The 288358-nt window shown below is 45.6% G+C and overlaps 1 protein-coding gene and 1 pseudogene across 1 annotated transcript; one reads left to right on the forward strand and one right to left on the reverse strand.

Annotated features, from left to right (window-relative positions):
* Nucleotides 1-14101: 14101 nt before the first annotated feature.
* On the forward strand, nt 14102-190870 carry LOC144114179 (MAM and LDL-receptor class A domain-containing protein 2-like). Its single transcript, XM_077647750.1, has 96 exons — nt 14102-14261; nt 19958-20110; nt 21330-21598; nt 22070-22148; nt 25047-25199; nt 34125-34328; nt 35600-35697; nt 37707-37800; nt 40641-40790; nt 41988-42126; nt 42803-42914; nt 44275-44362; nt 46152-46304; nt 49521-49666; nt 50526-50642; nt 53469-53592; nt 55769-55912; nt 56869-57137; nt 60717-60819; nt 62737-62859; nt 62977-63239; nt 64837-65083; nt 67025-67174; nt 67698-67919; nt 68400-68429; nt 69958-70098; nt 70651-70789; nt 71598-71718; nt 71904-71985; nt 74146-74271; nt 75200-75350; nt 75929-76037; nt 76338-76434; nt 78891-78944; nt 79651-79728; nt 82183-82385; nt 84986-85076; nt 86200-86460; nt 86599-86730; nt 87142-87287; nt 88816-88900; nt 90232-90351; nt 91476-91625; nt 91873-91958; nt 92605-92772; nt 93017-93113; nt 93789-93947; nt 94373-94558; nt 95265-95366; nt 95972-96129; nt 97123-97204; nt 100940-101068; nt 102553-102812; nt 103465-103555; nt 104635-104748; nt 105905-106161; nt 110744-110975; nt 113451-113573; nt 113650-113786; nt 114823-114934; nt 115561-115716; nt 117023-117175; nt 118773-118976; nt 120905-121054; nt 123838-124109; nt 136982-137216; nt 137828-141484; nt 143948-144808; nt 145393-145673; nt 153238-153360; nt 153489-157732; nt 158194-158378; nt 161681-161844; nt 163148-163400; nt 165496-165679; nt 166722-166972; nt 169947-170053; nt 171808-171975; nt 172227-172320; nt 172395-172550; nt 173328-173444; nt 174926-175107; nt 177348-177522; nt 178119-178244; nt 178669-178827; nt 180135-180280; nt 181535-181733; nt 182323-182463; nt 183090-183119; nt 183720-183902; nt 186030-186155; nt 186962-187114; nt 187945-188053; nt 189393-189450; nt 190009-190035; nt 190730-190870. The coding sequence occupies exons 1-96, from the start codon at nt 14186-14188 to the stop codon at nt 190775-190777; spliced, it is 22362 nt and encodes a 7453-aa protein (XP_077503876.1). The 5' UTR covers nt 14102-14185; the 3' UTR covers nt 190778-190870.
* A 54434-nt stretch (nt 190871-245304) lies between these two features.
* Nucleotides 245305-245456, reverse strand: LOC144116754 (U2 spliceosomal RNA; annotated as a pseudogene).
* Nucleotides 245457-288358: the final 42902 nt, after the last annotated feature.

The raw sequence follows: 288358 nt of genomic DNA on the forward strand, positions 1-288358 counted from the left end.
CACTATCATACGTGTTCCGGCCTTAATGTTCACGCACCTGTGCGGTCGGTTTGAAATGATTAGGGACGTTGCAGCTGCGAAATTTCAAGACGATTTTCTTGCAGCCTGGAGTGTAACGGTGAAGGCTGCAGTTGTTTTAAAAACCCAGAGAGCCTCGCAATTCCAGGCCAGCCGCGCGAACACTGGAATTTGTTTCTTTTCTTGCGGCTAGCTTCCGGTGCTGCACAAAATTTTGTAGCCAGCTTCGCACTTAAAGCAGGCCGGAATAAATTCTGACTCGTTCGTTGGTCACTCGTCTGTATTAGGGTGATAAACTGGTCAAAAAGGGAAAGTCTTGTCGCGCGCAAGAATCATTCCAGCTCTCCAATCACCTACTTTGTAAGTGCTTTCTGTGTTCGATTGCCTGTTAAATGTTTAATCAGGCAGTATTGTCTTACTCATGTTATTATTACATCGAGTCCACTAACAAGCACCTGATTTTTGTTAAAGTACTCTATTTTTTTTTTACTTTCGTGTTAGCTGTGAATAACTGCCGGCGCCAAGCCTCCGATTCCGCATCCGGGTGGGCCGTGTACTCAGAGGGCGTCTTCGACACCTGGCATCTTAAGTGTGGGCAATTCCGTACGTACTGTGACACTGCGGCATCAGTTAAAAGCTGGCTTTCCTGCCTCCCCGTGCAGCGCGATTTAACCACCTCACCTGTGAAGGCCACCGCGGCCGCGTGCCAGAGCCATTCGCTACGGCCGATGCGTTTTTGACGAATAACAGACCGTTCCCGCCACTGCGCGTGGTCGCTATTCCGCGTAAGGTAATGTGGACCGGTTTCGCGGCGTTCGTTAGCGTTTGTCGGCGGCCACAGAAATGACGTCATCAATCACCTGCCCGTGGCTTGTGCCGGCCAGTCGCTCTTTACCTCGGCAGAGAAGGTGGGCCACCCGAATGGAGGACTTAGCGACTACGTGAAGACCCTTAGTAGCTGCGCGCCCGTCAAGTGGGGCGACAGGCTCCTGACGGGCTGAGCTCGAGGAGAGGACACAGCGGCGCCTCCGCATTCATGCTCGCGTTGATATGTTCCTCGCTGCCCTCCTTAGCCAATTCAGCTCGGCAAGTTTAAATGTACCAAGCACAAGCAGTAACTCAGCGCCATGTTTGACCAAGAGTTCCAACTTAAAACGAACACGGCCAACCCTCCACTTCCCGCAGCGCCTTTATGGGCCTCGTGTTCGGAAGAAAGTGCCCGGTGCAGGAAGTTGCCCAGCCGCTACTATAATAGTAAAAATAGCATTGTCAGCCTGGAACGCACGTACGTACGTACATTACCTGCTTAGTCACACGTAGTGCCGTACTGGATCTATGCCTCGCCGTTTCGAAAATAGATCAGGGAACATCATTATCATTAGTTAAGCAAAGGTTAACTTTGGCTAGCGCTGAAATACGCAGCATCTTAATTGGGTGGTCACCTGGTAATTTTTCTGATGACCGGAACGGCGGCAGTCCCGGTCGCCTCACCGGCGAGTATCGCCTCCACAACAACGCCGTGAGCGGACGCACTTCACCTCGGCTCTGTGGATTTTTACTCGGGACGGCGAATTTTCGACCTGAAATGGACTGATACCACCCATAATCGGTCAGTGAAGGTGTTCGGCACCCGTTCCCACCATTTTCTGTGCAATTCCGACCACTTTTGCCCGAAAAAGACTCTAAAGCTCCGAGCCAGGCGCGGAACGCTAGGCCTCGCGTTGTGCCTAGCACAACAAGGGCGGTCCTCCAGCCCATGCCTCGCCCCGCGCCACGCTGCGCGGCGCTGAAAATGAGCTCGGAGGCGTCCCTGCTACCCACAACAAATGAAGGCTTGGATTCCGACATGGACTTAACCGACTCTCAAGACCGAACGGAAAACGATCCGACGACCAGTTCCTCCCCGGTCTCGCTACCGCCTACTACCCCTCTGCCCAACGGCTGGAAGATAGCCTTGAGCAGACATCAAGAAAGGAAGCTTCGCAAAGCAGCCCGGACTGAAACCAACAGCCAAGTGCAGGGCAGCACCGACTCCCAGGACCCCCCACCAAATCACAAACATCCTACGCCAAAGAAACGCGGTCTTCTAGTCCGCCTCCCGCCTCTACCGCAAACGGACATCAAAATCGTGATTCTACCTCGCCGAGGGCTCACTTTAAAGAACTACTCAAATCTCGATCTTGCCCAAGCAGTAAGCAATGCCTGTCCAGAACCGAAGCAGGTGAAAGGAAGGTACCTCCTCCGCCCCCGCTACGGATCAAATATCAAATATCCTCGTAGCGAGCGCTCCGCACGCAGAAGTTGCCAACGAATTTCGGCAAATCAAGACACTGTCCCTTGGAGACCTCACTCATGACGTGAACGCCTACATACCTTTTACAGAGCACGACAGACGGGGCGTAATCCACGGAATTCCGGACCACGTGACACCGGAAGCTCTTCAGACGGGCCTATACATCCGCTCACGCGGAACCACCGTACTAGACGTACGACGCATGGGCAAAACATCGTCGATGCTGATCACTTTAAACGGCCCGACCACCCCCAAAGTTGTATACTTCAAGAGCGCGGAGTTTCGTTGCCATCTGTACCGCCCAGCACGACAATTCTGCTATGTGTGCATGCAGCCGGGTCATCGCTCTGATGTGTGCCCCACACCAGACCTGGCGGCCTGCAGGAAATGCGGGGCCCAAAATCCTCCTGACGGACATCGATGCCTGCCGAAGTGTGCTCTGTGCGGAGGAACACACGAAACCGGCAGCAAGGAGTGCCCCAATCGGTTCAAACCACTCAAGCAAAAGCCAACATCCGTCCGATCCTCCACCCCACCCATCAAGGCACAACACCGGTCCAGGAAAGACAACCAGGCCCGAACTCGGACGCCGCGCTGGTTCAGCACGGACGACGAGTCATCCAGCCAAAGCTGCAGCAGTAGGAGCAGATCGAGATCCGCCTCCACCAACCGGTCAACCCATCCTCCCCCTGCACCCAAGCAAAAAAAGGAAATTAGCCGGCCACACCAGGTGCAAGCCAAGGCCACGGACAAAAAGGTGAGCTGGGCAGAGCTCGTTAAGAACTCTCCCACTGTTCCTTCAAACACACCCACTCCACCCAAATGCTCAGACTGCGCAAAAATGGCACACACTATCGACAAGCTACGATCCCAGGTAGTGGAGCTAGCCCGCAAGTGCACTCCTCTCACCACCCCCCACGTTCAACCTACCCCACCTCCTGCGCCCTGGGACGTTGAGACTTCCCCCAAACCACTGCTACCACCAGTGGCGACACCCACTCCCACACCTCGCCAACCGACAACCACCCCCCTTTCCAACACATATGAAGAAATAGAGGGACGTCTCTTGAATAACATTATGAACAACATAAACCCCCTTCTTCCAACATTCACCTCCCAGCTGTCAGCCCAAATGGCACAAATAGGCGCGCGCCTGGACGCACATGACGCCCAATTTTTTACCCTACAAGCACTGATAAACACCAAAGCCCCTAGCAGAAAACGTGTTACTAGCTCTGACAACCCTCGAGCAAAAACCTACCGGTCCGCGACCGCGGCGGTCGCTATGAGTAGCGACAACGAATCTGTCAGGAGCTTTACCAGCCACCAGGATAGCTCCGCTCTCTAAATCAGGCACTCCTGACCGCCTAGAGATCTGGCAATGGAATTGCCGAAGTTTCAGGAGAAAACAAAGCCTCTTGAAACAATACATCAATGTCACCCCCATTGGACGCGATATAATCTGCCTGCAAGAGGTAGGAGCCTACCGGCGCCGACTCTCCCAGGATATTACACAGTCCACAACGCGAGCTCCCCAAAAGTTGCCACCCTTGTTTCTAAGGACATCACGGTGGTTGAACACTCCTTGAGAGAACAGGAGATTCACTACAACATGATCGTGGTCATTCCCAACAAGAGGGGCCGCAAGAGCACCTTCGTTCTGAACGTGTATCACCCCCCACGAGCAACCAAGGCCGATTTCTCTGACATACTTCAAGAGGCAGATCAGCTAGCTGTTTCGCATCAGCTATTCGCACTCGGTGACTTTAACTCCCTCCACAGGTAATGAAGCTACAAAACGAACTCGCTTCGTGGTCTGAGCGTGGTACGAGCTCGTGATGCCCTGGGCCTGGAAATACTTACTGATCATTTATACCCAACCCGCGAAAGAAACAGCGTCGCGCGCGATTCATGCCCTGACCTTACAATCGTCAAGAACATCCATAACGCTACGTGGACAAATCTCGGAGAGAGCTTAGGTAGCGACCACTACATCGTAAGCACGTCTATCACCTCCGCAAACATTCGTCGCACCCTGGGAACAGCCAAAATCACGGACTGGACTAAATACCGTGCTCAGCCCGTTCCGGAAGACCCCATTCAATCAATCAGTGAATGGAGTGAACAGATTCGGAAAGCACATAAGGAAGCCACCACCGAAGTACAATAAACACCCGATAATCCGGCGGTCGATCGTCACCTTCTGAAGTTGTGGCAGACCCGACGGACTCTGGTTCGCAGATGGAAACGCCAACGCCTCAATCGTCCCTTGAGACTCCGCATATCACAGATCACGGCAGAAGCACAAGAGTATGCACAACACCTCTCTCAACAGAATTGGCAGGAATTTTGCGAGTCACTACGCGGCACGCTGGGGACCTCCCGCACCTGGGCGATCCTCCGCAGCCTCGTCGATCCGCAAACATCGCGGTCTGCCACTAACCGTACACTCAAGAAAATCGCCCATCTGTACCCCGGAGACGACGCGGCCCTGCTCACCGCCCTCAAAACCAAATACATCGGCGCCCCCATCCTCCCAGCACAATCTCGTGCACGGGAGGCCCAAATGAGGGGCTGGACGCCCTCATCACCACTGCCGAGGTTTACGCCGCGGCTCGATCTGCCACACGCAACACGGCTGGCGCGGATAAGATCACAAATGGGATGATTCGAAACCTGGGCAAGTCGCAGATCGGGGTCCTCACAACCTACATAAATGACACCCTATGGGAGGCGGGAGAACTTCCTGCAGAGTGGAAACACTCCGAAATCGTTACTATCCCAAAACCAGGCAAACCACCAAGCTTGGAAGTATTACGACCCATCTCCCTCACCTCTTGCCTGGGCAAACTATACGAGCGCGTTATCCAGACCCGCCTCCAAAACTACATAGAGGACAACAACCTCTTTCCACCCACTATGATCGGATTCAGGAAAGGTCTTTCTACGCAAGACGCTTTCCTCCTTATCAAGGAAGAAGTACTCAGTAACATCCCGAGAGGCGGCGAGCACCTAATTATGGCACTTGATCTGAAAGGCACTTTTGACAACGTTTCTCACGACGCCATCTTGAAGGAGCTCAACGCCCTTGACTGCGGACCCAAGACCTTAAAAAGGTCTTTAAAAGGTAATTAAAAAGGAAAGGAAAAACAAAATATCGGGAGAGAATATATGACAAATATATGAAAATACCCAAACGCTCTCTTAAATGAGGAAATTTTGGAAACGATTAGCAAGTGAATCTGCCGGTAGCTGCTATATAATTGTGGCGGTATTCGCAAACTTGATGCAATGCAAAACCCCTGGCGCTCACGCCGAAAGAGGAGAGGAGGGGAACCGACAAAGTGAGACCCAACTTTTTAATGGGAATTTCTAGGCGTGCCCTCCTCTGATGTGCAAACCTCCGGCAAGAGAGTTGGAAATGCTCCAATGTCTCGACTTCACCACAACCTGCACAACGGTTTGTGGGACTGAACCCGCATCTACATAAGTAAAGATTTAAACGGGTGATCCTGCACTGCATGAGTGTCATCGCTACCTGACACTGCCGGGTTTTACACGCACGAGCCTTCCATGGGTGCATGAGTTGTTGGTAGTCAACAGTAGAGAGTAAGGGATCGTTCCACGTGGCGTTTATGATCTGAAAACGATGAAATCGAGTCATTCCGAAAAGAACAAGATGCGCTTTCCGGTCTGCTTCTCTGGCCTTCATTTTTTTTCTTCTCTTCTTCTCTGGCTTCCCTGGTGGCGGCGCGCACGTGGCGCCACCAGCGCTGTTACCATGATGACCTCGGGTGTGACGTCAGCCTCTCCCGTCACTTTACCGACGTCCGCACTGTATCGACGCATTTGGTTGTTTTCTTTGTTTTTTCGCTATAATTGGCTATAATTATCGATCTACAGTCATCAAACTTAGCGTGGGGGTTACACTTTGTCCCCTCCGTCTGATGCTACTATTTGTTTTCTGCTATCCTGATTAGTTGCCGCGTTATTCGTGGAAAACAGGGTTACACCGGACGCGCGAGCTTGAGCAATAATACGCTTTCGCCTTAATGCAGGATTGTCTTTTCTCGCGGAGGTAGAATTGTGCCACTAATGGTTGTCTGTGCTAGGGTTTGGACTAAAGCATATTTTTTAGTGACAGGAATAAAATGTTCGACGTGTCCACGAATCCGCTCTCTCGCTCTTCTGGATCCCTTTTCCGCTCATACAAACACATGTCCGCAACACTCGAAAAGTACCGTATGGCTGTTGCGAAAGGGAGTTGTACTAAAGAAATAAAGATTTTCATGTGTGCGCTCTATCCTAAATTAAGATTAGGAGATTTAGCAGCGATGTTGAGCTTCAGTACACTACCCGCCTCCAGGTAGCGCACTTCGGGAAATTTCTACGCGTTTACTTCGCCTGAGGCAGAAGCTGCGCGGCACATTTAGGCGAGAAAGGTTGTACGGACTCTTCGTGTCGGAATGATAAAGGTTCGCTCTAAGCTATCTTCAGTGTATGGACTATCGGCCCAGAGCTGTATCTTGTCGGCACGATTATTGTGATGTCGAGACAACGCAAGATGCGTGTAGAAAGTGAATGAACGTTTCACTTATTTCCACGTCCGAGAGCATAAACTCTTGTACCTGTTGGCATGTCCACAGTGATAGCAGGTCATCAGAATGCCTGCAGGTCGGAACTATCGCTTGGTTTCTGAGATGCTTTGAATGAGGCAAGCAGCACATTCGAAGTCCCCCAAAATAGAAACCTCCGACATGCATTTCAGTGTAGTGGACACATAAAACATAGAGAGCACGCTTATCCTGCATAACTGCACCTATTTTGCATAGAAACGGCAAAGTCCGGAAGGTATTTATGCACTACGAACGAAATAACCCCAGTTTATAATCAATGAGGAGAATAACTCTTCTAGTTAGGGACGATTTCTGGCCACCGATACCTTTCGTGGTTTGGACAACACCTGTGCTTCTTTATCTCCCTTGAATTTATCTCCATTGAGGGATTTACCTTAAGAGCGTTGGCCAAAAGAAAGCAGCAGCTGTACTGTGTAGATTAAAATGCACCCTCCCCCTCATTTCCTCCCTGTTATGTAGAACCGTGCTTTGTACCTTCTCTCAGGGTGACTGACTTAGCATTTGATGGCTATGGCTAGCTCCTGCTGTGCTGAAGCGTAAAGGAATTGGTCGAAACAAGTAGACCTCGGCCCAGGCTACTCTCTAGAAGAAAAAAGAGCAAACGTTTTCTGCACTTTCGGTGCCTGAGCGCATGAATAGGACTTCGTCTAAATTCCACGGATAAAGAGCTGCTGTATTCGCGGTATGAAATTGACAAAACAAAAAACCATTATCTCCACAGATATTTCACAGAACCGAGATATGGAGGTTAGTTGACCTTTCCAGCGAAATTTCTAGCGTTTAGAGGCGTCCCATGTGTCGATTGGCAGATAGGACGTTTGCTCAAAGCTAATCACGTGTGCTGTGCCCGCTGGGACCTTATTGTTAGCTCGAAAATATTGTTTGCATCTCTCGACGTTATCACATCGAGCTCGCAGCGAACTAATTGGAAAGCTTATCAGTACATCCCTTCACGCGTTTCATAGTCATTTAACGTTGGTAGAATATGATAGTTGCAGTGTCAGCCAAACTCGAGGCTCTGTACAGACGCATTTCCAATTCTATGCAAAAAGTTTCCTAACGCACTGCGCGTTGAACTAACGTCTGGATTATATCATTTAGAGAGAGCAGCTTTAAGCGCATGCTGCGCGTATGGTTGGTTGCTCGAATGCAAGTATACGCTGGGTGTCAGCGAATACTTCAGTAGTAATTAGAAATACTGTTTTTGAGGTGCAAGTGTAATATCAGATTTACGTGCGTCAGAAAACACGTGGTCGTGTTAGCTATTAATCTGGCTCGCGGCCACAGCCGCGGGCGCAGGTGACCCGGCAGCGCATATGTCACGTACCTTTCCTTGTGGCACCCAGGCGGGAGCGGAGAGCCACTGCTTTACGTAGTAGTAGCATTTTTATTTGGCCATATAATGCTGACCTTCCGCCATGCAGATATTTGGGCGATAAGCAGCGTCGGACGGATGATGACATTTGATGCAGTCATTGTCATCTAGGTGTTTGCGTGGCCTACTCTACCAGTGACCTGCAGAGTGCCCGATACCAGGGGAAGAGAGGCGTTGTTGGGGGAAATGTATAGGATAAGTAATTTAACAAATTCGCAGCGAGAAGGGTGACCACGGCTGTTGCAAGTCCACGGCATGTTCTCCCAGCTCCATTTTTTCGTCTTCATTAAGCTTCAGCACGGTAAACGAGCGTTTGTAATTAAGGGCATTGATCGCTGCGTAGTCCCTCCCTGTTCCATTTGCCAGTCACTGTCGCTTGAGTTTTACCAGACAAAGCTGCGCCCGTTTGCGTTCTTTTCAAGCTCATAACGTCTGGATTATATCGTTTAGAGGGAGCAGCTGAAAGCTCACGCTGCGCTTATGGTTAGCTGCTCGAAGGCAAGTATACGCTGGGTGTCAGCGAATCCTTCAGTAGTAATTCGAAATAGGGGAGTGCATATTGCAACCGCGCAAAACGACGTGGGACGAAGAGAAGAATGCGCAAGACACAACGCGGAACTTCAATCGAGGTTTACTACACGGAAAACTCCATATATACAAGATTCTTAATCACACCTGATAGACAGCAGACACCATCACGTGACACTGGCATGCGGGCGCGCGTGGTACAAGCTAGCATCAAGATAGTTGAATTCCTTTTTGGATAAGGATACGAAAGTGGCGCTTATGCAAAGGTCATTTTCTTTTCTAAGGCTGTAGACTTCAAAAATTTCCCTGCTAAGCTGGGTCGGTAATTTTTTCAGGACAATTGTGTCTCGGATTAATAATCTTGTGTATATGTGGCTTTCCGTGTAGTAAACCTCAGCTGAAGTTCCACGTTGTGTCTTGTGCATTCTTCTCTTTGTCCCTCGTCGTTTTGCGTGGTTGCAATATGCACTCCCTTGTTAACCACCAACTAGCCCGCCTTTGCCTTTTAAATGTAATTGGAAATTCTGTTTTTGAGGTACAAGTGTAATACCAGATGTACGTCAGAAAACATGTGGTCGTGTTAGCTATTAAGCTGGCTCGCGGCTACACCCGCGGGCGTAGTTGACCCAGCGGCGTATATGTCACGTGCCCTTTCCAGTTGCACCCATGATAATGATGATGATTTTCACTCAATCGACGCTACGCTGTGGCGGCGCCGCGAAAAAGTCCCAGAAGGATGGGCGCGCGCGGAACCACGTTATTTGCTCCGTTCCTCGAGTGCTTCGCCGGCACATTCTGACGCTATTCTGTAAAAATATACCTTAGGAGCGTCGTTCCAAATAAGCTTGCACGCCAGCGAGACTTGTTAAGGAATCTCGCTGAGCACGCATGACTGACCTGCACAAATTTCAAGAGCTTTGTGCGTGGTTGTCTGTGTGATGACGGGCAGTATTACGGCATGCCTGCTTGGTGACAGTGCGCTTTCTATCCACGGAAAGGGGAGTGGGGTCACATGATGATTTAATCCGAACTCTATTTCATTCTCGTTCTATTTGCACTTCGTTATTGTTCGGTTCCCTCACGGCTACTTGAAACAGTCAGCGGATGGCAAGAATCGAATAGAACGGAACGAAAAGAATTCTTTCACAGCGGCCTCGCAATCAGTATAACCTTTCGGTCCAGTGCTTACGCACAAATAGAGCAGAAAACGCGGTCAATTTCTCCGAGATTACAATGCGTGGGGAAAGGCGACCTCATTGTTCGCACTTTCCGCCTGTGCACACAATTAAACATCTATATTTGTAATTAAAATATCACGTGGTTGATAAAATGTATGAGCTTGAAAAGAACTGAACAGGTGCAGCTTAATCTGTTAAAACTCGGGCGACAGTGACTAGCAAATTCTCTATGGCTGGTCCTGCGCAAGCAGCATTAATTACAGTCACTGGGCATTGCTTACCGCGGGCTCGACCCTGGCCGCGGCGGTTGAATTTCGATGGAGGCGTAATTCCAGAGGCCCGTGTACTGTGCGATGTCAGTGCACGCTGAATATTCCCAAGTGGTCGAAATTTCCGGAAACCTTCACTACGGCGTCTCTCGTAGCCTGAGTCGCTTTGGGACGTTAAACCCCCATAAAACAAACCAAACCTTGCTTACATGCTCTGTTAAATTCGTAAAAATTCATTTCTTGTTTTGTCAATCACCCGCTGAACGAGTCTTCGTCGGTGTATTTTAGAGGGAGGAGGGGGGGGGGGGGGGGCAAATGCCTCTAAAGCGTGGGTCACACCACTTTGACGCCAGCAGTTTCAAATGCCAGACAGCGATTGCTTCCTTGTTTTTCGACTATTCCTTTATAGCCTCGAGAAACGAAATACTGGCTCATAAGAGGTCGCGACAAGTGGGAAACAAACGCGAGCTAATGGTAAAATTTTAAGACAAGCGCGATTCTATCTATTTGCAGCCGACAGAAACAGTTCTCCGTAACGTCGCCATACTGGATTACTTGAGGCGCCCCCTCGATAGGTCGTGCAAATCGCCAATATGGTCGACCGAATAGGTGACTGCTATCGTCATGAATTAGTCACATATATGCGTTTTACGGGTCATCGGTACGCTATTCATGCATAACTACCATAAATGTCTGTCAAACGTGCTCCAGCGCGTTCTTATTAAAGTGCTGATTTCTTCTGCGTGAGGAGGACTTGGCCTCGATATATTTGCTCGCGCAATACCTCGCTGCTTACTGAATTTCGCTTCTTTACGAGGCTACTGAAAATCATGATCGTTTCTGTATTTCTTATTACTTTTGAAGCTTTCGTCATTCATGTTCTCAATAAATAGCCGCAAATATCCTCCAGACAAAGATAATGAGAACACCACCAGCAAATGGAAGATTACTGAGAGCATTCCCAATCTTTAATATCTAACGCTCTGAATAATATTGCTAGTTTCCAACGAACAACTAAGGAGAGATAGCGTGCCTAAAGCCCTTTATCTCTCACTTCTAGTGAAGGACTTTCGTTCGTTGTGTGGACACCGTAGATGTTTTCTAGCATATTTACATAATCTTGCTCAATGTCTTGATCACGCAATGACTCTATAACTGCTAATGTTTATTCTAAAGCGAATGCTTTTGAAGCCTGCGCTTGTAGAAAATATATAGGGCGTCTCACGTGACGTCAAGAGAGGGCTATAAAGTTAAGAAGAAAAAGCTGCCTTATGTTGCGTGGATGAAGGTGTAGCCACGTTTTTAGCGACTGGTCGAGCACGAGCTTTGTTTAAATCGTACGCATTGCATTTATTCGTTCAAAATACACTTATTCAACTCTAAACCCACTGGAGACACGGAAAAAGTTCCAGCTACAAGGCCGTAGAATGTGGACAGCAACTACAAAAGTCGTAATTTTCGCAACATTAACTGCGTGGCGAAAGGGCTTTCGGCGCTCCGAACAAACGGAGCGAAATATGTGCGTGGTTGGAGCGTGTGTTTTGAACTCCTTAGCGAGTCCGTTGGCGCGCCGCAGCCACTTTCGCGCAGTCGGCGCGCACCAGGGTCTTGAGCTCTCTGCGGGGTTTCGTGCGCTTCCTTCAGGGTGTAACAAAATATATTTCGTGTGCCCTAGAAAACTTTGGCATTTGTGTTTTGTTTTCGTATTTGACTTACCAACTGCCACTTTTTGAATACTTGCAGTGCCGCAAAAATTGACCACGTACGTTACAATAACTACATCGGTCAGTATAACTGGAAAATGCTCCCGCTTGCTCTAGATACTGGGGCCAAAACTGCTGCTCCAGTTTCGTTCCCGCGGCTGGTAGGTAAAAAAGAAGCAACGTTGGCTCATGCCACGTGGAACACCTTGCAAAGGAATTCATCACATTCCAGAGATTTCTCCCAGCCTCGCCATTATCAGCATCATCGTCAGCAGCCCCGACTATGCATTTTCTGCCTTGTTAACAACTATTTGGCTCTAATGACGAGTTGTTATCTGTTCTGCGCAGTACATGTCGTGCCCGTGTCTATTTATTCCTTTTTATTTCAGATAAGAGGTCATCTACTCTGAGATATGAATTCTCGGCAACATGATTGTTTGCGGGTATGGTATCCACTGTTGAGCAGCTCCTCGTAAAGTGAACCTGTTCTCTTGGTTGATTTAGCCCTGCAGTGACGTGCGTATAACATGTGATAGGGGCTGTAGAAATGCGATTAGTTTTCGGTTATGGTCGCAAGCGTGTATGAATCTTCCCTGTTTTGCTAAAACTACATTTTCAACCATATGTTTGCAAGCAAGGTCTAAGCGCCAGCTCGCAGAAAGGCAGAAGGCCTTCTGAAAGATCACTCACAGCAAAAGCGAAGCCTTACCGGCAAAACAAACCAAAAAGCTGTCGTACCGCAGCACTAGTACGCAGTGGAATGATCCTGAATTTTGTTGATTTGTTGCGTGTGCCCAAGTATATTGGGTCCCGGTTATCGTCATTAGACATTCAGAAATTAGTTACTTTTGTTATTTTTACTACACCATAATCTTTTTCTGAATAAAGCAGTCTGTTTTTGTTTCTGCGTTTCTTTTTGTAATCTAGGGGCAGGTAACAATGAAATACTGTAGCTTATAACTCAGAACTTAATAGGTAGATTCACATGACAGGAGGCGGCCAAGTTCTAGACCAAGGTGGACAGATCTTGTGTTGGTGACGGAGCGCGTTCTTGATACTTAGTGAGCCATTTTAGTGGGGTTGCGCCTTTACTATATACAGAATCACTGGTCCTCGGAGTTGTTCGCTGAGATGAGGCAGCACCCAGCCTTGGTTTCGATCCGTTGACACACAGACTAGGGTGGCTCCTTCTCAGTTAATGACCGACACTAGTGACGCCTAGTATTGTCACCTAATGACAGGTGACTCACGTAGAGCGGCAAGTCATCTGAAGCCCAGGAACGTCATCGTGTGTTTCTGATGCGTGCTCCTATATATTTAAATAAAGGAATGGCCTCTTCGCAAAAAGCAGCCGAAAAACTCCTGTCTACTATCAAGAACTTTAATCACTTCCAATTAAAAAAACGAGCCTTAACAACACTGCATTTCTAATCGTCTCTCGAAAACGGTAAGAATGCTTAATAGAAAAAAACTAAACAGGCGAAAACAACAAATAAGATTATGATCCAATTATGCGTTGTTCGTTATTATTCACTACGTGCAGGCTTTTACTCGCAATAAAAGATGTCACTGTGGAAAGTTGAAGAGGACCGCTGCGCAATTCAGCAGTAATTACCGCTCTTATGAACGTCCTGCGGAACTTCGCTGTATAACGGGCGATGGCTTGTTGACTGCATATCTGCGGAAGAGAAATTACTTGCCATCACAGTGGAACAAAGAGAAATCGCCGAAATGACCAGGTAGCATATTCTTATCTATTTAATATGTCTCTGCACAGTGGCGTCGTGGGGAACCCAGAGATACGCAGAGAATTTTGCCGTGTTTTCGGCACGAAGCGGCGATTGTCTAAAGGCGCTCGCACAACATTGCCGCGCCGTCCTTTGTGTCGACGCGTTCAATCGCACGTTATCTCGAAAAGTTCGTTATCGATGTGAAGGGACGACAAGGCAGCCTTGCGGGAAAGTTTCTCGCCGGTCCATTGTTCCAGCCTCGTATCGCCGACATTGCCCTTCAGATATTGCAAGAATGAGAGGCCATTGAGGCTGCTGTTAGGCTACCGTGCCTCAGCGCCAATATTAGCTGCGCGCGCAAGCTGATCGCGCATATTTCTCTCGAAGTATCTAGCCAGTACTGTGGTTCACTCACTCCTCACTGAAGCGGGCCGGAGAGGCTCTGCACGGAGTGATGGGGCGGCCACCGGGCAGCATTTTGCTGCTGCTACTGTTGGTGCATGATATTCTCAGCACCCATTCTGCGACAGGTAAGCGCACATATTTTTCGCTTCTGTTCGACTTGCTGCGATGGGATGCTTCCGTGAAAAAAAGGGATCCTTTCTTGAAGTGCCACATACAGTATGTGCAGCGCAACTCACTGCGTCACGTTTAGAGCCGCTCCTCACAAATGCGAAGCTAAAGTGGTAATGTCGGAGCGCTAAAGGTCTGACCAATGTTTTTAGACAAATACTCGGTGCCGAAGAGCGCACTATATGTGCGTGCCTTCAGTGCTAATTTGTTCCATGTCTTTTCTCTTCACTGAGCAAACATTCTCTGGCATCCCTCTTTTGAGATAGAGACCTCTCCACTGTATTAAATGTGGTTACCTCTTCTCTTAAAAATAAATCAAGAAATTAAATCAGGAGAAGAATAGCCACACACTGAATTTTGTTTACGAATAAACCGCATACGTAGTGTAGTTTTACCACTAAGGACAGGCTCCAGCTTCAAGGCCACAAACGACAGAAGGAAACGAAAGAAGAGCACGAAAACCAACAGCCTGAAATGATTGCCCTATGCTATAGCAGTAAAGAGATTTTTCGTTAAGGGAAAACTTAAAGCGACGGTGAGGACAACTCCCTAAAGTTTTTGTTCTCATTAAAAATGAATTATACGGCTCTTTCTGTGCATCTTGATATTTGTCCGGCAGCAGAAGAAGCATTTTTTGCTGAGAAAAAAAGGCATATAAACATCTTCCCGTGCCTCGAATCCATCTTGTGACTTCTGCTGCGCAAAGGACTCGTGATGAACGTTGTTGAAGTGAATGGCGCTGTAGCCTAGCGTCTGGAATCGACGCATTAAGAACTGCACCGACGCACGCAGTTTGAAAGTTGATGGCAATAATTGTGCTTCACATCTTGGCATTTTCTGCTTTACAAACACTCCGTCCTCGGTGCAAGTAGCGGCTTTGCCATTAGAACGCGATAGCCTATTGATGCACCTGTAGGCCACATTCAATTCATCCTCAGTGTACATTTAAACGAAAACGTACAGTCTTTACTGCTCCTGCTGCTCTACTGAAATGCAAACACGAGCAGAAGCGCGTTCGCATTGATGCAAGTTCTGCCGGAGTTTGCGGGATTTGGAGAAAACGAATTTTTAGTGGATAAGTAGGGGGCCACAATCTCTGGACACGCTCGTCAGTTTGCAGCACAAAAGAATTGTAACTTGTCACATCATGCGAATGCTAGTGATACGAGACTAGATTTTTATCGTAACGGAAAATCTTGGTGATAATTAATATACATTCAGCGTTCCATCAGATAACATGAGATTGATGCATGTGGTTCTGTGGCTTTTCGCTGCAGGGTTGAAAGAAAATATACTGCTAGAACTTTTCACACAAAATATGACGCAATAACAGCGAGTTTGGCGGCATAGTTCAGCCGGCTTTGCGCGTTGCTTTATGGTGCGCGAACGATTCGCTCTGATGAGTATGGTGGCCAGATTTACTGGGTGCCTTCTGGAGCTCGAGATAGTTTGTTCGAGCAGTCTGTAAAACGTCGCATGCTTATTCTGAAATTTCGCTCTCGCCAATCATTGTACTTTCTTGTTTAGATGCAACGGAAGCTTATCTACACGACTGCAAACAAGGAACCAAGCACGCTGTCGTTCCAAAGGAAGGGCAGGCACGACAGCGTTCTTGTTCCGCCATTTGTGATGCATGCAGATAGAGCGTCAGGCGGGTGGGCATTGACGAGACTGAAAGTTAGTTGTCCGCACATTTGGTAGCATGTGTCGCGTACTATCAACAGCGACGATAACGAGAACCGCGAAGATCGACCTGTTTCTTGTAAACCGCAAAGACCAAATTGGATAAGCTCGTGCAGCTTAGCTCTTTTCTCCTTTATATGGCATTTCTGAATGCGAAACGTGCCATTTATTTGAAGCAAGGTGCATCATTATGTCACTGTTCGCCACGGTAGTGTCCTGTCAAGAACATCCCAGACGCCATGTCCTTCTGGTAGTATACCACCGTCCTGCGCCTGCACAAAAAAGTACATATCAAGACTATGGCTGAAGCGCTAGCAGTACCTAAATAACTATTTAACGGACAGGCGCATGGACAGCGGTGGTAAATCTGGACCCAAGGCCAACTTGCTAGTACAAACGATAGAGCCTAATGGCCATTGTAGTGCTGATACTGCGGTGGGCCTTGGCACATTTCGGCTTCCGCGTAGGCGGTTCAACGACGCAGATTTAGTACGAGCCACGCGAGGCAGTAATATACGCTGTAAGTTGGGCACATTGCGAGAACGCTCCCCACTGCGAATCATTGTCCTGACGCTAGACCAAATATCAGGCTATCAGTCCATTCTATTCATTCGTCTTTATTATCACTGGCAGGAACTCGGTAATCAGCGGTGAACGCGCCCATTGATGTTATTCTTTTCATCGCCCACCATCTTTTATGTCTTATGTTACGCACCGACAGGTCTTAGTTCCGCCACTGAAAACCAAATTCGATTGGTAGGTTCTCTGCAGTAGATGATACGAGGGCTAGTTCAACAGTCACGAGGAAATATTTTTAAGAAGATAAGACGCAGAACACTTTCGCGTGCGCTAAAAAAAGGAGCACACTGAATTTTCGTGAGATTTAACCCAAAATATTCTCTTAAAATAGCAAGTCGTGAGCACTACAGCGCAAAAAATTTAAGAAGTGAGCCGACTCTCTATAACTAGTTGACCGTCATGTGATGCCTTACTGAATGGCTATTGTGAGACATATCTGCATGAACATTGTTTGTGGAATAAAGTTAACCTGAGCCGGAAGCTAGGAAGTGTTCGCTCTATTATAAGTTTTAAGTCGGCTGAAAGGTTTGCGGAATTTCTTTTTCGCACTCCAGCATTACGCATCTACTTCATCAGCAAGTACTCTTACCTGGACCCCTTCCCCATAACGAAAAAAGAAACCACTGCTCTTTAAACCCAAGTATAATCCAACAAAGGTTGTGCGGGGGCTAGTTGGTGCAACATTACGTTTGTTAAAAGTCTGTGTGCTACTTAGAAATTCACATCCACAAAATAACATGGAGGCGAGGACGAAGCACACACAGCTATGAGCTTTGTTGTATGTCGAGAATTTCTAAGCAGTGCACAAACTTAACAAACTGTGGTATGAGCCGTTGGAGCGCTATATAGGGTGTGTGATTAGCCGCACCTGTTTCCCTTGCATACGCGTACTGGGCGGATATAAGGCATGGCCTCCCACTCAAACTGGCCACCTTGTGTTGCTCAAATGCAGCTGGGCGTTAAGCTGAGCACACCAAAACGATGCCACATAACGAACGAGCTCCTCCTCGACGATGTCGTCAGTCTTATGCCTGACGCCGTTCCAAACAGAACGGGCCGACTTGCTCAAGTGCAGCTTTCTCGGGCAAAAATTCTGAAAATTGGCGAATTGTAAGACACTGTTATGAAAATATTGAAGGTAATAGTCCATTATTCTGATATGTAGCAAATTCTTTGTAAAACAAAGATTTTGCTTTCCAGCGATCGCATCGAACAGTTAATACTGCCATGGAAAACCCACGTGGAACACTTCTGACGATAGCAAAAACGTCAATAGAAAAAAAAATGAGACTGCCGTCAGATGATCTCCAGATATATTCATTGTTATTGTGAAATCTTACATTATATGAAAAAATTGCGTTCATAAATGGTTTCCCGCTCAAAAATGCGTTCGACCAGAATTTCGGGGTATGTTTAAACAACTGCCTAGCAACAGTTATCCGCAGAATAAACACAAATTTCCTCACGGCTTTCTTTTTTTTTTTTGAGTACATCCCACAGACAAAACCTGCTTCATGATGGCACCGATGCAAACCTGAGAGAGTTGGCATGAAATCAAAATTACGTTAAATACCGCGCGACGCAGGTTGCCATTTACCTCCATTATATCCATGCCTGCGGCGCACTGCAGTTAGCAGGAACAAGCCTGGGGAACTAGCGACGCCGCACCTCTCTTGGGCTTTCACTGCAGGGGGCAGCCACAGAGACAAATAACCCGCATGTTAATTCTGATGCAATTAAAGCTGCAAGTAAGGGTGCCATGTGATTTTTTTTTATTTCCAGTGTTCTGTGTTGTTCACAGCAATGTTTTCTCACTTTATGTGCGAGTGCATAAAACGTGCCCCGGAAATATTTTTAATACGGTGGACTGTATCACATAGATCTCTTACCTGAGGCAGCAGAAGTACCTTTAGCACCGCATTACGGTGTGCATAGGGAAACTGGAAAATGAACCGTTTAGACTGAATTTTCGAATGCAGGAAGAATAACTAATGACCTTCTTTAAAAGCCCGCAGGCATTTTTCGTACATATACACTGTTCGCAACTAACATTTATTTTCCCTTTCTTGCTGTACTCCGCGAGGCTATTAGGTTACAATGACCTGAGCATGCAAGGTGGTACCTAATTAAAAGGCCGGGGAATTTGAACAGTGCGCACAAACTGCGAGTAGGCCTTTCTGCTGGTGGATATGGTGAGCAGTCTGCCTTATGTATCAGTGTGCCGACAGCTGTGCAGCTGAGAGGACGCATTATTTGGTTCTCTTCGATTTTGCAAGGGTATGCTTCAATGATTCGACGCATTTCTTTCCACCCGGAATGACAGACTTCAAAGAGCAAAGAATCTGCGTTAAAAATCTGTTTCGAATTTAAGAAAACTGCTGCAAAAACCCATCGCTATGCTACAGAAGGCTTTCGAAGCTAATTCTATGATCCAAAGAAAGCCGTTTTTGCGGTACAAAGTCTTCAAAAATGGTCGAACGCCTGTCGGCGATGTTGAGCGTCCTCGGCAACCGCCAGCAAGGATAACATCGAAAATAATAGCAGAAGTGCTCGAGGCTATCCTTGCAGGTCGCAGGTGAACTATCCACGATGCGTGTGATATTGTTGGGCAGTCATATGGGTCAGTTCAGGGACAGTTTCTGGACAAACGTCCAGAAAAATGGAAGAGCAACAGCTGGCTGCTCCACCATGAAAACGTGCCCGCTCACACATTACTCGTTGTTCGACAGTTCCTGACTTCCAGATACACCACAGTGCCTCCCAACCTGCAGGCCTGCTTGCCTAACCTTGCCCCGTGTGACTTTTTATTCTCCTTGAAAGTGAAACTGAAGCTAAAAACGCGTCGGTTTATAGCAGTTGAAGAGATGAAGTCGCAAGAGCTTCTCGACACACTCGCACTTGGCGACTTCTACGGATGCGTGGAATCATGAGAGAAATGCTGAGAGTGGTGTATGCATGCTCAGGGTGAATACTTTGAACGAAACAGTGCAAACTAGGAGTTAAGGCGATCATCATTTTTTTCTTTTTTACGATCTACTTCCCCGGGCTTGTTCGCAGTACCTCGTAGGTGTAAGGAAACCTTTGCATTCAATTTCGCAACTGCTACTAGTCATATCAGTGTTACCCGAGCTAGTGACAAGCAGAGGTAAAAAATGGCATGTTAATTAACATCCGTGATATTGACATACACGGTCATTATAAATGTATATGTCATCTATGCTAATTAGCATGTCATTTTCTACCTGTGCTTGTCGCTAACTCGGGTAACACTGATACTTTGTATTGACATACATTGCTGAGGCTGTCGGAGTCTAAGATGAAACACCACCATTTCTAGCCTGCATCCCGCTACCCCGAACATATGCATATAATGAGATCATTCACTTCTCAGGCGACCCTGGCAAAAGTGCTGTCTGCGATTTTGAGCCGGGAAACTGTGCGGGATGGACACCTACCGACTGCAGCAAAGGGTACCCCTGTTGGAAAGCGGTGAAAGCGAGCGAAGTTTCGGAAGGCCCTGTCAGCGATCACTCAACGGGTACTGGTAAGGATCAGTGACAACATGTAGCGATAGTTATTTCAACCTTGCCGCACAAGGAAACCAGCTGTTTTCTCCATGAAAAACCTAATTCGTGTACTGGAATCTCCAAAAGAAAAAAATCGTCCTGGAGACTCCCAGGTTTACTTCAGAGACCTGTAAAACAGAACGTGTCGTTCGCTGATTTGAATTATCATCATCATCATCATAATTAGCCTGACTACGCCCACTGCAGGGCAAAGGCCTCTCCCATGTCTCTCCAATTAATCCTGTCCTTGGCCAGCTGCAGCCGCCGTATGCCATCACACTTCTTAATCTCATCCGCCCACCTAACCTTCTGCCGCCCCCTGCTACGCTTACCTTCTCTTGGAATCCACTCTGTTACCCTTAAGGACCAGCGGTTATCTTGCTTTCGCATTACATACGCTGCTCAAGCCAATTTATTCCTCTTGAATTCGACTAGGATGTCGTTAGCATGCGTTTGTTCGCTCACCCACTCTGCCCGCTTCCAGTCTCTTAACGTTACACCCATCATTTTTCTTTCCAAAGTTCGCTGCGTTGTCCTCAACTTAATCTGAACCCCCTTCGTTTGCCTCCCCATTTCTGCCCCATAGGTGAGTACCGGTAAGACACAGCTATTGTATACTTTCTCTTGAGTGATATTGGTAACCAACTGGTTTACTCTTAGAAGGCTGTCCTACAAGTCCTACACGAGGATGGCCAAATCTTGCTCTGGTGAGGGAGTGTGTTTCACCTAAGATGTTCGGCAATTTTTAAAAATAAGCTTTTTTTTTTAGAAGACCGCTTTTTTTCAGCATAGCGTTGTCAGCTATGTAGCGCATAAGAATACAGCTAAGACGTGCTGATTAATAGCCTCTTTTACGACTATTGAATTGAACGCTTTTGAACTATTACTGCTAGTCTCCTTATTTATTGAGGAGCGTATAGTTCACCGTTAGTAATATCTATGTCAGTTTTTAGAATTTCAAAAGCGCAGTTACCCATGGCGCTGTGGCGCAACCAATTTTGCCTGCATTGAGCCAAAATACATGCGCTTTCCAAAACCTTGCAAGCAAAGCAAATCCCCCCAAATTAGCCGAAATTGTCAAAATTCGTTGCGCTACAGTGCCAAGGGTAACTGCGTTTTAGAAATTTAAGCACAAAATCTTTTTTTTTCGCCCCAAGGGGAAGTGATGGCTGAAAAAAAAAAATGAAATTCGCGCAGGTGGCGGGAAATATGGACGCGCGATGTTTCCTGGCAGACAACGGAGGTCCGGCACTGCGGTGATGAAAAGAAACGCCCGGGGCCCTTTTTGCTTCACAGCTTGGCTGCACATTTCCGCCTTGAGTCTTCCCAATGTCATATTCTCAGCTGTTTACCGCCCGAAATATTTTTTTGGCCAACAAGAACGTGTTTTTTTCGCCGGCCGGATGTCTGAGCTACAACTATGGCAAAAGGTGGTCTACGAGGAAAACCGTGGAGGTAACATAGAGGTGAGGGCGCACTGTGCGAAATTAATCCTGCTTGCTGCGCTTACGATTAGCGAAATATGCCCAAAGCAATTTTTCAAAATAGAAGGGGCTAAAACGGGAATAAACGTTAACGTTCTCCAGCGAAGTAGTCAGCAGAATTTGGATAGAGATAGAGAGAGAGAACGAGAAAAACTGTCAGCCCCTTTAGTAAACTCAGAGGTATAAGTGCGATGTACTATTTTTTTCTTTAGGATTTGAACGTGAGATATAGGCCAGTCAAGGGCACTTAATTCACGTCGAGCGAAGCAAGTTACGCCTCCTTTCCACCTCGCTATTTTCATTTCCAGATATGCTGATCTTCTAGATGATGATAGCAACATAGGAGGGAACTTAATCTGTGCGGAAGCTGCACAGTGTAAAGATGAAACATAAAGTTAGATGCAGTTCATGTTACTTCGCTCATTTCTGTGAAACCTTTCCTGTCGATTGCAGATCAAGATCGAGTCTTCTTACACTGACGGCACTGTGGCGGTGGATGACATTTCCATAACACCAGGAAAGTGCCCAGACCGTAAGTGGAGTATTGCACAATGTAAAGCTGTTATTTTTTCCTAACAAGACAAATTACAACACTGAACAGCTTTTTAGGTAGCAATAAACGACTAACGAAAATTTTCGCGAGCAAGGAACAAGTTTGCTTAAACGAGTTGAATGTTACAGCGAAGCCATAATAAAGCAACTAGCCTTGACCTTCCACAGAAGTGAGTATTAATCGAACACCTTATTGAGACATTCTAATTACACGCAGTGCGAGTACGAAGTAAATGCAGTTTCTTCGTAAACGCGATCATACGTTGCCACAAAGGCTCCGTTTTGGAGACCTTTAGCATAGCGTGGATGCATTAGTGTAGGCGTATGGACGATTCGCGTATGACTGATGCGCACGCGCAGTTGCGTGGTGTGGAGCCAGGTTGGGAGGACATCTGCCACTGCGAGAGCGCATCAGGCATACGCGAATCCAGTATACGTCCATGCTATGTTAAAAATGCCTAACAACGAGAAACGCCTTGTTATATCTGGTGGGCATCTTACGAGCTATGCCTGCCCACCTAAATAAGTTCTACCTAATATGCCCAATAAGAACGAATAAATACATGCGCTATATTTAGCTTTCGCCTTTGACTCAGCTGCAGTTCTCTCCTTCATTTGCGCAGGGTTTATGAAAATTATTCGACCAACTCGCGTGACGTTATCTGCTTCAACTTGTGGTGATCTATTAAAGGGACACCGATGGCGACTCCATCTAATTATTGTTTTCAGTAAAAATTGATTCTCTGGATCCTTCTAGCTATACATAACCCTTTGTCCGGGAGCAAGAAACGCGTTTATAGGCGAGAAAATTGGTAAAAAACAGAGCTTAGAGAGAGAGAGAGATAGAGGGGGGGGGGGATAAAAAATGAAAAATAAGAACACGCGTGGTGTCGCTTTTTTCTGGTCCCCTCAGTACACGCTGTTTTTTACCATGTTTATTATTCACAATCTAACCCAACTCCAGAGTGTTATCGAGGAAAGCGGACCTAAAAATCTTCTTGCCACTTGATCGAAACTAGTGACGTCCGTACCGAAAGGGACAGATTGCCACCCTTTTGAAGTAAGTGCCGATGTAGCTTAGCCTCCGGTATTACTTTTGTTCTATGATACGGCGCAAGTATAATATGCGTGTTAATTAAATGTTGTGCACATACCGGGTGTCCCAACGAAAAGTAACCAAGATTTTAAGAAAGACGGAGTGCTCTAGGCTAGTGCAAGCAATTGAATGCTGTTAAGAGTCGCAGCAGTAGTTTTTTCGTTCTGGAAATGTAATTAGCACAGACTAATTGGCTAACATTTTCAATATTGGTGTCACGAATAAACTGTGAATGCGGAAGTTGTAGATCACCTTGAAAAACAGCGGGCTGAAATGATTGCACGAATGAACGATTTATGTAGCTTTCTTACTGTCCTTAAGAAACTCTCGCAAAATAAAGCTACCACCTGATAGCGGCGCTATTTCAAGCGTCCCAAGACGCGTCCCAGAGAGTAAAGTGCGCTATACAGCGCTGTCCCCGACGGGGCTTTGCGTGTGCACTGGGCGAGAGATATACGCTAACAGCTTTCGGTCAAATGTTTAGGGCAATACCCTGAGGTGGAGTAAATTTGTAATAAGGGCGTAATTACTCACTGTAGCGTCCACCCAAACACAGCCATACGGCTACAAAGGAAACTTATACAGCTTTCTCAGAAACTTCGCGGTTAAAGAAAATTTGTGCTGGTCTGGTGTTCGAACCCGGGACCACCGCTTCACCGGAGCAGTCGCTCGGCCAACTGAACTAACCGGGACGTCAAGCTTATGGCAGGGCGAGAGCGAATTGATCAGTAACTCGACATGGGAACAGTGTTGGTCAAATGTCACGTGGTAGGTTGTGTATTTCGCCGGCTTTGTTTTAAGGCCGGTAAATAAAAGTGCGTAAACGGTACCTCGGTGAAAACATTTGTTAGCTATTTTTCAAGACGATCTGGAACTTCTGAATTTACTCATTATTCCTGAAGCCATTTTAAAAAAAAAATTAGCTTGTTACTCTCTATCTTGATGTAGAAGGGTATATAGTGCAAACAAAGACAAGACAAGAGAGGCGACACACACACAGGCGCTAACTATCAATTGGCTTTACTGGCGGAAGGTTGCACCTTATATAGGCCGAAGGGTCGCGACAGAAACGATAATGGAAACAATAACAAAAAGCCAGGGTTGTAAAAGAGCCAGCGAAGCAGAACGCATACGGGGGTAGGCATGTGTATGACACGAAAAGGCGCTTTTGCTTATCGTTCCAGCGAGTCAACCGGTCGCTGTTTTAAAAAGTCAATCTCAACCGCGAACAGAGATGAAGATGGTTCGCTGATGCGCTCGCTGCCACGCTCATTTATGTAGTGGGCTTCTAGGCTAATCCGTGCCGTCCTATCTTCACTCTTGCCAAGAATCTTTGTCTCTTCAAACCGGGCCACACATGCGTCACATTGACTTACGTGAGCAGCAAAATGCTTGTTGCACACGTTGAACTCTCAACCGTATTCAGTTGATGTCAATCGGCTAGGACACTCCATTTTTTTAATAACCTAGGTTAATTTTAGGTAAGACACCCGGTATATGGTTGCCATGTATATGTTGGCCACGGTCTCGGTGACTTTGCAACTCGTGCACTTGTCTTGCCCGTAGCCCTCTGGAGCTCTTCCAGCGTCTAAGTTTGGATGCTGCGTGGTACAAAGCAGAGAAACGATATATAAATGTATTCGAGATTTGCTGCATTTTCGCAAACTCCGCAAATTGCAGATAGAAACTGCGGCTGGAAATATGGTTGCTTGCTAGTCTAAGAGGCGCAGTATTTGTGTACTGAAGTTCTCCCGAAGTAAAATGGTTGCCCGGTTCTTTCAGCACCACGCGATGGATCGTGCACGTTTGACACTTCGACCTGTGGCTACACTAACCACGAAAGCAACGGAAAGCACAAGTGGATCCGGGCAAATATGCGGAATTCTCGAGCGTTAAACTGGCCTCGTCGGGACCATACAACTGGAACACCAAGCGGTACGCACGATTGACGCCATTTTTCTTCTTCTTTTTCGTTCCTCATTTTTCTCGACGAAGCGCATGTCGTGTAAAGAGTGTGGAGGGAGTTAATGGCTTGACTGCAGCTCCACATACTGTCGGTAGGAAAACTGAAGCACTTGCAACTGTAGCGCTCGCACGGTTCCTCGAAAATCAACAACACGCGAAGCAAGATGAATGCCATTGTTGGCGCCCATCCAAGCACGCCTTCCACAGTAGTCATCGAAAATTTAGACTTAGTTTGCGTGAATATTCTGACCGGTCTGCCGAAGCATGAGGAATATGAAAAAAGCCTAATGGTAATTTGCAGTTAATAATTAGGGAACAAATCACTTAAGCAAAAGCAGCACTGAACCAGAAAAGCTACTGGTTCATGTTCATTTCTCTAGGCGCTGTAGCGATTGTAAGGATTGCAGTTTTCCGCGAGGAATCTGGTATTGGTTTCCTTTGCGCGAAGCTAATACTGTGACTGAACAATAATCAGCAGTTGAAAGACATACGCACTGTGCTTCATCACAGTGCAGATCTGAAAACAACACTTCTCGAACCCATTCAAGCAACTGATTCCCATACATTTCTCACATAAACTCGGCACCAGCTGGGTAAATCATGAATTGCTGCAGTGAAATTCTTTTTTGTGTGTGTGCGTATGTAAATCATCGCCAAGGATTAGCTCCAACTGGACCGCGGAGTATGGGCAGAAGGCTGCACAGTATTCTTACAGCGGGGAGCAGTCTATGCCTGGAATCTCATGGCTGTGCGGTAATAAACGCGAACGCACTACAGTCTGTCCCATGAAGGTAAAAAGCGGTTTAAGCGGGAGAAGCGCAGTAGGAAGTGTTTGTTATAACGGAAGATGGATACATCGAGTGCAGTTTTAAGCACCGCCCGGCCTCAACAACTGCAATGGTCCGGCCAGTGTGTAGGAGGCCGCTACTTATTTCCCCGCGTTTCTTATTGCTTTCGTAGTATACTCATCTTTAATCGTTTAATGTACCTTACCATTCATGAAATGTTTCACTCATAAGACACTTTAAGTATGCAAACAAACAAACAAACAAACAAACAAACAAACAAACAAACAAAGAAGCAAACAAGCAAACAAGCAAACAAACAAACAAACTGTAAAGAAGAAGCACATTCGTGCGAAAGACGAAGATGACGCTACAGCCGCATTGCCATCGCCGGGTGTCTCTGCTACCTAAACGACATTGTCATCTTTTTTCTCGACTTTGACATCCATCTCACCAGCCTGATGCACGTCTTGACCTGCCTCTCTGACGCCGGCCTGAAGCTTAAAAAATGCCGGTTTGCTGCACGTCAACTGACCATTTTAGGCCACGTCGTCTCTAAGGAGGGCGTTTCTCCAGACCCTGCGAAACTTCGCGCTGTGGCCTCTTTTCCCAAACCTACCTCCATCAAGAATCTACGGAGCTTCTTTTTTTTTTTTTTTTTATTCGAGAAGTGTGCCATGAGGCATAAGTTGAAAAAGGAAAGGGGGGAAGGAATGCACGGGATTGAAAGTTAAAAGAAGGAGTGAAGAACCGTTGCGCTGAGGTAGTCGCAGAGGTTGTTAATGAAACGATTGTCCATTGTCCACTTCACGAAGTCACTTTCGCGGTTCCACCGCAGGCCAACCTCCCTGAGGAGCCGTTTTCTGATAGCAGCCGTCGCTGGGCACGTCCACAACAAGTGCCGCACATCACATATGTCCGGTGCAGCGCCACAGTGAGGGCACCTGTCAGGTAGTGGCACATCTTTGGCACGCCACCGATGACGGACAGATGGTGTCAGAGCCGCCCCTGCCCGAATCCGGCGCACGGATACCTCCTCCTGCCGAGTAAGACTACTGGGGAGAGGGTGCGAACACGGAGGAATTAGAGCGCGTGTTCGCTGGCGCAGAACTTCGGAATCGGAAACGTGGGACAGGAACGGATCTGGGGGAAGAGGGGAAGGTGGCGGATCGTCTAATGTATGAAGATGAGTCATAGCATCCGCTTGAATGTTATGTGGATCCTGGGCATGGCCGCGAATCCAGTGTATGCGCACAGGACATGGATACTTTGCGCAGAGCACATGAATAGATTGTGAAATCTGGAACGTTCGTCGAACAGCCTTCAGCTGTTTAAGGGCGGCGCGGGAGTCGGTGTAAATGTGAACTGTATTGAATGTTGGAACGAGCGGAAGGGAAGCAATGGCATTGTAAATGGCTTGAAGTTCCAATGCCAGGGGAGTGCACGTATCCGCAGTATACGTCGCGCGAGAGTTGAGATGCGGATGAGATGGACTATACACAGCAGTAACTCCCCTTTCTGCAGAATGAGATGCATCCGTGTATAATATGCACCCTTCAGGCAGATACGCTGCTGATACCGACGGGGAAACAGTGGGGCGATTGTCAGTGAGCTGGCAATAGGACCACGGTGGAAGTGTCTTTAAACGATGAAGTTTGAGAGACTGTTTTCGAGCTCTATTTGCCACCCGTTGGTCGATGATCTCACTGAGTGTATTAAGTTGGGCGAACTCCTGTAGCACAGGTATGGGTGTTAAACGAGGCAGATATGTTATGACGCGCATAGCCTCACGATTGATAGCTTCAAGGGAGTCCCACTGTCTGCGGGTGAGACGTTGAAATTGAGCCTGATATACTATCCGTGGCTGAAGGATAGAGCGCACAAGCTGGCGGGCCGTATGAGCACGTGCGCCACCAGAGCGCATAGCTATGCGACGAATCAGACCTAGAGTAGCGTGAGCCGATTTACGGGTGGCTGTCAGCCACGGGGTGCCAGTCCCAGATGTATGGAGGAGAAGACCAAGAATACGAACAGTTTCTACCTGAGGAATCAGAGAATTATGTACCGTAAAATTTAAAGGGGGAGCTTTCCGTAAGGCGGCTTTATTTCCAATTCGAATGAAACATGATTTAGTAGGAGAGAGTGTTAGACCCAAAGGTGGGAGGCGAGATGTCAATACATCCAGCGCGTGTTGAAGGACCGACTGATGAATAGACGCATCTGGATGACAGCACCACAAGGTGATATCATCGGCATATGCAAGCACGCGGATAGAAGGGATGGTCTCTAGGGCTCGAACCAGAGGAATTAAAGCCACATTAAATAATGTGGGGGCGAGAACGGAGCCCTGCGGCACTCCTCTATTGGAAGTGAAATTACCAAAGGGCTTTCCGTGGACACGCACGCTGAAGGTTCGATTTGCTAAAAAGGCGTGAATGGAGAGGAGGAACCGGTGAGGGAGACCAAGAGTTTGAAGGGAGGCAAGAATGGCAGAGTGAAGGATGTTATCATATGCCTTTGTTATGTCTGTAGCGATTACGGTTCGTACAAGGTGACTCTGTGGAGAGTGGTCAAGCACGTCAGCAGCCAAAGTAGCAAGGCCGTCCTCCGTTCCAATATGTGGGCGGAAACCAATTTGGGAATCTGGGTAACAATCATGGGATTCCAGCCACCATGATAAGCGTGCGGCTAGAATGTTTTCATAAAGCTTGCAGATGGTAGGGGTAAGGGAAATTGGACGAAGGGCCGAGAGAGATACTGGAGGCTGACCTGACTTGGGGATTGGAACCACAATAGAATGCTTCCAGTCTCCCGGCATGATGCCAGAAAGCCACACTTCGTTAAAAGTATCAAGTAGGGTTTCCAAAGCCCTCCCTTCCAAGTTACGGAATAAGGAGTTAGGTATGCCGTCGTGCCCGGGAGTAGTAGTAGTTTTTAAACGGTCAATGGAGGCCAGCAGCTCTGCCATGGTGAGGTCAGAAGTAATCCCATCGGGGGGCTCTGTTACCGATAAGTCAGGTGGAGACGTAGCGGTGCAGTCATGGTTTGGAAAAAATTGACGGGCCGCTTGTTGTGCAAATGTGTCCTCATCCACATTTAGCGCGAGGCGAATGCTCTCTGTGTAATCTGCAACCTGAGAAGGGCGCTCCATGGCGTGAAACACTCTCCAAAGATGTCGATTGCCCTGCGTAGAGGACAGGCGGGCACACCATGCAGCCCAGCGTTGCCTGCCTAGCCGCTTTGCATAGCGCCGCGCCCGTGCGGTAGCGCGGTGAAGAGTAGGAAGAGCCGAAGGGTCATCGGGGTGACGAGTAGCGTAAAGATCCGCCTGGCGACGAAGAGCCCACAGATTTAAGAGATGTATGTCCGGGTTTGGGTCATCTTCATTTACAGTAGTGGTAATAGTGTGAGTAGCGAGAACATCAGATAGAGTAGACAATGCTGAAGAGGGGTTGAATGTAGATAAATGATTGTCTGCGCGTACAGAATCCCATGATGTTATTCGTACAGTGCGGCGTATTTTCCGTAGACGCGTAGGCGTGAGGGAGATAAAAATAGGGCTGTGATCGCTACCCCAAGTATCAGAATCAACAGCCCAACGAGGGTTACCGGGGCCTAACCACCAAGTCAAATCAGGTGAATACGGGCCACCTCGTGGGCGGGTAGAAGTATTCGGGTGGTTTAAAAGTTGAAAGGAATGATCTGAAAAGCTCCCTTGGATGTGTGAACCCCTTGAGGAATCCGATGGGTAACCCCACGCAGTGTGTGCGCCGTTGAAGTCACCGCCAACTAGAATAGGGATACCCGAGTTGGTAGAACGTAGAAAACGAACCCATCCCAGATTGGGAGATGCGGAGCCAGGACGACTATAAAAAGAAACTAGAATAAGGGGTGTGCGTGCAGGTTTTACGAGAAGGGCGACAACCTCTTGACGTGTGTTGCACCACCGTGAAAGGTCGAGCGGTGTGTGCGGAACTGAACTGTGAATATAAATTGCAGATTTACCTGGGCTGAGGGAGGAGGCGGTGCAACGGCGATCAGGGATAGATGGTGAATGGTATGCGCAGAAACCTGAAAGGCGTGGGAGTGCATTATGCTCTTGCAGTAGGAACGCCCATGCCCTCAGCTTTCCGTCGCGAAGGCGGATGTTCACTTCAGAGGCCTTATTAGCGAAACCTCGACAGTTCCACTGCACCACCACCGATGATGATGCGCTATCCATGACGAGGCCGAAGAGCTTCCACGATAAGGGATGTCACCTGCTTCATCAGCGCTAATATCTTGTCCACTGTCGGGGTAGTCACGGCTAACAGGTGGTCGGCACCTGATTGTGGGCCAGTGCTTACCCTAGGTGATTCCTCTGATGATTGCTCCCGAGTTATGAGAATTCTTCGAGAGGATTGAGAACGACGCTGTTCCCGGCGCTGGGTGAGTTCGTCTAGTCGGCGGCGAGCCTCCGCGATTGCATTGTCTAAAGCTGTGTCTTCATCTGTAGTATCCACATGTGATGGATGCACTGGACGTTTGGGCGTACCATTTGATCCGGGAAGGTGAGCCGCTTGTGCATATGTACGCTGGCGAGGAGACGTATGGTGAGCAGCAGGCTGAGATAAAGGAAGTTCAGGGAAGTCGTTGTCGTCACATGCGAGAGCTGCAAAGCGATTACTTGTAGGGACATCCATTTTTGCAGGCGACTTGTGAAACTTCTTCGCTTGCTTCTTCTTTGGACAAGCGGGGGAGCGAATGTCATGGTCCGGCGATTTGCACAGGGCACAATGAGCTGTTGGTTCATTCATGTCGGCCACAGCTGCTGGATTAGGGCAGGTATTTTGCATATGTCCTTCTTTGTGGCAGTGATAGCAAAAAATACGACGAGGTCGGAAGGGCTGTGGTTTGATGATCGCACCGTAGTAGGTAAGGTACTTCGGGAGAGTCAACGGGCCTTGCAGGATGAGCAGGTATGAGCCCCGGCGACCCATAGGCCGTGCTTGCAGTACAACATGAGTTGAGCAGCGAATATTTGCGCGCACCTCCTCGGGAGGGCTCGTGCTGTCGACATGATAAACCATGCAGCGGAGTGTGTCAGGACCAGATGCAAAATATATTTGCACCGGGACATGCTTGCTGTCATCCAGGGGGATCCGCGTAACTGCGCAAAGTTTCTGGGCGTCCATCAAGGATGACAAGTTTACCGTGATGGTGTTCGATGGGCGATGGACGACAAACCCGCAGTAGTTCGAAGAGCCAAGGGCATGGTCAATTGTGGCTTGAACATTCCGGGCAGGGATGGCAGTCATATCAAAGCGCAATGTAGGCTTGATGGTAACGCGGAACGAGTTCGTAGCAGGCGAAAGAGAGCCTTGACTCACGGGAGGCATCTGTGGAGGAGGCTCAGACGCTGGTGACGGCCCTTGGTGGGAATACTGAACTGGCGCGACGGGCACAGTTTCTTGAGGGAGTGCCACGGGCACGGAGGCGGTAGAGCAGTCCATGTCACAGGCCAAAGTCGTAGCATCGGAAGACGGCGCAGGCTGGAGGCCTAGAGGCGCTGACGATTGCGTGGACGTGGAGGCTGCGTCAGGTGGCAACACAGCGGGCATCCGCGTAGCCGTCGTCGACAACGCAGAATCCATGCAGACGCGTAGCGCGGCCTCGCTCGGCAGCGCCGAGCTAAGCCTAGCTTGCCCCTGAGGGTTCCGGTTGGGTTTTCTCACTTGAGAATGCGCCCGCCGTGCCGGGAATTTCTCCGTAGGGGCGTCGTCAGCATTCGGTCGCACGGAGGGCACTGTCCGACCCACGCCACACACGAGAAGACAGCGAAAAGCGAAAACACAGACCTAGAAGCAGACACGTATCCACCCACTAGGTCTTCCCACGGAGCTTCCTAGGTCTGTGCTCATACTTTCGCCTGTTTATTCGCAACTTCGCTTCCATTGCAGTGCCTTTAACACAACGTCTGTCCGGAGGTTCCGATTTATCGCTACGATCTCCAGCGTGCGAAGACGCCTGCAACACCTTGCGCCGCCTCCTCACCGCGCCGCCCATACTGCGTGGTTTCGACTCGACCGCACCCACCGAGGTTCACACGAACGCCAGTGGTGTTGGCCTCGGCGCCGTGCTCGCCCAGCGCAGATCTGGCTTCGATGACTACGTCGTTGCCTATGCCAGTCGCACACTCACAAAGGCAGAATCCAATTACTCTGTGACTAAAAAAAGAGTGTTTGGACATTGTATCGGCCCTTGCCAAATTCCGTCCTTACCTCTTGGCAATCGTTTTGACGTTGTGACGGACCATTATACGCTTTGTTGGCTTTCTTCTTTGAGAGACCTATCCGGCCGTCTTGCAAGGTGGGCTCTTCGTGTACACGAATATGATATCCGCTTCCTCTATCAAGACGCTGATGCCCTGTCCCGCTGCCCACTTCCCTCCGAGATTGACAGCCTTTCCGCCTCTGACGCATCTTCTCTGACGTTTCCCTTAAGTGACATGCCCTCCACTCAACGTACCGACTTCTGGATCACTTCTCTTCACACCTTTCTCTCCGACCCAACGGCTGCGCTGCTTCTCTATCACAGTGCGCTCCGCCGCCATGTTTCCCACTTCGCGATTCGTGATAATCTGCTTTATCGCCGCGACTACAGCTGAGATAACTGCAAGAGGTTGCTCGTTATACCTCGCCACTTGCGTACACAAATATGCGCCTATTTCCACACTTACCCACAATACGATCACGCGGGCGTTTTCAAGACATACACCAGAATACGGCTGCGTTACTACTGACGCGGCATGTAGAGTACACCTTCGTCCTCAAATACGTGCGCTCCTGCCTGGCCTGTCAGCGTCGCAAGGAGCATCGCTCTTGCTGGGAGTTGCAGCAGATCCCTTGCCCACCACGCCCTTTCGACCGCATCGGCATTGATGTCTACGGCCCGCTTCCGTACACCGCGGTCGGAAACCGTTGGGCTATCGTTGCGGTTTACGATCTGACGCGGTATGCCGAAACCTCAGCACTTCTGGCTGCCACAGCGATAGACGTCACCTCGTTCCTTTTGCAGCGCTTCGTCCTTCGTCATGGTGCATCTAGTGAACTCCATAGGAACCGCGGCCAAGAATTGTTGTCCGATGTTGTCAAAGCCCTGCTCACCCAATGCAACACCATTCACCTCCGCCTATAATCCGCAGAACAACGGCCTCACCGAGAGATTTGACCACACTTTCGAGGACATGCTTTCTATGTACGTTACCTCAAACCACTGCAATTGGGATCTCGTTCTTCTTTATGTGACTTACGCATACAATACCGCTACGCAGTTCACTACGGGCTTCTCTCCTTTCTACTTTACGGCCATCATCCGTCGGCTCCCATAGATACCATAGATACCATTCTCACTTACCACCCTGACGTCTCCGAATATGCCTCTGTTTCTGACGCCGTCCAACATGCCGAAGACTGTCGTCAAATCAACCGCTCACTCACGACTGACACCCAGTATCGCCAGAAATCCCGCCACGGCAACGCTCACCACACAACGCACTTCTCTACTGGCACGCTTGTGTGGCTCTGGACACCCTCAAGTACCGCTAGACACACCTCAAAATTTCTTGCCAAATATCACGGCCCTTACCACGTCTTGGAGCAGCCATCTCCTGTTAACTACGTCGTGGAACCTCTCCCGCCATTTCCAGATTCTCGTCGCGGTTCCCGTCGTCCCCAGTTACTTTAAATAAACCCCGTCTTACAAACAAACAAACAAACAAACAAACAAACAAACAAACAAACAAACAAACAAACAAACAAACAAACAAAAAACAACAAAACAAAATAGTTCGATTACACCGTCATACGTTTGGTAACGCGCGCTGTTTGCCAGTCATGTCCTTATCGATCAGGAGGGCTTCGATTTCGCTTAGGCTTCGAGCATTCGGAGAGAGCTTGTCGTTTAGCCGAAGAGCACATTGCTTCACTTGCTTGACCATACGTTTACGTGACGAAATGCAGAAGGCCGCATATTTCTGGCAGCTGTTATCACTGGAGGTCATTTGTAAATGGTACTAAATGACTGACTAGAAGCTCGTCTATTTTTAAAAAGAGAATCTTAATCTTTTCAGGAGGCTACGCTCTGATTGAGATGCCATACAGGGAAATATCGTCCGGTATTTTGACATCAAGAGTCCTAAGTAAGCCAGAAAGTCCCAGCCAGTGCCTGCGTTTTTTATACTTCGTGCCCGACGCAAGTGGAAACCGCGGTCTGCTCGTGCGCCTACTTCGGAACCCGCTACCAGCATCAAGGACACAGGGAAACGCGACCGCAGGTAATACGACCTTTTCCGCCAGAAGACGTGCTCTGTGAGCAAACCAGTGGTTTAGAACGGCCAAAGTTCTGCTTGTCTGCTGAGACTAACAAAATGAGAGGCCAGAAACCAGTTATTAGTTCTTAGTGTGAAAAAAAATCACAGGCAGTTCGCTGCAAAAAAAAAAAAAACTGCCAACAGCGCTGCCGTGTAAATTAAACTTTCCTTTATTCTTCGTTGCACTCATTGTGAGGACAGGAAAGAAACTGCAAAATGAAGTTCCGCCAGTCCGTCGCATTTGTGGCAGAGCTGCCATTTCAGTGATTTAAACGGCCTGTGGGGACGCGTCTTGGCCGTCTCGTGTGATTCTTCTTAACCGTCGCCATCCTCCTTGACCGTTTGCGCCAGGATGGCTCACGTATCGGTGCGGAGAGAAAAAAGAATGCCGTTGTTTTTTTGTTTTTGCACTTCAGGAGAACAAGCTGTACGTTGCCACATGGTCTAGCATGCTAGCCACGCCCAGAGGAGAAAGGCTGCTGCAGAGATAAACTGCATGGTCAATGACGGGTTTCTTTAGCAAGGGAGCGAGAGAGAATTTATTGACGAAGGAATTATACGTTGGCCTAAGTAATTATAGTCTTTCCCTTGCGTAGTTACTAAGCTTGTAAACAGGAAATGGAGAGCAAAAGGTAGAGGATGATGATGGCGAAATTAATATGAAGATCGGTTGTGCCGATTACGTATACGAAATAAGAGCGAAGGCAGCCCTCACAGGCACACATCCAGATCGTTCATGTGTATAAAGTTAGCCAAGACAGTTAACGTGTGTTCTGCACGTTGTGGGTCTGACCAGGGGTATACCATGACCTTGAAAGCGACGCATTTCCAGGAGTGCCGGAGAAATCTGCAACAAGCCGTGCCTCCACCAGTATTTTACAAAACATGACGTAGAAAGTTAGGCACGGCCCTTATCTGACGTCGTGCGCGCTGTTTGTCTCGCCAATTATCTAACATGACCTTGATGGCGACCGTTTTTCTAGGAGCGCCAGATAAATTTGCAATAACTCGTCCATATTATACAAAATATGACGTGCTTTTTTCTGGTGGACTACACTCAACACTGGCCTTCTGAGACAAAAAGACGTATTATATTCGAGATATTCAGGCAAGAATATACTGAAAATTTCAAACCTAACTTGCGTTGAAAGCTCTCTGAATTGCCCGTCCTTCTACACTAATTCTACTCAATAACTTTTGCATGCGTGACCGTTAAGTTCTTCCTTGTTCTTCAGCGGAAGGCGATGAAACACTGTGGCACCTGGACGCGGCCTTGCTACCTAATAGGTGGACTCCGGTCGAAGTCAGCTACACTGTTAGAGATAACTACGAGGTGAGTATCTGCACCTTTATTGTGGCCGATGACAACTTTCATGAGCGTTTAGACAATCGGAAAGCGGAAAAGGCTGGTTTGCTTCTTTTAGGTAGTGCTTCGAATGCAACTAAATACCTTTTATTACAATCGTTTAGTGATATACGTAAGAGCACTTACATGTAATCAATTTGATTATATTACGTTACTGAACCAATGAGGATAAACTAAAGAATTTTTGTGACTAATATTTCCGCACGCTTCACTTTGGCGCTTCGGCGCAAAGAAGGCCTCACCTACTAGTTCCTTGAAAGCCGGCGGGCTTCTGGCCGTGCACCAAACCCAGGACCCCCTCCTCATGAGGCGGATGCGTTATCACTTTGCAGTCAATGTGGCATCATTTGCTTTATTTACAAGCATATTTTTGGTTAAGGAGCCAGTGGTGCTTGGGTATTGATTTAAGAATTAGTGTTTTGCTAGTCGAAATCAAAAGGAAGAAATGGGCTTGGGCTGAGCATGTGACGCGAAGGCAAGATAACCGCTGGTCCTTAAGGGAAATGGAGTGGATTTAGAGGGAAGGGAAGCGTAGCAGGGGGCGGCAGAAAGTTAGGTCGACAGATGAGATTAACCAGTTCACGTGGACAGGGTGGCCGCAGCTGGCACAGGACAGGGTTAATTGGAAAGATATAGGAGAGGCCTTTGTCCTGCAGTGGGCGTAGTCAGGCTGCTGATGACGTTTTACTGAGATAGAACACAAGCAATCCAAAACGATTGTAAAAGAAAATTTTGTTTGCTTGAAATACGCAGAATATTAAGGATTATTACATAACCTGCAAAGCCAAGCTCGCAGAAACGGTACTGTTTTGTGTAATAGACCCACCGCACTGGCTCAGTCGTTAGGGCGCTCGACTACTGACCCGGAGTACCCGGGTTCGAACGCGACCGCGGCGGCTGCGTTTTTATGGAGGAAAAACGCTGAGGCGCCCGTGTGCTGTGCGATGTCGGTGCACGTTAAAGATCCCCAGGTGGTCGAAATTATTCTGGAGCTCTCCACTATGCCACCTCTTTCTTCCTTTCTTCTTTCACTCCCTCCTTTATCCCTTCCATTCCGGCGCGGTTCAGGTGTCCGCCGATATATGAGACAGATACTGCGCAATTTCCTTTCCACAAAAACCAATTTTTGTAATAGCATCAGTCTTGTTAAACAGTGTCGTTTTGATCTGCCAGTCTTCTGTTCTCCCATGGCAAGTAGCGGAAACGTGTGGTAATGGAATGCTTGCATCAGCGAGGCCTCTGTGTCAATCGTGCAAGAGCAGGTTTTCCTAAAAGCTGGATGACCGATGACTGATTACGCTTGGCGGTGTCATGGGAACTGCTATGCTGGTAGCGTGCATGTTGCTTCATATAATTTTTGTTTTCTTGTTTGGAACATGTGATAACCTTGCTCATATGTTCTAGTGTTTTCATAATAGACGTACAGTCGCGAGACACCTCGTATTTTTGCTTTACTAGAAGACATTTGTGCTACGACTTTAAGGAGGTTATATGTATTGCTGCCATCTTCTTCCTTGTCTAGCGCAGACCTGTACATAAGACGCGAGTGGCGAAGTATGCTGATTTTTGGCTGGTTAGCTCTCCAAATTAGTGGTGTGAGGTTGCGTGAGCGGCTTTGATCCGCCGTGGCAAGCGCTTACTTGGCGCTGATATCGCGTTACCAAATCTCAGGGAGCAACATTTGACATCAGACACCGGCGCCTCATTTCGTGGTCACTGTTCGCAACATAGCTTTCTAAAAGCGGAACCAACTTTGCTTTCTTTATATTTCCCACTGGTACTTCCCCGAGAGTTTAAAAAGCATTCTGGGAGGAGGATTCTATTCCGTGCCATGATTGTGCTATGCAGCCTTTTCATTTTTTCTTTTCGGGCAAAAGAACATCATGCTGCTCACGTGCATGTTACAAATGCAGTTCATTCTTTGAAACAGCCTCATAAAATAAACTTCATGACTCTGTCTCTTTCGTTTCTTGCAGCTTCACTTTCGGTGTTACTCGAGTACCACAAGGAGTCCGGATTTCTTCTGCGCTATTGACGATGTCGAAATTTTCCCATGCGACGACAAGAAAGGTGACTGCTGGAATGTGATGCGTAACCGTAAACCACCGGTGTTTCACCTATATTGTTCTGCTTTTAAAGAATAGGTTTTTTTCTTTTTCGCCATAGCGTTGTCAGCGGGGTAGCGCATCAGAATACAACTAAGACGTGCTAACTAGTAGGCTGGTTTACTCACAGTGACTAGCTCACTTTCCAGCTAATACCGTTAGTCTCCTTATGTATTCAGAGGCATGTAGCCCCCGTAAGAAATATGTCAGTTTCAGAATTTCGAAAATTCTGTTACCCTCGGCACTGCGACCCAAAAAATTTGGCTATTTCGACGAGTTACGTGCGCTGGAATGGTTGCTTTGACTGCAAGCTTTTCGAAGCTTTTCGAGCGATATATAGGCAAAATTTTGTTGGGCCAAAGCGTCGAGTGTAGCTGCGTTTTCAGAGTTCTAAAAACAGACATCGATATTACTTACGGTCGGCTACACGCCACTCAAAACATAAGGAGAGTAACAGTAATAGTTAAAAAGTTCACTATGCCATATCAGTCAACCAGCCTAATAGGTAGCGCGTCTGAGCTGTGTTCTGATGCTTTACAGTGCTGACAGTGCAACGCCGAAAAAAAGCGGTCCTCTAATTCAAAAAGCCTATTTTTAAAAATTGCAGAACATCTTAGGTTAAAAACTCGGTGCTTTCAGATTTGGTCCACGAAGGTGAGCGATAATTTTTAAAAATAATCTTTCTGAGCGTGCTGTGGCTCAACAAATTTCGGCCGCCGCGCCCCTGTTTCGAAAAGCGGTCGACGCGATGCGATATCCATGACGGGTGACCTTTTACGTCCCTCCGGCGCTGCGGTTACCGTGGTGCTCGCGATGGGCGCATTTTGAAAAGGGCGCTCGAAGGCGAACATTTGTTGTGCCATAGCACCCACGATAATTGCATTTACAGAATTTTAAAAAGGAAGATGAAGATTATACTAAAGGTCACTTTCATATTTCTAATTGGAACCGGGCGCCTAGCTCTAATAGTAAAAAGTTAACGATTAGAAATTAGTTAACCAGCTGACTAGTTAACATGACCCCCCGTTTTCTGCAAATTACAACTGTCTGCAAATTACAACGCTGAAGAAGCCACCTCAATATCTCAAAAACTATACACTTTTGAATATTCTTGTTCACATTCGCTAAACAACAGGAATATAGGCTGTTCAAAATTATATTTTTGCGTCCGTTTTAAGACCAAACGAAAGCGTTTTTCGCACGCGGGTATGCGTCCAAGAGGACACAAAGTGAGAGAAGATTTGTCATCATCATCCTCTCAATGAATTAAGATCAATTAATAAACGTTTTAATCATTGCAGCAAGCGTGCATGGTTGTATCGAAACCTAGAGGCGGTCGCATCGCTTGGTAGAGTACTTGGTACAGAGAGAGCTTGGTACATCGCTTGGTGGAGTTCTCGTTGCACGCCCGTGTTCCCGTATATTCAGCCGCTACGTTTCCACCTAATCCGCATAATTACGCATGCAAGGCGATGGCAATCAGCGCAGAACTCTTCCAGGCGTGACGCAGCAGTTCGTGTGACGCGTTGTCTGCCAACGGTGTAGAGCGACAGGGGATACTGATACCTGTTTCTATTTCACACGCGGCTATCAAAATGGAACAAACGCTCTGCGAAACAGCCGCGTCAAAGTAAAGAGGAGTTTCGCGTGGATCAACACCGTTTCTTTGCCAAATTAAACACACCGAATAGGAGTTTGGGAGGCGAATATCTGGGGAAAACGCGCCCGGTATCTGGATTCTACCGTGTCCAGGAATGCGAACGTCTCGAAGTTTCTAACATAAACATGCGCGCTAGCTACAGTAGCTAGAACTTTTATTAATTTATTTCAGTTAAGTGGTTAATAGCGAGAATTTACTTCTCAGTTTATGTCCACCGGGTCACATAACCTGCGCAGGAAAACAGCTTTCGTATACTGCGCATTGTCTGTCTGAAAAAAAAAATCTGGAAAATCTGATTTCAAACACACTGCCTATTTCCGTTGAGATATTGCAGTTGCTGTATGATTTGAAAAAGGAATCCTCGAAAAAAATAATTTGTGACACAAGACATTCGTCTTGAACAACTTTATTTGTTAAAATGCTGCCCAGAAGCGAATAGGGCTATCCAGGAAAAACGTCCACTGTCATTTTTTTATTCACATACCCTAAAGACCCTTTACAAGCATTACATAGGGGGTTAAAAAAGCCCAATAAAGTGATCGCATTACATAACACAGTGGAATATAAAATAAGAAAAGCATAAACTTACATGCGCTCAGATAAACAGAGAAAATAACTGGATTAAAGAAGTGTTTGAGAATACGCACACACGTGAACCACAATGCTCAAGACAATGTTAAAAAGAATACAATTCTGATAACAATATATTAAGAACCTGCATAGAATAAGCGCTTGAATTTTTTCCCAAATGCGTGGTAATTATTTTCAGAAACGATTTCTGCGGGTAGTTTATTCCAATGATAAATGGCAAGGAGCAATGGCGAATGACTCATAAGTTTGGTGTGAGCTATCTTGGGTTGCACTTGGTGCTGCTATACCCAACGTGAACATATGCCATCGTGCCGAATTTTTCGTATCTTATTAGGCTAGTTTTTATTCCACACTAGCTTACAACTCATTGTTCGGTCAGAGCCAGCAGTGGAATAATTATGGCACTGCCCGAATCACCAGATAGAGGTAAAAAAAATCACAAAGACAAGCGCGTATACACACTGATAACGGAAGCCGAAGATCGACTTTTTGCTTCTAAACTGAGCACACTTGGTCCAGAAGCACAAAACTAAGTCTGTATGAATTGGGATTAGGCGAGAAGATGTCCTGCTCATTCGACGACGGTCACCTGTGCAAGTGGCAAACGTCCAATCACACGGGAGACGTGCCCTGGGAGCTGAGTGACGTGGAAAACGGTGTGCCTCAGCTGCCTCGGGAAGACCACACGCTTTCAACACCTCAAGGTTTGTGGATACTTCTAATTGGGAGTAAATAGGCAGACCCCATCCTGGAGATTTGGCACCAGAGTAGCAGGTGCCGCCGAAGCGCTTTAACTCATACAGCGTCTTCACCTTTGTTGCTGGTAGGCGATCTCGATAAACGCATTTTGATACAACGTAATGTATATGCGCCCGCGCGCTCGAGTTTTGGAGAGCGTAACGCTAGCAAAGTATGCAAGAAATTGATACCGAGTGTTTGCAGTACGGCGCCTGTCATAGTTTTGGGACCTTCTTCGGAGAGCAACCTGTGGCTCGTTCTGGCCTTGTCTTCGATAAGAGCAGGAGGGGGCATTTCTTGAATCACAGGATGATAGGGAGCGATCTGAACGGCGCAAGACAGTGCATGCCTTCATCAAGCACGGTAATGTCGAAAAGCGTTTGTTCTGTAAAACACTGAAACAATGTGATCGAGATACGCGCACCATGTTTTTGGCGTTGATTTTTAATTTTTGTCAGCACGGCCATTTGGCCACCGCGGCATGAAAGCGCCGGCCAGTGTGGACCTCTGAACACGGCGGAGTCGCTCGACGTCCGACCGCGCATGTTGGCGGTCACGTGCATTTTCCCTGCCACAACGAAAAGTGCCGAAACGAAAAGCTACGAAAAGTGTCTACTTCTCGCAGCTCCACTTACAGCTCAATGTCTTGAAAGAAGCGCAAGATTTGACGATATTTGCAGTCCACTCAATAAAAGAAGTTTATTCGTTCTCCTATGGCAGCCTGAAAACCGCGAAATGCCTTGGTTAGGTCCATTCTTTTGAAGCGAATATAATTTCGTCATATAACTTTATTAACGCTTTCCAAATTTAACTGCCGACACATGTATCTGTTGAGCTAAAAAGACTAGCAGAATATAGATATACGTCATTAAATGTAAATTTGCTGCAGTTTTATTTGTGTTGCACTATTTCTGCCGAATAAAAATTAAAATTAACTCAGTCTCCCCTCTCGTTCCCCCATACCCTCAGCATTTCAGTACGGAAACATGGCTGAAAGCCCGAGAGGGTATGTTTTAGCAATGCATATTGCGTGCTATAATTGAGATAATGTAATAGATAATGCAGACTCCTAAAAGGAATGTGCGTTATATAACAGAAAAATTCGATCAGGTTGTAAAAAATTAACTTCTTTTGCTGAAGCATGGAAATTTGCCTCTGTACAGGAAAGTTTGTCTATTTGGAAAATAAGGCGAGCAGCAAAGTCGTGAAAGCGAAGCTCCTCAGCCCGGCCCTGGACCCGAAGTGGGTTGGAGCAGCTTGCCTTTCATTCTGGCACTTCGCAGTTCTGGAGGACCCAAGGAGGTAAGTTTGCCTTGCACGGTGTCCTTTTACTTTTTTCCAACGCGCGCAAAGCCTACATAACTACAGCCGTCGACGTAGCTGAGTTGGTAGAGCACCGGATGCGAAATTCGGCGGTCGTGGGTTCGGATACCACCGTCGGCATGTGGTTGTTCTTCCTTCTGCTTTCTAATCAATTACCTTTAAATAATTACCCTATTAATCTCCCATTGATTAACACTACAAATTAAAAAACAACAACCCCTATGATGCTTGGTGTCGGTGACTCTTAGCTTCCGTCAAAAAAAAAAAAAACTTAGCCGAAGTAATCATGCATTTTTAAGGACTTGTGTAACTTTGTTTTGAGCTTTATTTAGGATGCCCATTGTAGGCCATTTGTTCTTGTTTATTTGTGGAAGAAAACGTTGAAAACTTGAACAAAACAGTGTTTACGTGATTTTGGTTGTACAAATTTTCTCAGCTTTCAGCGCGTTACATTGGAATCTTTGTGCGGGTGGTTTCTTTGCGAGATACTTGTTGCGAACAAGTTGACACTCAAGCGAGTATATTCTTCATGAATGCGATATTTCATTAGTATACTTTTTTTGCTGTGCCTTGCTGAAGACTCATTAACAAAGCAGCATGTTGCAGCTTGTATGCCATTATTTATTAATTACTCCTCGTTTATAATGCTTTTTAGCTGCAACCTGACCGTGTTATCTGCCAACGAAAGTGAATGGTGGTCGAGCTCTCACCAGCTGAAACGTTCCTGGAGCCAAGAAGTCGTCCGGCTTTGGCTACAAGAAGGCAAGGTGAGAATTTATTGGTAGTCTGTCTTTAGTAAATAATGACTTTGCTTGCGGCTGAGGTTGATGGCGTTCAAACCTAATCATGAATTCATACAAGGCCAGCCTGGCAAACAGAACTTCCCCCTTTCCGTGATCATGCCACTTATGATACAGTCCTCGCCAGTGACAATGCACTCTCGCCGCCGGTGCACTAGTCTGCATGTCGCCGTACAAGAATGAGGGCGAATGTTTTTCCTGTCTGACCTAACAGCCCGTACCTCGCGGTATCAGGCTTGCGGCTAATTCCCAAGGTGAAGAAACATCTGCAGGGTACGCACTTCGCGTCCGGCAAAGAAGTCATAAATGCAGAGTGCGCTGCTGCTGTCAACGGCCACCCTTGCTCCTCTTCGACGGCATGCAACGACTAGTGGACCGGCAGCGAAAACGCATCGTCCCTGGTCGGGACTGCGTAGCAACGAGATATGGGCTCTGGGAAGAGAGGACGTTCCAACTTCTGATTTATATGCAACACTTTCCCATTTAAACGGTTATTGAAGAAGGTCCAGGAGGCAAAACCCATAAAAAAACTCCATGTATGCTGAGATGGGGTTTACCTTAGCCACGAACTCATGAAGCTTTAATCTTCTTACTGGAAGCCGGTTCAAAACTTTTCAGTCCATATAGTTATCAAATAAAAAGTATAAACCTTAATTATATTCTTGTGTGTCTAGCGTCAAGCTCAGGGTCAAATCCCTATTACACGGTGAGCAAAGTTCTCAGCTTATGCTTTTATTTTGCAAAGGAAACATGGCCAACGCAGGACGTAGGAAGAGACTGACATAACGCGAGCTGTGATGTCCTGTCTTCGTCTTGTTTTCTAAACATAACGTTATACCAACTAGACAGACTCCAAACTCTGGACGCTAATATTTGATTTCACTAAGAGTCGAATAAGCTGTTGCAGTACCGGCAGTAGCGATGAAGGTAATAACAGCGAAAGAATTCGCAGTTATGCTATGAGCAGTCACTAAGAATAAATCAGTGTAATGCCATGCAGAGTTGGGCGCCTTACAGGCTGCTGATGAGAAACATCCGTCAACAAAGGCTTACAAAAGCACTGGATACCTTATGCAGATTATTACCCGGCAACGAGTACGAATCAGTTACCCATGAGACGAAGCCCTCATTACGCCTAGTTTTGTCACCGGAAAAGAAAAAAGAAAAAAAAGGAGACTAAGAAAATACTTTTAAAATTGCCGGAAATGTTTTCTTGGTACTGGAATTACAGAAGAAACTTGGAAAACTGGATTCTCCGGCATAGCATCGTAAAAAACAAACTAACGTACACAGAAAACTGATCGTCCTTTGTTTCCTTTTGATCAAGGGCCAAGTGTCTATCGAGGCCTCACTTGGAATGGCTCTGATTGCTTTGGATGACGTTGTTTTGACCTACGGGCAATGTGCTTCTGAACGTAAGTGAATATTGTTATGTGCCTTATCGCTCCTGCACATTTGAAAAAAAAAGTAGTTGGAAGTACTATCGCGATAGAAAGAAATGCGAACAACGCAGCGCCTACGCGCTACGCGGTTCGAATTTTTTTATCGCGCTTTTACTAGAGTGGTAAACAAAAAAGACGTTAGAGTCGTCATAGAATGCATCACATACAACTCTAGCGTCTTTTTGCTAGCACCGAAGTAAAAGCGTGATAAAAAAAGATGCAAAGAGTGGAGTGCCTAGGCTCTGCTCTGTTCGCGTTTCTTTCAATAGCCTCTGTACACTAGCTTATTTTTTTAATGACGGTACTTTGAGGCAACTATAGCGGTGGTTTTTTAACCTGCGTTACTAAGGGATGTGAAATAAAAATTTAATTGAAATCATTAGTTTTCCGAATTGAAGTTTCGTACTTATAATGAACATTGCAACACCAACGTTGGGAATTCATATTTGTAATAAAATGAGCAAGATATCAAAACCACTTGTCGATGGGTCTCTATCCGAGCATTCTGTGTGAGCATTGCCAGCTGCCATATACCACCCTGCATGGAATATACCACCGTGCATGCAGCAATCCTTGTGACCCGCTCCGATATGAAGGCGAGCGAAAAGTCAAACGCGGTGTAAGAAAGTTTAGTCGAAAACGCACTGCATATGGTGCGCTGCAGTCTAGCATTAAACTGGCTAGGGCTTCTGTCTCCACAGCCAAATCCCGCCATGTTCGCATAGTGCTCTTTTACTGGATTTTTAAACTCCCGGAAATGCTAAGAAATGTTTACAACAATGTTAATGTGCCATCGGTGCTAGGTTCACGTTAATACCGACTTACGATCGAAAACTAGGGCTGATGCGACAAAATCATTTTTTCCTTTTTTCTTTTGGACTCCATTTCATATCCCCATTCGTGACTGCGGGAACGCACGCATATGCTCGCCATCGCTAGTAGCGGTCTCTTGGAGCCGTCTATGAGAATTAAATTAAGAGAAATTAACAAAACTGCCGCATTACATTGGACCTGTACACGTTCTTGCGTAGTTGTGCAGAACTACACTGTTAATATAGCCAATCGAGGCCGACACTGATAAGACAACTGCACTGAGTGTGTAGCTGAAATGAGTGGTAACTGCACTGACGTGTAGTGCAGTGTGCATGCTTAGTGTACCTGATAGAGAATGTGAGTGATGCAACTGCACTGAGCGGGGAGTTTAACCGAAAATTGCACTAAATATGTAAGCGCTATCTTTAATATCAGTCCTAGCAGGATTATAAACCTGCATGTCTCACCTCATGCGTTACGCGGTCCTCGCAATGCTTTTAGGTCCAGTTAGTCAGCGCCTTTATTTAGGCGTAATGTTTTTCAGTAAATTGGAGCAATTCCAGTCAGCCATAAATGCCACCCTCATCGCTTTTCTTTCCCGCCTTGTGTGCGCTCAATTGACGAAACAGCACGCACCCAAGCGTACCAGAAGCAGAAGCACCTTGCAGAAAACAGGAAAAAGAGACCTCTGCGTGCCAGTGGTTGCCTGCGGATTCTGTGGAGAGTTCCTGCTTGACTGAAACTTTGTTTTCCGAAAAACAAGAAACCCTCATATTAGCATTGCCTATCGTGGTGTGCACAGTTTGTCATACTGTTACAGAGTGTAGTGTTTGGCGAGATCACCGCCGTGGCATTGCGGGCCGTATTCGCTCCCGACACGTAACATTGTGTGGGAATAACCACAGTTTTTCTTCCAGTTTACATCGCGAGTGCTCTTCCCTTCATACAGGGCGGGGCCTCAGCTGTGACTTCGAGCGGGGCCCCTGCACGTGGACAAACGCTATGAGTAAGCGGGGAACATCGGAATGGTTCGTCCGCGGAGGGCACCTGCGATCCACTTTACCTCGGCCAGCGACTGACCACACTCTGGGAACCTCGCAAGGTGCGATCACCTCAAACGAAAGGGCACTCGATCTGTCAATAAGCCCGTTGTACTTAGTGGTACGGGCAGGGACATTTTCTTTTTTGCTCTTTTTATCGTCCCATAATAAGTTTTGTCAGGGAGAATAAAAAAAAAATTGCTTACGGGATAAAGGATGCCCAATAATAAGCATGCATGCGTGGTGCCAAAAAGTATTCTCTGCGTTCTGTGCGAACTTAATTAAAAAACATTGACCTGGACCAGATCTTGTAGCAAACTCGAACAGATATGTCGCTTGGGTCTCCAAGTGTTTATGCAAATTGGGCACTATACTCTTAGACTGCTATGAAAATGCGGATAACTGATAGCGCGCAAAAATTAATCACGTTGACAAATTCGACTCCCAGTTTCAATCAGTCTGGACGCCCTTTTTGCAGAAAGAAGGAAGACAAAAATACAACTTCCGTCGGATGACGAAAGCTTAAATAACTTATAAATAACCACGGTTAAATAAGTAAAGGCCAATCTCATAGCAAGTATAGTCATGGAGAAAAGTGTACATGATTTCTGCGTGGTTGGGCAAAGCAGGTAAATTAAAATATAGAATAATGAGAGGTGGCGCATTCTGCCTCCCCTGGAATGACTAAGAGCTGACTTTCTAGCAATGCAAAGTAGGAGTATTTTTTTCCCGTGAATTCGCCTCCCTTATCTTTTGAGAGTGCCTGTGCATATTGTTAGGTACCTTAACGAAGTAGTTTTCAATTCATAATAGTTCATTAACTAAACTTTTTTCTAGAATCAGCAGCACGGATTTAAACAAATATTACAGACAATAACGCAATAGACTGAGATATGATATTACCAATGAGTTAATTAGGAGGCCAAACAGGCGCAATTATTCTAGGTATTCAGAGGCTTCTGACGTCGTTTTCTATGTTGATTCACTAGGTGAACTCAAACAAATTTGAATCGGAAAATAGTGTTTCTTGGATCTCTCTCTACATTAGAAACTGCAGCAGTTGGTTGCCTTTGACAGATCATAAGTCGGGTAACTTCGATATTATTAAATATTGTAGGCCAGGGTTCCGTACTTGCACCTCTCTTATTCCTCTTTTGTAGCAATGCCATACATTCTTGGATTGAATAACTGACTCTAATCTTCCTGTAGATGATTGTGCCTTGTTTGTGATGATTTTGATTGTTTTGCACATGGTGACTGGCACTGGACAGGGTTATTTGTAGAGATATGGAAGAGGTCTTTTATACTGCAGTGGGCGTAGTTAGGCCGCTGCTGCTGCTGATGATGATGATGACGACGATGATGATGATGATGGTGATGATGATGATGATGATGATGATGATGATGATGATGATAGGTCTTGTAATTTAGCATGGTTACCATGGAGTACCAAATCAAGTCCGACGAATCACTGCTATCAGTCTGGGAATGGTGGAATAAATGATTAATTGGAATAACTTGACTAAATTTACAATGTCACTAACAAAAACAGGAACATTTCACTTTGGCTACATGTTAAATCATCTGGATAATAACAAATGCGGCCACGTCTAGTATTTGGGTTTTGCGTTCACAAGTAACATGAGCTAGCAGCCGCGTATCTACGCCATCTGCCTCAAATTCAAAAGGAAGTGGTTCTTTCTAAGTAGAAAGCTGTAATCTGCTCATCTGCCCCTGAGAGATAAATTGAAATGCTGAAATTTCAGAAAGTTCAGCTTCGAAGCACGTTGCCATAAAATTTGGTCCATATAAAACCTATCTAATAATCTAGAAGGAATTCAGAATACAAAAGAGAATTCCTGTCCATTCTCGAATCTAGATTTAGTGAGCATCTCGAAAGGTCAACCCTTCAAACACTTCGACGTTGCAGAATTTTTTCCAGACTAGAATTAACATATAAATCCATATCCCAAGCAAGAGCAACTGCGGTGGACATTGGGGTCCTGAAATAAGGATTCCACCCAAAATCTGTATTTTCGCCTCTTTATCCTACCTTTTTGAAATAAATGCTTTCTACTACTACTACTACTCATCACGGACATTATAAGATATACCGATCGCTGTACCACCACAATTCCTTCAAACGTTCATTACTACAAGCCACTCGAATATAAGACGATTCACGAGACACAATAATAATGTGATCTTGTGAATGCCCGGGCAGGCTTTGCCGGCCGCAGCAATGGTGTTCGCGATGAAGACGACGATGGCAGATGATGATGAATATAGAGAAATGATGAGGGCCACGCACAATTCTTACACTATTCATAAGTACGCATTTATTCCATCTTCCATTTCACACTGGGACAAATTACCATATTAAATGATAAACTGCACTTCGGTGGATTTATTTCTTCAGTACAGAGATAGTACTGATTCTGAATAGAACCATTTTGTTGGTTATGTCCTTTTGCTCTATCTTTTTATCTGTCTTGCTCAAACTTCTCATCGAAATCTTGGCCTTGCTGAATAGCCATATTTTGTATATGTAGTAACCACTGTTATACATGAGCTAGAGTGAAAGCTTGCAGTATGCGAAAGAACAAATAAAATAAATAAAAGTACATGCATTACCCCACCAGACTTGCCGAAAGGGATAGAAAGCAAAACCTGACAAAGTTGGAGCTGAGCTCGAGGTGCAGTGCTAAAGTCAGTGGGGCTTGCCTTTGCATATGGCTTCACCTGAGGCCCGTACACAGCAATGCTGATATTCAGAAGCCATGGTAAGGTGGCAATTTCTTCGTTCCGCAGCGTGCTGGTGGCACTGTATACACCATGTAACCTGTTGCCTTTTCAGTGCTTCCGAGAACAGCTTGTCTAGGTGTACCGGATAATATTGATCGACGCATAGTTTGCCTTTACTCTGTTCTGGCTGGAGCGGTTTCAGGGTACACAAAGCTTTATAAACGTGCCTCTTCGTCGTCCTGGCTTCAAAGCTTTACTTTTTAAGTGCTGCTTCGAGAGTAACGTCAAAAGAGGACAACATAAAATGGCATAGAGCTTGTCTCTTCCATTGTCGTTCTGCTCGAAGCAGGGGGTACAATATAAAGGTGATTGTCTAGCCAGGCCTAGTTTGAGCCTTCTAAAAATGTTCACTGCGTTACACTGACCGAAGTCGGCTGGTTGCTTTTCGCTCCGTCGCTCTTTGCGAGCGTCCCATCTTCAAGAAGTCAAGTTGTCCAAGCGCTGCTTTTCCTTTCTCCCCATGCAAAAACAAGGATCCTACGTGTTCGTGAGCGGCGCTGGCCTTTACTCGGCGCAGAGTGCTACGCTGGTGAGCGAGTATGTCAACCTGGCGGTTCCTGGAGTTCAGTGTATGGATTTCTGGTTTATAGTGCAAAATGTCCATGGGACGCAGCTGAGCGTGAGTACAATCAATCAATCAATCAATCAATCAATCAATCAATCAATCATCAATCAATCAATCATCAATCAATCAATCAATCAATCAATCAATCAATCAATCAATCAATCAATCAATCAATCAATCAATCAATCAATCAATCAAAACGATCCTGGAATGTCCAGGAACAACCTGTCGGTTTTGGCGCTCGCGAAGTAATAGCAATGATGACATAAACAACGATCAAAATTACATGTATTCGACTCTTTACAGGTTAAGAGACCGAAATAATTTAAACGGGATAAATTATAAAACTTACGTTTGGTGTGGGATCGCAGATTTGATGCAAAACATTAGATAGAGCGCGCATATATATGATAATGATGATGAATACTATGCTTAATTTCTACTGGGAAGGAACGAGGACGAAGTAGGGAACAAAAACACATAGCTCCCTACTTCCTCGTCGTCCCTTTCGTGCAGAGATTAAAAATAATCAGAATTAATCAATAGCACGATAAGCTTTATTGAATAATACTAATACTTACGCAACACTCAGATAAATCAAAGTAATGAAAGCAGAACCTTTCCTGCGACTTGGGATTTACTGTGTCTGTTGGGAAAACTCAAAACGACCAAGTGTTCTTGATGTGTACTATTATGATGACCTTGAGATCCAAAGTCGAACGATGATCAATGTGAAAAACTCCCATGCACTATCAGTGTAGAGGCATAAACAGCCAGACGTATCTTTTATGGGGAAGCCGAACGTTAATATTTAGGCACAAATGAGAATTGAATACAAGACATTACGCATTACTAGCCTAGTTTCCAAACTTTCTGTTCTTTGCTTCTGCACTTTTCTTCGCGTCACAAACAGGTTTTCATGGAGCAGCGAGGCTACAGCGATTTTAACAGGGATGTTGTATGGTCTGCCGGTCCCAGCAACTTCACTGGATGGCGCAGAGGGCAAGTCAAGGTACCCCGGCGAGCAAGGGTGCGTATTGAGGTCACGTTCCTTCAATTTCCTTCTTGAAAACTCATCACCAAATTTCCCATCAGAGCACTTTACTGAAGAGTTTTTGTTGCTTTTTCCTTTCTTTCTGGAGTGAGCATTAGAGTCAATAAATAATTATAGGGCAAGATCGGCGACAGAAAAAGAACGCAGCAGATGACATCGCAGTTGCCACCTGGTCTTGATGATAGGCAAGTTGGCAGGAACCCACGCCGAAAAAACTTCGGAAGCAAACTGTCTGTTCAATCAGGGGCTAGCTGGTGAGGTTTCTCAAGGTGGGAAAATGCGCTACAAGACTGGGTGGTACAGCTGTGATGAGAGTCTTGAGATGACTATTGGGCGAACTTGTACCCACGTAAGAAAGTACCCCCGGGGGGGGATGGGGGGGGGGGGGGGTCAGTGAGGTATGTACTTGGCAGTCAATAGAATAAAACTGGCTTTCGCTTACGCCCTTATTTAACCATCACTAGAAACTTTGTGGACAACCCCGGTACTCTTATGCGAAGATTATCAGTCGTTGTAAAAGGCGCATGCGTCATCATGAACCTTCACAAACGCAAGAGTACGCTATAACTCGCCCTTTGTGGCCAAAAGGAAACGATACCATGCGCATCAGAAGTTAACGAAGTGACTTTGAAAAAAAATAAATAAAAACACGCGCAAAAGTGCTTCGCAGTACTAAGCAAAAAAAAAAATAGGAGAAAGTATGCGCAACTGCGTGAAAGTTTTACTGCAAAGCACTTGCTTGAAGCTGTGGACGCCATTTTTCTTGAGCCCACAGGTAGCTTGCTAAGGAATCAAAATGTGCTGTTGAGTTGTGTTTAACCCTTTTTTTATCTGTGATAACAATAGACAGAGCTGCTTAACAGACCTGGTTACTTCAGCTGCTGTACGTAGTTTAGGGGGAGTGCTGCATGAAAGAAAAAGAATGAAATCGTTAAATACGAGCGTAGCGCTATTCGCGAAGCAGCTACCGTAAATACGCACGCAAACAGGAAAAATACGTCAGTAGTGTTAACTGCGCTCGCACTCAACTAACTGTCGCTGTATTTTGAACGACCAATGTTGTTTTTTTCACAATGCGGTGGTTAGCATAACCATGACTTGTCGCTTAACGTCCGCTGTGCTTGCGGCTCATAGCTGAGACGTTCGGCTGCTTAGCACAGCAATGTTCCATTCGGGAATATTTCCTCTTTTCAGAACGTTTGATGGCTAAAATTTGGCAAAAAAAATTTAGAACTGAAGTGTCTTACTTTTTCCAAACTGAAGGATTTTTCAAGCTGCTGCTAAAAAAAGGGATGGAATACAACCAAGCGCAGATATGTCACGCGCTACAAAGAAAAGCAATAAAGCTTCCACAGAAACTTCGTAGTTGAAGAAAAATTCGTCCTGGTCTGGTTCAGCAAATGTTTCTACAAATGGGAAGTTATGAGAAAGCTGTATATCTCTCCTTTCTAGGCAAAAATCTGTGCTTGGGTGGATGGCAATGAGTAAATATTGGCTTATTTAAAACCTGATGCATCTTTGGGGTTCCCTCAAAGCATTGACTAGCCATTAATATCTGTTCGTGACTTGGTCACTGAGGTTTTCAACATTTATTCTGCCTGATATTGTTAGTTGCACTGATATGTGCACTTGCATAGTGTTATGTCGAAAAATTTCAGGTATTTGCGAAATATTCGAAAAATTCGTTTGCTTTTTTGTTTCATTAGATTTTTAGTAATCTACATTAAATAAAAGATATCAGTTTTTTAGCGCGTATCGATTATGACTATATTTATGGTTTAAATGTAAAAAAAAATTAGTTGTACAATGATTTTCTAGTTACCAATTGCCTTTTGTTTTGTGCTTACTTTGTTTGAGAATACAGTTATTCCTTTACATAATGAACACATTGTGTGCGCTATAATTATTATGTTACTATGATATGCTCTTTTATTATCTTTTGATAATTTCAGTGGGACGATTCACTAAATCTCTCCTTATTATTGTGACACGCACAAGTTTTTCAATGTTTTTGCTTTATGAAATTTGCACCAGTTTTTCCTGAATTAAAACGTGCCACGAGGGATATGACTGATCGGATACGTCGGAGTAATTATGCCGCTGCGCGAAAAAGCGACGGTGTGAAGTTCAAAAAAAAATACCGTCATAAGTGTTTTTTTTTTAATAAAAAGCCTTGAAGTCCTGAATTCAGCTAAAATTTGATTTTGAGGTTAGAGAGCAAGTGGCGTCAGAAGTTTTGCGCAAGGAAACGGTGTAAGAAGCCTATTAAATTCTGATTCTTTAAATCGTTAGGGCTGTCTTTCGAACACGCCTCAGAAGGGTGTATTCTTTAGCGCGAGGACCACCGGGTATGCTTGTTCGAGTTCATGGTCTCTGGATTCTCTAGTGTAAATATGTGAAGCATTCATCTCCGACTTCGCCATCGCTGGCTACGTCTTCATCGCCGACGACAACACGTCGTGACAAGCTAAACGAAAAGCTAAAAGCCGATTGCTACAAGTTCTTCATTTCTTTTTGTAGGGTATGGCTTTCATCAATGCTGAGGAGTGGCGTTCAGTGCTGAGGAGACGCCAGTGACAAACGCTGCCGGCAGTTTCATTATATCATTATAAATTGACCTATTCTTTCACAGGCATGCTATTTTTTTCCACATTCACTCCAACATGCGTAGGAGGGCGTATGCGCATTTCTCGGACATTATCGGACATTATTAATTTAACTAAGATAGCCTTGCACAAGGATTTGTGGGGTTACTGTTTTTAAGCTCTGAAGAATGGACTACTATTTCTACGCAATTTTCAGGTTATGCTTGATGGAAAAGTGGTGCCCAACAACAAAAACAGCTACATCGCCATAGACGACATCAGCATTGAAGTCAACAGCAACTGCCGATCACTTCCTCCGGGTGCAGCAGCCGGAAATGAAGGTGTGCGCTGATTTTCAATTTGTGCCGCATTGGTTCGTATTCGCAAATGACCCCTCTTTTTGTTCCGTTGGAGGAATCCGGGAACGTTGACAGCCTGCCTGAAAACGTTCCTCTGCGACGCTCTCATCATCGTTATCATCATCGTCATCAGCCTGACTACACCCACTGTAGGGGAAAGGCCTCTCCCATGCCTCTCCAATTAGCCCTCTCCTTTGCCAGCTGCATCCACCCTATGCCTGCAAACTTAATCTCATCCGCCCACCTAACTTTCCGCTGCCCTCTGCCACGCTTGCCTTCTCTTGGAATCCACTCCGTTACCCTTATGGACCAGCGGTTATCTTGCATTCGCATCACATGCCGTGCCCAAGCCCATTTCTTCCTTTTGATTTTGTCTAGGATGTAAATAACTCCTGTTTGTTCCCTCACCCACCCTGCCCGCTTCCGGTCTCTTAAGGTAACACCTATAATTTTTCTTTACATAGCTCCTGCGTTGTCCTTAACGCAAGCTGAACCCTTTTCAGCATCCCTTTCTCATATCCGCGTTTAAGTGATGTTAAAGTGAACTCAACCAACTTTCATGCGTGCGCACGTACGCACGCACTGTGGAGGACAAAAGTCTGTGGACCGCGTTCTCCGTAAACGAAGCCGATAGGTCCACTATTCGCCACCTGCTGGAGGGCACCCTCTTGTAGGTAAAAGAACACGATTTTGACTTTCCCGTCCACAAGCATGGTCTCCAGTCTGCGGTTAATAATAGAGCTGTTGGCTTTGTTTACAGAGTACACGGTCGAGAGACTTTTGTCTCTGACTGTACGTTCTGTGTGCGTTGTATTGGAGCTCTAAAAAATTGCAATATTTTTACGGATCATTGCTTTATGTGCATTTTCAAAACCGTGGTAAGGAGCCTATGTGATTAATGTGCTGCGTCTTTTGTACGGACAAGTAAATAATGGGAAGATGATTTTTTAACTCAAAACAGTCAGTAACAACGCTAGTCTTCTCTTTTGTCATTTTAGCTGGAGAAATGGGAAAGTTGGTAGGTTGTATTAACGCGACAAGCCTAGTATTGGAACTGCTGCGAGTCTTTGGATTCCCGTGAATGGCTTCTTTGTTCAGCATGACTGCAATGAATTTACACCAGCCATCGGTCACGCGCGCATCGGATACTTCTTAAACAACACCAACCTACCTTAGCAAATGTCTATGGGTTGGCTGCAGGCACTTTGGACGTGTGGTTGGCACCAATATATCGCTAATTTTTGTATTTTCATGCTGTTGCCTAACACTAGCAAACGGGCAATGTTTAATTTCTCTAAACAAAAAAAAGGGGGGGGGGGAGCACCCTACATGCCACGTAAGGTGCTCTATAGCAACAGCTGTGCGATCTCCTTTGCAGAACCGCTCTTTGGATGCGGTTCGTCAGACATTCCAGGCTGAGTCCTAGATGCTGCCCGTGGCATTCTTTGAATCGGTCTCAGTAGGTGTCTGACGATGTCACCTTCCTTATGTGTCTATAATGGTCACAATATTTTTAAAGCAATTTCTAGTATTACACTGAAGTTCAACGCACGCTATGTTTCCACTTGATTTTATCTTCCTTTTCGTCTGGATATCTGCCGTAGTTTCGGCTGAATACCACCGTCCGCTTTCAATTTTAGGGAAAGCAATGCAAAGTACTGCTCCGCCTTCCTCCCCTCTCCAGCAAAAAAAAAAGAATAGAATAATAATTTCTGTTCATGATTACCACCCTTTTTGGTCAGCATGCTCTGATGACGTCAAAGCAGCATCATCACCTTTTTAAAGTTTATCACACGCGAGAGTTCTCTCCGGTGGTATCGCCATAATGCAGCTTGGCAGTTGTACCTGCTCCATTGTGTGCGAGGCGGAGAGCGGGCATTTTTTTCGAAGTATGCTATTGCACAACTGTGTGGTTATTCATAACTCACTTTAAAGATTGCTACACCAGTCAAGCCAGAAAAAAAGGCGTTATTTTCAACATGTGAAGTCAGTTCAGTCAAGCTCAAGTACGCGCATGTAAGAAAGCGTGCTCAGATCTCCGGAGTACGTGAGCGTTCGGAGATCAGACTGTTTATCTTCTTTTTTTGGCACTAAATGATTGCAGAGGGCACTGCGAAACTCTTCCGTACGCTTTCTTTTTTGTTTACGCATCGGCCAGCCTACGTGCTTCTCGATTGCTCTTGGAGTGGGCCTCGTTCGTGTCCGTGGTGGGCCACCTCTTCCTTTGACGTCTTGAAGAACTCCAGGTCGACACCTCCCGAGTACTTTCTTGCGCCAGCATCTGGCCCAGAGGGCCATCGAGGTGAGGCTTACGTGGCTCGCTTGCTCACTGCTGGTTTGGCGCTATAATAACGAAGCCCGCAGGCAGCGAAAGGAATAGTGCATTGAGCATCGGCCAGGAGGCGACGAGTGAAGCCTGGCGTCGCCCTTTTTTGACTGTTTGCGTCAACGCGCAAGTTTAGTTGCAGGAGTCACCGAGAGAAGCCCATATTTTACAAAATTGTACAAAACATAGGATGTTTACAGAAATATTAACTAAAGAACGTGAACATAGCTCAGGTAAAGAATAATGGTAAATTTGAGCACACACGCGTAAAAAGAGAAAACAAAGAACCGCGCCCTTCTCATTTTGTTGAAGAAAAAAACGAGCAAGGTGAAAAGTAGCAAGCAAGAGCAGACAAAGCTCGTGTGGAAGGAAGGCAGTTTTCCGACTTGCAGAGGTCAGAAAGTAACCTCCATCTCTGGTAACACGGACAATAAGCGTCAAGAGCGTTGACCAGCATTATTAGCGCTAGGTTTATTTGAGTTTGCATTGACAGTGTTGTGTTGCACCAGGACTGCGCGCAGCGACGTCAAATATAATGGGAAATTTGCACACACGCGCGTAAAAGGAGAAAACAAATAACCGCGCCATTCTTATTTGGTTGAAAAAAGAAACGAGCAAGATGAAAAGAAGCAAGCAACCATTTTCATGGTTGAGAACGCAGCGACCGAGCGTTCAATATCATGGGGCACAAAAGGACAAGGGAGGAAGCACAGTACACGATGACGGCCAATTTATGGTACTTTCGCGAAATGCAGCGACATGCATTGTCGCGTGGCTCACTATACCGAGAGCAACCTACAATTATCGTCTCTGTGAGGGGTGAGCGTTAACCATCATTGTCCCGTCCCCGTTCAGAGCATAAGGATCTTCAATATGCTTGATAAACCAGATGTATTTGAGTTATTAATTGTCGATTATTGATGGCAATGCAGGCTCATTTGCGTACACGGGCTGCGACAGCCGAAGTTCTCCCCAGAAGACAACAGCTTTTCTGCAGACTCAGTTGGTCCGCTCTACAAGGGACCCTGTTTGCTTACGCTTCAGCTTGCACGCGTTTTCCGGGATCGGATGGCAGGTGAAACTTAACCAGGTGATCGGGACGAAGGACAACGTGCTCTTCCTGAGCGCTGGCAGGACTACCGCGGACCGCTGGTACAGAGTTGCGCGCACTGTGTCATTCAACACTCCCCAAGCTTCGAAGGTACGTATCACTATACCATGACAACATTTGTTTATTTTATTCATTTATTTAGTACACACTGCAGACCTTTGTTAGAGTCCAAGCAGGACAGGCATGTATTGATAAGAGTAAGTCAGAAAGATGCAGAACACAATCAAGAGCAATATGCATAAGAAAAAACTGACAAGTGTTACTACACTAAAACAACGCCATAGCATGATTCCAATCGCATGCTGTCTGCGGAAAAAGCGAATACTTAAAACAGTCAGTTTTCGCAAAATACGGTGCCAGTGAGTGTATGTGATGATGCCGAGTATATCGGGTGGACAAAGGGGACAAGTACTGAGCAGGGTCCAAAGCTAACTTCTGGTTAAGCAAATAATAAAGATAGTAAAGGTGGTCTTTTTTCTTCGCATTTCAAGTGATTCAATATTATTAGCCGCCATAAGAGTAGTGGGGGAATAAGTGATTTTAAAGTTTGAATAAATGAACCAAACAGCTATTCTCTGAACCCTCTATATTTTGTTACATACTTATAATAGTGAGAAAAAAAACAGTTCTTTGGCACGTGTGACAGAATTTACGATCAGTACACGTACCTGATTATTTACAACAAAAATATCAGCTTACTTCAGCACTCAGTAGCGACATAGAGACAGTTACGAATTCGTGCGAGAATTAAACGTTACTAGGGATTTCACGGTGGACCTCGGACTAACTAATTGTTCGTTTTCACCTGGAAAGATCGAAGATGTAAAACTACGCAAGGCAGTTCTGCAGAGGCTCCGTAGGTTTATTGGCGACAGATTAATCGAAGTATTATTCTCCCATTGATAGGCACTACAAATTAAAAAAAAGAAACATTCCGCTGTGCACCTTGTTTTCGGCGACTGTTGGCTTCCTGCATATATATATATATATATATATATATATATATATATATATATATATATATATATATATATATATATATATATATATATATATATAATAACGCTAAGCCGCCCGTGTGCTGTGCGAAGTCAGTGCACGTTAAAGAACCCCAGGTGGTAGAGATTATTCCGGAGCCCTCCACTACGGCACCTCTTCCTTTCTTCCTTCACTCCCTCCTTTATCCTTTCCCTTACGGCGCAGTTGAGGTGTCCAACGATATATGAGACAGATACTGCGCCATTTCCTTTCCCCTAAACCAATTATTGTTATTATTATTATTATTATTATTAGTAGTAGTAATCATTTCAATTTCCTTTACATATATATATATATATATATATATATATATATATATATATATATATATATATATATATATATATATATATATTAAGGAAGCTAACAGTCACGGAAACCAAGGGGCATAGGGGAATGTTTTTAATCTTTCTTTTTTTTATTTGTAGTGCCAATCAATCGGTTTAAAGAAAGTTACTTATAAAGCAGCAGAAAAAACAACCATGCCGCCGGTGGGATCCGAACCCACGACCTCCGAATATCGCGTCCGGTGCTCTTACCAACTGAGCTACGGCGACGGCTGTCCAATCTGCTGCTTTCGTGGGTATTTATGTGTACTGCGTCTAAGCGAACCTTGAGAGTGTTCACCAGCGCCACCCTCGACCTTAGCGTTGGACGTAGCACGTCCTGTTATACCGCGAGTGTGACGTAGAACGTCATCTAACGGTGAGGGCGGAAACTGTGCGAGAGCCCTCTTATACTACCTATGGCAACAAGACTGCCAGAACCGAGACCCCCGTTAAGCTATTAGCAGACAAGGTAAAGGAAATTGAGGGGCTCGTTTGACAAACATATTAAGGAAGCTAACAGTCACGGAAACCAAGGGGCATAGGGGAATGTTTTTAATCTTTCTTTTTTTTTATTTGTAGTGCCAATCAATCGGTTTATATATATATATATATATATATATATATATATATATATATATATATATTAGCCTGAAACTACGCCCACTATATATATATATATATATATATATATATATATATATATATATATATATATATATATATATATATATATATATATATATATATATATATATATATATATATATATATATTAGCCTGAAACTACGCCCACTACAGGGCAAAAGACTCTCCCATGTCTCCAATTAACACGGTTATTTGCCAGCGGCGGCCACCATATGCTCGCAATTGAGCTTCTTAATCTCATTGGCTCACCCAACTTTCTGCCGCCCCGTGCTACGCTTGCCTCCTCTTGGAATCCACTCCGTTACCCTTAAGGACAAGCAGGTACCTTGCCTTCGCATTGTATGTTCTGCCCAAGCCCATTTCTTCCTCTTGATTTTGGCAAGGATATCATTAACCCACGTTTGTTTCCTCACCCACTCTGACCCCTTCCGGTCTCTTATAGCGCTTATAGGATAAGCCAGTTCGCGGGCGATCCACGCATCATTAAAACTATAAATTACTCGAAACGCACTTAAGAATAAAAAAAAAATGCCTTTTCCAGCGGTTGTCCGCGAGGTTGAACAGGCTACCAGCTAATACTGTGGAATGCCTCACCGGCAGTCGGTGCACAATAGCTCTGAAAGTGGGCCATGAGCGCTTTTTAAAGTGCCATGTTAAATTGGATAATGAATACGTCTCTCAACTAATACTTTTAGTTATTGTTGTATAGTCATGAGCCGCTTTATTCTGCAACTGCTACGTTGTAATTTTTCTTTATAGTTCGCCTGCAATTTCTTTCCAAACATGGGACTTATCGTTCTTCTGTAGAAACGTATTGTGTTCTGACGGGCCCTACGCTGTACAAAACATTTTTTTTTTTGTACCGAAGTACTCCGCTTCCCGTTCACGGTCTAAATTCAACGCCAGCAGTTTTCTACGAGAAAAAAAAAGAGTTTTAGAAAAGTAGACAAGACGATACCGTCAATGTGCAAGGCGTATTAATGGCCTTCACGTGTCTCATGAATTTTTGAAGAATGTGAATGTGGGAAGTGATGGGAAGGCATACTGTGTGGTACAATATTCACGACGGACCTATCGTTATGTTGAGATCATCAGCGCATCTGACGACACCTGGCTGCTTTACTTCAATTTAGTATCTGCAGTCAAATTTAAATTAAGCTCAGCAGCAGCCCTATTGGATTATTTACTGTTCATTGTCACTGGTCGCAGCAGTTTCTTTTCTTTTTTAACTTGACGGCTAGAATGCACCTAACCCAAAAGTGGCAGTACGGTAGAGGCTGCAACTGGCGTAAGTAAATCAGGGGCCTCGGGAAATTTCTCAAGACTGCTGGCTCGCTGGAACAGTCTGTCATTGTCCTGCGCCTTGGCTATCGTACGGTGGGCTATTATGACTGTGAGACCACAGGCCCGAGGCAGCCATGGAACGTTCGTGAACGTGAGCAGATCTGAGGATTCGGACTCTGATTTGTTGACGGAAGTTCCGCAAAGATCCCACTCTTTCAAGGTACAGGGCATAGCCTATAGGAAACATTCTCCTCCCCTAATTCCTGCTGGTCACGAGAGTGTGTGTAGTGCTTTGTACTTCAATGCCCAAAACTTCTACAACTGACTTGAGGTGTCACATAACCTCGTGTTTATTTTTGCTACGTACACACAGTTGGTGTTCATTTTCAACAACAACCTCTGCCAGTCTGGAGGCGTGGCTCTGGGCGACATTCACGCTACTCCTGGGCCGTGCAGCAGCATTGACACTGAAAAAGGTTCGGTCGTTTCTTCTGCGTACAATTACGGCTGGAAAAAGAATCTTTAAAAAAAATACTACGACGTGCACGTTTTCTGGATGAAACGCCGGCAGGTGCATTTATGTATAGGAGTAAGGAAAGAAGGAGCAAAGAAAACAGGAAAGTATACGCGAAATGAAATGACTAAATCGCAGCGGATTTTCATGCGGTTTGTTTGTAGAGAGAGAGAGAGAGAGAGAAAGACGGAAAGGCAGAGAGGTTAACTAGGCAGCGCCCGGTTCGTTTGTAGGATTAAGAAAACGTAGTGCACTAATATCACAGCGTGTGGAGTTGTACGTAACTGCGGATGCACATCATTACTCATAACAAAGCTCTATAAAGCATTCGGTGTGACTCAAGCCACACCGGCACGTGGCGAAACGCGATCTGAGGTTTGATAGTGGCATTGAACGCAGAAAAGAAACACGTGCGGACTTGATAGGGCGCCTGGTGAAATTTATTGGCATGGGTAGGATTTCCCCGTTTTCGAACCGCTCAGCATTCCCTGCATGCTCGGTTTGACTCTCGTTATGCGTTCGCGGCCGCCGCCATAACGCCAGAAATCATCAAATCTCCCAAAGGCGCGCACCTATATGCTGCGATCGAATAAGAATGAGATCGAAAATGATTCTGGCAACTAAGCGGTGCTGCGACACTCTCCATATTTTACGCAAATTTAATGCTATTCGTTCGCAACACGTCTTCAGCTACTAAAGTGTGAATGCTGATGCTCTTTTCGGTCCCAATGCTTTTTTTTTACGAGGTGGCTTCTAAATTCGGTGCTACTAAAACATTTCAGCGTTGTGCACGTTACATCTAGCCTCTACTAAGGTGCGTAGGTGAGTCGGCTGGTTGCTTTTGACATGACCCGAAGCATCGCTGAAACACGCGCTGTGAAAGACTGGCACAAGTGCTGGCTAACAACTATGAGTTTGTATTGGAGTGAGCCCAGTATCGACTGGCGATAATTCGAACTCACCGGGGACTAAAAGTTTGTTCGAGTTATGCAGATTTATAAATAACGGGAGTTCTTTAATACACTCGACGCTGACGGGACTTAATCGCCAGTACGAATAAACCAGCAGTTAGAATTAAGCATGTTTGAATCAACAAGATTCCACCAGTACGTGCGAAGAGACGTGCAATTAAAAAATTAAGACGGAGCAAAATCAACAGTTGAGGCATGATACGAGAGGTTTAATGAAAAAGCAACGCATTTTAGCTTAGGCTGAAATCGTATGCTCAGCGTTGACCTAGCCATATATGCCATTTTTTTACTTGGCAGACTGGTTGACCGTCATGTTCTTTTCTTTATTGTGGACACTGGTTACTTGGAAATAGGATTGATATTTCGCCCCCACCATTTTTTCTTCAAAATAACTGCTCTATCTAACCACGGCTGGCGATCGTGTCGACAGCAATGAAAGGACAAATTATTTCCCGTAAATTCAACCATCCACAACACTGCTCGGTATTTTACCGAGTCTCATATAATCAATGGGCGAATGAAACAAGTGGTGCGCATTTATAACATCAACCAGCGACAGGCCGACACCATTACAAACTGCAGCAGCCACAATAGACAGCTGACGCACCTACCGTTCAAGAACAGTTTGTACATGCTAATAACTGTGTTGATCTGGCGCCTGAATGGGTAACAGCAGCTCTAGTTTTTGCGAAGCTGCGCGTTACGGTTGAGGCAGAGCAGAGAACGGTTGAGGCAGGTTACGGTTGAGGCAGAGCGGTCCGCACATGTGCTTTTCAAAAAGTTAAAGCTAAATGGCCAGAGCGGTAGAAAATGGAAATCGCTCCGCTTTTTACCTCCATCGCTTAGCGCCACTGTTGATCTGACTCTTTCCGCGTCCAGTTACGAACGTTATGGCTTGCCCTGCGCAGGCTTGTGTGACTTCGAGTCTGGCACGTGCAACTGGGACGCACGGGGTGCATGGAAACGAGTGCGTGTGACCTCCGACAAGCGTTTGTCGGATGCGAGTATCCTATCCGGACCGCCATTTCTCGGTAAGTTGAGATTTTTCCATTAGAAATGAAAAGCAGTAATAAACATTTAAAACGCCAGCGTGAAGATTTGCATGCTGTAATGAGCGTTTGTTCGGCACCTGACTGCCTCTTGCACAGGTTACTGCCTGCTATTGGATTCAACGAACAGCATGGGCGTTAAAGGATCCCTCGCCAGCCCTGTCTGGTCGGCGCGCCACCAACCTCGTTTACTGGAATTCTGGTACATACGTGACCGATCGCGGTCGGCCAATTTGTGGGTGGAACTGCAGACTCCGTCAGGTGCAAGCATAGCCGTCATCTGGCAGCTTCCCACCACGGCGCCAGGGTTGACGTGGAACCTTGGTCGCGTGGAAATTCCGGTGCGGGATGAAGACTTCAAGGTGCGCATTGTGTGGGAAGCTGGGTTGCCTTTAACTGCCTTGTTTAACTGCGGAAGGAAGTGCAGCGAAATGTGTGGTAACAGGGCCTAATCCTCAATTCGCGTCATTTGACTTTGTTTAATAGTGCCTAATCCTCTATAAGCTACTGAGACGAGTTCTGAGTAAGGGCTTGTGCGCTAACGGCATAGATTACTGAGTGCGTATGTGGAATAATATTTGCGTATGGTATCGAATTGGTTGTGCGCGCAGTGTTCTTTTCTTTTAATTCTTGTGTACTCGGCGCGGCCGTATCGGAACCAGGCCGCTACGTAATATACACGAGATGTGCACGAGGGTGCTCGCAGCGTACTCACGAGAAAATTCGTCACAACAAAAGCGGCGAGTTAGACCTGAAAAGTCGCTGTTCTGCATAGCATTTTTTAAAACGAATTTTCAGTGTCCAAGCAACGGCTGGGCTGTGAGGCACGCCTTTTTAATTGCTGACTTCGGAGATTGTCGGCTTGCTTCTTATAAAAAATATGCGAGTAAAAATGGGAAAATACAGCGCTGGGAATTCATCTATTAATGCGCACGTTCAAGTATGAATACAAACGTTTAGAACGATGCTAAATGTCTTTCAGTAGATGTCAAATTAACCTGAAGGCGCTACACAGGTATCGAAGTTGATTTCTTTTCCAAGTGCAGTTCTGGGTGTAAACAGACAAGAGCTACTGCAATATTTGCTTCAATCCTCTCAATTTCACCACTCGAAAAAAAAAGGCTGGCTAATTAACGCAACTAATATTGCGCGTTACGTAGCTAATGATAAAAATGAAATTACGTTAAATAGAAGCCGAGGCATTGTTCCTTTTGAGAAAATAATATTTTCGGAAAAAGAAGCGAAAAAAGATGCATTGCAGTATTGTGGTGCAAGCTATATTTATGAGGCTGTTTTACTGTACATCTAAGGAAATTCATTGCACTCGCCCAACAGGGGACAAGCATAAACATATTGACGGTAGGGAGTTTAGAAACCTGCTCGCACCTGCTTTTCGTTAGAATAAACTCTGTACTTGGCCCTCCCCGGACATTTCTCGTCACGCGTTGTTATATGCACCAGCGAATTGTTTCACATAGCTTTTCACGCGGTCTTCCAGTTTACTCAGCTAGCGACGTTGAGCACGGAACTTGCACGCAGGCAAGCGAGCAAAGTTTGTGAATAACAGAAAAAAGCCAATAACAAAAACAAAACAATCTATACATTACGAGCGTCATTTTCGGCAACAATTCCATGGAACGAAAGCAATAGTCTATGCAGGAAGTAATTCGTCCTAAACCCAAAGTCCATGTGCTCAACATTACACTCATATCTAATGGTGACAGCAGTTGTATATTGTTGTCTTCCAAATTTTCGATGCCGTGCTTAACCCACTGTGAAACGCGTGAGTCAAAATAAGGTGTGGAAAAAATGTCACTACAGTGCATTATGTGACCTCCTGATTTAGTCGCGTGCGTATTTAGCTTGTGACGCAAACACTTGACATGCACTAGCGGGTCGATTCAGACACGTTTTCTGAAACGATTTTTTTTTATTTCACGCCCTGCCATGCTTGGCCAGGTCGCCATTCAAGGGACATCTGGACGCACATCAAACTACCGGACCTTGCTCGCTGTGGACGACGTGCGACTTAGCACGCGATCAGGATCGCACGTGGCGAACTGCAATTTCGAAGGGGACCTCTGCGGGTACGCCAGTGTTGCCGGATCAGATCCAAAGCTCCGTTGGTTTGTCGGCAGCGGCCGGGTCAGAAAGCCCAGTCTAAAGCCTACCGTGCCTGCGCTTCCCTTGGTCGGACTGTCCGAAGGTGAGCAGCATGTCTCAGTTCAAAGTTTCAGTTGCACTAAGAGACGATGCGATATTTCGATTATTCCCCTCCTATAATTCATGGAGGGAAAGCCTGTTGCACAAAAGATGATGGAGCTTGTTAGCGTCAGCCGACTTTTACGATACTTATCCGTCCTTGGGCGCTGCTCAGACTAAGCCCTGTGCGCGACCCACGGCGCTGGGGAGCTCACGTCAAGCCTCGGAGAACCTTGGGGTCTGTTGTTTCATTTCATGGAGCTTTTTTACTCACTTTTGGTCTCCTGGGTGCCTAGGCTCACCAGCTGGCACAGAAGCCGGTGCCATGGGCCCACAACGTAGAAAGGCACAAGAAGTATTAGCCTCCTCAGTGTATGCACTGAACTTCATACTAGCAAGAAGCCACATGTTCATAATTATGTGCTGTCCTAGTCATATCTACTCCTGGAAACGCGTGCTTATATTTACGCGACTGGCACTGTTTAACAATGTTGCTCGGCGACGATTGTTGATTCTCTTTCCTCTCTTTTCGCATTCTTCGGAGGACGGCCGATGGATAGGCGGCTTTACAGGGATGACATAAGGAGACATTGATGCTTCTATTTCCGGCTCTTAGGCAACTTAAAACTTTTTGCTCTAAGAAAATAAGCCTAGTGACTGACGTGGTAATCAGGCGATCAGAAACAAGACTAACGAGAAAAAAGAAAAACCGCAAGGAGAACTCAGAAAAAGAAACAAACATAAACATAGCATGGGAACGAAGCAGCGATGCGCAGTTATTTCCCCTGGAGTAGCTGTTTGGCCTCTCGAGAGTGAACTGTCTTACCATGTGTCAAGCGCATAAGCCTCTATAGTGGGGAAAAATTCTCACCTAACGACGCGTGACTCACAATGAAAGCAGTAAGAACTTCTAGGAGTCATGCGGTGGTGTCCAAAACACGCTCCCATGTACGCGCGGGATGTATAGCAAGTCAATTTTTTCAACATTATCCCACAAGCGTTGACCGGCCTTTGTGTCAGCGCCTTATCACGGCACGTAGCGGCGAGAAAAAGGGGAAACAGGAGAAAAAGTCTTTAATTAAAGCCAGCACAAAGGCCCAGTGACAAACAGTGCTTGTTCTGATAAGGCCCGTTGTTCATCTGCCGATTCCGGGTGAAGCCAATCACTCCAGGAAGGAGGGGGAGGGTAAGAGAAATAAGGGGAGGTAATGGCAGCGTTATACGAGTACATAATGTGTTCTGTTTCTGCCCTGATCTCCGGACAGTTGGGACAGTGAGCTGTGTCACGCCACCCCGACAATAGGCGTGTGCGCAGAGAGCTCACACCAGTGCGAGAGTCGTCTGCTAGGCTTTTCTGGGATTCACTTGCAACCACTGCTGCTCTTCATTCCTTTTACTGCCGGAAATCAATGGCTGCACAGCAGGTGGCCAAGAGATTTGACATTCAATGTACGATGCACGTCACGTTACATTTCTCTTTTGTGTACGTGGCGCAGGAAATTGAAGCCGTGTCATGCAAACATGCATATCTGGAGCAAGCTTGGTTCAGAACACACATTCGTTTGCAGAAAGTGTGTGCATGGTGATCTCATGCATGCAATAAACAGTGTAAAACTGCAACTTGGCTTCGTCGCAACTGACTTCCGTCGCTGCGGCTGTACGGGAGAAAAATAAAGGGCAGGCAGCAAGGGGGAGGGGGGGTCGGGGGCGAGGCTTGAGGAGGTGAGAAGGTTTAATGAGGTGTGGGTATGGGCTAGTTGGCTATCCATTCTTCACAACAAGCGAAGACGAGAAAAAACAACCGCTTGCCTGCGTCTTTTTCTCGTCTTGCCCTCGTCGTTTTTGCGCGTGTTCTTGTCAGGGTGACGGGGGCAGGGCTTTGCAGGTCCGTTGGGGTAAGTGGATTTCTATACGATAGCATGAGTGCGCATTTCTGCCTCAACAGGGCTCCAAGCTTCCAAGACGTTCGCCTACGTTGACACGACGGTGCCTCTTCAGAGCAACTCCAAGATCTCGAATGCTACGCTGAGAAGTGCTGTTTTCACTGCGCGTGAAAACGACACCTTACTCCTCCGTTACTTCAGAAAAGGCAACGGTAAGTTGCACGCGGGAAAGAAAAATAAATTTAAACTGAGGAAGAAGGACATCGAAATCGAATCAAGAAACCATACCGCGTTGGCTTCCTGGTTTATTTGAGCTTTTATTGTAATGCAAAGAAGAGTAATGCAGCGAAAGCAAAGAAATAAGCAGGCTGAAGCTGTGGTCGCAGCTATCAGTGGTACCTGAAACGGCCGCTGCTTTGCAGTGGCGGAGAGGAGCGCAGAGATCTTGGCGAAGAAAATTTGTAGCAGTCCCGAACTTGTCTCGAAGCGAAGAACACTGAACGGCATGTCATAGTACAGGTACCGCAGCAGCGAAGGCGTGTGGATCTCGACCCAGGTGTCCTAAACAGTAATTTCACAGAGCAATAATGTGTGGGTGAAACTTTTCGTTTTGTAATCAGCGCTTATTAAAACAGATTGATTCCGGGTAAAGGCATTAACAAGATAACGAAATAACTATGTCATTAACAACTTCGTAGCGTAAAACGATCCGTGCATATTACCCTTACTTTCTAGCCACCGAGTCCTTCCTGGTGTATCAGTCCAAGTGGACAAAAGGAGAAGACAAGATCACTTGGGTGACACTGGGATCTCTGCAAGATGGCGATGACTGGCAGGATTTTGAGGCGCCTCTACAGGCTGCAGATGAATCCCAATTACATGTCGTAATCACCCGCTCCAGCAACCAGCTTGGTTTCGCAGCAGTTGCGAGCATCAGTGTGGGCCACGCCAGAGCGAGTAAGAATGAAACTTGAAATCAGTGATCGCGTGGCGAAGGTGGAATTCTTCATTTTTCGTTACATTAATTTCCTTCTTTTCAATACATTAATTTCCTTATTTTCAATTGATCTCTCATCTGGCAGGACATTTCACTTCATCTGTGTTTCTGTTACCATCGCAACACAAGTGTTTATGTTCCTTTGCTGCTTCAATTGATGTGTATTAATTTTGAAGAAATTTTTATCACTTATACGATTTAATACATGCAAAAACCCCTAGAGGCATATCTTCGAAGCAGTTTCCTTGAGTTCATCGCTTCTGTGCCATAAGCTTTTCTGAAATTCGGCCTCAGATATACTACAAGGTTACCGAGGGAATCAGGGAGTGTTAGACACGTTTTAGGCGCCTTTTTTATTAGAACAGCGCTCAGAGGGACTGAGTGCGGCAGTGGACGACGTCATCATGCAAATTACTTTTTTCTTGCATGTCTTCATGCAGTCGTTCGGGAGAAGCCTGAGCAGACAGTTGGTAAGTCCACGTGGCCTTTTTATTACTGAATGGTTGGCACCACTATCGTTCGCAAGTGCATCGAAACGGAATTTTTAAGGCATATGACAAGTGTTCTCGCATTCAGCAAACATCATTTTAATTTATACTGCCGAGCATTCTCGATCGTGACGCTCGGTTTGAAACTCTATGCTGAAACTGTGCATGACACAAAGCAAGAGCAGGAAGCACCCAGCATGCTCTCCGGTACGGAGCGTCTGCGACAGGTACCGATTAGTTAAACCAGTATGTTGGCAGTTGTCACATTGGATTTAGCCGCGCCACTAAGCCTTAAATATCTAAATGAAGCCAGTATAAAAATTCGGGCACTTTCGTTGTGCTCTGCTGTGAAAGTATTACTTTGCGTGTTGGTCGATAAGAGAACGCAGTCTGAATGTATTGCGTAATTTTCGAGGTTATCAAATGATTTTCTAATGGCTACCTGCGGCGAAAGCTTCCAATGTCATTGTCATATTGCTATTGGCTATCATAACATGAGAGGTAATTCTGATTATCACGCTACTAGCTTTGATGGCTGCTGAAATTGATTTCCTCTTTGAGAACACTTTTTAAAGGTGCACTAAAGAGGAATCTGAAGTCTTTTTACCGCGGGAACTCGATATACACTCTCCGAGCATTCTTAGAAACCTCGAATTAGTATGCTATGAGGCCGATTTTTATATTAAATCGAAGTAAACGTCCAGGCTACCGCCTTTTTTTTTGTTTTGAACTCACCTCCGAAAAGAGGAGGAGTCAGCCAACGCGTGGAGCTCTTTCAGCCAGTCGCGTGGCGGCTTCGCTTTCGCTTTTATTTTGTTTTTAGGTTTCCGTGAATAAATGTTTTCAGTTGGAGACTACACAGCCGCAAATTAGGCCCACAAAAATTAAAATACGCGTGGACTTTTTGCTTTCGCCGACCGCTACGTATCTCTCAGCCGATGGCAGAGCGGCAAGCCGCCACGCGGCTGGCTGAAAGGCACTCCACGCGTTGGCTGACTCCTATTTCGGGAGGGGAGTTAAAAAAAAAGGCGGGTGCCGGGACGTTTAATTCGTCTTAACAGAGAAATCGGACGCACAGGACAATAATTCGAAGTTTCTAAGAATGCTCGGAGTGTTCAGATCGAGTTCCCGCGGTAAAAAGGCGAGCCCAGACTCATCTTATGAAACCAAAGTGTGGAAATCTTGAGGGCATCTTCTAACGCGGTGCAGCAGTAAGATTATTTAGATAGCGCGATAATTTATTTCGGCAGGTGTTATATTTAAGTGAGATTGTCGTTACAACATCTTCATGTCGTTTCTGCTGCAATGTCTATTTAGCTGTTCAACTCTGCGGCAGCCACTAAACAGTTGAAAACGCTGTTCGTGTGGCAGGAAAACTTTGGCCAACAGTTAAATATAATTTTAGTAAAAACATAACGCATTTGATTAATAAAAGAATACGACGTATGGAGTCTGTGGAAAGTGAGTGAAATTTGTGCAACGTTTAATGACGCTTTCATTCTCTCCTCAGACTGCAATTTCGAAAATGCAACCTTTTGCAACTGGAAGCCTGATAGTACTGGGGGAAGCCAGCTAGAGTGGAAGCTAAACGACCCACAGAGTCGCCAACCTGCCTTCCCTAGTTTTGACAGCACCACACGAAGCTATAAAGGTGAGATCCCTCGCCACTTTTGAATAATCTCGCTTATTCGGATGGCTATTGACGTCTATTGAACTTAGACGGACATATAATCTTACATTCCTTGATTTTCTTCCACGCAAATTACTATTTAGACAAACAATATTTCATTATAGGGGTAATATCATGGCGTCGCTTTGTTAAAAGAAGATTATCGCACAGTAGCCTTGAATGCGTTTTCGTTCAACAGAAACCAGATATGGCGAACGAAGCGCCATACGAACTTTTCCTTCAATTTTGACGTCATTATCTGTAGTGCATTGTGCATTGGTCTTGAAAAAAAGTTAAAAATACAAATAGTGCGAGAGAAACAGCACAGAAATGAACGAGAGGTCAGCAATGTAAAATAAAACGAAAGGCAGTGGGGGGGGGGGGAAGCTGACAACACATCTTAATTTCGTTATTCGCGAGCTGTATCCTCCTTTGAACGTGTTAGTCGTTTGCGGTTAGTGAGAAGGGATCACTCCGAAGTGTTAAAAGTATGCTTCCTGAGTAAGTGATGACAGCATGCTTTTTTTTCAACAGGGAAGTACATATACGCTGAAAGCAACAAGAGCGCCGGCACAGAGGCCGCGCGACTCAAGAGCCCCGCAGTGCCTACCGAGTGGCTGAAGTCGATGTGCTTTTCCTTTTGGTACTTCTCCGTGGCGGACGTGAACAGCAGGCAAGCCTCTTTGCTCACTTAGCACTATGTTTGACTGTTCTGTGCACACGCTTCTTGTAAGCAGCTCAGGAAAAAGAATTTTCACAAAATGCCCGCTCACTTCACGAATTAAGCTCAAACGAGCCTATTGTTGACCTTAAAGAATAAGGACCAAAATTAGGTATACACCTTTGACGTGGCAGATCACCTAGAATGTTATTTTAGCAGGCAGGTAGGCTTCTAAATTAGCTAAGGGTGCTAAGGCGACAAAGAACGCCAGTGCCGACTGCTTTTCGCCTCGCAGTATACCGGCCGCTGATTCTCGGCGGTTGAGGCTCTCCGTTGGTGAGCCTTGAGTCGCAGGGGCTGTTCTTTGCAGCGGTTGCGTTTTGAGGAGGCCAAATGGCAATGGCTCTGTTATACTGCTGACAGCTTGTTGCGCTGCAAATGAAAAGAGGTAGTTTTAATCAATCGGGAATAATAGACTAGGGCCTCCACTTCAGCCCATGGTGCAGTTTTAGCAGGTGAGATCGCACACGTTACAAAAATATCCACTGTTACATAAATGGATGTAGTCTCTTCTAAATTTTGTTTCACCGTCTGGCGCACATTACTTAAATATTTATTTCGAGAAACGCCAATCAGAAGTCAGGAAAGTTTACTGCGACACTTCATTTCTCTTCCGGCCGAAGGCGAAACTATCTAGGCGGACTCTAGTTCTTTGTTCCCAGTCCTCGATTTTACTTAGATCTGCTTCAAGACGTTCGCTGGCGAGAACCAAGGAAAAATAATTCAGGTTCTCAATGAGAATATCTCATTTCAATTACAGCCTCAGCGTGTCGCTGTCCTCTGCTTCTGATGCCGCCTGGCACAGTTCAGTGTCTCGGCTAACTGCGTGGACTCACGGCCAGACACAGTTCGAAGAGTCAGCCCCACAAGAAGGCATTAATGTAAGCATAGAACTCTTAAAAAGTTTTTGAAGCGGAGATGACCGAGCAAGATATTGCTAGTAGTGATAAAATGAGAACCTTTTATTTTTAGAGCTGCTGAAAGTGTTTTCTTAATAGGTGTCAATTCTGTTTAGTTTATTTTTATTCGTAAACTTGATGTGAATCATTGCTCATCATTTCTTCAGATTATTTTAGAGGCTAGCATTCAAAATGGCCTGGTGGCTGTGGATGACCTGTCGGCTACTCCGGGACTCTGCTCAGCAACACGTGAGTTCCTTCATTGTGGTTGTCACGCAGGGTTAAAAATAATATTATACTAGACAGAACATGGTAAATGCTGCTGGGGGGAACTGATTGATCTTGCGTCATGTATGTGCTAAGCAGCAGAGAAAGGGGGGGGGGCACCTTGTTTATTCTTATGTACATTTAGGAAGCCCTGCTAGCATATTCTCGGCAACCCTGTGGGCATGGCTGGAGTAAAATGCAAAACAAATTTCCGTAGGTTATTGGTCCAACGTAAATGCGTTTTCTAAGTACGGGTTGTTTGAAACTTAGAAGGGAACTGCGAGCGTGAGTCCGCCGCGCTTCGAGAACCTCTGCTGGCGAGAGGCAGCGAGAACTGGTGTCTCAAGGCGCATGCGCGGAAAGAGCAGCCGGCCATGCTTATTGCGCATGCGCCTTTGCCACCGATTCCCCCCGCCTGTAGGCAGCAGCGCTCCGCGAAGCGCGGCGGTCACGCTCTCCAAGTTTCCCGCTAATTTTGAAATAGTCTGTACGAGCAACTTTGCTCCCAGTAGTGAATGAGAGGAAAAATCTGAGGTGAACACATCTTTGTGGAAGAATAACGTTATAAAGATATTAATAAAACGTGATTCGAAAAGTATAGCAGCCTAACTATTTCGAAGTAGAGCGAAGAGTTGGGCATGTTAGTATTGGTTTACTATGGTTTGCCTTCAAGTGTCTAGTCCCTTTTTTGCCCTGTAGTTCCACCAAAATGAGCTCTTTCGGTTTGTTCAAAGCAGGATCGAACAATTAGGTGGTATAAGTCGACGCGTAGCGTTATATTGAGCTGTGACAAACATTCGATGCATTTAGTAGACGATTTTCAGACAAAAACTTCGTGAATGAAAGGGCTTAAAAGTGCATTACTAATACATGTTCTGCAAAAGTTCCCAGGCTAATGCGCCAAAGATTAGTGAGCGCATAGCCAGAACAGTATCCACTGTAGAAGAAATTGACTCAAAAGTTATAGGTAAAGACCTGTCCCGTCTACTCGTTTATGTTCTCTTCGCACTTTGCGTGTTGCGCTACAGGGCCTCGAAAAGAAAAATTGATTGTCTCACTAGCCAGAACTTAAATACTTTTGAGCGCATAGCCCCATAGTGGCTCAGTGAGAGTTCGTGCGAAGAAATTAACAGTACCGTTTCATCAATATTTAGTACTTGTGACTGCACACGCGCCGTGGTCGCGTTGGCCTAAGCAATTTTGCAACTGATGGTATTCACCGGAAAGCAAGTTTCCATTTCAACTCAAGATGGTATGCGCCGTACATTAGTCTCTACTTTAACAACCCAGTGCGAATGTTGTGAACTTAAGGACAGATGCTCTTATTGCCCTTTTTTCGTTTTAACACAACACATCTTTCGGTGTGTTTTCAGGCCGCATGCACATATGACTGGTGCTTGACAGTGCAGAATTTACAAAACAACGGGCTGTGTATCTAGCGCCACGGCCATACACCCAAACTAGTCGCTCAAAGAAACAAGCGTTCGATTTTTAATTCGTGTGTCAATGATGAGAAAAAGTGTTGGGACAGTTATGCGAACTATTTCTACTCCGTCCGTTGTCGCCGCAGTTTCGTCGCCCCTGATGTCAAGCCGCCAGTCTAAAAGAAGTATCTTGTGTCGTTAATTCGCGCGCTTATAGAAATATTCTTATGAAAGAAATATCTCTCAAATGCGATCTCCAAAAGTCTTCTCTTCTCGCATCCTTTCAGTGCGTAAAAACATTGCGCAGAAGGTATGAAATGAAATGAAGCTAAGCTTCGAAGTAAAGAAAAAAAAAGAAACGAATTAAAAACTACGGTTTATTGCGATCTGCTGAGGGGCATTACTATACTACATTGTGACTTAAGAAGTGACATGCCACGGAGCCAGCTTTCCTCTATTTTTTTTTTATTTTCGGCGAGCAAACCAAGAGTATGCGTCATTCGCCATCTTTTTGTTCTTTTCCTTGTCAAGTTTTTCGTTATTATTCTGCATCGAGTGCATTACATTTGGAGCTAAAACGGTGCAGCAGCAAAGCACGTATCGTAATTTTCGCCGATTTTTTAGTGTGATGTGTCACAAAGCATTATACTAGAGTCAGGAAAGTGAATTTGAAACAAAAGTTTTGAGGAGAATAATAAATCATAACCTCTTTTTTCAGAACTGTGCTCGTTCGAAGGCGGCGTAGACTGCAGTTTAGAGTCTGACATTGATAATGTGCGTGACTGGACTGTTGTCGATGGCTCCGGTTTGGGTGTCCGGGACCACAGCACTGACAGCACTGCAGGTACATCAATGATCAACCTCGTGGCTTTCGTAGACCTTAGCGAACAACAGGAAGGAGTGCAACAGAAAGTCAATTGGAGCAACAGGTTATGAATCGATCTTGAGAATATGGAAGGCCGTAGTGCACGCGCCGGCGATGATCATAATAAACTTGAACAATTTCTCAACAGCAGCCGGCAAAATTCTGCAGTAAACAAAGCAAAACACCGCTGTCGTTATGAAAGCGAATTTCTTGACATTCATAAGGCTTTATTGCGTACAGTTTAGGGGAATGATACGTTAAAAGACTTCCTCAGGCAACAAGACGTGCAGCGTGCAATGTGACGAGGCAGCAGGTGATGCTACTTCGTTGCTATCCTTGTAAGTCTTTTCACGGAAATTTGCCGTAACCTGTCGTCATCACAAGACAGTAAAAAAAATTACATCGTAAAGAAAAAAAGGCAGGGTGGCGCGAAGACAGCGATTTTTGCTCCTCAGTGTTTCTTTTTATTTCATCTTTTACATGAATGCATATGACGGTACTCTCCGAATTTTACTGCACGCAAAGCTACAGCGCTGAATTAGTTTCTGTTGTAAAGACAAGCAACCAGAAGGAGTGCTGAAAGTTGAAGATCAGATGTTGGTGACTTTTTCTGCCGTACAACTTAAGCGCAGGGAAGCTTGACACTATTTGGCAGTACTTTCGCTTCATTTTCAACATGCGTACAAAATGAAAGCTATTTAATAAAACAGAGCAGCGAGTTCATTTGCTCGCCGGCCTTATGTGAACCATACTTACGTAAAATGAGACCCTGGCCTCTATCCAAAACACAGGCTTCATTCTATGCCAAATGCTACCGATACGAGTAAATTGCGCAGTTACCTCTCACTTTTATTATGCGATATGAACCTTTGTCCTCTTTGAGATATTTCGTTTCCTTCTCTTTCAGGACATTTCTTGTACTTAAACACTACCTACGTAGAGCAAAAGTTACATTCATTTGGCAGGATCTTTTTGCCTGAGCGTGATGCAACCGAAGCGACATGCCTCACGTTCTGGTGGCGTGCTGTTGGTGCAGACAGCGTTTTTAATGTATATAAGTGAGTATTTTCTTTGGTTTCTTTTTTTCACAGAAATAATGGAAAGCGTTAAGAATAGCTGCATATGGTATTGCATTCATCAGTTATGTATTAACTTACGCTCGGTGTACAAGCATGGTATGCATATGTATAAAAGGCTGAAGCTAAATCCTTAACGAAAAGAAATTTAAGGGTTTATAACAGGTTAAAATATATTTTCGGTAATCAAGTAGCTAAACTTTATTGCCTCATTAGTATCATTATGCAGGTAAGATGTTCGAGGTGAAACTGACAAAGGGAGTAAAACTGCATTCTTAAACAATCGAATGTTTATCAGTGTTAGCGTCTTTCTGACAGTGCATGATTGAAACAGGCTACCTTTTAAAACATAAATGAGAACACTGTCATTGTACACAATGAAATAAACATCGTTTACTGCCCATTTTTTGCGAATTCATGCCACAATTAAACTACACACTTGTCTCTCATGATGGCATATGCTTCTGAAGTTGTGTTGCGTTATTGTAGATCTATTGCGCTTGAACTTGAAGTGAGATATTTTGTTCATTGGTGGTCCTACTGTACCCTTCTCTCAACAGCTATCGCCGAGGGGTCGGTCTTCGTGACCCCGTGCTCTCTTTTGTCACAAGAGAGAACCCATGGTGGAATGCTCGGTCGATTACCCTATCATCAGAGAAAACGTGGCAGGTATGGAATGTCCTCCTAAAAGGAAATCCAATGTCCAGTCAGGCAGCAAAAAAAAAAAAAAAGCTCGGAATAGCTGTTAGGGCTATTGTAAATTAATTAAACAGAAATTTAAACGTAACAATGCGTTGCATGAAATATTTCTGATCTTTTGGATTGTATCAAGAACGAAATTAAAACTATGGTGATGCATGAACGGCTGATATCCGAAAGCATCAGCTGTTAACACGTTTGTCGTTTCTTCAATGCGGACTTACCGTTAGTTTGATAATAAGCCTTTTCAAACGTTTTCTTTGCTGACAGGCTGTGTTTGAGGTGCTTCTGCCAGAACTGGCTCTGCAAGAATCCAGCATTTTCCTGGATGACATAGAGCTGATAAGCGGATTTTGCCGGCCGGAGAGTAAGTATTCCCGAATACGTAATGTATACAATAGCCAGTAGATGCTTATTTTACGCTAGTCGGATGATGAGATCCCGTTTCGTGCCGCGCAAATATTTAGAAAACACGCTAGCAGTTAATTTCTGTCACTTCGTGACGCTTAAAACTCAACATCGGGTTGACTGCTGCGAACACTTATTGTGAGACCAAAACCATATCACAATGCTCTTTTTAGAGGTTGCATAACTTCTGCTACTGATAGCACAGCTGTCATATAGAGAAGACCAGCCCTTCTGTGCCACACGAATATCATGGCAAGAATCTCAGTGGCTAGTTTTTTGCCGGTCTAAATCAATTACAGAACAGAAAAATTGAGCGCGGTGGCGAGAAGCCGTTCGACAAGCTTGAAGAGGTATAGTACCTTCACACTATTGTAAAACGACTTTGTATTTATAGACGTCTTCAGTGCATGCGGCGCCTTCCTGGGAAAAGCGAAGTTGATGTCACAGTTCGTGGTCGAAAAATGGTGCATTATAGGCGAAGTGTCGCACCTGACGTGGTCAAGAGTTCACAAAAAGTTGGTAGACGTTACGGGAAGAAAAGTGAGACAGGGCTGTTGATGGCAGCCTAGAGAACACGGACGTAGTTTTTGTTTTATATTCTTTAAACTAAAAAAGAAAACCTCCAGCCCGATAAAGCTAAGAAAAATGTGTTAACTGTATGGCATTAACAAAAACGCATTACGGCGGTAATTATGAGTTCTTTCCAGACTCTGACGGATACGCGAAGAGCTCATTAGCGAACGCAAAACCTGGCGCGCTGAAAGCGACTGCAGCTGCGCAAACTTGAAACCGCCAAGTCGATGGCTAGTGCAGACCGAGGCCATGCAAGGGCAGTTCCTAACACGCACACCTGCGCTGAAAATTTTGAGATCTCGTACGCTTTGTTCAGCGTGAAAAAAGCGCTTTCGCAGTTAGGGTGCCCCTTCAAAACTTACTCCATTTGAGGCTTCCCTCGATGTTTGCAATTTCCTAGCTGAACATTTCCGCTTATCTTCACTGGTTTATAGGCTCATAATTACTTCATATAATGAGTCAGTCATTGTTAATTAAAATACACTGTCTGCTCTAGCAGGCCGCTGACAATGTTTCTCAAATTTCAATCAAAGAACATTCTTTCCCGTTAGCTTTGGCAGCTTCCGCGTGTAGCTTCAGTAGTGTTTAGGAAAGGGAGTTTACCCTTTTCTGTCTTTTTTATCTTTAGCCCTCTAGTCAGTGAAGCTAGAGCACGAAATTATTACAGAAGTACTTGTTGTTGGGCTAGATGGTTCATAATAAGTTTGAATGGCTCAAAAGAAGGAGCACATGAAGAGAGAGAGAGATAGACAGAGGCGCTCTTTCTATCCCTCTGTCTCTTTGTGCTCCTTGCTTTGAGCCATTCAAATTTATTACGAAATTATGGAGTACAAATACGACCGAAGGGTGTTGCGTGGAGTGGTCGCGTTTATCATGCAGACAGATAAGAGCTTTCACTTTACGACTTTTGTCGACGCATAGAGCTGTTTTGAGGTGCTTATCTGGTGCCGCTGCGCCTTTCTTGAAGGATGCTTAGTTAAAGACTGACATACGTTAGTTTAGTATCGTGTTTATTATACCCATTTGTTTTTCAGTTTATTTTTGCATTTTCTTTATCGACAATTAGAACCGTGCCATTGGGATCAACGGATCATCAAGCCGTCCAAAAAGAGAAGCCAGATAATTCTAGTTATATCATCCTGCCAGAGACTCCTACGTGCTGTGAACTGGAAACAGCGACAATAAATTTCCATTTGCTTCCATTTTGCGGCTGCTAAAATATGGCATTGTAGCAAAGAGTCCTTGATGCATCGAAGTAACAAACTGGACTTGTTCGTGCAATATGTCTGATGAATGCAGTTCAAACCAGGTCGAGAGTGGAGCGGCGAGGCGAACACGAGTGCTGATATCCGTCTCGCCTCAGGTCCTCAGGTCTTGTTCTGCGCTGCATTCTCGAACTTGGACTGCAGCGGTGGCCTAGCGGTTTGAGCATCCGCTTCGCATGCGGCAGGTGCGGGGTTCGATCCCCAGTGCCGCCGGGTACACACCGGTGATACATGGGTACCAGCATTCACCTGCCTGGCGCGCTCGGCCTCTTTGGGAAGAAATGCTTGGGAAATGGGCCTTTGACCCCACCTTGAGTAAAAGAAAAAACCTTGTGCCATGGCGCTCTTTGTCAGCAGATGCCTTTGCGCCATAAAAATTCAAGGTCATCATCATCCACAACTTTTTAATTGATTAATTGAATTGTGTTTAATTGTATCTATAATTAAGGATTTGTAGTTGCCCCGCGGTAATGATTTCACCTATTTAATTGAGCTTTGAAGATTGAAGATACTGTTTTGTGTTGTAAGCTCACTTTTTTATTGGTTGTAACATCTTTTCCATTACGTTGTCTCCCAGATTACTGTAGTTTCGAGACTCCCACATGCCTGCACTGGAAAAATTCGGACGAAGGTAAGTGACGCATCCTAATTTTCTTTCAGCAAGTTGGATTTATTTGGAAATCGTTTTCTTTATGTCAAGTATAAACAGCAAATGCTTGTAATACAACAGAAGGTTATTTTGGTTCCTCCTTTCTAGATTAATTATTGGCTGTTAGATATAAATGCTTGCTATATTTATTTATTTTTCTCAGAGACACTGAGTAGTAGCTGATCCAATTGAGTAAAAATGCAATCTAATGATGATGATAGCCTAGGATCACGGCAGTGGATATCTTGCTTTGGGGAAGACTCTGGTGTATTCAAGATTCACAAATCTTTAGTACCATTCATTAGCCCAAACTCCACTGATGTCAGGAGATGATGCTTAAATTAAATTTAAATACACGAAACAAAAAGAGGAAATCTTTTGTTCTGTGTTTACACTATCAAAATAATTCACTAAAATTAATTCCGCGATTTTCGTACTTCAGCAAGAAGATGCAAATTATTCCTACCGCTTTGTTTCTTGCCCAGCATAGCGAAGGAGTGCGGCGAGTTAATCGTTAAGCTATCTTTCAAGGGATTAGTTCGCTAATATTTTTTTTTCAGTCACCTGTAACATGCTAAAGAGTTAGTCGAAAATAATTTGAATGACAATACCTTTTTTTAAACAACCTGTCGAGGGCTCAAGAACGCTCTGAAACTGAAATTTATACGTGTTATTTCTACGCTTGCAGATTCGACAAGCCATTGGTCGTTGGAGAGGGCCGGTCTTTCAGTGATCACCCGAGACCACACACTGCAGTCAAAAGAAGGTTTGTCACTGATTACATGTGCTCGAATTTCTTCGATCACTTCATTTGGCTTGACGGTAATTGTTAATGCATGCCCTATGTTCAATTTTACTGCAAGAAATGTTCAGACAGCGATAAATGAAAAGCCGTGATTCTTTTATTTTTCCTTAAAGTACACATGTTATGGACACGACCTTCAATACAGCAGCTAGTCGTGGTCTCGTCAGTTTCAAATGTTTGTGTCACAAGCTCTGAAACCAATCGCACTTAATGTTAGCACTTCCCTTTCAAAAGCAAGGGGGGGAAATGAAAGGATGCTTCAATGTAAACAAAGCGTTTAGTCAAGTTGGAGGTTCAACAGCCATTTCGCTGTTGCAGAGAACCTTGAGGCGATCAGATATGTACTGTGAATAATGCTGCTGCTATGCTTGCTAATCTAAGCAGTAATTTAAACATGATTTGATTATTTACTTGAAATGTTCAGCCTTTAATACCATCACATTTGTTGTGACGCAGTTTAAAGGCTTCTTCGTTACTTTCAGCAGGTTGTAATCGATGACGCAAGTTAATTGGTTTTCGAAGCGTGATATTTCATCAATTTTTTTTAGTATGCTCTTCTTACTTTTTTTTCGTAACGCACTTTTGAGTGCCAACCGTACAGCCCGGGTATGAGAGGCGCTGTGGTAAGGGGCTCTTGATTACATCCCGCTACCTCGGGGTTCTTCAACGTGCACCGAAATATCAGAACATGAACGTTTCGGCGATTTACCTCCAACAGCTTCAGCTCGGTGCAGCCGGGAATCGAAATGACGGCCTCGTGCTCATCATCGCGTTGCCATATCCACTGAGCAATCGCCGCGTATAAACTACGGCTAACTAGGCGTTATCCTGCAGGTCGTAATGAGCGCTTAGTTAACATTACAGTGTTTAAGAAGTGTCATGTTTTGTAATGAGTAAAGCGTCACCAAGTGTCCTGATAAAAGCTGTCAACAAAATAAAAAATTTAAGAGTCCTGATAGCAGTTAAGTGAATTATACACATTGCGGTACAATTTCTTGTTTCATATGATAACTGTATGATAAAATCTTTAAGTAACGACGGAATATCTCCTGCAAGTGGTATTTTGTAAAACAAGACCTTTTCAATTCCGGCTCTTTTCTGGGGATTGCCATGTTTCCATGCTGTGTCAGTTTTAGCTGCTCCTCACGGCTCCGAATAAAACCAACAGTGCTCGCTTGCTGCGTTGTTCAGGGGGCTCTGCTACACCTTTTGAACATCACAAACAAGCTCAGTAAGTTGTTACAGTCTTGTCATAAGCATCTTATCTAAATATTACACATCCAGCCGCAGGAGAGAACTCAGAATGACGCTGTAAAGTTGCCTTGCGAGTTTTTAAAACTCGTGCCCTCATCGTGTAATGAGTCTACGTGTTTTAGGTTTCGAAACAGCTATTCATGAGATCCTCTCACGCTTCTCACGAACGTCACGCAGCGACAGCAGCGAAGAGTAATCGAAAATAACGCGCAGGTAAAACCCGGCTGCATATTGTCGGCAGCCTAGCCAATCACGTCCGCCACGATTGGAGGTGTCTTGTCTCACGAGATAAAGAAATAACCTGAAAACAAACAATGACACTATTACGTTTACGATAACGTTTCTGTGGGTGGGGTCGGTGGAGAGGCGCCTATCTTTGAGCGGGATAATGAGGGGGAGAATGAAAGGTGCGAGGAAAGTGAAGGGGAAATCACTACTTCCGATAACGCTCCTACGAAACGCACTTGAAAAATTTTTGCTGGAGTAGATGCATGACACAGTTTCTTTCATCATCAAACGCATATCGCACCTTTTTATAGATATGCATAGGGGTCTTTTAAAGGAAGTTTGCTCACGCGCCACTAATGAGATAAGTCGGATATGGCTGTTTCCAATATTTCAAAGGTCAACTCAGCCCCACCACATCAAAGAGATGGCCAAAAGTCTAAATATTACAAAGGCAATGCTTTGCCGATGTTGTGACACTAAAATAAATCAAATAAATAAATAGATAAATAAATCAAACCTAGTCGCTCAAGCATTTTTTTAGTTTTTATTTCTTGAAAATGTCTGCTCGAAATTCGGGCAAACAAAAGTATTTTGCGCCACCAACAATTTGCCCCCACTGGTACCCTTTTTTGAGCGGAATGTTCAATACAGTAAGCTATAGTAATTGGAGTTGGTACTAAACCTGCACATACGCACTTAGAGATGGCGTAGTGGAGAGCTCCGGATTAATTTCGACCACCTAAGGTTCTTTAAACGTGCACCGATATATGAAAAACATTTTATATTTGAACGAGCAATTGTGCGGGACCCTGAAATAAATCATGTTGCATTATTTAAAGCAAGTTATAACACGTTAAATATTCGCTGGTTCATGAACGCCGCCTGCAACAGAGCCGACATCAGAGCGAAACTTCACTAACCTTCGATCCACAGGCCACTACTTGCTGTTTAGAGGAGATCGACCACAGAAGCGGGCGTCTCTGGTATTGACCGACAGACGCTACCACTGTGCAACGATGTGGCATTACATCTCGGAAGCACCGGCAAACTTGACCATCACTGCTGGAGACGTGCGTTTTGCGAAGAGCACTGGTGGCCAATGGAAGGAGGCCATGTTCCCCGTCGACATAAAAAATGTGAGCTTTCTAGATTCTTGTGTGCTCTAACGTTGCTTTGATTATGGATTGCCATTTTTGTAGTCGTGTACCCAAAGCTGGATAGGAGGCCAAGCAAAATACGGCCCAATTATGAGGTGATACCCGGTATATGGGAATTCCTTCTCAACCTATTGGCAGTGCCTGTGATACTGTGGGTTTGTGTGCAGAACGAGGAGCGAGGGAAGAACGGGGAAGTGGTAGAAGTAGAAAAGGAGGAAGAGAAGAAGGCAGGAAAAATGGTAGCGGCAAGTGATGACGGAAAGGCAAAAAGTCTGGCTGCGCGCGAGTCAGGTGGCTGTGAGGAGGCGCTAGCACCTTACGTCGTCGCTTGCGCTGCATGTGATAGCTACGAATGGTCGGCAACGCCACGCCGCGCCGCGCAGCCAGTGAGTGCATTTCGCGTCACTGTAGGTAACGAAGAATTAGCGGGCGTTGTGCCACGCTAATAGACAAGATATGCCATCGCCGGGTATATAGTTTTCTTCTCCAGGGTTTTTCCAAGGTTGACTGCGTATAAACTGAGTAACTGATGCCGGCGTATATTTCTCTACACACAACGCCATGTTTTGGGCTCGACGCCGAAAATGGACCCGCTCTCAAACGACAGCGAGGCGATGGATATCGCTTGTGTCCGCCTGTCCAGATGGTCGAAGAGAAGATGAGTGCTGTAGCAGCTGTGCGGCTTCCGAGGAAACGACTGGTTGCATCGAGAAACGCACAGAGAGGTCCATGCGGCAGCTAACAACGCTCGACGTGCGGAGCAGAGGGAATTATGACGAGCGGTATCGAGAGAGAGCAATGAAGCAGAGAGGAAATACACTCCCTCTCACAACATTTGTCGACATTGAAGTGGGAGCTACAAATCACGCCAGCAAATCAGGGCCAGAATTCATAAAGCATCTGGCACATACGAATGTCCTGTGGTTTAGTCGCATTGATGACCCCCCCCCCCCCCCCCCCCCCCCTTGAAGTTGTGATAGCCCGGCGTATGGTACGACAGACCGCTATAACGTGACAGCACCTTTGAGTTTGCTGCTCTTGATTTGCAGACGGCGTGTATTGCACCTATTTCGTCGCCAGACGACATATCTTACATACATATCTTACGACATGTCTCACAAAGGTTATGAGACAGTCTATAGGCGTGTATGAGTATACGATGCGAGGCGGATGAAACGAGGGCTGTCAGAATTAGAGTGAGTCGCGAATCCGTGTAGGCTGGACAACGTCGGTAGGGTATCGTTTCAAAAAAAGAAATGCACAGCGATTGGGAAAAGTTGCCTCCACATCATATGTAATAGAAGTAAGCAGTTGCAAAAATTTCATGCGCAGATAATCCACATAAAATTGTAAATATAGAATTAGTAAAAAAAAGGGGTGGGGGGGGGGGGGGGGCTGCCGTTAGCGTTTGTGCAAACAGTTTAAAAGGATCGTCACAGTTTTCACACCTAACTTTCACATCTTTGTGCCCAGTTAGAAATTATTTACGCTTCTAAATTTTTAACCAATTACTACTTCAGGAACTTGAGTAACGTTTTTACTCGGTTCAGCTAATTATTACCAATAGCACACGTATTATTAGAAATCAAACGAGCTTCTTAAATAAAAACTAGTGTTTGATGTGCAGCGAAATATCGAGGGAAGATGTTTGGTAAGTGTACTGTTTATTCCGTTTATCTCTTAAGTATCAAGGTTTGGACAACAGAAGATTGCCAGTGCCCTGAAGTAATTGAAAGCCGTAGAGCTGTCTGACTTGGCCCGAAGAATGGTAGCACCTATAGAATCCCACTCGTCTGATCATGAACTGGCGAGAACTGGAGGGAGGTAGAGCTCATGGGAATTAAAACAAAAAGTGTCGCTGGTGAGAAGTCACTCATGCATAAAAAGTAAGAAAATTTGTGCCGGAGGCAGTAGTTTCTGCTGCGACCGCGTCATGCCTAGCTATAAAAGACAGCAGTTAGAAATAGAAGAAAAAAAGTATCGCCTTGTAAATCCAGCCGCGGGCGTTTGGCTGTAGCAAGAGCCAGGCATTAGCATTAGTACAGATAGATGAGAACGGCGCAAAGAGAAAGAGTGTGAGAACACAGCGCGTTCCGTATTGCGCATTCTGAAGAAAAGAACCGCAAGCTGGGGGGGGGGGGGGGGGGGGGCGTGGAAGCTGGCAGTTTAGTGTAGTGAACTAGAATATTTCCTTTAGCCTGCAGAGATGCTTAGTAGCAAGCGCCTAAAAAATAGCGTTCGTTTCAAGCCGCCACCTGCTGGACTCCTAGTTCGATGCATTGCGGTTGATCAGTATAGGCACTCTAGGCAAACTGCTACGTGGTTTGCACTTGTGTGTACTGTATATTGTGCTCGGCGTTCTTGTGTGCGGCGTACAGAGTGCACGGCGTTCTTGCATCTCGTGGTCGACCTTCTCCGAGGGTCATGGACCGCGCCTTGAGCGTGACACTGCAGGCTTTATCCGCGTAGTCGTGTTATACTGCGGCTGTGTGGTCGGGTGGTATAATCCTAGCGACAGCCTCGGTGCTGTAACTTGTCGCACTCACTTGACAAAGTAACTGAACTTCTCTAAAATGCAGGCGGTGGTCTCGGCCATTGCGGGAGGACACTCCGACGCCTTTGCAGCAATCGACGACTTACTGCTCATTGAAGAACGCTGCTACCAGCAACGTAAGCACAGTATTAAACAGGAAGAATAGAAAAGATAATGTAGATGTCAGATAATGTTGACAGCCTCTTGTGACGCTGTGCTAGCATGGTGGATACAGTATTTACTCTGTGGAATATAAGCGAAATCAAAAACATAAATCAGAAGGAAATTGCAGAAGAGAGAATAAGGGCTGCCTTTTTCAAGCAGTGTACTTGACGTTGGGAGCAATCAAGTTTTTGAGCCATACAAGAAGTTACCACTTGAAGCATAGACAGATACGAGGTCTGGACAAGACATAGAATTAAGCTTGCGCAATTTCAGAAGCCATCCAAGATGCATCAATGCGCGAAAGAAACGCAGACTCCTAGTGGGCGCCTTTGGTAGGACTGACATCACGTTCTTCTTAAGGCAGGATTTTAGCCAGCCGAAAAGTGTGCTTCTTCAAGCATTACTAAAAAAATGCCATAGGCGAGCTACGCAGCAGCTCGGCCTTTTCACAGTGCCTGAAGTACAGCAAAGTTAATTCTTCATTTCACTCGAATTAGTTTTTTGTTTTGTTTATGGGGTTTAACGTCCCAAAGCGACTCAGGCTATGAGGGACGCCGTAGTGAAGGGCTCCGGAAATTTCGACCACCTGGGGTTCTTTAACATGCACTGACATCGCACGGGCCTCTAGAATTTCGCCTCCATCGAAATTCGGCCGCCGCGGCCGGGATAGAACCCGCGTCTTTCGGGTCAGCAGCCGAGCGCCCCAACCACTGAGCCAGCGCGGCGGGTCTCACTCGAATTAGTGAATAAATGTTGCAAACGTTGTTTTTTTGAGGACGCAGCAAAAAGGCCACTGTAGTTTCTTTTGTCCTTCCTGTTTGTCTCATAATTAGCGCAGTTGTCGATATTGTGGAGGTTGTGCCTCATCTCCAGGTACTGGCAGGCTAGAGAAAATGCTGTAAATTCCCACAGGATCGGAACTGTACCACTTTTTTCGCGCGAGCAGAGCGAAACACGCGCAATTAAGGCAAAAAAAAAAATCCGCAGTATTGTGCTTAATGTACCCGTGTAACTTTGGATTGTTTTGTTCCTTTTTGCTGGTAACACTTTTTGAAGCTGTGCCTTATTACGTAACGCTGTTGTTTTCGCCGACAGCCAAGCCAGCTCCACAGCCGTTCGTGTGCGCTGCGTCAGGACAGAAAGTGCCAGCCGCAGCACGCTGCAACTTCATCGCGGACTGCTCGGACGGCTCCGACGAAGTGGACTGCGGCGCGTGCACCTTCGAAAACGGCACGTGTGGCTGGTCGGTCGAAGGGCGTGGTCTGCTTCGCTCTGACGACTTCTCCTGGCAGCGACAGAAAGCCGCGACGCCTGTCGGAGGACCTCTGAGAGACCACACCACGAGCTCATCACGGGGTGAGGAAACGGCGCCACGTTGCGTAATGGAACCTGTTGCTAAGATTAATTGTTCTTGCGGTCTCTTTCTAATAATCGGTACTCTGCGCGGACCTAAGACTGACAGTGCGGTCTCGGTAATGGAAGAATACGTTACAGGTCACTATCTGCTTCTGCGAGCGAAACAACCAATAGAAGGCATGACCGTGATAGGTGAGGCCTCCAGCCCTGTGCTTCATAACACGGGACATCTGTGTGTCGTCAAATTCTGGTTCAACTACCGGGCTTCAAGTAAGTTTTTAAGCTGCCACTTCCCATTCAATGGTATAAAGGGCGTTTCCATTAAATGTATGGCCTCATTTTATTATGGTTAGACGTTGTCTCATCATAGAAGGCTGAAAAGTGCGCATGCTGATTGTTATCTGCTGTTCGGGCCCACCGTTCTTTCTTAACGTCTAAAAAAAAATTAGAGGGTTTATGGAGCCTTTCTCATGAAAACACGTTAGAGTTCAGTTGTTATAATTTTATGCTTTTGTTGAAGAAGGTCTATGGGCTACATTTCTACTTTACTTGAACGGTCACTAATAATGACAATTAACTGTAACGGAATCCAAACCCCGCTCATGCATTTCCAGCGACTTGGTTGCTTTGCTTATGATACTTTTTTGTGAGGTGCATTATTGCGCTCTGAAATATTTTCAGACGATACACACGTGTTCTTGCTGGAGCTGCACGTTAACGGATTTCAAATTGTGGCTTGGGATTCCTGGGAGCTCGCCGAAAACCCGTCGGAAGGAAAGTGGAACGAGGGGCAATTTTTGTTGGGACGCTACCGTTCTACAGTGCAGGTAGCGTCGTGCTTCACTTTCCCGCTCGTATTCTGCCGCTCATGCAAAAAATCAGCTCAGAATGGCAAAACACACTTAGCAGCCAGAATGTAAATTGGTTAGTTAAATACATCTGACCGGTGACTTGGAGCGCTCGCTTTTGTACTTTTACATCCATTGTTGGTACATCCAGCTACTAAATTGCGGAGCCTTCACCGAATATGGCGGTCAAAATTTTAAGGTACATTGGTAAGTTGCTTTTTTTCTTTACTGAGAAATAGACTTTAGTGAGTGGGTGGGAACCCATTCCACTCCTTTTTAGACGCTGCCGTCTCGGTCACGAAACCAGCTGGCTACTTTGTGTCTAGTGAAGCAAGATCTGCGTCATTCTATCAGTGCAGCTGGTGCACTCACCGTTAATCACAAGAGACACTATGAAAGTGCCACGGCGCACAATAGGCTTTGTATGCCGTGTGTATAGCTAAAACCCAGTCTGACGTATTATTCTAACCAAACGCGCTGGTTGTAGGAATAGCGAGGAAGAAGGCGAGCGGCGTTATTCATAATAAAATAACCCCACGAATACGTATCCCACCACACTAGATGACAGTTTAGAAAAAGTAGTGGTTTTTCACATGCCACAAATATACTTTGATTATCAGGCACGCTGTAGCGGGACGCTGAGAATTGATTTAGACTATTAGGTATTGTTTACCGCATACACATGGTTGTCATCTTTTTGTCTTTTGCATTCCATTTGCATAGAAATGCGGCCGTCGCTTACTTTTTCAAATATTTCTGGCAACATTCCTGATGTTGGTATTATGTGATGCTCTGGAACTGGAGCGCAACACACAAGGCGTGCTACCTGGTGCGTGAGATCGGGGAGTGCCGTACTGCCGGGGCGGACTGATTAAAATGCGAACCCGCCGTATGCGCTATTCCTTGTGTGTATAACGTGAGATGAATTCGAAAACGGTTGGTGAATGATTATTTACATTCAAACACGATACAGGTTTATTGCACTCTATTGACCAAAGTAGGAAGGCGAAAAATAGTGTCCTTTTCGTGGATGTGGCCACACTGATAGTACTATCGCAAAGTCAAACATGCAGCGCACGTGCGTGATTCAAAAGTAATGTCTGCAGACGCCCGAATGATCAACTCCGTGAACTGCGAGATTCATGTGCCTAGGCGTTGACTGACGCAGTGCCGCTAAAGAAGAATGAAAAGATAAAAGCACTGCTAAATTATGCACCTGGGGCCTTTTGACATTTTTCATCATGCAAAGACGTTGTAGGTTAAATCAACGGAGCCAAACAAAAGGGGATGTCTAAAAGCTAATCGATGGGGATGCAGCATCTTCTGGCTGTTCTTGGTGAAACAGAATTGAGCTATGGGCATTCAGAAAAAAATTCATGAAGAAGACTGTTGCTCCCACACGAAAACGAAATTCCTTGCATATTAGGCAGAAGTACAGGCGATGCTTGGGCAAGGAAATATTACGATGCTGGGTTACGTGGACATATATTTTTGCTTTAATTCGCAGATATACTTGCGTGGCTATGAGGCTCCAAGGGACGACAGCTACACTGCCATTGATGACATATCCTTCGAAGGGTGCGACATGCCAGGTATGACAAGGCATTTTTTTTCTGTTCTGGTGCCTTGGTACATCACCATGACCTCTGTTCATCGCTTTTTTGCGACATACGCAAGCAGCCAAGCTTGCTGAATGAAATAAGCAGTGACGCCATCGTGCCTTACTACATTTTTGACACCGATATTTTCGTTATTTTTTTGAGCAAACCTAGTGAGGAGCTCTCGAATGCCGCATGATGAGCGGCGCCGCCTGAAAAGCCATATGGGCGAGGTGCTCTTCTCACAAGAAAACCTTTTAAGCAGGCGCCACTATGACAGCTTGTGTTTTATGCGTCGCTAAGCTGCACCTAAAGCGGTCCCAAGCATAACGAGAAAATGCTAAGTGGTCTAAAAAGATAAATATGTAAAAATACTTTAGTAGCAATGCATAGTATTTGCGTTTGTATAGATTGCGCCGCCATTGTTTGATGGGCGCTAATTGATTAATTTTTCATTTTATTCTTCTGAAAAAGACGCACTTCATCTTTGTGCGTCGGCGCAACATTCGTAACGTTAAGCAACAGCAATGAGGTTCCCTTTCTTGCGCCAGCACTGTGCACATTTTTACACTGTGTCCTCGCCGGTTTGTGCCCTAATGGTTCTCCCGGAATGTATAGGCAGGGACAATATTTTACGGGATGAGGATTCAAGAAAAAAAAAAGTTGTTTCTGCGTTGCGTACGCATCCAGTTAGGTGGTATTCGTTGCAGCAGATGGAGCACATATGTCCTCTCATGGTTCCATGCTTTCCATTGACTTGCTTTCTCTGACCGCGCAGAAATAATTTTTTTCCCTCGAACTCTCATCCCATAAACTTTTGCTCATGACTGTATACCTTACCTTGTACTCGAAGGCGTCCACTAAAAAGGAGTACACTTCTGCATTCTCGACGGTTTTAATTATGAGTTTTCGAACGTTGTAGATTAGGTACTTCGGTAGTCCTTAAAACAGTATCTCTAGCTGCATGCTTACAAATTATTGGAAATGTTTTACGTGAACGGTTGTTTTGACCAGTGTCATTAATTGTGATCCCCTTCGCGGCCTCTCTCACAATACTTTCGAAAAAAAAGTATTACGTACTTCGGTCCTGAGCCGGCACCTCACAGTTACTACCTTTCCTGAGGACTACAACGCAATGACGAATTAGGAGATTGCCTCCTAATTCTTTTCCTTTTCGAGCTCAAGTATTAACGGCTTTTGCATAACCTACGGCTTGAGCCCGTGAATACGGTTCGATTGCTCGCGGAAAATGTCGTTAGAAAAACATACGTTGTATGCTCTCTTGGGATCCAAAAGTCTGTGTACTACTTTCTCTTCCCGCTCAGTGCCTTCGGTAGAACAAAATCCGGGAATGTTCACGTGCAAAAACAAGGTTTCAATCGTAATGGAGCACCTATGCGACTACACTGACCATTGTGGGGACTTCAGTGACGAAGAAGATTGCGGTAAGTTTTATTCAGAGGCATTGTCCCTGGAGATTCATTCCACAAGTTTGACGTTCGTTAGTTTTGTCTGAATGCTTAGCACGTGCGTTAGAAAGCAAATAAGCATGACACTGACTTGTGTTTATTTTTCTGTTTCCAGTAAAAATAACTGAAGGAAATTTGGAAAGATAGGCTACATCAAAACGAGCAACTCCGCAAGCTTTGTATCCCATGATGCGCGCCTCTTATAAGTACAAATGAGGAACTAAAGGAAGGAATGAAGTGCAACAAGAAAAACAAGATCAAAATTGAGTGAACTAACACAAGCATCTGAACGCGCGTAATCCTGTAGCCGGTTCGCTATAAGCGAACGGCATACCCAGCCTATATACGCGTGCACAAATAAGCTCCTAATCTGTAAAAACTAAAAAAATCAAGCCCTAGTATAAAACATCGAGAACACGAAGACACTGCAAATAGCAAGACGCGTAAGTGACGCAAACACCATTCGTAGGGTAACGATTAAAACACCATCTGGAAAAGAAATCGCGAAGGGCAGTTAGAACACGTGTGTGTTTCTCGGGCGTAACCACGGTGGAGCTTCGAACACCGCCCGACCTAGTTCGTATACTGGGATGACTGCGCAAGAGTCACCGTTTTTAGTCATAACGCGAAAAGGGCGAGAAAGCGCTCCAAAAATTCGTCAGTGCGCCACAGTAATCGTACTACGACGATGTCTTTTTTGCGAATGGTGTGGTGGAAGCAAGGGATGTTCACTAAACCGTAAACAATGCACTAGAGTGCCAACGGTACGGTCGGTTTGTACATGGCTTGGTCCGGTTACAAATTAAAATCTTTTTTTATACAATTATATATTAGACTTGGGCGAATGTAACGTCCAATGTGCAACACGAGGGGATTAGTATATCGATTTCTGAAGCCTATATTTCCCGCTTACAAGAGGGCTTCATAAGTATTTCTACCTAGACAAAACATGCCGTACTTGCTACTGCTACTTGTATAATCTGGCGTGTGTGTGCTACTTTCATTCGCGTGCACGGCGACAATTCCTCGTTACCAGAAAATGTCCTTTCAAAATGAATCCCATTATTGCGCCCTCCCCTTCCCTCACTGTCTTTTTATAGAGGACTTCAGATTTAGGTGCAGCTTCGACTCCTCCTTCTGCGACTGGACTCCTGCGGTCTCGGCACGGGGTGGTGGTTGGACAAGGTCGAAGCCCTTCAAGTACCTGACGCGCGGTCCAACCCGAGACCACACAAGTGGAGGCAAAGACGGTAACGTCGCACTTTACATTGTCAGTGCGCTGTGTGTCGGGAGTTTTTGTCATTCAAGCTCGGTGCTCAGACAAAACTTACTAAGGCGACACAGAGCGGCAAGCATAATGTGAATATGAAACACGAGAGCAAGGATCTCTGTTTCGTTTATGAGCCTTGTTTGCTTTCACCCTGTAGCTGTATATTGATTAAAGCACCAAAGGCGAAATTGCTCGCGATAACTGCATTTCATTTCACTGTGTTGCAGGATCCTTTCTTTACTTGAAGTCGGAAGCGAAGAGTGTGTCCGCATCCCTCCTCGGACCTGTATTCAATGCTACGACTCTTTGCGTGGTAAGAGAACTCGTGTCGTGAGCCCCTCATGTTTTTACTACTCACAGCCCTCTCTTGCATTGTTTCAGACACAGGACAACGTATTGTTAACGACTTCCATTGAAAAAACAAACAAACAAAAGCAAAAACTCGCAGGATGGTTGCGAGTGTGTAACGGGAAAATTTCAGTGTTAGCTGTCGAGTGAAAGCCAAGAATTTTCTAAAGACACGCTGCGCGGCTACTGCCGCAGCATCAACTTGTAGCCGGTTGTAGCAGGTAGTCTGTGCTGCGGACGGCGCCGACGACACTGAACTGATCAAAGAGCTAAGGGCAACAAACGCTGCTTAACTATGCTGACGCCAACTGTAGAAAACAGTTATTGTGAGAAGACTGCACGAAAGCATTGATAACCTGCAAGGGAACACTTCATTTTCTGTGCCGAGGAACACTGTCATTGGCAGTAACTTTGAGTTGCCTGAAATTTGACAGAGCAGAACCAATTATATTTTTGCGAAAGAAATATGCTGCGTTAAAGTTTGTTTCAGTATTGTTTAAAACACATCTGTCTGAACTTGCACGTGCCTTGCTTTCATCGCGTAAGCGATATGCAAGCACGTGAGTGCAGAGGAAGTACGCACGCTTTTATGACTTTTATGTGCTTCCCAGATGCGCTTCTACTTCGTTGTGAAAGCTTCAACCAACGCCGTGCTCTCTGTCAAGACACGAAACAATGCCGACGGTGAATTTAAGGAAGTCTGGCGAAGTGACCAGCCCACAGAGTTTCGACACTTCACTGAAGCATTTGTTGCTTTCAGAGAAGCCTCTGATTTTCAGGTAAATGATCCGTTCGCGCAGAGGGTTAATCTAAGGTTTGCATAAGCTTACAAAAAGTACTTCATTAAGGTGTTATAACATCAGCTCTTGTTGAGAAATAAATCAATATGTCAATCATAAATCGGTCTGTTCAATAACAACGAAAAAAGAAGGCGAGAAGGCTTTTAGAGAAAAATTGCTTTTTTTAAAACTAGCCTCAAAGCGGTTTGTTTTAAAAGGCGCTTTTCTTTTCTTCTTTCTTCAGGTCTCCATTGAAGGCAGTCTGGAAGGTGACAGAGATGCCCAAGGTTACATAGCTATTGACGACGTCACTTTTCTTAACAGCTGCCACGCCGCTTCAGGTACGTCAGTAGGCTTTCCAAATCCTATGGCCTGCGCTCAAATGTTTTATCATTTCCCATTGTGGGCGAAATATTAAGTCTCATTTAATAGCTCATTTGAGCTCATACCATTTCATTGATGGTGTTATTCAGAGGCTACGCCTGCAAGATAAAATGGAGTTCAGAGAACTATTATTTTTTCATCGAAAATATTTCAAACATCTAGGCCTGAAGGACGTTTTGGAACAGTGCAATAAAAGAAGAGTAAAGTTTTTTGACCACTGTTTCATTTTTGTGCTTCCAGCAGGAAATATATCACTTAAATACAATGAAGCTGCTTTTATTTTTGGCTAAAATGGCAGGTTCCGCGAGCTTGAGCTAGATAAACATAGCATTACTTCTGACAAAGAGTGCAAGCTGGAGAATAATGAAAGACCAGGGGAGTTGGAATCGGTTCGCGTTTTGCGAGCGCGATAAAAAAACAAAACAAAGAAGACAAGCTAGAGCAGAACCTGTATCATCACTATTTTGTCTTTCCCCTGCCTTTCCCCGCTGGAAAAAACATTAAAACCGTTGCTTCCACTTGGTTAATTGCTTCCGGCTTGAAAGAAAAAGGAAACCAGCGCTAAAGACAAGATGAACATAAAATCTGCAGATGACGGCCACAAAAACTCACAAGCAAGGACGGTTTCGCAGGTCTCTTGCCGAAGAGTTCACCCGATACCAGCACACCCGCACCGTCGAACTGCACAAATGGACACTTCGCGTGCCTCTCCGGCGACCGCTGCATCCCAGCAAGCCAGCTGTGTGACTTCCTCAAACAGTGCCCTGACGGTTCGGACGAGAGCCACTGCGGTCAGTGAATGTCCGCTGCGTTTACCTCGTGCTAAAATTGTTTAGGGAAAAACGTAACGTGAACATGAGGCCACTGCCTTCAGATTCGTGTCATGGAACAACATAGCGTACTTTTTACGTGGCGGTGACGTTTTAGTCCCCAGAGTTATTGATGGTATGAAAGATTTCGGGCTGTACTATGTATCAAACACGGAAGCGGGACTGAGCGCTCAATCATCATGGAATGCCGGACCTTTTAACCTTGAGCAAAAGCGCCTGCTTCTTTGGTTCGTATACGGAAAGCCTACTCCGTTCACGATGAAGGTTTAAAACCACGCCAGGAAGTTTCATCGCCGTGTGGTGAGAACATTAAATAGCTATGATACCGGCTCTTCAGTTCTGAAAATCCGTGCTGCTCACCGTCCGAACGATCTCCTATCATGCAGGCGCCTGCGATTTCTCGACGGATTTGTGTGGCCTGGAAGGCGCGCACTCGCAGAGCCAGCCTCGCTGGTCGCGGGTGTCGGCCCTTATGGTTGCCAACAACCGGGCGCGCTTCCCATCGCTGCCTCGAGAGGACAGCGGCCACAGCGAGCGCGGTTTCTACGTCACCTACCTCAAGACCGACGGTGGTGAGCAGTCCTCCGGGTGAAAGCTAATGCGCGTGCGCAATGATCACTTCAGCAGGAATTACAAATGCTGGATGAGTGTGTTATACTCGCGGCTGTATTTTGAAGCGATTCTGGTCTCGATTCATTCTTTTGCTTATTTGCTAACGGTCAGCTTAGCCTTAGATATCTTAACAGGCGGCTGACAATGATTACTACCTGTAAACTCCGACGTCATAGGCTGCAACTATTAATGATAATGGACAAACGAATGAATCGAGAAAAAAGTCATTGCAAATTACGACACTTTCAGGGTATCATGAGGCTACATTCGGGTCTTTGTTTTTTTTTTGTTATGAAGGTTTCAAGTGAGCGGGTACGAACCAGAGGGTCGAGCGATACGCGCTATAATTGGCGCCTACAATAAAGACACTAGTAACGGTACACATTTACAACTTGACAGCGTTAACAAAGCATTGCATTCGAAGCATTGCACTCTGTGACATTTCAACAGCTGACAATGCCCAAATATTAGTCATTACGAGTCCTGTGCTGAAATAATGGCACTGTCTAAGGTATCAAAGTTGTTTAAGCTATCTACCTCGTAGTAAAGCAGTCGCCTAAAATCCCCATTTCCGAAAAGCACAGACACTTCTTTGCCTTGCTTTCATTCCACTTGCTTTACTTCTTTGATATGTGTGTCCTAACGAATTCATGCCTTCCCGTGCAGCTGTTCCTAAGACAGATCGCAACACAGCTCTGATGACTCCTCCTCTGGGAGCCATGGGCCACGCATGCAGGCTTACGTTCTACAGCTTCCTTCCCAAACACAGTAAGTGTGCGCGGAGCTCTGTTATGGCTCAAAAGTTACGAAGACCACTTCTTAGTTTCAACGCCTCTCCTGATAGCGTCATTTAAAGAGTTTAAGCATCTGTTGGCTAGGTTTATCCTAGGGCCAAAGGTAAAATATTGCAATTTTCTCTACTATTTACAGATTACGAATTTGTTCCAGTGGCTTATGGGATATGTAAGGTCGAAAAGTGTCAAGCTGTTCTTTTTAGTATTTAGAAAAACAAAGGGCGTTGTTGCAACGAATTAAATGAATGGGGGCAAGAATTAAAAAAAGAACGAAGTATGACAGCAGGTGAAACTGCTTAATATAGAACTGCACTTCAGAGTCAGCAGTTATGTCCGTGTCTAAATGTATTGATGCATTTTATTCACTTTCTAACATTATTCTGCGCAATTCGTTACCTTTGATGATTTCTGTGAATATGAAAGAACTCTACAACAACACAAAATTTTCACAGTACTGGCAGTTTTGAGCACTATTGTGTGAGATCAACTTTCAAAGGCTGAGTTTTTTTTTTTGAGCCTGTTTACGATCGTCCGAACACAAGGAAACACCTACAGTGTACATGTAAATATCTTTTTTAGCTAAGACATTGCATCTCTCGGTTGCCGTTGTGGAGAGGTCCAGAGACCAGAAGAACAAGATCATCAAAAAATCAGTTCTCCTTGCACGTGGCGACGAAGATCAAGCAGCATGGGAAATGCAGGCTGCAAACATCGGCAACCGCCTTTCTGGAGCCAGGGTGAGCACACTCGCTTGGATATATTTTTTGTTTACTTATTTACGCCAGCTTTATGCAAGGTATTGGGCAAAAGTGGGTGGAAAATGCGTACGAATGGTGAGCAAGATAGTAAAATAAATGCATTTCAAGATAACTCAGTGACCAACAATGTACTAGCGCACAGAAAGCACTGCCAACTAAAACATAGAGCTTTGGTAATACGGATATTTGCCGCCACGACCCCTCTTGTGTCTTGTGTGCCATCCGAAGACCGCTTCGCCCACGCTCAAGCTGACTCGGGCCATGTAATAAACCAACTCACTCAGCAGAATATCGTGTTATGTCACCTCTTCCCCAAATAAATCAAGGAAGCCGACAGAGTTGCTTAAGATAATGATCTTTGCTGCACCAACCTGGAATAAATAAAGAATTGCTAGGTTAAAGGGACATAGCTGCCTAATAGGTGTGCACCTTAGTAAATGCTATCACTTTAGGCGATTTCCAAGATGTAAAAAATGCACAGAGTGCCGTGACGGAAGTCTTTTGGGGCCTAACTTGATGGCTTCGCTCTAAGATCTGACTCTTGCGGAAATCAGAAACATCTATTTAGTGCATGCACTCTTTAAGCTTACTATTTATTTCCTTCCACAGCACGAAAATAGAAAAAAAAAGGTAAATGCGCAATCAGTATGTGCGCGTGATGCTTTTTAATTAACATGCGTCTAGCGAGTCCTCCGTTTCAGCAAAATGCACCTATTGGTATCGGCTTGAAGTAAGCTAATGTGAGCGGGTACAAAAGCAGGCAAAAAAGCTATAGTGTCGTTTACTTCCGCGCCATTGTTGTAGTCGCTTGCCTTCTTGTAGTACTCCTGCAAGATACGCTGAAAGGGTCACGCACAAGTTGTTGTTATATTCACTGGCATTCGCAACATTGAAATGCACTCGTGAACGTACATGATTGTAGATACTTGCAAGTGTTCGTTTGCCTAAATTGTGCGTTATATGCGGTCGCAGATCTACTATTCTGGAAGCGAGAACGTCAGTATCGACGACATCGAGTACCACCACTGCCACCCTGATGATGCAAGAGAAGACTGTAAGTGATTGATAATAAGCTTCTTTTTTCATTGCTTCTTGAATGCGGTATTTATTATGCCTTAAGTGATTTTCGCTTCTGCAATTTCTTTCCATAAAAGGAGAAATGACTAGTAAGTATAAACAAGCCACTCATTAAGGGATTTAGCAGTCCATATTTCTTGCTTATTCTTGAGCTCTCCGCCATTACTAGTTGTATGCCCTTGTGGTTATTATGAAAAACAAGTTTCCTCGAAAAGTTCTAGCATTGCATGCAAAGTATTGCTGCTTGTGAGCTTTGGGTCTGATAATGCTATGAAATGCCGGTATCATCATCATAATCATCTGCCTGACTACGCCCACTGCACGGCAAAGGCCTCTCCCATATCTCTCCAATTAGCCTTTTCACATACCAGCCACGGCTACCTTGTCCCCACAGACTTCTTAATCTCATCTACCAAATCTAACTTTCTGCTGCGCCCTGCTACGCTTGACTCCTCTTGGAATCCAGATATACTCCAGTCTATATGTTTCACTAGTTGTCGACCACGGTGCACTTTCGTCTTGAATTGTTTATGTTGCGGGAGTCTCTAAAGGTGCTGCACTTTATTTTTACAAGGCACGTATGGCTTGTTGCGCAAAACGGCGGCGAAGAGTAATTGAAGAGAAGAAACATCACCGCTCGTGGCACAGCAAATGGGACACAATTCATAGCCGCGCTACTATGGGTGGTTACACCCCCACCGTATACAGCGGCAGAAAATAGTTGAAATATTTTTTTTTCGATGGCGAGAGAGCGCGATTCAAGTAGCTTGTAGTATTGGGCACAGATGGAGGTAAGCACATGCGATGAGTGCTGGAAATTAGTGAAGAGTTTCTTTCTGTTTTTGTGCGTTTCGAAATCCCTAAAAGAGGAAAGAAAAAAGGCTGGCTTTATTTCTGGTTTACTGAGAGAACAAAATGGCGTCTGTTTATCTTGCCACCGGTTTATCTCTGACACGTGGAATCCTTTTCCCTGGGGCGGATTTTATCGGAGTACATAGTCTAAAACTACATCGCCGCGCCACATTTACGCCTGGCCGGTATCTTAACCAGCTGCTTGTGTTGCTCTCATGCGACAAACGTTTTTAAAATCATTTTCCTAAATCCATTTCTAAAAAGCTTGCTCTTAAGAATAATGAATATCACGAAGCATAAGCCGCCCCAAAGCTCGTGGGAAACCTGTACGTAATTCTCATTGCGTCACCTTTATCCAGACTGTGCTTCACTTTTCCTGGTAGCTACACTGTAAGCATAAATTACCCTATGTGCCCCGCTTTTGCGCAGTGACATGGTGCTCGGCCGCGGCGACTGTATTTCTACGGAGGCCCGTGTACTGTGCGATATCAATGCACGTTAGAGAACCCCATGTGGTCGAATTTATCCGGAGCCCTCCACTACGGCGTCCGTTATAGCATCAGTCGCTTTTGGATGTTAAATGCCATAAAGTAACCATAAGTTACCCTATAAGAGAGTAAAACCTCTCCTCTAGCGCACTCCTTTTTAGGAACTGAGTATGCTGCCCCTGTCCCGGAGTATATTTTGAATCACTAAATATACGCAGATCTTATTGTTGGCAACGCAGGCAAATTCCTACCTGAAAGCAAATTAACTTAATGCAGTTAGAAAAAGCATGGGACTTTTGAACGCAGCACCGGAGGTCTCGAGGTTACCGATTAGAGGAGATTGAAACCACGGATAAAATGTTGGTAACAGCAGGAACTTAGCATGTTCCGAACAGGGAATCTGCTTTCGTTGCAAACCGTTAGTATTCGTATTTTTAGTGATGGAAATCTACCTTTTGTGCTTGAGCAACTTACCGTGCCCCTATAACAGAGTGCACTAGAGGACCATTTGCTCCCTTTTAACTCTCCTATAAGGTGTCTTGTCTTTAGAGTGCACTGCGCTGCCCTAAAAAGCCACTAGTTCTCTGTTCTGGCCATTACATGTCCTGTCAGAACCATTTCCTTATCCTATTAATCATTAACCTTGGTGTGTGGCAATATATGCCAGCAACTTGGGTCTGAATACAACTTCACTGTCCTATTCCTTAATGTCATGAAAGCGTATCAGACGTCTTTGTCGTGTAGTTTTGTTTTCTTCCGTGCGGTCCTTGATTATGATAGCTTGCGCTGCTTCGCCCTTTCTGCGTGATAGATGCCTGTGTGGCCGATGGGCTACAAGCAAAAAAAAAGAAAGAATAGAGTCGGAAGTGCTCAAGGCAAACCTAGTGCTTTACAGAATTGCTTGCGATATTCGAAGCTTTTCTACAAAACAAATGAATTGCATCTCACCTCTTTGTTACTGCAAAATATCCACGACTAGCTTGCACGAATTGTTGAACCTTAGCGCCTTTAGCCGAAGAGAAACTGCTCGCGGCTGCGCTGCTAACCTGTCAATGTCTTGGCTGTAATCAAACAGCTAAAAACATTGCAAACAACAACTGCAATTTACCAAACATATTACATGTCCTGTACGGCCCCCAGTGTTGCGTTAGCTTGTTTTGCACATAGGAAATCGAGACAGAGAGATAGAGTGAAATAGAAAGAGAAACAGGAAAAAATAATAACGGCAGGAAAGTTGAGAGGCCGGCCGCAGAAAACGTGATCTTAGCCTGCTACTCCCTACTACGGAAAGGGTGAAGGAAAGAATGTAGATGCGAAATGATGTAATAACACGGCTGTGGGTCCTCGGTGTAATTAAAGGTTTCGAACGTTGACAGGAATTCTGTCGCGACCTTTAATTGTACCGGTAATAGAGCCATTGGCAATCGGGCAGCGCCACTTTCACGGACAAGCTCGAGCGGCCAACCGCGATTCCTAGTGAGCTGCGTTCTAATGAATGTTGTGTATCACGCTACCAAGCGGAAAAAAAACAACATGCAACGGTAATATACAGTGAGTATCATGGAATGTTCAGGGTGATGCACATGTCCACGCATACACAGATTGCAATACGAAACATTCACTGCATTGAAAACGTAATACACGCCAGCATACGCACATTGCGCACATCCCAGACAATGCACGTGTCCTGGCACACATATGTAAGCAGATGTCAGGAAATTGAGCTTGTCATGCAGTGTAGTGGTGAGGTACTGACAGCGGAGCATGAATTACCTTGCACTTCAAAGGAAGCTCTTGACATCGAGGAAAAGCTGTGCGATAAAACAAAGAAGTTCTGCAAACAGAGCTAATAATAATTATATTTGGAGCATCAAAAAAGCGGAATATTGCCTGCAACTATTCATTTTGGTTGTCTAGTTTTGTGAAACAGCGAACACACGATGTGACCAAGAAATTTAGCGCTCTCTATCTCTCGTCCCGGTTTCATGATGTTGCCTTCGAGGAATAGTGCAACCTCATCAGCCAGACTTTTAAACTGAATGTGAGGGTAAGGTCAAGTGCGATTGAACACCTGGCCCTATTTTAACTGGTATTTTTCCACAAATTTGTTTCATCTCTTAGGCAGTCACTATGATCCTCATTTTCTGTGTTCTCGGCAGTACAAGCAGAACGCTTATGTTCGACTGGCTTAACAAAATCATGTTCAGTGGCAAGCTTTTAGGGACTGCGCTGGGATAAGTGCACGGAAATGGTATGCACAGAGGAGGCAAGTCGATACATGTTGACCAATTAGGCGACAAGCTCAGGCTTTGCGGAAAAAAAAAACTGTTCTCCGATCTGACCGACGGTTCGTTCTTTGTGTGCACTTCCAGCTGTGAACTGCACTTTTGAAGAAAAGGAAGGATGCGGCTGGTATCCGGAAAATGTGGCGGACTCAGGAGACTGGAAGGTGATCTCTGGAGCGCCTTTCTTTGCAGTAGCCGACCACACCACAGGACAAGGTGACAATTTCTGGATTTAAAATTGTCTAGCTTCTCTTGCATTTTCTTCACATATCCTTGGCCATTTATGCTGTGTATGCTTCTGCAAAGAGGAGGATACTCTTTGCTCTCTGTTTTGAAGCACTGGAACAAATGTCCCTAATCAGCAATAATAAAATGATGGGCATTAAAAAAAAATAAATGCACGTTTAAGACCATTTTGCTCAAATAATAAGCTGCTTATTGCACAAATGTTAAAATATAACAATTTCGTTGCATTTATGTGGAAAATTGTTGGTTAAATCTAAGATTGAAATGATAAATTTCATTTTGATACTTCCCTATGCCACGCTTTACGGCCTGATTTGCTGAGATTTTAGCATGACGTAATTCAGTCTCAGGTGTAGGGGAAAAAAATTACGAGACTAAACGCACTGGCAATGAGGATGGCAGCCATAGATGTAGGAATCGAGTAAGCAAGCCTATATGCTGCGAAGTAATAGAGGAACTGCCCTAAATATATTTACTAGGATTAGTGCCACTTCGGCTCGATTGCTGGACGATGCGAGTGCGCATAAGCAAGCTCTGTTGCAATCAGATAGGACCTATAGCACGAAAAACTTGAAAAAAAAATCTTTTACTCTTATATTAATAAAAGAGTCAAGTAATGTGCACCATGTTGCAAAGCGAAACTTTGTTGCTTGTTTCGATGCGAAACGTCTGCGATGCTTTTTTCTTTCTAAGAACACCTCTTTGCTTGACCAAATTACTCTTTTAGTAGGACCCTGCTTTCAGTTGTTATTGTGACTGTAAGCTTTTTCCGTGTGAATTAGGCTGCTTTTTGGTCAGCAGAAGTAGCTTTTAGGTGCAGCGCGACTGTTTCGTTGCTTAACAACATCCGTTCATATTTAAGTTATCTGAACTGCTTAATATCCTCTCCTGATGCCCATGATGAGCTAAAATTATGCTTTTAGCGCACTGGGTCAATTCAACTGTTACTAATCAGGCTTACTTTTATTGATGGTTTTCTCTTTCAGCCAGCTGGAAGCTTGTGTAAAAATGTTATGCAAGTTGAAAAGCAAAACATTAGAAACAGTCTCGGTTTTCACACACAAAAAAGATTGCGGTTACTCCGTTCACCACTACTAAATTCAAGAAAATTCAAGCACCGGTTCTCGCAGTAGTGAAATTTTGCGAGAAGATCATCTTCTAGATTGAAGCACGCTGTGCGCAAGTGCAATTAAGACTCAACAAAACAATGTTCCCAACTTTAGGCGCACTGACGCCAGGTCTCCCTGAATCTAGGAGGCATGGTGTAGTGGTGCGTGGAAGCCATCAGAGGATCGGGTACCAGTGTAGTTCTGTCATGTCACGCTATAGCTTATGCGGTACAACTGCCGCGGTTACTTCCTAACAACAGTTTCTTCTTCCGCCTCATGTGTCTCAGAATTGATTGACATTGCGTCCTGCGCAAAAGCCTTATATGAATGTTTACTCACAAACAGGAATGTACTTGGCGCTGGAGAACTTTGAGGGAACAACTGTCGTGGCACACATGGTGTCGGCAAGACTGAACGTAACTGGCGACGCCGGTCGCTGCTTCCGAATGTGGTACCACATGCACGGAGACCGCAACAGTCGGCTCAACCTGCGGCTTTTCAATGTGTCCAACACTGATTCAAACCTTTGGACGAGAAGCGGGCATCAAGGGGATACGTGGATGGAAGCAGTAATAAACATCAAGGTTACTGATGCGCCCTTCCAGGTATGAAAATTTTCTGAATGTGATTTATAAAGCTTACAAACTGAGGGGGCGCGATATAAATCATTTTTGTAACGCTGTTAGAACAAGAACGTTTGAAGGTTTATTTTTTTTAGCAATTCAAAGCCTCAACAACGACTAGTTATAACATGAGGTTACAAGTCACACGTCTAGTTCCGACACTAAATCTATTCGAGAGCTCCTCTCTTCACGAAACTCCGGACCAAAATCCTAGAATATGCCTCGGTGAGCGTGTGCATGTTTGAAGATGGAAGAGTAGCCTGTAGGCTGCAATGACAAATAATGGCGGCGCGCTGCAACACTTAATTTTTTAGCTCATTTTGAGCAGCCTTGAGCTTTTTATTTGTTTGGCGCCAATGACGTCACGATGACTGTCCTCTAAGCTTTGTGTCAGCAAGATTTGCAGGGTTTTGAAGCATAGTTTCTGCGGGGAATTTCGAAACAGGTATGATAGAAAAGCTCTGATCCTGTGTTTCTTGTCCGTGCTTAAAAGCACAAAATAAACGTACCAAAAATCAATACCGCTATCTATTCGCTGATTCGTTATGCTGCTCTCAAGGAATATTGGCAGAGTGCTGTATTGGAAGAACCGATTATATTGTGAACATTGACAGCAGCTGCCTAACCGTTGCAGCTCCTACTTGAAGGCGAACTTCCGAGTTACAGTCCAAGTTTTATTGGCGTCGACGACATTTCATTCGACGAGCGACCATGCCCACCGACACGTAAGCACCCTTAAATGACTCCTTAAAGGTTCTGGAAACACATGTCAGCCTTTCCGCGCATTTATTCCAGGCACTTGCTTGAAAGCCACCTTAGCAGAACGTGAGTCATAAATGACTCACGTTCTGCTAAGGTGGCTTTCTGTGTCACTGAACATAATAAGATTTCATTTGTCGCTTTCCTCGTATGACTGTGTAGGAGAGGGCTGTCGTGAGTGTATAACTGAAAAAAAAATTGGTGGAATTGTTGTAACATTACATCCGATAAGCCGAACATGAGACGTATCCGAAGCACTGTGTACTTTGCAGTAGCTCACGAGAGAAACTTTGCAAGGGTTCATTAACATTTAGTCCGTATTTAGTCAAGCAAAATCAGCCAGGAACGAACTTGTCCTACGGCCTAGCTATGCGTACACTGTGAGCCTATGGCAAGGTAGTTTTTTTTTTTTTGTCGACGTAAAGAATTCCCAGGCCCGTGATGTAGTTTTAGTGGAGTTTTTGTGTAGACTGCGTGCTTCGTTTTGGCCTCTTGACTTATGTGAGCTTCAACATTCGCAGCAGCAGTATAGTTAGGAAGTTGTTTGTTACGTGCGTCGTAAACATGAAGGTCTAAAGAGGCTCACTATTGCACCCGAAAACTTTTTTCTGCCCAGTGCTTGAAACAGTTTTGTGGCGAGAATTGCACTGCAAATGTTTTGTGCTACAGTGGCTTTATTAGCGACATTAATGCTCGAGAAACGCAGCGTGCATTGCAGTGCAAGGGGAGTATTTTTCGAACAGGGTAATGTTTTTTTTAAATGAAAGATATGCTTTTCCAAATCAAGCCTGATTACACGGCTATATAGATAAATATCAGACACGTAAGTTTGCTACCTGTAGAATAATTAATATTCCGAAAAATAAAAAAAATGAGATTCACGGCAAAATCTGGGAGTAAGAAAAAGGAGGCGATTTCAGTAGCTTGCAGTTATTTTGCTTGTTAAAATTGTTCACAACTGAGGATAAAGCACGAACCAGGTGTCGTCATCTGTACGGCAGAAAAATCATTCTCACAAACCTGAGACATCCTGTTTCCATTGCAGTGACCTGCAATTTTGAAGAAGGTCCATGTGACTGGACACTAGAGGGTTGGAAGCTGGACACTGGTGGTAGCTTCAAGGCCGTCCCAACTGATCACACTGCTGGCACAAGCACAGGTAAACGACAACACAGAACGACGTCTCTTTCTGTCACGTCTACTGTCTGCCTGCTTGTTGAGGCAGATAATAAGAAGCAACCATTTCTGTGCACGAACCGCTTATACGCGCCATCTGAACGGTTCTTTTAGGCGCTTCGCTGGCTAGCACCTGAGAGAACTGCTGCTCTCTACTGTCTGATGCCAATAAATATGCGTTCATTAGTTTCGTTGCCAATGGTTTTTGTACTGTTTCGACGCGTGTAGTTTAGAGGTGTAGTGTAGCGCTAGGCAAGCAACATAAAACGGAGACATTCATGCTGCACTGCAAATAAATAACACAAGAAAATTTGTGTGCACAATTTATTTTGTTTGAGTTAAAAACAACCTAGCGGTGTTTGTGTGGATTCAATGATATATGCTTGCCAGTTCACTATAATTTAGGTGTGAGTAAAAACAAAAATAGAAACAGATGGCGGCGCACTGCTGATGCTTGCAGCTGTACGACAGCGGCGGCGCGTGCGTCGCATTCAACCTATGCGTCTATTTTATGACGCTAATCTACGCGATTACTTCAAGAAAATCTGTGAAGGAACCTATATAAAATGAACGCCAGCGGTGCCTGTCATTGTAAAGTGCAGCCCTTGGGCGAAAACGCCTTGGCGATCCAAGATGTAAAATGTGGAGGAGTAAACAAAAGATGATTTAACAATGAAAGGCAATGACGAAGAAATGCTTTGATAGAATAAACAATTTGGATGTTAACGGCGTATACTGTACGCCATCGAAGTAAAGTCTGTTAGTTAACGCCTATGATAACCCACGCTGACACCTGTTGACCTTAACATGACCTTCATAGTTATGACATAGTTGCACTCTCATATGTTTAGTGGCGCGCTGAAAAGGCAGTGGAACGGAATTACTTAACGGTATTAACAATGCCAAATAAAGTGGCTACTGCATATATAAACATCACAGAACACTAAAACATTTAGAGCATCTACGACTCCGCAATAATCAAGGGGTACGAAGAATGTTTGCGTTGCTCTAGGGGTGAGTAGGTCGATTCTGAGAAATCCGAGCAACTTCTGTCTTAACTAAAAAATTAGTCCGCGGTGACTGTGTTCCAGAGAATCGGATCACGAAATGGAATTTCGCTTCCTGAAACTTCTTTGCAGGCCACTTCGCTAGGCTTGAAAGACGGAAAGGGCGCATTCTGAGCGCCAAGCACGACCTGAGCGTGGCGGAGCGGAGGTGCTTTCGCTTCTGGCACTTCTTCACCGGCCAACGAGAACAGACTCTCAGCGTGTACAAGCACACAGCTGAGTCAGCAGAAACGCCAGAGCTCGTTTGGGCCATCCACGGGGAGGACCGGCCTCCGCACCAGTGGCTTTCGGGATCAGTAAACGTGGCAGTCAACGAATCATCATCGTTGGTGAGAATTGCATTGAAATACAAGAGGGCGGCGTAGCTGACCGGCCGGTATTTTCACACATTTCTGCCACTACTCTAGACAGAAACCGTTACTCTCACAGGGACCTCAGGGATTATTTCTGGACTTTTTATGCCCAGCAGCTGTCAGGAGTACAAAACTTCGCCTTCCTTAAAACCAGGCTCACGTCGCCATGTAGAAGGAGCGCGTTGCCCGTGCCTAAGCATAGCGCCAAAGTATTTACTCGCTCTGCGGAAAAAAGTTTGGTATTAAATTTGAAATGCTTCGCTGAACAACGTCCCGGAGCGCTCCATGCGCGCTTAATTAAGGGATTCAATGGCGTCTATTAGCCGCCAGAGTGCTATTGCAGCTACTGCTATGTGCCGCCGAGCACTGGTCCGCTGGTTCTGCACCATACAGAGGTGGCTGCATTTCGATGAAGGTGAAATGCTAAAGCGCCCGCATACCATGGTTTCGGTGCAAGATCACATAGTCCATACGGTAGAAAATAATCCGGAACTTTCTGCTGCGGTCATTTTCAGAGCGCGGCTGTTCGTTTGGCACATTAAAAAATGGCGACTGCCGTGGAGTCGAAATTTTCTTTATGATCCTCGCTGACGGTAAATTTAAATCTATGATTTACTTTGAGCAAAGTGCGGTGTGACCACTTTATAATTGCAGTAATAGCTCACTATTATTAACGTATTTTTCATCTAAAAGAACGCAGGCGCATAAGCTCTTACGTACAGCATCCAAACATGTGATTCACGTGGATATTACAAAGGATTGATGCCCGTTGTAAGGGGAACAGATGAAACCACAGCATCGATAACAAAGATTTTTGAGTGATCTGCCGGTCTCGCTAACAACTTAGCGTTCTTTCACTGATCTCGCTTGCACTGATCTCACGTCCACAAAAATGAGCTTACGAGCGGTAGCTGAAACAAAAGTGACGGTTTTTGTTGATTAGAGCAGCAGATTTCACGTTTCCCGAAGTAATTATGAATTCGCCTACGAGACATTGTTCCGAATTTGTATCGCAACTTAGTATTTACGCGGAACACTGGAGTGACTACATTGTTACCGTAAACCCCAGCCTTCTTCCAATCCAGTGCACTTACATCCGGGCTTCAAAAGCAACTAGGTGCCACACGCACATACGCAAGCACAAACACAGACAAATGAAAGCTTTCACTTCATGTTCATCAAGTTACGTCAGAAGAAGCAGCCGGTTTCAATAACCCATGCTGGCATCTCCTTTCTTGAGATCTAAATAAATAAAAAAACCTTTCGAACTAACGCGCAAAACCTAATGCACAACCAACAAGACCTCATTGTGGCATAGATTAAAGGTGCGCATCACTTGGATAGTCATGTTACTCATACTTTCCATAAATTAAACTCGTGAAGTGTGATGCCACAGCGACCTAAAACAAATTTTATTATTGCCGCCACTCCTTTGATAAAAAAAAAAAGTGGCGATTACCGAGCAATTTGAGACGCCCAGTGACTAGGCTGCTCAATTTGCGCCGGCATTGTCTGGAATCAGGGTCAAAGCTGCGTGCTCGCTACCAAAAGGACGTAAAGCTTAGCTGGGGAGTCGTAGGTTTCGACGTCAGTTACGCCCTGAATTCGGGACGATGATCGACGTGCTTTGCCGAGAATAGAAGCTAAAAAAAAGTATTTCATGTCCAGAACGTTCGGAGAAGAATCAGTCGCAGTATAAGTGTACCCAGCTGTTTCACGTCCGTCACATTTCACAAAGAGAATGAAGACGACGAGAGGATTACGAGAGGACGAGCGCAAAGTGGGGAGAAAAAAGGGAAGGTCTTGCCGAGACGAAGTCCTATCACTGGACACCAGAGGGCTGACCATCCCACCACGAGACTCCACATTCCGACGTGAACAATCGAATCTGTGCTTCCTGGGAGAAAGGAGCCTATTGTCGCCACAAGGCCACGCCGGCATACACCGAGCAACAAGATGCGCAAGCATAAATGACCTCAGACCATAATATAAAGGAAGTATCTTTCTCCGTTTGCGGCACCTTCTCTAGAAAAAAAGAAGAAAGAGATGAAATTTAGAAAACAAAACGAAAGTAAGCGTCATTTAGAGTGAAGCTTTACTCAAATGGTTCAGTCTAACTGTAGTGCACGAAGCAAAGGCAGCAACAAATAGAAATTTGGAAGCAAAAGGAAGGTCGCACCGAGCCTCGAATTCGGATCGCTGGATTCAAAGTCCAGAGTGGCAGCCATTACGCCATGAGACCTCATGTTCCGACCCCGAGTATCGAACCCGGGCCTCCTCGGTGGAAGCCGAGTATCCTAGCCACTGGACCACGCCGGATTTTTGACGCGAAATCTTTGCTACTCCCCTCCGTAGCTTCTTCGCCGTGCGCGCGAGTTTGACCTTGAACCAAGGAGGAACCACGTGACAGCTATGACGTCACTAAGCCACCGCCGCCGCCGAAACAGAGGGTTCATTGGCGTTGACAACGTTCTAGACTCCGATGATTTTGAGGAAAGGAAGACACATAACTGGCTCCCAGGGTCAATAAACGTCTCAATTGCGCTTTGAGGTACGTGGCGGTGGTGAGAGAGAGATGTGGGCTGCATGCATTAGCGCTTACAACGTTGTGGCAGACACGCGGCACTGCAGCAGTAGGGCGCAGCATTCACTGGGTGAACAGCCTCTCGCAATCAACCATTAATTTAACTGCCACCTGCCAGGGTGACAGGGTGGGCGCGCTGCCTATCCAGTGTGCGGAACGCACTCAACGTTACAGACGCCAAGCCGCGTCTACTTTCCCGATACACCACAGCCTTGCTCTATAACCAGCTTCAGCAGTAGTTAAACCGCAGCTAATTTTTTATTCCTCACAATAATCTCACAGGCTTCTCATAAAACAGCCCCGCGGGAGAGAAGTAGCAGAAGAATAACCAAGCGCAGTAACAGTACTTTGTGCACGGTATATGCATTATTAAGTGGATTATCTTGATGATCATAATTTTTACGGAGGTGCTCTGCATTCTCAGCCAACGGTGTAACCATGCGTGAGCTCGTTGTTTCTCCAAGAATTCGAACAAAAGTTACTGCATTAAGCAGCATCATCACTAGAGTCGATAAGAAGGTGCCCCGTACTCATTGGCAGATTTAACAACAATGATATTTGGTTATGAGGAACGCAAAAGTGCACAAACTGTCTCGCTCAAAGTGAACACCTGAACTATGCCGTGAGGGAAGGGATGAAAAAGGGGGTGAAAGGAGAAAGACGCATCGCAGTGAAGGCGTTCGGATTAACTGCGACCCCCTACGGTTCTTTGCCTTCCACTGGCATCGCGCAGAACACGGCCTCAACTAACTAGTCACATCAATGATGATAGACAGTACAGCTATAGGCCGGGTTTTATTTCTTGATAATTTTGATCGCATTGACATGCATTGTATATTGTAGATAGATCTGATATCCGGTCTGTGAGGAATCAGTCATGCACTTATGGTGGTCAGTAAACGTGAATCAAACAGCGGTATGTGAAAGCGCACAGAAATTTGTTGGCGATGACCTCAGTGAAGCGAATTTGCAATAAAGAAATGCGTGGAAAGGCGGTTTTGTGTATACCTCCACAGGACACGGGCACGCAAAATAAACTGCAAAATGAAGAGAACTGAGAAGAAACGCCGTTATCATGCGCCTGTTTCTGCTAAGCAAACCAGGAATATGCTGTTGCAGTATCGCGTCATTAATATTTCTCCCTAATTGTATATTGAAGACGTGCTGTCTCTCACTAGGATTTTTATTTTTAGAACATTCAGAACGTGCACCTTCTCATAGGTGTACGTGCTTCGATCACTACAAACGCTTCCTTTGGAATGTTGGATTCAATGATCAAGCCACGTGGGCGCGCACTAAAAAAACTGACGATTGACCAAAACGTGCTGTGAGATTGAAAGCCGGTAAAAATAGAACTCTAAAATTAAACTCCAACAAAAAACAGTATAAAATCTGGTGAAACGCCGTTATGGAGCTGAAACTTCGGTCCTCATTGTGTATGCCTCCCACACGAAGTAATATCTGTGTATGCATATTGCGTATTTCCTGAAATTCATCGTGTTCTTCCTTTTAAAATGTGTTTTGTTTGATATGCTTTATTATAGTTTGCACAATATTCAGTGCGCCTTGTGATGCACACAAAGTTTATGTTGAAAACTAGGCGCTGTTTTTGCGTCGACGAGCGTAACGGCAGAACAGCGGCAGCCATCACTGTGCGCTCGAGCTCTCAGCGACATTAGCGAAGTTCTTCCGAGCATAGCATGGGGCGACCTACTTCTTCCGTCACGGTAACGAGCTACCGAGCTGATGGGCCGCGTGCCACGAGCAACGAGCCAGGCGCCATGTAATGCTGTCGAAATAAAAGCGCACGGTTTCACTTCTTGCCCGATTACCAGGTTGCGCCCTACATCGCACTAACAGCTAGCGCTGTAAAATACGTCACTGATTCTCAGTTTACTGCCATAATAAAATGGCATCTAGAAAAACTCTACAGCGCCGGCCATCATTCGATGCGTGTTTACGTCTGCGGCACAGCGGCTGGAGCTGCAGGGCGAGAACCCGGAGGGAAATGTGAGTGCCCTGGCCGTGGACGACTTGCTGCTGTCCGGTTGGGCGTGCCCGAGGCCCGGAAGCTGCAGCTTCGAGGACGACCTGTGCGACTGGAGCCACGTGGCCGGCTCGTCTGACCTCGCCTGGCAACGCTGGTCGGGTCCCACGCCGGACCGCAGTGGCCCGGCCATCGACCACACCTTGGGCTCGAGGCATGGTACGACATCAAGCCACTATGCAAGGCTTTCTAAGTAGCTTAATTTGTGAAGGCTTTTTAAAATTAATTTACTTTGCAACCGAAAATGTGGATTACTTTTTTCCTGTTGCTTAATCCAGAAATCAACTTAGAAACAGGGTTGATATCTGCGACAAATTATCCCTTTAGTAATGTTGGCTGTTCTTATTGCCAACTTTATTGTCTAAGCTGGCTGGAAATGATTTTAAAATACTGAAGAACAAAGCATCACTGTTATTATTATTATTATTATTATTATTATTATTATTATTATTATTATTATTATTATTATTATTATTATTACTGCTGCTGCTACTACTACTACTACTACTACTACTACTACTACTACTACTACTACTAAATGAAGTTCGACAAAAGCATTTGTTGGGCGAGTTGGTGTTTACGATGATCCATAACTACAGCGCAAACGACAGGACAGAGATGAAGAAGGGACGCCACACAGCGCTGACTCACAACTAAAGATTTATTGGATGCCAGCAGAAAAGAACCGTGACTCGTTAGCAAGGGAGATCATTGAAGCTCACTTAATAGGTAGGCTCCCGGAAGAATGCATCAGTGCTTCATCTATCGCGTTGTCAGAAAAAGAAAGACGATACCTTGATTGCGAATATTGACAAGCGCTTGCTCACTGATTATATTGTATTCTCGCGCATGTGATTTGCTTGGAGGCACATGACTGGCACACCAGTATGTAAGTCACGCATGTAAGTGTGGACTGCATTCTTTCTGGCCGCCAGGGAGGTATTTATACCTGCTGGCATCCAATAAATCTTTAGTTGTGAGTCAGCGCTGTGTGGCGTCCCTTCTTCATCTCTGTCCTGTCGTTTGCGCTGTAGTTATGGATCACTACTACTACTACGCTGTGATAAAGCGGCCTGTTTTATAGCTCCCCAGTCCCCACAAGGCCGTTCATGCTACAGAGCTCTCAATGGAAGACATATACTATATTATGCACGGCACGAGGGCGCACGGCTACCCCACCCCATGATCTCAGGTGCGTTTGGGCGCACGGTAAGGGCGACGGGTGGTGTATTTGACAAAAAAAAAGAATGTGACACCTGCTGATATAAATGGATATTTCTTGCTCTTAAAAACAATAGCACCATCCAGTAATTGAAGTCGAAAAATTTTCATAGAGCGTATGCTAGGGAATCGAGCCGATTCCACTCACCAAAAGATTACAGCCAGTGTTCACCCAGGCAAGGGTATGGATGACGCACCGGGGAACACGGCTATGTTGGGGAAGATGCGGCACCGGAGCGCTCTCTCGATCACCACCGTAAATAAGAAATGACGAAGGAGCACCATTGCGAGCTGGTAGCGCTCGAGGCCAAATCTGGAAGGGGGGGGGGGGGGGCTTGCAAGTGGCGCCTCTTCACATACTTAACAATAGCCCGTAAATGGTTAATGTAGTGGTCGTTCTCCTTCTATTCTCGGTCGGACTAAAATGACCCACGGCCGCTGCTCGACCATAGACCGCTGTTATGAGCGAATGGTTTCGTGAAGTCGTGCCACATCTTCTAATATTTTCAACGCAAGTACTCCCAGGCGAAGCTGAGAATTCCAAAAATGTTGGATGAAAACCGGCGGTCAAAAGCTCGCAGGCCATTTGGCGCGAGTGCCCAGAAGTTGTCCTGCTATTGTGTCGGATACTGCGACATTACTTACGCTGAGAGGCTGCGGGAACTATAGATGAACTGCGGTTCTTATTGTGCACAGCCACGGAGCACGACTCAGAGGCTATTCTGCGCAGTCTCCATGTAGCCCACGTGCACTCTTGACAAAGGGTGCATGTTTCAACCTGTGCACTTTTCCTTAAGCGGGCGAAGAGTGGGTTTAAAGGTGAAAATTTCTTGCTGCATTCTCTAAGCCCTGATTCCGTGCGAGCTGCGGTGCTTTTTTGCCCACCTGACTTTCTGATATTAGTATGACCTTTACCATGAGGCTAACCTATAGGAGGGCTCGCTTTGGACTTATTTGTTCACCACGTAAGGACGTGACAGTGCCCCGTATATTCTTTTTCGTGTGCGGATACCATTCCTCTGTCGCACTTGATTAGGGGACCTGATGCATCTGGAAACCAATTTATTTGATCATACAGGTTTATGTCGGGGCCGAAGTACAGTTCTATGGTGACATTATATAATTTCACACAATAAACGCCGACTTTTAGGCTATTTTTATTGTGACTATAAATGCTCCTGCCGAGTTGTTGCAATTTGCTCATCAGAAGTGCAATTGACTGCGCAGTGCACGTGCTGCAAAAATGTTCCGCCTTAGTTTCAGGTGAAGCGAATACAAATTTAGGCGTGATTTTGATCGAAACTACGTGGGATATTCTTTCACTAGCTCAGTCCAGTCTGTTACAGTTAGTTATTAGTCCCTCAGCGTTCAGGAAATACCCAAAGCGAATACTTGTACGTTTGTTCTCCACAGGCCATTTCCTGTTTCTCAGCGCTGAACGCGCCGGGGACAAACGAGTTGGCATCATCGAGAGCGAACTACTGCATTACTCCCCCAGGAGCTGCCTTCAGTTTTACTACTTCGTGGACCCGAAAGGTACGCGCTGCTCTGCGAGATTTAGCACAGCCAGCACTTGCATAAAGCGGCGGTGACCCGGTGTTTTACCCTGCAGGCAGCCAAGCAAACCTGTCAGTTCAGTATGCGCGAAGCGGCAAGGTGTTTCGTCGCATTGGCGTCTTGGCTAAAGGAAGATCTGCGGGATGGCAACTTTTCCGAAGCCTGCAGAGTTGGTTGCCTGCTGCCTATAACGTAAGCATGCCACTTATCGGTATGTGAACTCTGGAACTTGTAACGCTGATGCCTAACTTAGTACGTACAGACAAGGCCAGGATTTCAGGTTTTCGCAGCGAAGACTCAAGCAAACGCCGAAGTTCTCTCATTCCTCATATCTTGCTTGTGTTCACTTTTTGCCCTTTCATAGATAGTGTCATGACGCTTCGGTGGCAGTGATCGTTTACATACCGCGGTAACAGGTCTTGAATATGGTCTATATGGTCTGTGCTGATAAGGGCGTGCTTATCTTCTGAGTACAACCTGATTCGGTTCTCAAGTTTGTTGAAGGCTGCTTGCTATATGTCATGGAATAAATATTGATAGTTACTACCCGGGAAGCGATGGTACTGTATACGAACCTGCAGGTTTTAAGCCTCATCAATTCGTATCCATAAGAGATAGGCTCCATGCTAGCTTGTGATTTACTTTCTCGAATACTCAACTTTGCCACATGCGTTGAATTCGTAGTGGTAGGTAGAACAAGTTAAATCGAGGGGGTTGGAGCGCTACATAAGTTTTTCAGAATGAATTTGCGGGGGTCTGTGGTCGCATTCATGTTACATGCAATTTTTTTTCTCACTTCAACCTCGCAATAAATTAAATTATTCGTGCTTTTTAAGCTTCAGTGTCACATATTTCATAACAAACTTGTATCTGGAGATTTGAAAATCGCTCCCATCGCCATGGGCAGGTCAGAAAGTCAATCAAAACAGCATTACTAGAATTAAAGTTCTCGAGAAACGTCCAACGAATCCCGTGATACATACGATGTCCGGTAGCTATCAGAAAGCCACTGTTTTTTTTTATATGTGCAAGCATGCGTTTGCTTTTTGGCTCCCGTGAAACAAGGACTCTTGAGCAGCCTACAGCTGTGGCAGGACGTCGAGCGTGGTGCGTCAGTATCGCTGCGGTGGGACTTGGGCTCGAGGGATGACTCAGAGTGTCACTTGGTAGGCCGTGCTTCCGGGCTCCGATCTCCATGTCTGGAATTTATGCTCCCCATTCGAACCAGATTCGGATTTCTGGCTACCCTGGCAATGACGAACCAGTCGACGTGGCCATTGACGACATCGAAGTGTTTGACCGTGACTGCCCCGGAAATATGCCTGCAGACGATACACCGGGTGAGGTGGGCCCTGCGGCCGTAATTCACTTCGTTTAAAGTATGTTCAGTGGTACGGCGATCGTATTCACTTCTCTGTATCACCTCGTAGCCATGAGCAGTAGTACTTTCCGTGCAGCATTTATTTTTGTGGAGGCTTTTCGACATCTTGTATTACTGCAATTATTATTGCTTTAAAAGAGCACGAAAAATCATTAGTTTTACTGGGCAGCTGTAAAGCCCCGATTCCTAGCTTTATTGGTGACCCTCTTTCTTCCGGAAGCTTCCAATATCTTCCCTCCTGTATATGGCTCCCAAAACATTTATTAAATAAATCAGACGGCAGTCGATCTGTTATGAGCGCCTCGGCACAAATGGGAGGCAGTGAACCGAAGGAATTGCCGATGACTGGGGTAATAAAGATGCAATAATAATAAATAAACCACCTCTCACTGCGCATGAAGAGCTGCGCCTGAACACTTTCAGTTTTTGGACTAGCGGAAGGGGCCATGCGCTTCCGCTAGATCAAGATCAAAGTAGATCAAGAAGCCATCTGCATCGTGTTAGGCTTTCTGCTTGCGTTTTGTTTGTGCTCATTTTTTTCGTAAAACTTATGTTTCTTTCCTGTCTATTTAATTTATCTGGCAGTCGAAACGCGCAATTCAACATTCTGGGACTGCGACTTTGACATGGATTTCTGCTCATGGAGCCAGTCAGGGAACACATGGATCATCCGGTCTGGTCGAACTGCTATCCTCACCGGCGACGGACCGCACACGGATTCAAAGCTGCGCACTCTGGAGGGTAACATGCTCCTTCTTAATGCTCTTTATTTGTACTACAAATTTTTTATGAAACCTAGGGTACGGCAGTTATTTTTTACAACTGAGAGATGCTTCCATTATTGGTTAAAGAAGAGCCTGTCTTTGTACCGTGAGGTATGGTATGGTGTGGTATGGTATGGCATGGTATGGTATGGTATGGTATGCAGGTGTTATCTGACGTACGGAAGCTGCACGTGGGCTATGAGAGACGTCACGCCGGGCGTTTTGATGAACCTGGAAGCGTCGGGTCGAGTCGGCCTGTGGGGATGAAATTTGCCTGTCGGGCTCATATGTTAGCGCTAGCGACTCGGGCTGAGCGCCGGTCCGAGTCAGTCAGACATCACTGGGTAACCCACCCATTGCACAGCACGCGGGCATGAACCACCACGCAGGGTTTATATGGATTTCAAATTTGCTCTCAGGTCGGCGCGTTCTATAGTTGAAGGAACGTTCACTAATTGTCATTGATGCAAGAGGAAAAAGTGTCGTGATCCTGAAAGGAAGTGTAAGTTAAGAGCGAGAAATTCGGGGTGAATGCAGTATAAGCATTCTATCAGCGCTTTCGATCTGCTAGCGGTGGCGGAAACCAAATGAAATTCTTATCAAACACAACCTAAAGGAAAAAAAGTTGCTTGGAAGGCGGTCATATACGTCCAGAGGTTGCATTCGCACTTGACTGCAATTTTCAGTTTTAGGTAATATAATAATTGTGGAGAGGCAGATGCCCTCATAATTACACTTTCTTGTTTAGTCTCTCAGTACTTAAGCTGTTTACGCCGAGGAAGTCTTCCCATGGTAGTGCACAGATTTACATTACGCTTGCGCGCTGCAAACAGCAACCGCAAAATTAAGGAAAAGGGAAGCAGATTAACTAGCACAATTTTCCAGAAAGCATTTCAAATAACTCATTGATCTGGAGTTTTGCAGCAACAGTTGAATGTACATGCTCCATGTATTCGCTTGAGCCACCGCAAGTACTTATCTACAACCTGTGTCTCTTTCCTAAGGCCTCTTCACGCTCGTTTGGCGCGTTCGCGTTAAGTTGCTAGGAGACAGTGAGTTAATTTCTGAATAGCCTACCATATTATTCGCTCTATTTCCGCGAATCCGCGCATATAAGCTCTTCCGACTTTTGGTTTCTACAAGGATTTTGCTCGAGAGAGCGCATCTTGCTCTTTTTGAGTGTTAAAACGCACCATTACAAACTTTCGACGCCATCAACACTCCTGGAGATAACCGACTGTGCTCACCCAGAATAACAGAAACTCTTTTTTTTTATTTACCAGGAAAGTACGCTTACTTCTCGCCCCAGCCGTCATCTCCGAGCGACATGCTCACCAGTGCTGCTCTGGCACCCTCAAGGAACGACTACTGCGTCCAGTTTTGGTACTTCTTGTACAGCTTGGCTCCGACGCAACTTGTCATCGGTCTTGTCAACGGTGAGGCTGTAGTACCACTGCTCAGCTATTACTCAGTTCAAATTACTTTAGGAGGAATTTTTTTTGTTTAGGCACTTGAAGCCAACATCTGAAGCTTTATTTCAGGTACGAAGGGGGTTTACCTTTCACAAAGCGCTTAACTGCAAGTGGCTAGTTTTCGGTTCAAGCGGAACCGAACTCTTTCAGCACGAGAAAAAAACTTACTGAGAACTCGCTCAGGCGCGACCTATGTGAGTCTGTCCGGATGGCGAAAGCACGAAATGGCGAGCATCCCTAAAGCTTTCAGCCACATTGCAAATCAAGTAGGAAGGAAGACTGCTTTTGTGATGTACTTGCCCTGCTTTAAATCAAGCCAGTGTCCGGAGCTCACGTGGTTGATGATGTATTGTCAGCTTATCCCTCCTGGCGTCAGTAAACATTTCCAACATTTTTAGAAAGAAATCGTGAACATTGGAAACTTGTAAGATAGTGGTATGGAAATAGTGAAGGTGATGGTTCATTCTTCCGATATGTAGCAAAATCTTTGTTTCCATCGCTTGCGTCGAGCAGTTAAGACTGCCATAGAAAACCAAAGGGAAAAGCTTTTGACGGTAGAAAAAACGTTAATAACAAAAATGCAAACCTGCCGACAGGATGTCTGCGGGTATATTGATTGTTATATTATATCCTACAATATATGAAAAAATTGCGTTCATAGACTTTTTCCTGTTCAAAAAATGCTTTTGTCCAGAATTGTTGGGTTTGACAGAGATAAAAGCAATGAGAGCATGCTCTCATTTTTCTTATGGCTATCCCTGCTCATCAGCAAGCGAGCAATTGAAAGGAACAAATTATCTTATAAAAACACTACAAGGGGCAACGCTTTTTCGGAATGTCTCACAAACAAGTTTTATTGAATTTAAAGACGGCTGTTTAAAATTAGTTCCCAAACGTTCAGACCACCTCATACGGGATAAGCATGCTATTTTTTCTGGAAATATTCTGGAAGCGCGTGTGGTCAAAAGATCCTTTGTCGAATAAAATTTGCACACATACTATCTAACATTCGTGATCGCATCGGCATTGCACCACCTGCGACTTGAAAGAAAACTGGTATTGGTATGTGGGGCTCAACGTCCCGAAGAGAAGCGTGGGCTACGGGGACGCCGTAATGGAGAGCTCCGGATTAATTTCAACCACCTGGAGACTTTTAACGTGCGGTGACATCGCACAGCACAAGGGCGTTCTTGAATTTCGCATCCATCGAAATACGACCGCCACGGTCAGGATGTAACCCGCCGCCTTGGGTCATCAGCCTAACACCAAAGCCGCGCAGAGCCACATGGAGGGGGGAAGGGGGGGGGATGACTTAAAAGAAAAGCAGTGACAACATTTTCTTTGTCTCTGAAGAACGGTTGAAAGAGGAATTGCTTAACAATAAAGTTCTCTGCTCACCTATTTTTCTTGAAGCGCGTTTAAGTGGCGGTAGCTTGACTTCTCTGGAACGGCATCGCCATTGTGGTATTTCATGTATTAGGCGCTCGCTGAAACCACACCATCCCCTTTTTGTTCGAGTATTTTATTCCTCAAAGACCGTCTCTCTGCCGTGCACGCGCAGAAGCGTCGAGTAGCGTCGACCAGGTGAGCTGGGCCCAGCAGCGGGGCTTCGACCGCATCTGGCGGAGAGGATCCTTCATAGTGCCGAGTGGGGGCGCTGGCGGGAAGCGGCTGGCCGTGAAAGTGCAGCAGCGCCATCTGGGCCTGGCAGAGATCGCCCTCGATCAGATGCGCGTCGCTCCCAGTGGCTTGTGCACGCACCCAGGTTGGTGGCGCCAACGTTTCAGTGTTAACGGTGTGACAAACAAACCCTCAAAAGTTTCAAGGCACTCTGGTATCATTCAGACCATTCCTGCAGTATTTCCTGGATGTTTCACAACACACCATCTTGTATGACATTGATCGAAACGTAGCTTCAGCCGAGGTTTTTGTGTGCCACAAAATGACGCAACTTAAAATGTGTTTTTGCCCCACTTCACAATAAGCCTGACTATTTTTGCATACTGCTTAATTTATATTCAGGCTTCGTTAATTAAACTTTGAAGCATTGAATTAAGGCCAAAACTTTTTCCTTGGAGAGCTCTACAGCTATCTAGAAAGCGTGTACTTCACCAACTTTCGTATTCAGGGTTAGGTAGCGCGACGGACAGGACAAGAGAAAGAAGGATGCGAAGGGGATGGACGCTAGAAGCAACTGTAGGTTCATTTTGAAACACCCGTTTCACCTGAGCTGTGCGCGCCTTTGTAGGTCATCACTATTATGCGAAAATTACGCTTACAATGTTTAAAATAAAATCATGATCATTAGAAACAACAAAGAAACGAAGTAAAATGGTCGGAAAACGACATTCCACTCAACTCTTGCAACGTGGCTGGAAATGTATACGAAAGCTGTGATATCCAGCCATCACGCGGTCGTCACGAAGAATGCGTATTTGTGTACAAGTCTAACAGAGCGTGACGCTTACGCTCCCTTGCACCTTTTCCTCCTTAATTCTTGCCCGTCGCATTACCTTACCTTGAATGTGTGCAAACAACTAACCTGTAAATATACCCTCTTGAAACTGAGCAATTTTCATCTTGCTATCAGTGCCGCATTGAAAGAAAAAAAATAAAGCCAGGGAAATACCAAACAAGCCGACATGACGACCCACTCACGCGTCGCATTGGTTCGTGAATGAACCAAGTTCTTACCGCTTATCCAGTGAGAGGGCTATGACAGCGATGTAGGAACTTGCCCGAATTTCACCGACCGCGCCTGCGTTAGCCAGCCCCTTGGCTTCGCAGGATTCAGGGCACGTCGATGAATAATCTGCGCTTTCTGATGACAACTGTGACAGCAGCCGGCTGGTAAAAAATTTAAATTATGGTGCCCTGAAGAGACTCATGGGCTATGAGAACCGGCGTTGTCGATTGCTCCGGATTATTTTGCCCGCATAGGATTACTTTAGTCCGCATGCCCTGACAACGCACAGCATGCGAGCGTTTCTGCTTTTCGCCTCCATCGAACTGCTGCCGCCGCGGCTTAGGTACGATCCCGCGATCTTGGGATCAGCAGTACTGGACCCGGCTTGAAACAGTTCCGCTGCTAGTGCCGATGTCATTGTCATTCCCCTGTCATTGAACTGGCTAGCTTGGAGCTCAATTCATTCATGAGTTGCTTGTTCGCGAGCTCTGATGTGGTGGTGCTAAAGAAAAATATCAAGTGACCTGTTCTCGTGTTTCGTGGGTTTGTTTTCAACGCGGAAAAGAACTAATCCGCCACAAACAGCCAAATGAAAATCGGTAAATTACACGTTTCTTAAGACATGGTGCCAGTTTATAATTAGAAGCCTTGCCTTAGCTTCGAAACGTTAAGTTATTGTACTTAATTAGGTAAAAAAGTTATGTCTGCTTTGCAGTGGCCATCGAGCATGCTGGCCACTTTGTTTCGGGTCCTCCCGCAGCGGTATATTTTCAAACCATAGCTTCATAGGGGTGGGACCGACCCCCATCAATGTAACTCTATTTAAAAAGACGTTCCTAGCGCTAGAAATGTGTCGAAGACCTATCCGGCTGTGCATTTGTGATGTTGCAGACAGACAACGGTGTACAAAGTAGCACAAATGCAGCCGAATGTTTCGGTTTTATAACTGTACTGTGTAAAATACTTCTCTTGGAGGGCATTAAATTCACCTTTCGTCATGTTTGCAGCCGGAACTTTGTGTGATTTCGAGGGAGACGGCTACTGCGGATTCCTAGTGGACAGCAGCGGAGGCGGACGTTGGCGCATTGCAGGAGGGAACAGCGACCCAGTTACGCTCAGCAGCCAGTACAGCGACCACACCTTTGGTGCTTCACAAGGTGAGGTCCAAGGCAGAGCAATGGCTGTGCTACAGCCTCAATAAACGAGTGTCGCTCTTTCTTAGTTTGTGAACCAAAGTAGCAACTTGGATCTTTACAATCCTTAATATAAAAGAACGCAAAATGAGTTGCACTTGATGCTGTGCTTGATACCGAACATAGATGCGGTTCGCCTCAGGGCTGGCGCCTGAATAAGATAGAGGTTCTGTATTCCAATCATACTACTGATCCGATTCTATTCACCCTACCTCGCTAGCTCAGATACGCTCCGTCTCTATTATCGCCAGCACTGGAGACTGGTGAGATCACAATATACATTGGAGAACCAAGTAAGCGAAGAAACTTAAAAACGAACAATAAAGAGAGAAGAAATAAGAAAACTGCTGCGCGGTATCTTCGCGCATTATATTGCCTCTTTACTTATCATTTAGTGAGGCGGATGTGCATAAAAAAGTGGTAGGGTTTTAAAGTAGTTAAACTGAGTAGACGTGCGAAAGCATGGGTTCATTCTTTGCTTCTTCTTTCTGGCAGCTGCATGTGCACGCAACCGCATTTCTCGCGCTTCACGTTGACACTCTCTGTACACTCGGCGGCAGCTGGCCCCACGCCCTCCTCCCATTGGCTGCAGCTGGCGCGACGCTCCTCAGAACTTACCCGAGCTTACCCGAGTTACCCCCAGGCTTCACACAAGATCCTTGGTTGGGTTTAGCAACGTTAAGTGCTGCTTTCGATTAATAAAATTACAGCGCTGCAGTCTCAAAAAACGGGCCCTAGTCTATTCCTTTGGCGAGGAAAATCTCGCTTCGAAGGAGGAAGCTGGTGCTGTTATTCTTCGCGGATGGGAAGACGCGGGAGATATTCTATGCGTTAAAACGTAGCGGGGGGGGGGGGGGGGGTGCTGTATTCTAATTTGTTCTTGACGTGAAGTTATTACCTTCACCTTGAATACATTCATCTTTCATAGCCGGAACCCTTATTCATCAAAGAGCGTGATTTATACACGCAAACTTCGTACTAGTCGATACTGCACGTGCGCTGCATTATGTACGAATAAAATAAATCTAGAACAAGTACGCATTTATATTAGAGACTCTCTGAATTAATTAGTCTATTCAGTCAAAGAGCGATAAGAGTTCCACATGCATCACGTCGTCGTGTCTGACCTGGAGGAGAGAATTGAACACAAGCATTGTACGGACTGCTATAATGGAGAATACCTCGTCATATTGAAGAAACTAAGAACACATTGCGGCACAGTTATTTAGCACAACTTGCTAAAATTAAATATATTATGTCATTCATGATTTGCAAACTTTTGTGCACGCGTTTGCGAGATCGAAATGGGAGCTTTCCGACTTATGCATGCTGTGTAGTCAGAATGTCAGGTTGAAGCATGGCCATGACCGTCTCTTCAGCGGACTGATATGACTTTCATCTTTTAACTCGAAAACACTACCGCGGTTTCAAACCAAGCCAAGAATCTTGCGGCGTTCTTGACCTTGAGGGAGCAGAATTGAAATAAATATTGCCGCGACTGGGGTTTCGAACCCGTGTCGGCGCGAACACATCAGCTTCACGGGCCACTGCACGAGAGCACTATGCTATGGCCACAGCCGATCACGCCCTGTGTTGGTTGGTTGGTTGGTTGGTTGGATGGTTGGTTGGTTGGCCTCAAATAAAGATGGCACATACCCACTACGGGGCAGTGACCAAGACACAGGCGGTAAGTTGCTGGAAACGGGAACGTTTAGAGGGGGAAAATGAGTACTAATAGGGTATAGCCTGAGAGGTTGGACGACGCAACGACAGGAAACCTGTTAACTAGGAAATCAAAGACGGGACAATGGCTTTATGTGCAAATTCGAATACAACGCATGTAATGTTTCAATTTCGCACTGACTGAGAGCGGGGAGGGAGAAAAACCCTCTGAATGGGGAGTCGCTCCGTTTCTCGAAGGAAATTTTGCAGAGCAGAGCACGCCCCGTGTTACCTGTAACACACTCTCGCGCCGTGCATTGCACATCGTCGTCTTCATCAACTGCCATCTGCGGCGCGAACAGAACAGATCAGCTTAACCTCGATGAGAGCTTAACCTTAGTCTAATATTTTCGCCGGACGCACCGATCACTAAGCAAAGCAAAACCATGAGCCAACCATGCTAAACACATTCTTTCGCACGTCTACTCGGTTTAACTACGTGAAAACCCTAACACTTTTTTAATAAATGTTATCGAAAAATTACAGTAATAAATACCTTCCTAACTTCGTGTTGCCCAGAGGCGAAGTGACAGCGATAGTTAGAGCTAGCCTGTTACAAAATGCATCGCGCGTATCCCTACAAAAAAAAAAAAGCCTCAAGACAAGAACACGGACAACGGCCGGCTTACCTTTTATGGGAAAAATATGGCACTGTTCACGATATAAACATCACGTAGCCTTTAAAGAGCCTGATAATGCATGTACAAAAAGAAATACGGCTGCTGCGAAGCACTGAGCACTGCGAGACAGGCGCACACGACATTGCGGCGTGTGCACAATATTTAAAACACGAGCAGTGGCAGCTTATTGAGCGAGGCTCACTTTACCAATAACAACTGTGTTTACATGACCGTACTATCTTACAAAACCACGCGCCCCCAAAAGAATGCTACCAGCGCCACCTTTTGACGAAGTTGACTCCTCATAGAAACTATACAGCTTTGATTGAAACCTGAAACAGGAGAAACTACCACTGCTGCAGGAACCAAAATTCAGACCCCACTTTGCCCTTTGCATCGTTTCAGGCGGCCACTTCTTGCTCTTGCACCTCAGCGAACAGAAGGGGAAGCAAGACGCTCCTTACGTCGCGAGCCTGGTGGTTCCTGACCAGGCACCAATGCTAGAACGGTGTCTAACTTTGTGGTTCTTCGTCGAGGGGACCGGCGTAGCAAACTTGAACGTTTCTGTGCGGGCTCAAGGCAGCACGGAGTCCGTCCTGCAGGACATGCTGTTCGGCGCACCATCGACCGGCTGGCGGTACGGGAGCGCAACTGTTCGGTCAGCTTCATGGCACGAGGCAAGTAGGCGCACCAGAATTAAGTTTTGCTAGGACAGCTTGTACATGCACAGAAAAGGGATTCTTGCGAAAGTCTGTGTACGCAACTCAAGACACACAGGCGCTCGTCCTGTGAACTCTGTTCTGAGCAGCGTCACCTCTCATATTTAAAATTTTTCCCCGCGCGTCTCGTACTACAGAGACGGAGTTGTAACCACAGCTCACTGGATGCCCCTCGCAAAGTCCCCAAACGAGCAAATAGGGGGAGTTCCGCAGAAATGTGCCGTGTCGTTTCTCTGTCCAGATATTCGAGATCGGCCTTGACTTCCGTGTCAACTTCCGCTACCTTTACGATTATTTAGGAGACGGAACTTGTGGAGACATTGCCAGTGTTTGTGACTCTTTGGATTCGATCTCGCACTATTGTGCCTGAAAACCTTAACCACTTGTAAACAGAGGAGGGTAGCTCAAGTCCACAAATGACTAGCTAGAGGTTTGCTTGGCTTGTCCATTCTGCCGCTCGTTTTGTGGTGGAAGGGAAGGTTGCGAAAACTTGCAGTTCGCGCTCTCGGTGAATCGGTCTTCTGAAGAATGTAATTGGTTCAAGCGAAAGAACAAGCTAGTGAACCTCATTCGACGCGGTCGCGCCGTGGAAAACTGACCGAAGAGAGGCGGAAAAATGGAAGGGAGGAGCAGCTGGACATCAGCGGAGGAGGATGCAATCAGGCCGCGACGCAGCGCCTTTGACTCTCGTTACGCGCTGCCGGGAGCGCTGTTCTTGCTTAAATGGCAAGGAAAGATCCCAAGACACGAGAATTTTTTTTGTTACTTTCTGTGTTTTCTTTGTTAGAATTTTCTTGATTAGTCAGCAACCGCAATGAAAGCGTAACAACGTGAACGTACACAAAGCAAAACGCGAGTTCCGGGTTTGCAGCACGCAAACGGCTACTCGCAACATTGAACTATGCTCCAGCTTCGCAACCGAAGAGGGCATGAGAGCAACAGGAAAAAGCGAGAAGAAACAGCGACAAAAATAACAAAAAGAAAGGAGCGATGCTTGCGCACCAGAGACGTCGCCCAAAGCCGAAAAGGTCTGTCACTAAGCTGTCTGAGGCGAAAGATCTCGCGTGCTAGCGCAGTGTCCGGGTTTGCGTAATGGCGCTGCGTTTGTCTTAGATAATGTAATGTAGCAGTAAATAGTAGATGGGGAGCTAGCACAATTAATTCTTGGGATGACTTTTTTTTGTCGCACGATCTGGCGCTGGCACCTATTGTGTCCTCTCACAATTTTCGCGCGCCGAAGCTGCTGATGTCCAGGCCCCGCCAACTCTTTCAATAACAGGGCTCACTTGACGAAGGCTACGTGAGCTTAACCCAGTGAGCTGAAGGAAATAAGTTACGCGAAGGCTTTTTACGTGTCAAGACGTGTGCTCGTAGGATGAGCGAAACTCAGCGAGCAAAAAAAGATAAAGAAATCAGTAAAAAAAATTGAAGGTGTGTTCATTTTTGTGACAGGAGCTTCAGCGCTAACTGTTAAGGAGGGCATACTGTCTAACGTGCAACGGGTCTAATGCAACGTGCCACCCATTAACGATTAATTGGTCACATGGTAACATGAGTCAAGGCGATGTCATTCATTTAATAACTCATGTCACCTGTTTAAATAAGTGACCAGGTCATGTTACCTGGCCTCGTGAAGATGTCATCTAATGCGAAAGACGTGATCTTCGCACAGAAACTCTTTAACAGCATATGATGTAAAAAAGCCAAAAGACAGGTTTTTGCCAGCTCCGCGCTAATTAGTTTTTCTGTCGTCGCGTGATGCAGCTCAGCGCGCAATCAAGGACGAATGCAACGCTACCAAACGAACCCTAAGTTCTAATGGCACGCTCCAGTAGTCAAAAGTAGACCAAAAGTAGTGGCGTTGCTGTCCGAAAAGACGTCACATCATCCGCAGCGTCAAAATGCAAAAAATAGAGTCACGCGGAGCGCTGTTAGGGTTACTGCCAGTCAGAGCTGTTAAATCATACCTATTTCGGAACTTTCCATAATGCCCATAATGGGCATTATGGAGAAAATCCGGCCCTTTGATTCGTGCAAAAATTGGATGGTTAGCAAAGTGTCACACCACTTTTCGAAATTCAGACCAACATTCCAGGACGGGTCGAAACGTGAATACGGCGAAGAAAGAACGCCTCAAGTCGCCACCCATAGCTGACTACCCACCTAACAGACAGCGGGTCCGTCACCTGACTTTCCAGAAACTAACCGCAGGTCAAGACCTTGTTTGGTTAGGAGTTTTATAACTGGTAGGATTAAAGAACGAAGGACTTTGGCTTGCACATGGGGTGTATATGTGAGCTGTGTGTTTTGTTTTCTGCTGGTCCACTGAACTTACATGTGTTACCGTTGTGCCAAAGCTTCCCCTCTTTCATGTGTTGGCGATGGCGTCGAGGCGCCCTATTTCTGCACATAGCCATCTGGTTTGACGTATAGTTTGACGGCAGCTGCCGTGCTCCGTGCGCATGTTCGCCGGCTGGCAGTGACTGCAGGTTTTCAGAAAAACTTGAGAACGAAGTTTTTGTTTGAAACCACTGGTGCGGTAAGAGAGGGGTAAAGCGAATGGAGCAATGATAAATGTCAAACGGGTGGCGGTTATTGCAACCGTAAATTGGAAATTGAAAAAAATGAAAATTGGTTTTGAGGAAAGGAAATGACGGAGTAACTGCTTCACATATCTCGGTGAACACCTGGACCGCGCCGTAAGGGAAGGGATAAAGGAGGGAGTGAAAGAAGAAAAGAAGAAAAAGATGACGTAGTGGAGGTCTTCGCAGTAATTTTGACCACCTGGGGATCTTTAACGTGCATTGACATAGCACAGCACACGGGCGCCTTTTGCGTTTCGCCTCCATCGGAACGCGGCCGCCGCGTTCTGGTTCGAACCCGGATACTCCGGCTCAGTAGACGAGCGCCTTAACCATTGAGCCACCAATGCGGGTGCAACCGTAAATCCAAGAACTCGAATTATAAATGAACTGTTTGTATTTCATTTTTCCTGATTAGTACGCTGCTATAGTGGCACGTCTGGCCTGCCTGCAGAACCGCATGTTAAAGGCAGGGGCTCATCCTGAACTGCTTGTTTTAAGGGTGCACGGCGTTCTAGATTGAGTTTCTACAAACATTGCTGCCATTGAATCGTGTGTGCGCCTGTAAAAACGCCAACTAAACCACGCAGGCCATCGACTGGTGCTTTGCTATGAGTCTTCGATAAGAAATTTAGTCAAGCGAATGATCGTTCCGTTGAGCAGAACAGTTGCTAGCCAGGCATAGAACATCCCTCCGGAATATGCCCTCTCCAACGAATTATCATCATCATCATCATCAGTCTGACTACGCCCACTGCAGGGCAAGTGCCTCTACCATGTCTTTACAATTAACCTTGTCCTTTGCCAGTTGCGGCTGCCGTATCCCCGCAAATTTCTTAGTCTTATCCGCGCACCTAACTTTCGGCCGCCCCCTGCTACGCTTGCCTTCTCTTGGAGTACACTCCGTTACCATTAAGGACCAGTGGTTGTCTTGCCTTCGAATTACATGCCCTGCCCAAGACCATTTTTTCCTCTTGATTTCGACTAGTATGTCATTAACCTGCGTTTTTTCCCTAACCCACTCTGCCCGCTTTCGGTCTCTTAACGTTACACCTATCCTTTTTCTTCCCATACCTGGCTGCGTTGACCTTAACTTAAGCTGAACCCTTTTTGTTAGCCTCCACGTTTCTGCCCCGTAGGCCAGTACCGGTAAAATACATTTGTTGTATACTTTTCTCTTTAGGGATATTGGTAAACTGCCATTCATGATCTGAGAGAACCTGCCATATGCGCTCTACCCCATTCTTATTCTAGTTATTTCCCTCTCATGATCCGGATCAGCTGTCACTACCTGCCCTAAGTAGATGTGTTCCTTTACCACATCCAGCACCTCGCTACCAGTTGTAAACTGCTGTTCACTTGCTAGACTGTTGCACATTACTTTGGTTTTCTGCACGTTGATTTTTACAGCCACCGTTCTGCTCTGCCGGTCTAACTCATTTATCATACTTTGCAGCTCAGCTCCTGAATAACTTCTCAAGGAAATGTCATCAGCCAATCGCAAATTACTTAGGCATTCTCTATTAACTCTCATCCCCAACTATTCCCAATCTAGGCCTCGGAACACGTCCTGTAAATAGGCGGTGAATAGCATTGACGAGATCGTGTCTTCCTGCCTAACACCCTTCCTAATTGGAATTTTATTGCTGACTTTATGAAGGACTATGGTAGCTGTGCAGTCATTATAGATATCTTCCAGTATTCTAGTATTTTCATGTAAGGCTCTTCTACACCCTGATTCCGCAGTGCCTGCATGACTGCTGAGGTTTCCACTGAGTCAAATGCTTTCTCGTAATCAATGAACGCTATATATATATATATATATATATATATAAATATATATATATATATATATATATATATATATATATATATATATATATATATATATTAGCAGACAAGTTAAATGAAATGAGGGGCCCGTTTGACAAATTTATGAAGGGAGCCAACAGTCACCGAAACCAAGGTGCATAGGGGAACGTTAATTTTTTTTTTTATGTGTTATGCTTATCAGTGGGATAATAATACTTAGATTAATAAATCGCTTAAAGAAAATTTATAAAGCATATATATATATATATATATATATATATATATATATATATATATATATATATATATATATATATATATATATATATATATATATATATATATATATATATATATATATATATATATATATATATATATATATATATATATATATATATATATATATATATATATATATATATATATATATATATATATATATATATATATATATATATATATATATATATATATAGGGGTTGGTTAAATTCAGCGCATTTCTCTATGACCTGATTGATAGTGTGATAATGCTCTATTGTCGAGTATTCTTTACGAAAGCGTGCCTCAGCATTTGGTTGATTGAAGTCTAAGGTTGCCCTGATTTCTATAAATATTTTGTAGGCAACGGACAGTAAGCTGATCGGTCTGTAATTTTTCAAGTCCTTGACGTCTCCTTTCTTATGAATTAAGAGAATGTTAGCAACGAATAAAGGACGCAAAACCTATCATATATCGTTCTCTAGACGGGATGACTGAAACAGGCGGAAAGGGCGTGAATGATTTCTCAGATGCCGTACTAAAACAATACGGATGTAGCAAAAGAAGCTAGCTGAAGAATGACACTTGCTACGAAGGATAAAATGAATGGTGCATTTTAAAGGATACTTCAGAATTCGGTTGTTATTTTGTACAATTTGGCCAATGATATTCCTGAATTTAGCCAGCGAACCGTAATTCAGTTAGAAGCAATAGTCCGAGCCCAAGTAGCTAGAGTTTAATCATGTTAAAACAGGGAAACAACGCGTCCGCAAGCTACGGGAAATTCCCGGCTATCCTGAACTGAACCTAGACGAATAAAGAAAGAAATTAACTGCATCATGCTCTTGTGCATAGAACGGGCGGCAATAATTTGTTACAGAATATAAAAGAACCGAACAGGCGCTTCCGTCTCGAGTCTTCAGTCAAGGTGCCAAGTTCGGCTTAGCTAAGCAAACTTAAGCGTAACCGGCGTAACGTTACTGCTACGCAGCCGCTGCGCCACGAAGCGGTAAAAAGAAGTTAGCAAACCCCTGGCAACCAGTGATTAACGCGTGTGCGCCAGTGTGGCTGAGTGAATTTTATCCGTGGGAGCCATGCATGGTAAGAAAACGCTGAGCACTCAGGTGCCCGATTCAGGCGCAGAGTAGCAAAGATTGAGACTGGCGAGGGAAAAAAAAATAACCCGCAGAGGTGTGACGCTTGTCAAGTAAACTTGTTTTTGTTGCAGTTCTTTTTCGGGCAGGGGCAAGGTGACGTAAAAATTATGCCGAGGGACCCACGGCTGCGCAAGTAATTACACCTTTATCACGTTTCTTTTATTTCTTTCAATTTTGGAGAAAGGGGGGGGGGGTGGACTTTAAGCCTCGTTTATTCCCCCTCCTTCTATCGCTATGGGGCCGTCGTTCCAAGCATATACAGCGCACGTAATTCTTCTATCAATCTGTGCATTAACTTAACTTGTAGTTTACATGGTGTTCGTAATCCTTGCTACAGCCGCATCTCGGTACGATATTAACCAGTTACGAACAAGTGAAGGAATGCACTCTGCAATCGCTTATAACCACATGAAAGTTAAGGGGCTAGTAACTCAATTGCGTCACAGCTCACGGAGTTTTGCCATCCCAGCACTGTGCCGGGTCGGGTGGTCGTCTTGATAATGCCATACCTTTCCTTGCTGCTTCCTTACACAATGGGTATAGTGCTTTCTTTGGCTGTAAAAGGCCGTTTTTCGACCCGAAAAGCCTGGAAATTATGAGCACTGCGGCCGCACGTATAGGGAGCGATGGTGGTGGTGGTGGTAGTGGTTTTATTAAAAATAATAGTAAAAAGGAAGGAAAAGATTTTTGCTAGCCCCGGCATCTGCCATCGATACTGAAGCACCTGAGCTGGGGCAGCGGAAATAAAGGACAGCAGGCAGAATGGAGAAATGAAATGAAAGAGGTGAGGGGACAGGAATAGAGGACAGGGGGAGAAGTAATATGTACAAACTATTTACACAATAAGTAATATGTCCAGGTTGTGCGCGTGATTAGATCAGTTTAGAGGAATTAAATCACACACGCGCACAGCACTGTGTAGGTTACAACTGGAGTGGGGCGTCCAGTTATTAATCGTTCAAGGTAGAACTCGCGGAGCGTTCGGTCACTGCGTGTAACTACCTGACGGAGAACAGACGGGACGTCAAGCCCGTGTGTTCGAGGAATGCACAGAGGCTCACCAAAGTTCGCTCACGAGTGCGCGCACTGCCCTGCGGCCACAATAGCGTCTTGATGGAGTCTGGTAGTATGCCCTGCGCCCTATAGGCCGCGAGCATATCGCGACGAGCATCGTCGAACGCGGAGCAGCGAAGGAGCAGATGTTCTAGTGTTTCCACTGCACCGCATCCGTCACACACATCCCTCATCGCGATTCCATGCCGCACCCGTCGTTCCCCGGGCCACACGCAGCCAATGCGCGCGCGGAGGATCATTGCACGTTGCGACCGTGTAAGTGCGCGACAGCCGGTGACACTGTCGATGCGCTCACCTCCCGCGATGCGTGGGTCGGGGTGCTGCTTTCGGAGATGGTCGTGAATGGCCGCACGCACGTCCTCCAGCGCAAGGGGCAGATCGCTGGCAGGTAGTTGGTGTGCAGCGGTCGTGAGGTCGTCAGCTTCTTCGTTGCCGGCGATGCCGCAGTGACCGGGCACCCACTGTGCACGCACGGCACAACCTCTCTGCGCGAGGCGCTCGATGCGCGAGCGAATTTCCCGCACTAGTGGGGTACCGCGGCCGTTAGATTGCAGGCGGCTGAGGGCGGCGCGGGAGTCGCACAGCAGAGCACTCCTGGGCGGCGGAGGGCCGAGGGTGAGCAGCAGGTCCAGCCCGAGCCGGATCCCCATCAACTCCGCCGTGGTGGAGGAGCCCAGGAAGGTTGCGTGTTGCTGGCTGTGCAGTCGCAGGGCGGGGATGGTGGCCGCCGCAGCAAGGGAGCAGCTGTCGCGGGCCACTGAGCCGTCGGTGTACACGAGGAGATGGTCCTGGAGCTCCTCGTGTATGACAGCTCTGGCCAGCTGCTGCACAGCGCAGAGGGGTGTGCTCCGCTTTCCCGTGATGCCGACGATCTCTCGCTGTACCTCCGAGGCAGCAGGCCAGGGCGCGCAGGAGCCGTAGGGGGGTGGGCCTTGGGTCAATTGCTCATACTCGAGCAGCGCCGCGCCCATTCGTGAGCGCGGGTGCGAGCGCATACGCTGCAGCAGCGAGCCGCCGTCCGGTGCGCGGTGAAGCCGGTCGATGTGATTCAGTGCCCTGCGCGCTGCTTGGAGCTCAAGGGGCCACGCTCCTGCCTCGGCCAACGTTGCGGCGCACTGCGAGTTTTTGGGCAGGCCTAGGCACACGCGCAGGGACTTGCGGTGCTGAAGCTCGAGCTTCTTCCAGCACGGCTTGCGCACCGTGACGAGCGGCAGCGCATAGAGCACCGCCCCCAAAGCTGCGGCATTGTATAGACGCAGCGCGGCTTGCTGGGAGATGCCCTGGCCTCGAGCGGTGAGCTTGTGCACGGCGGCGGTGATCCTCTTCATCTGCAGACAGGCCTTGGTCGCCGCGGGGCGGAAGGAAAGGCGCCAGTCGATGTCCAGGCCAAGGTACCGCACCGATTTACGCCAAGGAATCGGAGTCCCGTCCAGTGACAGTGGCGCAAGGTGCGCGCGCGAGCGCGAAACGCAGGCCATGGCCACCGATTTGTCCGCGCTCAGTGACAGACCGAGGCCGCGCAATCTGGCATCGATTGCGGTCAGGGCTCCCTGAAGGCACCCCCGCACGCGGAACGCCTCGCCCGGTGGTCCCCGGCACCACAGAGCTATGTCGTCTGCATATATGGACATGTACACATGGTGTCGCCCGCTCGTGGGGAGGGAGGCCGGCACCACCGACATGGCCACATTAAACAGAAATGGTGATAGGACAGAGCCCTGCGGCACGCCCATGTCGACCGGGCGAGGCTTGGAGAGCTTACCCCCTACTCGTACGCGCATGGTGCGCCCGCTCAGGAAGCCATGAACGTATCGCAAAAGGCGCCCGCTCACACCGGCCCCCTCAAGCACCGCGAGAATTGGTGCGCGGTGAACGTTGTCAAAAGCGCCCGAGACGTCCAGCAGCAGCAGCAGCGCAACCTGGCCTGCTGCCCTGGCATGCTCCAGCGCTGTAACAACGTCCGATATAGAATCAGCCGTGCACCGCATCCCACGGAAACCCGTCTGCCGCTCGTCAAACAAATCAGCCTCCGCAGCCCGCTCGTTCAGACGCTGCAACGCCATATGCTCCATGAGCTTACCTGCCGCCGATGTTAATGCCACTGGCCGGTATCCGCTCAGCTCCGTAGGTGGGCACCCTGCCTTTCGGATGGGACAAACGACCGCGGTTCGCCAATCCTCCGGAAGCTCCCCGCGTTCCCACACCAGGTTGATCTGCTGCAGGAGGATCTGTCGTTGCTGCGCATCCAGGTTTCGCAGCATCTGAGTGCTTGAGTGCTTCATCCATTGCACAAATGTCGGGGCATGCAGACCAATGTTTACAGCTATACGGGCATGAGCGAAAATTATGGAGGGCACTTCAGACTACTTGCGTGCTTTGGATGCGAAAGCATTGTGTTGTTTCATTTTTATTTCCTTATTAAATTTTTTTTGCCTGCCTTTCTAATGACGCACCTCCTCATTAGCATACAGCTGCAAGGAAACGCACATACGAAGTTCACCTTAGTTCGCCGAAAAACAAAGCGGTTGTGTTATTTGTGAGTTGCGGACTTTTCAATGTGAAAGTGGTGGGTTGCAGTTCCCAGCTCTTGCGGAAAAAAAAAAAATATTTTTCTTTGATACCACGGTGACGTCATCTAGGATTTTTCATGACCACTTTTGCGGTCAACGACGACAACGCCGGGTTGCGTTGCTGATGAGCCATACCACGCTTTGGCATTAAAAAGATTCGCGCAAGTGACGCCACCGGAGCGGCGGCGGAATCGCGGCTGGTGCGGCGCCGCGATTCGAGAATACGCTTGGCACTCTTGTTATCGCCGTGTTCGTAACCGCAGCTCCAAGCGTTGACATCTGCCGCCCCGCTAGCGCGTCATTTGAGCTAGTCTCTTTTGCTCATGGCTTCGTCTATAAAACTTAGGGCACACTTAATATATGGCTTGGCCAAGAACGTCGATTCTGTTGCGGGATCATAGCTGCACCGGCTGCGCAGCGATGGCGTCCAGTGTGCGAAGAGTAAATTCTTTTATTGTGGGTTTTGCACTGCTTTAATAAATCACACACAAGTAAATGCTTGGTGTGAGATCCGTATCGAAATTACGCAAGCATTACTTCTGCGAGGTTTGTATCGAAAAAGTCGTATTGGTACAATCCATGTTTTGTAGCAAATTATCCAAGCCAGAGACGAAATGTCTTGTTCCGGCATTCCTTCACTCTAAACACGAATTAGCCTATAGGGAAATAATAAGGGAGTAAGTTGTCCTCTAGCACACTCCCTTTTAGGAACAAAGTATGCTGCTTAACCCCCGGGGTAGATATTGATCACTAATATACGAAATGCTTACTCGTGGCAACGCAGGTATATTCCACCAGAAAGCATAGTAAATTGATACAGTTAGCAATAGGAGGAGGTTTTTAAAAGCACCGCAGGTCTTGAAGTTAGCAAATACAGGATATTGAAACCTCGGCTAAAATCTTCGTAACCGCTAAAACTTCGCATGTTGGGAAGAGCGAATTTGTTTACCTGGCCAACCCTGTGTATTCCGTATTTTTAATGGTGGAAATCTCCCCGGGGCTTAGGAACAATAACCTGCCCCTAATAAGGATGCGCTAGAGGACAACTTGATCCCTTTTTACTCCCATACAGACTTACTCATGTTTAGAATGTGCGGCAGGTGAACAACTGCTGAACCTCTTTTCCCCCTTGGCCATTTTGACAAACAGTAAGGAAAGTTTCCAGCGTATTAAAAGTCGCTCGCGCGCTCATGGCCTATCAATCTTTCTGGCAGTTGGTGTGTTCCCCTGGGGACATAATATTGCGCTCAGGTGATGATAGTGGCGTCACGTGAACAGCTCGATACCATTGCCAAGAATTGCATTATTCGTAAAAGAACTTCTTGTTGGGCTAGTTGGTAAGTGATCATTGTACGTTTAAGGCGCCAAAACCACACACACACACACAAGGCGTTCTGTCCCGTGCTCTTCTCTTGTGTGCGTGTGTGCGTGTATGTGGTTTTGGCGCCTTAAAAGTACAATGATACATTATTCGTATTCAGAAGTCCACATCGATAAGTACGATCAGCATAATATTTCAACGATAGCATCTCTTTGAGAGCATGAAATTGGTTGAACGCGTCGGCGTTGATCAACTGAAGCAAATTTTGCGCCGCCTGCTGGCGATGAACAAAAATACTCGGAAGGCATGTGTTCGTTTATTCATCAGATGGCGCTGCGCTACTGCTGGAGCTGTATTTGCAAGTAGTGTGAAGGAATAAATACGTTTTTTTTTTCGTGTTGTATGATGACTACTGCTGAAGGGCGTCAGCCACAGCCTAACAAATAGTGAGCGAGAGCAAGTCCCCTGGCCAGCAGAAAAATGTTGAAACCGCACCGAAACACAACAATTTACAGATAGTGGCTAAGTAAGCAGAGAGTTAACATAAAGAGCGAAGAATATAGTTTCGCAACCTGTTTGTTTATTGTTTTCCTAGACTCGAAATTAAATTCGGCCACCTCGGTATTGTATACTGCACACCAAAATTTGACATACATGGGTCTTCTTTGGGTCTCCCAGCAGGGGACGGTTTGCGGGGGTTTAACGGCCGCAGCTGGCACAGGACAGAGTCAATGGGAGGGGCATGGAGGTGCCGTTGTACTGCACTGGACGTAGGCTGCTCCTGCTGATGATAAGTTTTGAGAACTTCGAAAACTTTGAAAAGTACACGGCCTTCGCCACTCCTTAGTCAGGAGTTCAGCAGAAAGTTCAGCAGAAAGTCATCGCCTGCAAGGAATTCCGTTGTTTTTTTCTGCCGCACTGGTCGTCGGTCATTTGCGCTAACCTTTTTTAACGCAATAGCGTCAAAGGTCCCGTTCGGGGGAAAACCCGGCGTCGGCATGAGGAAGAAAACCCTGATTGGTTGAGAGGGTAGTGACGTAGAAAAGCAGTTTCGCTGAAGACAAAAAAAAGGTCGTCAAGCGCAATCGAACCGCTGTCCTTAGGGTGGGGACCCGGGCACGCCACCTCTACAAAACTGAGATTAACTTTTTTTCTTTATTGCATGAATATACACATCAATAAAATATCGTAGTTGCCATGCCCCTTGGCAGACAACCGTGTCTAATGGACTTTCATTACAACAAGTTGGTCCATCAGACTCAATACATCATCCGCATAGTCCTGCTGCTTCAGGACTTCTCTTAATTTATACATATGTTCGACAAAATAATCACATACCGATCGTGCATACAAGTCACAATGTCTAAAAGCCATTCTACTCCTCCAAATGCTGTGAAGGCCCAATAACACAATCTGGTCATACTGTGCAACATCACTTTCAGTGGTCAGGTACCGAATTCCGCGCGGTGTCAATGGCAAGTCTTTTTTTACACAACTGATATTAACCTTTTCCTTTGTTGCATGGGAGCAAACCCACCCTGACAGGCTTTAAATCGTTCATTCTGTGGGATAAATGCAGGCCTTGTAAGAGCACCTCACACCACGCAATAGGTGAATTACATTACAGAAACGCTTAGTTAATTAGGGTCCTTAATTAGCGTCGCGAAATAATAAAGACGATGATGTGCAAGAAATCAGTATGTGATGGCACAAGGCGTGTCGATGTCTGCGAAATAGTGCGCCAGGGGACCCCGAAGAGACCGTAGGGACTCTTTATCGCTATCGCGTCATACTCTTAAGGTGAACTGAAGTGTTCCCCAAGTTTTTGCTCGCCAACAACAACAACAATGCACTTGCGTACGTACAAAAAGCTTTAAAGTTTTAAAGTTCATAATTCGAGTTTTTTTTTTTATATACAAGTGACTTCAAATTGACAGTGCGCTGAAGATGGCTGCGTCGATGTGAAATGAAGCAGTTGGCCTTCTAAATCTAAAATGAGAATGCACACTTTAAACCCCGCGTTTCTCGTCTGTCCTGTCCCACACGTTCACAGGTGCTCCTGACCGCCGAGGTAGAACACGGTGGCACGGCGGCTGTGGGACTGGATGACATTTCGCTCAGCGATGGAAGCTGTCCGGAGCAAGGGCACTGCGACTTTGAAGGGCCTGACATGTGCGGTTGGGAGAACGCCGAGAGTGGCGTGCAGAGAATGTGGGCACGAAACAGGGGCTCCATTCCGCGCTCATTGCTGGGACCTCGCGCCGACCACACGCTGGGAACGCCGGACGGTGAGCTCCAACCCTCACAACCTGTCGCTCTGGGGGAGGGCTTCTGGACGTTTTCATTACTTTAATAACGGCTGGGAAATATTAATTCCCATAAATACGAGAACGACCTAATGTGTTTGGGGGAAAATGAAAGTAAAATTGGTAAATATTGTTGCAGAAATGAGACCTGCTTGCCGCGCCTGCTGGCATGAGAGGCAGACGGGAGGAACTTTTAACACTTTGATCATTCTCATCACTCCTGCTAGTGCACGTATAGCCTAGTAGTATTCTTGCTTTGCGTGATGTGCGCGTGCAGCTAATTGTATGTCGAAAAGAAATGGTCATTTTGAGTCTTACTCTCTCATAGCTTCTTCTTTTACAGCTGCGTTAGAGGATCTAAAATGGCCCTTTTCTTGCTTTAAGAAACGGTGGTTTCCGGGGCGTGCGCCGAGCATTCGATTGTTATTCTTGCAACGAGGAGTATTCTTGGTGCTTTTCAATCGCCTTATAACTGGGTATTGATAATGACCGTGTTTTATTCTGCTGAGACAAAGCAGTATTCACAGTTAAGTGCGTTCACGTAGGTATGGGCCGATTAAGCCTCAGTGATTTTGTTTTTTTTTCTTTTACAGGAACATATGTGTACTTGGATGGCAGGAACACAAGCGGTGAAGGTACTTACACAGGAATATTGAAGTCTCAGCTCTGGAGAGGAAGCAGCGCTTACTGCTTTTCTTTCTGGCTCTACATGCGCGGGACAGTCAGTGGGCCCAGTACCAGCTCCCTACGTGTAATCGTCGCTTACGACCAAAATGAGAAAGAGAAACGAGACGCCTTAGCAGTGTTCACTGGCAGCCAAGGGAAGCGGTGGACACGAAAAAGAGTCACGCTCAAGCCTCCTGCCAGCGCCTTCGGGGAGTTTCGGGTTCTCTTAGCGGGAACAACTGGAGTGCCGGGAGGAGGAGACATTGCCGTAGACGATGTCGAGGTGATCCAAGGTGCTTGCGACCCGAACTTGGAAGTGGACAAGTTCAAATGCCACGACGGCGTTACCTTTGTGAACATCTCTCAGGTTTGCGACTTTAAAAAAGACTGCCCAGGAAGCGGAGATGACGAACAGCTGTGTGGCCAGTGTGACTTTGACGTTGACACTTGCGGCTGGTACAGTAAAGACGACTGGAAATGGACGATAGCGAAGGACAATGAACACAATTCGTCGCTTCCTATGAAGGACCAAAGCAGGGGCGACGAACACGGTGGCTATGTGTACAGCTCTGGACGTGGATACCTGGTGGAAGGCGGAAAGCTTTTCCATAGCCCTAATAATACACACCGACTCAAGCGCTCAGGGAAAGACTGCACTCTGTCTTTTTGGTACTTCGCTTCGGGACGTTCAAATCAGCTCAGCGTCCACAAGTACACTTTAGGATATGACGCTACTCTATGGCTGGTTGAAAAAGACGGGCTGCAGGTTTGGACAAAGGAGCGAGCTACAATTGGGCGCAGCAAATCAGAATTTGATCTTGCTTTCGAGGCTAGTTCCGGTTTTTCAGCTGCGGACACATTTGTTGCCATCGATACCATCAGCTTTGAAAACTGCGCATTACCGGCGCCGTCTCCAAAAAACTGCAGTGGTCCAAACCGTTTTTCGTGTCCAGAAACAAACGTCTGCATCAGCAAAAACCAGCTTTGCGATCATGTCGACGACTGTGGTGACGGCTCCGACGAAGTCTTGGATATATGCCAGAATTACACAATTTGCTCATACGAACCAAGAAGTGATCCATGCACCTGGAAGGCTGCAAGCGCAGAATCTGAGAGAAAGTCGCTTGAGTGGAGAGTTTCTTATGTGCCGTATCGAAAGGGAGATCCAAACACAGGACCTTACACTGACCACACCATGGGCGGTCATGGTTCGGGACGTGTGTTGTTACTGCGACCGTTGCGACGTGATGACCTGAACAGTTCTGCTTTTTACAGAAGTCCTAATTACATAGCCAGTAACGGAGAGTGTTCTCTCACGTTTCATTACTATCTCCATGGACAAGACGTTGGAGGAATCGCCCTGTTTGCTCAGTATGAGAACTACACAGAAAAGCCACAATGGAAGAATCTCTTCGAAGCCAAGGGCCAAAGGGGCCAACGTTGGATCCTCGCAAGAGCCGTTGTTCAGGATGATAAGCCGTTCTGTTTCATTATCGAGGGATCACTTGGTGCCGGCTATGCATCCGACATAGCTATAGATGACATTTCCGTGAGTCCTGGCTGCATATCTTACAACGACACGCTTCCTAATCCAGCACCTCCCCCTATGCCAAAATGCAAGGCATCTCAATACGCGTGCAGAAACGGCGGGTGCATTCCTAACCAGCTGGTTTGTGACTTTGAGGAGGACTGTGCGGATGGTTCGGACGAGGAAATGTGTGGACCCTGCAGTTTTGAATATGGAACATGTGGATGGACTGATGTGAGCAGCGGCAAAGTAACATGGCAGGTAAAGCAGGCGAGGTACGTGGAAGGACCCAAAATTGATCACACTACAAAGAGCGCTGCTGGTCACCTGCTGGCTTTAAACAACGATGAATACTTTGCGAGCACGGCCGTGGTACTAAGCCCACAGCTTCCCCCATCTTCATCTCGTTGCTCAATGAGCTTCTGGTACTATTACTCCGAAGTGTTCAATGCAGCCGCGATGGATGTGCGCTATCTCTTGCCCCAAAACTACAGCGTAAAGCTTGTCGAAGTTGCGCCTGCTAAAGCTTGGACAAAACTCGTAGTGAACATTCCGCGTCGTGACACAAGAGACGCTAGAATAGCATTTTACGCCAACGTCACGGAATTGTACAGGATGAGCAGCATCGGTATTGACGACATTTCTTTCATGAACTGCCGGCCTAGCTCGTTATTCATAGACTGTTCATTTGATAACAAGACCAACAACAACGGCCTCTGTCATTGGCAGAACACTGGAAAAAGCAGCAATGGATGGCAGGTGAAGTTTCCGGGACCGAATCATGATGGAGTCGGACCAACTGCTGACCACACCAGTGGTCGTGGTGGCTACGCCATATTTTCTGCGGAGGATGCAACCCAAACTGCATCTCTCGAGAGCGCCGAAACCCAACCGTCTGCAAAGAACGTTAGCTGCCTCACTTTTTGGTACTCTATGAACAACGGCAATTCGCTCAGCTTGCTCATAGAGGCCAAAACAATGAAAAATTCGTCAGTTAAATTTACTCGAGAAACCGCCGCAAGAACCGGCTGGAATTTCGGCGAGCTTCCAGTGTCGCTTCAAGAACCATATACGGTGACAATTTCAGCCATCAAAGCCAAGAAAGCTGCGGCAGGTGCTTTTATAGCTATGGACGACATCGTTTTGACAGAGGGTCCATGCCGTCGAACCGGTTTTTGTGACTTTGAAACGGACTTCTGCGACTGGAAGCTTGCCAAAATAGGGCTCGGCTTTGGATGGAGACGTATTTCACCGGCAACAGAAACCGCAACCTGCCCGGCCCATGACCACACTCTCGGTACTTCTGATGGCCACTACGCTGTAGTCACTCACAAACGTCAAGGCGACAAAGCAACACTGTCTTCACCTGTCTTTGAGAACACGGGAAACCGTTGCCTTCGGTACTGGTTCAACATGGCCGGTAACAGCATTGGAACACTGTCCGTGTATCAGAGGCTCAATGGGTCCTCTCGCATTGAAGATTTGAAGCCGGTATGGAAGCGTTCCGGAGATCACAATGGTGCTTGGCGCCGAGGTCATGTCAAACTACGTAACTTGCGTCGTTTTCAGGTTGTCATTGAGGCATTCGCCGAGGCAACAAACGCCGAAGGTTCCTCGTATGTCGCTCTGGATGACCTAGAGTTCAGTCTCGAGCCATGTGAAGATACAGTGACATGCAATTTTGAGACCGATACTTGTGGTTGGTATACTGACGGAACTAGCTCTAACATTCCTTGGATAAGAACTACTGGTTCCGCCGGTGTGTACCTCGGAGGACCTGGCGTAGACGTAACCACATCAAGCGCTCATGGAAATTATTTGCTGGCGGAATTCGGTAACAGAAGTGAGCTGACCGAAATGGTTTTGCTATCAGATTACGTGGACGTTCAACACCAAAGTAGCTACTGCTTCTCACTGTGGTACATTTCCCGCAATGGGTCCGAGTCTTCCCTTCTGGTCAAGAGTGTGAAAGATGGCGATGCAAGAAGCGCTGAAACCTTGGGAAACCTGACTCAAAGGACGACCTGGACGAAGCAAGCCATTACTGTGCTGACAGGTAAGGTCCTGAAACGAATTTTCCTTGTATGGCTGCAGTAAACAAATGTCACAGCAGGTAACATGTGAAAAATGCTGGGAGGAACTACCAATAGAGAGGTTCTATCTTTAATAACAAATAAAGGGATCGACATTCACTCTGTAGTTGATAAAGCTCTTGTTAAAAATATTATACTCCGCAAAATGAATTCAGTCTGAACTTAAAAAAAAAATGCCCTTCTGAGGCATCAAAAATTAATGTTTTACGAAAAGAACAGCTTTTTAAGATGAAAAATTGTCAGGTAATCCGGAATAATTCAATAAGTACGTCCAATATCCGCGGCGTAGGCTTTTCGGTTACCGTGTAAAAGTAGTAATCGAGGACTTTTAAAGGATATTTCGCGGCTTCGATCGGTAGTCTCTTTAATTTTCTCAGAACATTAATAGCACTACAAAAGTTACTCGGAAAGCGCGTGTAGAATTAGAAACAATGAAAATTAAAGCTTTAACGGTGTCACTAGAAGGAGAGGGCGCGGCCTGACCTTCAGTTTTACCGGTGTTATAGTTTATCGTGGTTTCCATGTGTTGCCCTATGGATTTTCATCGACTCGGGAGCAAAGTAAAAACATAAGAGATGGGACTAGCAGTGCTGAGGCCAATTGTTTTGGCGTAGCCGTAAAGGCGGGGGGCGGTCACCGCACAAGCTCCCACTTTGCGGCAGATAAGGCTCTCAGTCTCGCGGAAGCCGTTGAAAGACGGAGCTCACGGCTTTCGCAAAACGTGACAGCTTCAGTTAAGACACCGCTAAACATATATGAAATACGAAAAACAAAAGAATTTTTCAAGGGAAGTTGTTTTCGAACGCAATTTTTTTTAAATATCCGAAGATTTTACTATAACAATCAATATATCCGCAGATCTCTCCTCGGCAGGCTTGCGTTTTTTTTTTTGCCATTAACGTTTCTGCTGTTAACAAAAAAACGTGCCCGATTGGTTTTTCTATGGCAGTCTTAACAACTCGATGCGAGCTATGGACAAATTTTAAGAGAAAGATTTTGTTACGATGGTCGAGGACTACTCAATTTGGAATGCAAAATAATGCAAGCCGTAATTTTGGCTACTCTGTAATTTACTTGGATGCAGAGCGTCGTTTTAACGCGACAGTGGTAAGGGTTCCGTGTAGCCGAAAAGCCGGCGTCGTCGGTGGCGTCGGCGTTGTTGGCCGTGTGAGCGATATATACGAGAAAAATCCCAAGAGAAGCGACCTAGTGGTAGGTGGGTCACCTAGGTCACCTGAGCTTGTGACGTCATTCCTACCCACCCACCGGATTGTGAGCAAACTGCCCACTGTGGAAGGTGGTAGTTAAAATAAAGATTGGCTGTGAATTGTACTGAGTCGCACAAGCCCCACCGGTGGCAGCACCTGCCATCGCAGGGCAGTGGCGCATCGCTTAACCGCCAAACCACGGCGCCTGGAGTGGTATGAGGGCTCCCAGGGATTTATCAATGTAAAGTAGTGGATGACAAATTCCGCATATGTTGGCATTAACCCATTAACGCTATCGCGTCACACCCTTAAGGTGGACCTTAAGTGTCCCCTCCAGTTTTTCTGATCGTGGACAGAGTCAATACTACTGCGCGAAACATATTTTTCATCTAAATGAAAAGTTTCAAGAGAAAAAAAAAGTAACCTTTCCGTGCGAAAAAAAGTCTCAGGTAATTTCGACCGGACCATTCACTCAGTAGCAGCAAAGAAAGAATGCGCTCAGGTCATGAGCTCATTTCAAATATCCTTGAAATGCCGAAACAAATAGATTAATATACAGCAATCACTGCTTTTATGTTCTAGAAATGGGAATGAAAAACTAGGAATTACTGACTTCGTCTTATCATCAAGCGTTGCTATCGTACCTAACTGAACTGTACTTCCTCAAGAACGGCCGAGAAAGTTGTGGCAGAAAGAGCAATTTCTAGAATTCTTGCGGACGTTTGAAGCTGTTCTCTGTTCGGAGCTAAATGCGTGTTGCAGGTATTAGCAAGCCGAACGCAAACATTTTGTTTGTACAAATGTTTTACGAGACATCTGTTTTAGTAACTACATGTTGCTAATTAAAGGGCACAGTGAGGTGACGCTGTGAGTGGCGCGACAATGCTAACATGGCACGCACCATATACAGCGGTTCACGCCTGCACATTTAACAACGGCTCTAACGAGAATTTGTGTACCTTCATCTTCGTAAAACGTTACAAATGTGCATTAGAGCAGATCGAGAAGTATGGCTAAACATCAGCATGCGGATTTAGCTTATCTCCCTAAACAGCAGCTTAGTAAAATGTTACTGCTCTGTCATGGTAAAGGACATTGGTAAGGGCTCCGTTTCACTGACAAAATCTGAAGAAAAAAAACGGTTTTATTTACAGGTTAGAAGACCGCGGTACGGTGTTTAAGTTATATGCTGTTTTTTATTTCCTTTTTTGCTCGCAGAGGAAGAATATCAAAGGAGCTTTCAAATAGTTGCACTCCCTGGCAGAAACTCTGATCTGTCCACACCACCAGGAGTTGCAGTGGATGAAGTGGGCTTCTTTTACGGAAGCTGCGACGGAGGCACTAAGCCACCGGCAAGCAACGAAACAGCTCTGCGGTATCCCCCCCACCCCCTCGATTGCGACTTTGAAGACGACGATTGCGCCTGGGCGAATGGCAGCACCAGCAGCCGCAGTGTTTGGGTGCGCAAATTTGCCGAAGGGCATGGTGATGTTGAGCTCGTGCTTCCTGAAACTGACCACACAACAAAGTCTGTTCACGGCAGCTTCGCATACCTAGGCCTTACTTCGACGGCAGGGTCGCAGCGACCGTTTAAGGAAGACATCGCCATTCTGGAGAGCGAATTCCCGTTGCACGTGAGCGACGGCGGCGCGTGCTTGAAGTTCTGGTTCTTTGCCTTCGGAAGTGACGTTGCACCATTGGTCCTGAAAGAAAGAGACGCCGTAACGCGGGCCTCACGCGTAGCATGGACGAACGCTTGGTCCAGAGGACCGCAGTGGAATTACGCCCAAGTGCACCTGGAAGGTGACAAGGCTGTGTTCTTGGGCTTTGAATCCTCCAAAACTCCAGGAGGGCATACGGCTCTTGACGACATTAGTGTGAACACCGGCCAGTGTCCGAGGTCACCATACTGTGACTTCGAAGCTGACGACTGCGGCTGGCGTGTGCGAGACGGCACAGAGCAGCTCCGCTGGGAAAGGATGTCAGCCTCGAGCACGACTGGTGGCAGCGACCACACCTTGGGATCTGCAGATGGTCACGTGCTTGCGGTGAACACCTCGAGCCCTGATGCCTATAAAGGTGAGGCAACATATTTATGGTTTTCTCACCGTATCCTTAGTCAATTACCGGAATGAAGCTTTTCTTACGCCGCGACACTAGGATTAACCGACCCGATAAAATACAGGCCACAAACGGAGAACGGTGCTGTTGTTGCAAGGACTGTTCATAGAAAGGCTTGGATCATGCAAAAAACTGTTTAAAATGCTTAAATATTGTGGCACCCTAGCGGTAATGTCATGGAAGCACATGAATCAGCTAGATAATTAGTATTGTTCACTATAGACCCGAATGCTGCGAATGTTGCATTGACTACTTCAAGATGATAGCCTGAAGAAGCTTGTCAATGATGTGGAGCATACTGCCAATTTGTGAGCGTCATTATGTGTACGTGTACACAAGCGTTGTCAGCTTATGGCACACACAAAAAAAAACAAATATAGTCGTCACTGCTTTAATTCAAATTTCACCCTTTTCGTCCAGTTCTCGTCAGTCCAGTTTCATGTCTCATTAGAATCTATAGCGTGTTCGGCTTAATTTTTAAAATTACATGCAGCCTATTCTCCAAATTTATTTTTTTAGCTATAATTGTTGCTTTCTTGCAGGAATGACAGTTACAACCTTTAGCCAGACGCAGGAGGCAGGCAGTAGCAGTTGCGTCCGGTTCTGGTACCAGCTCAGCAGCGGTCACAAGCTTTCAGTGGGCACCATCGAAGGAGCCATGGAGCGACCGGCAGCCACCTTCACGCAGAGTGCACTGATCTCGAGTGGAGGTTGGCATCCAGCTCAAGTCAACATAAAGTCCACATCAAAAAAGCCATTCGAGTATTACCTACGAGTTACCCTGAACGCCAAGGGAGGAATTGCTGCCGTGGACGACTTCCAAGTGAGCACGCAATGCGTTTACCAATGTTTTGTTTCATCTGTGCGATATCACGACTGCCTGCTTTAATCAGTTTACAAATTAAGTTTTTGTCTATAAAGCGAAATTTAACTAGTATAGTGGACATTCAGTTCGCACAAAGGAAAAAAAACGTACCGTACAAAAGAAGTTACCGCGGGACCTTGGAGTAAACAATAATTATTTGAACGTGTGGGCCGTTGAGGTAATGCAGATGATGCAACATATGCTGCAGGCCGCTAAGCGGCATAACAGCCAAGTTAATTAGATGGAACGGTGGCATACTGAGGGCCGCGAACGAAAGCCTCCTTGCCCATAAGCATGGCACAGATCTCTTGACGTTATGGTTCGCGATCTTGCTTCGCCTGCCTTGTGTGGCCTTAAGCTCGTGATCTGGAGTTACAACAACAACAACAAACAACAAACAACAACAACAACAACAAACAACAAACAACAAACAACAAAGAACAAACAACAACAAACAACAACAACAACAACAACAACAACAACAACAACAACAACATAATACAACATTTTGGGCGAGTTGGTTACCTACATTCATTATTACAGCGCAAAGACGGCACAGAACAAGAAGGGGACACAACAGCGCTGACTGTCAACTAAGTTTTATTCGAGACCAGTAGGGTTTTTTATATCACCTGGTAATCAAAACAGGAAAAAAACATACAAGAATAGCTGTAGGCATGCGCAAGGGTACAAGAACGGCGGTTATCCGGCACGTGTTAGATTTCACATTCTAGATATTTCATCTCTTTCTGGGACAATGCCACGGATGGTGCGCTTATGCACTCGTCCTGCAGTCTTATAATCATAGCAGCTTCTATTATTTCTCTTGTTAGTGTGTCTCGGTGTTTCCCTATGACACTGCATTGCCTGTACATCGGTTCACATTTATCCTCGCTGTCATCTTCTGCGCTGCAGTCCCTGCAATGTTTGGCTACGTGGCCTGAAGTAGCCACACGTGCGACATTCACTGCCCATGTCCTGTGGGAAAAAATATATCGGGCAGACTGGCCGCTGTCTCAACAAAAGGCTAAAAGAGCACAGTGACAATGTCGCACGTGTGGCTACTTCAGGCCACGTAGCCAAACATTGCAGGGACTGCAGCGCAGAAGATGACAGCGAGGATAAATGTGAACCGATGTACAGGCAACGCAGTGTCATAGGGAAACACCGAGACACACTAACAAGAGAAATAATAGAAGCTGCTATGATTATAAGACTGCAAAACGAGTGCATAAGCGCACCATCCGTGGCATTGTCCCAGAAAGAGATGAAATATCTAGAATGTGAAATCTAACACGTGCCGGATAACCGCCGTTCTTGTACCCTTGCGCATGCCTACAGCTATTCTTGTATGTTTTTTTCCTGTTTTGATCACCAGTTGGTATAAAAAACCCTACTGGTCTCGAATAAAACTTAGTTGACAGTCAGCGCTGTTGTGTCCCCTTCTTGTTCTGTGCCGTCTTTGCGCTGTAATAATGAACAACAACAACAACAACAACAACAACAACAACAACAACAACAACAACAACAACAACAACAACAACAACAACAACAACAACAACAACAACAACAACAACAACAACAACAACAACAACAACAACAACAACAACAACAACAACAACAACAACAACAACAACAACAACAACATACTAAGTGTAATAATAATAATAATAATAATAATAATAATAATAATAAATCTTTATTACTCTATTACTCTTCATGGAACACATGATATGTTGCCGGGCCTGCCGAAGCCTCTACATGGCTTGTACGGCAGTGCCCAGCAGCGGGGCAGCTCCAGAATTCGAAGACAATGGTATGCATGTTTTCAATAAAATAAAAGCTTTTAAACATACTCTTATTGGAAACACTGAACACTCAAAATTGTGTTTTTCAAGTACGTTAAACAAACGATTCATGCATGTTAAATACTCTTTCAATGGTGTTCACATAAAGAGGGAGGAAAAGTAAAGGAAAGAATGTCCACATCGTACAATGCCGTAGCGCACATACACAGTCAGGGAAGTAGCTGTATCGGATGCTACGAAACATCATAAAAACGCAGATTTAAAGCACTATGCACCAATTCTTTTTGAACTTCAATTAACGCTCTTTTTACCCCGGATCATGTTGTTTGCTCTAATACTGTTTTAGGAAGGTGATTAAAGGTCTGGGGAATGTAGTACTTTATTACGCTATTTCTGTAATGTATTACCTATCGAAGGTAATCCAATACCATAATTGGTATATAATGTTCTCCCGATGCTGCGTCACTGGCGGAAGTCAGTGTTCCAAAACTATTTGGGAACAATGTAGGAGAGAAAAAGAGTGTCAAAAGCAGAAAGTTTTAAATATTTAAACAACGTAGGCCCTGACATAGGGGGATTGGCGTTATAGGCAATACTTTAAAGAATGTTCTTGAGTAATCCATTAATTTTATTTGTCCAGAAAAATGAACAGTTGAAAAAAAGGCTAAGCCATACCGTAGAACCGAGTATGGGATAGTTTTTTTTTATTCGTAGTGGAACAAGCGATCCTAAACGGTACATTAAGCAAGCAGTTTGACGAAGTCGTGTACAAATAAGTCGTGTTTGTTCCACGCCAATCCTGAATCTAAGTAGACTGCAAGATATTTTACTGAATCAGTGTACTCAACGGGAGGGCATAAGCAGGACGGGGATTTGTGAGAATGAAGATAAACTGGTAATTTTGTACTCGCAGTGGATTATGAAAACATACCCGTCGTGTCTTGGATGGGTTTACTTTTATCTGCTTTTTTTTAACCATGTCATGTATTCCGTAATATCGTACTGCAGCAGGGACACAGCGTTCTCATAATTTATATGCCTAGCAATAATACGTGTATCATCTGCATATTGATAAATATTACTGTAGCGGATTACCGAGATAAAGTCATGAACATACATGTTAAATAGTAATGGTGATAACTCTGATCCTTGTGGTACTCCGGCCTGAGTGAACTTTACGTCATTTCTTGAATCACCTAGACAGACTATGTGCGACCGCAGTGACGGATAATTATGCAGAAAATCATAAAAGTGGCCGCCGATTCCTCCGCTATACAATTTGCTGCATAGTATATACCGACTAACGTAGTTAAAAGCCTTGGCTAAATTCAAGAAGAGAGCACCTGCGACCTGATTTTGCGCAAATGTTTCATGCAGATAATCTGACAGCTTTTCAAAAAGCACGTGTGTACCCCTGCCTGCTATGAATCCGTATTGAGAGGGTGCGAGCAAGCTATGGTTTTCTACAAAACTGTACATAACATCAAAAACATGCTTTTTCAGTATTTGAGATAATATAGGCAGTAGAGATATCGGATGATAATTTTCTGGCTTCGAAGGATCGCCGCTCTTGAATAGAGGGGAATGACGCGTGCTTGCTACATTTCATCGGGTATCACGGCTGAATATAAAATAGTGTTCAGAATAAAAAGAACCGGTTCTGTCAATACGTGAGGTTACGCCAGATATTATCCGCAGTTATTCCGTCTACACCAACGGCGCGCCTTTTCCGGGAGTGCCATATTATGTGCTCTAAGGTTTCCTTATCAAGTGGCGGCAAGTGGGCTGAGTCGGTTGTGACGTTCCCTGGCGTCGAATAATGGGGCCAGTCATGACTGATAATTTCAGACGCCGATGAGAAGCAGTCACTCATTCTGTTCGCAACTGCCGGTATTATTTCGTCGAATCCTTTTGTAGCAATAGCTACATTACGGTAGGATTTCGAGCCTTCAGCGTGGCGGCGCTGTCGCCCTGTGGCTTCGCGCCACCCTGTGGCTCCGCGCCACCCTGTGGCTCCGCCGCCATGCTGCCACGTGGTTGTTCACGTGGTGTGGAGCAGCTGCCGGCGGCGTGGCACCGTGGCTGATCACGTGGTTCGTCACGTGGTTGCTCACGTGACCAATCACGTGGTGCGGAGCAGCTGCTGCTGCTGGCAGCGCGGCGCGCCAGCGAAACCGAGCTGAAACAGCTGTGCGCATGTGCCGTGTCAAGCGGGACGAAGATGAAGAAGGAACACCCAGCGAAACGGAGCGGCGAAAGACCCACTTTGCAATTTCACTGAGCAAGTTCCACCCTGCCAGCTGTAGCTATCGTGTCACACCAGGTTTAACCAGAGCTAAACCACCGCCAATTTTTTAAGGCTTTCTATGTAGCTGCGTGACTGGCATCCACGGAGCTCGTGCACCAGCGTCCACGTTTTCTTTGGGTTGGTGCGAGAAGCTGAAAATTGAGTGTTATCATGTTGCCGTCTAGAAGCTCGCAACAATGCCGTGACTTTATTTCTCGCGGCTCGGTAGAGGTCTTTTAATAGCTTGTTATTCGGCAATTATCTGCATTTCTTCCAAAGTTCTTTTTCTTTTATAGCATTTAATGCATTATGATTGATGCAGTGCACATTCTCTTGGCACTTTTTGACAGAAGCTGTCTTTTTACACTTGTCACGAATATCTGAAAATATTTCAACGAACTTCTTATAGGCCGTGCTCGGACAAGTAATAGAGCCTAAAGATTTCCAGTCACATTTCGGAAAGCTTAGCCCTGTCAATTATTTCCAAATATGTATTGCATACCGGTTTCAAACATGGACGGTGAGCAGAATACATTTTACATCCAACAAAGTAATGATCTGCCAGCTTTTCTGTGATTAACACGGAGTTTACACTCATACATCCTTCAGACCGGACTGGTACATGGTCAATGCTCGACACTACAGTTCTGTCACAAACAAGTTCTTCTCTGGTGGCTTCATGGACTATCGATTCCACCCCATATTCAGCTAATCTGTTCAAATAATTGTTAGGTAAAACTTTGCCCAGTTTTAAATTGCCGATATTAAAGTCCCCTGTTAGACATAAATTGCTAGAAGATGGTAAGAGCTCTAAATTTTGCCTTAATTCTTCTAAGAAGGATGGAGCATGCTCAGATGGTGGCCTGTAAACAGCAACTAGTGTTATGGTCATTCCAGACAGCTCAAGATCAAGTGCAAGTGACTCAGCTGTCTTAAATGCTAGCTGAGAGGGTACGGATGACCATCGCGATTTGATAAAGACCATTATGCCCCCGCCCTTTCTTGTAGGTCTGCTAATGTAGTATTCTTGATACCCTGGAAGACGAAACTGATCTGTTATGTTGTGCGAAATGTTTATTTCCGTCAGAACAAACCCTCAACTAGGTGCATAATATCTCGGATGCAGACTAAAAAGAGGTCCCAGTATTTCGTAATACTGCGTATGTGAACACGGATAACAGAAAAAGACCTGAGATTTTTTTCAAACACCGAGCCAAGAGCGGTGGAGTTGGAATAGAATGAAACCGTACAGTTATTTTAGATCAGTTTCTGGATATCCTCTCTGGTTACAGTTTTAATTAAAGAACTACCATCTTCCTTTCTGGCAAAAATCAATAATAATATTAATAATAAATCTTTTATTCCACATAACATGTTGAGAGCATTGAAACGGGCCTGTCAAAGCCTCTAGTGGCTTGAGGGACTTTGCCCGGCAAAGTCAGAAGACGGACGTGCAATATAAACATAAAATATCAGCATAATATCAACCAAACATGTCAAAACCATACTAACACAAAATGAATAGTGACCAAGGTGTAACAGGTTAGGAAAAGTAACGTCAACAAAAAATGAAAATCAACAGCAAGGAACCTACGTTATGACAACGGTAATTTAATACTTCGTGCCTGATCATGAATATTTTTCATACATATAGGAACCGTGTTACCATGAGTGAACCATGATTTTTACCGCTTTTTTTGATGTTGCGGAAAACACTTCCTCTGGCAAATCAATAAAAATTTGGGGAACATGAACACAGCGCCTGGCTTCCCCATACCTTGCTGAGGAGCGCGGCACCTCAAAGCAAATGGTACTAAGCAGGCTTCGGGAAGCTGTATGACATATTTTGAAATTGCGGTTCCAGAAATGTCGTACTACTACAGTCTGCACAAAGAGTCTTCGAAAGCATGGGAGACCAAGGGCCGTGAAAATATTCTCGGACACAGAAAAGGGGGCGTTATATGCTACATTTTTTAGTATGTTTCTTAATAAAGTGTTAACTCTGTTTTGCCATCTGGCTGAGCAAAAACAGTAATCCAATATCTGAGAATGCTGTACACCAGAGCATGCTCAATAGTTTGTTTTTTATGTGAAAAGTAACAATGTATTTTATATTGAAAAACAACTAGGCCACGCTCCGAAGCTTATTACAGACGTGTGATAGCTGGCTGTGCCATGACATATCACTGTAGAAGAAGACTCGCAAGTATTTTACCCAATTCACATAGGTGCCCGGCACGCACCGACAGGGAAAACAGTCGGGAACATGCATGCGAGACAGGCCGGTCTAAGCCTTTAGATGGCTTCTAGGACCGTGCATAAAAATAATAATAATAACTATTAGTTCCATCGTCGTACGTTGATGGAGGGGGTGGGAATAAAAGCAATTAACGCTTGACAAAGTTTCCACCTCCTTTACAGCAAGTGAGCAATGGCATGCGACGGCACTTTTGTCACGACAGCAAACAACTGAAGAAAAAAAGAGAAAAAAGGCAAAGTTCACTTAACCATGAGAACGAAAAAGCTGTTCGCTTAGGAAAAAAAAAAGCACATTAAAACAACAGCAATCATCGAAACTAAACTAATGCTTGTAAGACGCTTATTGTACAAGGGTACGTTTACACATGCATGATGAATAGACACTAAGAAAGGAAAGTTTTGCGGAGAAAGATGTCAAGGAGCTCAGTGTAGCTAATGCTGTCTGTGTTTATATTCGCATCGATTAGTTTAATGAGCAGTAGCGGAAGTTGAAATGCAACCATTTGGAGTCCATAGTTTGTTCTCATGCGCGGTAATACCCAGCGTTGACTGTAACGGCATGAATATGTGTACATTGAAATAACTGAATGTGGGCTAAGTCCGATATATTGCTTACGCAATTTCGTTTTTCTATAATATAGGTGCGCAGGAGCCTATGAGCTTGAAGACTGAAAATGTTTATAAGCTTATTCTTGGAAAACAAGTCTTTAGTGGAGTGCCTATTTGGCAGGTTATAGTATATAATTCTGCGAGCCCGCTTTTCAAGAACAGCTAGTTTTTTCAGACTGGTGCGTGTAACAGTGCCCACACTAGTGGGCAGTATTTTAAATATTAGCGAAACAATGCATGATAAAGCAACAGTTTGGACAGCTGACCTTTCCAAGGATGTTAAAATAATTTTTATTTGTGTGCTTTCGTCAGTGAGGGAACGCTACAGATGCACTGTTCTGGTTTGTTCTATACGGTAGTCTTCTAGACCGGTGTCTGAAGTTTGTGAGCTTTGTTGAATAAGCTTACAAAATTAGCCGTCACAGTGCAATCGTGATGCGACTACGGAGAGGCTTTTCGCCATAGCTGTCAGCTGCTGGAAGAATATGGACAGCCGATGGGACTTTGCGGCGCTTGCGCTACACTGTGTGTGAGACTTTTTTTTTGTACTTGCTTTCAGATCCTTAATGCCTGCCCAAGTCTCGGTTCATGTGACTTCGAAGAAGATTTCTGCTTCTGGGAAAATGTTCCCACCTCTGCCGGCTCAGCTTTATGGGATAGGTTTACCGGTCGGTCCCACATGGTGAGTGCTGTCAGCTAAGCATTAGCGAAACTATTTGTAGCGTGCAATGCAACTAGAAATGCGCCCCAGCCGGGTAACACTTTCTCATACACTTGTGCACACTGCCTTTTTTTATTTTTCTTTCGCAGTTCGGCCCCGATGTGGACCATACATTTAGTGAGTCGTTCGGCACCTACGCGGTCATCGGGAGCAACGCCAATTTGATTGACATTCCAGCTCTTCTTGTTTCACCACTTTTGTCTGACTGCAACAACATCTGCTTCAGTTTTTGGTCTTACCACATCGGGACGTTGCCACACATGCTAAATCTCTTTCTCAGAACGAAATTCGGAGATGATGCGATCGAATACTCATTTACTGCCGACGTGAACGCCAGATGGATAAAAGCGCAAGCTAACATTTCAACCGATGCTTCAGAATGTCGCATCGGCTTCAGAGTGGGCTTCCCTCCATTCCAACCTTCCGTCCTCGCTTTGGACGACTTAGTGGTCTCTGGAGGGGCCTGTGAACATTTAGAGGATATTAACCACCCCGAATTTAGCTGTGACAGCGAGACAAAACACTTGACTCGTGACAAGTTGTGCAACTTTGAAGTCGACTGCTCTGATGGTAAAGACGAAAAAAATTGCGGCATTGAGTGTGACTTCGAATCAAAAGGAACGTGCAACTGGAAAAGGACAAGTGCGGGCGCCTTGTGGTCTTTAGAAAAGCCGAAAAACAGCACTATAAGAGAGCCAACAGAAGATCACACCACCAGGTCGGAAGAGGGCAGCTTTCTTCGGTTCAAAGTTCAAGCAGAGCAGGAACATGAACGTACTGCCAGCTTTTTTAGCCCGAACCTGATTGACGCATCTCATACCTGCACGCTCGGCTTCTGGTACTACTCCACTGTTTTGCAGCAAAGTACCGTTATTAGGGTTGTCTACGCACTTTCGTCCAAACTGAAACTCGTTGATACGACGGCTCTTGTGCTGAGCGGACACAATGGAACTCTAGAACGGAAAAAGTGGACGTACGCCGCTGCACGGATAGGGAGGGTCTCTGAACGTTTTTCTGTAAAGTTCATTGGGAAGTTGGAGTCTTTCGACGAAACATTCCTTATCGACGACCTTAGGTTTTCAGAGTGCAACAGAAAGATAGTCGCACGAAAGTCAACATACTGCCCGCCCCACTTCTTCACTTGTGCCAACGGAAACTGTATTCCAAAAAGCACAGTCTGTGACTTCAACGACGACTGTGGTGACATGAGCGATGAAGGGCTCAGTCCAAGAGCAAATTGCACGTTTTTCCCTGCTCGCTGTGATTTTGAAGAAGGCAGTGTATGCGACTGGCAAGTACACAGTCCTACTTGGGAGCTACGGTTGACAGGAGCCCAAGAATACGGACTCACTAATGACGACCTTCGGGATCACACGACAAACTCAGTGTATGGAAACTTTCTGCGATTCTTGTTTGTTGATAGATCACTTGAAAAGGGGGAACTCTCTAGTCCAATAATCAGGGCGGCAGAAGGTGCTCGGTGCTTCCTTAGGTTTTTCTACGCGTACCAAACTACATTTTCCCACCTAGACTACAGGCTGTATAGCATAAATGCTGGAAGCTTGGCTGTATACGTCCGTTTGGATCTTCTCGGGGAGAAACATCTTGTCTGGAAGACGTCTCGCGTATTTGGTCAGCATTACGAAAGGAAAGTAATATCGCTTGAGAAATTTAGTGGCCCCATGCAGGTGGTGATTGAAGCAAGTGCTGGCAAAGACACGAGTGGGGCTTGGGCTCTCGATGACCTTTCCTTCACAGATGGCTGTAGTGTTTCGCCACTCACCACATTACCTGTGCTCAGGCCAGAAGCAACGACTGAGTCGCCGTCGCGCTCCTGTTCCTCTGAAGAATTTGCTTGTCCGGACAACACGTGTATTCCGTTAAATCAAGTTTGCAATTTTGTCGCGGATTGCAAAGGTGGCGCTGACGAGGCTGCATGTGCTAGTTGCAATTTTGACAGCGGAACTTGCGGTTGGCAGGACGTAAGCATTGGTAGGTACTCGTGGCATAGACTCCAAGGCGGTCAAGACGGAAGCGATCCTAGTACAGATGTGTCCGGCAAAGGCTTTTTCATGGGCGTAACTGCGGGAGAGGGAGTCGTCTTAGATAACGCTGTTCTTAAATCGGTCGAACATGGTGCTTCTGCCGCGTCGTGCTACTTGGAAATGTTTTACTACGCTAACAACGTGGTATCAGGCGCAGAGATTCTTAGGTTAAGTATACTGAAGCGAAACTCATCGTCAGAAACACCTCTGCTAGCCTTGCGGACAGTTGAAATCCAAAAGTGGAAAAAAGTTATTGTAAAAATCGGGCGTCAAGCGTATGGCGGATGGGCCTTAAAACTCGTCGCAACGCCACCAACATCACTAAGCAGAATTGCTGTAGACGACATCAGTTTGCATGACTGCGGTCAATCATCTATTCTTGGTAGTGACTGCGAGTCCAAGGGCCAGTTCTCTTGTAAAGAATCTCACGACATCTGCTATACAAAATCTCAGCTTTGCGACTGGAGCCTCGACTGCCCACATGGATCAGATGAACTAAACTGCAGTACTTTCCCGGAAAGATGCAGCTTTGAGAACGGTATGTGCGGTTGGGCAGAGGGCGTCGTTGAGGGCCACTCCCGCTGGAGTATTGTTAGAGGTGAAGCACTGGCAGACGACGAAGGGCCAAATTTCGACCACACATTTGGCAACGATTCGGGGCATTACCTTTTTCTGAAAAAGGACAGCTCGCAGAAAAGCCACGCTACCTTAAAAAGTGTAACATTTAAAAGCACCACAACACGTGAATGCAGGCTGCGCTATTGGTATATGATAGCTGGCAATGCGAAGGTGGAGGTTATCATTCAGCCTGAGGCACGCGAGCACGAACTGCACAAATTAAAAGAACTGAGTGGAAACGATACCATTAGAGAATGGCAAAAAATAGACCTCATTTTGTCTAGTCCAAAAGATTTCCAAGTGGTTCTGGATGGATGGCCTGATGGTTACATCGCCATCGACGACGTCTCATTCACACCAGACTGTTTGGTTTCTCATTCGTCTATTGTGCCTACACTTTCGCCCGCAGGTAAATGCAAGAGCGACACGGAGTTCACTTGCAAGGACAATAGCTGCATATTAAAGGATATGGTTTGTGATTTCAAATCAGACTGTCCGTTCGGGAGTGATGAATCTGAGTGTCCGTCCTCGTGCAGTTTTGAGCAAGGTGAGTGTGGTTGGAACAGCCTGAATTTACCGGAGTCAACTGCATGGCGTTCGATGACAGCAATGGAAGCGAGAGAACAGGTAAAAAATAGCCCTGCTGTTGACGTAACAAAAAACTCTTCCTCCGGTAGTTATCTGTCCTTCTATGTTGCCCACGACGGAGTCCGATTAGAGAGTCCAGTAAGGATGTTCAGCCAGAGGTTCCAACAGTCTACCCCGGCCTGTAAGATAAACTTCTACCATTGGCTCACTCTTCCTGTAGTACACGTACGGCTGCTGATCGTTAGTGATGATTCTGAAGAAATACTGTTGTGGGAGCGGACATCAAAAAAATTGGCTAAATCCTGGATTTTCCAGTCAATAGGTGTTGGGCGCCGGAAGGGTCACTTCCGTCTCGCATTTGAAGTCGACTCTCCTTCAAGTGGAGGCGGGCTACATTTCGCTTTGGATGAAATTAATTTTGTGGACTGCGGTTACCCGAGGGATGACGAGTTGTCTGGTGATCCTTGCTCACAAAAGGACTCATTCAAGTGTAAATCGCGTCAATTCTGCATCTCTAGCGAAAAGAAATGCGACCTGTACGATGACTGTGGTGACAGCAGCGATGAAGAAGATTGCGTCAACGAGAGAGTGACCTTTGATGATGAACAGAGTGGCGTTCTTGAAGTCGGGAAGCCGAAGAGAGATGACACAGAAGGCTCATTGCAATTACAGCGTGGAAGGTCACTATCCCGAAAACACGACGACACGGGACCGCTTTTTGATCACACAACCTTTAATAAGTCAGGGGCCTACCTCCAGTTTGGTGGGGCCTACCATGGATTCAATAAGATGGCCACGTTATCTTCTTTGACCCTCCAAAGTGGCAGTTGCCGTGTCACGTTTCACTCTTATATGTTCGGCAGACAGGTGAATCTGTTGAGCGTCTACATGCGTTACTTCAACAACAGCAGCGACGCTAAAGAAGTCTGGCATCAGGAGGGCCCAGCCGGAGACTTCTGGAAGCGCCACCGTGTTGATGTGTCTGACACGAGAGACCGACAGATCGTGTTTGCTGTGCGCTCTGGGAAAGGACCCGAGGACGTCATCGCTCTTGATGACATAAGCTTCAGCCAAGAATGCAGGTTTGTATTCTTGTATTATAGCTCATTTCACATATTCCCTACAAGGACTTGAAAGGAAAAAAGAGAAATGCGAAGATGCGGCAGCTCTGGCTACGACGCAGCTATAAGAACGTCCAACAAATGTTTTGTTTTTGAAAAATCTTAGCCACTGATTAAGGTTCCTGCTTTTCTTTTCCAGCGGAGAGCAGTTCTTTTCTTTTTTTGCACTCATTAAATATGACGGGCTATTTAGACACGACGTGTCCTTGGCTGCAAAAATTGCTCTTATATTTTGGCCTTCCTAAATTGATTTTATTTCCTCAGGTTACAGTATTTACTCGGCATTGTTAACAGTACTAATTTGACGCTTTAGTACTCAGACTTCATAATCTCCGCATGAGTTTTCGTAACGCGATATGTACGGACCACTCATTTGTCGCTGCACACGTGTCATTTACCTTGATGAGTCATCACTTTTTAAGGTTTTCGGCAAAAAGTCTTCCTGAAGACCCGAGCGCCGCCAGCACATCAACGCCCGCCGCTCCGGAGCCTGGGCGCTGTGACCAGCAGCAGTTTACCTGCATCTCCGACGGGCTGTGCGTGTCTTGGGACCGTGTGTGCGATTTCCGAAAGGACTGCACGGACGGCAGTGACGAAAAGAATTGCGGTGAGTGGACTTTTTGCGTGGTAATGATGATGCTGGTAGAGGATACCTAAGGGCAGGTGGGATCCTTACCTTGGTGATATCTGTAATTGCTTCACCGTATCTCATATGCTAAGCTATATACGTCTTCCAATACTGCCCTGGAATGTCCTCTTAGCACTTAGAAAGCAGAAAAAATTATCAATAGCGGGAGTTTCGGCTGCGATGGGAGCGGCACGCGTTTTCTTGCGGTGTGAAAAAGCAAAGTGCAGACCGTGGAAGCAGCGTTATGCGCTTCGAGAAACCGCGTACAAAGGCACCACTGAAAGCCGCCCAGCGGCCGCATTCGAAACTACGCTCGGGACAGGGGTTGCTGCTTTTGTATGTTTCTGGCTCCCGCCGAGTGCTATCCATTCTTTCATTCTTTATTTCCCATTCTCACGGATGGAGGAAGCCGAGGTAAAAGCTGGGTGCAAGCAGCTTGAAGAGCCCTCCACCCCTGTACAAGCAACAGCAGTGGAAGACATGCACACACTTTCTGGGCACTTTCACGGGGTGACAGATCATAATGGGCACAATACAATGAGAGCAAAAATTTATATAACGCGAAGACCAAAAGGCGTAATTGCTTTAAAAAAAACAGACATAATAATAATTCATAATAAAATGTATAGCAGGTGGTGGAACATAATTATTAAAAGTAACAGGAGATAAGCAACTTGAATTTTGACGGAGTTAGCTTGAGAATTCCTATACCTCTATTGTGAAAACTATTTACAAGTTTCGATAGGCGACACTGAAGCATTTGATCACAATGCTTTAGTGTAACCTGCAGCTGTAGCAGCTGCAGGTGAGGTGTGGTCTCGTGTACAAGTAAAAGTGAGCACGTTCATGACATTCAAGCCGTTTGAGAGAATCTACTACTTATGCACGCTAGGTACTTAATAGTGCAGATTGAAGGCTGTGCCCTCTAGTCGGCGTGGCGCCATGGTGTGGTCACTCTAGGGAGCGTAGGAAGCTGCCCAATAGCATCACGCAGAAGTCTCATGTCTGGTATTATAATACATTATAATACATAGTATAGTATTACTTATATGTTATTACAATACATTAGTGTTATAATGCAAGATATGGGACGAGGTGAACAGAACAAAGAAACACTGGAGCAACGGCGGATTTTACAAGTAATTTTTACTAAATAGATATGTCTGGTGCGCAAGCACAAACACTGGTGACAGTGGAGGAGAAATCAATTACAACAACAATAAAAATAAAGACACCGTGCATACTACGCACATGAGCTAACAAGTAAGGTCACTTTTGTGAGCGCGAAAGGCTGTTTAAATAACCTATCTCTGTTCGGCAGTGAAAGAGAATCCCTTTCGTTTTCGACAGAAGAAGCTCCAATATTTCTCTCTTAGTCTTCTGTTTAAAAGTTGGAAGATACAAATATATGTGAACGCTGGAGTGCGGGAGCCATAGCATGGCAGCAATGACCCAACTGCTGGCACCAACCACCGGCGCTCCGAGCTGTGCGCGGTGCTTTCGCTATTTTTCTTTACGACCTGCCTTTATGTCGAATAAAACCTTTTGCCACAGGATCGCATTATCTGACAGAGACATACATGCTTCCTGGAAGAAAGAATAATAATAATTTGTTTTTTTGGGGAAAGAAAATGGCGCAGTATCTGTCTCATATATCGTTGGACACCTGAACCGCGCCGTAAGGGAAGGGATAAAGGAGGGAGTGAAAGAAGAAAGGAAGATGAGGTGCCGTAGTGGAGGGCTCCGGAATAATTTCGACCACCTGGGAATCTTTAACGTGCACTGACATCGCACAGCACACGGGCGCCTTAGCGTTTTTCCTCCATAAAAACGCAGCCGCCGCGGTCGGGTTCGAACCCGGGAACTCCGGATCAGTAGTCGAGCGCCCTAACCACTGAGCCACCGCGGCGGGTTGGAAGAAAGCGTCCAGCGTCCAGCGCTCTTTTTTCTTCACATACAGCCACTCCTTCGCCCGTTCGCTATGCAGCACAGACATGCCAGAAGTGTTTCGCTCTTCCCCATCCCCTTTCTACGGTAATGGGTAAACTCTCTTGTGCAGATCATGCTTGCAGGCATTATGGATGGACGCCTTGTTTCGCCTTTGTGCAGAAGTCCTGTTGGTGCTCGCGTTCCTCAGTAAACTTTCTGCTTTGACATCAGAAGTTATATGACGACACGCGCGTCTTTTACGCGTCTGAATCGGCATTTCGTGCTTCTGGCGCCGTGGCGTTCGCATTAGTTTGCTAATGTCTTTTTCACCCTGTGTAGTTTGGTTCATCTCACTGCATGCCGTATTTTTTTTTCGAGTGCTATTAGGACACGTTCATTAACGCTGAGTATATTCTTCTTATGCATATCGATGAACACCATCAAACTTCAGTGGTTGTCCCAAAAGACAAGAGATCCACAAGGTAGCTAGCGGCGGGCCACTTTTCTTCACTTCGGCCGCCTCTGCACGTCTCTCGCGTTACACGAGGCTAGTCGCGCCAGAAAGCTACTTCCTTGTATCGTCTGCGCACGAATTCCGCCTATACGCCTGTGTGGCCTCACACGATTCGTTGCGCCAACTCACCTATGTGCGTCAGTTGTGCTGTCGTGGGTGATGTGAATCATTTACTTTTAGCGTGCCCACATGTTTGTGACGGGTGTGAGAAACTCCTGTGCAGCCTGAGGAGAATGAATGTTTCGCTGCAAGACGTCTCTCGCGTCGTGTACTCCGAGGGCTCGCCAACTGAGGGGCGTGCAGAGGCAAAAAGAACCTTGAAGTTTTATAAAACACTGGCTTTATAAGACAGTGGTACACGCACGTTCGTTGAAGTAAGCGACTAAGGCGGAGCAATTGCCGACAGGCAACTGTAAGGCTGACCGGCACATAAACATCGTCACCACCATTATGTTGGTTCATCGATCGGCTATTATCTTGGAAGCAATTATTAATCGTATACATACATACAATGCTACCTACACGAGCATGTTCGTGCGTTTGTAATTATGTGTCACCAAAAAGCCATTTTTAAAGATATGTGCTTATATTTTTATGCACATGCAGAAGTCGTCTGTTACATGTTTTTTTTTACTTTTATCTAAGTCACTTTCTGTCAGCGAAAGCTTTCGCTTCTCTCGCCGTCAAAGCTCGTTGCGCGTGGCAGCTTTTTCTTGTTCTTTGTCGTGTGATAAAGCTATTCCTCCAGGAATTGCATAAAGATGCGGTGGAAATTTAAGATAGGATACCCGTAGGGCCTGAATACAGTCGAGCTAACCGTGCTTTCTAATTATTTCAGTACAACCAAGTTGTGGCTTCGAGAACGGCATTCTTTGTGGGTGGGCCGTGACAAGCAACGCCTCTCTGCTGGCCTCTGCTTCCGGCACCACACGATTCACGACATACTCCCTGGAAAACGAGTTCAGATGGAAGCTTATTCAGGCTAATGACCAGTCTGACCGGGTAAGCTGTCACACATGTCGCGGTTGCATTTTTTTGCGCGCGCTGCTTTATTAGAAACAGAACTACTCTTGCGCAAACCAGCCGAACAGGCCTTCGCTGCAACAAAGTGTTTTCGGTCGCCTTGCCGTCATACGTAGAGATTACAGCGGCCGATTTAGCCTTCTCAGGCCATTGACCTAATCAATGACCCTGAGTAATAATCTGTGAACATTGCTAGTGGAACCTGCTTCGTGTTTCATTAAGTCCTTTGTACATTGAACCTAAATGCTTGGACGCATTAGAAGTGCCTCAATGCAGCATGGTTTTCGGTAAAGTACTACTCCGCGGCTCATCGGAAGATTGCGAAATTGCACAACTTTTTGCCGTTCCTTTATTTTGTGTTATTCTTTGCACTGACATCGACATTTATTTGAAAGTGTTAGGAAGCCTGGTATTGTTAAAAGTTTTTCAAAAGCACTCAAAAAGTCTCCTTTCTTCCGCTAAGAGAGAGAAAAGTTTGGTGTTAAGAAAGAAGGTGATAACTGGTGACAGCACTTCAGCTCTAAAAAAAAAAAAGGATTCTTTTCTTACTTTCATTAGGCTTCTGTGCCTGTCTAGTCTGTGTGTGGTAAAAAGACAACTCGTTACGAAAGATAATAGTTGTGAAAATAGCATGTATACATCGTCATGGAACGAAATATGTGATCGCGGAATGTGGGCAAAGTGTCCTTTGTTTTTACGGTGACGCTTTTTACGATAAGGCACACTTGAGACTTTATGATTTAGGCATGCATTAAAGCGCGGTGTTATGTCTAAACGGTAGACTTCATTACAGCTACGCTGCATTAGTCTATTAAGGCACAAGCTGCGTGCAGGAGCTATTCTTTGCATAGTCCCTTAGGTGCTTACTGAAGAGCTGACTGACGGATTAAGTGGCACGCGACGCAGTTCCGCGCGACGCAGTGACACACCATCTCGTCCTCGATGCTCTTGAGAGGGATGTAGCGCGCGCGGTGCTAGTCGCTGACGCCGAGTTAAGTGAAAGGCGATTCATAAACTGATCCTGTTCGTTGTGCGCAGCTGCCGAAAGCGAGAAGAATGCCATATTATGAGTTTTTCATTTATTAACCATGCTGCGACTAGCGTCTGAAAAACTATCGGAAAAAAAGAAAACTCTCGCTAGCAGAGCACTGCGGAACGTTGTTTTGCGTGAACATGGTGCTGAATGAGAAATACACTCGCTTAAAAAAAAAACATGAATCTAATTTCTTGCCACTTGCGCACTTTGAAAAGTGCGGGAACTGACGGTGTGCGTGATCTGCAGGCAAACCGGGAGCTGCGGCCCCAGATCGACCACTCGGAGGGCACTCAGCAGGGCTGGTACGCGCTGGCCAACTCGGCGTACGGGGGCACGACCGAAGCGAGCCTGCTGTACTCGTCGCGGCCGCTGTCGCACACGGCGGGCGGCTGCCGACTTCAGGCGTGGTACTACTGCACCGATGACTGTACGCTGCAGCTACTACGCTACTCGTCGACAGACGGCGCAGTCCAGGAGAGGCCGCTGTGGACCGCTTTCCGTGAGGGCATACGTACTTCTCACTGCGCACGAATTTTTATCTACGTGCGTAAACGGAAAATGCACGGCAAGCCCAGAGTATTGGGTAGAGTGGACGCGGCTACGCATGACTAGTTATTTGTTATGGTGAGTTTAATGGAGCTACGCAAGAAAAAGCGGAATGGTTTGAACAGCTGCACATTTAATGCTGCGTTAAGCATGATGCGCACGAAGAAGCAGCGACGTCAATGGTGCGATGCTTGCTGAGCATGATATTCAGAGCAATATAAAAACTGGGTGCACAACTTCTTGAATTTCGGATGCACAGGTAAACTGTTCACGTAATTATTGAGCTGCAACAGAGGAGTTATGCTGCAGGCACGAAGAAATGAATCGTTTGTGTATGCTACCTCTGAGGCAAAAATTAACAAAACATAAAAACGAGCACAAGTGAGAAGGACAGGAAAACGTGCTACCTCTGGCTACTGGCTATCCACTGCAGCATTGCACGCGTAATGCAAGCATATAATATTACCTGACAATATTAAATTACGCTTAACCATTAGTTCTTATATAATCTAAGTGCACTGAACACAATGCCCCCGCCACGTCCCATCCTCTACCACGAAAACATGTAAAATCACTCTTAATTCAGATATAGGCTACTCCATCCAGAGATTTGGCACCCGAAAGAAAACAAAGTCCACGTGAGCTTGCTTGCTGGGAAATTAGTTGGATTATTTTAATCCTTTGTAATGTACGCTTTTGGTTAGGTACTCATATAATCAAATACAGTAACTTTATTAATAAATCAGAATGATTGATAAGCTCCGCCGCGGGAGGAAACGTTGTACGGAGATGCACTGCGTGGAAATGACAAAAGCTCATTATTGACCGACCGTAGCTGTAGCTTCCATTCCATCTCCAGAAAATCGTGGTACAGACTGTAGCGAACGTGAATGGAAGACGAGTGAACATGCAAAGAAATTTTGTAAAATGTAAATAAGCTAAAAAAATTAATGAAACATAAAAGGAAGAGAGCCTTCTCTTTGAGCAGCATCCGCCAGATGAGAAAAGAGAGGAGCCTTACATGCAGACTCGAGAAAACTCAAGAGCATTTGAGCATTTATGTCAGTCTTGCCGAAGCTAGCGAAAACAAAGGCGCACTTTCGGGAACGCGCTCCTAAGGAAAATTTTAGCACTTAAAACAAGAGGAAATACCAAAGAGCGCTGATTATGCTGTCCATTTTGCAGCGACGATGGCCGCGTCAGGACAACAGCGGCGAGACCACCGTTCGTTCAGTGTTTGGTTTTGTACCACGAAGAATTCGAGGGACACTGTGGGTGCTGATTTTCGCGCACGTGCTGCGACCAAATGGGGGCAACGGAAAAGCCTTGAAGCATGTAGTGCGGTCTACATGGTACAGGCAGTCTGATATGAACCTCAGGCCAGCACCTCTCGCAATCGTACAGGAGCGACAGAATATAGGCTTTTGAAGTCTGTAGTCTGTGTATATTTTTTTTATAGAAGAGAAAATTTGTGGACATGGTTTTCGCCTGTATTTGCGTTTGTGCAGTTGGGGTGACTGACTGGCTTCGATCGAGCATTAAGACTCAGCAACTACTACAGCAGCTATTTAGTGACAGCAAGTTGAAAAAAAGTCGTCTATCCGCACCACATAAGCGCCTCGGACAATGTAAATAATGAGTATTGCGCCTACCTATGTCCGTAGAGGGGAATAAGTTCAGGCTTTAGATATGCACGTGCCTTTGTTGAAAAAATAGGCAGTCATATTTTTTGCAGACACTTTCCACCGCCTACGCTTTGAAGGCTTTTTTTATTGCGCGAATTCGCCGTTTGGCACAAATTAAAGAAAATGTCTCAACCTTGTTTCCTTAATGAAGTCTAGCAGGGCTCGATATTGAGGCCCATATGTCTAGATGCTCAAGTCGGACGAACGGCTTGGGACTTTTGAGGTTTATAGCTCGTTAATATGCGCCACTGGACACTGTGTTAGAATTATTACAAATGAAATATGCACTGACCTAAACGTGATTGGAGGATTTTTTTTTACTGCGCTCTCTATTTTGTGGTTTGGAATGTGCTTTCTTAACAGGCGGGCGTTCGAAAGAGTGGACTCTAGTCCAGGTGCCCATCGGCATCCTGAGAGAAGCCCGTCTTGCATGGCGTGCTCAGAGGGGTTACAACCAACAGGCTGTTCAAGCTCTCGACGACCTCGAGTTCATCTCTTGTGAGCCGCCAGAACTGCGAAACGCCACCTGCCCGCCAGACCAATTCAGGTAGTCCAGTTCCCTGCGCTGATAGCGAAATGTACCACTCTATGAGGACCGAATTGTCTCCTACGTGCATTCAAAGGGCTCTTCGAGAAATCGGGCCTTTTACAAAAACCAGAACTCTTCACGACGTCTGTATTTTACATATAACGTAGAAATACCCTATAGTAGTCAGTGTACGGCATTAGATAAGGCTTTCATATAATGAAAGACAACTTACTGTAAACTGATGCTGAAGTGGCATTAGGGCAGAGCTTAACATTGGGTATTACTTGTATTGAGCCTTTATTTAGACGGTAACTTAAGTTAAATTTGTATATTTTGTCTTGCAATCTTGTTTATCATTATAAGGAAGCCTTTCTATGCGCATTCATGACATAAAACTCATGCTAAGCGAACCCTTATTTATATATACAACAATGCCAAGAAGTTTGTGGTTGCACGGTAAACCGGCCGCCCGGCTATTAACGAAGCAACTATGAGCCGCTTGCTCGCCTTATGCGTGTGCATGTGCGTGCACTCTGCTGCGAAAGCACGAATGCGCATTCAAAGCTGGTGTAATTTTGCGTATATATAGACAGGGACGTATTTCAGTGTCACTCTTGGTAGGGATGGTTGGGAAAGGAGGGAGTAGAATGGTTGACGTGGTCCCATTTGAACCGCGTACTTCATTAACTTTTTTGATGAAAAAAAAATAGATACAACATGGCTTTCTTAAACAAAATTTCGCGCTTAATATAGAGAGGCGACACCCTCCGCTCTCCCCCTCCTCCGCTATTAAATCTTTCCCTGGGCAGGAATACATTCGGTTTACTTGAAGTACTTACGGATAGCGGAAGCTAGAAATATCAATACCTTCTACGATTGCGCCGCAGAGAGCAGCGCCTCTACTCTTTAGATATGCATCCACAGCGTCGGAAGCGTAATCCGGCTTTTATATCTTGCAATGTTTGCTTCGTCTTCTAAATGACACAGAGCTTCTCTTTGTGAATTCATGATGCAAGTGGCAATAATTGGACGGGTTGTATCGCACTTTTTTTTTTGCAAGGTGCGTCCTAGACAACTGGTGCATAGAAAGAAGCCAGCTTTGTGACCAAACAAGGGACTGCGAGGATGGCAGCGATGAGAACGCCGTGGCTTGTTCCACCATGAGAAGCCGTTGCTCCTTTGAAGATGCTCACTGCGAGGACTGGACGAACGATGCAGAGAGAGGCATCCGCTTATTCTGGTCACGCAGGATTGCTGGTGCAGCGGACCCCAACCTGCCCATGACTGACCACACCACGTCAAGCGGCCAAGGTCTGAAGGACGTTTTCTCTAAGAGAATGTTCCCGCAAAAAAAGAAATTAATTTCGTGGCGCTGAAAGAGTACATCTAAGCTGTACTTTCGTTTTTTTTTCAATTTCTGGGTCCTAATTTAAAATGTGTGGTCGCGCGTACCTGACTGCACTGCATTCGTTTTCGTTAATTGGTCCCGACGTGATTTCGCCGAGTAGCCGTATTACTGGGATGACTGGAAGAAAACGCGAAGAAACGACCAAAATTACGCTCATTTCCTACTGACTTGCGTTGGCTTTGAAAGTTTGCTGCCTGTTTCTACTTGAGTCGACTCGTTCGTGAAGGCTGTCTGCACGTTACATGTAGAACAAGGTTTCGGCGTTTCCCTCGTAAAGCTTACACCATGCTCCTCACCACGGAGCCCGGCGTAATTACTGGCGAGCGACATTAGGCGCTCCGGGCGGGCACTGCTTACTGCGTGCCCTTCGCTTTCGTTACCGGTGCCCGTTTACAGGCTGATGACACTGCGAGCACAGTCACTCTCGCCACCTGAACTTGCGCGTGGGGTCATCGCCCAGGTTCACTGCCGTCGCTGATGAAAAAAAAAAAACTCTCATGTGCTTCCTGTGTCGTCTAAGGGCCGTCTTCGATGGTGCGTTCCGTGTAACAACGTCTGAAAACGATACGCGATGGTCGGTTGGGTAAAGATTGTAGCTTCCGGTTGTTACGCCAAGCCCTAGCGTCATCCCAGCTTCTGCTGCGTCCACTTCATACGTCATTGCGAAAAAAAGAGCATAAAGACCTTGGTATTAGCTAGTTACTACGGCAAGAGTGATGGACCAACGCTGGCATTGTTGCCGATTTCTGAAACGAAATGGCTTATACCCACCACGGTGCATTGGCCACCATTCGGGCGGTGACGACATATTTCTGAAGTCGGAGGACTTACAGCAATAAAATTAAAATAAAGGTTTCCGAAATGGATGAGCGCTTGAATAAGAGGAGGTGGTTTCGATGAGAACAGGTTATGAAAAGCGAAAGGAACGACTAGAGGACGCGAGACGTAATTTAAAGAAAAGAAGAATCCGGTGAGATTTTAACAACATAGACTGCCTCGGGTATAAAAGAACTTTCTGCTTGGCGAAGCAGATATTCATGCGGCCAGGCCCAAATGCAGAAGCTCCAAGGGGGCGGACAATCTGAACGGACAAAGTCAGGCAGAGCTGCTGAGGCGCAATTTTTAAAAATCTTCTTCCACGTTTGGGCATATACATAGAACCGGGCGAGGAGAGGACGGAAATGCTGTAAGCCGATTACCAGGCAGGAGTGGAATTGGCGCCTCGTTATAAAATTCAGCTCGGAACGTCTTTCTTCGTTTGTTTTCACTGTCAAAAAGGATCGATTAAACTGGTACGGGAGTGTTGTTGACGGCAGACATCTAAAGGGACAAGATACGACCAACAGTGTTCTGTTTCACCACTCCCCGCGCACGGCCAAAGAAGCACCGCGAGAAGTGGGGCCGATTTTTGTCATACGATACTGCGTTGCTCCCGAGCAACGGTCGCAGAGAATGTGGATCGTGGACTGCTACCGCAGCGGGCCATGATCGATGCGTCTAGTCATGGACATGCCACTTGCTGCCTGCATTTATAATTGTCAACCCATCACAACGTATTGTGTAATTATGCTTGAATTGCAAAAATCCTGGCCTTTATTGATTCAGTTAGGCAGTATATTACCAGTTAGGCGGTGAATCCTAGTTTTCACTAAATTTGATTTCAGGTTCCGCTCTCTACATTTCGTGTTGTCATGTGAAGGAAGCTAATTTGAAAAGCGAGACTGCCATCGCGTCGTTGAGTGGAACGAAAGAGTGGCAACCATCGTAACATGGCGGCACGCGTCAGTGAATTTGCACGTATGCATACATAAAAAATGGGCTGTTTTAAGCTCACTTGCTAACATTAAAATCATACTGATCGGCAAAAGGTTGCGTCTTTTGGTTTAGGATGAATTTGTTTTTAGGCTTGCCACTTCTTGCAGGGTGCTGTCGCCATTGCACTCACCAATAAATGCATTACGATGCATAAATGCTTGTTTACTTATTCGAAAATTCTTATTAAATATATTTTACGGCACTTGTACCGCAACAGGCGCGGAACTGGTCTCCTTGAACCCCAAAAAACGCCCCCTACCTTAAGCGGCTTGAAGTAAGACGTGCACCTGACAATTTTATGTCTTCGATGTTCTACGACGAGGGACTGTCGTGGTGAGAAAAATAAAGTCTCCTATGAAATGTGCGCCTCTGTAGGCAGCTTAAGAAGGAGTAAACGTAACAAAAGAAAGTACACTCTATTAGTGAAATTCCAGGTCATAGGAGTCTCCTGCATTCTGGCACGTTGCTCGTTCATCGGCTTGTGTCTCTCGTGTTTTTGTAGGTTTTGTCAACAGAACACAATAAGAATAATTCCCTGGCAGTTCCCATTAAAACGAAAAAAAAAGAACACTGCAGAAGCAGTTGCTGATAAAGTACTCAAACGCTGTTTATATCTTCGGTATAGCTTTGTTGTCTCACAGAGCAAATTCTATTCGAAAACGTCGCAAATTAACTCTACGTAGGTATGCTACTTTGAACGGTTGCAAACTTACTGAACGAACAAACGGAGCAGTGAACTACTGCCTCAGTAGTCTCGACATGCGTAGTGCAGCAGTCTTGGCTCCCGGCCACTGAGGGCTGCAGAGAAAAGCAAAAAGTCGAAAGATAAACCAGCTGAACTTAGAATTATATAATTGCATAGACATGGCCTGTTTAGCAGACAGTTGTGTAACAGCCATTTAGACGCTGTCACTACCTCAAAATACTAGCACGTTAGGCCTCGTTAGTGAGACGTTCACTGAGTATTTTGTGCTACATATGATCATTTAAATTTGCTTATTGCCATTCTAACAAAGCTTTCACTTTCCTGACACACTCGAGTTCTGCGTATCATTGTTTTAGGCGCCTACATGGCTGTGTACAAGCGTTGGGTTGGAACCACGGGCGTCACCACTTCAGGGCGCTTATCATCCTACGTCATCAACACGAACCCCAAGATTGCCTGTCAAGTAAGCATCAAATCGGCTTAGCAGTTCTCACTTGCTGTTATCTGTTCGCTTTTTCAGCGTTTTTAAAAACTTTGTTATGCGCTTGCTCTCTCACCGCTATTTTCTGTTTCTGAGGTAGAAGCTAAGGATGATTCGGGCAGCTAGGGTGAACATTTTTTTTTATTTCGTTCTGGTTGGAAGAATACAAGTTTAGCAGCCTCTGAAAATGATCTATGCAAAATAACGCAATTCTACTAGCCTTAAGAAATGCTTCGAAACTGGAGTAGAAATCGTTTGGCATGACAAAATGAGTTGATTGCCGAGTGCCACTCGTGTGGCATATGACATGTGCTTGGACAATGTACTGAAATTGCGGGCTTGTTTTTTTACACCGTTGATTGAAGCAATAAGCCCGGTGTACAATTTTCAAATATCGACACACATCATTACCAAATAGCCGTGCCTTAACAATATTTTGATATTTATGTGAAAAAGTTATTTAATTTGGGAGACCAGCAAATTACAATGCAAATGATCATGTCTTCCACGTTAAGTCCTACATTAACAGCATGGAATACCAGAAATGAAAAAAAAACGAGAAATGTATTTTACTTTTCAGTGCAGACATGGTTTTTCAGCTCTAAAAGGACCGATAACTAACCAAAATGTACTTGAAGTTACGGTGACAATGGAGAGACACTGCCTCGTATTTGCAGAATCAACGCTGTAACAGCAAAGAAACGGAGATGTATAGTTTTAATTTGACTTTAAAATTACACAAAACAAGCTGTAGCGACATTGGTGACATTCTGCGGTGAAGCCATAGACTTATCGCTGTATTTTACCACGTGGCCGCGTCTGAGCAAAATATGACTATATGCTGGCAAGTACAGCCTAACGTGATTTGAAGGTGATACCTTCAGGCTTAACCTACTTGGGTTAGATTGCTCTAATATCGTTTATTTTCGCAAGAGGGCTGCAGCGAGTACACGAATTTAGCTTGCCGAAGGATTTAGCTCTATCGTGCACCGTCATATTTGTTGAGGACTAAGTTACTGTTGCGCCAGGAAGAATTTGTTTGACTATTACGGCCTGAAAAAAATGCGATAATACCCAAATCGCGCAAGGCTGTACGCAGTGCTATTTCCTTTAAAAAGCGGACGTCATATTTTATTACGGTTGCGATGACAAGCAACGCATTTCGTTTGCATAATAGATGAATCGCTTTGAGTTCTTAAAACTAGATGGCGCCGCAGTGTTTTGCATTTTCTGGTCGAAACGCCAGCCATTGTCCACTAAAACCGTCGTCGACAAACGTAGTACGTCACTGCGCCGTAATGTCTTTGCGCGTGAGTACGGAAGTAGGGGTACGCTGCACTGAATATGGCCAATTACTGTCAGTCGGCTGGGTTCATATGAACTTTTCTTCTTTCCTTTTGATCGCCAGTAATAGCCGTAGCACTGGCTGATCGTAGTTTCTGGCATCTGGACGCACAAAACCGAGCGCGTTCATTGTTCAAAGAATTCCCAGTAGTCGTCTCCTACGACGTTTCCCACGAAAGCGTTGCGGGATCTGGCCTCTGGGATATTAAGTTTTCCGTTCCGCCTTAAAATAGGTGAGTTCTTAAAATTACTTCCTCGATCCCTTTGAGTTAGCAAACGTGAGATCAGGTTTTGCCTGATGTTAGGTGGCTTGCCTCGAAACTGATAACATTCTATCATATCTGTCCGTGTTATTTATCTTCGTTTTACTTGTGCGCTTTTTTATGCTCAAGGTGCGTTTCTGGTACAACGTGCATCAACGAGGCGTCTCGCTGGAAGTATACCGACAGACAAACCTTGGAGATGGTGGTCTTTCTCACGTGCGCACTTTGCCAGTCACGGGACCTGATTACTGGAATCGTGCGGACATCAACTTTGGCACGGCGAATGAGACATTTAGGGTAAGCCATTCCCAATCACGGTACGAACCAACTTCGATACACTGAAAAAAGCTCTTTTTCCAGTGTATCAGGCACGATTAAAGAATTGAGAAGGCTATGTCGAGTGACGGTTACTAGAAGATGCCTTCACAGATACTAGCCTTCCTCTTCATTTACCTCTTTTACCTCACAAAACTTCAGAGAACCACAGATAGGACTTGGAAACTTCAATGAATTGCGTAAAATTTGCTGTTTTGACTTGTTCTGCTTAGGTCGTCATTAAAGCGGTGTTCACTGACAGTGGAGCGCTGCAAGGTGCCGCCGTAGACGACATCACTATGACAGATGGCTGTCGAAGATCGGACCGTAAGTTTACGTGTATTCTTCAGCGCTGTACGGCGTAGCTACAGCTTCTCACGTGTCGCTTTTCGACGCGACAGGTGAGCTGCCCGGAAAAGACACCAAAAATGAAACGTCGCCGAGCGGGCAATGTGGTCCTGAGCAGCTGCAGTGCAATGACGGCGGCTGCTACTTGCCTTTGCAGCGGTGTGACTTCATTCCGGACTGCAAGGATGCCACAGACGAAAGAGACTGCGGTAGGTACAAACTGCGCCATCGTGGCAGAACGCCAGCCTGAAATATGGGACCAGCACAATAGGCCCGGGGAAATGCGCCCTTTAGTAGAATCCTATTGGCTATCAGCAAAATACCGCTTAGGCTAGAGCTGATTGAGATTTCATGGCTAATATTTCGAATTCGTTTCTGAAGCCTGTCTTTTGCAGGGGAAACAAGTTTGCTACATGGGGAACAATGTTTTAGCATGAAGCTGAAGAACGAAAAATGCCGTTTTTTTTTTCTGGAAAGCGTTTCGTGTCTGGTTCAGAAGGTATGGCGCGACTATAATAACAACTGAACTTGCGATTCAGCCAACACCATTGCTTGGCTGCGTTAAAGAAAAGCAGCGCTTTTTTTTCGTTATCACATTTTGTTCCCCTTTGAACTTCGCTAAGCTTTCGTATACTGAGCGTAATACACCTTTAGTTTCGAAAGCCTTCGGGCCCTTCGACCGTTGTTTTTAGCCCTGAAGTTCGTTGTGTATTTTTTGCACTAAATATGCCCTGCTAAGAAGCTAAACACGATTCCCAAACAAACCTAGTGCTTCCTGCTCTGGCTGGTTCTGGTTTGAATGGAGTTGATTTATTCTGTCATGCTGCAATGTTCTGCGGCGCATCTGCACTGCTTTGAAGCCATGATTGGGAACTATTTGTGTTTTTGAAAAAACTGCGCAATTTTCACTCTGGTATTCAGTGTTAAACGTTGCATAAAGGAGCACAATATCCTTTTCTAACAATACATAAAAATCATCATTCCAGGTACAAGCTGCGACTTCGAGAAGGATTTCTGTGGCTGGTACAGCTCTCTGTCCGTAGAAGAGAGGTGGTACAGAACGCTTGGAGACCGCGGAGACCACACATTAGGAACATCGAAGGGTAAGAAGTGCTCTAGCTGTTGGGAAGGGCGCAACAGGGCGTTCATCTTCGCCCGGCGAACGTCCCTTTATACGCTGCTCGGCGCACTCGAGCAGTATCGCAGAATGAACTGCCGCTTGGAACTGAAGTTCAGAGCCGAATTTAAAGTTGTATATTTAATGTTACAAAGCTTCGCAAGAAAGAATGGGATGAGCAAGCTTCTGTTATATAAAAAAAGCGTTTTTTTTTATTTGATTCTAACCTATAATCATTTAGATATCAGTTTATGGAAGTCACAACTCTGCTTTTTTCCAGTTAGGTCAATGTAGTAAACACCTTCCTAACCTCGCAATTTGTGTTATTAATGAGTAAAAACAGTGACGAAAACTTTTGTCTGGTGCATTATCCTGTCCGGCGAATATCTGTGACGTGACACCTCCCTGAAGCGCATTATAGACGTAATTGCTCAAGGCTGTCGTCAAGAACGAGTCGCGCTGGCATAAAGGACGAACACAGGAAAGAGGATGAAGACGGAAAGAGCGCAAACTATTAACTGATTTTATTGGGATCAATGCTTCAGGCAGCGTACACATGTGCCTAAAAAAGAGGGGAGGTAGAAGAGATGGAGAGGGAAAATCAAGGCATGTGCACAAATCAACAAAACGCATGCAGAAAGTTTTTTTTTTTCTCGCATTATTCAGGGTAACTGATGTATCACTAATACATTCCTCGCCCTTTAGCTTCATGTAGTAAGCTTCCAGAAGCTGGCGGCCGACTTTGTATTTACTGCTGCCTAGATTCTTGATCCTCTTGAGCCATGGCTCACAACCTTTGCAAGCAATGCAATGGGCCGGCAAATTTGCTCCTTCCGTGTTCCGAATTGGTCGCGCATGCTCCCCTGCGCGTTCATTCACGCAGCGGCCTGTCTTGCTCAAGGCAATTGCCCATGGCAGTTTTCTTTACCTTGTAAAACGGGAGGTTCCGGGCACCTGGTGCTCCTTACATATTTGAACGTTAGTCTAATAAAATTAGCAACCCTTGTTCCCTATAACTATTAACAGCTTTCTTCTCGGGAACACGTAGCTTAACAATAATAGGGCGACAGACTTGTTTCGAATGCCAAGCATTTTTGAGGCGGAGATGCTGTATGCCTCCATTGTGTGTATATACTTATATTACCGACACGTAGCAGCCCAAGCAGGCGATGCTGCATGTTAATTATGATTTTATGCACTAAAATTAGCTGGTTTGTTTATTGAGGAAATAAAATGCTCGTGTCAGATTGTCGGTCAATTTTACCAGGAAGAGCATTTCAAATGGGAATCTCGGCTGACGCTTGCTGTCGTTTCTCGCATAGTTCAGTGCTAAGCGAGCACGAGTACCTTACTGCCAGACGCTCCACGTACGCCATTGGTGCGTGTTCTGGCCATTTCCTCGGGCATGTGGTGCCGACAGAGCAGCTTTACCCGCTTGCAGCTTACTTTGGTATTTCCCTCGTGCAGGTCACTACCTGAAGTCGGGCGTTGGCGTCCCGAGGCCTTCTGGGGCGCGAGCACAGCTGCATTCGAAAATTTTTCGAGAATCTGGGCCAGAGTGCAGCTTCTCGTTCTGGTTTTATTCCCCCGAAGAGATAAGCATGGCGTTCCTGAATGTGTACGTCAAGCAAGCCAAGGCTTCACCGAAGGTGGTAACCGCGTTTCTGGCTTTATTCATGTCCCAAACATTTCATTGTCATGCTGTGAATTCCTACATCTGCTACACGTCACGCGTGTTGAATGAATGCTTGTCCATTTTTGAGTTTCGATAAGCTTTTAGCTGTGGTTTTTCGTATCAATGAGCGCTCAAAACACGGAGCAGGAATATGTTATCGCTTCCCTCAACGTTTGCATTGTATTATAGGTTACTGTCAACTAGAACGTCAAAAGGCTTGCCATAGTAACTTTAAAGGGCGGGTATTCGCTGAAAGCGAGGTTGGTTTCAAGCCAATTTATGGTCGCTGTCATAAATTTCCGCAACTGGGATGATATGAAACAAAGGCGTACACTAAAGGTCATTTCGCTTCACTTACCGCCCTGGCCGGTCAAAATCCATACACTGTAGACCATGCATGCACAACTTTTTCACAATGCAGCATTGAAGACTTTGTGCGCTGTTTTAGGCTTTCTATGCCTATTTCTGGAAATGAGTGTTATGCCGCTCCTCTGAAAGCGCCGCCACGCGAAATGCAACGCCAGCTTTTCAGCTCAGAAAGCGCGCTTTGCTTCGGAAAGTGGCTGAAAGTCGTGCTTGCACGATAAAGCAAAAAAGCAAAAAGGGGTATTACGAGGTTCGTTGCACTTATGCGGCTCATCGCCTTGCTCAACTTAGAAATACGCATGGCAATGTCTTGAGTACGTAAAGTGAGCTGCTTCCCAGATTTCGCGAGGCAAAAGCGGGGGGAGCCATCTGGCCTTGACATCATAATAATCAAGAGCCGATGAAAATAAAGAAGAAAGAAAGCACGTTCGCAATACTTGCAAACAATGCTCAGCTGCTGCGTCGGAAGGGCTTCACGCGGCCATGATCTTACCTTAAAGTCTGCTCGAAATTCTAAAGTCATTTCTGCTGCTCAGCACTAGTGAATATGGCGAGCTAAAGCGGCTGCATATATCTTCGACCGCCTGACGCGCTCAGGAATAAGCGTTGTACTACCTCGCTTCATATGTAAACTGCTCGTTTCGCCCCTATAGACGGTGTGCTGAACTGCCCCATTAAATCTGCTTCAAATCTAGGTTGTTTTCTATGCTAACTTGTTAGTGATGAGCTTATAATAGTGCGCCGTAACTTGCGGAGCAAATTTTCGTTGCTCTCACCATACGCAATATAAGAAAAAATTCTACATTCCTGTCTTCTAATACCCCTATCGCACGGGAAGATTGAATGTCATTCGAATCGAACGGAATTCAACGCATCGAATCATTCTGCCACTTTCAGGGCTAGATAGTAAAAAATGACGTACTGCTCAAATGATAGCTGTAACAATCAGTGAAAAAAAATTAATACAGTTCAGAGGCATCAGTGCGCATAAAAGGTGTTTGAAATTGGTTGCAGTATTTTTAAAGCGAGCGAAAAGATTTCATTGCAATATGATTGGAGTCAATTAATATATCCGACCATGAAGCAGCCCTTTAGCCATAAAAAACCAAGCCAAGTGTAAAGTCAACTCGAAATGCGATAAATGTAAACAAAAAAACATGACCGACACGGGCGCAAAGTGAGAAATTGACATTCGAAAGGTGAAGCGCTCAGTTACAGCTTTAAGAACTTCCAAGCTAAACGCACGTGAAGCGCTAACGAACAAAAAACATTATCAAAATGATCGATGGTTGCGGGCAGTACCGTTCTTCGCGCTCGACCGCTGATGAGACCGAGAGTAACAGCTATCCACGGCAGCTTCCACTGCGAATAGTTTCACACCAAAATTAAATTTTTTTTCACTAGAACTCAATAAATAAAACATAACTTTGGCTGTGCGCACAATATTGTTTCCTTTGCTTGTTTCTTCTGCGTATTTGGTGTCCAAGTATACATTAAGTTTGAGATCGAATACGAGTGAGTACACCAAACTCATTGTATGGAGAACGTCATTAGAACCTAATAACACTGAATGTTCTTGTAGACCCCGAATAATTATATTAATGCGAACGCCATTCTATTCGAAGGGCATTAGATTTGCTAGTGTGACAGGGGTATAAGTAATTTAATAACGAACTAAGAAAACGCATGCTTGCTACCATTTTGTTTTATTTACATATTACTGTTAAGTAATAAAAGCTGCCATTTTGGAAACTTTGGCAGATTTTCCATGAGCGAATAGGGCTTCAGCATTCTTTCATCGCACTTAATCACGCTCTATTCCTGTATTTCTATTTTTATTTGTCCCAGATCGATCAGGTCTTCGCTCTGGCTGAGAAGGAAATGGCACAGAACCGTTGGGAGCCGGTCAAAATCTTCCTTGGCAGAAGGATCCAGTTTGGTGTGATCGTGGAAGCTGTGTGGGGTGCAACAGGTCGCGCAGCCATGCACATAGACGACTTCCTCTACCAGAAGTGCAGACCAGGTACGGCGAAGCATTCAGTTACTTCAGCAACGACTCTTTTGAAGAGCGCGCGTGCTACGCAGCTCTGCGGCGTTCAAAAGACATGATGGAAAATGTGTGGTCGGGTTGTACAAGCCGGCTTGCCATGTTAGGCAAAAAAAAAATCACCTTTAGGAGTCGTACACCGCAATTCTACTGTAAAGGCTAGTTTTAAATCGTGCAAGTGGTGCTCAGAGCTGTATTTTGCAGAACTACGCGTAACGTAGAGCTTTATTCTGTCAAGTTATTTTATTATCATGCACGGTATCAATACCCTTGCAGGCATAAAGGGGCAATTTTAGGAATTTTTCCAATGGGCATAATGTGCTGAAGTGTTAATTGGGCTTCAAACTTCCTTAGAACAAGCAGCATGGAAGTGGTGGCAGTGTGAGGGAAGGATGTTGTATTATGTGCTACTCAGAGAAGCAGGAAGACAGACCGTACTTCCATTTGGAAAGCGGAGGCACTTTCCGTGCATCGTGTAATAACTAGACCACAATTCACCCTTGTGCGATAGACTGATTTTTTTTTCTTCCCCAGGGAGCATATTTGTAATATTCCTTTCTACATTTGCGCAGACCACCACGCTAGCAGCTGCACGGACAGCGAATGGATGTGTGCAGATCTCACGCAATGCATTGCCGAGTTCGAACGCTGTGACGGGAAGAGGGACTGCTCAGACGGCAGCGATGAACGGGATTGCGGTGAGCAGTTGTTTTTGGCTTGCGCAAATCGCACACAGCACAAAGAAGAACACCATTATATGTCGTACTAAGTCTGTTAAAGATTGTGGAGAAACAATGTTCGTACTTTAGATGGTGATGTGGACCATGCAGTGTATATTTTTCATCAATCTGGGAACAATGACCTCGAAGCAACCAGTCATCTTACAGCGCTTACGATCCGAAACAAAGTCGCTTTATGGTATAATCACTGGGGAAAATGATAGTGACGAATTTTCTGTAACATAGCTACACGTTAGAATTTATTCTCACTCTGACAACGAGAATACCATAGCTATAGAGTATATTTTCTGATGTGGTGTGTTGTGTACAAAGAACGCGTAAAATTGCTGGCATTACAAATTATAATATATTGTTTTTTGCTTCCTGCTCGCGAATTATGTAGTTCGTGGCTTTGGAGACTGCAGCTTTGACGAGGAAGACTGGGCAGCGGCCTGTAATTGGACAGTTGAAAATGTAGCCGGACAGCCATCTTGGAAGAGGGCTAAGGCGTCGCACTCTGAGCACACGGGACCACCAAGCTCACATCGTGGAACACCTGAAAGTCAGTACATCTTCGATGAATTCCATTGAACCTCAACGTACAATAAATATATAAATATATATAAATATAGACAGTGGGAATGCAGCAACAACTGAATTTCTCAGTGCTGAGCTGTGATGCACAGTCCTGAATTAGCCGCCTTTGAACAGGTACTTCGCACAGAATTCCAGTGCCATGGCCAAGTCATTGATTGTTAGTGCTCCAAGTATCTCAGAACATGAAGTGGTAGTGTTCAGCCTCGCCAATATTTTGGTCCTGATTCCATGTGAACAAAACAAAAAAGCAGCGACTGGAGCGCCTGCGTTTCGGTGGAGGCGATACGCTAAGGCGCCCATGTCCTGTGCGATGTCAGTGCACGTTAAAGACCCCCAGGTGGTCGAAATTATTCTGAAGCCTTCCACTACGGCACCTCTTTCTTCCTTTCTTCTTTCACTCGCTCCTTTATCCCTTCCCTCACGGCGCGGTTCAGGTGTCCGCTGATATGTGAGACAGAGACTGCGCCATTTGTTTTCCCCAAAAACCAATTTTCAATTTCAATTTTTTTTAATATCGCATAAAAACTCCCAGAGAAAAACGAATGGGGATCCAATATAGTCATGTTCATTCTACAAAGCCAAGAAGAGGAAGTGCAGTGTGCTTAGCCTAAAGCGTTTCGCTTGAAATTTTATCTGTGTGATGATAACACCTGACTTCACGTGCACTTGAGAGGCTCTGATTGGCCTCCGATAGAAACTTGACATGCACTATTCTCATCTATTATCCATGAAGAAAGCCTCGTCAGAGGTGACCAACTGGGTACAAACTGGACGTAAGAACGAGCCATGCAACGCACATGGTGGTCGTTTGAAGCATACCTAATTTGTTGATTCTTATGTTTAATGGTGAGCAGGCACCACGCGTCGCAGACTTTCGGGGTATAAATGACTTGACGATTAAGGGTTGCCAATGCATTTCATTTTCAAACTTTGAAAACGCGAATTATTCTTATTTGCAGGAGTGTTCCCTGAACATTTTTCTTGAACCTACTTCCTAGGAATTGCCTGCAGTACTCCATGACCGAAAGGATAGCACCTGCTATCGCGGAATGAAAAATTCTACAGCTAGTGTACTAATATATAATTCGAGCCTAGATCTTCGTGTCTGTGAATGCTAATTGTAACACCGGGACAAACACTGCCATACTAACAGAGTTACACAAGCGTACAGTGCCAACAAATTTTATGTCAGCCCACACAAAAACGTGTTCTAGATTGGATATGCCTTTCATCAGCAAATAACTTTTGCAAACGACCTTTTCTTTTTCTCAGCGTACTTCCTGCTGGCTAACAGCACCGAGCTGCCAATGGGGGCTGTGTCAATTGCCCGAACGCCGCAACTTCCTGCCAGCCAAGAGAAATGCCACCTGCGGTTCTGGTATTTCATGAAGGGGTCGCCTTCAATGGAATTCCTCCGTGTGAGTGCCGAATAACACCTTCGGCTCTCGTAGGATGGGCGAAAGGGATACTGAGCTTGGTCTCAGCAAGATACTGCGTTTTTAAGGCGAAATTTTTACATGACGTACTAGCAAGAAAACCCGGCGTCGTCGTCGGCGCCCAGCGTCCAGGAAAAGTGCTCCAGAAAAGCCCGAATGACATCATGAGCAAAGAAAGTAATTTCTTCTTAAGGTGCGGGTAATTGAATCAAGGACCTTGAGATTGCGCGAGGCGAGCACGCAACCCATAGGGCGCAAAACCACGTTGTTTCTTGGCGAATAAAGGCGAACATAGTGTATGCGTGGCCTTAAGACTTTATGATAACGAGTAGGTGTGTTATTAGAAAGGAAGAGAAAAATTATCAATGGAAAAAAACGCTTTCGTCTTTAAATCACGCAAGTAGTGTTAAATTACTTCCGTAACTTATTGTAAGGCATGATTTGATAAGACTATTTAAGGCTGTGTAACAATCGGCATACTTTACCGCAATGATTGAAATTCAGGTATAAAATCAGAGGTTCCTTATTTTGTGACAGCGTGTGTAAATTTAGGATAAATTATAGGAAACAAGAGCTAGCGCACACCTTGTCATCAGCCTGCTTGCTTCCTTAATGGAAAGGGTGCGCCCTGAAAACTGGTTTGGGCTGTTGCAATTTCGTTGGTGCAGAAGTGCTGTTTCACGAATAGTATTTCCATTTCCGAAAATAATAATGTTAATACACTGATGACTTTATATGGCCTTGTCTTACTTTCTTCGCCAGTGCTGTAAATGAAATTTCCTAAAATTACTCAGCGCTTATGGCAGAGTTCAAAGTTAATTTCTTGAACGGAGCCAGGGCAAATCCTGCTAAACTGCCCGAGATCGAGTTTCTTTACTGTAAGCTGATACGTATAGATTACCAGCAAATCTAAAAATATAAAACACTGCTCCGGAGTGTAATTACCTTTCTTTTCGTTTGTACATGCTTTTGTTGGCCTCTGTTTTGTTATTCTCGAATATAGTCTTCAGAGAAGCGTGGACAGCGCCACCACGATATGCCGCACCCACGCGCGTTCGCCAGTTCTCGCAGAACGTTTCTTCGATCTCAGTTTGAGATGCCCTTTGCTTTCTCAATAGCAGCCTCAAAAGGGGCAAGTTTCATTTTTGTGACTGGAGGTGACGACACGCAGCATTTATAATGTGCACGCGATGATGGGATATCGATAAACCCCGAACACTCCCGGTCATTGCGCAGGTGGAGACGGAGGGGGCCGGCTCGAGATTACCCATGTGGCAAGAGCTGGGACCCCAAGGACCGCTGTGGGCATACGCACACGTGTTGGTTGGCCATCCGCAGCCCTTTACGGTGAATTTCCTCGCCCAACGCGGAGGCGACGCGCTCACTGACATCGCTATCGACGAAGTGACCTTCACGCCCTCTTGCTTGGAAGGAGGTACAGGCACGGACGCTGTGGCTGTTTTGCATTTTTGCGCGACACGTTAGCGGGGCGCCCAACCAATAAGGAATGAGCGAGGCGCGTATCAGTGGTGCTCATAAACACTGAATGATGGGCGGCTGCATGTTATCGATTAACATACGTTATGCCTCCGACTTTCTAAGCAGAGGCAAACTGAACGCCAATCGCGGATCAATTTGCTCTTAGACGTCGAACGCTAAGTTGTCTTCTCTTTTCTCCTAATCAATTTTAGGCTTGTTTTTGTCCATTATACGCACCCTTTTGCTAAAATCAATATGCGGACAGCGATGTAAGTCGAATAATTTGTGAAAAGTTTCCTAAAAAAGCACGATTGGTGTCCTGAAGATCTATCATCTTGGATTATACGTGCAGCTTACCGCTTGCTACCCAACGCTGCGGACACCAGGTTCAAAGTGTATCAGTTTGTGGAGTTTCATTTAACAGTAAGTTTGAAGCTGGCAACTACGGGGAATAAGCTTCTCAGAAATGGCTATCATAGAATGTTCACACGTGCTTGAATGATTGCAAATGCTTTTGAGCATAATCCTGAATTCTCATGTTTCAGGGGCTGCTGATCTCAAGAAGTATTCGTCGTTGTGCGTGGAAGGCGAGTTTTTGTGCGCGGATAGAAAGATGTGTATTCCCCGAAGTTTCGTCTGCGACTGCGAGAGCGACTGTGAAGATGGCAGTGACGAGACAGACTGCGGTAAGTATGCTTACCGTTTGAGAGGAGTTATGAGGTAGAAAGGGAAAATCTTGTTCTGCTTTGACTGGAACATCCGCGATTAGGAAGAACTTCTTGCAGTCACTAGTGCACACGTCAGAAATATGGGAATTTTTGTTAAGCTCTTCCTGCATAGCGTTCGCGGTAACCTTGTTTCTTTCTCAGTTCAGACATTGTTTGAGAAAAACGCCCAGTCGGCAGATGACGCAAAAATTGCTCCAGCCAATAAGGTTCCTGTGAATGAATTGAGATGTACTAAACATAAATTATACAAGCACTAAATCGAAAATTCTTCATAATTATTGTGGTAAATTGCTGTGATGACAACACATATTCTCCCAACAGAATAAAAAGAGAAAACGCTGTCGGTAAAATCTGTTCCCCATCACGTCCATCCTGATTAGCGAGCGTGGCTTTGTTTTATTAGGAGTAGACCTTATTATGACTAATTTTCAATGATAAAAGAGGGAATGAGATTGGAATATTAGAAAATATTGACTAAAATGTGGGCAAAGTTTGTGAACCATATTCCTTGAAATTATTGGAAAGACTACTACATTTCTCGGTGCACATGTGAACTTATGAATTCCTTCTTTTTTTGCTTGCAGGCATGAAATGCAAGGGAAGAGGGACAACAGGTGAGGAATACTGAGGACTGACGTGCGCATCACAGGAGGTTGTCTTCCTAACATTCGAGAAAGATTAGGATTTAATAAAGCTTCGTTATATAGCCTTATCGTTCTAAAAGCTGTAAAAGGGGATGTATTTTGTGAACACTCAACGGTGCCATTTCGATTGGTGGCGACGAACGTAGCATTGCTCCTAGCGAGATTTGTGTGCTAGGAAAAAAGAAAGACCATTGACTCAGCTCAGATACTACTTCATGTCCTTATACCGTGCGCCGTAGCCGTAGGCGGGGCGGGCTGGGCGATATTATTTTAACTGTTTTTTTTTCGACTAAACGCCCAAACTAACGAGTGTCCTTATACCGGTACTTCATAGCCTTGAAATTTTGTGAGGCAGCCTTTGTTGAATTCCAGTAGAAAACATTGATGTAAAGACAGCAAGCTGCATCGTTTCTCGGAGCACAAGAACCTACGGCTTCCCACGCAGCATTTTTTTTTATTATTGTTGTCACAACACGGGGACATTGCGGCCGGTAAATGTGTTATGCTCGCATTAAAGGGACCGAGTGGCTAGTACTGACATCGTGACACGCTTTTTTGGCGTTCACACAGCCAGTGGAAAAGCGACTGGTCGCCCACTGACCCCAGCCAACGAGACAATTCAAACAACACCAACGCCGGCATGCGCTTTCAAGGAATTCAGCTGTGGCGGCCACAACGGTCATTGTATTCCTGCTCTGCTTCTCTGCGACGGCGTACCTGACTGCGCCAACGGTGATGACGAGCGACAATGCGGTCAGTTCTTTCTCTATACGAGCTAATTTTTCATTTCCATGGAAAATGACGAAGTGGCTCTCACAGAAAACATATGAAGCCAAGGGCACGACATTGTAAAGCGAAATTCGGCCACAACTGGTGCACTACTACTAAAAAGTAGTGAGGTCGGGACCCGAAACACCTCTTTCAGCGCAGCGGAGCACGCCGACGGGGATGCCGTTAGGTAGTTGCGGAAAGACAGAAGGTAACAGGCACATAAACCAACACTAACAAGGCAGCAAAAACCAGCGCGAAACATGGAACACCCGAAAAAGGAAGACGGCAGACAATTGCTGGACAACCTCCAGCGGTTATCAGTCATCCTTCTTTTTCTGATCGCGCTGTTTTTCGTTGCGATGAAGCACCAGGTCGGCTGTTATGTTGGTCTGTTGCAACGTAACCTACTGTGAAACGCCTTCGTGGCTCCTTCAGCTTTGCTTCGTCCTGTGTGGCACGCACTGTGGGATCTTGACGTTGAAGCCCCTTTGCCTCAGCTTCGGTGGCACGCACTGCGGGATATTGAAGCCGACGCCTATTGGCCTCTCATTCTGCAGCACAGAGTGTGAGGTCTTGACGGGCTCGCCGCTATCATAGCCAGCTTAGAGCAGGTCGTAACGCTTGTGCACTACCGTGGTCCGTTTTCGCCCGCTTTGATATCGCAACTGAGAGAGGGGACGCTGCGCGTGCAGCCTGCCAGCACGTGCTCCGCCTATTACACACGCTGAGGCCATCTCATGTTCATCCTCCCCTCGCCCCCTCGCAGATGCACGTGATGTGGACATTCCGGAGGCCGAGACCTCGGGGTTTGCGGCCCTAACAGCTGGCGCTGTAATATGAGACGTAATCATGTCTAGAAAATCTCGACAGACGAACGCTTCTAATTTGTGCGGTTACCGTCTCCTGCTGCATGGTGCTTAACATCTAAAACACCGCGGGAATTTTGTATATTCGGTATGTCCCATGGATTTCCCTTGGCCGTCGGAATTAGTCGGCGCGAGCGCAAGAAACATTTATACGTGAGATTCTGCGACGTGTAGGAAGAGTAGGCTGTCAGTGTCAACATCTTCGCGCAACATCTCACTACACTCTTTACGCGGTGAGACGGCTGACAGATGGCGCTAATTGTAATGTTAAGGAAGGCTGGGCATGTTTTTGAGCGCCAGCTCGTTGCACCTCAAACCAGACCATATCCGCGTTTGTGGCCCTTCACGCGACACAAATAATTCGCGGTCATGCGGTTAAAGCGACCTGTGATGTCGTAGCTTTCTCATTTATTAAAGATAGAACACTGGACATCAAAATTTAAGATTTCAGGATGTTGTCTGCATAGAAAGTTGGGATTTAGTCTTATTCATGCACACGTGTAAATTACTGACCGTCGCTCTATAGTAAAATACCATTGTCGGTTCTCTCACACAGGGAATCTGAGTCCCTTTCTTACTCAGTGCAAGAGGCTCAGCCGAGTCAGGAATGCAGAAGTACAGTAATTTAATATGTATGCTACATTTCGTCTCTTTAGTTTTATGAAGGTGACGAGAAACGGACTGATTACGAGTTTTAATCCGAAGGAAAATAAAAACAAAACGTGATTGCTTGTTCGTGCTTCAAGCCTTAGAATGAAATTGTAATGGCGACTGGCAAGGTGCGACGTAAAAACAGTAAATAAATTAAACAGCCTATCTAGGTTTGCTACTGAAAGATTCTTACTTCAGGTACTTTGACTAAGTCAGTCACCGTGTTGTGACACTGAGCTGCAATGCAAGTGAGCTTTCAAGTTTCTTGTGGTACAGGTTCTTACATTGTGGCTACATGAACTACCAAGAAGTCTTCTTTAACTGTAAATTGGTCATTAAAGGCAACCAGAGAAGCAAGCAAGGAGATGGAATTGCAAGAGAAGTTATAAGTGCACTGTATTTGCATGTTTCTTAAGGGAACGAACCATTAAAGTTTTTTGGTTCCAAGAGGCTCATCCTAAGGGCTTCTGCTAGAGGTTCGTTCGAAATGGGATTTCAGGATGGCCGTAAGCCTAAACTGCGGACCTTTCTAAGCACACTACACTTGCTTAATAACCTTCGTTTTCTTTTTACGGAACATGAAAACATGCAGATTCTAGAGATCGTTGCCCAGACGGCTACTACTACTGCCGGGATCCTCATTCTTGTCTGCACCAGTCGAAGCTGTGTGACGGTCGAGCAGACTGCAGTGACGGATCCGATGAATCTCTCTGTAATGGTTAGTATTTCTGAAGCTTAGACATCGAACTTACTTATCTATTTTATGATGATGTACCGTGACCGTGGCTCTAGATTAGTGAAGTTAACAAAGTTTAATACGTTATAGGAATATTTCCACTGTGAGCATAGAACGTTATTGGACAAGCTGCACTAAGGCACAGCTCTGCTGATACTTTATTTCACGTTGCGGTAGTGACGCTGATTGGCCTTGTTCGTGTACAAAAGCAGTGGGCGGTATGTTTTCGAGTAAGGCGGTGAAGTTTCTGCTACGAAGAGCATTATGACATATGAGAGCTAATGATGATGGGTTGTTTTGAAAAAAAAAATAAAAATCACATATTCCGTCCTTGTACCTGTTAGAGGTATTCCCCTTTCTGAAATTAGCCATTCGTCAAAAGCGTCATGTACCATTGGAGACAATGTGTAAGTTCTACAAACAGCGTATTAAGATGTTCCTGTGCAAAATGCGACGCATAAAATGACAGGACAGTGTTTTTCCCCCTGAATACACAACCCTTCGAGCTCCGAGTGACTGCTTTTCTCTCCTCCAGTAGTGATATCTTTAACCAGTGTTTATGATTGGTCGGGGTAGCCACCTAAATGTGCTGCAGTAACGTGCTAAATGTGTTGTAGTAGACGTCCATAACTGTAACAATGCGAGCTACAGTGAATCGAGGATGTTGGATGTTACTTGTAAGGAAGACGAACGAATTTCTGCACAATAAAACGTTGTGAAGTCAGTAGGTGTTGCCTGGGACTTGTTACACTAAAAGTGGACTTTTCGTTCTGATTTCTGCATTCCAGTTTGCCCCGATTACTTTTGTCTCAATGGGGGAGATTGCAACTTGTCACAGCAGACCAGAGCACCAAGTTGCTTTTGCCGAGATGTTTTCGGAGGAAACCGCTGTGCCCGGGAGCTCACAGTGGAACCTCCTTCTCCAATGGGGCAGACCCGTGGTATGTCACACTGATGGACTACTTGACAATTTAATAACTCTTGGTTTGAAACACACATTTCGGATTACTATGCCAAGAGCCTCAAGAAATGCCCACAGGAAGCGTGCACTGACTAATTCAAAGTCTATCGCCCTCTTCTCCCGTTTGCGCGACCGGCTCTTATAAGTAATTCAGATTTTTTTTTCTCAATCCATCCCACTTCCCATCGGCTTGACTCATCAAACATACACGTTTAGTGAAATGACAAAAAGAACTATACCACTAAAGCTTCCGGTTTCTCGTATGTGCGTCAGTCCTTACGATGAAGAAAACCTTAGGTGGCAGGCAGAAAAGATGAGATCAAGGATTTCATCTGCGTGAAATGAAGTGTTAAATTAAAAAGATGGAACTAGTGCGTGAAACTAACTTCAAAATGAGGCACTTCATCATCGCAGAGTACCTGCAGAATCAAGGTGACTTTGCTCATTGTAAGCTTGAGGTGCTATTAAGCAATCGCCTGAGAAATGTTTACGAAAAATTGTCTTAGGCACGAAAGAAATAGGAAAGTTTCTTAACTTTTTAAAGTTAGTTTTACTGTTGCGGTAGCGTTTTAAAAGTAAGTTTTGAGAACAGAAGCGCAAATGAAGTTGTAATCTCTCAGGACGTTCCTGCTCATGGCTCTTTGGGCAGAGTGACGACAGCTTAACATTCCACTAAGCATGCCGAAGAAATAAAAATGCACTTTATAAAACTGCGGCACGAAGAAAATGAATTGCGCTTTTCATTTTTGCACTTAAAAAAAAAGTCCCGCGAGCTAGTAATTTCTTGGTTTTCCTTCGTTCCTTTTCAAGTCTCTGGAGCGGCTGGTTGGGCTTACGGTGCACCCCTCGTAGCCCTTTTCGTGGGCGCTGCTGCTGTTGTGGCAGTAGTCTATTGGAGAAAGAGACGAGCGCTATCTGGGTGAGTGGAGAAGCGAAGAAAAAGCGACCAGGCTTTTTTTTCGTTCACAAAGCAAACATTCATTAGGTCGTAAGATAATTGACAGTCACAGCGTTCCTTTATGTTAGTGATACTGCAAAGTATGAGTAACTACTGTAAAATGAAACAGTGACATGCAGTGTGGGCCCTTCTGCTCTTGCAGCTTCTCACTTGTTCTGGGCAATGAGTCTTTCTTCGTTGTAAAGTTAATCTGGCGCTTATATGCGCCAACTACAGTTTACACGGGGAAGCGTGAATGCCCTTTGAAGTTGTAATGGTAACGTGGAATGCGACTAAGCTTCGCGGTGAGATCACTAGGCCGCCTCAGATTTCACAACATCGAACTAGGCTGAAACCAGGTAAGAATCATGTATTGCCCAGATGATGTTCCACTATCCAGGAGCGGGAGTTGAAGAAAAAAGAAAGTCTTTTTTTGGACACAGTAAAGTTTGGTATTTGATGTTTTCATAGTATGAAAGCTGTCGCTGAAAACTTATGTTGAAAGTTATATAAAGGTGAATGTAAGATGGTGGTTACGCAGACCATAAAATATCCTTAATTTCAAGGCAAAATCAGAACTTCGCAAGCAACCTAGAAAATCCTGTGTATTTTGCTACTGCTGCGCTACAGAGTATGGTTGACCTTTGCAGGAAAATTATTGAAAGCCCGCTTTTGTCTGCCTATTGCCTCTTACTAGAAAGGAAAACAGTAGCGCCGAAAAAACAGACAAAGTAGAAGAACGACGTAGGACGAGCGCTCGTCCTACGTCGTTCTTCTACTGTGTCTCTGTGTTTTCTCGGCGCTACTGTTTTCCTTTCTGGATCGAAATGAACCATCGAGCCCAAATAGAAGTGCCTTTTACTACTTTGGAAAGTCATGCAAGTTAATTTGCACTAGTTCAAATAAATGTAAATTTTGGTGTGAAATTGAGCTTAGCTTGGTTCGCATAAACCTCCTTAATAGGCAAGATATGGCAATGTTGATTTATACTTCAAAAAATAAAAAACCTTACCAGTGAGTTTTTTTTTTTACTTGAGCTGATTTATCTGTGACTGGCTGATTTGTACATAAGGAAAAAATTTGTTCAGTACTTTCATGCACTACGTGTGTCAAGGTCACCTGACACAGTGAGGACGACTCTCTCCAGGCAGAAATTGAGAGGGAGCCTGAAGAGCAAATGATTTTTAGTATTTCAGCGCATGGTGCAAAAACCTTTCTTTAACCAGTTGCTAAGCATGCACGAGAGGACATGTCAAATTAGAATAAGAATGTTAGGATAGCCTCACGTGTTTCATTACATGTCTCTCACTCTACTTTCCAGGGAAGAAACTACGCCTGTGACAATTAACAACCCAACATATGGACTTCACCTTGAAGACGTAAGTTTTGGATATTTATGGAATTGTATGGAATACGTTTTACAGTAATTGATCCTGTCAGCTGAAGAATTTGCTTCATTCTATCAGTAAATATGATCGATCTTGGATGTTTGGTGAACAGTGTATGCAAGAACTGGGCAGCAAGCACTGCTGCGGAATAATTAAGCTTATGATATTACCTGCAAAACGAAGGCCTGTTCGTTGGAGTAAACAAGTTTCCTATTGAAACCTTACGGTTTCATTTTGCTTACTATCATGCAGAAAGTTTACAGACCACAGATATATGCTAGCCCTTTTATTGTTTTAATTCCTGCATAACGCACATTCATACGATAAATTTTATTTGTTAGTGAGCTTGACGAGATATATTAGTGTGAGCAGAGAAAAAAAAGAGCAGTAATGTTGCCCAGCCTGAGCTTGATGACAGAAGTTACAGTGGGCTTTAAAAAAAATGAAAACATTAGTGCCCAGCCCGCACCAGCATTATGCTACAACGAGCTGAGAGCTTGATGACAAATAACAAATGTCTCAGTCATGCATATTTGTTTTTCCTTTCAGGCAAGCGTTCCTAGCCTTGACATTGGGGTAAGAGTCATTGCCACGAAATCATGAGTGGCTTCTTTCGCAGTTTTCATACCCTGTTCACAATGTAAACATACAACAAATCACAAATCATTAGAGGTGAAAGTTTGGCAATGGTTTAACTACCGTAAAACAAAAAGCTGCATTCCCATGTGCCTTCTTTGGCTTCAATGACTTAGCTTCTTTCTTAGGTATATCCTAAGGGGTCCTTCATACCCTTATCCTTGTATTCTCAGCAGCGTAGTGACGGTCTCGTTCTGGCACTCTTCTTGCCTTAAGTAGCATACCAAACCTGCAATACAATAGGACGTGTGTGGCACTGGTGAACACTGTAAAGGTTGGGCTATACGCGACACGAATACTCGAACATTTAGAAGAACATTTAGAATTACCGTAGCTTCACAACCTCTAGTCGCGGCATGCAAAGGTTGTGGGTTCGCATCCCACCTGTGTGGTGGTTGTCTTTTTATACTTTCTGAGAAATCGTCTTTCCCTTGAAACATGATTAATCTATTAGTTTTCGACTGTCATCAGCACCACCATTAAAAAACAAACAAAAGTCCCTGTGTTACCTTTTATTTTGCTGGGCTTTGTTTGCTTTTGTCCCATATAATATATACTTCAGAAATGTTTTCAAAACTTTTCTCTGTACATTCTCAGTGCTTCTGTTTCTTTTTTGTTGTCTTGTCTTGTACAGGGCGACACCAGCACATCAGCAGTCAATCCCCTCTACAGTGATTGCTGAACGTATATTATCATTTCTGTATATATTCCTTCTTCATTGTTACATATTTATATTTGTTCTGGAACGAGAAATAAAAAGACTTTTGGTAATAAATACTCCGTTTTCTGGCCGACGACACTACACCATTTGCTCTACCAATTAAACCAAAAGTTCGTTTTTATACATGGCTCATGTCCTCAAATATTTAGGGTTGGGAAATTAATATTGACTGGAAATGGTCTCCTCGCATACGAAGCTCCACAATGCACACGGTTTGTCTTTATGCCGGCCGCCAAACCAAAAACAGTAAGTGATTCCTTCTTTACAATAATTTATCTATAGGCGCAGCTGAATGTGAAAGCGGTCGAATAAGCTGGGCACTTTCAGCAATGCAGTGACGGGGAAGATCGACCTTGGTATACCGAAACTCTACATAGACGAGGTTTCTGTATTAAATGAGTGCATGTTTCGACCTCTTAGCCGAAGAAAGAAGAAACGAGTTTGAACGCTTGAAAGGTGCTCATTTTTAAACTTGTACTACATACATCATGCTCCTCAACCGTTCAGTTGATTGTCAGTCGTCGTCTTAAGCGGCTGGGTTCTCTGTCGTTTGCGGGAGAGAGGTTTAATGCGGAACTCGAGCCTCATATCGATTTTAGATATCGAGGGGAACTAAACAAACCACTAACAAGACCTATTCAAATGGTAACTGACGCTTGCAAAAAGAAAGTGCATGTACGTGAAAAAACGCAAAAACTGAGTAAAGAAGTGACAACTAGGAAGACGGCGAACGCCTTGGGCCACTTTCTACTTCGAGGACAGAAGCAAATACAGATAACTTTGGCTGCTGTTGTAAAAGACCAGCGAGTCAGTGTCCAAATGATGGCTGAAGTTGTGAAGACAGCGCGTGTAAAAATTTGGCTGTGAACCTCTAGTTGAAAAAAATATGTACCACGATGGAGCTTGCACCATAGCTATAGTCCGTTTCATACATCAGGTGCAACACTGTTCAAGCTAGCGCTCTTGTTTGCGCTGCCTCATCCGCGACTGAAAAGTAGTGAGGTCCTTGTGGTGAGCAAAATATAGTAAATGATTTGCCTGCAGGCTTACTCATTGCACATTTGTCATGAGCTTGATTAAATGTCCTCTTATTGCTGACGACACGTTGTCGTTTTCTCAAGCCTTAGAATACTCGTCCACAGAGCAAGCGCGGAGCAACACGCCTCCGTTTATTTTCCCATGCGGACTACTTCCGGACCTTTCACAGCGTTGCACTTGATGTATGAAACGGAGTATAGAAGTGCCGGAACGAAGTAGCGTCGGCATTACGCACGAGTGACGGGGGAGGCAGGTAGTCTGATAAGGCTCAACGCACTGATAAGGACGTAAAAAGACGAACAATTTTGCGTTTCCTTCTATAGACTCATTCCATCTTGTTAGGGTGTGAACCAAATAGGCCAACAGGCTCAAATTGCATGAGCCACACAGTAGCGACCGGCATACATAGCGTACCTTCCTAAAAGCCACATGCGGTGTGTAGCGAAAGAAGATAAGTGATTTGCTGGGTGCCCCTAAGCAAGCTTCTCGCTGCTCTAGTGTATTGCTAACACTTGTACAAAAGTGCTCTCCAAAGCAACCAGTCACTGCGGCACGACATGAGACCATGCAGTGTTGTACTGAAAAGCTGAGGAGAACAAACAAAAAACAAATGTAGTCAAAAGGCCTGTAAAAATAGTGTAGCATGCTTTGATGAATGGTTCCACGTCGTTCGCGAAGAACAGCTGAGCACGTGTTCCCGAATGATTTTCGAGAAAATTGAATGCCCTACCTGAATGGGAAAGGGCGGCGGTCAGTCGCTCTTCCACTATATGCCAGAGGCCAGCAGGGAAGTTTGTTCTCTAAGAACACGAGCTCTCATGTCTTCAAGGTTATTCTGCTTTCACAACTAAGAAGCAAAAAAAGATATGTTTTGAAGGTTATAAAATGCATTTCAATGATATGTTTAGTAAAATGAAATGGGTTGGTTTTTTCAGTTCAAATAAAGAACTGAATAACTAGTGATTCATTCAAGCGAAGCATTTGGAGAGAGAGAGAGAATAAACTCTTATTGTATAAAAGGAGACCGGAGCGGATTGTGGGGTTCTCAGTTCAGGAGTCCAGGAGATTCCGCCGACATTTTGGCAATAGCGACTAGCGCCTCCTGGAAACACATAGATGTTATAATTTACGCTACAGGTTCACAAATTTCAGGAAGCCTTAAATGGCATAATCATATTTAGGTTTTCTTATCATTTTATGTCCTAGGAGGATAGGTATCAATATGACTTGCAACCTGAAGCAGAGTGTCCTGAGCGCTCCCCGGAAGCATGGTGGAGCGGACAAGCGACGCGCTTGAAAACGAAAGGGAAAGAATTTTGCTGGCCCTCCACTCAGTCTTTTCCCCTGTGCCGTCTGGTCTTGGTAATACCGTGGCGTTATCGCATCGCCGGCGCTTGCGTGACGATATGCAAGGCTCATGTCACAGTTCATCTTGTTTCGTTCCTGCGCAAGGCTAAACGCGCCGGCGCCTGTGAGAATTAACGAGCTCAGATTTAGTTGAGCAGACGACGCGGGGGATGCGCCTGGCTGCTGGAACAGCAGAATCCTTTCCACTTAGTTTTCAGGTGCGCCGCTTGTCAGCCCCACCATGCTTCCGAAAACGCTGCGGCCACACGCTCGCAGGTTGAAAGTCAAATTTAGCGCGATAGTACCTGGATTTGTGTATGATAATTTAAAGGTTTTATTTACGAGAATTTTTTAAAATTAAGTACATTAAAAAACACTCGGTGGGGTTTACTAAGGTTTATTTGCCGTCAGTTATCAGCATGACCTTCTGGGAGATCGGTTGGTTTTCTTCGTTGCTAGTGTGCTACGTGCCAGAACAAAGCAGCATTTTGGTGAAATAAAAAAACAAATAAAAAGCCCATCAGCTTCTCGTGCCAGAAGGAGACACCAGCTGTCGAGAAATAAACAAAAACTCCACAGCTTCTCGCGTTGTCAGCGACAGAAGTACCGAAGTGTCAGCAACAGAAGTACCGTACCTCCGAGCTCCGATAACGTCTCATTAGGCAGCTACACATTAACGTCGCGAAGTAGCGTGTAATTTTCTTTGTTGTTTCGCCGGCCTCCTCAGTCCTAAGTGGTAAATCTTTTGTCCAGCATTCAATGTAAGATGTAAGAATCCGCAGATGAGGCAGAAGTTTGAAGCTAATGAAGGCTTTGAAGATATGAGTCTTTTTGTGACTATCTAGAGGCAGAGTATCCGAGTGCAGTGTTTGTATGGGGGCACTTGCTATCAAAACAAGCCCAAGGGTAAACACTGCACTTCGCGCCACTCCTTCTGCGGAAACAGGAGACGTATTTTCGGCAAACGCGGCGCAAGTGGCCGTACGTGACCAGAATTCCTCCTCAGAGTTCAAGATTGCTGGACTTCAGTGCGCTCTCCCAAGTTTTTGTGCTTTAAACCGGAAATAGGCATCTTGTTCAATCAGAACTTCCACCGCTTCGTTCCACCTGGTTCCATCGGGCACTGGCAGAAATGTGCAAATATTTTAAGCTGCGTTGGTTTGTTTCGAGACTTGGGGGTAAGAATCATTTAAACCCATAAAATCATTATGCATGAAAACTTCTTCATAGAGGGAGTTAAAAATTAAACTTTCTCGATTTATGAAGACAAAAACGACCTGCGCGGTACACTAAAGCAGTTTTCACGTTTTAGTTACGTGAATAGACGGGCACAAAGCAAAAGGATAATTTCCGCCCTCAAGTCAGTGACTTATTAACTTTCACTCAGAGTAGTTTGCGTGCAGGTTTGTATTAAAAACTCAAAGCCGATCGTTTCTTTATCTACTTATATCAGGTAAATTCTCGTAGCTTGCCCGCGTTCCGAAATATATCTCTTAAATTTTTCGAATCAGTCTGCGTGGTGACGCAGACGGTGGTGACGAATGACAAAAACTCCCGGTAGGATACAACTAACTTTTGCTTTAGCTTGCCTGCCAAAAGCATAGAGCAGCAGGGGAAGCTGATAGTTTTCCGCTTTCCATTTCGGTTAGAAAAATTAAAAGAAATCAACATACGTAATAGCTGTGCCACACTAGGAGGGCTTTCGAGTCGATCGTGAGTGTCTTGCATGCGTAGTTATGCGGATTGAATTGAAAATTTGGAATTGAATACCCCGGGATTCACGCGTGCTACGCGAATTCTACCTAATGGATCAGTCTAGTAACACATTATCCTTTGCGTTTAAAGTATAAACATGCTCGTTAACTGCAGTGACTGATTATTAATTAATTTCGTTTAGTCCATTTGTAGACTTAGCACAAAAGATATATGTCCGCTTGGCTGCATAACACAGGTACTAAAGCTGCTTCCGTGTATTGCCCGTTTGTATTGTTAAAATTCCTGAACGTCTAATTTTGAACACCTTGTAAGTGTGGCTCGCCGGTGGTTCACCAGTAGCTGACCGAAGTGCCACGGCATCACGGCTTGGCTGTCGCCATACAGTTAGTGAAGTATTTTCGAAATTATTACAGGTTAGTGGCGAAATAGAGTCATACCTAGAAATTCTGGACGAGTGGATTTTTCAACGGGAAATTGTTCATGAACGCATTTTTTTTTTTCACATATTGTAAAATTCCTCTATAACAATCGATATACCACAGATATCCTCTCGGCAGGCTTGTAAGTTTTAGCTATTAATGTGTTTTCTGTTATCAAAAAAAGCTGATCATTGGTTTTCTTTGGCAGCATTAACTACTCGACACTAGTGAACGAGAAAATTTAAAAGAAAGATTTTGCTACGCATCGAAAGATCGGACGATTACCTTCAGTATTTCCATAACAGCGTCTTACATCATTTAACAGTTGCCTCAAAATTAAAGTTGATGTTCAAGAATCCTCGACTTGTTATGTTTTATTGTTTATAGCGACCTTTCGCAGAATTTCTAGGTGATAGGCAGACAGAAAGATACGACAGTGCTTAGCATCGCGTTCTTGTTTAATAAAGCTGATTTGGAGATTTGGTCAATATTAAACATTACATAATTTTGCACCGTGTAAGTAATCAATGCACAGACAGTTTACATCCAAATTGGAGGCTCAAGTGAATAATAACTTGTGATCAAGTCCAGGAAGGAACACAGGGCAAGAATTAACAGAGGTTTGCATTGAGTATCGCTTTCATCGCTATGAAATAAAAAAAAAGTAAGTCATTTCTGATGATGCCAGGGCTTAATTGGCACACTGGATACTATGGAGTCGAGAAAGCAACAGCAGGTACTTTCATAATGTTTCCAGCATCATGTTCTGAACAAATGAGCAGCACCTTGACGCCGCACAGAATATTTCGTCATGACGCTTCGTGGTGGTGTTTTATATACTTTTAAATACAAATTTCACTCGTGCTAAGTACATAGTCAGTATATAGCATAAAATTACCGAAACATTGAATGACCCGAACAGCGAATACTAGCGCACCAGTTTCCTCTCTTAGTATTTGCACTCCACAGCTTCGCAAGCTGCCGATATTTTACGAAGTGAGGAAGAAACAGTAGACGCTTGAGCGCAAAAAGAAGTAAGTCACGGAATTCGCTGAGACAGCCACCACGTGACGGCGTGCCCTCTTCCTCCGTAATGTCATCACCAGAGCTGTGGACACCTTTACTTAAGGGAACAGCTGCAACATCATCATCATCATCATCATCATCATCATCGTCGTCGTATCGTCGTCGTTGTCGTAGTCGTCGGCATCGTCGCATTTGTACCGAAGGCAACCACAATTGTACCGAACCCTCCACTTTGGTAGCACAGCTTGTATGATCGCATGCCCAACATAGGAATGCCAAATCGCCTTAAGGAAGTGTCAGTGCCCTTGACGGCAGCATAACGGTCGTGCATGCGCTTACGTCCCCACTCATCTGCAGCTTTTAAGGAATTTTCTTCTTGTTATAGTTTGCTGGCTGCCAACCACTAACATAGGCTGTGGCACGTGCATGATGCAAAGCGTTCTTTTGTAACGCTGAATACCTCTGCGGTAACGTATTTGCATGGTTTTTGAGAAGAGAGCTTAACGTGTACACAACACGTCTAAAACCTGTACCACATTTAACTGCTGACTGCGTCAGGTGTGTTCGAGTATAATCACAAGGAGGAGGAGGAGGAGGAAAGGCAGGGAGGTTAACCGGAAGAATAACCGGTTTGCTGCCCTACACGGGGGGAAGGGGGGGGAGGGGTAAGGGGATGAAAAATGAAAGAGAAAGGAGAGTAGCAGAAAATTGGTCACTATCACAAAAAATAGCACAAAACAAGGGAGCTGAAAGTAGAAGCTGCCAGAAGTAGAAAGCTTTTGATGGACGGCGCTACAAGTCTGCTCTTTCCATACACCATGCACTAAAGACTTCTTTGACACTCCGGATGCAATGAATATTCATACACTTGTGCAAGCGGCAGCTTTAATCGGAATTGAAACTCAGAATATCGCGTGCAGCTTGCAAGTCTTTTTGCACCGCAGTGCAAAAGCCTCATTTGTCCCATGCCTTCAGCTTTTGTATAAAGGTACAGGCAGTTGCTGGTTACTGTTGGTACAGCACTGCATTGCATTACGTATTTGTACTGTACTATCAGCTCCACATAATTTTGTGATGTGGAGAATGTCGTGTCATAGTGGGCTGTGCTCAACTCCTTGCTATTTAACATCGCGCATGTTGAATTGAAAAGGAACCTGGCGCTAAGAGTCGACACCATTTGATCAACTCTGACCAGTTCACAGCACGTTGTATGCGAACGACATTGCATTTGGAGCGGATCCCATTCGGGTTACATCACAAAGCAGCGGCTTCAGGAAGCGTTCGCATTTCGGCTTACTTGGCGCTTAGTGTTTCTGTGCTCATCACAAGGAAGCGCATGGATCGGTTCTCGCGCATGCTAGGCGGCCGCGCCATTTCACTTTATGCAGTCTCAAAGCTACGTTAGGGTGAAAAATTGAAGAAAGCCATCTCGTTCACCTCGAGTTGAGAAATTTCAAAAGAAAATATTGGCACCATCGCATACTTTAAATACGTGGCTGATGCAAGGTGAGGTGGCATAGTAACTGTCGTTGAGTAGTACTCCTTCACAAAGCCTATGTTGAAGACTTATATATGTCTCCCAGTTCTTCATAATATGTCTTCGACAAGAGAGAGACGACTAGGAACCGCGCTAAGCAACTGTTTTCGAGCCCGACTTGTACCTCCGAAGGGATCATCCTGGTCTGGAACTGTATCGGGAACTGGGTCTGCTGAATGCTTTATCTGGAGACACAACGCATCAGTCTTTAGCATGTGCTTCATGCGTATTTCTCAAGTCATGTTGATGAAGTCTACAGCAAGCCCGGTTTTTAGAAAGCTGTGTCGTGCCTTGCTTTTCATAATTAAGCGCAATCACTACAGCTCATGCATACGTCTTCTTCTAAATGACGACTTCTATCTCTTCAGATCAAGCTTCATAGATGAAGTGACAGATACCAATAGAACATCCTCCAAATTTCTTATGGCCACATCACCGAATAGCAATGAACAGAGATCCATATTTTCCGCGGACAGCTGCAGCTCACATCAGATATCCTCTTCTCGAGGTTTCTTAATTATGCCCTTTGCACGCCAAACACACTGCTACCGCTTTGACGAGGCCGTGTCCTCCACATCGGCTGAGCTAAAAAGAATAAAAAGGCCCGTCTTCTATGTCGCCTGCGAACGAGCAGGGCAATAGACTGTATCCACAGATTGCAAAAGCAGTTTGCCAATGCTTGGCGGGCGTTTGTTCGGCAACCTGTCGCCCGATATAGTGGACGCCTTGCTGGTCACTGCATTGTATTTTAATAGATATCCCAGGATAATGTGGCATTTTGGGAGACGAAAATGCGGATGAAGTGGTTCTAAGAGCTCTTTTCTGCAGGAATTTGCACAAGATATTATTCGCTATGTTTGAAGTCTCTGTAATGATAGCAAATGCGCTTAAAAAAGGGCTGATTGCCATTGGAGCCAACTCAGTCCCCAATACGGTATGCTATATCATTTTGACCCACGCGTGAAATGACTGTTCTGCACGTAATTCCTCGTGAACTGCAAATTCTTTGCCGTCGACTTATTTCAGTGCTGCTTTTAACATGCAGTTATCTATCCTATTCATTACCAGTAATTCGGGACAGTGCCTAGCGGTCCATCACCTTCTGTTCTGCAGCCTCTCGGTATTTATTTTCTTTCTGACATCACGGATCATGTCAATGCGGTATTTCTGAATGTTAAATTTATGCGCCACGCAATGGCAGCTAATACAACTAACAGCATTCGGGCCGAATTCCTGGTAATGTAAAACAAAACAGACATTCCGTACTGCGAGTACTGTGGCTTATCTGTAACAGCACCGCGCATTTTACAGAAATGCCCAGTGTGCAGACACGAGAGAACCTACCATCATTTCGAAATGAAGGACTAACAGGAATTCTAACAAAAACTGGATCTGTTATCCAGACTAAAATGAAGGCACTTACGCTCGGGCCACGAACACTAACTGGGTTACTTGACGTGCTCTCCGCGGCAGTGCCAATATTTAAACTGTATTTTATTACCTTCGGAACATTGGCTTCACAAAGAAACTTCCCTCACTTATTTTTGACGAGAGGAGGTATTTTTTCCGCGGCCATTCTATTCAGGGTAGTTTCTGTCCCTCCACCTCACCACAATGCTTAGTAGCATGCCAGTGTTCTTTACATGCTAGCAAAAATCTCTGCTTTTCGTAGAAGAAATTTCATTCTTGCTCGCTATTCTTCAGGCAAACGTTGAGGTGGCATTCCCCATTCGTGCTACAGTTATGCGTCCTAGAGGTTTTCTTGAACCGCTTGCATAGGCACTTAAAATGCTAATTTGCTCCTTCTCGGCAAGTTGTAGGAAATGTTTATCGAATACCGTCGTCATTAGTGGTACAGTTAGGGGTCGTGACGGGGTTTAATGAGTTTAAAGACCCTGCTCCATAGCACATTGTTCTCTGGTAGGAATAAATCTTTCATTCAGCAGCGTGGATACTCAACCATTATTTTTAAATGTGCGAGCACAACGGAGAACGATTCTCCTCGAGCGTCTGCTTCGGACAGCTTTTAATATAGCGATGTAGAGAGCTACAATAACCGCAAGAACAACGAAAAAGTGGTTTTGCCAGTCCAGTTATATGCCGGGGAAGATTGTACGCGCGATTTAAAAGTGACCTTTTTGAGGTATAAAAAGGCGGTGATGCCGATGCGAAGGACATGGTGCTATTAAACCAAATAAAGCATATTTATGTTGTCAGATATGGTGAAATCCGGTAGCTTGGGGGGGGGGGGGGGGGCTTAAATATTAACAAATAATAACGCCCAGCCTGCAGCGCCATTAGTACGACAGGCTATACATCCTGACAGAGCGCTACGTAGTGCGAAAAGCCCCCTTACCGCTTTTTTTTTTCAACTGTACGCTACGTGACCGTCGCAATCTATTTCAACGGCCAGTACTGAAACCGGCGTGTCTGGCGATTGCACGTTTCGCATTTCAGATTACATGGGATTCGAGGAACTCAAAGCAGGGCGTCTTAGATTTCGGGCGTAAAATAAATTGCAAACTCAGGACCCAAGGGCAATTTTGTATAGATAGAGGCTAGCGCACACGGACGTTTTCATGGCAGCTAGGCAGGTAGCATGGGGTGCAAAGTTGAATGAATGAATGCTTAGAGTGAGGCTTTAAAATTTCGTTGATGTGGCACCGACACCGACATAGTTACTGAAAGCCAAAATTGCCTGAAAACGATAACCGGAGATACCGCAATTTAATCGAAATACAAAGAAATCTCGATCATCAGATTCTCCCGAAGTAGATGCTTCGTTGGGAGACGAGACGTGAGCTTACGTACCACGCAACGGAGACTGTGGCGGTAGAAGACATGATAGTACAGGATCGATGCCCATGTACTGACAAGCCGCTACAGCTATTGTCGGTTTTCCAGTGGTGTAGCTGCGGCTATATGACAGCTAACCATTAGGCAATTTCTAAGCTATCTCACGTGAGTAGTGAATACGAACGTTGCTTAGCCGATGCAGTTAGCTTTCATAACGGTGAATTATCTGCTGAAAATAGTTAGATTTTACGAACATTAACACAGAAACAATACTTGAATATGCGTTTAGTGTGCGGCACTTCTGAGCAGAAACATAGCCAAAAATAAATTTAGAGCTTAACAGTTCAGTTTACTTTCAGATTGTTAGTGGTTAACCTCACAGCTTCATGAACAAACAAACGACAGATATCGAGAGAACGAGCTGGAGAATCTTATACGCAAGGCATAAAAATTCTTTTCTTCTGCAAGGCATTATGGGCCATAATCGATAGAAGTGCTGCAGTTGAAATGTTGAAAGACAGGGAAACAAATTGTATCCCATATGCACTTCCTGCAGCGCCCTGTCTGCAAAGCGTACAATCAATGAAACTTCGTTTTGATTTCCTCGTACACTCGCCCTCGTGGCCCATAGGCCACCACCAAAGCGACCATTCAGAAAATAATACAGGAATCGCAATAGCCTATTACAAATTTATTCCTGAGGTCTACGCTCTTGCCTGTATATATTACGGTTGCATAGTGTATGGGTCCGCGAGATCGTCATATCAGGGGACTAGGGGGAAGGTTGCGTCTCTCAATTGGCGCATAAGGAACATCTCCCATAAACAGTATTGACGTAGAAATAAATGAACCGCCGCTAGCAGACATGCGAACAATGCTGACATGCTCACGCATCTGAAAAATCCGTCCGCTGCCAAGACATCTCTTATACCCCATGGTTACAAAGTGCCGATCCAGAAAACAGTTTAACAGCAGATGCCAGCCAATCAGACCACTCCTCCACCACTCTGAAGAGCAGTGCCAGGAATTAGACGTTTCGAACGCACTGCCAGATACAGCCCAGAGACCAAATCCACTGCCACCCTTGTACAGTGTCCCATCTGTACGTTACTTTACATTAACCCCCTTTCATAAAAGCAGACACGACACGGGCACATGTTAGAGGAATACCTGGCACTAAAAGAAAAATATGTGAACTACACAAAATTTTATAAAGACGGCTCAAAATCAGCAAAATATGTCGGGACTGCAGTAGTGTAACTGGAAAAAAATAGTGAAGGTACTGAAACTACGCATACATTTTTACCGCCGAATGCTATGCTGTCTGTGTAGCCTTACGGGAAATAATAAATAAGAGCATCAAAAACAGCATATTCTATACTAATTCCCTGAGCCTGCTCACAGCGTTACATTTCAGAAATGCAGTTGAACCTTGAAGGGGCTGTGAAAGGGGCTTTAATAAAGTTATGGCATGGCTGGGATATTACAACACGCCGCTTCACGAATAGCGTACTGCAATAATTTTTTTAATGCGCTTTGTAGAATCTGACTTAAAGGTAGTCAAAATTTGAATTTAAGCGTCTTCGCACCTTTTCCTCTCCTCTCGTCATTTTTGCACGCTGGAAGGTAGGCGCTCCTCCGCCGACACCCCCCCCCCCCCCCCTCTCTCTCTCTCTCTCTGGGAGCGGAGCTTCCCGAGCCACCGGAGCTAAGCGGCTTATTGGCCGCGGCCACGGTAGCTGCCTGACGTCTGAAAGAATCTAACCAATGACCACCTCTCACCTTGTATACGTAGATGCGAGCGACGGAAGAGGGCACGAGCATGAAAAAGTCACCGGGAAGGGCTCGTCAACTTTCGCGCGTGATTGCGGGTCGCCTGCTGCGTGTAGAAGTTATTTGGTTCTGGTTTTTATGGCAGCAAAGTGCAGTGATTAGGTGAGTTAAAGTGCTCTCCCTGGAAGGCGTTTCAGAGCCCTTTTAAGTAGGAGGCATCATTCACAACACTTAAATAGTTACAGCATTGTAAAATCACAACGCAAGGACATATGATAAGATTCTGTTCGGTCCCAAGTCACGTCGGGGTAAGAGGCAATGAGAAAGCCGAATTCTGCGCTGCGCAAGGTCTAAAGATGGAAGTAAAGAAAGTAAATATTCCTTGCAAAGACTGCATGCAGTTAGTAGCTAGAAGGTGAGAAATAAATGGCTGACTAAATGGAACACTGAAGTAAAACTTATGTTTTTTAAAGGGCATATTTCCAAATAAAATGCAGGTGGCTAAAGTAGTAGTTATTTACAAGAAAGGTGACAAGAACTCCCTTGGAAATTACAGACCTATTTCTTTGCTCCCTGTCTTTTCTAAAGGCTTAGAAAAGCTTATCTTCTCTCGACTGCAAAAATTCATAGAAAAAAATGATATTATAACAGGATGGCAGTTTGGATTTCGGAAGAATAAATCCACTGAGCTTGCGCTTCTTCACGAGAAAGAATATATCCTAAACAGTTTTGAAAAGAAACATATCGTGCTAGCTACCTTCGTAGATTTCAAAAAAGCATTTGATTCTCTAAATCACGAACTGCTGATTAGAAAGCTTGAAATGTATGGAATTAGAGGTCTTCCTCTGCAACTTTTAAACTCTTATCTTTCTAATCGTGCACAATATACAACCATTAATGGTATTGAGTCTTCATTAAAGAATATAAAATGTGGAGTGCCGCAGGGTACCATATTGGGGCCTTTGCTCTTCAACTTATTTATTAACGACATAGTAAACATCACCGACCAAGCATCGTTTTTTATTTATGCAGACGACACAAGTATTTTCCTCTCAACGAATGACTGCGATTCCCTGATAGACAAAGGAAACAATATTTTATGCCAACTAAACACCTGGACAGAACTAAATGGGTTAAAAATAAATGTGAATAAAAGCAAGGCTGTTATCTTCCGACCAAGGAATAAACTTCTGCATACAAATAAAAATCTACTACTTAATTCAGAGGAGATTGAGATAGTAGAAAAATTTAAAACACTTGGAGTCGTCTTTCACGAAACAATGTCATGGGACCATCATGTAGATACTATCTTGCCTAAACTCGCTCGAGTCGTAGGACACCTATATCGCCTGAAAACAATGCTTCCTTCGAGGATTAAGGAGCTCATATACAAATCGTTGTTTTTGTCCCATTTAAATTATTGTCACCTTGTCTGGGGCATGATCACTCTGAATAATCTAGACAAAATTTATCTACTTCAAAAGAAAGCGATAAGGTGCATATTCCAGCTTAGTTTCAACCAGCATACAAACCAGTACTTTGAAGATGCATGTATTATGAAAATTTTTGACATCTATAGTTTTCAACTGCTTTCGAGATATAAGAAGGAGCTACTTCGTCATACTGATTATTTGGGGAGACTGGCCTCCCTAACGCCTAGCGAGAAGCTGTATAACACTAGACAACACTCCCCGTGGCAGACTAAAACTCCAAGAACAAACTACGGATTACAAATGATTGCCTTCCAGTTGCCTAAACACCTAAACACGTTACATCATAAAAATATTGACATAATTAGTACGCCGATCCGTGACCTGTGTAAACATTTCCTGTGTTTCAAAAATTAGTCTGCTTTTATAATCTTTTCATTTTTACTTTTTATTCAGTGTTTGCATCAAAAGTTTGTAGTACTAATTTTGTTATTGTGATACTGTTGCACAATATGTATTCTTTGTTCCGCTGATGCCTTTGTATATGTAGGGGCCGAGGGCTCGTCAAGCCTCGCTGGCTTTTTTCCTCGGCCCTTTTCATCGTTGTGATGAATAAATCTCTATTATTATTATTAAATAATAAGCTACGCCTGATAAAAGCCATGATAGAGGAATGGAATTCATGCTCGCAACAAGAAAGTTTCATTGAAGTTGTTTTATACTGTCTTCGCATTGGACACACACCTGACGCATAACTTCTTACTAACAAAAGACAAACCTCTATTTGAAAAATGTGGAGGTGAGCTCACAGTTAACCACATTTTATTTTCATGCGCAGAACTCGAACACATATAGAAAAATATTTTACTGTATTCTACGATGAGCACATCCCTTTCCATCCCACCTTGCTCCTAGGAAACAATTCACTTTTTGAAATTTCATTCATGTTTAGCTTCCTAAACGAAACGAAGATGATAAATAAATTGTAATATCTTAACACTTTTCATATTTTGCCCGCTAAACAAACTCATTAAACCTTGCGTTAGGCTCATGATGGCCTTAGTTGCCTATATGCCATAAAATCAACTCAACCCAACACAACATAACACAACTCAACACAGCGTATTCGCGCCGCTGCAGCTGGAACTGAAAATTCAGACAAATGCAACCAGCTCTGCACAATTTAGTCGAGAAATTTCTCAACAGCAAATGAAATTATCATGGCCGACGGAATCGCGCGATATTTTGATTTAAACTTACTGCGAAACTACATCCAATCGTTAACCTAATACTTTTTGCCAGATCATTCGTTCATTTATTATTTCCGACCAGCTGTTTCGATGTTAATCACAGTGCGGCGTAAGAAAAACTGTCGGAAGACGTGACGCGCAAAAAAGGCGTGGCGAGTGTGGAACTTCAGATTTCTTATCAAGACGCTTTTTTTTATAGCTTTGAAGTAACATACAGAGTCGTCACGTTCTGCAATTAAAATAATTACTTCAATATATAGCAGTGAATATTTCCCTACGTAAGTCAAGAGGAAGGTATTAATAAAACGGTGCCCACTGTCCGCGTAAAGTGTTCTGCGTGCTTGCGATAAAGTGGTAGATCTCAGAAGGAAGGCATATTCAAGAGCCGTGTTTTGGAGCATCAGTCAGTGTGAACAAAAAAACAAGAACAAAGAGCTAATAAAGCATAAGAGCTAACAAAATACATTTGCCCTGTCATTTTTGTTGACGTGCATGTTACGCAGCGCTAGAAGAATGGTGAACTGCTAACCTTTATTATTGCAGTGTTGTGGACATCTATTATAGATGAAATGCATTTTTATAGAGTTACATGACATGTTTATTGCATTAGTGTTGAAATCCTGCGTACTCACCTTTCAATTTGTGCGTTATATTTGCGAAAGGGTATTTACCTTCATCTTACAGCTCTTTCGCAAGTATTGTTGCTAATGAAATATATCTATATTTAGTGTCTTCATTTCTTGTCACACATCGTGACGCTGCTGTTTGCCCACCTGTGCTGCATGCCTTTGTTTAATGCGAACAACCAGCAGTTTTAGTTATAGCTATAGTAATGTGCAGCCATCACGATAAAGACGACCAGATCAATGTTGCTCTGCGAATAGAATCCATTAGGACTGTCGCCATGACATCGCTCAGCATAGAAATATCGTTCTTTAAACGGCAACCTGAGTCGGTACATCGTCTGCAATCTCAGTTTTGGTTTCTTATACCAATTAGAAGCGATAACCATTTAGAGAAACAAACCACGTAACAACCTGAGAAAAAGAAACAGTGTACAGCGACGAAGCCATCGTGGACGACTCTGGAGCAATTCACATTGCTGCGTGTCTCAACATGAAGCAAAGCACGCATTAAATGTTGCCTTTAAAGCATTGACCGTCTGCGCTTTTACGGCTTATCCTTGAGACTGCCTTGTCATGACAGGGTATTACGATTCAACAAGAAGAAAACGGCGCACATGTTAACGTGCGGCGAACGCTACTTTATCCTGTGTATCAGGATTACCTCAGTGTCTGGAAAGCTTTTGCTTCAGCCAGACTCGCTTAAAACGCATCAATTAAGTTTCCTTATCATTGTTGTTTGTCCTGCCTGCTGTTGACACAGAGTTTTATCGTTTTTCGAAAGCTCTTGTTTCGCCATTTTCAGATGCGGCATCTTGTCGAGGCAGCCATTCAGGAATGAAGGGAGCATTCCTCGGGTCGCGTCTAACCGCTTCGCGAGTTCTTTAGCTCGAGGAGCAGTAGCGCCTCGAGTTAAAAGGCATCCTCGGGCTTCGTGTGGGAAAATAATCTGCTTCTAGTTTTGTCCCCTGAGATTGCTGCGTCTCCTATCTCGTATCTGCCAGTCGCCTCTCTGCAACTCCTAATCCCTTCATTCGGGACTCCACCAAAAAAAAAAAAGTTACGACTTGGCGCCTCCTCGGGGCAGTGGCCCCTCTTGGAGGAAAGTCGTGCAGATGGCCCGCACCCACTATGAAATAAATAAACGTAAATTTAGAGTTATTCCATTCGCATTATCTGGCGCGCGGCCGGGGCCCACTTTTGAATTTTACATATTTGACTCATTGGACGGGACACTAAGCCCTTGAATATTACTGGTCAAGGTAATGGCAGTTTATGTCTGCTTTTAAATGTTGTTTTGCTTCCAGAAAACTTTTGCTCACTCTTACAAGACCAAATGAAGGACTAAAGAGGCAGCGCTCAAAGTGTTGCTTTGTAACTTGACGATTTTTGCTTTCAGGAGTGTCAGCAGCAGCTGATTGCCCGTATCAACAGAGAACTCGCTGAAACCACCGCGCAGCCTTGGCGTTCATTTTTTATTGCGATGGCGTTAAGGCTCCCGTTTTGCAGAAAACACGGCGCCATCGGCGTTGTGAGCGAAAGATCCTCCCATAATAAACCTAAATGGGCCACCTAGGTCACGTGATCTTGTGGCGTCATCACAACCTGCCCACCGGATGGTAAGCAAACTGACCATCTTGGCAGGTGGTAGTTAAATTAACGTTTGATTGCGAGAGGTTGCTCGCAAAGAGCAATCTGGGTCTCACTGGCCTCACAGGTGCAGCACCTGCCATCGCAGGGCAGTGGCGCATCGTGTAACCGTTGCACCACTGTGCCAGGAATGACATGAGGACTCCCGGGGACGTATGAATTTGAAGTTGAGAATGACCAATTCCGCATGTATGGGCATTAACCCATTAAACCTATCGCGTCATACCCTTAAGGCAGAGCTGATATCTCTCCTCCAATTTTTGTTCCTTGTGACCATATAACGCCTTCACTTCAAAGCGACTCACATCACTGGACGCACCCGAAAGTACCAGCAAGTGTGTTGACGAAACATGCTGTAGCACTCTTTCCTACTAAAAACGTAAGGGCCAAGGAGTTGGCTGAATATAGTGATGCATTTACATCAAGTCGAATGGAACAGGTCGATTTGCAGGCGCCGCTCCACTATATAATATGATTCCGTGTTTACACTCGCCCGTTCACGGCAAGGCGCAATCGCGGCAGCGCAAACCTTCGAGATTATTAAGTATTTTCGTGCAAAACTACAGCACGGAGACAAGGGTTTGTATTTTGTAGGGATGATTTCCGCCATCCCCGGTTTTGTAGCCTCGGCATTGTTCTGACCCAACTTAGAACTTCCGAATGGCATTGCTGATCTATAGCTGTGAGTCGAAACGTGAGAACTCGCAGTTTCCGAAGAGAAAAGACCTAAAGAATTAATCTGGAAATGAATTCTTATGGAACGCGGCCACGAAGGTTTCATATCGTTTTTGTTTCATTTGGCCCTCTGTCATTGGTCGCTGCTTCCGGTGATGCAAGTCTTTTATTTTTTGTACATACTGCAATCCCGTGAAGGGAATTAGCAGGGTAGGAATATACAAAAAAGAGTATAATTAAAGGAGTGGGGATAAATGAAAGCAACGGCATGTTTCCACAGTGCAATAAAAAACACAATAAAACATGTTATCACAAAAACCTAATGACAATCTTTGGATGACATTCAAACAGTTTCAAGGATGACGGAAGAGCTTTATTGTTGATAAATTATAGTCGGTGACAGTTCTTGGGACAAATGAGTACGTAAAGTTATTATTTGTGCGAAAAGGGGTTATTGTCAGATGATGACGCTGCCTTGTGTCACACCGAGATGAAAAAGAAATGTTCGCGAAATCCAGGTTGCAATATATAATGCCCTGAAAGCTAGAAACTGTTGAATAGGACGTTTTGCGGGCCCTTCTGCAATTTCCTCACTGGAATTTTTTGTATATGTGTTATAAATTTTTTTGGCTCACTGCAAATTTTCCTTATTGCAACTTCGCAAGTTGGTCAATTAATCTCTACCAATTATGCAATTAAACACAATACCAAGAAAGTTTGAGTTTCTCCATACATAAGCCAACAATATGCATTCTGTCGCGTCGTCTTAAGTGCAGCGGCGTATTTTTAAATCCAGGATAAAGTTATCTGGGACACCTATATATATATATATATATATATATATATATATATATATATATATATATATATATATATATATATATATATATATATATATATATATATATATATATATATATATATATATATATATATATATATAGAGAGAGAGAGAGAGAGAGAGAGAGAGATGCCGCAGCCTTCATGAAACAAATAAGCATTATGGTGCTGTTGTTTCAAGGTGGACTTTACAGCTGCAACTTCATCAACAGTCCAGGGGTGGTAGCATGTATTACATGGTTTTAGCTCAATGAGCAGCTCTGTCAACGCGTCTTCGGAGCGCTACTTCTGCCAAGACACTTTATTAAATGCTCTGAACACGTGAAGACACCCTCGTCAGCCCCAGCGGACACAAAATACTTTTTCACTGAGTCATTTCTCTTGCCGAGAAACTTCGCCTCACGCGCATTGTCGCCCGTGGTGAATATATCAGGCTAGGCTCTAATAACGGTTTACAACTCTTCAATAAAAGTAATATCAAATCTGCTTCCGAAAAAGAAGCCAAGCGCTGCTGCATAGCGACTTTTCTACTGACCCGCAGAAGGGTCGGTCTCAGAGCATTCGGGCATACGCTTTTGACAGGCTTAGTCTCCTTTTGATGATGGCTTAGGCCCAATCCCCCAGGATTGAGTACGGGAACTAGTTTGGTCAAAGAGAAAAAAAGCAATCGGTGCTACAAGCTGCTCCGACTTTCCTTTGTTTCCGTTTCTGAATGGATCGAAGAAATGAAAACCGAAGCTTTGTTTGAATAACTCATTCAAGGATGCTGGAGAAGAACAGGAGAGAAGCGGCACTTCTGATTGGAAGCATTCCTCAACACCAGATTTGCACGCCAAGAGTGAAGGTTGATTGAAGTCACAATTTTACGCGCTGCCATATTTCTCCATGCAATGAGGGTGCCAAAGCCAAGCTTAAAATCAATGCGAGCTCATCCTCAAAGTCAAGGAATAAGAAAAAGACAAAATCAACGTACTTTTTTTTTCATGCAAAGCGCAGCCCCTGATTATGCTGACTGAGCAGAGACGCAATATGTTGCAAACAAACCTAAAAACACTGGCCCATAAAGAAGTCAACAAGTCGGAGGAACGAACTCCAAATGCATGCTACGTGCACAGAAGCGCAGAAAATGCTCTGTGCGGAGGGAATTTCTTTCGTAAGAATGAAAAAAGTATTCGCTGTTGCTCTTTAGTATTTTTACTAATGCGCGCACATTATTGTTCGGCACAGCAGTATTTTTGCAGCGCTGCAATAAGCGATGCTTTGAGGCTCCCAAATAAATGCGAGTGGTCATTTATTATTAAATAAATTAGATGGTTAAGCGAACATCGATAGAGGCCAGTGTGATGTTTACGATAGAACATCATCTATCTGGGAAACTTTAAACGCTCAGAATGCTATTGACTCAGAGGGGCGAAAAATAAACCTTCGAATAGTGTCTCCCCTCTAAAACTTTAGTCCTATTTGACGGCCGCGCAATCGACACTTATAATCGAACGCGCTTCTTGCCAACAAAAAACTGCACAAACAGTTGCTGTCTCGGTTAATAACTCACAAAATTACCTGCGAATAACACGTTATCCAGAGCTGACATTTCGTTGGCGCTAAACACAAAAACAAATATTTAGGGAAACTATGTCCCCAGCCTAACTAGAACCCAGGTGAAGCCGGTTACGCACGAAACGACTCCAAGGCGGGCACGCAGTAGCCGCAGCAAGCAGACTGACGACATGACATAAATGCAGACTCCGATAATGGTTGCTCTGAAGTCCGTTTTCCAAAGAAAGAACTCAAGAGCAGAGCGTGGGACGAATCGAGAAAGGGAATCTATATACTGTAACCGTATTGCATAACACTAACAACGGCGCCTTCAGAAAGGCTCTGGAGTCTGATTTACAGCTACATGCACAATCGACATTCGTCACATCACTACGAACAGTGCCAGTGAGAAGACCGTGCAATTGTTTTATAGAAAACAATGAAAAATAATATCCTGAAAGGCCTTGTTCAGGCCCACTAAATAATGACGTGTTCCATTTGTTTCGCCCACGCGATAAAGCTGCATGTGCGGCCAGCCTTCAAGAAGTCCGTCCCCCATGCGCCTGCTACATTGTATTGTGATGTGGGCTCGCAAATGTGGAATATGAACAAAATAGGAGTCAAATGAATTGAAATGTTTCTAGAAGCCAAATTTATTGTGAAATGTGCAGAGCTGTTACGTACTAAAGGTTATTTAACCAAATGTAATGTTATGTTGGAAGTCCTAATTTTGAAAGTAAATGAATTGTGCCTCTTATAGTGAGTTAAAGCAGAGAGACTCGGAACCTTTAAACCTTTTTTTCTCTTTCGTGGGAACAGCGATGGGTACCGAAGAAGAGTTTACGTTTACATAGTTCTATTTTTGGCAAGAATAGTAGAATAAGAGCTTGAGCCCTCTCGTCGTTTCTCCTGGGAGGTTTGAAACATGGCCCTGTATCAAGAAAGAGGGCACGCATGTTTGTTTGAAAGCAAAAATAAAGTCACTAACTTGCAGAGGAACCTACAGAGGAACAAGATAAAAGGACGGTGCTTCCTTTGCGTGGACGGCATCCATGGGCCTTTCTGGGAGTATTTTTTCGAAGCTTTATAACAGAGCAGGAATCCCAGGAAGCAGAGCGTGGGCGCGTCCGTGCGTCGCCGTGTTTTTCCCTCGGCTTCTAGGCTTGACCTGCGTACGGAGTGTGACTTTATTCTTGTGGAGTTATTTATATAAAGCACCTAAATAGACGCGACCCAAAATGGCCTGCAAAACGCAGTGGTGTTTCTAAGGTACTGCTAATGCGCTTCATCGGAATAAATCCGTGTTTATTTTTCTGACATCCTCTCATAGTTCCACGTCTTTTTAAAAGCCCAGCTCTCATCAAGAGGAAGAGATGCACGGGGAGAACAACCTATGACGTAAGGTCACTGTAGCTCTCGTATTACACGAATAATTTCGAAAAATATGCGTCTCGCAGTCACTCAGAAAAACACCCCTCGAAGGCGCGCACTTAACGATCCTAATAAATTTACTTACAATCTTCGCTTTCTACTAAACTACAAAATTAAAAATTTTGTAGTTTACTTTAGGGTGACTGGTGCGACCTCGTCTCAATGAGCGTGAGACTTCTGAAAGTAAGGCAAATTGTTTCACATCGCTTAAATGTAGCCTTTAAGAAACTACATCGGCCAACAGTGGGCAGTTATGTGGCGAACATCACCTTTAACAAGGCAGGGGCAACCGGATAAGAAGCTCAGGATAAGCAGGGCGGAAAGACGCGGAATACGGCATGTGTAGCGTGACCACTCACAAATGTACTAAAATTACACTATATTTTTTTTAGACAATGCAAAACCAAAAGAAAACAGTTATGTCTGACCTCTCGGTGTCTTTTTCTGAACTTCTCACATTCCTCAAAAAGCATCCCCACGCCCTAGACTATAAGGTGGAAAAGACGCGCTACAAATTGACAGCCTTCTTTGCGAAGCGGCTGCAAAAGCCCAGTTCTTTGCCGGAGGCTTAGTGACAGTCAAGGCAAGCAACACGCCCAACTAACGTACGGATGTTCGCCGAGAGAAAGCAAAGATTTGCTGCGTTGGTGTCTTCGCCAAAAGTGCCGCGTGTTCCTGCCGGTGGACTTTAATGAAGAAATTTTTCTTTATTTTCAGAACGGAAGACAGAGGCGGTGACCTTCGCTGCATTTTTTTTTTCAACTTTGGTGGGCAAGGACAAACAGTGGAAAAGAAAACTTACACATGAAGGAGAGCTAGTAATTGACGTCGTTTTATTGAAAATATTGTTTGGCAGGGAGACAAATGTTGCCCAATTCAACGTTGGGTCAAGGCGGAAAAGAAATCACCTGGGAAACGGCAGCGGCAGAAAGGGCCACGGTAAGCGCCGGCGGGTAATTGCAACGGTAGAGCATCTAAACACAGCAAATTGGTCTCTCCGTGACAAGGCGAGATTGTGACAAAGTAGAATATCTGTCCCGCTAGGGGGAGAAGATAAAAGAAGGTCTTGTTTCTTTTGTCGTCCCGGTCATTGCCAGGTCTTGCAAGGCTTGTAGGTGTACCGACAAGTTGGGTAACGTGAGTCTCTGCTTTCTACCCGATCCTATAGAATGTAAAAACGGGCGAGACTGAGTACGCAATGCTCAGGGGCCTCTAATGATGGAAAATTTTGAAACGTGTTTTCCTTTCCAACGGACTGGTGACAAAAGCGCCACATTAACCGTCCACCGTTCAGTCGGGCGCACTAGCAGCCACGGTCTTCAGAAGTGCATCATTTTTTAACGAACCCTACAACGTGAAGCATAATGTTTTGCTGTAGGAAAGTTCTCGCAATGTAAGGGGAATAGAAATATTCGGGGGAACGTGGGGCACTCCAAAGGGCAACTAACTTTCTTTGCGCTTGCTCCCTTCACACATGCTCTCGTTTTTTAACGCAAAACCTCCTTTGTTAGTCAGGACATACATATTTCTATAGGGAAATGAACGTTATATCAGCAGCGACCTAGACAGCTTAGTATACCGGCGCCCTTGAATGAAACTGGGCGAAACGTTCATTCCGGATAAACTGCCTCATTGCTTTGGTAAGTCATCTCGTGTATGAGAGAACCCTGCTCTGGGATAACTTTCTGCCGCGCCAAAGGTAAAGGAGCTCGGAAAGTTACTCTCGATAAAGGTGCGGCATTTTTAATTGCGTTTTGTAGAAGCTGAGTTACCAAAATTTTAATTTCAGCATTTTCGCGCCTCTCGCTCTCTTCTCATCACTTTTCGCACCTTCAAAGGCCGGCATTCCTCTGCTGGCCCCACCCACTCGGGCCGCACCGCCGGCTGCCGATGCGCGCGGGAATACCCCGGGGGGCGGAGCTTCCTGACCCGCCGCAGCGACGCGGCTGACTGGCCACGGCCACGGTAGTTGCGTGACGCCTGAACGAATCTGACCTATAGCCATCTGTGAATAGAAGTACGTAGCGTGAGACGGAGGAGGGCGCGAGCATGAAAAAGTCGCCATAAAGGGCTCGCCAACTTTAGCTCGTGATTGTGGTTTGTCTGCTGCGTGTAGAAGGGTATTATTTGGCTGGGGTGTTCATGACGACAGAATGTAGTGATAGAACTAGTTTATGTACTCTCTTCGGAAGACGTTGCAGAGCCCCTTTGAAGTGACAAGCGAGGCGACGGCTTCTTAAAGTGCGCAACTCTCTCGTGCCCACGAGTCAGCGTCGCGTTCGAAGCTTCTATTGCAGTGGCGCAAAAAGTTGTCCTTGAGTGTAATCATATCCGGCAGCGTCCATGTGAATGCCGATTCTATGTATTTCTTGCAATGAAATTACCATTTCTGAACTGACAAATCCACTTGATAGCATTCTGCCTTGTTTCGTCTTTCTTTTGGTTGTTCATTTTTACTCTGACTTCTCGCTGCAGTTATTTTCCATAAATGCTCTTTCGGAAACTTTTTTGTACTGATACTTGTTATCTTGAAATGGGACATCTGCGCACCACAAGAACAATAAACCAATGTTAAAATTTTGCGAACTGACCTTGAATTATGGAAGCTTTTCTTGAAGAGAAAAACCTGCATGTTTTAGCGTCACGCTTTTCCTAGTGCTCCGGGCTGCATCTCCAGTACTTGGGAAATCTTCTGGTCCTGCTCAGAACTGCGTTATTTGTTAAGATCTTAAAAATAGAGAGAACGAGAACGAACGAGAACAATACGGATCAGTAGGAAGTTACGCCACTCACTCTTTCTTTCAACGTTTTGCAACCTGTGTGAGCGACGAACTTTGTTCAATTATGCTAGCCTAACAGTACAACCATTAGTTTTAAATGACTGATAATATAATGTCACGAGCAGAACAATAATCCTGTCGCCGCCGCAAAGGCAATGGCAGCACATCGTTATTTATGCCAACACACTGGCCATTATCTTTATGAAACCCAGCTCCAAAGTTCGCGTTACAAACTGTACGTCGAGCAAGCAATGTGGGACTCACCAACGTTTGGAAAGGCTTGCAAAATGTTTATCATGCATTCCGAAGCGTCGCTAGCATTCTCGCAACGGGAAGCAATGTTGTCGCCTAAAATTGCAAGAATAGTGTTCTCACGAGAAAAATTCCTTCCTGCCTGTCCCTGACTAAACAATTAGCTGCTGATAATCATTGCCCTGATCAACACGGCGGGAATTAAGCTGCAATTTAACATGTACTATCGTGGACAAAAGTGGTATTCTCCGCGCAGCGTGAGCCGCAGCAACGAAAAACTGAATCATAACGCCATCTACAGGCGGCATCTGGGATCGAGACAACCAGTGGGAGCCCTTTATTATCCGCAGGCATGTTGCTAGACTAGTTTCAACGTTTCGTGCTTTAGATGGCGTTACGATGCAGTTTTTCGTTGTTCCGGCTCCTGCTACGTGGAGTATACCACTTTTGTCGCGGTACTACATAATATGAAATTTTTTTCTCAGTTTTCTCTTCTTAACTAGTGAACAGTGAGTTTGACTTGTTACCTGCCATGCACTTACCTCACGATTACATATGGTAGCATATTATATACTGAAGCAAAGCAAAAAGTTTAATTGATTGATAAACTAATAGGTTTATAGACCAAATGAACACCAGGGCCTATGCGACGCGTCGTAGTGAAGAGCTATATATCAATTTCAGCCACTCGGGGTTTATTAACTTGCAGTAAAATGTTACTACGTCGGTACTTTCTCAGGCGGTCTCGAAGTAACTCAAGGGATCGTACCCGCGAAGTTGTACTTAGCAGCCGAACACTTTAACCACTGAGCCAGCGCAGCGGATTGAAGAGAGGAAGCGTTGCTAATAACTACAGTAAGTGAATAATACAAACTACGTATGCATATGCCTTGAATTAAAAAAAAAATTATTGGTCTCTGTTCTAAACATCAGACGAAAATCGTGTCTTCAAACTGTTAAACTTTGCCCTTCACACCTGGAATATTTTTTGTGGAGCGTAAGTAATTCAGTAAAGCGGGAAAAAACGTTGCCTGCGCTATACTGCAGCGCCCCAAAAGTCTTTCGAAGAAACGCTGAAAACAGCAAGAACAACTAGAACAACTAAAGTTACCGGGCTTCCTGCAGCCGGAGATGAAAATTAGCTCGAAATGGGTGAAAACGTATGGACAGTCACTCATCTCTAATTTACGATGCTTATCGTCACCACGGGCTTCTTTTTAAACGGAAAATACATTTTTTCACGCCGATGTCGTTAGGAGGAACTCGGTGCCGCCACTGCCGTTGAAGCTGTACTGTCTTTGTCACCCCTGTGTGGTGCGGGTGCGCTCCAGCAGTGTCCTCCACGCAATACAAACTAAAATTAGATAGCAGCCCATCATTTCCGAGCAAAGTTCTCGTGATCAGATTGCTTGCAAGTTTATGGGTCTCTACTTGCGCGCAAGCGTTGCCTACCTTAGAAGCTGCGACAAGGTGTGTTTTATGAGGGAAGGTGCGCCGCTAGAGCGCTCTACGCGAACTGTACGTGGTAGTCAAGGACACCCGCGCTAGCCTTCTAGGCTTAGAGAAGTTTGTCCACGTGATCCTGAGCCATGAATAACTCGAGTCGAGAATTGAGTGGCTACGAGAATGGGCAGTCTCTGTGTTAAAATAACGAAGGCAGGCCCAGGAGCAGGTTCATCGTTTTGTGGGATAGAGGCGGAGGGCAGGGAAAATGCGTTGTGATAAAGCTATCGCCGCCTCCGCTTCTTCTTTTCTTTGGCTTGGACATCTTCGTCAGCAGCATTTCTAGATGCAGAGAACCGTTATTGGCTTCCGCCTAGGAGCTTCCACGATCATGTCTGCACTTTGAGTTCACCCACAGGTTCAAAAGTCGCATGATAAAGAGGACTTCGTGGGAATTGTTAGCGTTTCTTGTATCTCTGCCTCAGTTGAACCATCATCCTCGGTACCACTGGTAGCACCGATGGCGATACGTTATTGAGCTTGCTTTCAGAAGCCGCGCTTGTCGGCAATCTTATAACAATTGCTTGTATTGTGCTGTAACCACTGTAGCATTTGATAATGTATGCATGTACATGAAAACGAATTTGCCACATGTTAAGTTAAAACAACCGACTCCTAATCTCGAAGAAAGGCGGAAGCCAGATTCTTGGCTATCGCGTTTCGTATTGTTTTCATTTGCAACACTTTGTGCGTGGGGCGTACTTCGCTGTTCACTTGTCGTCGCTTTTTTTAGTGTTCGTAAAGCATGGTGCGGGACTTTTTCGCGTCTTGAAGTGTGTATTAGAATAAGCTATTTACATATATCAACTGGTCTGTCAACAGCCTCGAATGTGAACAGTCGTCATGCGATTCAAGGCAAGATATTACAAGAAACCGAGCTTAAATGTGTAGCGCCACGAAAAGAAGTAGTGGCACCAACTGCAGTTGTCTCACACGGGCCTTAGCGGATGACTAGGTCACAAATCCCAAATATGCTGCGCTAACACATGACTTTTCGCAACTATCCGTTGCTTGTTTACTTTCCTGGGAGCACTGGGGAAAAATTTGACAATACATTACCCAATGTTATGCTGCACTTCTGCTTCAGCCACAGGATTTTAACGCGAGAGCGTTAGAGCGGCCGTTCGGAGGAAAAGGTGTGCGCGTTATCACACTAAATCAGGATTGGTCGAGAGGGTTGTGCCGTAACACGTTGAGCTGTGGAATGAAAATGAATACAACCAGAGATAAATTGTGAGGTTATAGCGTGACTGAAATGTCATTATGACATAAAAAGGATGCGAAGTAAATTAATTACGCTGAAAAGAAAATTGTAACCCATGACTCTTGAGTTGCGAGTCAGACTCGCTTCCCTGTAGGCCACCCCTAGACCACCCGTCGGCCGCCCCTAGGCCACCCCTAGGCCACCCCTACGCCAGCAACGCCCACAGCAACAAATTTTGAGGAAACGGGGGTCTTTCTGCTACCGTAATGAAGGAAAATAAAGGGCGTCAGGTCGCTCGGTAGAAGCCGAAGCCGACACGTTTATGGAGCAAAGAGAGCCACGTACCACATAAGGAGATGATCTGTAGCAGCGCAAAAAGGAAACAACAGTCTCCACAAAAAGAAACACACCGCCAACGTGCAAAAATAACAGGTAAAGAGATGTTCAGTGTCGCTATGCCTAACAAGCCTCAGGGGCTGACCACAAAATCAGGAAAATAAGCAGCTACCAAAGTGGCCCCTTAGATGACGTTATACTTTCCAACTTCAGTTATGCTTGTGCATGAAAAGCGGGTGATTGAACTCCACTGAAGAGAGAGGGTAAAGTGTCAAGTGAAATGCGTGAACGAAAAAAATTTCTTACCAACAAAATGAGCCTTTCCTGGCGCTTTTCACTGACGGCGCTGCGCAGCTGTAATCAGCCAGAAACGCCGTCTTTAGCACGTCACGCGCTGTATAAAATCTTAAAGCTTTAGGCGTGGAAAGCGAAAGTAGCGCAATCTCGTGCAGAATGCCGCCACACAGCATTTCTGCATGAACACCGACGCGGCGCGAACAGTTCACTATTTTTGTTTTGTCAACACACGCCGTAACTGTCAGGGTCGTATTTCTGAAACAGTGGAGCGCCGGTCTCAGAATGAAGCGGTCAAAGGCTTGATTCCATATATATATATATATATATATATATATATATATATATATATATATATATATATATATATATATATATATATATATATATATATATATATATATAGAGAGAGAGAGAGAGAGAGAGAGAGAGAGAGAGAGAGAAGGCAAACTAAATGAGGGGCTCGTTAGACAAACATATCAAGGAAGCGAACAGTCACCGAAACCAAGATGCATAAAAGAATGTTTCTACCTTTTATTAAATTGTAGTGCCAATCAACTGGAGAATAGTACTTCGATTAAGCTATCGGTTAAAAGAAAATCACTTATAAAGCAGCAGGAAAAACAACCATGCCGCAGGTGGGATCCGAGCCCACGACCTCCGAACATCGCGTCCGGTGTATATATATATATATATATATATATATATATATATATATATATATATATATATATATATATATATATATATATATATACTGGTACTGAATTGCGAGACGCTGTTAAAGCTTGGGTGAAAAGCGATGCCCTATACCCCAGTTCTGAGCATTTTGTGTTCAAATATAATGAGAGTTTATGAATTGGAGGCGAGATTGAACTAGCTATGACAAACTTGGGAAGACCCTTAACCGGTGATGAGCTTGCAAGGCATGCCAGTGATCACCTTGACCAGAGTGATCACCGGACCGTCGAATGTTTTCTTGCATGGCACCCGGTGCAAGGAAATGTGCCCCTCCACACTCCGCTTCCTCGCTAAATCTATGGCTCCTAAATGACTTCTTAAAAGCATTTGAGGAAAGCGAGCAAGAAACAACAAAGCCTGAAGGTAACGCCATATCAGCATATACACTGATGCAATGTTGAGTAGTCCTGGCAGGGCTGAGGTAATCTTAGCTCATCGAGTCTTTGGGAAGTGAAAGAAAACAAAAAAATTCATAGCTATAGTAAAATAATAAAATGGAGCCCTAAATAAATGACCAATCGAAGCACGCTTGTTACCTTTAATTTTAGCGCCACTTGAAACACGTGAGATATTCGCTTTCTCTAAGCCTTTACGCCAGAAAAGAGCATAAAAGACTATGTGCTGCCACCCTTTTGTAACAAAGGCCACAAGAAAAAGTAAGCACTGCGAATGCTGCCTCTGAGCGGTGGTGGCCAGCCGGGGGTTGTAATTTACTCCATCGCAATGGCGGCTGCAACGCGTGCACCCTTATTGCAAAAATTCGTTTCGCAAACGCTTTACAGCTTTTTCCAAAGCTGCCCAGCCTAAAATGTTTCAGGGCATTACCATCTTTCTAAAACTTGATTAGTCGCAGTAATTCACGGAGTTTCGTAAACCTGCAGGGCAGCTCTATTTCCACTAGCTTAGTTTCTAACACGCCTTCTTTGTTCGAAAAACGTGGTGCGCTGCAAAGAAATGTGCAGAAAAGTTTCGGCTTTCTGTCCGTAGAATGGGTCCTGAAAACGCGCTTGACGTGCCTCGGGTTGGAGATGTCTTGAGTATTACATCCGCGAAGTAATGAAATATTTAGGGATCACTTCATTTTACTAGCGAGATGCGATAGTTTATGTAGCTGCTGCATTTCCTTGTTCCGACGTTGGTGACGTTGGTGAGGTTAGTTTTTTTTCCCTAGCCAGACATTTCGTATGGGCGTTTGTTACTGAACGACACTGAAAGCGGCACTTTGAAAATCTCCGAAAGTGTTTGAGATTGGATGGCTCGAATTGACCATAGTATTTAATACATGCGCTATGGGAATGATCGCGCTTCAACATTACAATCAGAACAGACACCCTTCGAGAGCGGGCATATGGACCTGTGGCAGTTCATATACGGAGATGGAACCAATGCTCAAGCGAAAAAGAAGCACAAAACAAAACAGCGCTGCTTTAATAACCACTTGACGGTCCTTTAGCAAATGGTCTGTGGGATGCACACGGAGGAAAAAGTGTGATTTGGCGACGGAGAAGTAAGTGAAAGAGAAAGAAAACGTGGCTTATAGGTGCAAGAGAAAGAAAAAAAAGAAAAAAATGAGCCATGACCCAAAGCTATCTTAAGATTGAGGCATAGTTTAAAGGTAGTAAGAAATGCAGGCAGAATACATTCACTCGAACTGCAGTAAATATCTGCACACGTGTGCCCGGTTATCAGCTACATTATGCAAGCAAGTCGACTGCAAACACATTAGATGATGAGCACAGCTAATGACGTCGCATGCGATCCATTTATTCATGCTGGCTATTCCACAGCTTCCGTTTCCGACTGCTGATACCTAATTGTGGACTATACAACGGCCCACAACGTTCACACGACAATGTGACTCCGCTAAAGCGGAGGGCGAGAAGCAAATTAGAGAGGGCTTTAAAGTGTCCCCAGAAGTGTGTCATGGGAGACACAACTGAGGCGCAACCCTCTGGAATACCAAAACCAAAAAGAACAAAAAGCAATTACAGACTTCACAAAATAGGCGGACCACGCATGGCTGATGCAGGGTATGGGGAACATGAACGAACATATCTCATCTTTGAGCGCGCACTAAGCGCACTTTAGCGCCTTTCAGAGGCGTAATGTCCTCGAGTAGGCCCGTTTTCGGCGTGTACAACTGCACTTCCCCGATTCACGAAACAAAGCAGAGCGCTTCGCTCGGTGAACAAGGGGCTAAAACTCTGCCTCATTATAACCATGCAGTGCTGCGAATGTCAGAACGGGCGCCAGCTGATCGCACTCTATCCCACTAAACCAAGCAGCATTGTGGAAGTTACTGCCGGTATTATGAAATAAATGGCGGATGCATTCGCGAAGGTGTCGCCATTCGGCGATTGTCTGCTGGCTTCCGAACAATAGCAGACGACAGAATGGCCACGGAGACTGCTTTCCCACCGGCTGCAGCATTCACACAGTTCTACTGTTCTGCGCGAGACGGATCTCAGAAAACTGTTCGCTTTTAAAACGAGTTTGCAGTGGCTCTCCAGCCAGAATATGATATATTGTTGGCTATCGCGACTGGCAATCTCTCAGGGCGCCGGCTAATAAAGAGCTGTTTAAAGTACAGGCAACAGTGTATATACGTTGGGATCCTGATTAGCTTTGACGTCAGTTCTGGTTTTAGAAACTGCATGGGTCCAGATTTGATGGACGACTTATACTAACCACTCGGTTCCCGCCATGCTATTAGAGCCCGACTCGTGTAGCAGCGCTATGTTCTATGTTTGTGCTGGTATTTACGGAAGTGCGCACGCAACAGTGCATACACGTGTGCGGAATAATTTCTAAGCACGTCAGTCCAGAGCAAAACATAAGTTACTCTTCATATATGTCTTAGAACACAAGATCCTGGCATATAACTATTCGAAATCGCGCATGAAAGTTCGTGTGAAATTTCAAATGGAATTTCATATCTGAAATAAAATCACCACCGAGCCACATATTAAGTAAATCAAAAAGCAATGGGTCTTCGACCCGATAGGAGCAGTCTCCTCCAAATAAAAAGGTTGGGCGCGCTTCTCACGACCGTTTGCTCAGCGCCTGTTGCCCCACCGCGCCAGCATAAGCGCAGGCTACCGTCCTTGAAAAATTCAGCAGAAGACACAGCAGCAGTCGAGAAACTTGTTTACCGACTAGTAAAGTAAATGTCTTTCCTTAAAGTGTCAGAAAGAAACAACGTTTGTGAAACTAGCGCACCACCGCGAGTCGCAAATGCACCGAATCCCAGCCAGGTTTGTCTTGCGCCGTACTGCACAATCCGCGGTTTTAAAGTTCTCAGAATTTGCATATTTAGCCGGTCGAAAGGAAGGCACTTATGAGCGGCTACCTCGCACTCTGGCATCAATGAGAACCGATAAAATAAAATTTTGGCAAAGTCTGCATCTTCGCGACCTCTGTGCACTGGGCCAACGATTCAGCCGATGACTCAAGCCTTCTGCGAAATGCAAGAATCATTGCTCACTGGGCCTGAAACTTCTGGCCAGTGCTTCCTGCCGAGCTTTTATATCCGCTGTAAGTGCACTTCCATTCTAGGAGCTGTGCCACACTGCCACAAGTATGGCGAGCAAGGGCGGAAAAATGCTGGTATGGGGACAGCCGTTGGTGCCTAGTCAACTTCGTGCAGCGTTAGCTGCATAACAGAATGCGTGTTTGTTTTTCAGCGCTCATTGTAAAATTTATTCTGACGTCAAAATGTCACAGCTTGCGGGGCGCTTGCTCATGGCTCGCGGCTCGTGATGCGTGGCCCGTGAACCCGCCGTCCCATAGTCGCTCACTAGTGTGACACCGAAGATGATCAGCGCGAAGCAGCACGCGGCAGAAAAACTTCGCTAAGGTCGTCGCGAACGCGAGCGCGGGTGACGACTACGTGAAGATCCGGTGTTGCGCGCCCGTGAAGCGACAGCGGCGAGAGGGTCGTGATGTGCGAGCTGCCAATGCCGAGATGATGAGACGAAGGCGCCGGGATGAGGGAGTGTTCGCCCGCGAAGCCGAATCAGCGTAGAGCGAGGGACAGGTGAACCATGATGCACTTGGACGTCTTAGCGTTAGGGCAACGCCCACCCTTTCGGATTTGTGTGCTCGCTATGCGCCACACTCTCTGAGACAAGGAACATTCGAATGGTAGAGCTGTACGCCTAAACGCCTCATTCATCAGCGGCATCAAAGGGAGGCGGAGCTAAGCGACCAGCTAGCGCTTAAATTCGCAGCATCTTTGATGGTCGCCCCGCGTAATTTTTTCCTTGCTTAGATAAATACTTGACGTCTCAAGGTTCGCGTGTTAAAACACGTGATCAAGGCAAAGCGAAAAGAAATTTAGGCGTGCGAACGCAGAGCGTGATAGGAATAAAAACAGCAGGTATGCCGCGAGAACCGCACTTTGTCCTCAGAGAGGTGCAGTACCGCCTTCCCAAACGCGCCTATCTTCTTGCTCTTCAGAGAATAGGCCTTCATTATCCTTCCTCCAAAAAATAAAAAAAGACTATGGGCAGCTTCAGTCAAAGTTTAGCCTAATTTACGAATAGTCCTACCGTTTGGTATCAAAAAATGTTTGCGCCGAATGCTCTCCACACCGAACTTTAAATCGAACTGTGGACATAACGATTGTGCACTCGACGGTAGGAACGCAACGCTCCCTCTGTGGCAGCGATCGGTTGGGTGAGCAGTGAGCCCATCAGAGCCACCACATGTTCGGAGGAGCTAATTCTTGGGGAGACGCATGTAAAAGGTATGAAGAAAACCTTCGAGCTTCAGAGTAAGTAGGAAAGAGGGCGACGATCGCTGCGCGTCCGCGTCGGAAGAACACAATAGATGCCGATGCCAGCGGCAGTTTCTAGTCGAGCTCAGTTTTCCCCTCTATACTTTGATGGCCAACTAGCGTTGCTTTCAGCGGACAGAAAGTTGCGTAAGCGCGTGTGAACAAAGAAAAAAACTTCTGCCTCCGGGGTAGCCTGCTCAGTACAATGGCGAGGCGCTACGCCAATATACACGCGTTTGCTGAAGTTTCTGAGCGCAAACATGCGTCGAGCACAACTATTCGCTGTTCTCCCAACATGACGACTATTCTTTGTAGATTTGGTGTATATATCACGCTGCAGTGGGATTATTAGATCAGGAGTTCCCGTTTCCTTGACTTGGCGCAATTAAGCGCCGTCCAGTCCTTTCAAAGCGTTACCTATTAGCGATCCGCTTACCTCTTTAGTGAGGGGACGTGCAGCGGAAATTTAGTTATGCGCCATTGTGTCACAAAGCGAGCGTCGAGAAAACAGGCTGCGCTACCCAGACGAAGTAAGTAAAGCGAAGCAAGTCACTCTGCAAAAAAAAATAATAATAATAAGGTCGTGAGGCTCATGCAGAGTGCCTGGGCGCAGCGACTGTTTTCTTTACCAAAACGAATCCACGCGGCATTGGCTTCGATGAACTAAATACAGTAAAAGCTGTCACGTAGCCTCCATTCATTGATCCGCGCGTTAAGAACTATAATGTTGAATGGCGGGTCCGACTCGTTATTCACAAAGCTATCATTTTTACAACTATTTAAATTAATTACATTACTATTACACTGTCATCTAACAAAACTATTTCTATGCAAACAGCCATTCTTAATTTATTTTTCCAAGAACGTAGCGATGTACTCGGGGCTTGGTGCAGGAATGAATTCTTTTTGTATCGACGTCTGAATCGGCAGTTATGAATCCTTCAACATTGAGGTGAAAATAAAAGGAAATTTTAAGGAACCTCTAGAAGTTTCAGACCGTCGTATGCCGAAAAAAGGCATTTGTAGTTTCTCGGTCAGGTGTTAAAAAAAAACACACATCAGTCTTGAAATGCTCACAAAACAAAGGTGGTGTCTCACGTAGGCAATACACAGCGCCTATATTCCCACTATATACACGGCAGGCCGAAGAACTTAACGTGTGATGTTGAGATAAAAATTAAACAAAAATTAGACTTTTCCGAAAGCTGGCAATGTATAAGTAATCGAAAAAGAGGCATCATAATAATGTACAATGCCCTGAATTCAAAGGTACATGCAGTTTGAGCCGAGATGATATACTGAATTTCAGAGAAGTTTCTCAATAAGCATTAAGTTGCTGGGACGCACGCATATTTTGAAAGAACTCGTCCACTGGATTTCCGAAATTTTCTACTGTAAAATGTTGGCGCCTTGGACTTGTACTTCGGAAGATATTTGCACAACGCAAAGGCACAGTAGAACACTAGCGTTGTAAATAACTCGGTTATGAATTGCTATACCCAGCGGTAGTACAGTTTCGTCACCCGAAAGCCGCTACAACGAAACAATATCCATATGAGCAGGTGCAGAACTTTGGAATCGCTGCGTGACGCGCTAAGCGGATGGCAACGTGGTTATAGCTGTAATGTTTTAGACTTATGCATCCACATTTATACAGTCGTTGCTAAATGATAAAATATTATCCACATGAAAAGATACAAAGGTTCCCACGTAAATATCGATGGTTAAAAAAACACATTTGCCAGATACGATCAATTAGAGACGCGTATCGCGACATGTCCCGCAAGGATCCACCCATACAATAGTGGGAAAGCTTGCACACTGCTCATTTATACAGCGCTACATTCTGCCTGTGAAAAAAGTTTAAGAGGGTACGCTTGTTCAAAACTTGGTGATTATGGCAGTAGACAATGGGAAAATGGCTACTAAATGAAACGAGGGAAACAAGCAAAGTGCAATGGGGCTCGCGGTCAATAACCGGCGCGCAGTTTTTCCCGCTTGCAAACTTTCGTGTTCGTGAAATCGGAATATATAGCAAACGGTGTCAAATGCAGTCTTGTTTAAACACACACACACACACCTCAATTTTTGATATTTCACTACCCATTGAAAAGCGTGAAAAAAATTAGCAGTGGCTTAGCTCGGCTATGCCAGGATATACGTAGCGTGAGGTACCCTGAGCCGCTGAGCATCAATTGCCGCTGAGCAGCAATTTCGCTCTCCTTCTGCATGGCTATACCACACTGGCAAACGCCCCGCTATATGTGTACCGTCCCTGATACCTCTGCGCATGCGAACAAAATGAGAGGCGCTGTCAAGCGGCTCCGGCGCGGCGTCAGACTTGGCTACTGCGCAGCGGAGGCGCACAGCTCGGCACGTGCCGGCGCCAGTGCGTCTGCCGCGGCTATGACTTCACTCCTCTGGAATGCGCAGACCGGCGAGGCGCGCGCCGCGGCGGGGGATCCGGCGCGCCAGCTGTGCGCCGTGTGACGTCACTGCTCCTCTCCAGCTCCTCTCCATCACAGCTGTCCAGGAGCCACGCAAAACTACTCAACCTCGGCCAGTGTAGCTCACGCTACAATGCAGCCCTGCCTTGAGAATGATGTTCAAACCATACTTACATTACGCTGTTAGCTGCTCGAGAGCGACACAAGGAAGGAAGGTTGTAAAGGAAGAGGGAATGCTTGTGGGGGAGTCTAAAATCTTCAGTGGCTACGCAGGGCAAAGGGGCTATGGTAAATACAGCTTTCTGTGTTTGTGAACATGATCTCCAGCTTGATCCAAGATCATTCCCACCGTGATGCCTCTGTAATGATGATATTGTATTGTGTATTTATTTGTTCGTATACCTGTCTCCCTTGTTCGATCCGCTATTGTCATTTTTTTTCTGCCTTGTATCCACTCCTACATGGGCCTGAGAAGGGCCTGCAGTATTTGCAAATGAATAAATAAATAAATGCGGCCGCGCAGAAATGTATAGCCACGTTATTGGCAAGTCGATCCACTGATGAGCTTAGATGTTAAAACTCAGTTCGTTGCACACAGAATCACATTCCAGATTAGCGCGAGCATTCATCCGCCCCTGAGACGTTTATGTCTGCTCACTTCCATTTCTTCAAAGAATATATGTATGCTAAAGAGCTATATGATTTCTTGCAACTTTATTTTCTACGCAACCAAAACGTACGCATTCGAAACTAGGAAAGCTCTGTAGAACACGAGAGAAGCTTAGCAAAGCCAGTAATATCCAGTGGATTTGCTGTATATCCACCACCACAAGCGCTCGTTGCGTGGACACAGCATACTAACCAATAAACAGGTGAGATATTAAGGTGCCAATTTCTCAGCATCCACTTGAAGGTTGCATTATTCCAGCAAGTGTTTTTAGTGCGCTAGCTCTTAAAGTGGCAATTCCCCGCATTTAGTTATCTGCCTGCCTGCCTGCCTGCCTGCCTGCCTGCCTGCCTGCCTGCCTGCCTGCCTGCCTGCCTGCCTGCCTGCCTGCCTGCCTGCCTGCCTGCCTGCCTGCCTGCCGCCTAACTATGCTACAAGTTTACACTGTAGGATAACAGGCCAACGTGTTTGTCTCGGCTGTAGCGGGCAGTTGTGTATTACACTGGTTTAGTGAGCAGCGTTTCGGCATCCTGGCAGCTACGCGCTCAATTCTGGTAAAAGATAAAGTTTCTTGCAGTTTGAAGCGTCCATCCAGTGTTGCGTGCGGCAGCACTGTTATGTTAGTACCAATAAAGGTATTTTTTTAAAAATCAAAGTGTAACCGCCAGTTCCGATCAGAATGACTCAACAGCCTTCGCACAGCAATTTACACCACACGTCTCCAACTTGGGGTCACGCCTATCGGGAGACAACCATATATTTTCTCAGTAACGTTTTTCGCTCACTCACTCACTCACTCACTCACTCACTCACTCACTCACTCACTCACTCACTCACTCACTCACTCACTCACTCACTCACTCACTCACTCACTCACTCACTCACTCACTCACTCACTCACTCACTCACTCACTCACTCACTCCATTGTTCTCTGTTATTCAGTAAATACGATGACGCAGTTCTTTGTTTGAACGCTTTCTCGTTGCTCCCATGGACAACTTCCTGTGGCTAGCAGTAGAAGTTAGGACGCTGAGCACATAGGTACGGAAGAAATCCAAGCACATAGGTACGGAAGAAATCGCCCCGCATTCATAGCTTCTGCTGTAGAGCCAAGAAAAGTTGTCTGCTGCTATAGTCTACTGTTCCGGCATAATTTGTCTGAAATCCTGCCTGACAACGCTATGTGTCTAACGCCGACGCAGGCGGGAACTTTCGCGGCGTACGGAAGAAAGTGCAGAAGCCTGCAATGTGATTTAAACAGCGAGGTCGCCGAGCGCTTTGCAGACAACACCGTGAGAGATTAGAGGTTAACTCAAGTACTAAAGAAAAGAAAACCGGCATAGAGACAAGACACATAAGCGCTGACTTCCAACTGTGCGTTTCCCCTCTCTGTACCGTGTTTTTTTTTTCTCAGTGTTGCGTTGCAGTACTTTAGTCCCTAATCACCAGCTTGCCCTTACCCTTACCGCAGAGATGAGAGGGCGCGTACTATACCTTCATCAGCTGCCAGACTAAGAGTATACACCCAAAGGTGTCATCTCCCTCTAGTGTGTCGATGTGAGGGCCGGTGCTCACTGACGATACCTTTCTCCTTGACAGGCAGAGGCTACCCATGTCCTTAGAAGGCATCGAGCTAATAATGCCGAGGAAGTTGTGGCTAACTGCCGCGAAAACGTTGCGGTGGCATGTAGGAATCACTGTACTGCTCGAATGTACCAGCACCTGTCTCTTAAGCGTTGAGTGGTACTAAGCAAGAAGGTGTGAATATAACTAGCCGTACGATGTTCACATTGAAAAATGGCCTGTTATTCAAAATACATGGCCCAAGTCGCAGCCGCAGTGTGTATGGCTTCGATGCTAGCGCAAGCCGCTACAGTAGTGCCAAGGCAGGTCACGCCGTAATCTTTTGAGTAACGACCCGCGCACAGCTCACCAATAAGCTCCACCCGCTAGCAATGCACCGAAAGCAATGGGCGCGCCGAGTGGAGGGCTAACGGACCCTGCGCAGAAAACTCAGAAAGCGCCCTTCCAGAAGAGGTTTCCGAAACTTCAGGGCTCTTTTCCCGATGACGCAGAGTTAAATCGCTCATATCTAAGCCGTCTTATCTCTGCGGACGCCTTTAGCAGAACCACGCGGTTTTTGTATCGTTTATAGTGTCCAACTATTCCTTCCCATTTTTCTCCCTCTTCATCTACCTCCTAGGAGTGTAGAGTCAGGAAACTTAACACTCATGCGATCAGCCCCGTTGACTTACATTCTTTTTATTTTTTCGCTATTTGTTTTTCCAGTGCTTTAGGCCAACTATATATTAAAGCGGCTTTCACGCCTGCGGGGTGCAAGTTTCACAAAGGGATTGTCATAATCTATAATTTTCCGATAAACGCCGTAAGCAATTGCGCACATCGTGCCTTCCTCGCCGCGACGCATACGCTATTCCTTTCGGCTTTTGAGGAACGAAGCATGAAGAACGATAAATATATGCCACAATGCTGTTGTACACGCAGGAATGCTTTGGACTCGCATAGTAGGCGCTACAGTTTCTTCCGCCGACCTCGAGGGCTTCATTCATAATGCGCCGTTTTTACGACAGTGCCTGGCGAATTTATTCAAGCGCAAGCGCGTTCCGAACACTTGCGTGGGCTGCACAAATCCTCCGTGAAATGGGCATCGTGAAATGAAATGCCACGCGCAGAAGGAGCCCGCCACCCCGCGGCATCGGCCAAACTCGTTTTGCTTGCGGCCTGCACTCGACCGGCGGCACTGGGCAGTATGCCGCGCGTCGCCAGCGCTTGCCGGCGTGTGCGGATGGAAGACAGCAGTGCGGAGGGAGGGGCGGCATTGCTGTCCGGGCTTAATCATCTGGCCTCCCTCCTGTCTACCTAATGAGGTGCATTGGCGTGCTCATAAATGCTTGCGCGCGGTCAAAGCTGCCGCTCGCCTGCAGCGATGGCTTAGACCTCGGAATAACGAAGCAACACACTGGCTTTAATGCCACAACATCGAAGTCAAATGTTGGGCGAGTCGGGTCAGAACGGCGAGAGATAGTGAGGTTCTTTAAATGGCGTATTTAGTCCAGCGATGTGTCCTCGCTCCCGAAAGTTTCTGCGGCTTATACAGCACTGGTGAGGGTTTTATATTTTGTGTGCCCTCATATTCCGAGCGAGTTCAAAAAGGAAACAAGACGAACGGCGCTTGTGCAAATGCTGCAAACAGCCTTGGGGGTAGGGAGCATAAATCTTGCCGCGAGTTACATGCACGTGTTGAGAACTAAGCGCATGTTATGGGATTCGCACGGATTATGTATGACATGAAGGGTTAAAACTATCAACAGGAAAAGAAAGGAAGGGGCTGTGCTCATTAAGCAATGCTAATTAGGATAAAGACCATAGAGAAATCTTTCATTCTCAAATTTGTAGTGTGCACCGGTCGATGCGTAATGACAGCTGTGTTTCAGTGTGCCGCATAGGTGTTCAGTCATAAAGATTCGATGGCTTCCTTAGAGTAAGGACGCCCACCTCCCAGGCGTTCTTTTCTGCCAGCGATGAAATCTGCCAGCGGTGAATCAGGTGCAATTTGGGTAGTTGAGGCCGGCCCTACTGTCTGCGGCGCGCACTGGTTTTTGTTAGCGATAGTTCTTTTTTTTAGCGAAGAGGAGTGAAAGGAGAAGTGCTGTTTCGTCTGAAATAACAATCACGCTAGGTCTGGGCTCGCTATCATAGGTTTACGTCGGCGCAAAGGAAACAAGCCGACAAGCGTAGAGCTTTTACATTTAACAACTATGTAGCTCCACGTATCTCGCATCGTCGGAATCAAATCCCCTTTTTTTAGACCGTTCAGATTTCCACAAGACAAATAAGTGATATCTTCCACGCAGACGTTCTCAGACCATTAGTAGGATTGCCTGGAATTTCATTAGGAAATGTACCTTGCCGAAAAAACAAGAAAACTGCTTGAGGCCGGATGCTGGCAAATGTAATCTTTTTTCTCCTAGATTGAAGATCAAAGAAACGATAGCGAGCAAACGATCAAGCTCAAAGACGAATTACCTCAATGAAAGTAAGATAAACGGAGTCTTCTTTATGTAATAGATCGGCTATAATCCTCAGGTGCCTTCCATCGTGATTACTCGCTTTGAAGCGGTGTTTTTTTCATGTACGCAGTGGCGAAGCGCACGTTCAGACGATGGGTAAAAAGCATCATGGAGTTAGACTCAATTTAGAATGTGAACCTATCTCAGCGAACTGAGCTAATGAATAAAATGTAATGTGCACACACGGAACGCGCTGTTTCTACAAGGAGTCTGAATGCCTAGCCGGCGTGGGCAATTGTTTTCCTTGCGCACGTCTTTAGAGCTGTCTGAAGATTTCACACCAGAGAGCTTTGCAGGCATTACTCTGTGAGAGAGAAGTACAAGCACTGCGTCGGCGCATAGTTCCACAATTAGGGTCGCGTAAGAAGCTTCAAAAGATGACCTCCACCCGCCCCCTCCACCCCGCTACATGGGTTCCCTCTCCATTTTGGAAAAGGAAGTACGATTGATGAAGTACTGAAAAGTTGTCCGAAGAAAATAAGGGATGAAAAATGAAAGGTGAATTATTGAACTGCCATAATATACAAAGTACTCGGTTGTTTAATCAAATGGGCCTTACTTTTAAAAAAAGCAGATACAAGTAGCTTTTACTTTTTGACTAAAATAAACTAAAATAAATGCTAGAAGAAAAAAAGAACTAAGTCTTCTGTTTTTACAAATAAACCGACTTTCGCCATCTTGTGACCTGGGCCCATATAGGTGAGACCGCAAGCGTAAGTCAAAATCTGAAAAATTTTCTCCCGACAAACTGAGCGTAACAAGAAGCGTTGCGGCAAGACAACTTGCAAGAAATATACGCCCCACATCCAAAGGGCCACCTCGGGGTAATACGGTTTGCCCGCTATGCGCTATAAATCTACACTGCGGGAGAGATTCAGCGTCAGCTGATGCCCCTCCCCTCCCCTCCACCCTTTGTCCTCCAGCTTCCCTGCCCGCCCCTCCCTCCCGCCCCTTTTTTTTTCAAATATCGCTGGTCATCCAGTTTTTAAGGGCGGTCGTGAACTTTTGCGCTGCTCAAAACTGGAAACGATTCGAGAGCCTAAACGAAATATGGAAAAATATAGCCAGATGCTTTTCCTCGCACAAAACCCAGCTGAAGATAAATGAAAAGACTTTCCTGCGCATTTCTGTTGCATGTGGCCAGCGGCCTTGTTCCTGCGCTCCAAAGACTATTCCAAAGAGGGAGACACCAGGGCAATCTTTCCGAGCGAGGGATTTGTAAGCACCGGAAGGCAGCCACTCGGCTTCCAGGACAAGATTGAGACGGGAAAATCGAAGCAGGAGAACCAGCTCGATATGAGCAAACACGATTGACGAGAAAATATCACGTCAAATGGAAACGCTCGTATCTACATCATGACCTCGTGCGGACAAAAGAAAAAGCTGAATTTATTTTTCTATTTACTCGGAAAGCACTTTGCCTGAAGGGCTCAAAGACTCGAGCTTAAAGGGTTTAGGGCCATGGATTTAAAAAAATAACAGAGATAGGGAATCCATATATTATGTATAGATAATTTAAGAAACTTCGAGCGCGCCAGAAAAACGCATGAAAGTGTAATCCGGCAGGATATTTTTTTTTTGCAGACAGACAAAAATCTAGCCGGATCCTTTGATATTTCTGTTTACGGAAAAAGGAAAACGAGAGAGCGGCCTTTGGCACGAAGCATGCGTCACTAAGTTGGATACTTGCCAATTGTGATTGTAACAGGATAGCCGCTACAGTAGCAACGCAGAGCTAATCAGAAATGATAAATTCAATAGCATTTAGAGTGTCGTCTCACAAAAAAATTTCCAGTTTCTCTGTCTCGACATTCTGTGTGGTCGAGAGAGGTCACGTGACTTTGTGACGTCATCACAACCTGCCCACCGGACAGCGAGCCGACTGCCCCCTGTTGCCAAATACAATGCAGTTGTAACGTGCCCATCATGGCGCTGTGCACGAAACTTACGAGGGCTCGAGAAGAGAATCCTTGGTCTCACAAGCCCCACCGGCGGATCTGTTTGAAAGAGCCACCTGCAGGGGCAGCGATGCATCGCTGAACCTCTGCACCATTGCGCAGAGCAAGTAGTGGCCTGAGGACTCTCCGAGATCTATGAATGTGGCTGAGAGGGTCGTGTCGTCATTAGTACCTCGTGACCACCATTGCACCAATCATATGACATCGCTTATTTCCCCAAAATTTGAATTTGGCCCGCCCCCCAAATTACAAAGAACCCCAAAATTTAGTAAGTAGGCCCACGCCGGAAAAAAAGATTAAGGTGGATTAAAGTGGATTAGTTGCCCGGTAGTGGTAGTAGTAGGTAGTGGATTAGTATAATTCCATTTGATAATTTTAAGGAACGTGTTCGAACATTGCAGAAGGCGATGATTCATGCATACCATATACGGAGAATGGAACAGGTTCCAACCAGAGTTTTCGTGAGTAAATCGCAAGAATTCATTAGAGGCTCATTGTAGGTACCATAGCAGGCAACCTAAGTGATATCACTTCCGCTTAAAAAATTCTGGTTAAGAAGGCCGTCCGATTTCCCTGGACAAACCTTTGTTCTAGAGCGCACTTGTCTCCGCTGCTGCTACGACGGATAGCAAGAGTAGCCCTGCTATGACGAATAGCAAGAATAGCAATTTGGGGTAGTTGGCTGGACAGTATTGTATAAGCGAACAGCGCGAAGATGATAGCGCAATCCAAAACACGCCCAAAACGTTCTTGGTGCTGTTCACTAGCGTTGGATGCTCTCATCTTTCTGCTCTGTCTTCTTCAGCGCTGTTCACTCATACAATGCCGTCTATACCATTTGTGCTTCGTCACAATGGGTCAGTGCACTATACTCAGTAAATCCCAAAGTGGTCCTAACTATTTAGGCTTGCGATATGCGTGCCTGTCGGCGCATAAAATAGGCATATTTTTAATGTCCTCCGTGCAACAGGCTATCCGCGAATTCACGAGTTGAATGTTCCCCCTTGGTTCAGCGATTTGCTATATGCAAACAACGCACTTCTCTGAAATCTGAAAGAGCGTGTGTGCGTATAAAGAAAGGATGCTTAATGCTCGACGGCAGAGCACAGGCATGATTAATACTCATCGCAAGTAAGCGCTTGCTAAAAACTATGACTTTTCATGGTACATACCATTGCAGGTAAACACGAAACGGGTGACCTTGCTTCATTACATAAAGAAAAGGCCTGTAAAACTAGTTTTGAAAGCAGGGAGCCATACAAGCTGTGTAAGCTTTATTTTGCTAACAGGAATATTAAAAGCAGTGGGTCCTCTGAGGCATGTGTGTCTTTTTTTATACACGTGACATTCTCTGGTGTAAGCCATATGGTCATCGAAAGCTACGGCTTTCATGTCGGGTCCAACGAGACTGTTTTCCAGAGAGGCCGATGAGCGGGTGCCCTCGAGGACGTGTAGCACAGAGCCACGTGATGAAGGTAGTCACGGCTTCTGCGGGCCTTACAATGGGCTCTCTCATTGAGCGTTGTAGGGCGGGTTACAGCTAGAGCTGGCACTTGATCGCTGCGGAGGAGGCCGAAATTTCTGGAAGCCTTTTTTCTTTCCCCCGTCGTCTTCCTCGACCGGCGTTTCTCGCTACCACTCTTTTCCCACTTACGCGCGTCCAGCGCATCGACCAAGTACGCTGTCGTGCCCCAAGAGAGCGTGATGTATGAGAACACAAACATACGTGATTTGCGCATGCAGCCGCTGCTCATCGTCCCACGGTTTTTTCGGATGGGTGCGCTTTTTGTTTACGCGCCGGTTCGTGCCTCGAGCAGCGCGACGATCTTGACCCTTGAGCAAGCGCCGCCTGCACGTCGTGCGCAACTAAGGCGCCACTTCCGATCTTCCCGTGGGACGCAGGCCTCAACGAGAGACTCCTCGGTAAATAGCGCTTCGCGTGTGCGTGCTTGTACCAGTGTTGCGAGTGTGCTTTACGTCGGCATGTCACTTTCAGCCGTTTTATCGGGAGAAGCACGCTAAGCTGGCACCCTGGCAAACAAGTCCAGTTTTCATTAAAGGCGGCCGTACCCCTGCGTATGCGTAGTTGAGCTCTTGTGACTGTTTGGGCTTGCCTCGCGGGATGTTGTACAAACTCATATGCCGTATTCTCAGGCGGCGAGTTTCAAGATTTGTTGTGGCTCTTATATAATGCTACCCTTCGTTGTTTGAATTTTACTCAGTCTTCAAGGAAGTACACCTCATCATGCACACAGCTTTTTTATCAGTGCCCCGTACGTTGTTTCCACTCTCGGTGCGGCTTTGCTGCGCCCGCTCCTGCGGGTAAACTAATGGGACTCACGTCATGCCCAGGTAAAAAGTTTTGACAGGCTTTTTAAAGTTTTTCTTGATGTTGTCATTTAGCCGATAAAAACGTGGAGACATGGCAGCTGAAATTATTGCCATGGGCATACTGCCGTCCGATAAAGTTAAGCTGGTTATAAACTCTTTGATGAACTATTGTGGTACTTTTCTGAAGCCCACCAGCCTATTGCAGTGACGGTGCACAGCAGCTACCAGTCGCTTTTATGCATCAGGCATCACTGCGAGTGCAATTGTCAGTTAAATGAAAAGTGCACCGAAAAAAAAATTGACAGGTAATTAAAGGCTAAGTCTTCATTACCCCCTCTGCCTTTGTCCACTTCAGTAGAGCACCTTTACAGCTGACGCGTGCTGCTGCTCACCCTAGCCAGAAATTTTAATAAGTTATCTCTGCTTTACCGAAGAGTAGAGTGCCGTTGGCTTGCTCACTGAAATCATTTGCTAGATTTTTTGTTTGGTTGTTTACGTGGCCCATTAGAAGTCAACAAAAACAAGAGCTTTGGCCTGTGCTCTTTAAGAGGCTTACGTTTGGTTCTCGATGTACTACTGAGGGTTGGGAAAAACAGTACCTGTCATTATTTAGAGATTTGAGGATAGCTCTGAACCTTTAAACACACCCCTACTTCGGAGGTCTTACTCAGCGACTCATATTATAGTTTCTCTAACGTGACTATGCGCCTATATAGCTTCGCCATCAGGTCTGGAAGAAGTTGAGGGCTACTGTAAGAAGCGCCTGGTACGTCAACTGATGGAAGTTAGCTATAGATCTGTGTAAGCTGTGAGATATGCGTCGAGCTGCAATCAGTTCCATTTAGGGGATACTTTCGTTCCGTAGGTCGTCTCGGTACGTGTGTCACCGAGCAAGTTACTTTTCTGATGCTATGCGATGCATGCTGCATGAAACTGTGAGTGCTCCTGGCGACACTTTTGAAAAGGGCCCACAAGAAATCGTGCGAGAATGAGGTCAACGCGACTTTCGGAAAGCACTGTCGTACGTCGCGAAATATGGCGTCGACAACACTTTTTAAAGCCAGTTCTATGACGACAGAAGCAGCGTTATCTGCGTCCGTTTGTATATCGCCTTACCAGCATACATACGCCAGCAACTTACAAATTAGACGTTGCAATACAATAGAAGCGGTTCTTCGTAATTACCCTACCCAAGAGTGATAGCCAGAGCAGAGCGCTCGTGTACATCGAGAAAGAATTGCGGCCCCTATTGCATACTCTGCTGCGCGCTGTAACTGGAGGGAACCTGCTGGCATCAATTGGATGGTGCAATCGCAGTGCCATATCTCACACGCGCACTCAAGTCAACGAAAGGACAGCCCACTCGGATTGCGTTGTCACAGGAACCTATATGATGAAGGCGGAAACAATATGTGGTTGGCAGTCAGAATTGGGAGAATCGCTTGACCGACCGTAGCTCTCTTGAACTTCATTCCACAGGAACATCACGTCACATTACGCACCAGATATCTCGAGTCGGCAGGTGTCAACATCGAAGAGCGAATTTTACAAGCTTGGAGTGCAATCCATCCGCTTAGGACACTGGCGTATGGATTAGCAGCACTTTATGAGCACCGACTGTGCTCAGGATTCTTGATCACGTGGTAAACAGTAAACGTACTGCAAGTCAATTGCGAAAAGAAAGCGCTCTGTACAAAAACCGAAGGGATAGGATAGCTGTGGTTCTCCTATTTCCTTCTGTTCTGCGAGGTGGTTGCGAACTCAAAACAGGGAGGCGCGCGAAGGTGGTCCGCCTTTCTGCTACTTGTCTTTCAAGATCGACAAAGCAAGCTCGAAAGGCGCGTGCAGGAAAACTACAAGGAAAAGCCTTTTCAGTCTTGTTTACCGTGCACGAACCTCCAACTCTGTAAGACGTAAATATGCTGACTGGGCAATTTTAAAGTTTCTATCAATAGAGCCATGTTTCTGGCGCACTGTGAGTAAGGCGTCAGTCGCAACAGAAATAGGAGGTGGGACTGGAACAGGGGGGGGGGGGGGGGGGCGCACTGGGATAGAGATGAATCCCTTGGAGCAGTTTGAGCAACTTGAAGAAAAGTTGAAGAAGCAGTTTGAAGAAAAGCACTCTCGGTATCGTATGAAGCAAGGACTATCAGATAGTGCATTATTCGTCCCTTCTGGTACTAACTTAAGTGAATGATCATTGTTTTTTTTTTCATTTTTTTATTACCATCCATAAAATACATCGAAGTAATTTAACGGCTCTGCTCAGAACCTCCAGAAAACTATGCCTAGTTTAATGTGGCGAATTGGGCGTTTTGGTACATATTTGAAGGGACAGCAGCGCAAAAAAGGACAGTGACGGAGACAGGACGACAAGGACTTCCTGTCTCCATTTCGTCTCCGTACCTATCATTTTATGCGCTGCTGTCCTTTCAAATGTCTAGTTTGTCCGACAGAATAGGAAGGGAAGAAACATCAGGATTTAGGTAGACTGGTTAAGCGACTTTCTTGCCACACAACGAAGCTTTCATCATGCAAATTGAACTTTGCTGTCTTAATTGCAACATAATGGGACTAGTAATCCCCTGATAGGTTCGACATGGGGGCAAAAAAACTGATATTATCCGACGCAGGACCATAGAGGTTATTGGCTTACTTAGCAAATGAGTTGGCACACGGGAGTATAATAACCCGTTTGCTTATTCTCTGTACTGTTATGCACACAGACCTGCTCAGCTTGATCGGGTACAAAGTAGATATGTTGAGCCGCACATTTTGTATGCAACGAAAGAGAAAATTTTCAGGGAATAATAGGCTAAAAGCACACTGTGGCCAGCGCGCCATCGCATCGCGCGTGGCGACCGGGCTGGGCAGTCAACAACAGCGCAGCTCTGGCACTCCTCCGCGGAACTTGAGATAAAGACATCTGGCATGAAATTCTCTCAAGAAACGTCACTCAGCGGTAGAGATTGAAGTAAGACCTCGCAGTGGCCAGGAAGAAGGCGATGGCATAATAGAGATGTTCAAAGCTCTCGAAATGCACCATAGGGTCCACGAGCTGTTTTGTGCAGCGAAAAGTGCTGTTCCGGTAAATACAATGTCTTGCTTGTGCACGCGTCAGTGTCACAAACATCAGATTGCGCTAATGGCTGGCACTTTGTCGAGAAACGTTGAGAAATGCCGCGAACATTCTAATTTCCGTGTTTGATGCTTCCCGTGGATTCAAATGACAATCGCCCAATTGGCTGCCTTCCTGTTTCGACGTTTTTCGTAGCCGAAACAGTCAGACGGAACGTTTTTGTTGAGTAGAACTTTTTCGCTCGCTTGCACGTCACTGTTTGCGTGGAAATATTAATGGCTTTGACTGCTCGCACGACGAAACATGGATGTCAAGAAATCTTAAGAAACCGGCTACTGTTGCCAATCCTGAGCCTGAACTAAAATTAAAACGTGCACTCTGGAAAATGTCACAGCACGTCAGCTTACTGTGTCACGCGCACGGGAAGAAATAGGCAGAAAAAACAACTTTGCTTACGTAGTGAAGGTATATAGTGCAACTGTTCTACATACTTCTGTAAGTTAGCGTAATGTGGGCACGACGAGTCGTGAAGGGGCGAAATGATGGCGGAAGATGAAAAGCCTCCATCTGAACAATCAAAATTGGATTGGTGCTCGCGGGCTCAGGAAGCGCGTTTACCGATATGACATTCACTTAAACGGAGCGAGGAAGCAGGTGAAGGGACTCAGCGTAGAAGCTGAAATCTTTTTATCAGCAGGCGCCTGCAAAACGGGTAGCAGGGCACGTGGAACCCGCTTTCAGGATGATTAAGGGCCTTTGTCTGGTTTGAGACCATAGGTTGTGTCAATGACATTATGCGGCGAGATAAACATATAACTTTATAACTTTATATGCTTTTCCTCTCCTTAGAATAGTTCTCTCTGTTTAAGTATTTGATGCTAAAAAAGAATGCCGACAGGTAGGGCGACTCAGCGAAGAAATGGACTTCACTGAATGAACACTTTGTGCGGCAGTGCACTTAATCCGGCTTATTATAATGTGCAGAGAAAAGTGATCTATGTATACAATTACATGAAGGTCGCGGTCCACTTATCTATCGTACATGCTCAGCTATGCCAAATTCTTGTTGCGTTTTGCAACTGGATAACATGGTTTCCAACGCAGCACTTGTAATGGAACAAGTCTTTTCCGACATTACTCTTAAGCACCAAACGCACCGTGGCCGGGCGGTTCCTGAGGTGTTCTCTCGACTTCAATAGGGACTGTTTTAGCGCCAGTCCCAGCCGGCATTTAACTTTAACCTTTAACTCACGCAATAGAAAATAGACCTGAGCTCATGCAGCGAAAGGGGTCTCACGTGAATCATGAGGCCGTAAAACATCTTCCGGCGGATCTCGCACCCTAAAGAAATTATCTGGCTCTTTCATGGTAATCGCACACCGATTGAACCTTAATACTCGGCTGAAATACTCTGACTTCTGTGGAAAGAATTTTTTTACGATAATGACTTTTTCATCCTGAAAGAGATGGAGTCCTTAATAAATGATTCTGTAACTCAAATTCTCACTCACACGCAAGGCCTTATACAATACACAACTTCAGTCATCGACTATGCAGAAAGAATCCGCATAAAATTAATCAACATACTTGAAACAAACCAGTGCACATAAACAGTTCACACACACACACACACACACACACACACACACACACACACACACACACACACACACACACACACACACACACACACACACACACACACACACACACACACACACACACACACACACACACACACACACACACACACACACACACACACACACACACACACACACACACACACACACACACACACACACACACACACACACACACACACACACACACACACACACACACACACACACACACACACACACACACACACACACACACACACACACACACACACACACACACACACACACACACACACACACACACACACACACACACACACACACACACACACACACACACACACACACACACACACACACACACACACACACACACACACACACACACACACACACACACACACACACACACGCACGCACGCACACACACGCACGCACGCACGCACGCACACACACACACACACACACACACACACACACACACACACACAAACACACATGTATATATATATATACATGGGGCTAGTTTCGGATCCCACCGGCGGCATGGTTGTTTTTCTGCTGCTTTATGTTATTTTCTTTAAGCGATTTATTAATCTAAGTACTATAATATCCCACTGATAAGCACAACACATAAAAAAAACATTCCCCTATGCACCTTGGTTTCGGTGACTGTTGGCTCCCTTCGTAAGTTTGTCAAACGGGCCCCTCATTTCCTTTAACTTATCTGCTAATAGCTTAACGAGGGTCTCGGTTCTGGCAGTCTCGATGCCATAGGTAGCTTAAGAGGGCTCGCGCACAGTTTCCGCCCTCGCCGTTAGATGACGTTCCACGTCACGCTCGCGGTATTACAGGACGTGCTATGTCCGCCGCTATGGTCGAGGGTGGCGCTGGTGAACACTCTCAAGGTTCACTTACACCCAATGAACATAAATACCCACGAGAGCAGCAGATAGGACAGCCGTCGCCGTAGCTCAGTTGGTAAGAGCACCGGACGCGATATTCGGAGGTCGTGGCTTCGGATCCCACCGGCGGCATGGTTGTTTTTTCTACTGCTTTATAAGTAATTTTCTTTAAGCGATTTATTAATCTAAGTACTATAATATCCCACTGATAAGCACAACATATAAAAAAAAACATTCCCCTATGCACCTTGGTTTCGGTGACTTTTGGCTCCCTTCGTAAGTTTGTCAAACGGGCCCCCTCATTTCCTTTAACTTATCTGGTAATATATATATATATATATATATATATATATATATATATATATATATATATATATATATATATATATATATATATATATATATATATCTATATATATATATATATATATATATATAGCCCGCCGCGGTGGCTGAGTGGTTATGGCGCTCGGCTGCCGGCCCGAAAGACGCGGGTTCGATCCCGGCCGCGGCTGTCGAATTTCAATGGAGGCGAAATTCTAGAGGCCCGTGTGCTGTGTGATGTCAGTGCACGTAAAAGAACCCCAGGTGGTCGAGATTTCCGGAGCCCTTCACTACGGCGTCCCTCATAGCCCCGAGTCGCTTTGGGACGTTAAATCCCCCATAAACCGCAAACCATATATATATACAAAAAAATTGCGGTGGTTTAGCTCCTGGGTTGACGCGATAGGTACAGCTTGCCGAGTGGAATCTGGTCACGTGACCGACCACGTGACAAACCACGTGATCAGCCACGGCGCCGCGCCAACGGCAGCTGCTCCGAACCGCGTGACCAGCCACGTGACAGTGTGGCGGCGCAGCCACAGGGTGGCTGTGCTGCCACGCTGAAGGCTCGAAATGCTACCGTAATGTAGCTATCGCTACAAAAAAGACAAAAACACAATTAGATTCAGTGGATAGTATACACAGATTCTGAAGAAGCTAGCTATTAAGTGAACGCCTCAAGAATATGCACGCCACACACCTCGAGAAGCCTTGGCATTTTGTCTACTCCCACGGTTGAACTTCTGGCCAGACTTCGTGTCTCAGTTTTATCCTTTTTCTCTTATTTGATTAAAACGCATTTTAGTTCCCACTATAGTCCTTTACATTTATATTCGCGACTTTCATCTGCCATATATCGGCGGTGCTGGTTGAGGCAACGTCACGGCCACTAATGATAAAATTCCGAAGTACGTGCTCATTCGATGACATAACAGAATTACGACTTAGGAAGTCGAGTAAGAAGGTAATCAGAGTAAAGGAACATTTATAAGAAACAAACAAAGCACCTGTTCGTAGCCAAATGTCACAACGTTTTGATGCCGGAATTCGTCAGGGCGCGAGACATGGGTGGGCTTCGATAAATATGAAAGTGAAGATATTCCAGCTCCTAAAGGCAAATGTAGTTCACCACAGTACATGCAACACGTTCACAAAGTTCATCATATTCCGTGTAGCTGTTCGCTACTGTTGTATATATTTTTATTCTGTTTTTTTCTCGTTCTGACTTTCACATCAAGGGAATAGGATGCGCTTTAAGCGCAGCACGAACCCAGAAAATTTCTTTGTCAGGACGATGTGAAAGTGATGGCGGCGTTTACATTTCATTAAGGCACCCTTCTTTCTGTGTGTTGCCGAAATTTCATACAACTTGTAAAGAGCCCCAACGAAGGACGCATGGTTCCCGATTTATGAATGCGTTCTTGATCTGACGCGTTTGTGACCGCGGGGGTCTGTGGACGTCTAGGATACACACTGGAACTCAACCAGTCTATTTTATGGCCAACGTAAGCCGATCCGCATGCTAAACCAAAACGCTACATTTTTAACGAAGCGTGCGAGCTCCGTAAGTCGGGTTGCCTGTGAAAGCGGGCATTCACTCCGGTATGGCCTGGAATTGAATTGTGCACGAGCCACAGGCGCAGCTCGCGCTCGCGGCCTCTCGCGACACGTGGTGGCCGGTCCTTGTGGTCTCTCGGTGGCTACGCGTGCCCTGGAGCTCTTAATTTTTCATCGCAAACATTTTGCGCGGGCCGTCGCCCAGCGCTGAGGAATGTCAGTGCCGAGAATATGAAGCGCGCACGTCTCGTGTTTGCCCCCGTTTAACCTCCTTGTTTAACGGCGTATTAGAGATGCGATCCTGGGCTCTTTTTCTGGATAGGAACACTCTGCGTCTATGAATGCAATGATAAATGCATGAGGTCAGTTTTAAGGTCTAGGGTGTCTTTCCGGTCCCACGCAGGTGATGGAAATGAGCTCCGATGTCACAATCGGTGACCGCCAGTCACTCTCTCTGCGCATATCCGCATATCAGCCTATCGCACTGGCCAGCATGAGAAAGACAATCAGCCGTCTTTATTTGGAAGCTTGACAGTGATGGAAAAATATCGGCTGTAACCGACGGTTAATAACGGCCGTTAAATGATTGTAGTTATTCTAACGTCACTGGCGATCATCACGATGCTACTTAAGGAAGATTTCTGCGATGTGTCTTTGTGAGAAGTGTCGCTTGAACGCATCCTTCGGGAACCGGACGTCGAGGTCGGGCCACTGATATTTTTTCTTCAGATAAGGACGGTGGGCGCTCTCCATCCGCCTTCGCTTTAAATCCTCCCTTGATGAGCTCTGCCCTATAATGCAGCGTGATAGACGCTTCAATGACGCAATTTGCTTCCTTCCAGAGTGTAGAATGACTCTAGCCAAGGAAAGCTAGAGCCAGGCAAGGAAAAGTATGAGCCAAATGCAGTCCTCAGATTGTTTAGAATGTGGCTTATCGTTTGAAGCGGCCCAAGCGGCGGTCGACAGAACATTTCAGATACACAGTGGAACTATCAGAGCAACTTTGGCACTGAAAGTTGCCTAGAAACGAACCCAAGCTCTCAGGGAAATAAAACCTGCAGAAGAATTGCGCCACATGCATCTTTTGGTACTTTCTATGCTTGCTTTGATTCTTGATTTTTCAATAAGGAACTCAGCTTACCAAAATTCCCGACCGAAATGAGGACGTTGACACCACACCATCCAGATGATCTAGTGGCCGTTAGCCATCCCACGGTGGTACAGGATCACGTCATACTTCTCTTCCTTTACACACTTCGTTTTTCTTTATTCAATTTTCTGGCTACTTTCTCGCACGTAGACATCATTATTGTTGCAGAGTATTCGCCGACAAAAACGCAGCTGACTTCCTCATAAAAGCTCTTTCTCACTAGGGATGTGTGCTATTTTTTCAGCAAACGCAGTGGTAGAAGTGCCGCTGCCTTTCTTCCCAACTGTCGAATGGTCTGAAGGGTTACTTCGGAGCAAATTAGCTGATCTCAGGCCTGCAGAGCTAAAATACAATCTTTAGCGTGAAGCTCAGCCTCAGATCCAAAGCCTACAAGTGCCATTGTCCGCACGCCATTCAAGGATGAAGCAATGGTCCCAATCTGCTGTAAATGAAAACTTCCAGAAAGCCACCCACCTTCTGCAAGGCCGTCAAGTCATGAAAGAACGCCAAACAAACATCTCATGCACAAACTATCCAAAGTTCATGGGCCACGGCAACTGTGGCGAATAAACTTGGCCATGGATAATGAAAAGGAAAAGTATTTCTATCTGCACAGAAAGCAAGGAAATGTTACCTCAGTCAAACGCTTCCTAAGCTTACTTGCTTTTTTCACATCTTCATTGCCTTCTGATTTTATGTCTAGGTAAGTAACTTATAAAAAACACGCAGTTTAAAATAAAGTTTTCGATGAAAGTTTACGCTTGTCATCCTGTGTCGTCCCTTCTGTTATAGAGTTTGCGCACCCCTACGCCAAGACCTAAGCAACCAAGCAGCAGAAAAAAAGCCAACGAAGAGCATAGCACTAAGGGTGAGTACCACCCCGATTCGAACTATCTGGGTGTACACTTCCTTTAGATGAACAATCATTCTACTGAAGTGGTCTTTTGCAGAAACAATCGATTCACAATGTGTGTCCATCATGCGTGTTTACCAGAAGCTGGGTAGTCTAATCAGAAAAAAAAACACGTCTAAGGGCTCATCAACAAATGGCAGTGCAGTGGGATGTCGCACAGAATGCAGTGTCAAATTTATATGTTTTTCAATATCAGTTGCATGATATCCCAGAAGAGTATTGCTGGTCATCGCCACAGGCAAACATCCCGCGTCTTTAACTGCCAGTTGTTGTTGTTGTTTACCTCACAAAATGACACATACCCACTAAGGGGTCTGTCTGTCTGTCTGTTACTTCCAGGAAGAAAGAAAGGAAGGAAAGTGCACAGGCCTGCTCAATGGCTCAAGCCGAGCCACAATCGCTATCACGTGCAGATAGAAGGAGAGTTGAAAGAGGGGATAGAAAGACAGGATAGTAAAGACGCGCTAAAGACAAGGCCGATCCCGGAGGTAGTGCAATACCGGGCCAACCGGTGGCGGGAGTAAAGCATTCTTCAAACTCTCCGCCACATTTCCAAAAATAAGTCTAATTGGACCCGTAACAGATACTCTACGGGGATTGGCCATAACCAGTGACTATTTGTATTGTACATTGCTTGTGGCAAGAATAGGATGACCTAAGAAATTGGACAACTCAGTTTCCGTGACAGAGGTGGTTGCAGGTGGTTAGGGGGTCTAAGAAGCTTAAATTTAGGCATAGGAGTGAGTACAAGAAAAAAGGAGGGAAAAAGAAAAAAGAAAAAAATGTAGGAATTGTGAAGAGGAATCACCCTAATACGAAAGCTCATGATGGTATGGGCAGTACGAAACTTATGATGATATACGTTTTGTTTCTAGAAAATAAATTTGAACGGCAGAGCAAACATTCCCATTATTATGGCGAAGCATAGAAGCGCCAAGAGACAGAACAACCGCAGAAGGCAGACGCAAACTGTGTTTCTGTAAGGGAACTTCTAGCAGTCGCCTCCTGAGCAATCAGTAGCGACGACAATAGAGAAGAAAGTGCTTTATTGTTTCCGGTTCAGCACAATACGGACACAATGCGGAGGTCACAAGACCATGCCTGTAGAGGTAAAAATTTAGATGCGGCACCAGGCAACATAGTAGCGTGAAGGAACGTTCAAGTTTGCGGGATCGCCAGGCTGTACTCCTCAAAGGGAACAGGAGGTGCTGAAAATCGCCCAATAAAGTAAGCGCCGATGCGTCAAATTCTTTCATTAAAGTGTACGTACGAAATCATGCCGCCGTAATGTAAGCACTGATTGGAAGGGGGTCAACAATCGGACTACTCAGGGCTGATTTCGCGAAAGCATAAGCTGATTCATTTAATAAAAGACCCCTGTGCCCAGGAACTCAAACAAATCGAATTGATTTGACATGTCGAGGGATCAGAAATTTTAGTATTCGAAAGGGCTGCGATTCAGTAGACGCAGACAGGGAAGTGCATAAGGATAATGAGTCCGTAATTATTCCTATAAAGAGTTGGGTATCTTGCGCAGAGCAAGAACCGCTGCTAGAAACTCGGCCAGATAAATAGGTGTAAAATCTTGAAGACGGAGGGAAAAAGACCAGTCAAGGGACTGAGAGTAAATGCCTACACCTGCCTTTTCTTCACACACCAAGGCATGAGTCGCAATTGCAACATGTGAGCAGAAGGGCATCAAGTAGTCTTGCACCATATTGTTTAACAATGAGAAAGACAGTAATTTGGCGTTACGTGGATGAATATCATCCTAAATGACGTCCAAAATTGAGAGGATGGTCCGCACCGGAACAATTTCAGGTATTCGCACATTTAGTGGGCCAAGCAAGGGTTCACCGAAACAGATTTGGGGAGTTCAAAGCCGAGACCACCCGACACCCCAGAACTCCGCTCGCTGAGCTAGGCAAATCAACTGGAATGCATGCTGCTCCGAATCGCAAAGCTTTAAGAACGTTTGTACCGTCAGCAGGCGAAACTTTGCAGTAAGAGGCGGCACCCGCGCTTCAAGATACAAAACATTGTTGGCCCTGTATTTAGGGAGACCCGAACAGACGCGCAGTGCTTCACGCTCTAAAAGCAGAAGTGGACGCCGTTGGTATGCAGCCGCTCCAGAAAACAGAACGCAGTCAAATAATAAGTAGGCCGGATATAAATTTTGTAAATCATCAGAAGAGCGTGCCTGCGCATACCGCAGCGTTGGTTACTCAGCCTACGCAGAAGACCGACCGCCCGTACCCCTTTCGCAGCATTCTGATCTATATGTGACCGCCAAGAGAGAGAAAGAGATGTCATAAGTTACCCCGAGGCACTTTAGAGAACATACCTGTGAAATCACGTCATGACAATAAGCCAGTGAAATGTATACCTGATGAGAAATCGGAAAAACTAACAACGCACACTTGTTTGCATTAAGACATAAGTGTATTTCAGATAACCATCGGTCAAGAGTACTTAAATACGACTGTAGCAACATGTAAACAGAATGTAAGTCACTCGCAGCAGCAAAGAAAGCTATATCGTCTGCATACACGTATGTATGTCAGCCACGTATGTAGTCACGTGAGGAGTAGTCGGAATAGAACTGAGTAAGAAGTCGAAACGTACAGGGGAGAGAACTGCACCTTGAGGCACACCTCTAGATTGACGAAATTTCGTTGTAGAAACCCCGCGTTGACAACAATAAATTTCCCTGTGAGCCAGGAAAGCTGACACCCATGCGAAAAATCAACTTGGAAAGCCCAGGGCCTGTAGCCTGTACATCAGAGGCCCGTGTTCTACACTGTCATAAGCTTTAGAGATGTCAAGAGTTACAAGCGCAGCATATTGACGACGCCGGCGAGCTAGCCAGTTCCTGCTGCTGCGCTTTGGATGTCGTCGTCTTCCTCGACTCCCATCCGTGCCCAGCGGATCCAGAACACACCGCTATCGCTTTGCCCCATTAAACTGAGCCTCGAACTGAAACCGAAGAGCGAGCGCGCCTAATTCGCATTTGGCCTAACCACGCTAAATCGTCCGTCCTTTTTTTACTCCTACTTAGGCACTCCGCAATGTCTGGCTTGGCATTTTCACCTTATTGTTTGTTTTTCTGACCACGCCGAAACAACGCGAAACCTACTTAAAAACAGTGAATAGCGATGTGGCAAAGGGGCAAAACGGGGCGCGTTCTCCTGGAAATAATTCAGTGACTCAAGAAGAGTGTATGGCGGAAATTAACACAAAAATCTGGACTACTCCTGCATGGCATAGTCTTCTGGGTGATGTGTCTCTACGGTACATTGAATTATGGCAAGGATCTTGAAATACAGATCCAAAAGCCGCACGACAGAAATGTCTCTGAAACGCGGTGAAGCGAAGGAATTTACCTGAGAACACATTACCTCGCGCGCAATACACATGACTGGGCTTCCGAAAAAAAGTGCCGCCGAGCTGAGTAGCGCCGCTGAAGACTCGTTTTCCATGGCATATTTTGTGCGTGCTTTCATTTGCGAAACACGCTGCATTTATTAAGAAACAATATTGCGGACAAGGATTCGTTCGTTTGCGGAACGAGCGGAACATGGCAGTGACCTAAGTGGAAATTTTACCAGGTGTTTCACTCTCCCCGTTTTTGGCAGTCGTTCGGCGCGTGGCTATCGTAGAGGGACAAACGCGCAGAGCTGCTAAAGTTTGCGCAACGAGAAGAGGCACTCTTTACCTTGCCCTTTCGAAAGCCTTCCACTTCGCGCTCGAGTACGCGTTCTCATTCTGTCCTTGTAGGTGACAGCGAAAGGGAGCGGGGCAACGAATGTTTGCCGTGCGGCGCGGCCGCGCGTGTGTTTCGCGGACGAAGTAAAGCAACTCAATCCTCTATGCCGATGTTTCGCGCCAGTCGGTGGTCTAAAATATGGCGAAGGCGCGGCGCACTGGCCTAGTTGGGAGATACGGACAGCGCGCGGGGAAGGTGTCCTCCGCAGCGCGCGAGAGCCACTCGCGGGTGTTGCGCCGACGCCACTTTGTCACTGGAGCGCTCGAGCTGCGCGGCGGTCCAGTATCCGCGCCACGCTTCCTGTCAGTCGGGCCGTAGGCCGGTCATCCCCGAGTCGGGAATTGTCCTCGGGAGAGCTGGCCGAACGCGGTTCCCGCGTAGCGGGATGGACGACAGCAATAACCGCGAGGGGCTGACGGTTCCCACACCATCTATCAGTGCTTCCGGGCGTTTCTTTAGCCGCGCACCATGGCTGGGCGAAAGGCGGTTTCGGTATTGCTTTGTCTGCTGTGCGTAGTGTTTCTCGCCGCCCTGCGCGTATGGTCTTGTTGCTTGCGCCGTTGGAGGTCCGGGGATTTCGTCCCTGAAATGTTGCCTGCCTGGCTTATCTGTATATAGTTTTTTTTTTCTCGCGTCCTGCTTGTCTTCTGGGCGCTCGGGTGCTAAACAAACTGAAGTCTGCCGATGAGCGGGAAAAAGCCGACCGAAAAGCACGGCAGCCTGCTTGGGTGCAACGAAGGAGCAGGGGGGAGGGGCGGGGGGTGGCACGAGAAAAATGGGTCTCATGTTTTTTCGAATTAAGTGCGGTTGGCGGGTTTCTGTAATGGGGCATTTGTCTTCCTCGCAACTCGGGGACGGGTCAGAGCTTGGCCACAATGTGCCTTACTTTTGGCGATAGCAAACAACAATGCTGCCGTAGCTGGATTAAAGCTTAAGTGGGCGACGAAGATTTCTTTCGTTGTGTTTTTTTCATCAACGAAATACGTGAGATGACTCGCGTGCCTGGCTCCTGGAAATGAAAAAGAGAAACAAACGCTTTTTGCTGTTTTTGTCCGCAGTGAACTCTCAAAAGACAGACCAAGCAATTTTTGCGCGCACGAAAACGTTGCTCGAACCACTCAACAGCATCCTTGCTGTTATCAAACCCTAGCCTCCAACCAAGAAAATGATCGTGTAAAACAGCTGCAGACAATAGTGGTAAGGGGGGAATGAAATGTTGCGAAATTTATTTCTAACTTCATGATACACAGAAGTATCGTTCTTCAGGCCTATTTATAACAGTGAGGAGAGGTAAAAAAATTTGGGGAGAATTACACATAGTGATGATAAAGCGCAGTGAGGAAGCTTGCCCTTCGAAATCCTGGAGGAATGGGGCGCGACCACCGTCCCGGGCCCTCTCTCACTGGACTTCGCCATGACCACGCTCGAGGCTCTAGCGTGGGCGAGGATTCGAGAATTTGCTCACGACGCAGGGAGGGCCTAATGACTGCCGCCAGCTCATCCGAGCGTAGCGAATTCGCACCTGGAGTCTGCTGAAAAAAAAAGTTATTTGTGACTGCTGGTTCCGCTTAATGTCGAGTTATTGTGTAGCGTACGCAGGCGCCTGCCGGGGAACAAAATGAAATTCCAGGCTTGGACTGCTTAACAAGAAAATGCTCGGGTTCTCTGGACTGTGAGAGGGGGCAGCCGCGTGCTGCCCGCCCTCCCGACAGAAGTAAATGGCGAAGGGAGATGGACGTCGGGCAGTTGCTCAGTGCAGGCGCGTGCAATACAACTTGGCATCGGAATGTCAGTTTACTTTTGCCGCCTTGGTGGCTCAGTGGTTATGGTGCTCGGCTGCTGTCCCGAACGACGCGGGTTCGATCCCGGCCGTTGGCGGTCGAATTTCGATCGAGGGGAAATGCTAGAGGCTGGTGCGCTGTGCGTCGTCAGTGCACGCTGCAGAACCCCAGATGGCTGAAATTATCCGGAGCTCTCCACTACGGCGTCCCTCATGGCTTGAGTCGCTTTGGGACGCTAAAGCCTATAAACCACCAAACATCTTTTTTTCATTTAATTTTATTTCGAGGACTTGTCATGTGGCATTAGATTGGGCCGTCAATATGCTGCATAAGGTCGTAGAGGCTATTGGCGCTCAGAAACCTGAGCAGGCTCCGGCTTTTAGTGTTGCACGTCAGCCACATGGTGTAATCTCTCTCCCTGGTAGCCGTCAGACCAACTGGCAGTAGTCGTCCTAGTCTTGAAGCCCTTGTTCTGGGACACGTCCCTAATAGATGGCAACCAGGGACGCCAGCGGCGGGCGTTGGACATTTAGGACGTGCTAGGGACTGTATCTTCTTGAGAGCCCATCGGCACGTCACCGACGGGGTAAGGGTCTCCCCAGCCCTAATCATTCTAAGGTGCACCTTCTCCAGTCTCATTAAATTATAAGGGAGGGTGAGTGCACGGGGGACTTTTCGATAGTGGGATGCGTGTTGGTCCACATCTAATGCGCCGACTGGCAAGTCTTGAAGAATTGCTGTCCAGTGTGTAGCTCTTAATGAATGATAAATAAGCAATAAAATTATATATTAATTATTTCTAACAACAAACTAAGTTACAATAACCCCAGTACAGTATGGCGCAATGAATTGGTGGTTGAAATAAATCACGCCTGCAGATTAATGAGCTGCCCAATAAAGAAGCCTGCATGCCTTGGTGATCCGCTTCAGGACCCTCTATAGGCAAGAGTATACCGCTTTAGTAGAATGTCCTTGCAGGCTAGTTAGTTTTTTTTTCATTAAAAGGTAGGAGTGCGCGAAAAAGACAAGGACAGTAGACATAGGAACGAAAACGGCACCACGAGCGCAGACTTCCAGTCCTACCTTCTAAAGAGTAAATCGCCAGGTGCGCCTTCGCTACACGCACTTCTAGCTTCTCTCAAGTGCGCAAAGTAAGTATGATGTTCCTGAAAATTGGCATGCGCAGTAACTGATCCAAGAAGAGAAATAGCGTTTAAAGCATGTTTTTTTTCTTAAATAGAAATGCTTATTACAATGAAAACAGTAATGTGTGGCTTAAGCTAGCTCCCAGCTTTAAGGAGCGCTTCCTTTGATATACCTGAGCAAGCAAACGCTTTTGCCCCCCGTAAGAAACCTCGCTTGCAAGCAGGAACTCTTTAAAAAAACAATATTGCATTCAGCATCGCAACTGCGATAACGTCTAAGTATCTAGAGAAGCTTTGTATGTCCTGACTCGAAACGCTGGGGGTCATTCATTTGCGATACAAATTGCTCAAGTATTGATCCTTCTTCGGCAAATGATTAGCACAGTATTTTGCAAACGTGACATTGCGTTGTGAAGATTTTAGGGCCAGCCTTGGCACAAGTCTAAGTGGTACCCAGTGCCCTATCGCCATTCCAACCGCGTAACGGCATCCTGAAACGGGTCTGGATGAAAATTAATTTCTGAACTTTATTTACTTAGAAATTATACCTTTTTAGGTTGTGAAATGAATTCCTTTCACTCACCACGTTCTTCGCTTTTGAAGCCGCGAGCCTTATGTACCAATGCCGATTACTGACACCAACGTAGTTTACGCACTCGATCTATCCAGCTACTAATTTCTACGGCGTTACTGCTTTTATTCTTTCGCCCCAGCATCGTAGGTCTTGGACCATCAGGGGGAAGAGAAAAGAAAGAAAAAAGCAGGCATGCACGTGCCAAACTGGGCGAGAAAAAATACGGGCCGTCGAATCCTTCTCTGCAACTCAGGCATTGTACTGGCTAGGATATCCAAGAGCTCATCCTTGCCACTATGCGCTCGGACGAGCACGCGGAGCATGTCTAAAGAAGAAAGCTCGCGGCGTGAAAGAGACGGCGACGATGGCGACAAGCATGAAATGGACGTCAGCCTTCCTACGCGGCCGAGTGTGGGCATGTGCCGTTAGACGCTTTGCAGACAAGTAAAAACAACAACGTTGGCCGCATTGAAGAGCCGGTCATGCACCTCAAACCATTTCATGCTTGGTCCAACTCCGCTTGTATGAGGACTCCGCTTTTTTTGCTGGCGGACTGTTCATGGCGAGTTTCTGAAGAAGCCATATGGCTGGTAGAGCAGCTGAACTGGTGCACTGCACAGGGATTACCCGAAAGCCATGCCTGGCCCTCTGCTTTGTGGCGGCTTGCCGGTATTTAGCTGGTGGGGTCGTCGGTCATGGTTGCGCTCGAGAAGAGATCAGGCCTGGATAGTTGCGTAAATCTCCTTGTTTATAGGTTTTTGCCTCTGAAAAGTTTCGAGCAAAGGTGAAAAGAACACAAAATTAACATACTTGCTCGAAGTGCTTATTTATTTATTAATTCAGAAATACCGGCAGCGCTCTAAGGCATTTGTGCAAAGAAGAAAAGGTAGCAACAGATAGTTTTAAGTTACGCATACACTGTGGAGGCAGTGGCAGAACGTTACTCCTGCGAAGCATTGGAGATGTTCGTTTCATGGCGAATTTATGCGGCGAGAATAATTTAGTTTGCTTAGTAACCATGTATGCAGTCTACCATGGTCATCAGTAAACTAAAATAAGAAAAATATTTCGATGAAAATTTTCGTTCCACAGCGGCGCAAGCCAGAGAGTCCGAATGTCGGTGAGCAGCATTTCGCAAAAAGTCCCCCGACGATAAATATACTGGGCACCGCGCTTAACTGTGCACCTTGAAAAATGGTTCCGAAAATTTCGGTGCAAGCTTCTGCGTGTGTTGGTTGCGGCACCTGTACTCGATCATTTTCAGCAAGCCTTTGGTGTTGTATTCCGGAGATGCCATTTTCTCCTCAGCGACGAAGGACGAGGATTAGCCTGGGAGTCCTACCAGCTTGGCGGCACCCTCATCAGCCCTTCGATGAAGGGCAACCAAGCACAAAGACAGCCACGAATACCCTGCACTACTCTAAAGAGCGCACCACTCACATTTAGGCACAGGTGCTAAGCCGGAATGCTAAGTGAAATATGCTAAGCGACATGCCGGTCTTGGATGCACTCACTATGTTATGATCGTACTTCTAGCCACGCAGGCCGGAGCAGGCGACATTCGAGAGCGGTCAACAAAGCCGACAACCTAACGGCACAATAACCAATGATGACAAGATTCAAGATCCAAAGATGACAAGATTCTTGGCCGGTATTGATAAGCGCATCAATGCTTTCGTGTTAAAACTTGCAAGCCATTGTTCAGCGAGTGCACGGTTTTAACGAGGAGCAAGGACAGTCACATGCGTGAGATTACAGATGCTCGTGTGATTTGCAAAGAAGGCAGCCTAGTGCGTCAATACACCTTAAGTTAATATCTCGGGTAAGAAAAGGACGCTCCTGGATGCAAAAGGCTAGAGGGTGCGTTGAGTTTTTCCTCTCTTTTGTTGAACTCGCTTCAGTATATGTATACTTAAGTGTCGTCAATAAAATTGAGTGGCAAGTTAGCGCTGTGTCCTGTGTCTTTCTCATGACCCCGTCTGCTTGTGCGCTTATGTTTTCGCGAAAATTATGAGCAGCCAACTATCCCAAGAAAGCGCTTCATTGAGCCTCATTTCTCGCTCGTTCATTCTCACAACTCGGAAATGATAATGATGTAGCCAGCGGCAGTCATTTTCTGGTTGTTTTGAAGAGAAAAGGGGCCCGGTGTGCGATCATAGGTGCATAAATAGTAGCGGTCTCGTGTAAAAGCCGCCTTACCTTTTTTGTTTCCAAAATGGTCTACTCATAGAAACGTGCTTCGGAAACTGACAAAAAAAGAAGAAACAAAATAAATTAAATACCAAAAATTTGAGCACGAGAAGAAAAGAAAAAATTTTCCTCCGATTCTACATGGCCCTTCTATGCTTAGCAGCGCCCTTTGATAGTCAATGTTAGGCTGCGAAAAAGTAGGCTTTCTTTTTTTCCTCAAGTGCCCAAATACGATTGTCTATATGTCTCAATACCGCTGGATATAAGAACACGAGAAGCGGTGGTAATAAACAACCAGCAGAATTTAGGGGCTCTCAATAAATTAAACAGCCTTCTTACCAGCGTGAGGAGTAATTGCTTATTAACATTCATACGGGAGCCGCCATATACTTACAACTAAAAGTTACACATTGTTCTCCTCAAAGCGCTATCCCCAACAGAATCGATACGGCGGCACCGCTTAGAATTTTGAACCGAGATATGAACTCCCGATTTATGCTCTAAATCAGATGAAAACTGAGCAGCAGCCGCGCAATCTCTCTGGTGATTTGTGATAACAAAAATGAGGTTTATTGCAACTTCACAATGAAACTATTGGCCCACGCTACGCCTAAAACAGCAATAGCAATGATAAAAAAGTGGCTATTGCGCTGTTTTTTTCAAAATTTAGCTGGACTTCGCAGCCAGCTGTGGGTGGGCGGTACTCATGATCGTTTGCGCACATTACGCCATAAAGGGGCCGTCCTTTTGTCTCCTTTATAAAACTGCGTTCTCCTCTTCCCCCTACTGCTAGAGCAGGTTACCTAACTGCACTTCAATTTTTTTTTGCATGTGAGTGGTTGAAATCTGGCATAAGCCTCATTTTTTTCCTCCGTGTTATTTGTCTTCCTCGCCCACGGAGGAGTGCAACGCCATCAATCACACACCCCACGCTTCAAAGTGAGCGCTGCAGAAAAGAAGGTTCGATGGCTTTCTTTGTATATTGGTTTCACAGTTTCTTTCAGATGGTTCAAGGGTTCTTGACACTTACACTGGGTACGGAACCTTCGCATGACCTCAGCGCGAGCGCGTACATTTATTTTTCCAGGGTTTTATAGCGTTTGCTACTCATTTTGTGCCACGATGTTTTTGGGAAGTTCAGTCATAAACAAAAGCGAGAAAACAAAGGCAATAAAAACAGGCCACTTACGGCTGCCCAGAAACACAGGAGAGACCTTCTAAAATTAAGTGTTCTTCTGGCTCTTCTTACGCGTTCCCCCATCTTGAATTCACTTGATAGCAGATTTTTTCGTCCACTTTTCCTCCATGCGTTCCATTACTTACAGAGAAACACCTGGTGTTTCAGAGCATGCCAGCTTCTTCAGGGAAGCCTGCGGAGTTTGGGGCCAAGCTTTGAGAGCCCGTAAAGGGAGAGGCGCTGGCCGAGGCCTGCAGCCTAAAGCGGCTGAGGCTCAGGTGCGCACACTTCCGTGCTCGGGCCGTTCCCGTCAGAAGCGCAGGGCGCGGACGCTGCCCGAGCTGGGCTCCAAGCTGCGGTTTCCGTCTGCAGCAAGGGTGCCGTATACCGCAGGAGGAGGGGTTCAACGCTCTCCGCCGGGTCACAGTCGCGACACGCGTCGTTAGCGATGAGACCATGTTTGAAGCTGCGAGTCGTGGTTCAAACGCTGCCCACTAGCTCTGTACGCACGATAGCAATCGGTCACTTATGGTGGAGGGTGCCACGTTTATCTTTCCATCTGCAGCCTACCCTTTCATGTTTCTAGGAAGCCCACTCAACGGGAAGATTTTTCGACTTTGATTCAGTATATCAGGTAGCGCACAAGCGATCTATGGCAATAGGTTTTCTGAATCGAGCTAACTTCGCTTGCACCAATGCCACCAGCCTCAAGAACGAACTACAGGCGATCAGAAACTACATTGATCAAAATGGCTACCCAAGAAACTTGGTCAAGAAGGTCAGTCAGAAAGAATGCGGACGCAAGCTGCAGCAGATTAAAAAAAGAGGCCTGAATAGGCAGCGAAGGCAAGGCACGCTCCGGTTCAGTATCTCCCCGAAATCACCGAGGCCCTGTCATGTGTTTTTCGAAAACATGGTGTGCCTATTGCAAACGTGCCTACAAGCAAGCTACGGACAGAGCTGGTCAACGCCAAGGATGCTCTCCCTCGCGCTAAGTACCCCGGGGTAGACTACAAAATTCTGTGCGCCGACAGCGAAGCCGTGTACAGGTGCGGTCAAAGTTTTACAGAGATCGATTCGGCGTTTCAATTTTTTTTTTCAAAACACCTCTCTCGACGAGCGTTTATGCGAATGTCGCATAGGAAAAGGGGGACGCCGGCCAGACGCTCCAAGCCACTGCTCTGCTGCGTGTGAATCAGGGAGAATTGCTCACTCGTGTGGTGTGGGCCGCAAAGGAAGGAGCGAACCGAGCAAATCCGACGAGACAGAGTGTGTCAGGCGGCAGCACTGGCTGCTTTGGAGAGTGCTACTGGGATGGTGGCTGCAGCCATCGCAGTGCCTCGCCTCCGTGATACGCATACGTCTATTGACGCCACCATGTGGCCGGCGAGCTGCTCGTGCGGCGTGACGGCGCACTTATGCGCTTGGTGTTTTCTGCGAATTACCGAGAGGTGGTGTAGCGCTTGCCTGTTTCCATGATTTCATGATAGAGATTTCATGACAGAGGGCGAGCAAGCATACCAGGCACATTAGAGTGCCCGGGCTGGCAGAAGAGCTTCACCATCCGGCGGGTGGTGAAACAGTGCTCTGTACTGTGCGACCAGCTTGCAGCGTCACTCACTCGCCTCTGCAACGAAAACAAGTGTTGAAAGTTCCCTAGGGCCACACATACACCTTTTAGGATCCCGTTATTTCAGGGCCGGCAATCGATTCTACGTTAGCAGGTGGGAATAATGAGCGCCGAGGAGGTTCAAAGGTGGTTTGAATTGCCGGGTCGATGTAGTGCTCTCTGCCCTGGAGAAAAAGCTCAGCAATATTTGTTATTATTTCAGGAAAGGGTGAGTTACTGACGCAAGTAAAAAAAAAACATAAATAGTAAAAAAGAAGAAAGTAATGATGCGAGCACCAGTCGCTGGCAATTCGTGTTGCTACAACGGTTGTCTCTGAAGGGCCTTTGTAATTTTGGTCTGCTGGTTGGTAAAAATACAATATGCTGAAATGAACAAATGGACACACTGCGAAATACGAGGCACGCCGTAGTGAAGGGCTGCGGATTAACGTCGGCCACTCACGATTTTGGCGACGACACGCGACTCCACCAGGAGATATCACTATACCAAATTTTTGCGTTTTTGCCTCTATAGAATAGCGGCCGCAGAAGAACGGATCCAATTTAAGAAGTTGGACTCTGCAGCCGAACGCTACAGCGCCGCCGAGGACCATACCATAGGCAAATGTAAGATTGAGAGAGAAAAAACGACCAAATACAGAGCTCTGCCTCCTAGACTGTGGCGCGCTGAAAGAAATGAGAATGCGACCATCGTCGCCAGACATAGCCAAGAAGCCATGCAACAGTTCATAAAGGCGTCCTCCATCAGCGCAGAAGGTCATGCATTATGAACTGTTTCGCTTAATAAGTACGATATTTTTATGAGGTTGGGCTGTGAGCCTGTTAGAGCATATGGATTATTTTCTCTTCGTACTTTGCACTTTTGCTATGTTAGTGTGCTTCACTGACTTGCGCATGCGTTCGCTACGTTTGTGTAGTAAGATTTCGTTGTGAACCAACACTCGTATTCGCCACTTTTATTCGTAGCCGTTTTGCACGCCAGTTCGTTCCAGCGGAATACACATCGGGCGCCCGTGATGAGAACCCCGTCCCCGCCCAACGCGACATCCGATACGACTCATATTGGCTAGCACTCGCGCCGCTCTCTTTTGTCGACGTAACGAGGTATATTAACAGAATACTTTCAAGTTTGCAGACAAAAAGAAAAGAAAATATTGGCTGTGGATGAGCTCTGGTTAACTTATAGTGGAATTGCGAAAGCTTCGTTTCCTCGGCACGTCGTCTGCGCAGCGTATCATTCCGACGCTCTCGAGAACTCAAACCGGTCTCTTCCGCAGTTGAAGAGTCACTCCGAGACGTGGCACGACTTATTTTAGCCGCATCTTCGTTACGACGTTTCTTGAGTCGTGCGGCGCGCTCATCTGGCGTCTCTTGTGCGCGTTGTCTCTTCCTCGCTTCGTTCTGTCGTTGTTGCGTTTCGCGCTCTCCATAACGACTACAATACACTGAGGCGAAGCGCATATACCATCCGAGAGGCGACACCTGCTTTCCCTCTACCCACGCGGAGCACATCTGGTGGAGCGAGCAGCGACGGCAGCGTCGTGGACGGCGGCGCCATCTGTTGGAGCGCGGCTTCGGCGTTGCTAGGCAACGGCGGCTCAAGGTCGTTCGTGGGCCCGCGCATACGGCTGAAGTGCGCGACAAGCCGAAGTGGCTCGCTTTGTTCGTTTTCAATAGACGGACTTGAGGCCCACCCATCAGCAGCATTCTTATATCATGCGAGCAGCAGCATAGTGTATGCTCTACTTTTGTGTGCAACTGAGGCTGCTCATACAGAGACGCTCGGGGTAACAGTCTTTCAAACGAGTGTGCCGTAATGCTAATTTAATCGTGCGTTCTGTGCAGCAGTGACTCATCTTTTAGGAGTCCGAACAAATGCACTATCTTTTCTGAATTTTAAGTTGAACGATCTTCATCAAAATGGGCGAGAAGATGCATTAATCTTGCGCCGGATTTATGTTAGCTGGAAAAAGTCACACTGCCAAGTGGTGTTGGCGTTGTTCTAGCATTCGATATGTACCTACACACTTTCACGGCTCTCCGAGCTCAGACCCATACAAGAACACTGGCTTTGCACTCGGTGCCTGCTCGCGAGAAGCTTCACCCAAGATCCGCGCCCGGTAATTGGTGACCTATGCCGCTTCCCACTGACGAAAAGCACCGTCGGCAATGGGCCGGTACGTCGCAACGCGCTGGAGCTTTCCGCTCGCATCTTGTCTCTGGCACAACTGAGCAAATTTCTTAAACCCTCTTTCGGGTGGGTGTGGGCTTCGGGGGTCGCATGTTCCATGGCTTATTCCAACCGGCGATACGGAGCAAGCTTTCTTGCTCCGCGAAGCCGAACAGCGTGTTACAGTGATCGATTTGGGTTCATGTCTTCGAGTTCTGATCAAAATTTTTAGAAGGCCCAGTTAGTAAATTAGCTCCGCGGTGGCGGGCCCATTCTGTCACCGCTAATTTCAGAGACGCCATCGCCACCCCTCGGGCGGTGACAGTACCGCGTTCGTTTTCTCTCCGCCGTTGTGATGCCCATTGGCTGCTCTAGGTCACGTGGTCAGTTTGTTGCATAAATACATAAATTATCCACGCTGAACCGCGCCTCGCATCGTCTGCGCTCAGCACGACTGTTTGTAGCCGCTTGTCGCGATGAGATGCAAAAAATCTCGACAAAAGCATTTTTGAACGGGAAAGAGTTTATGAGCGCAATTTTTCATATATTGTAAGTTTGCCACATATAATAGGGAGTTTGAAAAAGAAGTTTGAACGAAAGAGGTTTGAAGAAGACGACGAGGATGGCGATAAGGATGACGTGTATTAACCGAAGAATAATGAAGATGAAGAAGTATTCGGTGAGGTGGGAAGAGATGATTGATGGAGAAGAGAAGAAGAAGAGGACGACGACAAGGATGACGTGGGCCAACGCCAAGGCTATAAAAGCGCGAGGGAGAAGCGGAGGTTCCGGCGGGTCAAGAACGCCTCGGCTGCAAGAGAGCAACGCCGGCTACTGCTCCGGTGATCTCGAGTTCTACGGCATCGCGCCGTAGATTTCTTGCCGTTCCTGAGCCCGTTCCGGGGAGTCAGCGGATGACGCAACCACCTGCTACGGCCAGGGGTGCCTCCATCGCTGTTGCCACCCATCCGGGTGGTGTCCCCCACGCCAACATCACCGGCATCACCTCCACGGACACTTGGACCGGGAGCTCGTAAGAAGCCGCCAACGACGCTGCCAGCGACGCCAGCCTAGTAGCAGACACTAGTAGCAGTGTTCCCGGGTCATGTGTATTGGTAGTCTTTGTGTCTTGTGTTAGTTTTGTGTGCTAGTGTTGGTGTCACGTAGGGTGTATTAAATGCGCGCCTTTGTGGGTACATCTGTCGCCTGGTCCATTCTTTCGGCCCGAGCGTTCTTCGGGGATCCGTGATAAAGATTTACTTATAACAATCAATATGTCCGTAGATGTCCCGTCAGCAGGCTTGAATTAGTTTCGAATTAACGTTTTTGCTAACCTCAAAAGCGTTCCCCTTTGGTTTTCTATGGCAGTCTTAACTGCTCGATGAGAGCGATGGAAACACTATAAAAAAAAAAGCTTTTGCCACAAATCGGATGAACGCAATATTTCTATACCAGTTCCTTTGAGTGTTTCGAAATTCGACGACCCGTTACAAAATTCGCGTGCGCTATACGCCTGGCTACGAGAGGGTAGGATGCTCGGGGTGGAGCTTTTGGGTGCAGATCTTGGCCGAAACACAACGTGCACCTTGTCCCCCTGGTAGTTTGGTTTCATAAAGTTCCCTACGTGGGTAATACACACGGCTGTGCAGAGCAGATTTGCAGGTCCGCTTCGTCAGCCGTATGCAGGCTCTCTGTTGACCGTTTATGTTGCCCTTACCTTGCCTTACCTTGCCTTGTCTTACCTTACCTTTGCAACAAATCTTACACTTCGCATCGAACATCTCTTCGGCTGAAGTCGCGAAGTGAGGGCCTCTCAGTGCTCACATGGCAGCACCGACTGCAGCAGAAAGGCGCGGTATCAATTTGGTTTTCCCTTGGCTTCTTTCAACACTTCTGTGAAATAAAGGATTGAGTGATTGAGATTTTCTGGAGTAATTCAAAAAGCTACTGAATTCCACAACCTCGGCCTGGGAGCGAACTCTGATTTACCTCGAAAAGTCCCCTCGTTAAATATAAAACGTGACGCTAAGAAGCTGCAAAGAGGCTAAAAAACATACTTTTCCCGGCATGCATGCAGCTACGGTTAAAGAAGCCTGAACAACGAGGTTTCAAGCTTCAATGACGAAGCGCCATTCCATTCCCTCACTATGTAGGCTGTTTGAAAGTTTGCACAGCTAGGAAGTCCCGACGATATTTTTTTTTGGCGATGGTTTAAACTCAGAGGCCATCTTGAATCTCGGGTTGTTTAGAAAGCCTCAATTGTTAAGAGACTGCTAATAAAAAGGCTTAAGGGAAAGGTTTCTTAAAAAAAAATGGATAAAATAAAAGCCTTCCGACTACGATGCTAGTTTTCGCCGTGCTTCTTCCGCTTTTGTGCTCCCCTCGCACATGCTCTCGAGCGTGTGTGATGTGGATAAAGGAAGGCAGCGCAGAAAGCTCTAAAGGCAAAAAAAAATCCTAACGAAATATGTTATATCAGTCAGAATGTCTCATAGATGTGTATTCCTAAATATTTCGCCGTGAATTGATTTTTCAACTGAAACTTTAGAAAAGAATAAAAAGATGTATACCCATTTCGCTCCCTGTAGTTCGGTAGCACTCGCATTTTTAACATCTCAAGATAGAAGTATAACGAGAATGTCAGTTCCACCAGCTTGTTTAAGTAAAGTGATAGCAGCCGTTTGCCGACGCGTCTTTAACGCGCCTAGGTAATATCGGGGTTTTAAAATGCTGCTAAGCCATCTTGCATCTGTAATCCAAAAGAAATCAAGACGAAAACTGCGTTTTGCATTCCTTAACTGTTTTTTTTTTTGTGCGCACGCGAGCCGCCGTTTTCTAACGCTCCTCAAGATGACGTGTGCGTGCCCATCCTAAAGCGACCGCAGCGCCACCGCCTGGGCGGCGATCGCGTGGGCCCGCTCAGCTCCCCGGCGCGCCGGTGCTCTTTGCAAACTGACTCTATATAAAAACGTTGGTTCTGATTAGCCCGCAACAAATATCTTGCTTCCACGCGCATTAGGACAGCTGTCCCTAATCCCAGAATGCAACATTCCATAACGAAAAAGTTCGCGACCCTAACCAGGAAGCAAGCCACCATCCGCCGAGCTTGCCAGACGGTGGTCCGATTTTGCAAAAAGGGGCCGCACAAAAAGGAGTGAAATTTGAAAGAGCAAGGCAATGCATTAATGCAACTTTTTTTCTGTACATCCACGCTTGCCTCGCAAATACAGCGCATTTGTTTCTTTAACGATATAGGTACCGCTACATATCTGTTCATTTCGCGATCGTTTGCAGCGCCGTCTTTCCTATGTGCATAATCATATACTATGACCAACAGTAATGTCGGACTCGAGACGCATATAATCTTGGTACCTGACCAGTGTAAAAGCTCTTGCAGTAAAAACACGAATGCGGAAGTCCATAGTCAGACCTTCACGAGGCACAGACAGCGAAAAGCAGAAGGAAGTATTTTTATGTGGCCAGGCCATTAGTGGCACTTACCGAGTGACTTCGTGTATATTTCTCGCGAGAGAAGGAAAGACGAGATGCTTTGATGGCCGCGGTGAAGATGTAAGCCTAGCTGAAAGCTTAGCTTCTCAACCCGGGCGGAAAAAAATTCGAAAATAAGGATACGCTGGCACATAGTGTCACAAGCATGCGTACATATGAATTATTTGCACAGCCTGATTGAGACCGGCTTCCCAGGGGCAAAGCAAGGTGACATTAACTGTTAGTAGTGCCTTGCTTCTAGTCTGACAAGGGTAGAGCCCACCATACCTTTGTGAGATCAAATACAGCTCTTATTATGCGGCGGAGCAGTCTCATGAATGGGTCATACTGAAACAGCACTTAATGACATATATGTACGTTACTTTCAACACTACGAATAAGTATGCAGAGCCAGGCACTGTGAAAACCATTTTCCTTTCCTACAATCACCTTTCCCCGGCTAGCAAAAAAGAAAAGAAACAGCTGGGGCAGTTTTTCATAATAAATGTTTTAGAATGGCCAGCTTCCTCACATTCCTGTTGCTGCATGAAATTTCGCAATTTTTTGCCGTGTTTACACATTTCGGTGGTAGTGCGACGGTCATGGCTTCTGTAGAGTGAGAACGAGAACAGAGAGTATGTTTAAGTAACGGTTTTTTTTTTCTTGTTAAAGCCGGCTGGACGTTACTCAGCAACAACAAAAAAGGAAGTACAGCAAACACCAAGCTGCATATTGGCGGGAAAAACACCTCGGTGCCAGTCCTCATTATTAACAAAGTGTATACATGCATGAGTAATCACGCAGTACAAACGCTTCCTGGCGATTTTAGTCCACGCCAGTTCAGCATTCATCATAAACTTATGAATTGAGTGGCCATGGATGTCGCATCAAAGTTATTTAACTTCAATTGGCAGCCTGAAGTATAAAGGAGGAATTACTTTGGATGTTGTCAGAGCCAACCATGGTGACCAAGGGTCAAGTGCTCTCCATTCGCTGTGCAGAATTCTTACTTTACCAGTTTTTATGAGCAAGTTTTTCTCCGCAAAATCTGGGCTACATTTTTCTGTATAACACGACAAATGAGCACGAAAATCTGTCATAACGATAGGAACTTAGGACAATGACCAGTCGCTACACCTCCCGGGAAGCATTGTGGCTCATTGCAGCACTCAAGTATTCATTTTTTTTTTGAGCATCGGATAAATGATAAACGTAGAAAATACGTCGAACAAAAGTGGGCAGGCACTTAGTTGTTACTATTTCAAGCCTGTTCAAGCCGTGGGCGTTTTTTTTTTTCTAAACATGTGATACTTCTAGACGACTCTTTTTCCTTTTACTTTGCAGAGTTGAAGGATCCGTAAAGATCACTGTGGGTTCGCGTCTGAATGAAGGTTAATATAAGTGAGGAACATTATGACTAAAAGGCTGCCACTTAAGGCATTTTTTTTTAGCTTGTCGTGACCTACATAAAGACAAGCTATTCAGCACGTAGTGACTAGAGCGACTGGTGCACAGCGCGCTCAAACGAATGTCCCATTTTTTTTCTAAGTAGGCCAAGGAGGGCGTGCTACTACAAAATATAATAATGTGTCTGAGCAATGGGCAGATGCAGTAGGCTCCCTAGCCGTATATTTTAAGAATATCGAGCTCAGTCAGCGCTGATATTCGAAACGAATTGACAAATAGAACAAGCATTATGTTCACAAGGTATTGGGACAATTTCTTTTTCTTTTTTTTTTAAATATAACACAGAAAACGAACACTCCCAAGCTTCTAGTCGTAAATTGCCTCTTTATGGATGCTTACTTGCCCAACGAAGAATTTACTTGCTTCCGTATGCGCAAAGGAAGCGCACCCAGTAGGCACTCTATTTTCTGTATTTTGTACGTATGCATTGCTCTGAAGAGAACACGTCCATTAGCCGGGGTTCAGAGTAGGAAAAGCAACGGATCATCGAGTAAACTGATTGCGCGCAAGGTTGAAACAAAGCCGAGACGTAGAAAGAAGCAAGAAATATTCTTTGCAGGTCACAAAGAATCCTATTCCTAAATAAGATGCCCCCAACCATTCCTTGTGTTCTTGCGTTTGCATTCGTATTGAAGCAAGCCGCCTGTCTTCCTCTCTGTACTAAAATGCCTCTCACTCCTGAGTATGGGTCAAAAGGTTGGCCGGCAAAATGAATATCTGGCCTGCTACTCTGCACTGGGGAAGGGGAAGAGGAGAGAAAAGAGGGTAACGATGGGGGATGATGATGATGATGACGATGGGAGAAGGCAGATGAAAAAAGACAAGGCACATTTCCTAACATTACAAACGCGAGTCAATGCCCGTGTCGCTCAGAAAGCGTGAGCGCGCCCGTGTTGCCCGTAGAGTTTTCGAACTCTCTGGCCAAGCGCCTAGGATCAAGTTCTCTGAGAGGGGTCTGCTGTCAAAAGACTTCAAATTAGATGCTAACATCAGTCTTTCTCGTGCATATGCTGGGCACGCCACTACAAATGCTCACAGCCTCTAGCACACCACATGTGGAGCAGTCTGGGGAGTCCGCTTGTCCAATTAAATGCAAGTACTTGCGCGTGGAGGCGGCGTTTAAACGTAACCTATGTATTAAGCAGGCAATAAGGCGTGGTATTCCACGAGGAACAGAAATGGCCATCACGAGATCTAGCCGTTTAAGGCGGATGTGTCGAGTGTCTGGCAGGGCCCAGTATCTAGCCGTCACACTCCTCATAGATCCCGAAAGGAGACAAGTGGTGTCCGGTCTAGAGAACGGAACAGCTGTGCGCAGGCCACTGCTGAAGGCGCGCATTGCTTCAGCGTCGGCGGTCTCATTTCCATCGAGTCTGCTGTGTCCAAAGATCCATTCGAGCACTATACGGTGACGTTTTTCCTGCGCAAATGAAAGGAGTCCAGTGATGTCAAGAGCCAGAGCTTGGTAGGCGGTGTGACGAAGGAAGCATCCCAAAATTTGTAGCGCAGGCTCAGTCTGTGAAAATGCACCACTCCTGAGGCGGTTCTCCGCAGATGTGGCGAATCTCTTCGCGAAGGGCCGCAAGCTCTGCAGCGGTTAAAATAGAATCGTTTCCTAAAATGAATCTCAGAGTCGTCTGCTGAGAGCGGATTACTAAAGCTGCTGTCGATGCCTTTAGTGAGGCAGATCCATCAGTGTATATGTGCACACAGTTTTGGTATTCTGACCAGATGTAGGCAAGAGCAAGTCGCTTCAGTTCGCTAACCGGCATCATAGACTTCTTTAGTATGCCAGGAACATGTCGGTATACTGAAGGCTGAGCGATCACCCATGGTGGCTGCAAGGGATGATGTGGCAGGGCATAGTGTAATGGTAATTTGGATTGATGTCAGCGCAGTGCACGTGCAAAACTTCTGTCCGGTCGCTCATCAAAAGTCTTCGTCAGCGGATGACAGCGGTACCGTTCTAACACATGGGAGTGACCTTTAACTAAGTTTCGTTGCGGCCTTTCATCGAAAAAGCGAAAACGTGTAGCAAAAAATAAAACTGATCTAATTTGTGCTGAGGCCTCAGTACTTAATTCGCAAATATGATAGGGAAAACTGTGTCGCAACGCCGTACCATGAGCGTTCAAGAATTACTTCATAAAATGACAGGATATAATATCGCTATACTGAACTAAAATATAGCGGAGGTGTGGCATAATGAAACATTTTCCAAACCGAGCTTCCAGGCTGCTTTCAAGGGTGCTGTTCTTTATATGTACTCTTCTCAAAGTTGGTTGCAGTCTGCCAATGGTCTATGAAAAGTAGTGCTGTAGTCTACATTCAATGAGTCAGCCTTTGTTTTCGTTGATGATTTTTGAAGGTTTCAAAGTTGGCAGCAGCATTTCATTAACATATGCCACTAGTGTCGATACGACATTGTTCTCTCAGTGTCGTTTTGTTGTTGAATTATTTGTGTTCTTTTTGTATTTGTAGTCAATGCTCCCTACAATAAGGCCCTTTCGGCCACAGAAACTCACCACTCTTTCGGCTCTCATAAGTGTCCATGCACTATAAACAGAAGGGAGTAAAACGTTTACTTCCATTTTACTCCCTAACAGGCGCACTCGTGTTTAGAGTGTGTATTAATTTTTTCGATGTAGCGGCGAAAGGTATTGTGAATGGCCAGGTAGCAGCATAATAGAGTGCAGTTTACAATATGCTGTTCGTAAAAAAAATTCGCATCGGCATCCCTTTGCCGTGTTGCCCTTTTCAGGGGAAAAAAAGTTTGACCCCTAACTTGCAAGTAACAAACACTTCCGCTGCAGCGCATACGCGCGGTGAACTGCGCTTCACTTCTTGCACCCATCGTCTGATGTATGAAGGCACCCGCGTCGCGACCGAGAAGCCGTTAAATGTGTCATGTTCTCTGATGATACATATGGTGTGGTTTTTGGCAAGGCGAGTTGGTAACGATATTCCATGATTACAGCGCGACGAACGGCACAGTGAAGAAAGAAACAAGCCGGGACACAAGAAAGCGCTCACTCACAACTGAAATAATTATTGGATGGCCAGCCGGAATGAGTACCCAACTGGCGGCCAGAGATGGAAACTAATGCACACAAGTCATGCAGCGGAAACAAAACTATAATAAAATATCAAAGTAAAGCAGACAAGTGTAAACATTCTTAGTCGAGGTAACGTTTTTTTTTTCTTTTTCTGACAGCAATATAAAGGGTGCGCTAATGCATTCTTTCGGGAGCCTTGCTATCATGTGTGCTTCTACAATTTCCCTTGCCAGCGAGTCGCGGTTCCTACCTATCCATATGCACTCGTTGTACAATGGCTCCCAGGCATTAATGTATTTCATCTTCATCCCCTTTTTGCAGTTTCTGTAGTGTTTCGCTACGTGACCTGCGATGGGGGCACGTGGACATTACAAGTATAACTACGCTCCTTAAACCTATCGTTGGTAACTTCTCGTATCTCGCACAACCTGAAAAGAACTGGAAAGCATGCGGGGGTCCACGTTGTATTTCCGACGCCGAACCGATTGTGCAGCCTTGTGAAGAGAGTTAATTCGGCAAACAGTGAACCACACAGCTGTTTGAGAAGGACTGCAAAACAATTAGTCCCCTGTCAGAAGGGAGTAATCTACTATTTGCCGCTATCATGTGGGAAGCAATACATCGGCCAAACTGGCCACGCTATCAACGAAAGATTAAAAGGACAAGATTATAATTTCACATGTGCCCTCATCCCATGTCACGTAGCGACACACTGCAGAAACTGCAAAAGTGATGAAGATGACATCGATTCTTACGAGCCATTGTACAATGAGTGCATAGTGATAGGAAGGAACCGTGACACGCTGGCAAGGAAAATTATAGAAGAAAACATGATAGCAAGGCTCCCAAGGAAATGTGTTAGCGCACCCTTTATATTGCTGTCAGAAAAAGAAAAACGTCACCTTGACTGTGAATGTTGACACGTATGTGCTTTATTTTGAAATTTTTTTTGGATACTTCTTGTTTCCGCTGCGTGAATTGTGTGCATTACATTCTATTTCTCGCCGCCAGTTGGGTACTTATACCGGCTGGTCAGCCAATAAAGATTTCAGTTGTGAGTCAGTGTTGTGCGGTGTCTGCATGTTTCCTTCTTCACTGTCCCGTTCATCGCGCTGTAGTCAGAGAATGTGATTTTTTCATCTGTCGCTGCTACAGATTTAACCTGACGATTGCAATGAGATCTATGAAACAACCAATGCCAACATCACTTCAACTTGGATGCGCTATATAATTGATTAGGAACACTATCCAGGCTTTCGACACCTTTAGGCGTTTTTTTTCGACCGAGACAAAACAATGCAAATAGCTTTGTAACGCACCAGTGCACAGCCAGTCGCATGTAAAAACCGCGGCTGTTTCATGCAAGTATGCGATAGCTCAAGTAGGAATCAAGTGACTATGCTTGGTAAAATGCCTTTCGAGTTAAAATGTACGCAACGCTGCGATATAGTTACAGTGAATATGCAGACATACTGAACTTTTTTCCAAATTCCGACTACTGCAGCGTGCTTTAAAGCATTATTCGACACACTAGCTTGAGCTAGATGACGCTTACTTACTCATTTCCGCTGAACCTGCAAACCAGTTCAGAAGCGTGTCGAAGAAAGAAATTCATGAAACAGCTTCAAGAAAAGGCGTTTCGCGACAGGACGGCACCACGTGTTAGCCAATGAGGATGGCCACCGGTGAAATAGCGAAGATACCCGCCAAGATGAAACAGTTCACGTGAATGGACAGTTTGGTAGATTTAGTCCTTGATCGGCTTAGAAGAACATCAGTTTCTGGAGGAGGAGGACAAACTTCATTTTCGTCGACAAAAGTAGCAGATGATGTAGGGTTATAGCCCCATCAAGTGTCCGTGAGCCCGTGGCGTTCGGCGACTTCTAGTGCTCTTGTCACAACCCGGATCTGTGTGTGCGAGTCGGAACTGGTCAATGCGGCCTCCCTCTGGTCTGGATGCGAGAGCTGCAAACCTCGCGGAGGGGAGTCCTGAGGGCAAGCCCAGAGTGTGTGGGATACAGTGGCATGTTGGCCACATATATAGTTGACAGGAGGGAGAGTAGACTTCACAGTTTCCGGAAACAGTTTAACTCAGCACGCGTTGATATTTCAGGGGTCACGTGGGTATCGTAACCACAAAAGAAAGAACAAAATGAATGGGGAGCAGAGGCTGCTCTTCATTCAGTCTATACACTCATGCAAAAATTTCCGTGTCACCCTCCGGTCCTCAATCAACCGAAATTTTCAAACAAGAGGAGGTGCACCACAAAAGTGCAGGGGGAGCTCAGACCATGCCTGTTATGCGAAGTTTTGACTAGCCAAAAAAAGGAACTACTTATACGCCTGGACATTTCGTGAATAGTACAATGCACAAGGAATAGTAAAAAGCTTGGATCTTAATGGCGTGCACAAGAAATGACGTAAAGTGGTGCTGACATAATTGCCGATTTACCTTTGTATGAATGGTCATGTACTTAAGGGAATTAGCTGAGGTGAAGCGTGTTATTTCTTTCTGTCCTTGAAACAGCTGTCACAGATAACGACTTGCGGTGTGGATGTGACGAAATGGAACATGTGTCTAATGCTTATCCGCTAAACGTCATCCTTGACAGCTTCAGAAGCCGTCACCCCATTTACAGGGCCTGTCAACATTGAACTAGACAACGAAAGAAACGATTTCTACATTGCTGGCTTTCTTAGCGAGGGGAAGTCGCCTGGATTAGCTACTCCGAAGTGCGCTAAAGTCGCCACGCTTCTCTCAACAAGCATCATAAAGACGATGTTTTTAACTCACATTCTACTGCTATGTTTCCGTCCTTTGTGACCACATCATGCGACCAAGTATCCCCGCTCTTCTCTTCGTTTGCATTTTAATTAATGGTTCGTTATGCTTGAAAGGCAATTAAAGCTGTGCTTCAGCAGTGGAATAGCTGGCTTTCCAGTTTTGAAACTTACAAGCTACCCTTGACTTTGTCGAACAGGTAATCATTTGATACCTCTCGTCAAAAAAGAGATGATGAGGGCTCATTCAGAGGAAGAACATGCTAATTAGCTGGCAACAGCAATGGCGTGTTTGGGGCACACCAACCGCAAAAATGTCACTAAACTTGAGTGCATCAGGCAGAGTGTTCCAGGGCCAATTTCACCACTATAGCTGCTTTTCAGATAGAAAAAAGGATGCCGCTAAAGCTTCCTCTTCCTTTCCTTTTCCGAAGTACATGTTCAGCAAACCGCGCCACAGAAAAATTCGCATGCTGCGTCAACAAACTGAGAGACGTGGGTAATTAGCGGTGCATGTCGAAAAACACCGGTAATGCAAAAATAGAATTTTTTCTTCAGCTGCTGGCACTTTGATGCTATCTCGCTGGAGCGAGCGTAATTGTAGGGTGTGTTTAGCAATGCGGTGGACTTGGCGGAAGCCTTAATGAGGCTGATAGTTTTGCTTTCGTGCTCGTTATTTTTGTCAGCGAAGGTGTAACGGCATGAAAAGACGTTAAAAGCTCCTCAAAGTTGTCTTTCTTTAACAGACAAGCCACCAGGCGCCTCTTAGCTCCTAACAACTACAACGAAAACAAAAAAAAATAGATAGTGTCATTGGCCGCTCTTAGGTGCCGGTCAACGACCAACTAAACTAAAGGGAACTGCAAGGGTAAATCCTCACTTTGCTTTCACCGTTAGCCTTTTCCTGTCGCTTTCTTTTATATCAGGTGGACAAATTTGCCGTCTAACAAGAGCTTGGAAGAAGCAATAAATGCAAAAGCTAGTGCCTGCTCTTAAATCTCAACGCGGCGTCATTACAATGCGCTTTTTTTATTTGCCGGTGGACCTGTCGACGCCGAAACGTAAGGGGTCACACAGGAACGAAAATATAACAACGATAAATTTCCATAGCACTACATGAAGTGAAAGGAATTCTCAGTAGTTGATATTAGGGGGTTATTTGTTTTCTCTTCAACAGCGGAATGGATAAGCGCAAAGTGAACGTGTCATAAGTAAAATTGTTAACGGCAAAAAAAGGAAACAAGAGGATATAAACCTTGCTGAGGGGTATTCAACCCAGCCAAAATCAATCAATTTCATGCTGTACTTGAAACATTGGTGAAAGAGCGATCTTCCTCCGGGAAACCAAGACGTGTCCCCGGTGAATTTTGGCGCCGCTCGTGGACGTGAAGCTATAAAGATGTCGCCAACATGGTCGATGCTCCACGGCTGTTTCTGCGCAGTACTTTCTTTGAGACACAAAGGACATAAAAAACCTTAAGAAACAGCTGCCAGAACAAGCTCGAAGACAATTCCACATTTTAATGGTCTGTTCACGGAGTGTGATCGGAAACAGAAGAGTAAAAAGTGTTCTCCGTTTTTGTGGGCGGAAGTTTTTTTTGTCGACTTATTTAAAAAATCGCATCCAACAAAACCAGCCTAAAACTTGCGGTGCGTTTAGCATAAATGAGTGCCCGGGACACTGTTTATTGCGAAGCGTTCGAATACTGCATTTTTAGTTTTTTGAAGAGGGTTTAAGAGGAAGTGCACATCTACAGAAATCTTGGTCACACGTCTTCTTCATCGTGGACGCCTTTTGCTAGCAAGTTACAATAAACAACAACTGCAATTTTCGATGGGAAACTGCACCAGTCTCTTGAATGCTATAGTATATTTGCAGGAGCCTAAGATTTGGCTCAGCGAGTTGAGTTGAGTTGAGTGGTTGTAAACTACCGGTGGGATTAGCGTTGCAGTTGCTGCCGGCAATTGCTCCACCGTAGCGACACTTGAATAGAAATCACAGAAACACTGTCCGCAAAAACCCAAATAGACACTCCTGAGGTCACCATGTGGAGGCCAAATCCGTGTCCTGCAGGTAAAGTAAAGTGTCCTGCAGGTAAAGAAGAAGGTGAGAAGCATCCCTTCTACTCGAATAATTGCCAGCGCATATACTAACACTGTCTATTGTCTCCAAAAGAAAGAGGCCACGTGAGCGCATATTAATAGGTGCCGTTCGGCGGGCAGACGAATGCAGCTCCGCCATCTTAGCTGCTCCTTTCACACTGAGTGCCCCTATTTGAGCACGACGTGCTCTTACAACAAGCGACCAGGTTATTGGCACCAAAGAGCCTGCTTTTAAGAAAAGAGCATATGTCAACCATATGAAATGAGTCGTTCATTGGAGGTTTATATGAGTATTATCTAATCCCTCACTTCCCATTCTGCGCACGACGACGAGCTTCATTCGGATTCCTACGTCTTCATTTATCCATACATACGTGAGAAACAGTAAGGCGTGAGAGAATTTGCTTCCCCTATCCAACATTCTCGGACAAAAATTTTCAAAATTTTAAATTATAAAAGATTGTTATGGAAATATTGAAGATAAAGGTCCATTCCTCTGATATGTAGCAAAATTTTACTTTGAAAGTGTTTCTATCGGTCGCATCGAGCAGTTAAGACTGAAAAAAAAAAACCAGTGTGGACCGCTTTTGGTGACCGCAAAAACGTTAATAGAAAAGAAATGCAAGACTGCCGTCGGGTGATGTGCGGATATATTGATAGTTGCAGCGAATCCTTACTTTTTATGAAAAAATTGCAGTCATAAACAGTTTCCCGTTCAAAAATGCTTCTTTCCAGAATTGTTGGGTATGTGAATATTGTAACACACAAAAATACACCTGACTGACGACATCTGCTTTGTGGTAACGTATGCTAGTGCCTGGAGGCTGTGCAGTTAAAAAAAAAAAGTCACTATTACCATGCCTTACAACCTGAGTTCTCAGGTGATTCATGTCCTGCAGAAGCATTTAGGCTGAATTCCGGCGGAGATCTGGTGTCACAACAAAAACAACTTTTCAGTTTATCTCACCCCATTTTGTTAGCAACAAACTGTGTTCTGACCGGCTGGTGGAGGGTGAGCTCCACAAAAACAGTTCCGCTGCGTTAGAAGTAGTCTTTTTCCCCCGAAAAATCCGCGATCTCTGTGTATGTACGAGTAACGGCGTGCGTGCGTGCGTGCGTGCGTGCGCGTGCGTGCGTGCGTGCGTTGTGTGTGTGCGTGCGTGCGCGCGTGCGTGCGCGCGTGCGTGCGTGCGTGCGTGCGCGCGTGTGCGCGTGTGTGTGCGCGTGTGTGCGCGCGTGTGTGCGTGTGTGCGTGTGTGCGCGTGTGCGTGTGTGTGTGTGCGCGCGCGCGTGTGCGTGTGTGTGTGTGTGCGTGTGCGTGCGTGCGTGTGTGTGCGTGTGTGCGTGTGCGTGCGTGTGCGCGCGCGTGCGTGTGTGTGCGTGCGTGCGTGTGTGTGTGTGCGTGCGTGTGTGTGTGTGTGTGCGCGTGTGCGCGTGCGCGTGCGCGTGTGCGTGTGTGTGTGTGTGTGTGTGTGTGTGTGTGTTTAAATATCGTCTAATTCCCCCCCCCCCCAAAAAAAAAAATTCTCACTTTCCTTTAGGGAAGCGGTGACAGTAAAGGAAAGGGCGCTCGTTTGAGATGCACAAGGCCGCTTCTTTCGCAGTGTCCCTTGTGAGATTCCGGGAGAGCAAAGTAAGGTGGTGGGGCCGGCATCATCTTAATTACAAGCTGTGAGATGGCTGCTCAAATTATCTACAGTAAAGTTATTAGCTATACTCAACTGTTCGCGGTATAGGTTGACAGACCCAGTGTCATTGGGTAGTTTTTTGATGAACTGTGCATATTCAGCACTCTATGAAGGAGATCAAAAAGTGATTAGCTGTTCGCAAAAGGAAAACTGGAATTTAATCGCCATTATTTTTCCCACGGTCACAGATATCGATATAAAAGGTGCACTGACAGTCCGCTCAGGCATCTTTTCCCGGCCGCAAGGCCAACATTACCGACGCTGTATTCGATAGAAGTCAACGGTGTGACGGAATCACGTGTGGTCGTCATGGTACATGACGAAAGTAGATCGCGCAGACGAAAATAAAGGACGCAGAAAGACATTTCGGCTCCACACGGGAGTCGGAACTTCTTCCGTGGGGGCCCAAATGTCTTTCCATCTCCTTTCTTTTGGTTGGTGCCATCTACTTTCGCCATGCATTTGTTAAGCGTCGATTATTGTTATTAACTGCGGTCACCGAACACAGCAATTTCTGAACAGTATACAGATTTTTTTTTGTTCGAAAATAGTTATAAAGACACGAACCATGCCTTAATCTTGACTCCAGGTCACGCCGTTCTCAAGGACCACCAAGCAGCCGACGCCATCGCTCGAGGCCACACTAACCGAGCTGCAGATGCTGAAGGCGAACCCATACCAGTACCTCAAATATACTGTGCTATCTTGGAACATCTCTGAGGAGGCCGCATGCGGTACCCAAACCCCATCCGAGACTCAGTGAGAAACAGTCGGTTCACTGGAGACAATTACAGACAAACACTTTCCTGAAGCTGCCCGTTCTAAACAAAATTCACCCCACACAATATAAAAGCGTAAGCCCCTGGTGCGGGGACAAAGCGACCCTATACCATACTACATGGGGCTGCCAAAAAATAATGGCAGCTTCCAAAATACAGACTGCTACAACAAAACAGTGGGAGGCAGCGCTGTCCACCAAGAGCCTGTAAAAGCAACGAAAGCTCATCGACCGGGCCCAGATCGACGCATCAGCCGCAGGACACTGGACTACGGGCTCCAGTTATCCGCGAAGAAAATTTTCAAGAAAATAAAAGTTTTTCTCACTCTTTCTCGTAGAAGATTGCAAAAAAGGACCAAATACGTTGCATTGCTCCGGTTTTATGTTCTGGCTTTAGAAGCCTTTTAGTTCGAAGTTGAGTAAGCAATAATTGAAGAGTTTTAGAGGAGAAGACCCAAGCTTAGGGATATCCTATTCATGCAGCGTATACAGAAGGATTTCTGTGTCGACTAATGAGAAATTTAGAATAGGGCGCTGGCCGCTATATAGATGATGTTAGCCCCTCGCAGCGCTATTTCGGCTAGAAGGTAGAATGCTCAAGTGTAAACATCTCAACTTTATTTAATTTTCACATTTATTCATGGCGACATTGGAAAAAAGTAGTAATATCAAAAACACAGTATTGCAAGGTACTTAATTCTTTGTAATCTCTTTTTTTTTGTTTTAGGTGCGCAACACGAACCTGTTTAAACATCCAGCGTTTTTTGACGCCGTAGCTCCACACCGACCAAACAAAGCGCTGTACAAACCAGAAGCAGCCTCAAAATTAGCGGCTTTGCGCCGCTAGAATTTTGTGTTGAGCGTGTCTTGAGACAAATAAGAAGCTTCGTGACCCATTTAGTTGCCGCGAACACACGACGCAGTGAAGCGGCAAAGATGAATCGGGGGTGAGGCGAGCGGCTGGGTGGATGGGTGAATAGATGTTCGCAGTGTCCTTTTTGAAACGGGATGGTGGTCCTCTTTTTCTTTCATCCCTTTTCTCCTCTGTCTGCTCCCTTTTATTTCATCCTTTTTTACAAATAAACACTCTTCTACCCTATACAGATCTCGCATCCTAAACTTAGGACGGCTATTCAGCACTGCTTTGAGAGACGCTGCAATATTGCCTGACCATTACCGGGACTAAGGGGCCCCTCTATTTTGCCGATTTTTGGTTAGGGTCGCCCACTAATTCAAAGACACAAGGCGAGTCTGCAATCTGCGCATGCGCACTAGCGTCCCGCTATTTCCTTATCCGCCCAACCTGTAGGGTCACCCTATCGTAAAACTCTCTATTGTTTTTTATGCTTTATTTTTTTAAGTCATCGGCACCTGTGAGAAAGCGAACAAAAAAGATCAACAAGCATATTTTATTCAGCAAGTTCAGCAGCCTGAACAACAGTGAAAAAATTACCGAGGGGCCATTGCTGGGAATTTCAGCGTTAGCGGGCTGCTTAACCCCGACCCCTCGTGATGGTGCCGATGACCAAGGCGGTTAAGCGTATATATAGCTGTACCACTGAAATTCTCATCATCTTTGAGCCTTCGTCGTAGAGCGGACACGGAAAGCCGGAAGGGTTGGCGCTGACACTCAAATACCCGAGTGGCGCCACTGCGGTTCGCCTGTAGCTTGCGCCCAGCGGCTTCGGCTATGGGGGCGCGCATTTCCTGATCCTGGCGCTGCTCTCTCATCTCGGCATCGCGAGCTGACACGTCAGGATGCTCTCGCTCCTGATGCTCTACCTCCGCTTCACGGGTGTGCAAGTCCGGATCTTCATGTAGCCGCAGACGGCGTTCGCATTGTCCTTGTTCCGGGTGCTGCCTCGGGCGACCCACGTGTGACACATTAGCAAAAGATCGAGTGACGGCGCGCCCACGAGACAAGCAGCGCTCGAGCCGGGAGTCCCGCGGCAACGGTCGCGGCCGCGGGAATGTGTAGCAGTCTTTACTTTTTCCCTGACGAAGTTGAGGTCGCGCCTGGCGTCCCACGTACAACTTGCGTTGTAATAGTAACCTTTTCTGTTTTTCTTGTACTGAACGCTGCTATAAATAGAGGAGCTTGAAATATAGGTGTTTCCTTGATTGATTTGCGTTTCGGTAGACTGATTTTCTCGGCTCGGCCCAACTTTCCAACGTCTTCTCAGCTCAAATGGGAAAGAATACAGAGCCTCGGAACGCTGAAAAAAGAGGCCTCTTCACAGGATCACTCCACTCAGTACTAATTACTTTTGAGAAGGAGCGATGTTCTTGTTCTTTTTTTCAGCTAAATTTTTCGGTGGAAGTAGAAAACACATGCGATATAACTGAAACCAAATATAAGTATGCACGATGTTTTATCTCTCGCTAAAAGTAAAGTTTCTTCGTATTTCGTTTCTTCTGTAATGCTTAAATGGACCTTACTTTTGCTTGATATTCAATGCATTATAACTTCACTCTTGTCGGTTTAGTGGGTTGTTCAAGGGAGAAGAGGCTGTTTCTCAGGAAAGCACAAGATTACTCAACTTATTTCGCCAGCCAGGCGCAGAGTTTGCGAAAGTTTCTGCCCTAGTTACCATTGATGGGACCCGTATCTCTAAAAAAAAGTAGACTTGCAGTGCAAACTTTTTCTGATGAGCAAAATTAATTATGCTTGATGTTTATTTTCTACAGAGATGGTCAAAAATGCAAAAAGAAGCTGGAGAAAAAAATCTGGAAGTGCAAATAACTAAACAGGGGCAATTTGCATAGCGTGATGCTGTCACTTGCAAAGAAAAGTAGTGTATGTATATCTTTTTGAATGACTACATACACATTATTCTTGACGTAATGTATTGAAGAGATGATCTCGTACAATGGGTAGTCAGAAGCATGTAAAATAGAATATCAATGGTAGAACTGAGAAATGGGAAGCGATCATGAAGGAAAAGTTTGTTCGAAATTCGGAGATCGGCTCGCATCAGTAATAATGTACAGCCTGCCTGCGGCGAAATCAAATGAACGCAATGAGGCTTGTGGTCTTTGTGAGGGGAGAGAGTGCACTGAAGGATGGTGAGTCTGGAAGAGAGCGTCCACGAAGGAAGGCATTGGTGGAGGGGGAGCACGCTGCATCCTAACGCCGTAGGGAAGTCACGTCGCGCTCACTGATCGATTATACCACTAGGGGAAACTTCGGAGGGGTATATGAGAACGTGATCGGCTCTGCGTTTCCGCAAATTGTTGATACACCAGGCTTAGACGCAATGGTACGCGATGTCTTTTATTTTCTTCTTTTCCATCTTTTCATTTTTGTTGTACGTTTACACCCTGCAACAAGCCCTCTTATGGTGTTAGCAGTAATCCAATAAAAACGAAAATAACTGTCTCAAGTAAGCGGGGGGAGAGGGGGGGTTCAGCGCTCATAGTAGAGCTCGTAATGCCTGGTGTTTGGGGCCAGTGAAGCATCTGCGGTATGGGCAGTGTGTTCAGTTGAGCTGAAAAGAACGCAAGATTTCACGGGCTTTTGACACGTTGACGAGATGAGCTCGGTGCGCTTGGTTAACTTCACGGCGTAAGAATGTATTCTTACACCATGATTGAGTTACAGAAACGTCAGTTTACTCTAGCTTGCGGCAAGTTGGCGAAGTAGGCGCTGCCAACAAGGTTACGCCAAACTGCTTGGCGTCTTCCAAGAAAACAGTCGCATCGGTAATGTCATGTCCTCATCGCTTCCTGGATCTGATAATCACCATCGAAACTTTTTCCCTAAATGCAACCGTCATCATGTTTCATCTGGTACTCAGCGTAGAACAAAAGTGGGCAAATTAAGCACTTTCTCTTTCGTGATGCAAGAAGGTCCACTATGACACAACAGAAGGCCCGCAGTATAGAGCGGGGTTTTAACAAAATAATCTGCGATACACCTAGATAAACCCACACATGAATGCATGCCTGCTGTTCAATGTTTTGATCTCGTACATAAAGATTTTTCTGGAAGACGAATAAGTCAGAGAGCTGTCGGGCTGTGCCCGCTCGTCTCTGCCACTCTTTCTGAAGGATTTCCCATCAGTTGAACATTTATGTTCAGATAACCTGCGCTGCTATATCCTGGTATGATTCCTGCGGTGGGTGCGGCTCCGCCGGTGCCGCACCCTGGCTCAACACCTGACTGTTCACCTGTCATTCCGTCAGGCCTAACTCAGCAGGCCATACCTGCTGTGCAAGCCCTACCTGCTACCTAAAGCCTGGTGTCTTCCAACCACTCTTCTGCTCCAGCTGTATCAGGAGTAGGATTTCCAGATCCTCATGGACAACACGCCCCTGATGCTTACAACGCAAGCCGTGATCGTCCACCTTCCACTACCTTCAGGACAGGACGATTTTTCTGGTTCGCCAGATTCTTCTACTATCATCTACATGGACACTACTGCGAAGGCAGTGGGCACGGCAGCTGCGTCAAGATGCAGATCACCAACCCTTTCTTGTTCCTCGTCCAGGTATCACTTGGGTTGCTGCCGGCAATGACAAGGCCTGCACTGGCCTGCGATGCGCCGACGGACCGGCTTCAACTTCTCTGCGGCGTCCGTGAAAATCTGATACCGCATCCAGCTTCAGTGGATCACTGTTACTACAGAGTCGTGGCCGTCGGCGGCACTCTCTCGGAACCAGGAAACTCATCGCCAGCGGCACCAACATTTGGCTCTATAAATCAAGGCACCGACCGTTACTCGACAGTGGGCACGGCAGCTGCGTCAAGATGCAGATCACCAACCCTTTCTGGTTCCTCGTCCAGGTATCGCTTGGGTTGCTGCCGGCGATGACAAGGCCTGCACTGGCCTGCGATGCACCGACGGACCGGCTTCAACTGCACTGCGGCGTCCGTGAAAATCTGATACCGCATCCAGCTTCAGTGGATCACCGCTACTACAGTGTCGTGGCCGTCGGCGGCACGTACTCTCTCGGAACCAGGAAACTCATCGCCAGCGGCACCAACATTTGGCTCTATAAATCAAGGCACCGACCGTCTACTCGACAGTGGGCTCGGCAGCTGCGTCAAGATGCAAATCACCAACCCTTTCTTGTTCCTCGTCCAGGTATCGCTTGGGTTGCTGCCGGCGATGACAAGGCCTGCACTGGCCTGCGATGCGCCGACGGACTGGCTTCAACTGCGCTGCGGCGTCCGTGAAGATCTGATACCACATCCAGCTTCAGTGGATCACCGTTACTACAGTGTCGTGGCCGTCGGCGGCCCTCTCTCGGAACCAGGAAACTCATCGCCAGCGGCACCAACATTTGGCTCTATAAATCAAGGCACCGACCGTCTACTCGGCAGTGGGCACGGCAGCTGCTTCAAAATGCAGAACACCAACCCTTTCTTGTTCCTCGTCCAGTTGAGGAAATGCTACGGCAAATCATTTCGTAGTAACAATGACGGCTTGATACTGCTGCCGTGCCCGCGGCCACTTGTGGATGTACTCTTGTGCATCTGTTTTTCACTGCGATTTATTCTGTTACTGGGGGGTGACGTTGAATCTAACCCCGGCCCTGGGGACTCTTCGCTTGCCGATCAACTGAAGGCCATTGCGAATGATATTAAAGAAATCAAGGCGGAGAAAACAGTCACTAACCATAAACTAAGCGCAATTGACAAGAAACTTGAAAAATTAACTGGGCCCGAAAACCAAGTATCAGCTTGCACAAAGACAGTAGCTGAGCTCGAGAAAATCCTTGCAGCTGTGACAAAGAAAAATGATCAACTGGAAAAATGAAGTCGTCGTTCTAACATCATTGTGTACGGCATTGAAAAGGATGCGAATGAAACTACTGAAACACTGCTCCATTTTACTAAAGAAACCGTATTTGAGTGTCTGCTAGGGCTCAATATATCAGAAATCGAGAGAATACACCGGCTGGGAAAACCAGACAAAGATGATGCAACAAAATGCAGACCTGTAATCATGAAACTTCTCGATTACCGCGATAAGGTCAGTATATTCAAACAATGCTCGAAATTGAAATACTCTGGCTTTTCTATTAGTGAAGATTTTTCACGTGCTGTTCGTGATAAAAAAAAAGAATCTGGGACCGAACAAAAGAAAATCGCCACCGCAAAGAAAAGGTATTCTTAACCTACGATAAAGTGAGAATAAATGGACAACTGTTTGCTTGGGATAAGGTGGTGGTGGTAGTGCTTTTTAATAATATAATAGTAAAAAGGAAGGAAAAGTTTTTGCTAGCCCCGGCATCTGTCGAAACGACATTGTAGAAATAGAAACAAAAAACGAAACACCGCAACAAGAATCTCGAGCGACCAGAAGCAAAAGCCGATTACCTTCCTCAACTTGAATGCACGCAGCATAGCTAATAAGGTACCTCAACTAGAGGCTACTTTGCTGGCTATTGAGCCTGACATCGTAACCATCACTGAGACATGGTTACATCCTGGCATTTCAGACTCCGAATTTGTCCCACCCGGATATACAGTTATTCGCAAGGATAGACAATCTAGAGGTGTGGGCGTGGTAATTCTGCTTAAACAAGCAATAGTATACTCCATGCCGGAAGTGGCAGGTGCTGAGGCTCTATGGTGCAAGATCCATTCAACCGATGACGTTGTTCACGTTGGAGCTGTCGACAGGCCTCCAAATTCCGATGCAATGCATCTAGACCCGTTGTTCGACTACATGCTTAGATATACCCCCGGCAGCAAAATTGTGATGGCTGGGGACTTTAATCTACCAGATAATAACTGGAAATCTCTTAGCCCTGGAAATGCTACAAATAACCTCATGATAGATTTCTTGTACACGTTCAACCTTACGCAGATTGTCGACACGCCGACTCGTGTTCATAACCAAACCAGTTCTATTCTAGACCTATTCTTCGTTAACGATCACTTTCCAAGCAGTGCCATAACAATAGAAACACTTCAAGGGCTATCAGATAATGAATTAATAGTGTGTAAATTGCCTATAACTAACCTTGTTAGCCCGGATCGTACTGAAAAACGTGTCTTCGCATTTAATAGGGTCAATGATGATGCTGTTATGACTTGTCTCGTTCATGAATACGAGAACTTTTTCCCATTTATGTCTAGATAAGCAGTCCAGTATTGACAGCGTCTGGCAGTTTTTAAAAATCTTGTTATGCATTGCATGGAAAGCTTCGTCCCAACAGTTCGAAAAGTTGTCAAAAACCACAATCCCTGGATCACGCGTTAAATAATTCATATTAAACGAAGGATCAAAAGACTCAGACAGCGGAACAAATTTCGCTCCATCTCTGACTACCACTCTCGCCTTAATTCATTAAATAGGCAACATTAAACATGCAACTATAAATTCAAAAGAACATTTCTGCAACACTACATTACAAAAAGGAAATTTTGGCGTTACTTGAGCACAAAGCAAAAGATAAGACATCCCATGTCATCTCTGGACGGCAAACTTAAAGCAGATTCGTTCAACAAATATTTTCAATCGGTCTTCACTGTTAATAAAAACCACTTTGGCCAGATTGCGCCTCAACAATATGGCCACGAACATCTCGTTGGTACGCCTACAATTTCTGAGGCTGGTGTGCTATCCTAGCTTCTAAATGTTGATGAAAGGAAAAGTAGCGGCACAGACGACATTCCTAATGGTTTTCTGAAACGTTATGCCGAGCCTTGTAGCAAATATCTTTGTCTTCTCTTCCAGAAATCAATTCGTGAATGTTGTATTCCCTCTGAATGGAAAATCGCCAAAGTAATCTCTGTCCACAAATCAGGTGGCAAATACTCCCCGAATAATTATTGACCCATATCTCTGACATGTACATGTGGGAAAATTCTGGAACACATTATCCTAAAATTTCTGACTCAATACGTAGAAGCTAGAAAGCTAATTCAGCCTTGCCAGCACGGTTTTAGAAATGGTTTATCCACTATAACACAACTTGTTGAATTCGTGCATGATCTTGCACAAGGTGTTAACAATGAGTCGCAATTCGATATAATTTTCCTTGACTTTTCTAAAGCGTTCCACCGGGTGTCGCACCAAAAATTGATGTACAAACTCAAGTATTTAATTGGTGATGGTCCCATCACACAATGAATCAGCAGTTTTTTGTCTGAACGTTACCAATTTGTCCAATTTGAGGGACATACCTCCGACATTATTCCTGTGGTATCTGGTGTCCCCCAAGGATCTGTACTGGCGCCTCTTTTATTTTTGCTATTTAATAATGATATAACTAACCAAAATGAAGTACAAATGAGATTTTTTGCAAACGATTGCGTTCTTTATCATGAAATTAAACATCAGTCTGACCAGATCAAACTAAACACCTCTTTCAATAAAGTTTTTCAGTGGTGTCATGATTGGAGTATGGTCATTAACAAAGACAAGACTGTTTCTATGTCCGTCACAAAAAAAAAATCCTCTTAAGTTCACTTATGGTTCTGATAACACTGCGCTACGAACTGTTAGGGAATATCGATATCTGGGCATCCTTATGTCATCCGACGTGAACCGGACAATGCACGTTCAGTATGTAGCAAATAAGGCAATGAACAAGCTGTTTTTCCTCAAACGTGCCTTCAAAAACTCGCCTCCCGAAATAAAGCTCCTGGCATACACTACACTTATACGCCCGGTATTAGAATATGCTAACATTACATGGTTTCCTTATACAGGCACTAGAGTAGCCGCACTGGAAAGTGTGCAGCGAAAAGCTGTGCGCTTTATCTATAACCAGAACAGGCGCACCGATTCACCTACTGAACTTTCGCATCGCGCAGGACTTCAGCCTTTATCTATCCGATCGAAACTGCACCGCTTGAAATTCCTATACTTACTTCTGCACAATTCATTTAAGCTTAACTCTGAAGACTTCGTCAATATAAGCAACTCCAGAATCACCCGCCGCAAACATCCCCTTACACTTGAAGAATTTTTTGTTGCAATAACGCATTCTATTTTTCCTTTTTTTCGCGAGCAGTGCGCGAATGGAATGCCCTTGACGCTTCGATTGTAATGCAGCCGACAGTCCTCAAATTTTTGGAGCTTGCCGAGCTGAGTATGCTGCCACAAAACTGACTAAATATTGTTAAAATGTTGGTGATATATATGCGTTCTGTATAACTGATTACCCCGAATTTGTTTGTTCTTGTCTTGATTTATGTAGACCCATCCTTTTCATTGTACAACTGCTTACTGTTCTATAATTGTTTTATCTGTAAGTTGGGTATTTTTTGACAGCCGCCCGGGCACCCCAGTAAAAACCCCGGTTGGGGTTGACAGTATATTGAAATTAAAAAAAAACTCCGGAGAAGGGTCCGAGAGGTTTATTAACGTGCCTTCAAAGCGCCATCGGAGTCAAAGCGGTCACTTATGAGTGGAGATACTCCGAATGTACCTTAAACTCCTAAGCACAACCTTACGGTTGTCATCAAGCCACTTGATTCCGGGCACCGCATTACCTGCTTTAATCCATTGACATACAGTCAAGGTTTAGAATCTGTGGTTCCAGATGACGTTCTTCAAGCTTGTCCCAATGAGCGCCTAAACCTTCTCGCAGTTGACACCCGTACAGCGCACGCAACTGAACGCCTCTTGCATATAACAAGCATAGCTGGAGTTTCAGTTCAAGCCTACGAGCCTCGCCCCAGCAACTGCGGCGTGGGTGTCATTAAGAGTGTCCCCCTGGAAGTTTCTCAATCAGATATCTATTCAGCGCTGGTACAGAGAGCTCCGATTAAATCCGTCCGCCGACTTGGAGCCTCACAAAATATCCGCACTGTATTTGCGACAGAATCTGCTCCGCAATACGTTATTCTCGGATACACAAGGTCCCGTGTGTACGAGTACATTCAAGCACCACGGCAATGTGCCAGACGACAACGCTTCGGCCATGTAGCTAGCACGTGCCGACATGCCTTGCGCTGCTCTCGTTACGGGGGCAGCCATGACCGCAATGAATGTGCAAGTGATAATCCTCTTTGTCCGAAATGGGGTAAGCAGCATGAGGCGACGTTTTTCCGCTGCACTGCCTACCAAAAGGAGAAAACTATCTACATGTACAAGGACTCAAACAATACAGAGTGTAATTCAGCATGAACTGCTCTACTTGAGCAAAACCAAATCCGGGTAAGTCGCCGCAGGAAAAATTCATCGCCGGGGAAGAAAGCTGCCGAATCGCCGGACAAAGATAAAGCCAGTCACCTGCGCATTGAGAACGTGGTTGAGTTTCCTCCTCTTCCACCGCGCCAAAATGTTGAGCCACCTCCCGTAGCGAGTACTAAAGTGAACACTCCACGGCAGCCGCAGTATGCAACCTGGAACCACCAACGTGAAGGATCTATTCGCCAAAACACCGATAGTACCAGTTCGAATCCCTACTGTGCTCGCTTGTTGAGGCTGTCCGCGCTTTCCTTACACCACACTCCTCGCCGGTGGCGAAGGCCATCCTAACAATCCTTGATTTAATTGCACCTCTTCTTGCACCCTGGCGGTAGCAGTCTATATACCAGCAGCTCTCGCTAGTATGCAAAACATCCCTAAAAACGCCACCATCTTCCAATCGAATGCCTTTAGCCTTCGTTCACGACTGTCTGATTTCCGACAATTTGTTTCGAAGAAGCGTTTTCCGATCATTGCCATCTCAGAATCCCGTCTGCGTACTACTACCCGTATTTTAGGCTATACCGTTCTGAACTCGATGACAGGTGCGGACATCAGCAAAGTTCTTTCAGCTGTTCGGAAAGACGGGACCTCCATTCCACAACCCATATCTACCGACCTACGGAATGAATATGTTGCAGCCACCGTCAAGTTTATGAACCTGTCCTTCACAGTGATCGTCGGGTACATACCCCCGCGTATCAACTTTGACGTCAACCGCCTTAATGATATCGTACGCAGTACCCCTGCGCCGCACATCATTACGGGTGATTTCAACGCACATCATCTTGCTTGGGGAGGCGTCAGATCCACAGGCAGAGGATGACAGTTCTTTGATTTCGCACAGTGCAACAATTTCACTTTCCTCAACAACGGCCAGGTAACTTTTTATCAAGGCACAAGATCCAGTGCCCTTGACCTTTCGATGATTTCTGATCATCTGTCGTCTTCAACGACCTGGAGTGTTGACATAGAGTCTCATGGCAGAGATCATCTACCTACGTACATAGAGGTTGGTGGTGCTTCCTTAAGTTCAAAGCGGCGTGTGGTACGCTACACGAATTGGGAAGTTTTCGCTGACACAGTTTAAAAAGTGGACCTCTCAAACCTCAATTATGAAAGCTTCATCGCTGCTGTAGCACGTGCTAAAACGTCCGGCACTAAGGTTACAACTCTATCAAAAGCGCACTCAACTGCATATGCTGAATATGAGCGACTTCGAGCAATTCGCCGCAGAGCAGAGAGACGAGCACGCAGAACAAATTATAGAGAAGACATCAAGGTTGCTAGGCGCGCACAGAAACATGTTCAACGTCATTTGGACAAGCTGGCAAGACGGGAATGGCGATCCTTTTTTTGCGAAGCTTGATCCCAGAAAGCCACTTTCTAAGGTATGGAGCATTGTACGCAGCCTCAGCAGTCAGCCTGCCCCACTAAATCCTTTTGACTGCGTAGCTGTAAATGCGAATATCGGTGAATGACGGCCATATTTGTGACATTGTCTCTCCAAAGCTTTACTCCTTCACCTAATACTACCCTCCTTGATGAACCGTTCACTATGGAAGAACTTCATGCGGCTTTGGCAGCTACCAATAAAAGATCGTGCCCAGGAGCGGACGGTGTAAGCTACACTGCCCTTTCTCCCTTGAGAAATAAGGCCAAGGTTCGGCTGCTCGCAGTTTATAACACCTCCTGAGAGACTGACAGCCTTGAAACGTGTTGGAAGCGTGCGCGTGTGATACCTATCATCAAGCCTGGAAACCCGTCAATTGACTTAGACGCTTACCGTCTATTGCGCTTCTAAGCTGCGTCGGAAAACTGATGGAGAAAATGGTACACTCCAGCCTTACCTGGAGCCTGACGAACACTGAATTTGCCCTTCGCCCATGTCTGGTTTCCGAAAGGGACGCAGCAGCATTGACAACGTTATTTCCCTCACAAATTGTGTTAAACGCAGCAAAACAGAGCGGTTTATGATGATTGTTGTGTTTCTTGACGTGAAGGGAGCCTTTGACAACGTCACACATGAAACAATTCACTCAGCCTTACAATCAATTGGCATTGGTGGGCGGATGTATAACTGGCTTTGCGATTATCTGCGCGAAAGAGCGATTTTCATGTCAGCAATTGAAGGGGACACAGCTGTGCATCAAATACCTTCCGGAGTGCTTCAGGGGGGAATTTTAAGTCGCACCCTTTTCAATATCTCACTTGTTGGCTTAGAAAAATGCTTGTCTCCTACAGTTTAAATCTCCCTTTACGCCGATGACATCTGTATATGGTGTTCCGAACGCAACAGGCGCATTGCGCATGCCAGATTACAGAGGTAAATAGGCTGCATCGAATCGTTTTTAAGTAAGCGCGGTCTCGTCATGTCACCAGACAAAAGCTCAGCAATTGCATTTTCGAGGCGCGATATTTCACGCTACGTACTGAAAGTTCCTGGTACCCCAATACCATACGTTACAAGCCATGAATTCCTAGAGGAGACATTTGACAGGTCACTGTCATGGTCCCCACATGTACAACAGCTTAAAATCAAGCTCTGCACTTACGCCTCTATCTTTAGTATGCACTCCCACCAGAAAAGGCTGCTCTAGACCTTAATTACTGCGGCTGTATGGTGCGCTCTGTGATGGTCTCCTACGCTACAGTCTCCCAGCTCTTCAGGGTATCTCACAAACAAATATCACACTCCTTGAAGCTATGCAAGCTAACGCCTTGAGAATCTGCCTCGACCTTCCCGAGAACACCTCCACGGTGGGTACTCTAGCAGAGAGGAGACGCCTATTTGCATCAGTACTGCTAGCCCAGGAGTTGCTTCGTGCACAGGTGCGGTTCGTGGCTTGTGTACCTCACCATCCACTCGCAGCGCACTGCGTAGAGGAAGGCTTTGACCTTCTCCCACCACACTACCAGCGCCCTGTCACGATCTGTTCCCCACTTTGGAGGTACACAGCATGGCAAATCAAGACAACACTTCCTGGCATCAAAAGAAAAGCAAACACCCCCGGTCCTGCACTTCACATATTTTGCTCTTGAACAAATTTATGGCTGCTACAGTTTGTACCGTCACATTTACACTGATGGCTCTGTCACATCCGTCTCATCAGTGATTGTCGTCTGGGTTCCGTCAACGCGCACCACAATTTCGGCATTACTCAGTCACCGCACCTCGACTACTGCTACCGAGTTGGCTGCTCTGCGAGCAGCATTTACTTACATTCTCCAACAACCACCAACAGCGTGGGTTACTTTCAGTGACTCTCGGGCTGTATTACCATCTATAAATTCATCAGGAAGCCTTCAGGAGCCGATCATCGATGACTTGAACAGATTACACTCCGAGGCCTGTGTGCTTGGCCACCGTGTTGTGTTGCAGTGGTTACCCGCTCACTACGACCTTGCAGGCAACGATCACGCTGACGGTGCAGTGAGGTCGGCGCATGGCGACACCACCTTGCTCCTACCTATACCATTTTCTCGCAGTAATGGCGCGAGGTTTCTAGCTACAAAATCCTGACAGACGCAACGCTCTTTGTGGTGTGATCCGCAGCATTAATATATACCC

The sequence above is a fragment of the Amblyomma americanum genome, chromosome 1 (genome assembly GCF_052857255.1).
Source record: "Amblyomma americanum isolate KBUSLIRL-KWMA chromosome 1, ASM5285725v1, whole genome shotgun sequence".
Classification (NCBI taxonomy): Eukaryota; Metazoa; Arthropoda; class Arachnida; order Ixodida; family Ixodidae; genus Amblyomma; species Amblyomma americanum.

What these genes read in the sequence shown, in the direction of transcription:
- LOC144114179 (XM_077647750.1), top strand. Translation starts at nt 14,186, where the DNA reads ATGGGGCGGCCACCGGGCAGCATTTTGCTGCTGCTACTGTTGGTGCAT. An exon ending in CAGCACCCATTCTGCGACAG is followed by an intron (nt 14,262 to 19,957) that starts GTAAGCGCACAT and finishes TTCACTTCTCAG; the next exon opens with GCGACCCTGGCAAAAGTGCT. An exon ending in CAGTGACGAAGAAGATTGCG is followed by an intron (nt 90,352 to 91,475) that starts GTAAGTTTTATT and finishes GTCTTTTTATAG; the next exon opens with AGGACTTCAGATTTAGGTGC.